Source organism: Strix uralensis, chromosome 14 (genome assembly GCF_047716275.1).
Source record: "Strix uralensis isolate ZFMK-TIS-50842 chromosome 14, bStrUra1, whole genome shotgun sequence".
NCBI lineage: Eukaryota > Metazoa > Chordata > Aves > Strigiformes > Strigidae > Strix > Strix uralensis.
Genome location: NC_133985.1, coordinates 4769929 through 5058286, shown reverse-complemented (window position 1 = coordinate 5058286; position 288358 = coordinate 4769929). Strand labels below are relative to the sequence as shown.

At 43.9% G+C, this 288358-nt stretch overlaps 3 protein-coding genes, 2 long non-coding RNA genes and 1 other non-coding gene across 13 annotated transcripts; 1 reads left to right on the top strand and 5 right to left on the bottom strand.

Moving 5' to 3' along the window:
- Window positions 1–120482: 120482 nt before the first annotated feature.
- Window positions 120483–195794, bottom strand: FBXW11 (F-box and WD repeat domain containing 11). 7 transcript variants are annotated; one of them, XM_074883273.1, is made up of 17 exons: window positions 195693–195783; window positions 186908–186987; window positions 184281–184389; window positions 181461–181559; window positions 178479–178580; window positions 156224–156286; window positions 154911–155136; window positions 145538–145724; window positions 144639–144729; window positions 133298–133435; window positions 132591–132709; window positions 131329–131578; window positions 130067–130185; window positions 129334–129444; window positions 128272–128350; window positions 126543–126731; window positions 120483–123000 (listed from the first exon to the last, which is right to left on the bottom strand). In XM_074883273.1, the coding sequence occupies exons 5-16, from the start codon at window positions 178527–178529 to the stop codon at window positions 126570–126572; spliced, it is 1596 nt and encodes a 531-aa protein (XP_074739374.1). In that variant the 5' UTR covers window positions 178530–178580; window positions 181461–181559; window positions 184281–184389; window positions 186908–186987; window positions 195693–195783; the 3' UTR covers window positions 120483–123000; window positions 126543–126569. The 7 variants fall into 7 exon arrangements, with proteins under 7 accessions (XP_074739374.1, XP_074739373.1, XP_074739376.1 ...); XM_074883272.1 differs by lacking the exon at window positions 181461–181559; XM_074883275.1 differs by lacking the exon at window positions 184281–184389.
- Window positions 195795–195996: 202 nt separating this feature from the next.
- On the top strand, window positions 195997–197391 carry LOC141949827 (uncharacterized). The gene is made up of 2 exons (XR_012630860.1): window positions 195997–196488; window positions 196763–197391. It is a non-coding gene; the product is annotated as an uncharacterized LOC141949827 (long non-coding RNA).
- Window positions 197364–204653, bottom strand: LOC141949828 (uncharacterized). Its single transcript, XR_012630861.1, has 3 exons — window positions 204181–204653; window positions 203481–203597; window positions 197364–197748 (listed from the first exon to the last, which is right to left on the bottom strand). It is a non-coding gene; the product is annotated as an uncharacterized LOC141949828 (long non-coding RNA).
- Window positions 204654–211541: 6888 nt separating this feature from the next.
- Window positions 211542–240893, bottom strand: ETF1 (eukaryotic translation termination factor 1). 2 transcript variants are annotated; one of them, XM_074883571.1, is made up of 10 exons: window positions 240874–240893; window positions 224247–224422; window positions 223303–223442; window positions 219838–219976; window positions 218703–218893; window positions 218044–218173; window positions 217143–217298; window positions 216497–216561; window positions 215120–215267; window positions 211542–213654 (listed from the first exon to the last, which is right to left on the bottom strand). In XM_074883571.1, exons 2-10 carry the CDS (start codon window positions 224407–224409, stop codon window positions 213572–213574), a joined length of 1215 nt encoding a protein of 404 aa, XP_074739672.1. In that variant the 5' UTR covers window positions 224410–224422; window positions 240874–240893; the 3' UTR covers window positions 211542–213571. The 2 variants fall into 2 exon arrangements, with proteins under 2 accessions (XP_074739672.1, XP_074739670.1); XM_074883569.1 differs by lacking the exon at window positions 240874–240893 and adding an exon at window positions 239728–239875.
- Window positions 240894–245349: 4456 nt separating this feature from the next.
- Window positions 245350–267526, bottom strand: HSPA9 (heat shock protein family A (Hsp70) member 9). Its single transcript, XM_074883269.1, has 17 exons — window positions 267138–267526; window positions 266053–266111; window positions 264571–264658; window positions 264276–264457; window positions 263651–263775; window positions 262109–262182; window positions 261920–262026; window positions 260938–261100; window positions 260181–260273; window positions 258293–258502; window positions 255633–255860; window positions 254743–254847; window positions 253569–253686; window positions 251119–251213; window positions 248764–248856; window positions 246930–247070; window positions 245350–246112 (listed from the first exon to the last, which is right to left on the bottom strand). Exons 1-17 carry the CDS (start codon window positions 267222–267224, stop codon window positions 246053–246055), a joined length of 2028 nt encoding a protein of 675 aa, XP_074739370.1. The 5' UTR covers window positions 267225–267526; the 3' UTR covers window positions 245350–246052.
- LOC141949993 (small nucleolar RNA SNORD63) lies at window positions 255313–255384 on the bottom strand. Its single transcript, XR_012630900.1, has one exon. It is a non-coding gene; the product is annotated as a small nucleolar RNA SNORD63 (small nucleolar RNA).
- Window positions 267527–288358: the final 20832 nt, after the last annotated feature.

Genomic DNA, 288358 nt, shown 5'->3' with positions numbered 1-288358 from the left:
AAGTCTATTTTGCAGAGCAGACACCTCTAACTAGGGCTGAAATACAAACCTTCTCAGAGGGAGCACTGCCCATCAGCTGAAGCGAGATACCAAGCTGGGATCAGGTAACTGTGTCACCCCACTGGATAGGCAGCTCCTGACCCAGAGGTCAAAGCCTTTCTCCCTCGGGGCTGAGATAAGCATCTCTTTCAGGAACTGGATAGGTACTAACATGGACAGTCCTATGGCAATGAGGCTGATAAACCAGCATAATTGCAGACACAAATATAGGGAGATAAGAAATTACTATTGTATATGGAAGATGACCAAAATCCTTTGCAGAAGTAGGCTGCATTTCATATAAGGGGCAGGAGGCGTTTCCTTAGAAGAAACGCATTGCACCAGATGCAGCAAGAATTCATTTAAAATATTACCCTGATGCTGAGCTGAACTCAACAGCCCACGACATAATGAGGAGCTCCTTTCTCTCCAGGAGACATACAACTTCCTTTAGTATTTATAAGATGAGCAGCTAGCTGCTCAGAGCAATATAGTACTAACCCTATGATCCAGGCTCTTTCACCATACACTAAAACATATTTCTCAAAAGGAGCTTTGCATATCAGCTGTCTCACCTGCCTTTACAAAAAAACCAAACCCTATCTGTAGACACATACATATATATAACCTTTGAAATTAATTACTAATACACTTTTTTTGAGTCATAATGAAGAAATCTTGTTTCACCACACAAACTCCCACCTAAACCTTCTTCCTACAAAGTTATATGACAGGAATTACAAAGTATTAAAAGTGTAAGTCACTTTCTTCCACTACTTACACTTTTCTGTATTATTTGCAATGCCAAAGCACCAATTCTGCGATACATGTCTACTCTGCACTGAGCAAAACCAGGTTAAACAGAAATCTCAATTTTTTTTAAAGTTTAGTTTTTAATTCTTTGGGTTTTTTAATCAACCACGCTCCTAACAAGTAAAAAGTCTCATGTACAGATAAATTCAGTTTCAGGAGGGCCTCACCTGGGCTCTGGGCAGCCAGTGACAGAGCACTCAGAGGCTGTGTCTCTTTCAGAAAGCAAATAAGCTCCTCACACCTAGGATGAGGTAAGGGGGCCTCTCAGAGGTCAGATAGCTTCAACACACAAGGTAAGAATTTCATTTTGAAATTAAAATCATGGTTTGACACAGAATCTTTCTGAGGAAATGAGATGAACTTATCTCAGTGGAAGAAAAGCTTCTGAGATAACTTCATTGCACCTACTACAAAAAGATGACTCAAAACAAGCATAAACTTCTTTACACCTTGACTATGTTGTGAGGATCTTAAGAAGAAAAAAATGCTTCCTTCTAGTTAGCCAAAACAAGGGTTTCTTTGAAAGAACATCCTCAATAGACTAGGATGTCTCCTTTGCAAGCTCCGTGGTTTCCTTCTGCTGTGCTTGCACAGCACCTCATCCAAAGGGGCACTGACTATAGCTTGTAAGGGCTAACACTGCTCGAAGAACAGATGAGGAGAGGGGAAAATGTCTCGGGAAGAGCAGTACATTCATAGCACAGTAATGAAGACTGTAACACTGTCTAGACAGGTAGTTAGCTGAGCACTTTCATGAGCAGCAAAAACACTAACTCCATCAAATCAGCTTCAAATGCAGTGGGATGAGAGGACATTTCCATGACTGAATGCCAGGATTTTCTTTTGGCTTTGCTGAAATAATTTCTCTGTTTTATTTTGGTGAGATGGTGGTAATTTAGGTAAATGATACAATAAACAATTGTTATCAGACGATGACTTTTTCACCAAGGCTGAGATGAAAAAGCAGGGCACAGAAGCAATACCTGGTTCACTGGCCAGAGAGCTTTCTTCTCCCCTTTCTTACAGAAGTAGCACGGGATGCACTATGCCACTGGTAAAAATTTGCCATCACTCTGAACCCGAGCACATACCCCAACCTAATTTTAGCCATACACACCCTTGTGCAGAAATGCAACACGTGCACCAGGCCCAGGGCACTTCAAACCTTTCCCCGACACCGGCTTCGATTGCTCAGGTTTGTGCCCTGGCCGCCCGCCAAGCGTGAGCTCACTCCGTGCAGCTGGACCCCCCGTCACACATCACAAATCCTGACCACGCTGCGGCAGTGCCGGCGCTGCAGGAGACGCGGCGCTCGGGGCATGTGCTGGCCCCTTCCAGATGCGCTCATTCCTGGTCCGGCATCTATCATCCAGCAGGAATTGAGGCCAAACCAGGAGAAGAGAGCATGAAATGAGCCAGCTGAGAACAACAAGGAATAACACGGCGTGGGAGAAAGTGCAGAGGTGGCACCAGAGGCGTATCGCCCAGGATGAGGTTACAAAGCGAGGTGGAATCCAGGCTGAGAGCAGCTGGACAGGGAAAAGGACCCCATAGGACCCCATGACTAGGGAGGGAGCTGGGATGGCAAAGCTTGGAAGGGAGGGCAGGAGGAAAGGAGCAGGATTCGATCAGGAATGAAGGTTGTAGGGAAAACAGCGAATCATATATATAGCAGTCAGTCTCTGCATGGCCCTGATAAGAGGCAGGGGAACATCGCCACTCCCGCAGCACGCATACAGATCCCAGGACAGAGCATCCTCCTCCTGACACCTTCTACCGCAGGAGGGAGATTTGGAAGAGGGCACAAAGGCCAAGGCACTGCTTCTCTCCGACAGGCAGACTTATTCATCCTTCCAAAATGTCTCCTGTGGATATCCCAGTTTTGTAGATTAGCAATGACTCAAACCTTCCTGTGACAATAGGCAGAGCTTGAACAGGGACAACCAGAGGTCAGTAAGATGCGGGAAAAAAATCTGCAGAGATGACTTAGCATTTCACGGTAAAAGCCAGCTGAAGTTTACCATCCATAGCATTGTGGATGTTAAAACTCTTGCACCAGCCATCATGAATACTGTCATCATTGTCCCCCTATCTCATCAGGTGCGGCAAAATTGTCTTGAATTAGAGATAACTAGCTAAAACATATATAAACTAGGTTAAAAATCAAGCTTAATTGCTATGTATTGTTCTGTATTTACAAAGCTGTTGTGCTAAAGGTGTTGCAATAGAAACAGCAGGTATGAAAAGAGCCTGATTTATTTTTAAGGCAAAGTTTGATGAATTTAGGAAGAGAATGCTGGTGTGTGCTTGCCTCCGGCAGCTAGGGACTACACTTGATGAATTTGGGGAAGTCATTCAGCCCTATGATTTATCTTACCCATCAGCTGAAACAGCAGAGAAAATTACACAAAAAGAGAGAAGGTACTCCAGTTAAAAAAAAAAAAAGCAGCACAAAAAACCCCAAAACAAAACCCCCACCCCCAAAAAACCCGAACCAAAAAAAAAAAACCACACCAAAAATTTGATCCTTGCCCTCAAATCTACCCTTTCCCTGGCATTTCTGTGCTCAGACCAAAGACAGACCTGTCTGTTCTAGCTGTAAAATAAAAAAAATAAAAAAAAAGAAAGCTTTCTAGAAATTTTGTTATACAGATCTGTATGAACAGCAAAAAGAGAGGCGGAGAAAAGCAGTGGTGACTTGCCTGGCAGCGGGTAAACAACAGACCCAGAAAAAAGCCTTGTCTGTAACATACCCACCCATCTCTCACTCCACGAGACCCAGAACATCATAACCCCAAAATAAAACTCTAGCTGACCTGAACTGTACTGAGCCTCTAAACTGTCTTTGCTTCTGTAACTCAAATTTATTTTGTCTTTCTACTTCATAGTCAAACCCTACCGTAAAGATGAAGACAATATGCAAACTATGGGTGGAGTAAGTATGGAGCCAAATTAGCACACATTCTTTCAATATGAGACAAAAAACATATGTGAGACCATAATGCCTGAATTGGAAGCACAGTGATTTTCATTTGTATGCCAAAATGTTAGAAAGTGAATTTTTACCATATTTTAGAATTTCCTGTTACATAACAAGAAACTTAAGCTGTGTGGGAAACTCTGGGATGCCACCCCAACCAGCAGGCACAGCAGTCCTTATCCCTTAGCTTTATGCAAAGAAAGAGGAAGACAAATACCACAGAATGATAGGTTATCCCTTCTTATTTGACTTAAAAGCAAGAAGATCCTGAATTAATGAAAATCACCAGGCCTGATCTTACAAATCAGGGTCTGATGTAGCACCCCTTGTCTCCAGCAACCAGAAAGAATGAATAGCAGGGGTGTGGCTGATTCAAAGATCTGGAAAAGAAATGCTGATGTATGAAGAGCATCAAGACAAATCCAGTCTAGTTCCAGTCTAGTTCAGACACTGCTGAAAGCCCTTGCCAGTCCAAGTCTTGTCAGTCACCAGAATACAATCAAACTTATGTTTAATGTGTTAATTTTTAAAATTAAACAGGGTGCCTGGCATTTAAAAAAAAAGAAAAAAAAAATCACAAGGTGGTCTTTTTTGAAGTTAAAAAAAAAAACCAAACAGGATAAAAGTCTCCATGAAAGGAAACCACATTCAAAATTTCTAAATCACTTTGCTTTTAGCAAAATGCTACTCTGTATTCATGTCTCACAAATATAAGCACAAAATGCTGCTAACCAGCTACCTATCAAGAATTACTCACTGAAATTATTTGTCAGTAATGAAAACGGTCAAGAATCTCTCCACTCCTCCAAGTCATAGAAAAAGGGGTAAAAATGCAATTAAAAAAATACATCTGTAATGAAAACAGTCAAGAAACTCTCCACTCCTTCAAGTCATAGAAAAAGAAGTAAAAATGCCATTTAAAAAAAAAGTATCGGCTGAATTATTCAGACTTTATTTACAAGAATACTGCACTGTACTGAGATCCGAACTGATCCTAGAGCAATACTGCACAGCCAGCGTAAATGACTCAACTGTAATCGTGTTTGTTCTCTTTTGTCATTGCACTCGCTCCAGGCTGGGTGATCACGCGCTGGACACAGCAGGAGGAGGACAAAGACATCCATAGCCGTGGCTTACACAACACTTCCTTGGTTACCCTTAGTAAATGCATAAATCAGAGACTGTTTAGAGCTGAGTAAATAAGCAAGTGTCAAGGGGGGGGGGGGGGTGGGGGGTGTCTGAAAAAATTCACTTCTGTAATCCTCAAAGCCAGGCTCCATGCCATGTTAGAGCATCACGACTGCTGTGCACAGGTGTCTCAACAAATGCTACAGAGCAGAAAACTAGAAGACAAATACATTTCATAAATATGCATCTTATGTCAACTCATTTGATTTTTTTTATTATTACTGTTAACTCCATAGTATTTGCAGTTCTCCAGTGCCTGTTTTTCAATCAAGTCTACTATAGTCAAAGGAACAGTTTCCTTATCCCTTCTGGTGACTGCATATATAGTATTTACATCGTTGCCCATCCTCACAACCTGCACACCCAAAGCTTGGGACATCTCACCTATAGCATGGTCAATTCTTTGCCTTGAGATTCTTTCCTGCTGTGTTTAACAAGGTGCCCTCTTAACTAAACAGCAGCAGCTGGGCTAAAGCTGCATCACTAAATCCTCAGGGGCCAGCCTCTCGCAAGCTACATGATGATTTACTGCAGGTGGGATTTGCTTTCTGTTTTTCTAAGTCCACCTCTTCAGCAGATGGGAAAGTCTGGTTGCACTGGCTGTAAAATATCAGGAGTTTGGGGTGCTGGTTTATGTGCAGTAACCCTTCCCTACTTCAATCTAGCAGTGGTTTAATGCAGGTTTTTTACTGTTCTTGAAGCTGTCCAACGGTTCCTTCACATAGCAACAGTAAAGTGAAATCTAGGCAAATCTCTACCCTCAGTATGGGGTTTCAAAGATAACAGCAGATTTCTGTGGGGTGGGATGTGAGAATGAAATTCCTTCTACAGCAGTTAAAAGCTTAATTCTAAAAAATACTATTATCTTGTACCCTCTGAAGCACCACCACCCCGTGAAATCATCTCTTCCCCTTTCCCTTGGCTCACTGTACCTGCTGCCGACAGCCACGTTAATGCTCTGTGCACAGACGGTGGAAGTGCTGCCCCACCACCCACACCAAACCAGCTTTAACTCAGGCACGGCGGCACCACGGAATGGCCAAAGCAAAACCTACAACAAAAGACAAGGAAACCCTGCACCCCTCCCGGCCACCACCACCCCGCTGTGTCTGCAATACAAAATGTCGCAGCTGAGCAAAGAGGAGCAAAAAGGTCAAGTCCAGACAACTCAGTGCAAATGAGTCAAGCTAGTTGGCCAAGCGAAGACAATATGCATTTCCAGGATGGATATGCCCTTGGAGTTGGGTTGTATCACATATTCACTGTCAGACGATCTCCTGAACATGGAGAAAGCTAAACACTGAAAAATCCTCCAAAGTTGCGTTTCATTTCACCTTTCTGTTTAAATGATTTTGAAAGAGTCTCTAAAGTAGAAGCTACATGACAGTAATACTCTTCATAAGTATTTGGACATTCATGGTAAGTGCTAATTCCACTAAATTCCCCAAAATTTTTATACCATATGATTTTTGACATGACAAGAAGGAGGCAGCAAAAGGCAGCTATCCCAGAGAGTCAGCTGAGCTCTAGTGAGACAAGAATGGGAACGAGATGACACATAACCAGTTTAAACAATAATTTACTCCTTTCTGTCTCTTTTTTATAGGTTCTTTCAACTTTGTTTCCTCCTCCCTTCCAACACCCTCCCTCTGCTCCAGACACTGACACCAGGTCCTCTCAATACCCTGAACTGCTCAGTGAAGTGGAAACAGAGCAACAGTTCTCAACTTACATACAGTTTTGAAGCCTTTTTATCTAGAGAAAAACTTGCATGCCTCAAGTTATTTTTTCCAACTATTATTCTGATTAAATCTATTTCCTCATTTATTTATATATTATCTTTATTCATATTTATCAACAGTTCTTGAGGTTCTTAAGAAAGAATATTCTTCCTTATTTCTGCTAACACTGGGTCACTCTTTTGTACTCCTCTATGTCAGTGACACTCTTGGTATATTCATGATCGTTTCTAGTTGAAAGTCACTTTAACAGTTTCATACACAAGCTCAGTGCTGAAATGGTTGGTTTGCAAATACTGTAGGAGACATCTATGATGTGGTTACTCACTGTCTTTCATTGGGATTTTTAAACCCAGCAACGCTTCCATCACACACTCTGCAAGGTTGATTTTACAAAGCCTAGTTTAGTGTCAAAAAGTGAACTGCAAAAATGTTCATATATAAAAGATGCAACAAACTGGACCCCAGCACTAAGGTCTGCAGTAATCTGCTTTACAGGGTTTCACACTCGGAGGTCTCTGCATTAGTGATTCCTCTGCTGCAGGTCAGCCAAGAGAGAATCCATGCCACGGAATTTGTATCTGCTTGCTATACATCCAGCTTTTTTAATAGATTTTCATATGGCAGAAAATCAACTGTTTGCTAGGAGCCAAGAATATATCTATTTAACTCCCTTTATGTGCTAAAAGAGTCATTAATTACACTGAAGACAGCTATTACATTTGTTCAGCACAAGCTAGTTGTTAATGAACAGCTCAATCCCTTCCAGTGGCTTTGCTCCCTCAGATGCATGTATCAGCTCTCTCATACATCAGAGCAACCAGCAGTGGTCCCAACACAGTCACATGTGTCAAGAAAATTGTTTACTCCCATTTTATGCTGCTAAAAGCTTTGAAAAAGGGTTTAAGGAGCAACACATGCTTTGGAGGGAAAAAGCCTTTTCCGTTTCAGTGTATCTTTTTATTTTTGTTGATGGTTAAAAGGGTTATTAAAACAGAGGGTGCATTCTCAGCTCATTTTTTGTTTCCATTATGTGCTCACCAAGTTTTTCATGTCATCAGAACTGGTGCTTGATGTGTTTGGGTGGATCAGGCCCTGTCTCCCCACAGACCCAGCACAGCAAGGTATGCCACAGAGTACCTGTTGCTTGCTGCATCCTCCTCCATCCATTGTATATTTAAATCTGACCTGCTCTGTAAGGAAATGCCTGCAAGACTTTCATGGCAAATATACCAAACAGACTCTTACAGCTTAATGCACGCATCATGTCTTTGCTTTGCCTAGGTTATGTAATCAGCTCTCAGGTCTCTATGCCAATATCCTAAAAAACTGACCCAGCAGAGTTTTTGATGTGGGAAGACTTACAATAAGCATTGAAGATTTCAAACAGCTTTCCAACACTTACTAAGTCCTCACAGTACCCGAAACATGGTTGAACTCCTGGAAAAATGTATCTTCAATGAATAAATGACAATGCCGGTTGTTTATGGAGTAAAGCAGTTTGTAGGGAAAAGCATCAAACTGCCTCAGAGGTTCAGAAGTTCTCCCAAAGCCACACATGCAAGCAGTGACAGAAAGAAGGTGGCAAGCCTGGGATCCTCATTCTAAGGGCACATCTCCAACCACAGAAGCACTCTCTACACTGGAGGCATTTGCTTATCATAACATGTTGTTTTCTTGTCTTATAGGGTAGAGCATTTTTCCAAAAATTTTCCTTTCCACCCCCTCCCCCTGCCCTAGTCACAGGGTTTCTCCATCTTTCACAAAAAGGCCAGAAAATCTGTACCTACAAAAGTGCAAAGGACTTAAAAATTAATAAGCCTGCATACTCTCACGATTAAATTCATTCATTTGCTTAGTCTTAAGGAGACACTGGAGTTCTCTTTCTTATCCCAGTCAAATTCCTGAAATACTTTGAAGAAACAGGATCTGTGAACTCAAACAGCTAGAGCTGGTATAAAGCTTTGTCATAAAATATACTAGGTGTCCCTAAGGAGAGAAGCAAACGCTTTACGTATTCCAAGATGTTCAATATCCTGGTCGGCCGCAAAGAGCGAGCAGACAGAAAGCCTGTAGTTCAGTGGCGAAGAATGTGTTTCTCAGCCGCAGGAAGCCCAGCCAGGACACATCAGTCCTTATTTAAATCATCTCTCTCAAAATTATTTCTAACCAAAGGATATAAAAAAAAAAAAGTCAATGGATCCACACACAAAAATAATGTTTAAATCAACCGTGGTCCAAACAAAGGAACCAACTGACACAGAAGTAAGACCTGGCCAAAACCACAGCTTAGAAACTGTACTGAACTTTATTGAGGGTTCACACGGATCTGAGTAATTCCTCCCACCAACGCTGTCCTGAGTCACAAGCCTTCTGCCCAACTATCTTTACAATAAACACTTAGGCAAAGTCCAGCACAGATTCTTTCAACATAACGGGTAGTATTTGCTATGCCAGATGTTGCTTGCAAATACCACGTGCCCTGGAGTTTCTTTAGAGTGAATTTTAAGAACCCAAGACGTAGTTACTGCACAGTAAAATACAAAGTGAGATTGCAAAGTATTTCACTGCATCTTTGTGGGACTGCTGCATTAACATCTAAAAAGACTGTGGCTTCATTTCTATAGAAAATGGGATTAGCCTCTGAGACTACTCCTGCTCTTAAAACCCAGGAATCTATTAAACTTGTCAGATTCTGCTCTGCTAAACTGGTGTAAATCCGAGTAACCGATGGTGAACTTATTCCAGATTTACCACCATGTTCCAAAAGGTGCAAAAAAAGCCAGGATCTGTTTTCATCACCGTTTAACTAGCTGTAATGATATTTGCCTGGGCATTACTGCTCCTATGATTTAAAGCAGGTTTGAGCTCAGAAACATTCTTCAGCTCCCTCCTAGACTAAAAGCCATAATGACAGTATTTAAATGATGCTGTTAAAACCCAAGAACACATTTCTGAGTAAAATGAAGAATGTCAGATCTCGCTACTGTCGTAACTAGAAGAAACGGGACAAAGTGCCAAATACTAGCACATACGACATAAACCATGACAGCTTTCACCATCTAAATAGACAAATGATGACCACTGTTCCCTATTTTAGCTTTCTTAAAGGGTATTTTCTCTGTCACTTATCAACATCTTTTCCATCTGGGGTACCAGCCAGGCACTTCTCTGAGCAGTTACTGTGAAGCTGAAGAAACAAGCTCGGCCAAAGCTGAAGAACAAAGTTGGTGGGTGAAGATGAGTAAGTACTGGCACCACTGTTTATCCCTTCTGTCTCATGAAAGGATGGGAGTTTTAGAAGAACTATTTTTTAGAGCACAAACCCTCTATCACTGTGAAGCTCTGCACTGTTGAGCATCTCTCACTCTTTATTTGTACAACATTTACTGTAGTTAGTCTCATCAGAAAAGATTTGTGATTCTGGAATAACTGTAAACTACATAGCAGCTAACAAAGCAGCTAACAAACCTATTATTATTTAATAATAGGAAAAAATGCAGTGAAATAATATAATGACATTCTACTTAATTTCTATCTAGATTGGTTGAAAAAGTCCTATTAAAGATATATTTTCTTCCTGTAGATTTAGCATCTTTTCCTCCTCTTGGAACCTCACTTAAGATGTCTGTTTAATTTTCTTCATCTTTGCAATGCCACAGAAACTTAGGCAAAGCACCTTTTAATCTCAGCCAGATCTGCGTTTTGCAGATCTGCGTATCTGCAGTGTATAGTCAAAGTGTGGTATCCCATGGCAACAGCTTAAAAATTATTAACTGCTATGCAAAGTTAGAGCAATTAGAATATGGATTCGCTAAGAAGAAAGAAGCTGCGAGTTGAGATGTGAAGATGGTTCATTTTATAACCTCCCATTCTTCCAGTGTTCCATAAAATTATCCTATCACTTCTGGATCTCAAACCTGTTTCTCTTTAATGTGCTTCCAGTTATACCTGACCTACAGCAGTGCCCTACAACGAAGGCTCAATTACAACACCTCCAATAACTCATCTGCTAGCACCCACCACAAGACCCGTTCAGCCAATCCAAACCGAGTTACACAGCTCAAACCTCAAAGGTCAGAAACTGGCAATACATTTCAAAATTTTATGAAGAAAATGAGAGCAAATTATTGCTTTCATGTCAAAATGAAAGTAAATTGACCCTTTCTTGGATTATTGGCAGCAGTGTTTTTATATGGAGCTGTTGTTGTTCAGCTCACAGTGCTAGACTTTGTGTGCTAGATTTTTTCATAAAAGAGACATTTCATAAAGCAAAGAGGTAGTGATTGAATCCACTATTTACTCTGCACTTATGCTAAAAATAAATAATAACCCTAATTCACTTTAAATGCTATACCTTATTTTAAAAAGCTATGCATTCCTTGAAAAAAAAAAAAAAAAAAAAACCACACCACACCTGGCAGGGGACATCTACTGAAGATGTATTTGGCATAGAGAGAAAAACATACTGTCTGCTGACACTGGGGCATTACTACATTTAAGAGTACTGTATTAGGACAGCCCACCCTCTACAGCCAGAAGCTGCAGACCCTGGTTCTGGCCCTGCTCTCTCGTTGGCATCGCCGTGACACCGAGGCACGGCAGAACTGCCCAGCCCCACGCAGGTCTAGCAGCCTTCCTCCTGCCCACGTCCACACGAAAGGGACGTCTGGACACCAAAGGAAGGTGTTCAGCCATTAGGGTCGTGCTCACTGCCTGAGCTTTGCCATTCCCATTCTCCTTCAGGGATAAGGTAAAGAGTTTGACAGGGACACCCCATAGGCTGGGATATTAGCTGCCAAAAACTCATCTGGCAAAGCACAGCAAACGTACACATTACTCAAAAGGAAGCATGCAAGTAAAGTATTAGTAAGCAGAAAAAAGCACTTCTGAAGGAAAAAAGAAAGCAATTAGGCTAGGCCCAGTTTATCATTATCTTGTTAAAAATGACATGGATGGTGCAGCTGCAAGTAGATGAGGACCAAGGTGGAAGACAGCAGCATTCATGACAAAATACGATGTCAACTGCATTACAGAATAACGTGTAAAAGCATTTGGATTTGGGTTAGGAGGAAGACTGGTATTAGATCCCTCCAAGGCACAAGGGGTGATCAGTGGTAACGTTTTTTCAAAGAGAAACAAGATACTCAATGCCTATTAAGATTTCAGTTCAATTTTGGTGCCTGTATCCGTGGGTACGGAAAAGAGCTATACAGCTCTGGTCACTAGCTGTACTGTCTCCTAACAAAAATCCATACTGCTCTAAGTACAACATAAGAGTCCAACAAATTGTGTCTTAAATGGAAGAGCTATGAGGAAAAGCAAATATTAATTACTGAATTGGAACAATTTGATCAAGGGATATATTTCTAGCATAAGACTGAAAAGCATTGACTGATGAGAAAAATCCCTATAAAATAAATGCACAAAGCTCTCTGACTTGACATAACACAGTAGACCAATAATGTCAATGACTATTGCTACAAATAAACATTCAAAACAAATTTCTTCCAGAGGGACACGACTGCCAACTCCTTACCATGCATACTGGGTTTTTTAACATTGTTTGCATTCTTCAAACTGCCAAAATCAGCAGCACATGTCAATAGCAAAAAAAGAACAAACAACACAACTTTCAGATGCATTCCATAAATCCAATCAGCAAATATTCCTTTCCTGGCATGGTGTTCTCCAACTTATTTTTATTAGAGACACTGAAGTAAGTGTTTCTAAGCATTTCAATTGGTCCAATTGAGATCACCCATACATGGATTTACTACTAATACAACTGAATACAGCAATTCTGCTGAATTATGCAGGTGTCACACCAAGTTTAGTCCAGGAGACCAGAACATGGAGGAAGAGGGACCAAGGCAACACATGGATATGACTCTGAACAAGGTTTTAATATCTCCAGTCTTAATAGCTTCAGTTATCGTAAACGTAGTCTCAGGGTTTTTAATAATGAATCCTGCTGAGTTCCAACAAATTGGAAAAATAGCTTCTTCCTGTCCAGAGCAATATTACTGCCAGTCTGACTAAAAGGCAAGCTAAATTTGAACAAATAAACACCCTTACCACTAACAAAGACAAGATTTCAGAAGAAAAGGATTAAGATATTATAACTGGTGATGACTGAGGACTGCCAAAACAATGCAGATGAAAGAGGGTAAATGTTATCCAGTGAGGCATCAGCAGAACTGTCTTCCACAGAGACAGAAATATTAACGCCATTAGAAAACAGAGGAGTAAGACCATACCTGAAATACTGTATAAGTCAAGAAAGGCTTCCTGGAGTAACTCTTTTTGATGAAAAAGGCTCAGTGACTGCTTCCACTGCTCCCATACTTGCATTATGTTTGTGGTCGAAACCCAGTGTTACTGTCTTGAGTTCATCCATGCTGCTTATTTATTTTTAGGTCGGGTTGTTTTTCTTGATAGCTTCTTCTTTGCTTTTATTAGATGAATAGCTAGATGTTAAAATAAATTAGTCCATCACCAGAGGCTGTAACTGCAGAGGACAATCTATTCTCATGCACCTGAAGACACCCATGCTGCTCTGGAGAGCCTGGAAGGGCACGTGTGTTCCCTCACACCAGCCTGTTGTTGTTCATAGTAAGTTGTTCATTCCTTCAGCAGTGTTCAAGGTAACTCAGATTTAAAGCTGGGCTACCTGCCACCTACATATTTTTCATATCATATAGATACCATACTACATGCACTATATTAACCTATATCTCAATATACATTACTACAAGGTAATGTGCATGATTATATTTTGTGTGCTGTAACTATATAGTAGTTATATAAATATTATTATATAATAATTGATATTAATCACTAGTAATAACAATAGGCATCATAGGTAATCCTTAGGTTACTCCTTGTAAGAGTTGTACCTTTTAATGGTATAGCATGAAATGGAACTAAATCTTTGGGGGGCATTTAGGTTTTTTTGTTTGAACAAAGAGTAAGTATCCCAAGAGCAGTCCCTCTGGTTCACTTCACCTCTTCATTCACCAGAGTACTCTTTAGCTTAATGGCCTTAACTACTTACTCTCCATTCTGCCCTTTAAATCCTCCATTTGTATAGCAGCTCTGTCCTTATAAATCCCTCCGACAACCCCATACTCTACTACTCCCTGTACGCTTTAGAGCTCTATTTTCACTCACAATTAACTTTAACAACTTATCACTCATCCACATTGGTTTTAAAGTTTTATGTTTAGTTTTATGTAAAGATATATTCACTCACCCCGAGCCAACTCCAGCACCTCTTTAAAGTTTAGCCAATTTTCCTTCATAGGCCATTTTCTAATAAACAGTGCCAGTCTACTTCACTTAATATGTTCCTCATTTTATCTGATTGGAAACTTTTGAAGTTTAATTCACCTGTTTTTATATCAAACCTCCTACCAGAGCTGAAACTTGAAACAGCAATCTTTCTCTCCTTGAATAGGTTACACAATGTCCTTCCAATGTAGCAAATCCAAACATTGTTCTCCGTATCTTTACCCGTTGCTTCCGAGATCACAGTCCTAGCAAATCCTGATGTACTGAATAAAGGTAATAAGCATAACATGCTAAGAAGTTATACATAAACGCAATGCAAACTGTGTAAAGATAACACCCTCATTAAGCCACCATTTTGTATTCTTATCATCCACCAGCTCCAGGCAAATCACGTCCCATAAAAAAGCATCATTGCAACATTGTCTTTAAACGCCCCAGAAATCTCCATTTTAACAATGAAATTCCCAGACACCAACACACCACCCAGAAGTTAATTCTAATTTTTTAGTTCCACCACTATCTCTTCTACAAGGTTTAGGCAAAATCTGCTGAGCACCAGTCCTCTCCTGGACCTCAGCCCCTGGAGTGCCCCTTCGTCCCTCCCCCTGTGCTGCAGGAAGAAGTCGATGGGGGACAGGAGAGCAGAGAACCCCCGGGCCAGGCCAGCAGAAGCCATGAGGATCGCAGCCGTGTGAGCACAGCACATCTCAGCAGAGGATGTCAGATGTTTGTGCAAGGGAGTTACGGGGCTGCACACAAGCAGGTGACTGCTTGTCACCTGTTTGTGCGCACTGGAAGTGCGATTCCTTCAGCAGGGAGAAGAGCCTGTCTCAGGAAAAAACATAAAGGACATTTCAAAGATGTCTTTATTTTTCCTTCCTGTGGCCAGAAGCGGGAGATAAAACCTATTCTGCAAGATGAACACAATGGGGTGGTCTCTGCATCATCTGCTACAGATGAAAAGAACCATGGTGTTATTTGTGTTCTCGCTTCAGTTGTGCTTCGCTTCTGAGAGGCGCATGAGCTCACGTACTCTACTGTCAGCAGGAGAGATCATTCTGCTTATGCAAAACACTTTTTCTTCTTGGCGTAACAATCCCCAAGGGAGACAGGCCGGCGGGGTGCAGAGAACAGCAAGGAAACGGGGTGTCAGCCTTACATGAGGCTCCAGCACTAGCCTTGCCTTGGATAAGGCACGTAAATACATGTATAGCAAGATCCTGCAGCACGGGCAAAGCTGAACCCGCATGTTTCACCCGAAATCCAGCAGATCAACAAAACATCCCAGTCTCTTCACCACTTACACACAACTGCTTCAGTGGGTTGAGATCTTGGCTCTCCGCTGTCGCCATGGCTGCAAGCTCTCTCCCCTGTGGGACCGCTTCCCATCTGCTCTGGAAGAGTGACGCTGCGCACAGAGGGACCGGGGGACGGCTCCGCGGCGGCAGTGCCCACGCTGGCAGACAGGCTGGTATTTACTCGTCCTGCTTATTGTACCTAAGGGATCCGCTCGCCGCCAAAACAGTTTCGTAACAGGACTGAATACGCAAACCAGCTCAGTATCTAAGCAGCCAGAAGAGTTTAGTAAATAAATTGTCTAGACTTACCAAGCAATTGCAGAGTTCTCCAACTCGTAAAATGAAGTAACTGGTAAGATTGGGATTTAGGAATAAAAAAACATCAAATCCGGCAGTGCATGTTTTTAACACCAGCATGTTCTGGATCTATCCATAACAAGGGGAAAAGATTTTGGACCTGCCTCTGCTCACACACGAGGACGTGGGATCCAGCTATCCTGTTCCTAGTCCACTCGTGCAGGTGTGACCAGAGTTGCCCGACTCCCTGCCCATGCCTGCAACCTGTAATACAAGACTTGAAAGGGGGGATGGCAGCTGGGAGCATGACTCACTGGAGGGGGCTGCGGGGAGACAGGTTTGCTGCACGAGCCAGCTCACATGGTCCCTGACCACACGCCATAAATTGAGTTTGCACTTCAGAAGGGCCGCAGCCTCACAAACCAGCCAGCTGAGCAGTTTAATCCAGGTGAAGATTTGCATCATCTTTTTTGCATACTTGCCCCAAAAACTTGACAGCCATCTAACACATGACTCAAAAATAGTTAGAAAATATTAAATGATCACTTCACTCACTCCAAGTGAGTGTTATTCTTAACTGCTTCAGCAAGCTAGCTCAGACTGAGAGCCAAAACACTGACCATCTATAAAATCAGAAGAGCTGAGTATCTTATGTTTCCCAGCAGCACTACCCCATGCATTCTAAGGATGGGCAATGAAGCTGTCGCATCCAGGCCTCCTTAGCTGGTGGACAGGACATGTCAGCAGAATTGTTAAAACAGCACCATTCACCAGGACACACAAGGAGGCAGTAATCACTTCCTGGAAAGATACTCTACTATGAAATTTTTTCTATTGTTTTTACTATTTTAGCTCCAACACCAGACACTATAAAACAAGCAACATAATTATGATTTCAGACTCTACATCTATTTATTCAAGTTATCTGTCCTTGTTTTCACGCAATGCATACATTTTATTTTTACAGAACTAGCAAGTCAATCTGTGCCCCATAACTGGTAATAGGTAATCCACATAGATAAGGAGATGATGCAACTATTGAATCTGTCAGGTGCAGATAACACATATAAAATGACCTGGAGCACCAAGCTCTACATTTATAAAGTTATAACTCTCTCTAAAACCCTAAATGTTAAAATGATAATGCCTTCCATGAATAAATGATAATGCCTATCACCATGTTACCAGCATACTCGACAGGAACAGTGGTACCTAGCAGTGATGTCCTTTTTCATATTACAGCTCTGTGCACACAACACTTCATCAATTACCTACACTGACATGTTTGCATGATACTGCTGCACCAACCCCAGCCATACAAGTTATCCCATAGAATTTATATTCCACTGAAAACTGAACACTGCCAATGCTTTACAGTCAGGGACCACAGAAGCTTTCATGCAAAGCTAAGGTCAAGGAAACACAATGGTCTTTCCAAGATTAATGTGTGGTGCATAAGAGCTGTTGGTAAACCCCAAGTCCAGTAAGGGCCACGAAGACAATAAAGGGACTGGTGTATCTGTCATACATGGGGAGATGGAGCGAGCTGGGACTGTCCAGCCTGGAGCAGAGAAGGCTCAGGAGATCTTATCAGTGTATATAAATACCTGATGGGGGGAGTAATGAAGAGGGAGCCAGGCTCTCCTCAGTGGTGCTCAGTTACAGGATAAAAGGCAATGGGCACAAACTGAAACCCAGGAAATCCACTTAAAGACAAGAAAAAAAACCTTGTTTTTATTGTGAGATGGTCAAACAGTGGAAAGCCTGACTGAAGCAGCTGTGGACTCTCCATCCTCAGCACCAATTCAGGATCTGACTGGACACACTTGAGAGCCACATGCTCTAAATAACCCAGCCTGGACAGGGGGGCTGGACTAGAGGTCCCCCAGAGGTCTACATCTGCCCACCTCAGCTACGCTGAGAGTCTGTGCATTGATGAAACAGGAGTTTGAGTCCTCTGACCACACCACCTTCCACTGATCTCATTTCATACTCCACCTTGTACCATGATCTTCCCTCTCACTTAAACAAAATATCTCTCATAGAAAATTCAGGTCATCACAAGTCAATGTCAATACAATCTGGCTGATGAACCCAGGCCACAGAAGAGAACAGGGATCTGAGCTAGCCCAGCTTCAATCCTGGAGAAGAGGAGCAGCAATGCTATTAGAAAGTCATATTTCTGTTAAAAAGTTTTGACATACCAATTTTTCTTTTGCCAAAGCTTAAGGAACAATCAGAACAGGTTGTCCTATACAAGGCAGAAGTTCATCACTTGCCTTTTTACAGGGAATTAAATCCTGTGACAGTGTTAAAAGGAGCTCAGTTATAAAATTATTGCTCAGATCTATAATCTGTAATGCAATAAACAAAATGGATGATTTGTAAAGAGTTATAATGATAGCTCACTTAAAAGGATCACATTCCATGTCAGCCTGAAACTCTCCAAAGATTACTCTTTTATAGCACCACAGAAAACCAGAGAGGGTGTGCACAGTTCATTAAGAGGATTCAGAAATGATCAGGTGTGTGTCAAAATCACTAATTCTTCAGTGGTCTCCCAGTGCACCTACTTTCTCAGCACTGCACATATTCATGTGTTTAGGCTGCTGAACTGCACTTCTCCAGCTCTTCTCAGAGACCTGGAGAAGGAAAATCCTACTGAACACTGGCAAACAGCATTCAGGAACAACCAGCATCATCTTGAATGCACGTCAGGTAGGGAGAAAAGGGTGGGGAACAGGCTACAAGGGAACAGATAAGAAAAGGAGAAAAGCTGAGTCATTACAAGTTGATGAAAACTTTGGAACAGAAAATACGATGGAGATTTAAACAAAAAAAATCCCAAATGTGTAATTCACAGTACCCAGCCATGATATTTTTATGAACAGCCATCTTACCAAGATTGGATTCTCCATCTAACTAGTCATCAGATCCCATTTTCTATCAGTGGAATGAAAACATTTTCAGGGAGCAATTCACCTCAGCTACAAGGAGTTTTCTATACTAAATCCAGTCACCATATCCTGACGTTGCCATTTCTCCTTTCCACCTACAAATGTAGGCTAAGGAGACTAGACAAGATGTGGACATTTGAATTCTTAGAAAATAAATCCCATTTTGAGCATCTGCTTTACAATACTGACAATATTTAAGATAAGTTAGCCCTATTGAGAGACACTTTAAGGGGAACCACTCTTACACCCTAAGTCAGCAGAGTTACCTGCATACCTACTAATGCTATTTAATGTTCCAGCTTGGAGCAGTAAATATTTGTGTATCCTTCTCTTACGAATAAGATTTAAGGGCTTCAAGAGAAGTCAGTGAAATACTGCATTTACTCCTCTAGTGACCTCTGGGACAGCAGGCACTTATATCACCAGTGCTGAGCACCAGAAGAGGAGAACATTGGGTCACTGCCTCTTCTGCCTTCAGACAAGAGTGCTCTAATTGCCACTAATACAAACTGAAAAAGGGATTTCCTGGTTTTACACTGTAGAAAACCTTCCCCTAGACAATATAAAAGCTCAAAATGGATATGGGAATGGAAAAAACAATTTTAGCCCTAAAATTATAGTTTGCTAAGGAAGCAAATAAACGCCTTATTGGAAGTTTACGCAGGATAAACCCTACACATGCTTAAAACACACAAAGAGAGAAAAGGACCTCAGCCTACTATTTGTGTGATAACCAAGGAGGACCAAGGGCGTCATTCAAGTCTGACAGGTAATGTTTCTCTAAAATAGCCTTTAAAACACGCTTGTGACACACACTTCGCATGCACAAGAGCTCTGTGGAGGCTGCGGCAGTCCGCCGGGCGAGCCCTGGCAGGGCTCACGTCTGAAGCAGACAGTCTGAGGAGCCGCCGGGCTTCTGCAACATGTTAGAGAAGCAGAGACGGACGTTACAGCGCGCGACAGGGTTACGGAGGTGTGATGTCCATTAGAAGCCACTTAGCTTTATGACACAATACGATTTGGCACTGGTGTGCGAGGATATGCTGTAAAAGCCGGCATGAATTACATTATGATGCGAAGAGGGACTCATTAAATTAGGAATAGGATCTCTCATAGAAGCCAATAAGCATCAGATGGAGCTGTGGCAAGAGTTCATTACATTAGAATATAAAAAGGTGGGCTGTGACATTTCGATTTGTTAAAAAAGCCAAAAGGCATCACATGAAAAGGGCCTATCATCATGTTACAATGTACAGTAAAAGCCAATATAAATTGTGTTATGATTTTAATAGGGTAGTCATTGAGTTACAATGTGTAATTGAAGCCAGTAGGTCTTACATAAGGCTATGAAGTGGGATTTGTTATCTTTGTAACAACACGTACAAACCGCGAGACTCTGCATGATGATATGAAATGGGGCTTCTTAAGACTAAACAAGAAGAGGATTTTTCATGATTATGTTGTGTTATACAATAGAAGCCAACTGAAAAAAAATGAATTACGATGTGTGGAAAGGGACACTTCCTAACCATATGCAATAGCTATGAAATAAAAATTCCTCCTAAATGGGACAGGATGGATGTAAAATTAGCAGTACTACAAAATTAGGCCTAATAGTACAATAAGGAGGGGGATTCACTCGGGCTGCTTGTTCGTGTGAAGACAGCATGACTTGGTTCATGTGAAGACAGCATGAGTTAGTGTTCAAGCCATAATGATGTTTATTTTGAGGAAAAGTTACTATAGGAGCTTCTGAAGATAATTTTTATGAAGCAAGTTTTCCAGAACAAATGGAAAAGAAATACTACATTACCAAGCACAGAAATTCCTCATGCAGGTATAAATGCTGGCAGCCCCACTATTTTAGCAATGACACTCCAAGTGTACCTGATTAATGCTAATTTGACTGTATTCCCTGTACATACAGCTACACCACCCTCAGGAACCTGGAGCAGGGAGCAGATACATGCTAGATGTGCTCCTTGACTTGCCATCACACATCTGCATTGCCATCTGTTACAGAAACAAACTGTATTCCCCGACTTTACTGTCTTCAGATCTCATGGCCCTTGCAAGCACGTGCACTGCTGGAGACTCAGACTACACCTCACCCTTACACCTAGTTTTACTGACACTTATGGTAAGGGGTGAGAGCAGCAGATTGAGTAGAAACTCACAACATTTTGTTGACAAATAGTAACTCTAGTGTTGCAGACAGCAGCACAGCAATGGGAAGCAGGCTGGGATGGTCATACTATGCCCATCCCATCACGATATAAGCTGGTACAGACCTAGAATGTCCAGTTTTCCCCTCCACTCTTCCCAAAGCTGGCCACTGTTGCCCGCCGTCCGCATCACCAGTGGCCATCATCTGCACTCACAGCAAAGGCTGAACTCAATTCTGAGTTTCCCACCTGCCAAAAAATCTTTCCTGTGTATATGCTTGCAGTCTTAAATGTGGACCAAGTATGAACCTGCATACTGGCATGGACCAAACCTACACTCAAAGGTAGCACACAACCTCTAGGAGAGTCCAAGGAGGATGCAAACTGTCAAGCAAATTCCTAAGCGATGTCAATTACTAACTAGCATGAGAAGTTGTCACACAGAAAAATGGATGACTAGTAACAGAGTTTGGAAAGGAGGAACAGGTCTCTCCCCAGCACGGTGCAGGGGAGCCTGGCAATGCAGCAGCTGGTTTCTCTGCTCACCCCTCTAAAGGTCCTTTACTTGTTCCCAAGCTTGCAAGACCTGATTACCCGGGCTCCACCATGCACAGGAGAACAGCTTTGGTATCTACTGCAGTGGGTGAAGCATGTAGTAACCTAGTAATTATTTAAATCAATTAACAAGCTACATTTCCATTTAGACATCTAGCAATGTCAGAAGCTTTCCAAGAGTCTGTTTCTTCTCATGGTCTTTTTCCCCCAGCATGTTTTTAATTACGGCCAATGCTAATTTTAACGAGTTGTCTGCCTTCAGTTCTGCGTGACTATAATGTTCTCCAGCTGATTTTAAAAAATCAGAAGGTTTTAACTTTTCAAGCTGCCTTTTCAACAAAAACAGCCGACTGTTAAATGGCTTGGCAGCCAGCCGTGCTCTGCAAACTGCACTGTGCTGCATTCCAGGCAGCCCTGATCCCTCTGCATCCCAGGACGGATCCACGCACCCACTACAGAAAACCCTCTCATGTGTGTTAACCCCTCCTCTGCTGGGCCCCACCAACACAAACACACATTAGCTTCACATAGCTGAATTTTTCACCTGCTTTTTCTTAGTCAGATTCATTAAGCTTTGCAATATTTTCAAGCTATAGGAAGCATTAATAGATTTTAAAGCCAAAAAGGAAAACTTATGATCATCTAGCTAACCACCCGCACAACAGAGCATACAGAATTTCACATATGATTCTTATGTCAGGCCAAATCTTTTTGGTTCAGATAAGATAGGTTTTTAGAAAAAGCTTCAGTCTTGATTTGAATCATCCAAGTTATTGAGAAATGGCTTAGCAATTTTTCAGCAAGTTATCTGTAGTTCTAATCAAACACAGATAAATTAAATGGGAAATCCCCATCTCTTCCAAGAACAGAGGATAGAGCTTACCTTGGGATTAACTTTGTTTAGAAAAGGAGATAGGTTTGTGAAGCTCATGTAAAGAGTATTCAACACGCAGTTGTGCTTGTAGGTGAGGTTAGAGGCTGGCAAGACAGATCACCTGCAACCTCCCATCATACCTGTGCCATGGAGATGTTAAATACAAAGAATTCCAGTGCTGAGTAGACCCTTGAAATATTACCCGAATACTTGGCTTCTGGCCCAAGATCTTCATCTGAAGGTCACATTACAATTCACAGCACTCAGTAATCAAATTGTGCAACCTTGACTCTCTGTTATCACCTGGCCAGACTTTTGCACTTCTAAAATATGTACAGCACATGCAGTCTTCTACCAGTTTTGTGTGGTAGCTCTCCCACTGATGCAAATTGTCACTGTTTTGTTTTTGTTTGTTTTTTTTTTTTAAATTGTATCACTTATTTATATCCTAAAGAAACTTGAGAGAACAAATTGTAAATGTTAACTTAATCAACACAAAACTCAAGGTGTACAAAGTTCATTTTTCACTACAAAAAGGTATTCTCCTGTTCTCTTTGAATCTATATGCCTGCTCTAAAATTGTATTTTGTCTTTGCTTTTTAAGACTTGTGCTAGCTACCTGAACCTTTTCATTTTTTTTCACAGCATAAAGTAAAATTTCATTTTTCAGAAGCAAATTAAATTTTCAGACTTTCCAACCCTGTAGGAATTTTATAGCTGATTTCAACAGTTCTGAAAAACTTCTCATTTTGAAAAATACCCATGCGTTTTTGCAATGAAGCCGAAATCAACCGTTACTGCACACACAAATAAATAAAAATGTACATACAAAACACTAACACAACAGATCATATGAAGTTGTGATGAAACGGAGCTGTTGGCTGAAAGGAGCACTGGTAGACTTATCTGTGCACTTACTAATTACTTAAGTCTTCTGCAAATTCTATATTAAGTATCAACTTAAAAGAAAGAAGACATCTTTCCCAAAAAGATATCTTTTCGATCATCTTCCTTAACCCTGCACTGGTAAAGAAAAACAAGAAGATTTTTACTATCATATTACAATGAATAGTGCCTCCTTCTCTGACCCACAGCATAATTTGTCTTGAACCTGTTTTATTTTGCATTTAAATATTAGTATCTTATTTCTCTCCAGACACACTACAATTTTATATCAAAGTTAGTGTTTTCATTATTTCTTGCAAACTGAAGGTAATTCACACTGTAAGGAAATCATACAGCTCAGATATATTCACAAAACATGCCATACACAATCTGTCAATGTACTAATATTCTAAGAAAGTCTGCCTGTCATAAGGAACACAATATGAAAACCAAATTTGCAAACACGTTATGGTTATTTGAGAATGGACCCAAATGATAAACAGAGCAAACCAGCTGGTGAGAGCCTTTCAGAACCACTTACTGGGCTGAGGAGCACAAGAGACATTGACCCAAAGAGGTGGCAAATCCCAAAATTATTTTGAAAGAAAATTTCCCCTTGTCTCCTACTGAGCTAGCAAGCTTCTCAGGTTTATGAAAAAGAAATATGCAGCCTAAGAGACTCAATGATTATATTCTTATTTTCTAGCACACAGATCAATTAAGTTTGTTCCAGTAATGCTCTGGATGCAGTTAGGAACCCATCCTGACTTGGCCATGGCATCTTCACAGAACAAGGCCGCCTTCTGAAAACAGGAGCCCAGGCACCACCTTAATGGTAGTTCTGCAGAGCCACACCATCCTTATAAAAGGAGAGAAAAGGAGCCTGAATCAAAGCCCACTCAAATGGAAATCCCACTGAATTTAACAGGAGTTGAAACAGACCCTATATATATGTAGTCAGCACGTGTGCCTGCATAGAAATGCAGTATAGCCACCTCACACATCCTTTCCGTGCCATCATTGTCTCAGACATCATAAGGGGAAGCATCTAACATTACAAATTAATGAGTGATTTATATACTTGTCATTATTCATGGCTATAAAACATTATAATGCTCTAAATAAGTAAAAACATTTTTGCAGCTGCTGCAAATGTTTCATTCCTAGATGTAAGCTTGGCCAAGAGCACAGGGATCTCTGCATAAGTGCCAAATTCACAGTGAAGTAATTAGCACGTTGGAAAAAAATATATACATAATGCAGTATGCTTTAGCCAATGTTTTAACATGACCAATGCTGATAACTAACCGCAAATACAAATGTTTCCCAGGCTGCTCCCTTCCAGACAGGTAACTTTATCCCTTATCCCAAAGGTGTGGAAGAGCAAGGATGAAGTGTTACAGAATTGGAATGACGTTCCGCATTACAGATGTGTAAAACAGCTGGGAAAATGATGTCATTAAAAATACTTTGCCACCTCTGCTACTTGCTCTTGTTATTAAAAGCAGACATTAACTTTCTTTACCTAATCGCACTGTGTAAACCTGTTGTGTCAAATCCTCAAGTATGTTCTGTTCCTAATTAGCAAAGACAACCTGCAGCTGCTTCCCATAAACTTCTCTGACTGGCTTTGAACTTGCCGTGCTGCAACACAGATGTGTTTTGCTTCTGAAATGCACATTTTTATCTGGATAACAAAGTCGTCTTCTGAAGAATCTGTATGTGCTCTATTCCAAACCCAAGGCCCATGGTGCATGCACGGACCAGAACAGAAAATGAAATGGAAATAAAGCTGTAACGCTTTTTCTCCATCTATTCATCACAAACACAGACAAAACTTCAAGTCTGTGGACTAGCTTCACTTCTGAAGTCAATCAAACCTCTGCTGAGCTTCTTGCTACACCAAAGGTGGTTCCAAATTCCCCTAAAAACCAAGAATATCTCAGTGGCTTTCAATGGTGCCAACATACAGCTTCAATTAATAAAGAGGATACAGAGTACGTGCTTTAGGAAATAGGGGCCATAAATATTAGTGTAGTTCTAGGTTCTGATAGTGTCACCTTTCCAGTGCAGCAAATATAAATACTCCTGTGAGCCCACCAAGCTAAGCTTTCATGTCTACTGTACTAATTGCAGGCAGCATTTTCAGATGTACTCAACATGGTTCAGCTGTGCTCTCACTGAAATCCCTAGTAATACACCTGTTGACTTTAAGAAAATGTAGTCAAGTCTGTTGAGAATCAAGTCTCATCCCACAGGCACATACATCTTTTCCTTGTTTTAATTTTGTTATGAGAGTAGCCCAATATACCTGTGTTACTGGTTTACAGGTACCCAATGCACCCTCAATAACAGCACATGTGATCATCCTAACAGGCACGTGTTCTCTGCCGTGGTCTGCATCCATATACTGAATATTTCTTTCCAACAGCAGCAAAATTCTCCTGGACTGTTGTTCAAGATAAAAAAAAATGGACTACATATTAGTAAACATGGATAAAAAATGGGCTATTTGATAATCCTATTAAATTCCAATAGGATTTAAGTAACTCCATCTGACAGCATTACAGCTGTTTTATTCAACTGTGCAGCAAGATACCAAGCCAAACAACCATTCAGTGTCTCTTTACAATGACTGGCAGTAACCTCAAAAAATGCATGCTTTTTAAAAAAATCCTACTAGTCTGTGTTGGGACTCCCAAAGAACAACCCAATACAGACTGTAAAAGGAAAAGTAAATAGGTATATCCCTTCTGCTTTAAAGTTACAGTGAGATTTTCAAAAATTCCTACTGGATTCGAGAGCTCATGGCTTCTTACAATGCCTTGTAACAGCACAGGGTCACGTCTTCTGCTGGCATACCTCCACTTAAGCTAGCAGGTAATTTAGCTCCCACGAAGATCTAAACAAGATGTACTTTCCCCCCCACCCCGGCCCCGAGCAGGGGAAGGCAGCAAGAGACACTCCATAATGAACATGGAGCTCTGACCTAGCCCATTAACAAACATGGGCTTCTGAAGGTTTTTTTACAAGGATGCAGTATTGCAGACATTGGAAAACTCCAGTTAAGCGTTTAACTCACGTGGACCTCAGGAAAGTAATTAGATGTGCAACACATCCACTAAGTGACTGCAGCATCAGAACTTTTTTTAAGCCATCACTAGTCTACCATTGCAGAGGTGTTGTAGACGACAACTCTACTGGCCTGAATTTGATGTCAGCCCAGTTTTTTGCTTGCTGGGATTCTCTAGACCTCAGGAACATTACTGTGCACTTACACTGATGTAACTGACATCAAGCATCGTGAACCGAGTGTGTATTAACTATTACAAACACTTTTCTTTTTTTGATACCCAGAATTACAGCCCACACTCAGAATTATCTTCTCCAGTTCCCCTTTACACCTATCGCCAACCAGATAATTAAGAAATGCAAGTGCATTCCTTTTTTTCCACTAACAAATCAAAACAAAAGGTAAATAAGTTATACCATTGTTCTTACACTACTATTTCTTCTGGAAAAGTTTCACATGTGCAGCTCATTCTCCTAAAAAGGTTCTGCAAACAAATGTTCTTTTTCCTATCATGTTCAAGCTGAAAACAGAAATACAACCAAAATAGTGTGAATGGTCCTTTTGTAAGAAGACCTTGCAGAGGGGGTTTTTTTATCCCTCAGTGGGTCTAGCAAAAGGTGTAAAATACTCCCTAATAGATCGTTTCTAGAGTGAAGTCAAAAGTCTTTCAGCATAAGAGCTGAACACTTTTATTATTCCTGGTAGAGTCACAATAAAAATAGAGAAAAGATGAGAAAGTCCCTTACTAGGAAAATCTTCATAGCTAGAAAACACAAAGCTCTCGGCAGAGGACACAGCTGCCTAGAGAGCAGAAAAGCAGGGATAATTCCGACTCCATCAGATCCACTTGGCTGTAAAACTACTGAACCTTACATTTTTCAAATTTACTTCTACTTTTGATAGGAACTGCCTAGGTTTTTGCATGCACTAAAGATAACCTTTTACAGTCAAGCTAAAGAAGGCAGAGATGTAGAAAGTATTCATTTTCCTTGCACTTCCTAGCAAAATCTTAACAAAAAAAGACATTTACCTAATATAGTCAATATTTTATTCAAATCAAAACTGAGTATTTCACTTTTTCAAGCTTTTAAGAATGATTTTTCAGAAAATAAGCTATGAGTAGAAGGGACAAGCGAGACACGTAAAGCTAAATTGCTGGTCTTTTTGCAAAGTAGCAGGAATTGAAAAGCAAAATGCAAAGTCATAGCTGTTGGCATACCTTCTCAGTGGCTGCAGCTGTACTCCACGTGTGCTCCCTTCTCTGTCCATCGGTCACATCCTCACACAACTCTCCGTACACCTCCTTGCTTGCTGGCCAGACAGATGGTATGCGATTTTGCAGCGATAAGGGAAGTAGTTAGGCATGTTCTGTAGCATGGAATGAACTTCAGGTGTCTCTGTTGAGAAAGCTCCACATATCTTATGACACCAGTCTTAAAGATGAAATAAGTAACTAGAAATTATTCTTTGGATTTGATCCTAACAAACAGCTGATACATAATCACAAGGTTTGCTGATTTAATTTCCTAAGTTAATTTTATCTTGAAATTAGTTTCTCTAAGGAAGGAGACTTTCTGCCATAAACCCTCAGGGTGACAAGCTGTCCTGACGTATGTTTTCTTGTCACATGTCCTAACACAAAATTCTGTTGGGTTTTACTGCAATTGAATTATACCTTTTACTGAGTAATCAGCAAGTGCTGAGGTGATACTAATTATTTGATTTACAAAATATATTACAAAGAAAACTCTCTAGAAATAAAACTCTTTTTTTACCACTTTTATGATACCTCCCAAGCACTGAAACTCTTTCAATATGACAGGTCATGTGCTACCAGGTGTATACCAGTGCTACCAGTATAAGCAAAAAACTCTGTGTCTATCAAGAATTCCTGAATCGGGTTGGTTGTTTTCTTTACATTGCAGACTCATCAGGAAAAGGGAATTCACAATAATTATTTGCTGCTTTGGTTTTACAGCCCTTTCCACTCTTCATCCCAGCTATACTTCATGTCTTGAGCTATTTAGCTCCTATCTTTACAAGGCGTGAGAAGATACAGAAATGCCACAGTTTGGTAATTTATAAGCACACCTCCTCTTCAGCCCAGGGACATGGGATCTGTCCCAAAGACAACACACAGATCCTCTGTTAGCATACAGCCATGATTCACTTTATCAGGAGCAGTCCAGGGTGGGTAGGTTTGTTTAGGTTAATACTATCATCGCTGGTTATTAAGAAAACCTTCAGTTATAAACTGACAGTAAGAAACCATTAACATTCTTATGGCCACCCTGGGTCTGTAAAACTGACACATGCAATTCGGCTAAGACTGTCTCAAAAGAATATTTAAGTCAAAATTTAAACTACTCTATAAATGCACACTTCAGCACAGTTTTCACTAATTTTCTTCTCAATAATACAAATATCAGTGGTTTGGAACAACATGCTTCCTCTTCAGATGCAATGACATCAGAACAACCAGTCTTTGCAAACGAACTTCAGTGGGAAAGCATTGCTGAGGAGCGTGGTGAAGTGTCCCACCTGAACACAGACTGCAGTAACAGAGCTCAGGATGTGCTACCTCACAGCTGAGCTGTGAAAACCAGAAAGGCATCTCCCTACATGGAAAGATGGCAAATCAGGAAGAGATGGGTACCTGGAAAGCAAAGAGAGGCCGAAGAGGCAATGGGATTGCCATGGGAGAAGCAGGATTGAATCACTCTTCCACCAGTTGGTGGCAGATGGAGTTAAGGCTGAAGAGAAAGGACAGGAACTGTTTGCCTTTAAATGAGATTTTGGAGAGGATGATAGATACAGACACTTCTAGAACAACTTCAAGAATGGCTTTTTGGGTGTTGTTTTTTCCCTCCATTAGCTCTTTTCAAGAATAAGACTTTTTAACTCGCAGTTTGAGGTTGGCTGGACAGCAGGACAGCAGGCACCTTTGGTTATGGGGAAGTTATTACAGTTGGTAGGTCAGAGCTGCTAATAAGCAACCAAATATAGGAACCTCCTCAATGACAGCGCAGCTCAGGCCTTACTCATACACGGAATAGTGAGTGAAAGTCTACTGGTCTGGTTTGGATAACCTCTGAAACATTCAGATGCCTTTCCAAATCCCCTTGGCGTGGAAACCAGGCTGGCAAACTCTCCCTAGCAGTCTGATTTTTTTTTTTTTTTCTTTGGCAAGTTTTCCAACGCTTCCTGGTTTTGGCTGGAATGGCAATACCACAAGAATGGTCTTCCTCATGTATTCCAGAAGTTTCGCTTCCAGTCCCACCTCAAGCTAGGGTGTGCCGAACCATGTGGAGAAGACAAAATATGAAACACTGCTTGATCACACAGTAGTCTGGATTTTCTCACTGTATATACTGGCTAGAGGGCTCGGTCACTACAGAGAACAGCTAGCCTGCCTCTCACAACAAACTATTCTGTAACCATCAATTCAAACAACTAAGTGATACAGCTATATACATTTTTAATGTTCCCATTATTAAGGTTTCTGAGACCCATTACAAACAACTGGGTTGTCTTTCTATTTATTTGGTTGGTTAGGTTTTTTATACCTAAATGTCCTTATTTTCCCCCTTCCCTTCAGTAAAAGTCCCACTACAACACTTGAGATATAGACACGTTCTGCATGAGTTCAATAGTATTTAGACCCAGTACCTACAGAATTTAACACAGTCATTAACAAACCTGTGACAGTACTGAATTCACCTTAATAAGCACATACATACTGCTTGATTTAGAGCCCAGCTCCAGACACCCGAGTTTCAAATCCTGTACCAAACACTACAAGCAGCGTTCCATTTACAAACAGAGCAAATGGAACAACTGTTACATACAGGCGGTCCCAGCTCGCCCTGCCCTGCCCCAGATGGGGATGAAGAGCTGTGATGTTGCAGCTGAGCGTCTGTCAGGTGGTGGATAACTGCCCTGCCAGGGCTCTGATGGCGTTAATAACTAGAGTCTTAGCAAGGTCTTAGGCACTGCAGCCATCATACAAATGGCAAGAATTGCTCTACAGTTAAACAGACGTGTCACATTTATCCCAAGAAACTATATTTTGTACTTTTCCATCATTTTGTTTATATCAGAGTAATTACACTGTCAGTTATTGCAATATATATACTCCCACAACAGCTCCACTGCAGGAATACAGGCTAAAGTTCCAACTATTTTGACTAATCACTAATATTAATAAAGAGCCTGAGTGCCTCATGTGTTCATTTCTATGAAAGCAAATCAGTGCAGAGCTCTCAGAAACATCGATGGCAGCACTTTACCATACACAGGACCACACCAAACGTGTAGCACGGCCAGTCCCTGGGTTTCCTACACGAGGCAGTGCAAAGGTACTGGTGCAACAACACATGAAGGCAGAGTGATTCACAGAGTGAAAAACTTCACTGAAAGAAGGGTGAACAAAAATTCCCAATATATTTCTCCACTCAAATGAGCCTTTGTTCCCCACAGTATTTTATTGCTTTTTCAGAATTTTGACTCAAAAGCTTCTCACCATGGAACATAAATGTGTCAGAGGACTTCTGTTTATACAGTAAAGTACTGGGTTTGTCCCTCTTTGCATGTTTTTACTTTTATTTTTCCAGGCAGTGGAGATCATCTGCTATTCACTGATGCTGGCAATCTGTAATATGTTCTCATCATATTTACTTTTATTCTTTGAGTGCTAGAGCAAAGGCATTCTTCCCACTAACAAAAAACCAGACCGTGTGTTTCCTTCTCTCACTGCCTTCAGTAGCGTACGAGAACTTGTTAAAAAAATAACTGCCATCATTAGGGATTGCTATTACAGAAGTGATAAGAAGTTCTTCAAATTCCTTCTCCATATTTTTCAAATCTGGGGAATCTGGCAAGTCCCAGAAACTGTTCTCAACACTTCACAGTCTTCTCCTAATCAATCCCACTTCTCCTAACTGATCCCAACAGTTGTCTTATCTTTCTGAATTGGACCTTAAGTTTCTGCAAAGGCATAACTCATGAAGTGATAATAAAAATGATACAAACTGATGAATTGCTAAAGCAGCACAAGCAAACAAGCAGTACTTATTTTAGAGGACAGTCCCAATGATCTCAGGATAGCTAGAAACTGCACATTTGACATCACATTTACAAACATTTTACTACCTCTTACTGTATAGATTTGAATATAAAGCTAAAAGGTTAAGCAGGAATAAAATGCACACTGTTACAGATGCACGAGACAGCAATTTAACAAGCGCTTCAACATGTGCCTTTAACTTTGAACATGTGTTTCAAACTCACTGATTTCTTTAGGACTGAAGTACATGCTTAAGAGCTTTGCAGAGCAGGGAATAGTTATAGGATTACACATCCATTTAGAGTTGATGTATGTGCTCTAGTGCTTTCCAGCACAGACAGTAGATAAGGAGTCAGATAGCTCAAACAATCAAAGTGCTTAAGTTTTGTGTTCAGAAATATTTTCCATAGCACCTGGCATTACAGAGAGGATGTAGGTCTTAATCTGTTCTCATTTTTCCTCAGCCATCTGTTGCTCCCTGGATTTACAACTTTTAAAACAGACCGGCAAATTAAGGAAAAACCCTGTCTAATTAACATTAAGGCTTTCAGCCTTATCTGAGGATTTTCACTGCTGTTAGCACAGGAAAGACATTCTCACTATCTAAATAAGCTCAGTTTTCCCAGCCATTGTTGCGTCCTCTGAACACCCATTTTAGACCTCTAAGAGCAGGGTTAAAAAAAAAAAACACAACACTTTAAAAGTCAGGCTGAGCTTTTGTAAGAATACTGGTCATGCCATGGCAGAGTAGGTATGGTTTGTTGTTTCGGATTGGTTTTTATTCCTTTTTTTACTAGAAAGCAATGCAGGATAAAAGACATAGGTGGACACTCAGTTGGCTCTAAAAGCAAGAGCAGACCTGTTCTTCTCAGATATTCAGTGAATGTCTGAGTGAATCTCAGTGAATAAAAGACAATCTGTGACCAAAGCTGAGTGCAGAGGGCAGAAGACTACATCTCCATTACCTGCTGGTGTCATCCCCTCAGGAGCAGGCATCTGTCTTTGTAGGAACAGTTCAGAGAATTTAATGTTCCCATTACCTCCCTGCCTCAGGCTGCTGTACGAAGCAAATAGCCTAGGAAAAGGAAATAAACCTCACTCCTTCACAGAAAGTCATTGCTGAGATGTCCCAGGTATAATACTTGACTTTATGCTGGAACCATGCACAGGGATGAGCCTCCCTTAACCACTGCCACTGTAAATGGAGCTAAATCATGTGAAGGGACCAAGCTGAGGAAACCGTTTGATGAGGAACCATGGGATCTGAGGGTGTTGACCATGGACTTGTGTTTCACAGATACTGAGGGATTACAAATGCAACAGTGAGAAGGCTGTACTACCTACACATCCTCTGACATACTGAGTACATCAGCTCTGCTAGTCCGCAGCACGGGGAGACAGTCTTTAATTAAAAGGGACATGTATTTGAATTGGAGAAGCCTCCAATTCAAGCATGGCCAGCACAGAACTAGAGCAATTCTAACTTGCTTCAGAAGCTGGACTAGTGCCAAGATCAAGCAATCATGAAAATAGCTCTGAGCAACATTTGTTTCACCTCCCTGGTCTTGGTTCAAACACAGCTTGGCCAGAGCAGAAAACCCGGGCCACAGGCTTCTTTCTAAGCAACGTCTGCCCGAGATCCAGGGGATGGAAGATAATTTTTTTTTGCGTTTTCTAGGAAATCCTGAATTTCTGATGAGTGCAAAAAAATTAGTTAGCATGGTAAGAAGGACACGTATGTTTCAAAGTGAAAGCACGGCCTTCAGTACCGTCACAGAGAACAGCGGCGCTGGGCAATGGTGAAAAGCGTTGGTGAGGCTGCGTTACCTGTCCGGCAAGTGTATAAAGTCATAGCGTGAGTCGTCACGGCCACACCTCCACAACAGGTTACTGTTCCCGTTAGCATACTCCAAATCCAGCAGTTCCTGGTGAGGTGGGCAATAACACAGCTGGCTCTGCTCGGCAGTTTCCTGATACTCAGTAACAGCTCACCTTGCAGTCACAGATGTTGATGGGTACTTTTCTGTTGCAAAAAAACAGCACTAGGACAAGGTACTATGACATCTCCCTTGACCTGAAAAAGCCTGTTTTACTTAAAATTATATTCTAAATGGGGGGGAAAAAAAATACTTTCTGCCCAACAGGGATACACAGATCATGCTGTTAAGATGACCCACACAGCTTCTCTTCTCACACTTGTTATCTAGCCAGTGCTACTCTTCATTCCCTTTTTCATAATGAAATAATATCTCTGATACAGAACAGGGACAGATAGAACAGTCTTCACACTTATAGCTGTCCTTTTACTGCACTCACAGACGAGCTTAGAAGAAAGCATTTCCACAGAGCCTCAGCTGACTTTCAAGTAACACTGAATAAATCTGCCTCTCAGTTTCTTCACAGTGTTTAATTGGCAGGAATATTTGAGGGGATTAAAAAATAGGAACACTGCAGGAGTTCATGAAAAGGAAATTTTGCCTTGGCAACAGTGTTTGTGTCACAAATTTGATTGAGAATTATGTTCTTATTAATAAACAAAACAAACATGTTCAATCAGTTACGCATTTTGAATAATCAAAAGAAAGCAACTCTAAAGAACTGATAGACTAAAAATTATTACACAAGTCAGTGAGAGAATTTAAAGTTAAACTTATCTGAAACAACTAAACTTTCCTGATGGATACAGCAGAGAAAAAAGCTGGTTTTCACTGAAGAACAACAAATATTGCACTGAAAAGCCTAACAGCAAAATTTTCAAAGGCACCTTCATGACCTTGGTATCAATCCTCTGTGATTTTTCAAGTAAAATTATACTTTCCCCATCTGTGTCAATTAAAAAAATAAGACTTCAATTTTTAAGTAATTTCAAAGTTATTTAATGTGCCCTAAAGCCTCTTTAAAAAGTCACAAGAAAACAACCACTCAAATGTTTTTCAAAGTACAGAAATGATGACTAAATGCAAAGCAATGTGACCTGAGCTCGCTTGTGTCTGCACTCCCAGCTGAGAAGATCAGGTAGCCCCTTAACGTGAGCAGCACTGCAAGTCGAGGTCACAGTGCCTGTGCTGCTGCTCCCCTGGCCTGGCAAGCTCCGTTGGGCTACACCAGCACAGCATCCAGCTACAGGCGAGATATCCTGGACAGAATGAGATGACCTGGTGCTGCTCATTCATAGTCCAAGATTAAGTGATTGCCCATGTTTTTAATGAAACTTGATGAAATAAGCAGGGCAAAAAATTTTACATGTCAGTTATCCTCAAAAAGAGATTTTTTTTTTTTATCAACTATATATAAAGATTAAAAAAAATGCAAGTTTCCTCTGGACATGTCTCTGCTCAGATTTCTGCCTGTTTTTTCTAGGCTTTGTGATTCCATGTTAAAACAGAAGGACTCGAAAGAAAAACAAAGTGTTGGAGAGTCTGACATATATTAAAGGTACTTCAGACAATGAATGGAGCCGTAGAATATGACACATTTGCGTAACAAAGGGAAAATGTAATTTAAAGGAGGGCAGTGAAAGCTATACTACTTGAAAGTGCCATAAACCTCAGAAGGTGGATTTAATCCAGCAGATATTGGGAGAGGATTCCTAGCAGAGACACAAATTACAAGTGTTGACAAGCAAGGTCATCAAAGGGTAAATGCTGTGCAGGAAACTACCTAAGGTTTCAAAAACAAACTACCCACTGTGGTTTGCTCTTATTAGTGCAGGGATAGTAACAATTTTTCATGAATATTGAGAAAGCTAGTTTACAAATGCGGTCCTGAATTTTGAAAGCATACTCAGGAAGTGTTATTTTTATTAGTGCTGTGCTCTGGGTGGTTTTGGTCATCCACTTAAGGAAACGGAACACAGAGCTGTCACTCAAACTGGTAACAAACAGCAGATACCAGTGCACACATATACTTGGAGTCATTCATATGCTGAAATTCCCTGACCAAAAAAAAAAAAAAAAAAAAAAAAATCAGCACAGCCTTTCTAGGTACAGGTAATTTTTAGATCGTTTTGGTAATATTGGTTACAAAGGGAATAAAGCGTTAGTTGTCCCACAAATACTATTCTTTTCAAAGAGTGACCACTTGACCAGGAATGTGATCTAGCAGTTATTATTTAAGCTGTGGTAAGCTAAATATCCCAAGTTGAGACTGCACTACATAACACTAATGACCACTAAATTTACGATACAAATACATAAGGAGCATACAGGGGAGAGAGGGGCACATGGTATTTCGAAGAAGTGGAAAGATAAGCATGGTTATCTACTTATATTCATTCCACACCCACACTAGCAATAAAAAAGTCAAGAGCAGGATATCAGTGCCCACAAGAGGGATAAAGTACAACCCTGGGTACACACTGAGCATCTGCCTTCCCCACTGTAATCCCACCTGTCAGCAGCATCTCCCAGCACCTCACACACAGCACGTTCTTGCTCTGAACACTTTTGCCAATTAGCTAAAATAAACTAGCTAGGCAATGATGTACATACACCTCTTGTCTGCGTACACTGAAACGTGGTAAAGATCACAGCCCTCAACAGTACAAGCCGGATGCTTTCCAAAGCAAAGAACCAGAAGTCACTAGATCTTTGTCAGTGGAAGGGAGGCACAAAGGGATTTCAAGTCCTGATGCCTGCCAATACCAAGCGCATCAGGCAGTAGGTTTTTTTATTATTTGTTCTACAGATACATGTGGATGAGATGGAGATGCCTCCAGGGTTGAGGAAGACTCAGCATCCCAAAGAGTGGCCTGTTGTAGGATCCAGCCGAAACGAAGCAATCAAAAGCTGGAGTTCAACACCAACGGGAGAAGTCAACTACTGCACAATTCAGTGACCGGGGCAGGAGCGTGCCACTGGATACGCAGCAGTAACACTCTCCTGTGTTGAGCTTTGTGACTACTATTAGAAAAGGCAGAACCTCTCCAATACTCATCTCCGAATACCGATTAATTTTAAATGTCTAAAATCACCCTTTCTACTGTCATTTCTCCAGCTAGAATGCGGATGCACAACTAATACACAACAAATGGCTGCTTAGCTTTTCTCTTTTTATGCTTTTCCTTGGCATATGAAGAACCACAAGCTGTTTCCCCATCAGCTGCTCTCTATTTACAAATGCTACAGGGTAAAAGCAAGATGAACTAGTGGGTGCACCTGGTGTGATGGTCTGGCACAGGGTCTCCCACCTTCATAAAACTCTTTGTTGCTATGAAGTGCCAGAGCTGCTGCTGGCCGCCTGCTTATTGCACTTCATTAGAGAACCTTATTAATCTACTACTTAGGCTCACACATGCCCCCATTTAGCCACCTGCTCACCCAATCTTGTACTCAAAATAGGAAGACTGAGGAAAGTACACTGCTACTTATACAACTTCACTTACATGGCAATTTTCCCCAAATTATTTATCCAGACTAATTTACAGCAGACAAACTAGCAAGTGCATTTAGAGATTAAAAAAAAAAAAAAAGACCAAACAAAAAACCACAAAAACACCCCAACAGCCCTGCAGGTTCACATTCTCCTGCTACCTGCTTGTAAGTAGAGGTGAGATGCAGGGTGGCCTGGCCCCATCTCACAATTCCCACATGCAGAAGTGATACCAGGTCCTGCAACACAGGCACCAAGTGCACATTTCAGTAAGACTGCCAAGCAGGTTCCTGAAGAGGAGAAAAACAGCTTAGCTTTTTTTCTGAGCTTTTGCATTAATAATTTCCAGTGAAGGGTATTTTCTGACACTACTGAATTGCAGAGTCATGAGCAGCCACCTTGCAATTATTTGCTATGGAAAAAGAACAGTTGAGCAGAATCCTCCAGCTTTTAACAGCAAATTATGTATCTGGATAGACACTGGTAAGAAAACACTCCATTTCAAGATTGTGTGTTCAAAGACTCTGGCAAGTGCTACTTCTGTACTGAAATACAACATGTATCTGCTTTCTACCCTCTTTTTTTCAAAGTTCCCAATGTCCTTCTAGTTATACAACCTTTCACTAAGTAGAGAGAAATTGTATGAAACATTAATTCCAGAAGATGTATTAGTAATAGCTGTAACTTCTTCATATCAAGCAGATGTTATTTTTAACCTTTCCCTCCCTTTTGTCTTCCATAGCTTCCATCACACACTCAATAGGCTTTGGCTAATAACAAAACAAGTTTACCATCTGCAACATACACATCAAGTATATTCTAGATTCTGAGCAATTAAGAGCAGACACAGCTCTGAGCTATTACCTCCGCATCATGTTTATGCTTTTAATTTTCGTCAGCAGTCACTGCATTTGTCAAGGTTTCTCAGCAGTAACACAGTATTTCATAAATCTCTGGCAGGCTCCTTAAAGAATCTGAGTCTTTTACATGAGATAATGTAAGCTTTCTTTCTAATTGCTTGGAGCAGGTTGCTTTGGGAAGCACCCAAACTCACTTCAAAATATTTCTTCCCTGTGCCAGAAACTGCTTTTGAAGTCCTCTGCCCAACCCACAGGCACTCGGGTGCCAGGATGCTCCGGAGCGGTACCCAGCAGCCCATAACAGGAAGCGTGTCAGCACTATCTGCTCAAAAAGAGGGTGGAGAAGAGACAAGGGAGTGGTGCAGACACTCATTGAGTGGAAAATCATCTGACATGTCCCAGGTCTAAGATCAGATCATGGATGGCTCAAATGACATCCATTCAACTCTCTAGATCAAACAAGGCTTTATTCTTTCATATTTTTGGCCCCTGCATGTGAGAGCATGTTATAATATCATGCTTTTTAAAGTGTAATACGCAGGAAATCATATCTGAAGGGTCTGGCACGTATGGTATTTTTACGAAGTTCATTTTTCCCTTTTAATTTTCATCTGTTTTCTACAGTTTTTTCAGCATGCTTTTCCTTCTGATTTATTGTTTTATTATTCTATTTTTAAAATAAGAAATACTTCAACTTAAGAGTTTTTAATGTAATGCATATGAAAATTAGCAATGGGCAAACCTCAAGCCCTTTAGAGGTCTGATCTGACTAGGAGCAGCATCCAGAAGTTCAGAGCCTTATCCAAAGCTAATCTGAAAATTTCCAAACCTCTTTGGTCTAGACAGAGGCATAGGAACCCACTGGCTCAGGACTTCCACCGCTGACTGGGCTTGCCTCTCACTCGGCTGCTCCCGCAGTGAACATCCAGGACCAGTTTTTAGTAAGTCCTTGCTGAAGAGCACACAAGATATACAAGTATACCCTTTTCACTAGGCAAAAACTGGGCTCTCGGGACACTATTCCACAAAACAACAAACAGATGTTTGAGTCCCATTGAAAACGGCGAGACTTAAAACATGCCCAAGTGCTTTGCTTAGCGGAAATGCTTTGCCAAATTTAAGCACGCGGTATGATTGAAATTCATCATCCCCCCTAATCTGCCTTCATTATGTTTTTAAGGAAACATTTAATGCCTTAACACACATTTACATATGCAGTATCTATTTCATCAAACGCAGAGGAATGAATGTCCTAGCAGCATGTGCCACACACACCAGTGGGCAGATACAGATACTTCTTGACAACTTCATGAAAACCTTAGCTTATCATAGATTCGTAGAATCATTTAGGTTGGAAAAGGCCTTTAAGATCATCAAGTCCTATAAGCCACGATGTCACCAAACACGTCATCCAATGTTTTGAGGGACCAGACCCTTGATTCTACAAAAAAACACCACATCTTGTCCTGAAATCTGATCTACCTGATGCAATCACACTGGCAAGGTTCCTTCTGCAAATTTTAGTGTTTCCTGATACTTTCTAAGGAAATACAAAGCATCAAATACCAACACCATCTTTGGCCAGCAGTGCAAATTACAATTTTATAGAAGTTGATCAAGATGAAGAAGTTGATTCAAGTTCTTTTGATTCTCAGCATGTTGAAAGGAAAGCAGAGTACAGAAAAACTCAATATACGTGACAGCAAAGCAGACAGGACAAAGGACACAGACGAATATTGCAGAACAATGGCCTTTAATGGAGAAATTGATTATTATGCAGATCAACAAAACAGAAGTGAAGGGCAATTGCAGGGAAAGGTCTAAGATTATTTCTGCAGATGACTACGATGCTCCTAATAAAAGGGACAATACCTACGAATGCAGGAAGGCACCACCTTGAACATTTTTTCAAGGGCCCTGGGATCCTGTGGCAAACTGAGGACTGGAAAGGACACCTTGACAGTAATAGATGACTGGCACAGTAGAATCATAGAATCATTTAGGTTGGAAAAGACCTTTAAGATCAAGTCCAACCGTAAACCTGCGACTACCAACCATCTCCCTAAGTGCCACACCTACACATCTTTTAAATACCTCCAGAGATGGTGACTCAACCACTTCCCTGGGCACCCTGTTCCAGTGCTTGGTAACCCTTGCAGTGAAGAAATTTTTCCTAATACCCAATCTAAACCTCCCCTGGCACAACTTGAAGCCATTTCCTCTCATCCTATCACTTCTTATATTTGGGAGGTACCACAGAGAAACCGAGAGGTAACAGAGTCTGTGCTCAGGTCAAACTGCCATGCGTCGCAGAAATTTTACAGCGAGACCTTCACCTGGTGAGGAGGCCAGCCAGGAGGATAAGGATGAGGAAAGACTTCATCTGCAACAGGTACATACTCACCAGCTGACACAGCTCATAGCTCAATTTCCAGAATGATTATAAGGTTTTACTTAAATATTCTGTACTAGGCAACACAACTACTTCAAAACCCACTGAGTTTATACCAATTGATACATTAATACACCTCAGTGAGCTCAACAGCTGATGATCTTTTAAAAGGAGGAGTCATTATGCCTCAGATAGCATACAACTAATCTACAGAATTTAATCCAGCAGGCAGTTCCATAGCTGAATTCTGTAATGGGAATGGATTTTTATGAGCATTAACATTTCTAGTCATACATTAAACCACTAAGACCTTTTGCCACCTGGATTCAGAAGATTGTCTCCAAGGCTTTGTTTAGAATTTCTAGTTAGACCAGGGAAGAGGAAGGGCTGAAATGAACATGTGTTTTTCTTAAGGCTTTCACGTTCTTCTAAATGTTCATTTATTAACAATGCCCACCAGTAAGTCACCAGTAAGTGACCAGGCTGTCAAGACCAGCAAGACTATAAGCTGTAAGTCTTACTCCAATATAATTCAGAATAATGCCATATATTTCATCATACAATAGCCACACATCTCAAATTAACTTAAACAGATGATAAAATAAATAAGACTACTGAACTCATTTACATCCACTCAAATTCAGAGCAAACAGACTGCTACAATAGATACATGAAACTTCTTCAGAAAAACACATAAATTAGAAGAGCAGAAGCACAGAAGGCTGGTATCCCAATCATTATGCTCATGCTGTCACCCATAAGGCACACTTCCTCCCGGCTCAGGGCGAAATTCTCTTTATCAAAGGGATTTACTCAAGCTTTCCTGGGAAAAGAACTCAACTGCTAAAAGGTTTTTGGTTGTATTTAGGGAGCTTTATCCTAAGAATTTGACATTCAATGCCAAAAAAGAAGATTCAGAATTTTGTCCACAGGAAGATAAACAGACCCTGGAAATGGCAAAACTGACTCCAATTTCATATTGCTGCTGTTTTGCTCTGATAATTTAAAAAAAAAAAAAAAAAAGTCCACTAGTCTTCATCTTTTCTTTTTTCTCCTTCTCTTTTATAAGCCTTTCCTTCTGGCCAAGACCTCTTACAAACCCTAGTCAATATATTAGTTTTCCAAGACAGCTTCAGTACCAATATCAAGTCGTTCTGTCAATTCTGTAACACTGCGAGTTTATTCCCTCTCCGGGGAGCTATGAACTGCCTCTAGAGGCCTAATTGTACACTGTGGTATAACGAGGTGAGGTTTAGAAACTGCAACGTTCTCCAGTCTCTCCATCTGCAGGTGGTGCCTGATGCCATGCACAGAACAATGCACGTGGCTGCAGAGTTCCCAGGATCCTGTCGTGATTCATTCATACTCAGACATTCTGGAAGAGAAGCATCCGAGACTGGCCAGAAGCTGAGTGGAATGACTATTCGCTGAGGGCTTTTTTTCTTTTTTTTTCCAAAAATATTTTAATCATTTTTCATTTTTCCAAATATCAATTCAGCTTCCCTCCTCCTTTTTCTAAAGCTTTTCCTCTGAAGTGGATAACGACACTTATGTCTGACCCTGAAATTCCAAACTAAATGAATTATACACCCAGTGATGTGAGCTTCCCAGAACAATAACTGCAAGAGCATTTGGCCTTCTTAAAAAGGGGTGATTTGGATGTCTAGGTACGTCTCGGAGAGCGTTAGGCAGCAGCCCCACCAGAACTGCCTGCCATGCAGCAAAGCACCTGCTTAATCACGTGCTATCTTTCTTTTTTCACAGTTCACTATTCAGAAATACCAGCCGTGTCAGTGAGAGGGTTTCTGCCATGAATGAAGACAACCATCAGCGCTTCCCTCCCAGGCCAACCAGCTGCAAGGCTGGTGGGTTGGAACCAACCCAGTGCCAGCACGAGCCACAGCCCCGTCCCAGCGCAGAGCCTTGCCATGCTGACCAGGGAGAGCAGAGGCTCAACTGGGGTGGCTGCCTGGAGCCAACTCTGCCAGCACATCCCCAGCCCTGCAGGGGAAGGCAGGAACCACCCAGTTCCCAAATCTTCAGGCTGGAAAGACACACAGTCCCTGTCTAGGAGAACAGAGAAAAAGCAGCTTCCCCTGTCCTCAGACAGCTCCTCTCCTAGTTTTAGTAGTGAAATCACAAGTCCAAATGCTATGAAAAAATGGGGAAAAAACATCCTCCAGTATTTCCCAGGCAAACTGCAGAGATCTCTGTTTCCACAGCATTCGACACTTACCTTTTACTGCAGACAAAATACAGCCACATCCAAAGCATGAGTAAACCCTGGGGTATACAGGAGAGCTCGCTATGGGAGGAGCTCAGTGCAAAGCATTAAAAGCTGATGTAGGAAAGGCAAGGCAAAACAAAACCATCGAACCTGTAGCACTCAAGAATAAATTAATGATAAGAAGACACTACATCATTTTGGGTTTAAAAGTGTTACAGTAAAAACATTAAAAGGAAACAGTATTTGGTCTTCTGCAAAGACAGTTTCTACCAAAGGTGCTCACAAAACACTGGCACAGCTTCCCTTCACCTGCTCCAGACCTGGATTCTCTTCAGTCAGCAGCAAAATTTCTTCTTACCTCAGTAACATAGGAGGTCAAAGTATATATCAGAATCAGATTCCCACAAGGGATGAAAACTTGGTCCTGTTATATACAGAGGAGACGCCTGTCGGGGACTGCAGGCTGTACAGTCAGGGACCATACCTGTGTAATGCACTATCACAGTACAAACACTCATAACTACAGTCAGTTCAGCAGGAATTTTGCTGTTGTTGTAGAAGACTAAGTAACATGGCACTGCAGCCTTGTGCAGAGATGCTCACAACTGCTGAGGATCCAACCGAGGAGGAGAGTTCCAGGTTGGGCCACAGATATTTCTAAGTGGCTTTGCAGTGTAATCCATGGGTTTTAGGTCAGATCTGAACTGCAAAACAGGGATCATGCTTCTCTGACAAAGGCCCCAGAAAAGCACTCAAGTCTGAAAACAGTTTGCTTCACTTTGGTCAGCTGGATTTGCAGAACACTGAATTTACAGAGGCAAGGGCAGGTATCAAAGTAAATTAGCCATGAGCACATAAAACACAAACCACAGATGTATCCTGAGAAGGTCAAAAAAAAAAAGTTGAGGGTTTTTGTTTTAAACAAGTGAAGAGAAAACATACCGAGAAACATTACTGCTATGAATTGTGCTTTACTTACACTTGCTACTCACTGTCCATTTGTACAACTGAAAGAGAATGGTATTCCAAGTGAAAGGGCAAGGCCTAGCTGTAGTCCTGAAAAGGTCAATGAAAGGAAATTCTCTGACTTCACTATAATTGACCCAGCTTTGACAGACAGTGTGTCAGTGTTTAACCGCCCCAGTTCACCCGCTACGGTCTAAGCAGAGAGTGCAGCCTCACTTTCTTTGCGCTCCTATCTCAACTTCCTTTGCCTAAGCCAGATCTCTAACCCTCTCTTCCTATACACCACTGATGAAACATTCCTCTTGTCCCCAGAGGACATCAAATTAATTTGTTTCTCTTTTGGCTTTATTTCACTTACATCCTCTTCTGAGATCACGTTATTAAAAGTAAGTGTAATTAAAATCAATTTCCACAGTGGCATTGAGATGAGAAAAAGAATATGGGAAGGCGTGGTACAAATCCCACTGAAGGCTGGCAGAGCCTCTAGAGAGGAGACTACAGACTCTGCTACCATCTCCGTTTTGTACTATCACACTATCAAGCAGAGAGAATGATCATCTACAATAGGGCAGTGTGATTTGAAACGTAATAGGTATAAAACCACGTATTCTTATTTTCATCATTACTACATAATTTATTATTTCAACATGCCTACCAGCACAGAGCAAGGTAAGACTTTTCAAGCATTAGGGAGCAGTGAATTATGTTAGGCCACGCAACCAATGACTTCAGGGCATTGCTTATTTAGGAGGGATAATGAAAACAGGCAGAAAGCATAAATCAGGCTTGTGGTAAACCAAAGGAGAATGTTCTCTATCTCCTTCTGAAGCTCATTACAATAAACAGTTACTGATTTTTGTCTGGAGCGTTCATCCTCTGACAAAGGAAGCAATACTTACGTATTTTGCCTCCAGATCAGCAAATCCAGGTGTTGCTCCCTGCGCCCATGGTGCTGCACATACAGCTGTGCTGGGTTTTGTACTGTTAGGGGGAGGGGGTTTGTGTGGTTTTGTATTTTTTGTTGCAACAGGACTTCTATCTAGCGCCACCCTGCAAGACACTTCCAGATGTCTCCTGCTCTAAGCACACCAGTGGTTCTGCCAAGGTCACTGGAATCATCTGTGCTTAAGTAAAACAACAGGACTACTCAAGTACTACTTAAACTAGGCCATGTGTTTAAGTTTCTGGCTTAAGCGGGTCTCCTTGACTTTCTCCTTGGCATCAATTCTCTATCACACTTTTTCCTCACTACTTACACCCAGAGCCTCAACTAATTTCAAGAATAATTGCAAGAAATCATGTAGCTAGGTGTACTCTCAGAAGTTGCACCACTGAAGGGAATGGTAGTGTTTTTACGAGTGACCTGAGCAGGATTTGACACTTGTATTTATTTCTCAAACTGGAGATTTACCTTAGAAACTTAATTTTAAAATTGCCAGAACAAATGGACTCTCACACACAAAAGGAATAAAAATTCCTGCTTTTCCACAATTTTGTGACCTAGTTCACTGTTATGAGAGCCCTGAGTGATGATCACTGCAGGTTCCTAAGCACGACTCAACTGCAAATCTTCCCAACATCAGCACAGAACTGATTTCTTTTAAAAACTTCTACATAATCTTGCTACTCAGTCCAGCATCTGCAGCTCTTGAATTTATTTATTTATTGGGGTTGACAACAAAAATAGTTCAATATGTTTAACGTCAATTGAGCTTTCAGTATTTCAAAGGCCATGCCAGCCCATGGATCCATCCTCTATCTTTTGCAGTAGAAATCCTCTGATGTATAACATGAGTATCCCTCACCCTTGGGTCCTTCTCTGATACAAATATTAAGGTGATACATGCAGTAGAAAAACTAATTTGGAGTGGAATAGCACTCTAACCTTAAGCTATGTACAAGGCAGTGTGTTGCTTCACCCCAGCAGCAGCTTAAGCAGCAGGATGGCCACCGGTCACATTCTCCTCACATGCTTCCACTTTGCTCCAGGCATACAGTAAGCTTCTCCGTTCCTCTGTATCTGTCAGGCTACTGACCTCGCAGTGCCTGTCACTGAACTGCAAGTGTAAAACATGGCTTTCCACTTCTAGCTCTTCCCTCAGCCCACTTGTGAAATAATTAGTTTGTGAACTACAATTCCCAGTCACAGATGAAACTAAAAATCAAGGCCCACAGCAACATTGGTACTTTCTCCAATTCCAGCTTGCAGTTCCTTAAAGACTACGACAAGCAAACTCCCACTACAGCACTGCTTACAGCTGTACCCCCCAGGAAGCCCACCCCGCAGCTACCACACAAGCTAGATTCCTACTGAAACCGTCCTAACTGGCATTAAACAGAAAGACTGCTCATTTTACACAGGACTGGTAGAAGTTTACATGAATTTGGCAGTGGGGCCAAACATTCACAAAGAATTCAGATTCACTCAAATGTGTGGCACATCTTAAAGCTCATTACTATCCAAGAAAGGGCACCCAACCCTGGGAAGACTGCAAAGAAAGAGGAAAATCCAGCTAAAATTATGGCATCTTCTCATAATATTCAGCTTCAATATTCAACTTCAGTTAAGTGTCAAGCATCTATTAACCTGTTATTTTTTCACTTAGTGTTCCATGAAAAATAAACCCACTTTCCAACAAGCTCCAATAGCCCATCATTTAACACCACGTGGACACACGGAATGTTGTTATTCCACCAGACGCCTCTGCATGTTACACAGAATTACCGATAGGAAGATGTTCTTGACAAAGATGATTAATGTGAGGCTGCTGTACAGAAACCCATCTATGGGGCTTCAGCAAACAGTTTTGTTTAATACCATAAGCAAAACCCCAAATCCATACTTCAAGCATGTACTCCCACCAGTGCCAGTGAGAGCTCTACCTGCAGCTGATATACCCCTAATCCTCCAAGAACAGATCGAGAAGGGGAGGTAAACTCAGCTACCCAGTGCCATAAGGGTCTTTTGACTCATATTAGAGAAGTCCTGTACCAGGGAGGGCTTCTTTTATTTCTCCACTGAATCCCTGGCTTTACACTGAAGTACAGCTTTTCAACCTGCAAATACCTTGGTGAGGATAAGCCTTGGCAGTTTTGTTTTAAAATGACAATTTATCTATGAGAAGAATCATTATATAGGTATTATATCGATTACTACTTTCTCTTATACCAAAGGGCACCATGCATTGTTTAAATATAATTTGATTTTAATAAAGAAAAACTTATCCCACAGTCTGTACCTTGCTGTTACACTAGGTTCAACTGCCTGAAGTGGATCCGTGTGCCAGGAGAACATGATCCAGGAGACTATTTCAAATTAAGGGTATATACATTCAAAAAGCATCATCAAGCACATCGTTGAAGCTGGCTGTTTCTGCTGTCTTCCATGGGACTAATCCAGCACAGTTCCTGGAAAACTGGACCAGACTCCTGCAATGGTGAACCTGCTGCATAGCTCAACTTCTAACATCAGCTACATCAAAAGCGTGGAAATATCGTCCATACAAACTGCCTCAAAATTAACAAATCCCAGAAAAGAGCTGAACATCAGGCTATGAGGTGTTCTGAAGAACTGACAGCCCAAATTAAGTATCGTGGACTTAAGAGTTAAGGGACAGGTATTCAAATAATTTCAAGGCTGTGTATACTGAAGCCTTTTGAGAACGCGCTGGCAAATATGCCACAGTAAGAGCTGTAGGCTCCAAGAAAGTGCTGAATCCTGACAAAATGGTTTCACCTTTTTTTGCAGATCTCTAAGGCTGTACCTCTCAGATCAGAAATGCAATTTCTGTGCACAGTTCTAGGCCTTGTGCCTTTTCCTTGCCCTATGAAGCGTTAAACACTAGTTCTTCCATATTCACTGCAAAAAATATTAGAAATGACAGAAAAGCCATTTGCCTAGAGAAAATCAGTGAGATTAGATGAATTAACAACACTAGGGATATACACAACCTTAACAGGTACAAAATACCCTCATACAATCTGTCCATTGTCTTTAAAAGCTAAACTGGTATCTGTATTGATTTATCCCAGATGGAAAAAAACCCACAGTAACCTACATCTGGTACAAGTATGTTCAACCAAATATTAATGAGGAAGAGTTTTTCCTCTGACTAGTGTGCACAAAGAAAGTGTAATTATAAGCAAGGAAATATGGTACATCCAAGAGAACATATGTTTAACTTGTGATGAATTGTCTGTGACACTAATCCCTGAATACAGCAATCAGACTATTGACTAATTATTGTAATATAATAGAAAATGAAACAAGGAGAACCTATCTGGTAAAGTGAAATCATAGGCTTTTCACATAATCTTGCAATTTGCTACCTTCTCATATTCTCCCCACTTACTTGCCAAGACAAATCAGTTAACATCAATGGAACCAGAGCAGTGCAGCAGAGATCTGGTGTGTTCTTCCTAAATGTGAAACTCATCGAATCTTTTGGGGTTTTTTTAATATATACTGACTCTTGAGAACTATGAAGTGGATTCTTTCCAAACTGGAACTCATTACTGCATGTCTGAAGTCTAATCCAGCTTCCCAGTAAGGTGCAGGCTGTATGATTGTTCTCCATAAAGAAAAGACAGAAACGTAGCACAATGTCACGTGTAGAAAATCTGCATCAAATGGACGCAAAATACGAGTTTTAGGGAATGATTTTCAAAACAGATTTTAACCCATCCTTTTCTGCTGTATCCTGCTATTTTAAATTGGAATCCTCTTTGATTTAGTATGCCTCTCAAACACTTCATAGCAGATCCTCAGCCCTCTGCCTTTTCTGCCCAAGCTGTTTGAACATATGATGTTATTCTGATCTGTATCAGTTGATTCACCATCATCACCAGCCTTACATCAAGCTACTCACTTTGCTATTTTTTACAGTCTCCTCAAATTATTTCAGGAAACTTTAAAAAATTAAAAAGTGACAATACACTTGGAGAAGTCCTTAGGGTACTCTCCCCACTAGGTGAAACACCTGTAATTATCATCAAAACTCGTTTGGATATCCATAGCATACAAGGGAAAATAAGTGTTCTGCCTGCAAAATCTACATCCCCAGTTTGATATATCTTCCTGCCCTGCTGCTACCAGCTGGACGGCTGATTTGGTAGCAGTCTGATCTCTACACTTCCACTACTGGTAGGCTTAATTAATGCTTCCTAGCAAATAATTCTGCTTGACCAGAGAGTTCAATCAAAATGGTTCTTGCAACCTGTGACTTCCACGTATTCTACTTCCTGGATGATCCCACTTAGTTTCTAAGAAAAACAGAGGCAGACTATTTCTGTAATTATGTTATTTCAGTTGACAGTTTCTAATTTCCTTAGTATGGTAACTTAACTATTCCACAGTATTTCAAACACTGCATTGAGAATAAATGATCCATGCCATGCCTCAAACATGGCAAATACAACCTCTGAACAGGTCAGGTAATGCATGAAAGAAGGTGTCCTGGGTGTGTTTCCACCCCTCATTTGCAACAGTCTTGGGCACAGTTAAACGACTCCGAGCATGGACCCCAGAAGTTCATTTGAACTCTACTTGACATCAGGAATAGTTTCTGATGTTCATCCAGTCTGAAAAATGGGCCACCCAGTGAGCTACATGTGAAATACAACTTAATGGATGCCTGCAGGAAAATTAATGCATCAAAACAAATAGAAAATACTTTCTATTGAAGCTTTCTATAAATAATGGTCTACACTTATGACAAGCCTTCCGGTAGCTTTCCATCTGAAGTAGCAAATAACAAGGCCTCTGTTAACAAGGAAGCAAAGAGAATAATCAAAGGAAAATTTTCATACGTGCGTTTGTTTTCTTTCAGGTGAAAGAAGGTCAGTTAAACCCTGAGAGATGGTCTCAACAGACCTCCGAACAAATGGAACAGTAACAAGGATAAACACATTTCCTGTGAGAACTGGGCAACTCACATCAGCCACGTGCAAAGAAATCTGGGTTTGCTTTTGTTAGCATCCTCTTCTGAAATGTGATACAGAGCGGCAGTGATGACAAAAGGTGCGAGTGACACTAAATGTCAATGCAACATCAGACTACACTGAGAGTTGTTTAATAATCACACCGGTCCTCGTTCAGAGAAACCTGATCAAGGTTATGAGATTCACAGTATGGCAAAGTATACGCTTCCAAGTGTGTTGATTGAAAAAATACTGCTTTTCTTCTGTTACCTCAGAACTACAGTGATGTTTCTCATACTGCAAAAAGCCACCCCTCATTGCTTGGTACTGTATGGTATTAGAAGAAGGAATTCAAACCTGAATGCAAGGTTAAGAACCGTTCATGGTTAGCACTTACAGCTGGAAGAATCCCAAAGGACTTCACGGGCATACTCTTAACAGTTAATTTTTCTAGATGTAGGCTCAAGTCTAAAGTCACGTCTGGTTCTGACTACTGCACACCCCATAACTCGAAGCACTTGGATCCCAGGCTTGGGCTTCAGCCAGTTCCTATCGATGGGCCACCGCTACTCTGAGCTCAGCACATGCGAGTCCACGTGCTGAGTACACATTCCCCTGGACACTCTATACCACATAACCCACCTTGCTGGGACACCACGTGTTTAAACAACTACTGCATTGCCCCTCAGAGGTAGGCACACCTCAACAACAAATTTTTGACAGGGTTTCCTCCTGCGATTGTCTTCCATAAATACCTCAAAGTGCACGAAGTATTTTCTCCAAGTCCCAGACTGCCGGGTTTAAAACAAAACCATCACCAGCCACACCAAACCCTGCAACACAGGCCTCAATGAGCCACCATGCAGAAGGCCAGCTGCCCTTGTTTCTAGAAAGCAAGGCATTTTCCTTCCTAAGAACCTCCGTTTTGGAGATATCCACTTCATCTTTCTTGTGCTATGAATGAGGACACCCTCTCAGCTCTCTTTGCTCCCATGTTGTGGGCTCTGCTCTCCACACAAGACAAAGCTCTGTCAGTACAGACCTTTTGTTGGAGGAAAAGCCCAAAAATCCACATTTTTCCAACTCCAGTATTTTCTGAACCTGCCAGCTTAGAGATGCAGTTAACTCAGGTATGTGAACTGTTAAGTGACCCATAAAACATGAACAACTGGGTATGTACACGGCCTAAGTGAGAGCAGAACTCACTGCAGCCACAAACTATGAAGTCACATGCAGGAGTTCAGTAAAGGAAGAAGCAGGTAAGAGGGTGTTTTTCATTGCAGAAAATTGTAAGAAAAATAAGTATTCTCTCCAAGATTGAGGAAAAGAATAATACTAGAAGAATGGTTTTATTTAAAATCTCTGCCATTTAGTTAGATTTACTAAAATTTGTTTTTTCATTTTAAAGTGAGCATTAGTAGCTGGCTGCATACTTCCTGGGGAGAAGCTTATCAACTCTCTCCCTCTTCATGAAGCATCAGACATATTCTGCTGTGTTTGCACAGGGAAGTTTAAACCCATGCCTATGGGCACTGAAAGCACCTTCCCAGTTGTCTAATGGCCAGAGCCACTGGGAAACAGACTTCCTGTCCCACAAAAGATTAAGGTGACAAAAGAGTTTCTACCCTGAACACTGGTACATAAAAATTAGTTTAAAAAAAAGAGAAAAGACTTTGCTAAATAGTAATCAGGATAAATTATTTTTGATCATAATAATAATTTCTCACTAATAATTTCAAATTCCTTGGAATCATATTAATTCTAAAATTTTCAAAACTATAATACTTTTCAATGCCTTCTAAAATAATTTTGAAATTGTCAAAATGCCCACCTGTGGAAGTATCCGTAGCAGCACTGAAGTATTTATAGATCCAATTTTAAATTAAATATTTTGTCAAAAGTTTCCATTTTATAACCTGGATTTTTTTTTTTTAATTAAACCAAAAATATTTTTTGAAAAGTCTCCAACTCAAACAATAAGTTATCTAAAAAGATATATAATAAGAAAACTGACACAGGCCAAAATCCCAAATCTAGCCCATTTGGAGAGCAATTTAACTAAGAGAAGAGGAAATAACTAGCCTCCATGTAACGTAGCCAGTAAAGCTCCAAGAAGCATGCCTAGTTCCTGACTCCCACAGATGAGCCTTGGCTGTGGTCCCCACCACCCATCCTGCATCTCTTCACAGTACAACCAGTAAAAATAACACAGCAAACTGACTATTTACAGGTGAGAAAAGGGGAGGCACTAGAGCCCTTCTCAGCTGGGGAAATGCTTATTTCCCTCTGCCTCTCCCTGCAAAGCCTCATCTGTTACAGAGGACAGAGGGGAGGTTTGCCCAGAGACCTCCGCACGTGAATACTTAGGAAACCAGGATGAAGTTCTACCCAAAGCAAATCCCTCTGTACCCTGGTGACTGAGAATTCTAATGCATACCTTCCAGTTCTGACATCTCTCCCTGGGTTTTAAGGCTAATATAACAAAGTTTATGTTGTTGTGGTTTTTAGGTTGCCATGGAAACCTTTATAAAAGCCACCCTGACCTCTTTACAGAAAGGACCTGATCCAGAGCCCCTAGAAATCCACGGGAAGGCTGCCACAGTCTGCCCCTGGCTTTGGACCAGACTGCTATTTTCCAAGAACGTGGTGTAGGAACTAAACCCCATTCAGAAAGGGCTGGGAAGCCCACACGGAAGCACACACTAGCTCAGCAGAAGGGAAAACAAGCCCCAGCGTTTTCCTCCATCAGGGCTATGACAGCCCTGATGCTGTAGCAAAGCAGACATTTTGCATTGAATTCTAATTTTATTTTAAAAACTACAAAGCATACCAGAGCCCTGGTGAAGCACATCCGTTTATATTTTAACTAAAGCATACTGGCTCACTCCCGTATTTTTTTGGGTGGAAAGGGAAACTCAGTGGGTCATAGCAGGGTAATCTCTTTTTAATGTAGTACTCTGTGCAAAATCCACACGAAGCCAGCCAAAGGAAGACAGATATTAATGATATTATCTTGCCCACATACAAAAATAAAACCTCTACACTGTTATTAATCTGCCTTGATGGCTTTCTCAACACTGAAATATTGCAAATTGCCAGGTCTGTTAAAAGGGACAGAAAGAGTATTGCTAGAAATAAAATGCATGTTCCAATCCTGGTGTAAGTGTGTTTATCTTAGACATTTATATGGTCTCCACTACCTTGGTATCTGGACTTTGTACATTTTTAACATGATTTTTCAATGTGGTAGGAAAATATTTATCTCCGTTTTGTAGATGGGGAACTAAAAGAGCAACTCACCCAGCAAAGGCAACCAGAAGTACTTAATTAACATCAGGTTTCAAAACAATAAAAAATTGCCTTTACAGTCACGAGTTTCAGAAAAACAATAAAGGTACTTTCTGTACTTGTCCTTTGTTTGCTGAACCCAAAGATGCTTCTTGGCCTTTGTTCTCAAGCATCCTTGAGGGATAAAAACTTATTTTAAGCAAAACAGAGGCAAACAGGCATGTGATTTCTATATACAGGGCCTTCAAAGAATGGGAGAAAACTGAAACTCATGAAAGTCAGCAACTCATGTTCTGCCTTGACCTCAACCTGTCGTCTTTACACCAGAGCCCTGGAAAACCAGGCTCATCACTGCTTCAGCAGAGAAAGAGGAGTCGCATTGGGTTTAGCAACAGCTACCACTTGATGGAGAACAACGAGGCAACAGCCACGGTTCCGTCATGCTGAGGGTGGTGGGTACAGTAAGCCTCACTCTCCCCTTTCTGCAACAAAAATCCCAGTAAAACACCAGCATCTGTCCCAGCCCTTTGTTCTCAGGGCAAAAAAACTCTGTCTGTCCACAGCTGAGCCTCAAGCCAGACCCGAGGCAAGTCATCCTGATGAGAGAAGCTACACAATGTTTATACTTACTTCAGTTTCATAAAACAACTACACAAAACCCCTGCCCGCACAGAGTATCCCTTCCTGAGCAAATAGACTGTGAAAATGAAAAATGCTTCAAAAATGGGATTATCGATGCAGCTACAGTGCTAATGCCAGGACGCTGGCCAGAAGCCATGCAATGGCTAGCTGGCATGACCCGGCCACCCAGCTGCACACTGTAGTCTGGGCATCAACAAGACACCGAGCCCGAGTTAACCATCGTACACAAGCTTTTTAGCACTGTAAGTGTGGCTCTGCTTGTTGCGTGAGACACATATGGAAAGCTCTTAGTTGGGCAGACGGTCAACATACTCTCTAGTGTACGGGATCTCAACCTGCACAAATACAGTGGCATCCTAGATAAACCTACCAGGAAGCCAGAGATGCCCAAGAATTTTGCCTCTTGGAGCAAGATAACCCAAAAGCTGCTTCCTAGAAAATCTCATGAAATTATCTGAAATAACTGAACAAACAAATCTTCAACCTTATGCTAACAAGTCCCCTGGTGTCACTAGAAACCATCTCACTGCTCAGAAAATGGTATTTTCATAATCAGAACGAAGAATCATTCAACACGGCAACATGCTGTCACAAAACAGTAAAAAGTCAATAAAAATTTTAAAAGTTGGTGTCTTCGAGTAATTTGGCAGGAATGGTTTTGAGTCCAAGTTGCTCTGACTACCAATTTGCCCAGAAATACCCGGAAAACACAAACCCCTTTGGCTTTTAGTCATCACCTAGAAAAAAAAATTTAATAATGCTCAAGGTTTTGATTTTTTTTTTCTTTGTAGGGATAAATTCTATTTTTCTCCCCCTTGCTCCCTGACTGTATGGAAATTCTCAGTGTGTATGTCAATACACAGAAGACTCCCCAACACTCTGCACTATACTACAGACACGGACAGCAAGTATCTCCAGAATTCATTCTTCCTGAACTTGAAGCGGCCACCAAGGTGGACTTGGAGAGGAGATCCTCTCTCTGGGTGGAACAGGCAAGCCCTGGAGCTGCATGTTTCCTCATGTCAGCTGGTGGGACTGCAGTAAGGATTCTTCCTTGCTTCTTGGCTGACAAAACATGTATTTACACATGTAAATAGATGTTTGCTTTTACCCATGTGGTTTATTGTTTCTTTAGACAACTTTGTTTTCCACTGTCTGAAAACATCTACAGAAACATCAGAGCTGTTACACAACAACCACTTGAGCTTCCGTGCACTTGCACACAGGTCTGGTAACCACAATAAGTTCTTCAACCCGTGCATCAGCCACACTACTGCCAGCCCCAGGCGTTCAGAGTATATTCAAGACTTTTCTTCCTTGCATTTTGCTTTCTAGACACTACTGCTACACTCATGTCACATTTTCCCCAATAAATGAAAGAATGAGATACCCTCTGTCTTAATGGAAGTTAAGATTTTGATCAAATGTCTTGCTTTACCAGCAGTGACATTAAGCAGTTGAAGATTTGCAGGTGAGAGAGCTGGCATCACTGAGGCAAGTACCTTAAGACAGTAAGTTGCAATAAGCCAGTCTAACCATATCTAAGAGAGAAAACATACCTAGGGTTCTTACTTAAGAAAAAGCATCTGAATTGGTCAGTGCTTCCCGCAGAGGCACAGGAACAAACCAGTCCCTGGGTCAACCCCTCCTCATGATCGCTCTCGCAAGCTGCTGCCACCTCACTGCCTCCTCATCCCCAGCACAAGGGACTTATCTGAGACTGGAGCCTTCGAGCCAGTGCATCCTCAGGGGCATCTGTCCCCACCACGGCGCTCTGTGACCCATTGCTGGTCACAAAAAGCAGCCTTTTGCTATACCACTGCATCTTGAGAAGATTGGGGTTTTGGAGCTGCCTGTACAAAATTACTTAGGGGATGAGTGTGGGCACAGAGAAGGGAGGGAAGAATGAAGCTAGAGGATTTTGTAGATTTTTCCACCACCCAAATCCAGCACATCAGTATTAACTCCCATAGAAACTTATTAAATCCCTGCTCTGAGCATTAGGACAGGCATCTCCCTGTCCCGGTGCTCGGCCTTACACCTTAACTCAACCACGAGTTAAAAAGAACCAGAGTCTGAGACTGCAGGTCCTACTGACACCGATTTTACATCCACAATCTGGTTCTTTCATGCCATGGATTTTGTGATATCATCTTTATGCCCTTTAAAACAGTTGAATCTTTCTAGGAGTGGCCGGCAGGAGCTATTAAATTATCTACTACAGCCTTTGCCAATACAAAGTGTACTGCCCAGCAGTTCATGCTCCCCAGCTTTGTATGATCCCAGGAACGGTGCTTTGGCTTTTGCTTTGAGATACCACAGTCCCTAATCGAGTTAAACCTAAACTATAGACCAGCTTTAGTTCTGTTTTACAAATGAAGCTATTAGATTAAATACTAAGGCTGTCATGAAGTCACCAAACTCATATGAGGCCAAGTTCACACCACCTGAACCACACAGGAATATTTTAATTGACATTAGGGTGGTTTTGATTGAACGCATGGAAAGAGAATACTTTGGATGGCTATGAGCCTCGGTTTCAAGACCTATTGAAGAGCTTGAATTTCAGACTGGACCACAGACAACAACTCAAGCTTTTCATCTATCGCTCATCATTTCTCAAAGTATGTTATAGAGATAAATCTTTCAGTAAGAAGGTCTACAGCACTTACCAAGAGGAGGAACTTCACTTTTACTGAGCGATAGCCAGCATTTTCTAAGCATATGGTATCCAAATGCCCGTTTGGAAACAGCATTCACTCTCCTGGGGCAGGCACACACATACACCTCATAAAAAACAGATTTACAAGTCAAAATCAGCTATGGTTTGGAATGCAGGTCCTTTTCCGTGGATACTGCAGAGCACGAGGTGCTCCCCAGATGTGCCTATTGTAATAAAATGCACACTCGCAGGAACAACCATCAGCTAATTCATTATGGCTTCCCACTTATGTGATCATATTATAGAGCATAAAATCATTACGGCTCATTCAAAGGGAATGCAATGGGGGCACTGTTTGCCGTTAACTCTCTGTTCTGCCTAATTGGAACTACCATGGCAATCCCGGGGCATGCACACACAGTCAAATGAAAATAGTTGTTACACAACACACAATGTCACTGAAATACAAAGCAAGCGTGAACTCGCATTGCAACCCGTTTGTAAACTCTCCATTAAATTAACTAATGGGACAGAAATGTCTTTCATTTGGGCAAACTTGGAGCTGGCAGACCTGTTCTTCGGGAAATATAGCTAGCTTTCTTTCCCCATGCATCATGTTTTAAAATTATTATCTTTTTCCTCCACAAAATTAAAGTAACTTTTTTTACAAAGACTTTTCTTCAACTGGCATTGTTCATTTTATATTGTCTCAGACTTGTTTTTTAACTTCAGCTAGAAAATGTTCACAAGTTGTGACTGCTCCAGTCACTGGTTTGACCTCTGACTAAGACCATGCTCCTTGCACTGGAAAAAAATGACTTGCAACTAACCTTTTTGTAAACACAGATACTTACATGAAGAGCAGCCATCCCTGAAATACTAGTACAAACAAAACAGACTTGCATAAATTACCTCAATCGGTAAATGAGGAAGAGACAAGAGCTGTCAAAACAGAAAGTGAGTTGTAGTAGATTTGCTAAGTTTTTCTGCTCTTTAACTAACTCTGCCCTTAGCGTAGAGGGGGATATTTTTGGAAAGTCTTATAAAATCCATTCAGCTGTTTGAGGCAGACGAATGTGGAAAAAAAACCTCACAGCTGTCAACTTTATTTTTCAGATCCTTTTTTTTGGTGCTTGGATAATTCAAAAATGGCTTTGATTTAAAACTCCAGACTTGGCAAGGGCAAATGGTAGCCTTGACTGAAAAACGAGAGCTGTGCTTTAAGTTCTGAAACAACCACCTTATGGATGTTTAAAACTGACTACTGAGCCTGACACAATACCAGCAAGAAGTGCTCTGAACCTTGGCAGGCGCAAAGGCAGGCGTTTAAAAGATTGCATTAGCATTTGTATATTTGAACTTGGAGTGATTCAAAGGAACATAAGCAATGAAATACAGTAAGGGCCCATTTGAGAAAAAAATCTAGTGAAATCTACTATCCCTGCTAAGCCCCACAACTAAATATCATGTAAAACAGCATCTCCGTGAAATGGCACACATTATTTTGTTAATCTTTTTGTCTCTGCTGAAATATAGCCTTAACAGTGTACATGCCAATAAAGTTAACTAATACACTAAACAAACCAGGAACAAATTTTCAGTGGCACGATGAAGCAGTACCTGGAAACCCATGGCTGCACTGGCTGGTCATTATGAGTTTTCACTCGATTTTTTCTATCTTAAACAGGTCTGTGTGTTGTTACTACAATGACATTGTATGTTGAACATCACCTTCAAGTTAGCATCACAGATGGTCTTCTACTTCTCTAAACAACAATTCACTCAAAAAATACAACCTTTGGTCAAGTACAGCTGCTTAACCCCAGAGTTCAGATGATGAACTCTGACATCTTGGGATCTTTTTCCTGAGGCAAACCCAGTTTAATTCATAAACTTACATTAGTGGGCAAAAAAAAAAGGTAGATTAAAGCAGAGCTTCGGTAAAACAGAGGGCTTTCAGTAACCTCCATTCAGTAGCCAAGAATTAGCAAGGAAAACACCATTTCCCATTTTTTAATTGATGCTTATGCCAAAATGCCTCAGGTATGTACAATCCCAAACAAAAGTCTTTGGGGAATTTCAGCCTCAGGAAACATACTCTCCTGGGCAAAATGTGGTTTCCTGGAGTCGGTAGTTCTATTGCAGAATACTGGATGTTAACTTTGTTAATAAGAAAACATTTTTCAAATGAAAAATGACTTGTTAAACCACTTTTATGTCACTTTTTCAGTAACACATTAAAGTAAACAAACCTAAGATGTTAAATAAAATAAAAAAAACCACTACACCTGCAGAGTTTTACCAGCTCACATTACAAAGTCCTCTCTGAAGTGGTTGGTGAGCTATTTCCATTACAAACAGCAAGTGTTCTTGAAAGTAATTCAAAGAGTCAAATTAGGCAGATTACATCAGAGTATATTTCCCTGCAGCATAAGGACTTTTGAAACACCTGCCTGACATATTTCAACCACGGCAGAGAAACACAGCACTGACTGGTTTCAGGAACTGCTAGAGCCTTGAAAGAAAGGCTATATTTAATTCTGCAAAACAATTTTTAATTAACAAAACCATTTTATTTGTTCTTTGCACTTTTGTTTTTACACACAAAACAATAGTACGCAGTGACAAGAGGCCAAAATCTGCACTAGATAAAATTACAGTGAGTTTTGTACACTTCATGTTAAACACTAAATGCCTCCTATTAGTCCCAGCATTTTGCTGAAGACTTTGTTGCCTGGAACACGCTTTAGCTAATTAGATGTATTACCCACAAAACTCAAGTGACAAGTTCGAGTAAGTAGTAATGGCAGAGTTGGACAACCCAGCATCAGGGACAAAGAAGTACAATTCCACATTAGCGCTGAGAAAGAAGAGAGAGTATAAATGGATCCACTGTTACAGCTGAACCACCCCAGATGCATGGCATCATAGGGTACTTAGCATCCGAAAATTTCAGACACTGCTGCAATTGCCTTCTCACTTAACTTCAGTTCTTGGAAAAATGCTGGAACAAATCACTACACAAACATTTTAAGCAAGAGACAGAGATGACTGATAGCCAACATGGGTTTCTCGAGAGCAAATCATGTCAAAGGAGTCTATTTCCTTCAACAGCAGACAGACAGGTTATGTAGACTGGGGAAAAGCAGATGTCGTTCATGCCCTGAATTATCAAAAGCAGTAGACAGGGTGACAAGGACAGGAGCAGGAGTATCTTGATGTAGTAGTGTTTTGACGCTGCCTTTCAGGACAGTTCTTCATCTCAATGTACATGCAAAGTCAGGTGGAAAAAAAGAAAAATCAAACTGACCAAGTTGGTATTTCTGTTTCTCACACTGAGTCAGACTCTGCTTGGTTCTGTCCTAGCTACAGTTTATTTAGTATTTTCTTGAAAAACTCAAATGATGAATAGGTAGTATGCTTCTTAAATACACAGCTAAAGCTAAGCCAGACAGAGTGGCAAAGGGAGTAGAGAGGATTACTATGCAACATGGAGAGACAAATTGTAGAAGTGGTTTGGGGAAAATAAAAAAGGGATTCAACTCAATATGGAAAAATGCGATATTTAACCTGAGTCAAGAATAATCAGTTGCATAAATCAGAAATTGGGAATACCTTGTGTCCAATACCAAGTATACAGACAAATACTGGAATTATAATCAAAGAATCTGAACATCAGGCAGCAACACCATAGTGCAGAAAAAAAATGTACATATAAACAAAAAGGTAGCACGAGAGACATGTACTGTATTCAGCATCAGGCGGATCTCGGCTCAGATACTATATGCTGTTTTGAAAACTCCTCCTCAAAAATATAAATCTGCAAGGCTATGTAAGATAACAAATGAACAGATGTTTCAGAAACAGAATGTCCAAAGAAACACCAGAAAAATTGTGTAAACCAAAAAAAAAAAAAACTAAGAGAAACTGTATTAGTCTTCAAGTACTTATGGGATGAAACAAATTATCTACGTACTTTGTTTTCACTTTGGATATTCAAGTAGCATGCAGAATGTGGAAATATAGCAGAATCACGTCAGTAAAAGCAGAAATATTTGTCTGATATATTTTAAAGTCAGTTTCATTAAGACAAATTGCTGACTCCTACAAGAGGGTTCCATTTACATTGCAGTTTTTCCTCAAAATGACAAGATAAAGCTACTGAGAGTCATAAAGAAGATGTAAACATTAGAAAAAGCTTTCTGACTGCAAAGACAGTTATGTATTGGATGGGATTGCATTGCAATGCAAGGGATTTCCATCAGGAGGAAAGCCAAACCTTTAAACAGTCGGGAAACACCCATGTGCTCTGGGAGCCTCTCCTGCTCCACTCAACCTTGGCACCCGACGTATCAGCAACGTCCACCGCACTCTACAAAACAGGAGATGGCTACAGCACGCAACCTCCTCCTCTGAGGAGGGCAAGAATTATTGAGGTTGAAAACACTCCATGATCTGAGTAAGCTGCTGCTTAGATTTATATAAAATAATGGAAAGAGCAGTTTCAACAAGGAACACCTGTAAGTAAACACGAAACCAAGGACCCTTTGCAGCACTTCATGTTAAATGTCTGCCTTAAGGACATGGCATCTGAAGAAAAGCTGAAAAGTATTTCTTACTCTTGCGAGATTGCTCTTTGCTTTTGTACCATGCTCTCCATTATCTCACATTATTTTTCTAAAATTAAAAAAAAAAATCTTTTTCTAAATCTAAACTGAAGTTCAACGTCAGTTTTGCAGTTTAAGCTTTTTTCTTTATAATGCACAAAATCTCATGTCAAAATGTAAGCCAATGTAATATATTTCTAGGATTCTTTTTAAAAATCTGCAATTAAAAAAAAAGTTAAGCCCATTCCTCATGTTAGCAGCCCCGAAGTCTGTCAAGATGATGGTGTCTTCAATCTATGAACTCCAGGTACTATTTCTGTTTTTTCAGAAGCTAAGTTTCAACTGCCACTGCAATGAGATGGTCTCTGGGGAACACAGCTGTCATTTTGCACCCATCTGACACAATGAATTAATTGGTTAAGCCTGATACATTCTATTAGCAGTGCTGCTGCATCGTGCTCGAGGAAGCAAATTTTGAAGGGAGAGGTAAGCATCTTTTATTAGCCTACCTTACATAGCATCCTTACATAGCATTACTGATTCAGGACTACACACCCAGATTTCTACTGAAATTGTTGAGCTAGAAACTAGTTTAACACTTTCCAAAGAGAGTTTTTCACCTCTTATTTCTACCAGCAGCAGGCACGCAGCATTGCAAATTGTGTACATAAGCATTTTTGATGTCCAGCCCTTAGCTGAAGATCAGAGGCTGACTTTCCGGCTCACAATTACAACCTTTCACTTGTTTTTCCCGTAAGAAGAAGGTAGGAAGTGAACAAATACCTGCTACTGTGTAAGAAAGAAATTAACCTGCCTGTTCCCCTTTCACCAGAGGAAATGCACCATTACAAAACAGAAAAAAACCAGGTAAAAATTCCAGCAATATGCCCTGAGAGCAGAGCTCCCTTAGGCTGCCAGCTGAGACACATGGCAGCATCATTCAGATCACACTCGTGCAAAGCAAGAGCACTGCTGGGTTGCAACTGAATTTTGTGGAACTCTTGTGGGAGGGGGAGGAATACGCCAGTTCCATCAGTTCTTACCTCTATCTCCTCCATTTCAAGAGCCAAATACAAGACTGCTGTCAGTAAAGCTGAAAGTTTTTCTTATTATGTAATGGATCCCAGCACTGCCCGAATGTTTGCTTTAATTATTTTACAGGTATGAGCTGGGGATCATTGCTTTCAGAAGTTGTGTTATGTGAGGCAATGCAGCTCACGTATAATGAGGATGTCAAGGTAAAAGTGTCCTTTTTTTACATTGCACAAGCTCTAAAACTAGCACCCTATAAGTCAAGCCCTGGTTTTATGGAGTTAAGAAAAATAGTTTATAAACCAAATAAAGCACTTCTTGGGAGTAAATTGGTGCATCAGAGCAAGACCTTGTAACACACTCTGACCTGGGATCCGAGAAATTGGACAGGGTATCAGAAGCAGCTTTACAGAGAGGGAGGATAATGCATATTTAAACCTAATTATACATCTTGTGCCCCTGGCACACCCAATACATTTTTCCACTGTACAAACTAGAGTATTAGCCAGTCCCAGCAACAGTAAGTTCAAGACAGAAAAAAACTAAATTAGTGCAGTCGAGTTACCGCCACAACGGTTTCTATTCTCACTTTTTCTCCCACAACAAATTAAGTATTGTGAAAGTTCAAGCAATGTATTTTACACCCAAAGCATTACTTCTCACTTGCAGATGATGTTAAGGATCAAAGGTACATTCCGACGCTTGTGGTTTCCTATGAAGAGCTGCGGCTCACTGAGCAGGTAGGTGGGCTTCTGTCCAGCTCCTGAAGGATGGCACAGTCGGCTAGGTTTTAGACAAATATTCATCACCTGCGTGACTAAAGTACATGACTTCTAAGTGCAATCCATTCCTCAGGCATCTAATAAATTGCACTTGCAATTATTTGTACCCAAGAAATTACTAGCCTAAAAATACATGACTACAAAAAGGTGAAAAATCAGGCTCCGGTGTTTGCAACAAAGCAAGTTTCAAACGCTTTCAGCTGAAAAAAAAAAGCCCTCAGGCAAAAAAAAAATTATCCTGAAAGCTACTTGTTCAGTTGTTTTGCTCTTTTCCAAGAATTTAAGAATGAAGTTATGATATTGAAAACACAGCTTTACATACAACAAAAGAAACATTAAAAAATGAAATAGTATTTCCCACTTATAGAAAAAAGATTGATTCAAGACCACAGCATATACTCAGTAGATGCTCCCACAAAACTTTAGAAATAAGTTTCTGCTGTCAGACATGTGTGTGCAATTTGCATTCACCTTGATGGGACACCTCTATTTCTTAAAGCAGACCAGAGCTAGAATGCTAGATTTCAGAACAATGTTGCCATTCCCCAAGTCAGATATTTCTCTATATATTTAATGAAAAGATTGTTTCATAGAGGCCCCTTTTGCTGTATACTAGCTTATGTTGAAGCCTAATGAACCTACTCCACTCAGCATGTTCAGAAAGATGAAGATCTCTGAAGGTTTCACACCACGCTGAGTATCCTTGAGCTGCGCAATAAGCACAAGGACTATATTTTTGGCCACAGCTACATCATGTGTGGCCAGACAGTGTATAATAGCTATAAAAAGACAGTTGTGCTGTTCTCCTAGTTGACTCAAGTCTCATACCCCTTTCCTGCTTACTGGAGTGACAACTTCTACCCCTGAGCTCAACATGACTAAAGTCACAACTGCTATCCTTATACATTGTCATAACTATCTCTGGTTTTATATAAAAAGGGTCACAAGGATCTTAAATTGCTGTACAAGCTCTGTAAGGCACAGAAATTAATTACACATAACTAACAGTGCCCAGTGCTTCTCTACACCACCCAGATGAATAGACCAGAGTCTACAGTAGGAAGCGTGTGCTGGAGGCTGAATACTTGAAGTAAGGATAGCTTCCAGAGAACATAACTTCAGCCAGGACTTCACCACACTTGGCACTGTGCAAATACATAATGATAGAAACTATGTTCTGAAGGCCTTAAGAGTCTCTAATGCATATGGAAAAGAAATGAGACACACAGAGCTGAAGCAATTTAATCAAGGTTGTAGAAAACACAAACAGTTAATTTTACAGGTCCCAAAGTCAAGTTCAATACTTTAATTAAAAAGGCACTCAATCCTTCCAAAAACAAAGTGACACACCAATTTAGGGATTAATTAACAGCTATTTAGCTTTACTGAAAGAGAAAAAAATCCCCTACCTAGAGAGAACCTCCCTACAGACATCACGGTCTTTACAGACATTTTGTACCAAACCCATCACTGGCATAATCCCACGCAAGTAATCTCAGAGAGTCTGGAGTAGCATCAGAAATAAAGACATACCCATATGCGAGCTGTGTACCACATGGTGGGCACCACAAACATGGCCAGCCAGCTGGTATACACTGCAGAACTCCTCAGGTCCTTGGTGAACACATCGTTAACATCCCAAAGCATTTAGCAGGTGTTATCGAACATGGTGAACCACTTCACAGATAATATAAATATTGTCATGTGTTTGGCCTACATCACAACATCAGCCAACACCTGGCAAACATTGTCAATCTCATGGGAATTCTGGCAATGTCTGTAAGCAGTCGGATTCATGAAGCAGAGCGTGACTGCCTCAGAAAACACAGCTTTCTCATACCAACTGCTGCAAGTTTCTGAGAACTGAGAAGAGAAACTGAAAGCATCAGGAAAGAAAGATCCTGACCTTGGAAAGTCAGCAGGACATCTACCAAAGCGGCCCAGATCTCACCACTGCAGCCTTTCAAAACCATTGTCAGTATCTTCACACCAGAAGAAACCCTGAAGTTCACAACAGCACTGGATCACAGCATCAGGGAGGAGTTTCTTCAAAACCTTTATAAACAGTGTTTTCCCATCAGACAAAACTGGGCTGTATTTTATGTTGAATAATCTATTGATTCTTTTTTTGTTTGTTTTAGATCCCAATACCTTTTTTTCTTCATATACTTTAACTCAGGTTTTTCCCCCCTTCTGGAAGCATAAACTGAATGAAGCAACAAAAATACTGAGTACTTATGTCACAGTGAAAACAGAGGAATGTTGAAATTACTTCTCCACACACTGAAGGAAAGTCTGCTGGGGAAATCAGCATACGATGCCCAACTGACTCATCTTCAAGTTCTGCAGTGCTTGCCTTCTTGCATTATTTTTGGTACGGTGTTCATGAAAGAGATCACAGCAGCACTTAAGCACAGTATAAACCTCAAAACATGACTCTAAATTTTAATAAAAGAACACTTTTTATTTGGTGTTAAATCACTGCCTTGATAGAATATTGTGAACTTCCCTATTAATAAACTCTCGGTAGCCAGTTTCCCAAAAGGATATTGTGTGATCAGCAGAGATACTCCTAGAAAGATTCAACTGCAGAAGCAGGATGTTAATTAGAAGCCCATCAAGATTCTAGATATCATTTACATTATGGCAGTATTCCAGACTTAGATAACTGTAGAAAGAAGAGTGAAAGATCGTTCTTGTGCTGAACTACAAAGTATGTAAGAAAAGCTCACTGAGCAGCTGGGAAAGGAAAGCAAGGACTACAACAGATGCAGACCACTGGTACATACAATTAATATGAAGCTGACTTTCCTGTCATACTCATTCCAAGAAACATTCTTGAAGAAACCCTATTTCTTAAGGCTCTTATTCAGACAACAAGTTTTTTAGTTAAATAGTTGAGCTTCAAGAAGTATAGAATCACTTCAGTATTTTCTTGAATTGAGAACAAAAGCTGTACGATGGGTTCCGATGGTGGTAACAGATACACGTTAGATGTGTGACCCCACGTCCACTACCAAGTACCTTTCCAGATCACCTGCCACACAGACATACTGCTCCTCCATAAACTTGGTCCTGAGCAATCCCAACAGATTCATGCAGGTTATAGGCTGGCTGGGGTTATTTCAGTCACTCCAAAAGGGCACCCATCTCTGGAGCAGAACAAAGCAGCTGTTTAATAGCACGTCAACACCCCTTCAGGAGAGGAAGTGAAGGAAAATACCACATCCATTGAAATTTAATTTGAAAGAATGCACACGTGGTTTAGGAACAGAGCGAGACGGAGACGTTTCAAGAGAAATGCTATGCAAACAACTTCCCCTTCGGTATATACCACCACTCCCATCTTTGAGGGACTGAGTTCAGAGACATAATGGGGCCAAGCTGGTTAGCTGCTGGATGGAGCCCTTCCACAGGAGAGCATTCAAGACAGGAGTCTAATCCAAGTTAGCTCAACAGCCTTTGAAGTGGGAATGCAGTTTATAGTCCTCTGGTAATTCCTTCCTTGATAGGCTGAAGTCTTTTTTTTTTTTTTTTCTTTCTTCTTTTAATGGAAAATGGCCACCATTAGAAGAGGGAGGACTGCACCAAATCTGTCCGAGGGCAGTCATTATTAGCCTCAGGAGGGAGTTAAAGTAGTTTATAGAGATGCATGTTCTTTTGATCAAACTACATTTAGAGTTAATTTTACTTAGAGCTAAGTACACAAGGAGCTGTGAAAGGAAGAAAGCCTTGCCTTGGGCCTGCAGCACAGAGACAAAAAATTATTTCATTATTGTCACAGTTCTTGCCAATAATACAGAAAAATGTATCAAGCTGGCACCTTTTTTTTTTTTTTTCCCAAAAGAATTTCCTGGGCAGTGCAACTAAAAACCCCTGGCAATAACAACATTAACACAACAAATGATATAATTTACACACCTGTTTGATTCCTCAACAACTCTCCTCTTCAAAAAAAAGAATCCATCTTAATTACTTCACACATAGTTCAACCAGAAACTTTTTTTTTCCCCATTAAAAAATTCTCTCCAGTAATTGAAGTCAAACATGCAACAAAAATAGAGGTTACCTTGAAGGTACCACTAAAACAACTGTGTCCACACATAACTAGATCATCTGACCTATCAGGGGCCCAAAGATGCAAGTTACACTGTCAGTTACTGAACAGTTTCCAAAACAACGCCCAAGAGCCCCAGTATCTCTTTGCTCAGCAGGATGAAGCCACACACACATACACCTGCATTCTCCAAACTACTTTTTGTTTTCCCCTGTTGTCAGTGAAACTAACCAACTGTGGTTTTGTTCAAATTTATTCAATAAGTTGAACAACTATCCACCCAACACTTTCCTACAAACATGCTCTGTGCACCAGCCAGGTCCCTTCAGTCCACGTCACAAGCAGGGTGGTGGGGAGGGTCCCATCCTTGCTATGACCAGTTAATGTAGCACTGAACAAGGCTTTTTGCTTCCAAGTCTCACTATCTTCACCCTTTGTGTCCCTCCCTAAACTGTAAGAACTTCAAAGACACTTCTTCCATAGTCCAGGCTAATGGAAATGGTCCCAGAAGTCTGCTGTGGTTCCTAGGAGCCATGATACAAAATACTCCTGGGATTTTTGCCATTTCCTGAATGTAAGCCAACAAAACTCTGGATTTAAAACACGTAGGAATCCAACCAAGCCTCAACTACAAGCTTTGCTTTGGTGGAAGACACAATTCCCTAAAATATTTTGGACAAGTGAACAATGACAAACAAACAATAAATAAGCATCTCTGGCAAAAGCCTGAAAATGTGAAGCTATCCTAAAGCTTCCATCACCAATAGCTGTGTATCTAAATAACCTGCGTATGGGAGAGCAGTTTTTGAGGACTCTGGCATCATGTGGCAATTTCTGAAACATGGGTCTGCTTTTGACCCAGGCAGTATTTCCCCAATAGTGACCTTCTTTCAGGATAGATATCAACATCATTTCTCTTAGATCCCGTGTACCAGCTTGGATCTCTCCCTGGAGCTGACCTGCATTTAGAGAAGGGTTGTAATTGCTTCTTTCCTTTGCTTCAGCTTCAGTTCTGCCAGTAAGGAAGATAATGCAGGAACAGAAAGCAGAGTTTTGGTTAGAGGACTATACCGCATCTCGGTTACAGTCAGGAGTAACCAACAGGGATGGAGGTGAAAGGGAAAACAAAGCTGGGCTGGAAGAAGAGCAAATACAAGCATGTAATGGGGCCTCACAGCTCTGGCAAGGTTTCCAGCTGCAGTACGGCCACAGCACCGCAGACACACGGCATGCTCACAGCTCCACAGAGGCTGCTCACTAAGTGCACAGATGAACGTGATCACAGAAAACAGGATCGAAGCACCAGTGACTTGTCCACCATCCATCTGCAGGCCTGATGTTGTAATGGAAATACAGTCCTGTGCTCCCCTGTAGTATGCTCCCTTGTCTTGTTCTCACTCATGCCAGCTCACTGATAAATACCAACATGTTTGTAGTTTCCCACATACCTTCTCCAGTGGCTTGCATCCTCTTTTGTCATTCAACAGCCATTCAGGGAGCAACATCTGATCCAGTCATGCTAAACTGGCTATGTATCCCTAGGCTAGTTCAGACCAAGGAGAGACAATTTAAAGTCATGCAAAGATAAAGTGATGTTTCCACTCACCTGAGATGGCCTCTACATGCAGCAGCAGGTGCCCACTTCTTCTACTCTACCTTTGACTGAAGGCTCACAGACTAATTCAAGGCCCGTCCAAGCAGCTCTCCTTCCCTCTCCCACCCATCAAGTCTTGTATTGTGAACTTTAGGCAGCAACTACATTGCTTTACATGTTCGTGTTAGTGCCCACTCTGGCAGGGATCCTATATATAACCAAAGCATCCAGTAAAGTCAGAGCTGGACCACGAGGCACTGGCTATACTGCTAAAAGCCCTAAATCTCACATTCTCTTGGAGGCTGATTCCCAGCAGATACACTTCCTGAGCAGGGCTAAGACTGAAACACACAGCTACAGGGGCACACAACTCAATGCAGGGTCAGCACAAAAGAAATAATTCCAGCCAGTACAATCAGCAGAAACAACAGCTAAGCTGTTTTCCAAAAGCAAAAGAGTTCACCCCTCTTTGTTTAAGGAGTTTTCAGGCAGCAGGACAAAACGGCAGTATTGCACATGCAATAATGGTGGCTGGTATCTCACTTCTCCTCTCCATTTTATATGCATCTAGAAAAAACAATCTTTTTCTGAAGCATTTTAAGTGCCTATCACAGTTTTTCGTTCCTTCCCATTTTATTAAGTCCAAGCTTTGGGATATTCCTTTAACTTCTTTCTCTGGAGGAGTGAGAGACTTAGGGAATAGCAAGTCAAATTTTGGCTACTAGAAATCATCAGAGATCCAACTAAAATGAGGTTTCTGGATGGTCTGGGTATCTGGAGACACACAGGACAGTGCAGAAGACAACCTCCCTTCAAACAGCTAAAGATAAAGCCTGCTGCTGAAATAGATTTGGGTGATATTGGGGTGTATTCAACAACTCACATCAAAATACTGTGTAAACTTTAATTCAGCCTGGCAGCAAACTGTGAAGGAGGAGAGCATTAGCCATACTTCACATCCAAGACCTGAAGTAAAAGTTAGATTAGGAGACCAATCTTAAAACTAATCCATAGTCCAGTCCCTTATGAAAGATGGACCTGTTAAAATCAGGCCTCAAGCAATTTGCCCAAGGATAAACAATAAATCAATGTAATTAGATTGTTTCCAGCCTAAATAAATTATTTACAGTTTTCATGTTGAGTTAAAAGTTCTCTAGCTATCCAAATATATCCATGTAGGCATCATTTTATAAACTTTCCTTTTCTGAAGGAAATGTAAACGTACATATACAAAAACATCAAGGCTACAGATCCAAGCACTCAACTTAGGAAATGCCAGAATTCAGTTTGCATGGGCAAAAGAAAATATTTTTCTCTTAATTTCATTCCCAGAAATGGTGAAACCATTTTTTCTTGAAGCTTTCCAAACAATTCATCTGAGGCAGACATTCAGCATGGAAAGTTTCAGCCCAAACAGTTAAAATTTGGCAAAGTTATATGCCACTGAAAACAGGGTCTTATAATGGGAAATGTGAGGCAAGCTTAATTACAGGCAGCACTACCAGCAGCATTTATAATATATTTAGGACTAAAATTTCATACTGGCTTTGCTAGGACTCTTTTTCTAGGAATACTGTACAGAACTATTTGAACCTTCTTACATATGTTTAAATTTCAGACTGTGTTTGTAAGTCTGGGGTCTTTCACAAACTTGGCCAAAACTACAACACAGCTATTCGCATTAGCCATCAGACATAGAAGTCATTACTTTAAGAAAAAAAAAATCTCATTTGTATGATATGAAGTAGAAGCAGCCACAGGTTTTCAAAGGATCCCAATACTCACAAATGTTTCAAGTTTCCACAAGTTTTAACATGGACATTTTTTAGTTTGTATATTTCAATCAGCTCAAGAGCTGGTTAAATGGCGACGCTTTTTATGTGAGAAGTTGGTTTCAAGATAAAAGTAAATTATTAATACAGAATTTTCAGCTGATCTGCTCGATAATTAGTACCTCAGATTTCAAAAGGAAAGGAACTAAGTTCAAAACAGACTGTTAGATATGCTGGTGTCTAAGGAGCTGGCTAGCATCACTGCAGTGCTCAATTCTCACTGTCTCCCTGCAGCATATATTCTACATTCATCTCCTATTCTTGATGGAATCCACAAATTGCAACATTATCTTGCAACACAGGATTAATTCTTTATCAGGTAATAAATCATTTGTATGGTTATAAATTAGCATATACCTGTATCAAAGAATTCTCAAGGTCCAAACACACAGTTGGGATTACAAAGGAACCTTAAGGACAGCACCAGACCGTAACATATTTTTTGTTTTGGGGTTGGTTTGCAGAGGGGCAGCAGCATTACTATGTACAACCAGCTTCCTGACTAATGCTGAACTGCTCACCACAGTTTATTTGTGAGTGTAAAACTACCCCCAAAGCAGAAACTCAGTAGGGGCTTCAACCTGAAGATAATGGCAGGCTTCCCACCGCCTTTCTGCTGACTACCAATTCAAAGAATGGTTTACAGGAACTCAGGAATTGAATAGGGGTGAGGGGACGGAAGGAAAATATCGCAAGAGCATGGGAGGAATTTCTGTGATCTTAGTACTAAATTCTGGTTTATTCAATTCTTAAAAGGAGTGAAAATATATCTTATGTAAACGTCAAGTTCTGTTTTGTTCTACGAGCAATCAAAACGCATTTATCAGGAGGGAGAAGGAGCTTTTGGCCAAAGCCTTGCCTGAGATGCAGGAGATGTACTTCCAGTTCTCTTGCTGACTACAAACTTTCTGTTTAACTTTGGCTAATTCATTTACCTCTTCCAGGTCTCAGCTTCCTATTTTTAAAGTGTAAATACCACCACCTTCATTGTCCTGCTCTTTTCTAGTTTGCTGGTGGGCTTTTCCAGGCGAGCACCGTTTCATCCGTTTCAGTCTATTCTACCACCTGCACAATGGCAACACATCCTGGGGGGTTTCAAAGCACTACTACAATAGAAATAAATCCCAGCTCTCTAATCTGTCAGGTGATTAAATGCATTCTTTCCAGCAAGCTTTACACCCTCATTCATTTTAATTAAAACACTCATATTTTATTTGGTGCTTCTTCAATTTGCCTCTATTGAGGCAAACCCCCCAAAACTACGTCTAATATTCTACTCAGCTAAACAACAGTGACTTCTTTACTCACTTCAGTAATACATAGTGACGTAACGGATGCCTGTGAGGCAGGGCATCTATGGTAGGAAAAATAAAGGTGACCTGAAAAGTATTTCTCCAACTTTCCTAAAGACTTCATATTTGTAACTTATAAATCAGAGGTTTGTTCCATGGTGACCTTGCCAATTATGCTACATTGCAACGAACATCCTTGAGAGCTCACAGTGACACAATGGCTTCTTGATTAAGTGTATGCGCACAAAATTTCCTACATCAATCTTGCAGCACCAATGGAGGTGATTTAAGAAAGCTATGAAACAACTCTCAACTATAAAAAAGCTAAGGTTGCCCTCAGCAGCTAAGCACCACAGTTATTTTTTTGAAGACTGATGCTGAGCTTTTAAGCTTTGTGTGCAGCATCATCCTTATGAAAATAAGTGTGAAAGAACTTTATTTACAGCAGCAAATTTCACACTGCGTCTGCCTAAACCAGAAATTGCCACTGTGATTTGAAGCATCTCCTGAAGTTTACAATTCAACCATAAAAATTTGTTTCAGACTTGTACTTCATATTGAGGGGCTCAGCTTCAGCAGCTGAAGGAAGGCACACTGATCTTCACAGTAAAGAGAATCCTTCATTTTGTATGAAAAATTGCAGAATACATGTGTATTTCTTTGGGCTATTTGCATCACCACAGGCCAACATTACAGAAATGCAATCAATTCCTCACAGAGAAGCTGGGCTTTCAGAGCTGGTCTGATACATTGGTATACTGACAAGAACTACATCCAATTTATCTCTAAGCTCAGAGTATTTCATTTCATCTCTAACACAATACATTAAGCAAGTTCTTATTACTACTCTTCCAATTCGTGTATTTGTCTATAAGATCGACACATATGGATATTTCCTTGGTTGATGAATATATTCGTTACCATCTCTCCTAAAAATCTGTGCTATTACTCCAGCTAACCTTGTTTTTACTGCAGAACCCCAGCACGTTTTTTGCTCAAGGCATTGCTCTCAGAATTCAAACAGTGATCGTTTCTCTCTACCTTTTCACTTGTTAAATCATTCTATTTTAGAGTACTTTCACCAACTGCCTTAGAAATGAACTATCAGTAGCTATAGAGTGACTTCATACGAACCCAGCCTAATGAGAATGCCTTCACCCTCAAAACTAGACTCGTGATGCAGTTTTGCCACCGTATTGCCTGTTCTCCCTGGGAACTCAGGTTCAGATTGGGGTCTCTAATATTAAAAAGAATTGGAGATTTTTTTGTCCAGGGATATAGGCTATTCTGTGGCACTGTGGGCAGTTCAGGAAAAAGTTAAGCTATTTTACCCCCACAGACCTAGTCCTCCTTTTCAGTGTTAATACCCTGGCATGCCCAGTTCTGCTCCCATCAAGAGCTGGAAGGCTCAGCAGTAATGAAGGATGGGGGAAGATGTTCGAGCAGTTTTAAACATGCAAAAATTATAGCATCAAATTTTGTCAAAATATTCAGAGGGGTCTTACAGTATCCAACTCAAATGAAGCATTTTTATAGTACTTACCCTAGATCTCAGGTATATAAAAATACAGGAGGTCTGAAGAAATCTGTGTATCAAATACATGGAGGGGGGACACCAATGTCTTTACTCATAGCAGTAAATCAGATCTCTTTCCATGCAGTGTTCTAATGAAAATTACAAGATTTTGTTACAGCCGCATTTTAAGGTAAATTCCAACATCACTGAAAAGGAAAGGGTTTGTGGAACAACAGACAACAAACTACTGTAACCCTGAATTACCAAAAATACACTAGCATAGCATCTAGCATAAACCAGACTAATGTCTAGAAGATCAAGTCATAGAAAAACTGTCAAGGCTGCATTTTTCCATAAGAAGCATCTAGGACGCCTGCCAGTGTTGTGAAGCACTAGGGGCACTGCAGCATTGGCCTTTCTAGGGAGGAGAAATCTTGCCTCCGCTGTCCGTATTCCAGCAGTGCAGCCCTCACCCTTTGGTTGCTGAACTAGAGGCATGTGCTGCAGCACGGTTTCAGGGGAACTCTGTAAATGGTGAGCAATTTGTGAAGGCTAACCTAAAACTCACATCTGCCAACAATTACACTCACTCACTGAAGCACAAAAGAATTCTGCTGATTTGTATTAAGCTGTAAATGCAACATGGCATTGGCTTCCAAATGCAGAGATAAGTCTGTCATTACCTAAACTGAACACTGAACATGATCAAAAAAGGTAGGCATGCCAGCAATTACGTTCTTATTACCAAACCTTAATCTCGTTGCATATACGTCATCATTGTTTGCTATCTCTTAAGATTTATTAGTGCAGTAAAAAAGATCCACTCTCAAAAACTAGTATGCCTTCTTGGAACCATATTCTTATCCATGTAACACCTGGGAATTCTCCCAAGCCTAACAGGCAGAGTCCCCAGGTTTAAAGCCATCAACTGCTAAAGGACAATGAGAGAGCACACTAATTATGTAAGAAAATAAATACATTCTATCAGGTACATCCAACCAGCTGCCACCAGCTTTAATAGGACATTTCACGGAAGACTCTTAATACCTTGTAACTGTGAAGAAAACTGGGGTAGCTGCCACATTCATTACATTGTAAGCTACAGAAATGTGTGTTATTAACGTGCAATAGGTATCATTACTGTGCTGTTACTCATGAAGAACACACTGATCAGCAATCTAGTATTCACCCACTATGCTTTGTGGCCTTCATGGTCAGGTCCTGTACCCCCTGAATGACTCCCCTCAATTTCTAGCTCCTGGAGTGACCTCAAGAAAGCTGTTACTCAAGACATTAGCAGTCACACCAACTGAACTGTGGTATGGATTTGGTCTCTGCTCTCCAGGGTATTGTCTAAAGCTCAGAAGTCAAAAGAGGCTTCCAGAGTCAAGGATGGGTAATACTGCTGTGTGAATGAAACCCAACCTCCACGTCAGCCAGAGCAGCAGTGCTGGCCAGAAATACCAGCTGGTATGCCACAGCGCCAGTGGTTACAGAAGGAGCTTTTAAATGGTTTTGAGAGACATGGAAAATGCCACAATTAGGGGACTGTAGATTCCTTATGCAAATATTTTTCATATGTCCTCCCACACCGGGAGGCATTTGATTTTAGGCTTGTTTTCTTAGGGAAACAAGGCTTAAGCAAACACCAAGTCTGTTTGCTCCACCCAACAACCTGTGTCATTCATTACTGCATCTCTATTGAATTTATTTAAAACTGGTAGTTCTGCAAAAGTCATGAAAACACATGGCCAGATAGAAGAGAGAGATCATTTCATGACTGAGAGGGCTGCACTCGCGCTGCAGCCTTTATTACATACCACTCACAGTTCACTATTACATACCAGAGATCCCAGCTATTGGAAACAAATCCTTGAGAACCTGAATTCACTAACTTTGCTACATGTGGAACAACTTGTGTTAAGAACAAGGGCAGGAGAGGCAGCCTCATCCTGTGCACTCCCCTTCCCCTCATCGAGAAGCAGCTTACAGCAGCAGCCATGCTGCATGGCCAGCTGTTTTGTAGCAGCCAACTGGTGCAAACAGTAGAACATAATACTGTAAGTAATGGCAGAAGTCAGCATTAAAAGAATACAACCTTCAATTTAGGATACGTTTTTGCACCCAAACAAGGTGGCACGTATGACCCCATTATTAAAGACTCCTATCTGGAAGACTATTTTCCCCAGTGAAGGTCAACAGCAAAAAACAATTTGTCATACAACCCCCTTTGGTTCACCAGGAAGCATCCCACACTGGTAACATAAATGAACTGTCTTACTACTTCCTCCTCCTTACAGCAGACGAGGAGGGATTGAACCATAAACACGATCGTAGCAACGCTTGGAGCTGGTATGTGACAATACAGTGAATTAGAAGCACATGTGCTAAGGGAGAAGTCTAACGTAATTGGCATGCTCGAGATGCGAGTAAAGCAAGACATTGACTGGGAGATTAAATTACAAAGGTGTCAAACTTGTAGAAGGGATGAAGGCAACAAAGCAGAAATAGTTGGCAAGATGGGGAAAAGAAACATTACATCAGAAAAGATTTTTAAAAATAGCAGGTTTTGTTCACATCCCAGGAGCCACTTGGACTAAATAAAGAAGGGAAAAAAATGAAGACATGGGAGCTGAAAGTGGCTGAAACACCTTAAGTCAAGACAGGGCATTGTTTTATACATAAAGCATGTCAGCAAAGGCAAGAAGCAAAATTAAAACCAAGGCAGGCCTTATATCAGCTTATTCCTTAAACAGAAGCCTGGAGAGCATTATGGGCTTCCTTCTTGAAAACAAGCCACATGCAGCCAGCAATAAAGACTTTTGTGAACATACAAACACCAGGAAACTGGGTAAACAAAGGATTGCTGTAAGGCCAATGCCACATTGACATCAGGACAAGGAAACAGCACCTGATATAAAATAAGACAGGAAAGCACTTCTGTCTGAGAGGAAACAGAAATAAAAAGGGAAAGTGTGTGCCATTTCTATAAAACAGGATCTGCATTAGGTCTATCCAGGTAGATGTTATTACCCATAAATTATGTAATGATTCTAAATTTGCTATCAATAAGTGTAAGAAAACACAGCCTTACAGCCTTCACTGCATATAGAGAATGGTAATTTCTTAATTACAACTTAAGCAGATGTAATCAGAAAGAATTTACAGTCTAAGACCTAGTTTAGATAATTGTATGCAATAAAAATTTACATCCCCAAATTTATTAAAACTACACACAGCCTACAAAATTATTGTAATTTTTTTTTTTTTTTGTAAGAGGGACAAGAGGTTTATGCGTTTACAAAGACCTCAGTTGCAAAGCAAGCTTTGTGTTCCATGAAAAAGACCCAAACCCTAAGTGTGTTCAGTCGTGTCACGTCTCTCTTCCACTCGCTCGGTCATATCTCTTCCTCAATTACTTGCCTCCAGCTATTTCTTTCATAAAAACAAGCCACCTTAAATATCTTCAAAGAAAAATCCAAGGCATCAGCAACTCTGGACTTTCAGACGTGTTTGAAAATGGAAAAGTATTTTGAAGTTTATTCATTTAGATTGTGCCTCTCCTCCAGCAGGAGCCATATTCACAGGGATAGAGTCCATAACATCACTTCCTTATTTAATGCCCTACAACAACTGTTACTGCTTCACAGCTTTCTGCTATGAACCTTTTTACTTACACCATGAATGAACTACAGGAGATCTTTGTGTTTCTTCCTGCCAGAAAACACTACTTTGACATATCCTTAGACTTGTAATACGCAACAGCATTACAAATTAATCATTTTTCTACTACTGTACGTCAAGCTCATGCTGTTTATTAATGTCATGCTACACTCGATCATAAAATTACTTCATTCTTAAATTACTTCCCCAAGCACTTTATTGGTCTTCAGCTAGAACTATCACCATTGAAGTCTGCTTCCACATGAACACTGCTTTCTCACTCTAATCAGACTGGAGAGGCAAATCATTTTACCATTATGGAGTGCCACCAGCTCCCAACCTGACAGTTCCCCACTACCCTGAACCATTGTTTCAGAAGTACAGGGAGATAAACTTGCTTTCAAAAATTCAGACCTAGACAAGAAGCCACTCTGAAGAACTATGGTAACAGTGACATCCCAAGAGCTATTTGGTGTTGGGATCAACACTGTTTAATGTTGGCGACATGGACAGTGGGATCGAGGCACCCTCAGCAAGTTCATCAATGACACTGAGCTGTGTGGTGTGGTCAACACGCTGGAGGGAAGGGATGTGCCATCCAGAGGGACCTGGACAGGCTGGAGAGGTGGAACGTGCAAACAAGGCCAAGTGCAAGGTCCTGCCCATGGGTCGGGGAAATCCCAAGCACAAATCCAGGCTAGGGGATGAGTGGATTGAGAGCAGCCCCAAGGAGAAGGACTTGGGGGTAGTAGTGGATGGAAAACTGACTGTGAGCCAGCAACGTGCGCTCACAGCCCAGAAAGCCAACCGTGTCCTGGGCTGCATCAAGAGGAGTGTGGCCAGCAGGTCGAGGGAGGGGATTCTCCCCCTCTATTCCACCCTCGTGAGACCCCCCCTGCAGTGCTGTGTCCAGCTCTGGGGGCACCAACAGCAGAAGGACACGGACCTGCTCGAGCGGGTCCAGAGGAGGCCACGAGGATGATCAGGGGCTGGAGCACCTCCCCTGTGAGGACAGGCTGAGAGTTGGGGGTGTTCAGCCTGGAGAAGAGAAGGCTCTCAGAGCAGCCTTCCAGTACTTAATGGGGGGTATAGGAAAGCTGGGGAGGGACTATTTATCAGGGGGTGTAGGGATAGGACAAGGGGTAATGGGTTTAAACTGAAAGAGGGGAGATTTAGATTAGATATAAGGAAGAAATTCTTTATTGTGAGGGTGGTGAGACACTGGAACAGGTTGCCCAGAGAAGCTGAGGAGAGAGGCTGGACTCGGGGGTGGTTACAGATAGGATTCAGGTGCAAGATAATTTTGTATTGGAATGTGCAATGTACCAAGTCTGAGGTTGGAAGAGCTATAACTTCTCAAAGTCAACACAGAACCCTAATTGAACACTTACAATATCACATCTTTCATGAACAACTCCAATCCGATAAAAGAATTGAAAGAAGTTTTCTTCTAAAACAGCCTCAAGTCCAGGTTATTCAGTCTTCTGCTCAGAGCATTCTTTAAATGGCTTTAGTCTCTGAAGATGGCACAGGAGACACTGCCATGCTCAACAATCAGCTGGTAATCTGACACTGAACTGAATCTCTTAGCAAAGTTCATGGCTGGCATCTTCTGAATAGTTTCAGGGCATACAGGGGTGGAGACAGGTCTACCTCTTCTGTCACGCTGGCACTGCGGCAGGCTGGGAACAGCAAGGATGAGAAATCTGCCCAAGACTCTGAGGACTTAGGTACTATTTACAGTCCATATGCTGAGTCTTATATTGATATTCCTTACTCTGGTCGGCTTAACATACACTCTCACACATGTCAAGCAACCCTTAAGGGTCCATTATTCTGCTGCTCCAAAAAGCACCTGAGCTTGTAACATAAGCATTTTTACAGATCTGAGAAAAAACCTTTTTAAAGTTCATTTACTTTGTACAAACCAACCTTGAAAGACTAAACCATAGATGAAGCTAAAAAAACCCCACAAAGCAACAAGCAAAAACTCTTGTCACAAAATAAGCCAGATGAAATTAAAGTTTAATTCAGAAAAACACCTAGTCTAATTAATCTACTCAGTTCAGACTAATTGCCCTTAATGCCTGGTCCCAGCCAGTGTTATCAGAAATGTCATTTTTATGCCTTCCTTATTAGAAATTATTCCATAGACTGTAAACCATGTCTTCAAATGTATATGAATTATATATAAAGATATGTATAAATTAATAGCAATTATCAGTTTATGATTACATTGTGATAACAAGATAATTTTGATTCTTTTCATAGTTCTGCATAAGCAGGGCTTATAGTTGCGGCCACTACATGCCTGCCTGTGGCACACCCAACAGGTCATAAACCTGAAACAACTAAATCCCGTTCTGCCACTCTGTTTCAACAGAAATATTGGGCATGAATGTCTTTGAGGATTTACTTAACTCCAGATAACTCCTGGCTGCAACCAACCCGACATGCAGCTGCTCCTCTCCCGTGCAAATCTGCCTTGTGAACACTATTACAGCCAAACAGCAACATCCTCAGTTACCAATTAACAGAGAGCCCCTGAAATTAGACTTGCTTACACTGATGGCCTGACATCACCAGTGAAGAAACCACAGAGTAACAACTGAGTTGGAAAAGTTTAAGAAATGTAGTGCTTCAAGCAAAGTCCCTCTCGCTCCTACTGGGGGGGGGAGGCACCTGAATTCACACAGCATCACACACAGAAAAACACCCCACGCTCGGACCCCGCGCCGGTGTCACTGAGCACCAGCCCCACAAGCAGAGGCAGCGAAGCACCTACCGCGCTGCTGCCCGCAGAGCCGCCGGGGCCCGCCGACACCGCCGCTGCCCTCACGCCGCCCTTCCCGCTGCCACCGACACCACCGCCCTCACGCCGTGCTCCCCGCCACCGCGGTCACGTGATGCCAGGGCAGGGGCGGGGCGATGCCGCGCGCGCTGCAGAACGTGCGCGGAACGTGCAGCCCTGCCCCGCCGGGAGGTACCATCGGGCCCAGCGGCGGGGGGGGGCGAGGGGGGATGGCGGGGAGCTGCCCTGCAGAAATGCCCCTTCACGCGGACATGCCAAGGCCAAGGCGTTAAGCAGAGCGGTCACATAGCCCATCGGCTTCGCCGGGACCAGTGGCTCTTCCTTTCCCTTCTGTTCCAGCCGCTCGCCCTCTCGGCGGCGCGGGGGCAGCCCGAGGCGCTTTACCCGCGGTGGGTTTCTCCCTCTGTCCTTCGGTTCAACCCCAGAGCGAACGTGGCGGTGAGTGAGCACGAGAGGGAGTGGAGGGGCCGCGCCCCCTCAGGACCGTAGAACAGGGAGGGCGTGTGTCTCGCCACAGATCCTGGGTTCGTGATGGGGAAAGTAACGCTAAAGTAACGAAAATAACACAACACCCCTTCACACGAGTGATAAAAATGGCCTGAAATGCTCCTTTCTGGGGCCGTCCCCACTGCTGCCCGGCCAGCACATGCTGGCGGCTGCAGGCCCTGGGAGGCACCGGCCTGGCGAGCGATGAGACCCTACGGCAAGGCCAGGCCGCCACAGGCCCCACAGAATCATCTCGGTTGGAAAAGACCTTGAAGATCATCCAGTCCAACCATTAACCTCACACTGACCGTTCCCAACTCCACCAGATCCCTCAGCACTATGTCCACGCACACAGCTGCGCCCACCTGTCCAACGGCTCAAGTTCAAAAAACAACAGGCATGTTAAAAATAGCTTGTATCCCACCCTTTGACATTTAAACTTCCCTCCTAGTTTCCTCCCTAGTTTGACAGTCTGTTAGCAGCGCTCCCAGACTCAGAAATTCTCACTGGAACGAAGTAAAGATTATGGTTTGGCATGAGGCGCTGGCTGATGGTACAAGACTGCTAGCTGTCCCCAAAACTCACAGTTGCATAATTATCTTCCATGTTTTGCCAATATTTTGCCTTTGTGCTTCTGTTCTCCTCAAGCCACTGTCCCTCTACAGACTGTTTTCCTTCAGACCGTCCCTCCTGGCCCTGCTGCTGAAAGAAACGCACAGCAGAAGGACCTGTTGTTCAAAGAGGGGCAAAGATATTCTATCCATAAGACTGGTTTCTTTACCTCTTGTCTCCCTCTCCTATCTCACAACTCCTTTTAGTTCCCCAGGGGAAAGACAGAGCATTGCCTGCTCTCCCCCGCACCCATCTATTTGGCTAGAAGAAGGAAGCAGGAAAGGTATATCCAACCCAAACAGGGTTTTTCCCCAGCCAGGCAAGAACAGAGTGTGACGACTGACGTGTTTCATCTTAACGCAAATCCAGCAGATTTATGATTAAACTGTAAAAACTGGCAATACTGGAAGGAATTAGCATCACATAAAGTCTTCAAGTCAAAGGAGTTTTGGACCTGTTACTCAGAGAGATAAGGACAAGGAGCCTCACCGAAAGACAAATTCATCCTGGTTGCACAATGCTTTTGTTGCTGTGAACTGAGAGTAATTTTCAGTGGGCAGTACCTGAAACATGAAGTACATCTGGTTTACCCTGGTGTAACATGACACTGAACTTTGAATTTTTATGAACACGGAGAAACAGCTGCAGAAGTTAAGACTCACAATAATCCCCCTCAGTAAAGTATTTGGCCCAAAAAGGAGTATATAAACTCACAGGCTTTGTGCATCATTTCTCATATATGCTATTGAGGTCTGTTGCTTCTCAACACACACAGTGCAATAGCACATTCAGCCATGTATGTAACATTAGATTTAACAAAAGGATAAAACCGGCAGGTACTTCAGACATTTACATCAATCCCACCTGACATAACAGGTGGCCCTTCAAAGCACCTGCAGTTGATTTGTCATCAAGATAGCCTAGGAGGTCCAAAATGACAAATCAGGGTAGCATTGTAGCATAGAATCACATCAGAAAGAAAAATAGACCTCATCCATGAAAAAGTCCATCACTGCAAGTCTTAACGTTCATGGTCACAGTGATACTTTTCGTGCTGCCAGTGAGCTCTGCAAAACAGGTTCCAGGCTGTCAGAGGCCTGGAGGAGGCAGCCCCTGCAGCAACAGCTAACAGGATAACCTTCACTGAAGCTAAGAATAAGCTGTGAGGATGATACAAACTGTCAAAAGTACCCTCCTTAGTGTTATGATCTTAACTCCTGCCAGTAAAGCAGTTGCTCCTTGGCTCAGCAAAAATGTACATTTTCTAAATGGGTGACTGGGCCTAGAAGAGCAGAAAATAAGTCTGATTTCATTTTGAAAGGAGAGAGTGCAGAGAACTTGATTTGTAGCCTGCATCATGCTTTAAGATCCTACATGATGAAAGCTGTTATTATACTTTCAGGGTCCAATACTGGCGATCCTTAATTACACTGAGCAACACTTCATTACTTGAATAAAACCATGGGGTTCAGCAGGTCTGTTTGTGTGAAGTACTATTCAGACTGAGAGTTGCAGTTTGGCTTCAGTACTAATTGCTTCTCCTATTTCTTCATATAACATGAGAGCTCCTAAATGCTTTTCCAAAGAAGCCAGAGAGAACATTGTGTGTCTGTTCCTTTTTCATCTAAGAGAAATGCATCACTGCCCTTTATGATCATTATCAAAATCTGTATTTAAGCCCTGAGTGGCACAGTCATTTTTACTGTTTAACGTATTTTTTGCTACTTTCAGTTTTGTTTAAGTTAATATCTAGCAGTAGTTGGTTTGTTCTGGCCTCTTCTTCCATGATACATACTGTGCAGTAGAGCTGGTACTGCGTCTTTTACTGAATACCTGGTTCAAGGAATTGGATTTTTAGGTGTTGGAAAAAATCAAAAGAGCAGATCCAGAGGGCAAATTTACTGGGTCAGAGCTCTGAGAAGTGTTACATAGACCTCCTGACACAAAACCAATTTTGGGCAGTTGGGAACAGGCTTAATTTGGGCAATTGAGTTTGACATGGCTGTGACTGAACATGATTGAAATCCACTTTAGAGCCCCTAGAACAAGAAGATAAGTCAAATCTACCACTTGAAAATTATTTCTTTCATATCTTTTATTGGCAATACTATGAACTTCTAGTTAATGTTGTAGCAGCTGCAAAATGTTGAGGTCACAGCTACAATTTGGGGAAACAAGCAGAAGTTTAATTTGTTACCCAAGCAACCTGAGACTCTGAGATGTTCCCTTTGTCAGCATATTCCTGTCATCAGACATTCTCTTAAAGCATGCGGTAAGGATAGTTGTTTCTGGAGCTGGTTACTAGTGCAAGGGGAGCTGTGCTGCCTGAGAGTTCAGGATGTGAAATTAGACAAATTGCTTTCAACTAGCACAGCAAGTTTCAGCAGGATTATAAAGGGACATTTTTCAAGGCACCCAAAAGGAGTTGGGTATCACACTCCTATTGAAAGACCACAGGTATTTAAGTAATGAACTTTGCACTTTGGAGGAGCAGAAAGGAACATTAAAGAAATAGTGTTTAAATGAACACCAGCCTGCTTTCAGAGTCATCGATGAGAGCTCTCAATCCTGGCCAGTCATGTGAAAATATTCACAGCCCCAGACAAAAGCCTTTAAAGTCTCATCTTTATAGTCAGAGAGAAAAAGCCCACACCGCTAGCTTCACTCCAAGGGCATTCCTGATGGACAGTTCTCCAGATGTCTTCCAGCTCTGTGTGAAATTGTCTCCTGCAAGACTCACTAAAATGTTTCTGCAGTCATGAGACCAGGCTGCAGGAAGTTAATCCTTGTCATCACCTTTGTGACTCACCTTGCAGTTTCAATTGAACAAATTATTCCTTACATCTCCTCTTCAGAAAAATAAACCACTGTGTTGAGTTGTTAGCACAGAATGGCTGCCACGTTCCAGCCTGGGCAGATGGATTACAGCACTGAGTCATCAAATTGAATGTACAGGCATGATAGCTAAGATTTACAAAGAAGCCTAAGCCTTATTTATTTCACTGGAGTTAAATATCTAAACCATTTACATTCTGCTAAAACCCCTCAGCAGTGTACCTATTACTGCCTATGATAGTGGTGGCTGTATGTTATATGCTGCAGGAACTTCAGTTTTACAGGATATCAATTGTAATGCAAAGTGCCACACGATTTGCAATCCCAACATGGTTAGGAACAGGGGAAGAATCATTGTAGATATAAAATTTTGAATTGGTCTCAAAACAAATGACGATGTTCAGACCAAATGTGAATAAATAAAAGTTTCATTCTTTTCATTTTAGTGCCCTTAAAAACTGTTTCTTCAAGGACTCTGACCCATAAAGCAACCTGGGACAGAGACGGTGTTGATGTTGTTGATGGTGGTTTTGTCTGCTGACAAACCAGAAACTTCAGGAAAAAAGTAATTACTTTGAACCATATCCACTCAAGCTGTCTTATTGTTTTCAACTAAGATATAATAAATTTGTGTGAATATTTTCTCTGAGTATGTAACCTAAGCAGTGGTAGAGCTGAGATGCAAATTGTCTTCCATGACGAAGACCAGATTATGTCCTATTGTGTTTTTAATATCTTTTGTCTTCCCTCTTCAGCACTCTTATCGATTATTTATTCAGTTATGGTCACTAAACAGCCCAGTGAGCAAGGACCCGAACACATTATGCCAAAAGATACTGATGTGATAACCAAAGAAGATTTGCAGATGAGAAAAGAGAGCAGCTGGCAAAATAAATAAAGAAATGAACTCTCTCTGTAAAATAACTGATTTTGGCATCAGAATTGAAAATCACAGCATGTCAGAGACCAAGAGAAAACTTTATAATACAGGTCCTGCTTTCAGTTAAATTACTTCCTTTGTTGAATGGCCTCAGTTAGGTGACTTCATATTGCTGAATCTGTTTAGATTTTTTTTTCTGAAAATGTGATTTATCTTATCCAGTCCCTCCTGTATCTATTTTAGAACATATTTCACCAGTGATTTCAGATCTGCAAAGCTATACCAAATATTTCCTGTGGTGTGTTGATAAATAAACAATAAACCCAAACCTACTTCACTCCAAGTCAGACATCCTGGAGGTTCTGACCATGAATTTTCTTCAGATGCCCGATACAGATGGATCTCTCTCTAACATGTCACATCAAGAGCATCACCTGCTCCTAGTGCTCCTGTGTTAAACAAGGTGACCTCTGAGAGGCACTCTGAGCTTGAGACTTTAGCCCTTGACATTAGCCATCGAGGATCCAGAAGTTACTACTCCATCAGACATCCCAAACAGCCCCTGGAAGTGGCTGTTCACTAGTCATCTCATTGCTAGAGACACCATTTGTCCATATAAAACATGAAAATTGTAAAATGGATATAAAATGAATTACCATTGCAAAATCTGAGCAGAATACACCCCTCTCTGCTGCAGCCCTGATGACTAGGTAAGGTAACAGGAGCACAAGTTAGAAATATTTTTTAATTTGTTTTTAACCCAGTGAGCAAGATCCCAAACCCACACAGACTACTTATTTAATTGGTAAGAAGGTGGTGTTATTACAGCCACATTTGAGATTCTAACACACCTTGACGTTAAAACTCAGTAAGATTTCAGTTTATCTAATTCCAAAAAACTCTCTGTGGGAGATGCCAAGTCTCTTTTTTTTTTCTTTGGCAGGGAAACTAGGAATTTAATTACATTTCACCAGAGCAAGATCTATCCTTACACTCTGAAGTTGCATGGTTTCATTACATCACAGACCTCCTGAATCCTCGTAGTCCACAAACAGCTCCATCATCTCTCTATTTAGTTACAAATTATCATCACTTACACCAAAAATATTAATTGAATGAGGACCATCTCACAGAACTGTTTTGCTATTTTTTATGTCCTCTTTTCAAGCAGCAGTGGTTTCCTCTTCATCTCTTCCAGAACCCTGACTGAAACAAGGTGTTTAAATTACTTTCTCTAGCCCTGGTTCAGTACTTTTACTATCAGAACAGCCAACTGATTTGGTGTAGAAAGAAGGGCACAATCAGATTCGTCACTAGCTTCAATGCGTAAAACCCTGGACCTTGGGGTACACCTTTGCTGAGAACGATAATGCACAATGTAAAGTAGCATTAGATCCATCACTGCATACATGCACGGAATAATAGAATGGTTTGGGTTGGAAGGGACCTTAAAGATCATCTAGTTCCACCCCCCTGCCATGGGCAGGGACACCTTCCACTACCCCAGGTTGCCTAAAGCCCCGTCCAACCTGGCCTTGAACACTGCCAGGGAGGGGGCAGCCACAGCTCCTCTGGGCAACCTGTGCCAGTGTCTCACCAACCTCACAGGGAAGAATTTCTTCCTTCTATCTAATCTAAATCTACCCTCTTTCAGTTTAAGCCCATTACCCCTTGTCCTATCCCTCACCCCCTGATAAAGAGTCCCTCCCCAGCTTTCCTGTAATAAGTACTGGAAGGCTGCTCTAAGAGCCTTCTCTTCTCCAGGCTGAACACCCCCAACTCTCTCAGCCTATCCTCACAGGGGAGGTGCTCCAGCCCCTGATCATCCTCGTGGCCTCCTCTGGACCCGCTCGAGCAGGTCCGTGTCCTTCTGATGTTGGTGCCCCCAGAGCTGGACACAGCACTGCAGGGGGGGTCTCACGAGAGCGTGGAGGGCAGGCAGATTTATTAAAAACCAAATGACAGCTCATTTGACTGAGCAGGCTCTTATTCTCCTGCAGGCCCTCACACCTGTGATCAAGAAAAGCAGTCTTCAAGATCCTTCAGGCAATATTCTACCTGAGCTGATGGACATATGGCAGATATAAAGAAAGTAAAAAAGAATTGGTCTATTTTATCAGTGTGATGCTGAAAGATGTTTCCCTTGTTTGAATAATGAATAATTAACTTTTCATTTTAGGTAAGGAAGTGCAATCGAAAGATGATAAGAGCACTGTAAGCCATCAAGCCTGAGAGCCTCCTGCTGATACTGAACTTTGGCAGAAGGATGCTAAGGAAACTACTCACTGGAGGAAAACTGAACCCTGTAATGCCCTATCAATGGCGCCATTCATTTCCTTAGCCTCCAGAAAGCAAATCTGCCCTCTGTACTGGAGAACGGCACAGAGCGCCTGCGACAGCAGCAATTGTCAGGAAGCATGGTAGCCTTATCAGCAGATTAGCTGCTGATTACATTAAAATTACCCTTCTCCCAGACAGTCTCTGTGCCCATGTCAGGAACTAACAACGTAAAATCCCGTGCTGCCTCTGTAATACTAAAGAGTTTTACTTTTCCATGTTACACTTATAGCTGCCTAAACATATGAGATTTTAAAAAAATGGAGGGGTGGGTGTGGAAAATTAACACTGAGATCAGAAGCAACTTCAGAACAACCAAAAATCCAAGGCAGATATTAAATTGGACAAGAGGCTGGGCTAAGTTTATATGACTTGTTTCGTTTTCCAGTTGACGACATCTCTCTAAGGCTGGCTTTCCAGATTTGCATCTGGAAGGGGCATCTTGAAGACGGTACAAAAAAAAGCAGAAAGAACATGGAAAAATGACTGATATCAAAATTTGGATTAAATTTTCACACAGTGGATTGAGATAGAAAGGAAAACAAAGGATTAGGTCTGTTGTAAGAGAACACTAAGAAAAAGGTGGGACACGGGGGCATGAAGGAGGTGTATGAGGAAGCAGGAAGGATTGGCTGTAGTTGAGTGGGACTTGAAAGAAGCAGGCATAACGGGCTAGATCCTCAGCCTGTTTAAATTGGCATTGCTTCTTTGACTCAACAGAGCAGTACAATTTACACCAGCTGACGATCTGGCCTGATAGCTGCAAGTTTGAGGATAGACCGTATTCATCACAAGGCTGTAAACCTTCCCCACCCTAGGAAAATAAGAAGCGTAATCTGGTTCCTGAGCTTGCTGTAGCCAAGTGGAAAAGGTGCCAAACACCTGAATATCCCATATGTGAGACTCTTTATTTTGGGGAGAGGAAAAAAAAAAAAAGACAATAAAAACAATTTTACTGCCAAATAAAAGCGTCCCTGATGCTTTCGTATAGAGAAACAATGACATCCAGTGGTGAGTTACATTAATCACAGGGGCTTTACGTTAACCCTGTATCAAAAAAATCACAGCTCATACCTGTTCCAGGGCAGGGATCAGCTGCTGGAGCCATTACCCATGTGCAGTGCTATTCAACCCTTGGAAACTTTAAAACTGTCCTGGTTGTTTTCTTTTCTGTCAGCTGCAGTTCTGAAGCCCTACTCTAGGTCCTCAAAGTCTAACAGGGGCTTTATAGTTTCTAAGAGAAACATCTCCAGGTGACAGCAATATTGTCTTCATGAGCAACTGAAGGCTTTTCCGCAGGGTAGGCAAAATAGAGTTTGCAGCACCAGCAGAGCAGGTGACTGCCTGGCACTGTTCTCCCCACGCCCACGGTGACTACCTGCGCCCTGCCTCACCCAGGTCACAGACTGACAAGCAGCTCCAGGCTGGAAGATAGAGGGAAAAGGTGATTAAGAATACAATCTCTCATACTTCTTACCCTTAAGATAATCTGATACTTGCACAAAATTCTCCTCCCCTTCTCTCCCACCCCCACCCCTGAAGAGGTCAATGCAGATCTGGACCATGATTAATAGTCCCAGGCCGTAGGCATCACAGAACTGCCTGTTTACACCGCTTTGTTTTGTCCACCACCCCAGTGGAGACACATGACCTTTGGTTTGTTGGTTTTGTTCTGATTCAGTTTGTCTCCCACTGCTACTTCAGGGACCCCAGTCTATTCAGTTCAATTTGTATGGTCAGCTCCTTTTTGGATTTGTACTATATACTGTCATCTATGATTTACATTTTAAAAATTACATTTAATTGCTCATACATTCCCTTCCTGTGATTTAAGTGCCATCATGAGCTTTCTGAAGACAACAGAAGGGGGACTTAGATGAATTGACAGGTGATGCACTCAGCAGCAAGGTACTTTATCCAGAAATGTTCTTGGAGTAAACTGTCACACCACCACTAGTTTGTAGGGTCTGGATGAAGAGCCACTCTCCAGAACTGGGAGGATTTCTTTCCTAGGTTTGTCCAGAATACAATCTTTCTAAGCTTTATTTGTTTTCTACTATCTAGGCATCTTACAGATTGACATATGTACCACCACAAGGTACCCTTAAAAGGAGGCAGTGCTGGTATACCTGTTGTATTACTGGGAGGCACAGTGGGAGATGAGCAAACTTTTGGTGTGTAAGCTCTTAGAATGAAAACACTTACTTGGCAGACTTTTCAAAAGCAGCTGGATACTGGAGTCCTAACAGGATTTTGTCATGTAGGTACTTTCAAAAATTCCATCAGACACCCAATGTCATTGTTAAGTGCCTAAACAGTCCAAAGACTGCCCCGACTGTTTCTATCAAAGCTACACAAAGAGCTGTGCTAGATCAGATACTGAGGAAGAGCCTACAGTGCACCACCAGGATTGAAGCCCTGTTGAGAGAACTGCTTTAAAAGCCACAAATTAGGACTGATTCTCTGCTCTAATTTATTTATAATCTTCACAGGCAAGACATACAGAGGAGGCAGGGAGGCATATAGAGAAGAGAAAACTTTGCTTAGGGGCACACAGCAAAGTCTCAAAATCAATGCCATTTCTGCTAAACTGTGCTGTTTGTAGCAATTGCTTGTCTACAGCCTTTGGAGACCAGGACTTCTAAACACTCTAGTTAAATGGTCCATGCTAAAATATTTTCCCTGTTTCACTTTTGCTAACTGACCCCTTGCTCTCATATTAGGGAGCAATGTTAATTTGAGGAGTGGATTAGTTTTCATGGTATCTTTCTTAAACACCTCACTCACATACTCTCCAACTCTTTCTTCTTCCAAGCTAAACAATTCTCACTTTTGCACTCTATCCTCAGATGTAAACCCCACCCAGCCTTCTAACCATCTCATGACATGCTTTTGGTGGACTTCCAAACCAAAGAGGTTTCCAAACTGAACCTCCAAAATGTTTGAGGTTTCCCCATCTCCGTATAGTACTTTCCAAGAGCACACTCCCATTGATTCTGGAGGCAGCCTTGAATCAAAACTAACCATAATGCAGTCAGGAACAAGTCTGGCTACTTTTTAATGAGGAAATATGCTCTTGGGAAGTATCATGCAGTGATGGGCAAACCTCAAACACATTGGAGGTTCTGCTTATAAACCTCTTTGATGTAGAAGTCTCACCCAATGGCAAAAAATTGATGATCATGCATGCACAGAAGCATGCCAGCCGTGACATGAGAGAGCTATTAGCACGGTGGGCAGGCAGCGCAGTCCTCACTACACACCCATGCTCCTGACTGGGGCGGTCCTAAGTTTTACCAAGAAAAGAACATTTCATTACCAATAATAAAAGAAAAAATAACCCAGAAGTATGCAATTCAAGTTAACAATCACCCCTCCCCACCCCATAAACTCCCACTGCAGTCGTATCTAGTAGAGCCAGTTCTAGCATTGCTCTCAAAGCTGCAGCTGCAGAGAGCCCGGGCCAAGCCAGGTTCAGATGATAATGTAGCTTTAACTGCTCATTGTTCCACAGTGACAGAGAAATCAAGCTCTGCTGGGATGCACCACCCTTTTTTTTATTAATCTATACTAAAAGACTTGAACTCTGGAAGAACAAATTCTGCTTTTGGTGCATGTCACAGTTCTCCCACTGGGACAAGTCCATCTATAACACAAAGTCATTACAGCCTCAGCTTCAAGGCTGGCTATTTATTTCAAGCTGCAGAGCCTCATACCTTCTACATCAAATACCTGTCATGGGAGGTAGGTGGTAACCAGTGCTGGAGAAACAAAGAACTCCAAAACCAAGCTACAGCAAGAAAACAAAACAAGGCACCGGGTGCTCCATGGGTGTGTGCTGGCCCACCTGTCTGCCTCTTCTCAAAGTCCTCCATGTGAGGACAGAAGTGATTTTCATTAACGCAAAGAGCTTTTTCATTGTGCTGATGAGAATTATGGAACAGAGAACCTTTTTGTGCTACAAACAATATTAAACTTCAGGACTTACTCTTCTCTAGGTTGTCTGTTTGTTGCACTAGACAACTCCACAGGACACCAGGCTCTGCTGATTGGTTTCCCCCAGGGTCCTCATCCCCTTTCTTTTCATCCCTGTCTCCAAACAGATAAAAGTGATAGACCCAACTACCTGAGAGGTTCAGTGCATCATCAAAGCACTATTAAAAGGCTTTTAAGCAAAAACAAAACTACCTCTTGTTACTTACAAGGTCCAAGAAAACAAGGCATTGCTGTTTCATAGTTACAGACTCTGCGCTGTGCAATACTACAGCAACTGCATTAGAAGAGAGTCATGACAGGTCAAAACAGAGTTATGTACATGCAGCCTTTGGAAAGGAGGGGAGAGAGTTAGTCCTAAACCTGTTAGAATGATTCCAAGCAAGTGAGAGAAACTGCTATTATTGTGAAGTCCAACTGAGTAATATCTTATTTCTAATTTTAACATTCAAGAGGAACTTTTTGTTTGGCCTGGCTTGGCCAGAGAGCCATTGGCAGTTGCCTATGGCTCAAATGCTAATATGTCAGGAATTCAGGTTGGCATCCTGCGTCTCGGCGCACCGATGAGGATGTGTTGTTTCTCAGTGAACTCTCACTTCCCGTCTGCTTCGCTGTCGGCCTGTACGAAAGCCACCGAACAGGAGACTTGCAGGTCATGTGGCTCAGTTCCCGTGCACCGTAGGCTCTTGAAAACTTTCGACTGTATATCTCTGTGGCTCCTACTCAGGTGAAACAGAGGTCACACCCAAACAGAAAAATTCTCAAATACTAGCATTTTTATTTTTTATCTGATAGCCTGTGTAATACGGAAAGCTGTGCAAATAGGCTGGAGAAAATAAGACATGAACCAAAGTGAACCTTTTACTGTAAGGTCTGAAAAGATTCCATTAAGTTTTTATTATCAATAATATGTAACTTTAGATTTTCTTTTCATCTCTGATACCTAGCCAGAGTATGTGCAGTGCCAAAACAGAAGAAACACTGTGCTCACATTTGTAACTGTACATTACAGTTTTACCTTGGTTAACTAATTATGATAACCTTAACTCAGTATCAGCAGTAGCCCTGAGGGTATAGATGGAAGACCAGAAGGACTGATGAGGAAAGGAGATTGTACCCTCTGTTACAAAATTTGGGTAAATAGGCAGCTTTCCAAAGGCAATCACCCCTTATCTGCCCCAATTAAAAGATCTACAGTACTTCTATGAGAGAACTCAGCCTCACTAAACGTGACCCAACCTTTTGATCCACTGAAGTTCAGACAAGATAACCCCAAAGTACATTAGTGAGATGAGACTGAATCAGCCCTGAAATTGGAGATTCAAAAGACTGGCCTAATTTTTCCTTTCTTAGCCCTTCTTCCCATTCCTGCCCTGTGCAGAGACAGGGAAGTGATCTTACCCCTGTACTCGGCACTGGTGAGGCCGCACCTCGATTACTGTGTTCAGTTTTGGGCCCCTCACTACAAAAAGGACATTGAATTACTCGAGCGTGTCCAGAGAAGGGCAACGAGGCTGGTGAAGGGTCTGGAGCACATGTCCTACGAGGAGCGGCTGAGGGAACTGGGGTTGTTTAGTCTGGAGAAGAGGAGGCTGAGGGGAGACCTCATCGCCCTCTACAACTACCTGAAAGGAGGTTGCAGAGAGCTGGGGATGAGTCTCTTTAACCAAGTAACAAGTGATAGGACAAGAGGGCATGGCCTCAAATTGCGCCAGGGAAGGTTTAGACTAGATGTCAGGAAGTATTTCTTTACAGAACGGGTTATTAGGCAGTGGAATGGATTGCCCAGGGAGGTGGTGGAATCCCCATCCCTGGAGGTGTTTAAGAGTAGGGTCGATATAGCGCTGGGTGATATGGTGTAGATGGGAACTGGCAGTGCTAGGTTAATGGTTGGACTAGATGATCTTCAAGGTCCTTTCCAACCTAGTTGATTCTGTGATTCTGTGATTCTGTGATTCTGTGAAAATTACTCAAGTTGTTTAGTCTTGTATTTCCAGTACTTTCATGTATTTATTTTAAACAAAATGAAAGGATGGGGTAGCTGTTATGAGTTTTAAGAGGTTCCACAGTCCTCTCTAACTAGTCAACCTAAAATTTTCTTTCCTCTCCCCCTTCAGATCCCATCTAATGTGTCTCATTGTGTAGTTTCTCTTCCCACTTAGGGCTTTCGTATATTTGAACTCCTTCACCCTTCCTTGTGCCATCACTTAGTCAAACTCTCAATACTTGCTTCCTTTTTAATTATTTCCCCCACATTTTTTTTGTATCCCTCACCTGATCATTTTCATGGCTGCTTAATCCCAACCAACTCACTCATATCTTCCATCCAATTGGAACATACACAACTGGACACAATATCCCAAATCCCATGATGCCAGTGCCATCTCGGCAAGATGCATAATTATCTATTTAATATTTGATTTGCTGTCTCCCTATAACTCACAGGTCATGTCCAATAATACTGTTTCCCCAAATCTCTCTCTCTGATTAAGTACTTGCAGTTTCCTTTAGATATATTAGCTACATTTTTCTAAACTGAATCATGTTTGTTTTCTTCTTATTATAGTGCTAATCTCTTGAGGCTTCTTTTGTACAAGTGGATGGAAAGAGTTTTTTTCCCTTATTATTGCACAAGAGGGTTTTATGTCTTTGGATGTGTCATAATAAAATGGTTTTGGTAGCAGCAAACCTAATTCCTGTTATTATTAAACCATAACACACTTCAGGACAACTTAGTCATTGTGGAATAACACTGTCTTGTGAGCACCACATATACCTTCCAGGGAAGTGTTGAGGTAAGCGGAAGTGGGCTAGAGATCGACAAAGAGGAAGGATTTACAGGCTGAGTAAGAAATTAAATTCAGCTATTCTTAATGAATTAGTTAAAAAACAAAACAAACCACTAATCACTAACAGATAAATTTTTCTATTACTCAAAAACTTTTGCAGTGATCCTCCTTCATATAGTTGAAGGACAGCAAAAAGCATGGTAGGAAAAACTTGATTTTTAACTGTACATATATTTTTGATGAAAGAAGTAGAACCCAAATTTTGCCTTAGCAGGGGAGCAGTATATGTCCTACAGCAACTGTTGGGGGGTACTTGGTCTATGCAGAAGCTGCTCTCCACTTGACTTGTAGTCAGTATATTTCATACGTAAAAATGGGCTTTGAAGGATTTATAGCTGGTCATGGACCATTTTGGAAAGTTATTTTCCTCACATTCAAAGCTGGCCTCAGTCCTCCTGCCATTTCAGATAACTGCTTGCCAAATCAGAGCGCATTGTAGTGGGAATGGTGCACTTCTCTTTGGAAGAGTAGGGCAGCTGTCATGCACACAGCCAGCCATGGGTTGTTCCATGCTCCATAATTGTCTGGGAATTAAAATTTTGTCTACTATCTGAAAACAAATATATATGTATATATATATACACTGCTAGGTTTCTCTGTAGTGGTTGGTCTACTATACATCCCCATCTAGACTTTTCAAGCAACCTCCTTTGAGCTAAACAGTCTGAATTTCAACTTTGGTTCGAGTGTAAACTGGTCAGCAAGAAGACCAAATTGACAGCTTGACAGTACGGAAGGGAGAGCTCCCCATGACGTATTTAGAGGATTGGAAGGTTATGCTGCTCAAGTTTGCTACAAATCCAGTGTCATCTGACAAACTGAAAGATAAGATATGGCAGAATGAAAATTAATGTGTGAAAAAGCATTTTGGTGGTGTGTTAGCCCACATGCATTACATCTTTTTCATTCAAGACCCCTGGTCAGATCACACAACTCAGTTGCAGAAGCTGGCAATGTACCACTTTATACCACTTGATACCTATGAATTTACATGATCTTGTGGCAGCTGCATGTATTTATGCACCAGCTGGATGTATTTATGCACAGAACCTAGTTTAAAGAGGCTTATTTTGGGAGGTACCTTTCAGAAAAATACTTTTGAAGGTTACATCACTTTAAAAGAATAATAATAACCTGTGTCACAGGAGATGGTATGCACCTCAACTTTGCCATTTCAGTTGAGAGAACATCAGGCTTCAGAGTCATCCTGTTTCCTTGCATTGCACTTTGGGAATGCTCCACCATTCACTCTGCTCTGGGCAAAGAGTTGGAGAGGAGCAAGTTGGAGAGGAGGGGAGCTGGCACTCTGAGTGAGGGGGAGCTCAGTGGTACACTGACACCAACCCTGCCTGCTGCCACTCTCAGCCTGGCAAAATCTAGTCTAGTCCCCACAACCTGGACAGCTGAGAGGTGTGGGAGTGACAGTGAAGGAGGACAAGAGGAGAGTAGAAGTAAGAGTGGGAGGAACTAACTGGTCTAAGAAGTGAAGTGGATCAGGAGCAAACACTTAAATCAGCAAACAGAGGGAGGAAACAAAGAACAGAGACACAAAAATCCTCACTTAACAGTTTATAGCAACAAGTCCTAGGAGAACTCTCTGAGTTTGCATCCCTTGGAAACGAAGCCATCAATAATGCAATCCTGGAAAAGCATCCCCACTCCAAGTCTTGAAGAGTATGGATCCAGGAAATATTAAATCCATCTGCTGTGGAGAAAATGTTTTATCAACAACAAAAAACCCATTTGATTTATTCTCTAGACACTGGGCCCAGACTCAGTCACTGAGCTGTGCTATCTAATGTGGTTAGACAACTTCTAGGGAACTAACCTCTTGTTGCCATTACTCACAGTATTTGCTTTTCCCCTATTGCCTTACTCATCTGATTCCTCCCTTCTTATTATGACTCTGGTTGAGTTGATAGGTCATAATTTATACTGCAGGCTGAGGCTTTCATGCCTTTGTCGGTAACTTGAGCCAGGGAAGTGAGTTATTCTTGCCTTTGCCTTGTTTCTCCATCTCATTCCTTCTCCGTCTGGGAGTTTACCTAGACCTAGAACATACAAACGCTATAGTACTACCCATCAGGGGAGAGGCCGGTTAGCTTTCCCTCCAGTTTTAGTTATCGTGTGTGTTTGTGAGTGTCTTTGGATGAGTTTCTTGCTGGATACCAGCACCATTAGTCTAAAAGTGCTTTACAAATCATGGATTTATCCTAACTGACATCAAAACAGAGGCATCACCGGAGACGAGCAGGCACAGAGTAGACACTTTCCCTGCAAAGCTGATGTGTAGTGAGCTTTTTCTCAGGCATTTTGTCCAGCCCAGCTCCAGCCACTTCAAAAAACATGTCCCCTGCCTTTGATGCTAGTTCCAGGTCAGATAACTAGCTCCTCCTGTGTGGACAAAAGCCAGAGCACGGTTCACACTCATTTTACACCATAGTCCACCCATGTTACACAGGGGACACAGACTAAAATGACTCAAGTCCTGACAAGGAACCTAACTGCTTTCCCTCAGTGATCACATGTACCCGGTAGGACAGAATGGTTCCTCTCCGTCTTTCTGGGCAAGGACTCACAGAGCAGCTACTTTTACTGTGAGCAAAAGGCCCATGAGACCCCCTCACGTTGTGCAGCACAATGCATCCAGACACAGGGATGGGGCTCCACTCCAGGCTGCATCTGCACTGAGGTTCCTCAGAGTGTAAAATGCACCTCTGTAAAATGCCAATAACTTCAGTTAATTTTACTGTGATACAAAAATCAGGAATGGGTGGAGACAGGCTCCTGCGCTGACAAAAAGGGCCGCCCTCCTAGTACGTGCTCTCACATCCATACCAAAATGCTGGTTACCAAACTGCATGAAGATGTTCAGATCACATACCGGTAGACAAAAGGCAAAGGATTTCATATGGGGCGAAAACACCCCTCCTGTCCATTCTCATCTCAAAAAAACCTTGCATTCCTCATCTTCAAAAAAGAGCTTCCCTAGATAGAGAAGGAAGGCCCTACCTCCACTGAGCATTTTCTCAGTAGAATTTAGGACATTCTCTGCATCTTCCACCATCAAGAGTTCACAATGTTCATTGCCTGTGACAGTGTAAGTCAGATCTGGCTGGTTCTTGCCTAGGTGACGTCAAAAGAAAAACGTAAGGATTCGGTTAGGTAACAGTAAGGGATGATCAGGTGACCACTTAAGATACGTTAAATTTCTTCCCAGGGAAAGGTTAAAAAGTTGATCTCACCTGCCAGTTTATCAATAACCAAAGTCTTAAAACAAACAAAACAAAGCCAAAATGCCCTCCCCCTCCAGTAGAGAGAAACATATGAGAACTTGAATTAGCCCCAGCAATACGGACAAATGCAGAGCTGGCCCATTAAAATACACTTTACCTGCTTCAAAAATGCCCATGATCTTTTGAATTGGAGCAGCGATTCCTAATGTGCTGTTTGACAGCTGCCATGGCCTTGCCAAGGGTGGTTCCTGCTAGGTGCTGAGTGAAGTGATTATTGTATCTGCAGTCAGCTAGACACTGCAGCGTGGAAACCTGGGAGATGAAAGGCACCATATAAATATACAATATTATTACTGCTATTACTATTATTTCACTGGCCTTTTGCCTCACTTTCTGGTTGAGCAAGAGAATATGAGTATTCCTGAATGTCCCCAACCCTGCATTTAGTCAAGCCTTGTCTTTAGCACTGTAGACCTTCAGATATAATTTTTTCCCATCATCTCAGTTCACAGAGCCACAGACCATGTTTCTTTACTTGGTATTAACTTCAAAGTATTTTTCCTTTTAAAATACAAGTCAATGTTATTTGTTAAATGACTGTTTTGAACTTGGATCCAATATTTTTAGTAAAAAAAAAAAAAAAAGAAAAAGTTTTGTTTTGTTTTTTAACTGGAAGGAATCCAAACTATCCACGGCTTTTATAACCCAACTTCCTTATGAGTCAGGACATTTATTGCCAGAAAAATATTATTTTAACTTTATTAGTGCAATATAGTAGTGACATCTAGTGGCTTTCATCAGCGTCATGATGAGCAAGGGAGAGGCACGACTGGCAGGGCTTCTGGGCACAGATCCAACATGGGGTTTTATTATGCCATTGTTAAGAGTCAGTGGAAGTTGGATGAGCTCTTCTGTAGAGTTTACCAAAATTAGAAAATTCTGATAATAAAACAAAAATGAACTCTAAGATAGGAAATTCTGATAGTGTAACACCCATGGGTGATTTCTTCAGCTCACGTTTATAACAAGTAAGGTAAAATTTGTGACTTCCTTTATCCCAGCTGAAATATCTCATTGTTTGCACTAGGGAGCTCCTTTGCCATGAACTAAAGAAAGAATATGCTCAAATTTCTAAATCAAATTCTAAGCCTAAGACAATTTACAGACCACGTGGCCTAAATGCCACGGGCACAGCCCAGTTTCTTTTGAAAGAAGCAGGAGTTGTGCCACAGTTTTCCATAAAACAAGATCATGTCTTCAACATGATTTTATTTTCAAAGCTGAAGCTCCTTCTCAGGCTTTCAGCAGGACACATTTGCATGCAGCCTTAATTTTACACTCAGGAATACCGAAAAAGGTCAAGATAGGCATTTTAGTAACAGGATTGAGGCAGTGCAATCACCAAACTGGCAGAGGCAGGGAATGCTCCCAGGGCTCCTGAAGTAAAACTGACACCAGAGTTTGGTAAATTTAACACTTCTAGTGCTGGCATGAAAGTTTATGATCTGCTTTGAGCTGAAAATATTTTTTGTTGACTGTGGACTAGCATTAATATCACAGCCAACTTGTGGGTTCCCTTTCTTCCGCTCTGAGCTTCCCTGCAAAATTTAGTTGGGCACAAAAATTGCCAGATGTTCATTGAAGACAAAGTCAATTCTGCTTGTCTGACAGAGCTCAACCGGCTTTGGAGCTTAAGGCTATTAAACATTACTGTGATTTCAAATTCTTTGGCACTTCAGGCTATTAAAAAATGCTGTGATTTCAAATTCTACCTTAGATCTTATACTTCTTTCTGTCCCTTTGGCTCAAAAAGTTCTTTATTACTTGGTCAAATTTTCCACATAGAAGGTCCGTTTAACAAAAAAAGGCTATAACAGAGAAAAAGCTATTAATAATTGTTCCATTTAGTTGTGGACGCTGTAGCTACATACAGAAAAGGAGATGAAATATTGGAAAACTTATTTTGCATAAGCATATTAGCCAGTGTTGGCTGGCTGCAGCTTAGATAAACCACAGGATCGCTCTATAAGGGACAGAGATCTTACATGAGCTTTGCTGAGAAAGCCTGTGTTATGCAACTGTTGGGTTATGGCTGTGCAGGTGTGTGCCTGGGCGTGTGTGTGTGTATATGTGCATGCATGTGTTTTATTATGAAAGGATTTACTTTTCCATGTGCAGCAGTGACAGCACCCCAGAGGAAGTCATAGCTGGGAAGTATCTAATATAATATTTGCACTGCGTCTGCAGTTTGTGTCAGTGTGCCAACGTTGTTGCTCTGCTCTCCATCCTCGGGATTATTAGGGGGTTTGTAACATTAAATATAATGAGCGTCTTTGAAGTTTAGACTTAAGAACTGAGACGGTTTTTCCATGCTGGCAGTTAAGCTGCAGCCTTCTTCCATGGATGGCAGGCCAAGGAAACAAGCGGTCAGCTCCACATCTGCCTGAAGCACCTCCACAGAGTCACCCTACTGCTTCCACCCTGGGTGAAGCTTCCACCCCAGCCTTCCCTTGGCCCCACCTCCGCCGTGCTGCCACAGCCAGGATGAGGTCAGACCTGGGGGTGCCCTCCGGGGCTCCTCAGGCGAAGCCCCCCCCGGGGCAATGCAGCCCAGCCCCAGGGCCACGGCCACTGCTGTCTGCAGGGTCTGGGCTGCTGCTGCCCACAAGGCAGCATTCCCCGCATGCTGGAAAGTGGTGAGTCAGAGCAGCGGCTTGAGGGAGACTTCAAATACTCCAACAGGTCTGGCAGAAATATTTATACACCTGCATTTTCAAGTATGCTCTACTTTCTCACTTTATAAATACATGGGATCCAGTTGAACACTTGGCCTAGCAGAGCCAAGCATGCCCCTTTTTATTTGATGAACCAGCTGTTTTTCTGGCCTGTTCATATAAACATATTTGTGTGTGTTGATTTTGCAGCTCATTGGGAAAAAGAAACAGATGACAGGTCGTATGTGCATTTTTGTTATGTATATAACTACCACATAGAAAAATCCCTTCAGTCCATTTACTTGTTTACTTTGCATGAAGGGAAGCAGCACATAAAACACCCAGAGAAGGCATGGGAGCTGGGCTGCTAATGCTTTTTTAACCAAACAGATGCAAAATCAGTTCATACAGGTGAGATGTTGCAGTGGGTCTGTTTACAGATCACCATGGGCTGCAGTATCACGTGAAATGAGTCCACACATGGGACAACTGATGTAGCCTGGACAGCGAGCATATTCATTCCTTTGGTTTTGGCTTCCACACCCGTGTTTCCATGTGTGAACTGGCACTGGCATTCAAGATTCAGACCGGGCTTTTCAAAGGATCCGGGATAGCCCTTTGTGGCACTAAAATGCCACCCCAGTTGGGCAGGTTGTAGGTTGCTTCAATTATCTCCTTCCACCCAGGTAGGTGAGTCAGAAACCCACTCACTTATCTCAGGCATTGCACATAGGTGAACAACCGACGCAGGCTTGTGCTCCTCCCTGCGTGAAGGCTTGTCAGGAGCTAATGCAATACGACAATCTCAACCAGCTCATAAAATTATAACGGGATGTCAAGGAATTTATTGCCAAGTCTGAAAAAGAAAAACATTTCAATATCCTATTATGGCCTCTCTCCAGCCCTATAACCTGCTGAGAACTAGGCTTTAAAATGCTGTACTAGCCAATCCCTCTGAACTTTGACTTCTATTTGGAGGCATTGTTTTTTATTCAGCTATAAATAAGCTGAATTATGGGCCTTTTCAAGGGGGACGTGCATCTGGAACATTACATGGAAAACCTCAGGTTAATGCTCTGACAGTTTGTCTAGGCAGTAAAAGGTAATTGCATGTAACACCACAAAAGTTGTGCAATCCCCAACATAAGGAACTTTGCTTCACACAAATCACTGGAATTAGACAAGGGATAGGATATACTCCTTGGAGGTGCCAGATTTCATCTTGCCAGTTTTATTCTTTATACTTACCTTAAGAATACATCTATAATTTATTATTTTGCTCTATTTCTGGTTGTCTTTAGGGCCAAACTGGAGAAACTAAAGCACTATAAAATTGTTCATCCTGGTAAACATCCACGATTCACCAGCTGCTTAAAATAGTCACAGTATATTTTCACAGCTATCTGCCCCTCCCATTTCACCAGCAATACCACCGAATTTTGAGCAACAAATGACATTTTAAAAGATCTTAATTTTATGTGTATGATTTAATATAAGATTTCACAGCCAAGCCAAAACGGAGAAGGCAAGTTAACAAAGAAAGCCCATTTTCCCAAAAGAAAGGCTTTGCATTCTTGATCATATCAGGTGTAACAACAGTCATGGATGTGCGTAAACCAACATGATAAAGCACTGGAGCGCTACTAGCCAAAAAGATATCAGTAAGCTATGAAGTTTTATTTCATTTTGAAGAAAAATCTAACACTTTCTGCTTCCTTCAGCATTTTACACAACTTTTCATTTCCTTGTAAAAGTTTGAAAGCAGCTTTATTTGACAGCTCCCAAGGAGGTGCACTGCAGGGAGAGGACACTTGTGTAACATACCTGCACTCCCGTGTGGTTTACCAGTGAGTGAGCGGCTTCACTGGGGAGAGGGGAGGTTTTACTGGGGTTTAGGGAGATGCCTACACACTAGCCATTCTTCCAAGTGCAAGAAGCAAACACAGACCCCCTCAATCCCTCTGTCAGCTGGACAACCCCAATTGTACTGGCACCAAAAATAAGTGAGGAGAACAACCTACTCAATCGACAGCTGAGCCAGGTGGCTGAATATATGGGAGAGAAATCATTTCCAAGTTGCGTGCCAAGCTCATGTTCTCTACAGTGGGGCCCTGTTTTGTGCTGGGGAAGAGTTAGGACTCTGAATCGCAGTGTCATGGGATGCTTTGGGCAGAGAATCGACTGCTGTTGGCTGGAGGTGCTGAGAGACAGTGCTGATCTTGCTGTAGCTCTGAAAATAGATCTGCACCTGCTATTAGCGTCAGCTTTGCCATCAAAATCCTGTCCAAGGGTGTAAATAACTTACAAATAGGAGAGATTTTGAAAATAGACTCCACTCTTCCTCCCTATCAAGGAAACAACCCAGACAAGTAGTCCAAATCTTTCTGACCTCTCTAAAGTCAAGACAGAGCATTACAAATGTTAGAAGGAAGGAAGCATAAAGCAAACCCACAGACAATTAACAACTGTGCAATAAAAGCGTGCAACAAACTATCCTGGACTAAAAATGTGGTCAACGATCCAGGTATAAATTGACTTGATGTACCTGAAAAACTACCAGGGCAGTTAAATGAACTTGCATGTGCCGGCTTCTCTGCTCTTTTCCTTACTCTCTCTTTGCCTTGCACGTAGGTTCCAGCCTCGCCAAAGCACTGACTTTCTGTCTTCTGTTTTATACCTGCTGCCCCTGCTGCCCAGGATCACAGTTGCAGTTGAATGTGGGTTTTATTCTGTGAATGAAAGTACAAGGTAATAGAAGATATCATAAGTAAAAATTTCAAAAACAACTAATCATTTTAAATATTTTTATTCTGGGATATGACTTGAGCTGCTTGAAATTCAATACCTGCGTTGCAAAGTACTTCAACAATGCCTCTAAATTAATCTTCAACCACTGTGATTTCCAAAATCATATGATATTTTTCAAAACCTTTGTCTATGAGTTTAAAATGAGGACAAAAAATCCCTGTCTGCTCCAGGAGGCAGGGAATCTTTATCCCCAGGCAAAATTGGAGGGTATACATTCAGAAGAGGTTCTTTTTGAAGGTGCTCACAAACTGTTTACAAGCAGTATGTTCTGGGATGCTGCTAAGAAGAAGCTAGGTAATGAATAGGTATACACATAAGTAATAAAAAATTATTGTAGAGGGAACATAAATCCAAAGAGAGCAGTAGCAACTTCAGCTGTATGTGTCTGCTACTTTTACTCAACTGTGGGCTTGAGGTCACTGCACCACGTGCTTTAAATCTGTAGTTTTCATATTGTATGCACAAGTTGATCTTTCAGTTCAAACTAGTCCCCACCCGGTGCCCACATTTTCCTGTTTGACAAGCCACTTTGCTTACTCCAAACTCAGGCAGAGGAGAGCAGGCACCAGCCTGTACACGACAGGGACAAGCGGAGGGTCTCAGCTGAGAAGGGTTCTCCTGCTGTCAGCCCATACACCACCACATACAGCATGATCCTGCTCCCACTGGGGATTTTGTTACTGGGAACCAGGCTAGATTTGTGTTGAACTCTCCTCAGAGATGGAGAATTAAAGCCACTGGTTTGGCACAGGTGACCTTGAACTATCTCAGAACAAGCTAAAATAAAACTTGCCTTAGGGTTGTGTCCCCATTGACCTTGAACTCTGTTGTTCACATGAATGCTGGTGCTCTTCTCACACCGCACCACAGCACTGGCTGAGAAAAAAGGACACATATCCAGTCCATGAAGTTCCTGCACAAAAAAATATTGATTTTCCTTAAAGAGGAATATCATCTGGATGCCTGTTCTATCACTGCAGTAACTGAGAAAGAGCATGGTCCAGCGTATTTGGATTGTGTCACATGGGACAAGTTAAAAGCTCAGCAATGGGCTCAGGAATTGCCAAAATGTCATAGAGGTAGTGGAAGAAGTAAGTCTCGCCAGCTCTCACATGAATGTGTGTTGGCTCTAGCATTCACGCTGGAAGTCTTTATGTGGCAACTTGAATTTCCTCATTTCACTCCTCTTGTTTCAGTTATCCGGTCATGGAGTGAAAAGGCAAAACAAAAGCACCCAACGTACATGATTAATCACTCACTCTGCATAACTCACAGTAAATAGCCAAAGGCTAGTCACGGCAAATAATTCACTGCAAGCTAAAATACATTTGTGTGGAGTGTTCAGCCAGTTCTGACTAGCAGACTCTTAGAAATGGGTATTTGCAGGAAACTCATCAACAGAAAAAAAAAAATGGTATTTGTTACTGGCATCTTTGCCAGTCCTATTATTTGCCTAATATGGCAAAACATAGTAAGGATGAAGCAGAAGGTGCAAAGAAACCACGATACGCTCACCAGAAAACCAGCTGGGTACGAGGGTCCCGTACCACCGGGAAGGACACTAGACTTTACTGCCATGCAAGATTCAGCAACCATGAGTAAGGCACAATTTTCAAAAGCTTTGCTTAAATGCAGCCCCGTACACAGCTCAGATTTTCAAAAGCATATGATACCAGATGTACAGAGCCCTTTTGAAAATCCAGCTATCCAACTTGGTCCCTAAATGAGAGCTGAACTCTGTTGGAACTAACCATTCAAAGCTAATAACCTGGCTTCAGGCTTGCTATTGTCTCACAGTGGTCATCAGATGCAGAAGAAAAATGAAACCTTGAGGGCGAGAGATCTTGGATAAGATCATCAGTAGAAATGTGTTGCTCTGCAAACTTGTTCTCTAAATGGGCTTCTCTCCCACTATACCCCAAGTGGCACATGGCCTGAAACACAGATGGATCAGCACCAGCACATATACAGCTGTAAATAGATCATATATAATGGTGTTTCATTTTGTATTCCCAGCTTGCCAACAGATATTAGGCCATGTGTCTGGTCGTGAGAGAGAGAACTTAAGCCCTGGAATAATAGCTACAAAATTTTCCTTTCTATATGGTTGTGGAATAAGGGCCCCTAAGCAGGATCAAGGTCCTGTTGCGGCAGAGTGAAGCGATTCATGTCAAGTCACGAACAAGCAGATGAGTATCTGAGCTGGACTGGAGCCCACACCCCGAATGAGGGGAGGCTGCCCACCGGCCCACACTCACGCTTGCTGCTCAGAAACTCGACCTCATGGCTGGGATATTCACCCCACCACTTTCCTGCCATCTGAAACAGTGTCGTGGCAGAGTTTATACCAAGGAAATAATTTGACAAAGCCAGACTTAGTAAAAGGCTTTCACCTGTAGAGAGCTACCAAAGCACATGGAGAGAGCCCAAACCCACTATTACTGACACAGGTACATTTCAGATTAACAGCAACTGGAAAATAAGCAAAATACAACCCAGAAAAGAGAAAAGTGCAAGGAAGTTCTGCTCTAAGTCTCCTCTGAGACATTGTTGCCAAGAAATTAGGGTGCTCTGAGGTTAATTAGCCAAATACAGTATTTATGTTCGCTTTCCCTCTTGCATCCATGCAAAACAACTATGCCCTCCAAAAGAACCACAGGGGAAAAAAACCAACCAAATAAACGATCTGCACAGGCAAGTGTTCGTTGTACTTGTTTGATGGTATTGCTTGTCATTGCAACAAAATATCACCGAGCAATTTAGGGCATTTTGTCCAGACCTTTACATCCTGCGATTGTGTTAAACAGGGCTCCATCGTATCTGAAACGCATCATTCCTAGTGCAGGCTTGATATCTTCCCCAAGGATTATGCAAAGTAAAAAGACCTCAGATATGTAAATAATCAGAGAGGGCAGTACAGAACCGACAAATACAGCACAGGCAAGAAACCAGCTTGTATATGCAGACTCAAAACTGCAAATATCCGTGTTAGGGGACTGCATGCGTCCCAGTGAATACAGCGAGAGGAACACTCAGGAGGGCATCTTGTCTATTTTCTTGCCCAGTACACGGACCAAGAATCTTTCTTTTACAGAAATAAACCAGGATGCACATCTCCTCTGCTCCCTCTGTTCTGGAAGGCCCACGTTCTGCTCACTGAGATCTCCCAGAGTAGCTTCAAAGTGCAAGGTGCTATGAGGAGGGCACGTGAGCGAGCACATACTTGCACGTGATAGCATTATCATGCTCGTCACGCCGTGTGAATTAGCTCAAGCCTCTGCTAACCCCACGCCTGCTGCAGTCTGTCTTTGCAGCGAACCAGGCCCTGTAAGCGTGGCTTTGAAGGAAAAGTGAATTCACTTTTCAGCATCACTATTTGCCTTGCTGGTCATGCAGGGCTAATTTTGGTATTGCTTTCATTGCTGCTTTTGCCCTGAATATATGATTTTTCTCCATCCGTTCCAATTTTCTTTCCAACCCCTGTCAAGGCAACCAGTGCAGGCATTTATGGCCTTTCCGTTTGCTGAAATGTGATCTTTAGCAAAGCAAAGTTTGACCTCTCTTGCCTTTCAGGCCAGCACAGCTTTCTCTTAAGGCATCACTGGCAGTGGGTACACAGTAGCTTTTTCACAGAGCAGTAAGGATGCTGCTAGTGAAAAGTCAATATTTTTTCCAAGATGAGCAGTGCACACTCACACACACCCTAAACCTGTGCGTCACATTTCCAGAGGGACTGCTAGGTGCAACCCAAAATCAGAGCTGGGAAGGAGTGAGGACCAGTGCATCTCCAGCAAGAGATTCAAACTGCGGCACAAGATCTCTTTTTTTTTTTAACAAATAAATTCACAGATACCTCAGTACCGGGATCCAGCCTGGCGCTCTGCTTAACCACATGCTTGCCTAAAAAAAACAAATCTCCCATGGGAACACAACCACTTCCACACCAATCTTTTTCCAAGTCCTGCTTATAATTAAACTCCCTGGCCATCACCATCTTCTAAGGTCCTCTCCCAGCCTCTCAGGCCAGCAGCTGCCCCCATAAATTTGGCAAATGTATGCAATGGCAAAGCTAACCCAGCTACTTGGCGGCTGCCTGCCGCTGTGCCCTGCTCTTCGCGCTGGTCCTTATTTCCCCTGAGCCTCCCTGATGCTGGAGAAGATGCACCATGGCTGTTGCTGTGGCAGACCTCTAAGGAGCACACTGCCCCGTCCTCTCTGTTTATCTCATCTCTCCCAGAGCCAGGCAGTTTGTCCTTCCTCAGCATTACTAGAAAATCTAAAAGATCGTGTTGTGTATGGGATCAGAAAGCACATCTTTGTGGCAGCGTCTTCTCCCTCACTGTGAGAGACGAGATGTGACACTCACCATGCCTGCCCAGCCTCTCCCCTCTAGTGTTTGCTTGCGTTTGGGCCTTTCATTTGTAAATTTGCAAATTTTTGCCAGTTTTTGACACCATCAGCATGAAGAGACAAAACCAGATGGAAACAACGTGGGAGTACATGTAGGATGCATCAGCTTTGCTTTAAATGTACAGCTGAAACACCCAGTAACTCCAGCTGAAGATGATCCCATCAAAGGAGAGCCCTGCTGTCAGCAAGGCTGGCACAGAGGTTAGTGCAATGCACTGATCTGGCCACAGACTTTATCCAAGATGTAAACTGTTCTTTTCCTCTGTGCCACAGCTTCTTAGCAATGAGCAGGAGCAGCACATCCTTTCTCCCATCCTCTTTTGGCCTTACCTGTTCAGAAAAATCTGGTCGTTCAGGTCCACACGCTTATTTTTTTTTTTTTTTAACTATGTTTCTACAGCACATACAGACTCAGCATTTGCTCCATTTTCAAGATACCATATAATAATTTTTTCTAAGGTAGAAGAACTGGAGTCCACAGCTTTGCTGAGATAGATCAGAAAAATCAAGCTAAACCCAGGTTGGAATGAACTCACCAGCTGAAGCTATGTAAACCAACATGTCAAGACAGCAAGAAGTCTTGGGAGGGTGGTAAAATTAAATTTTTACCAAGCAAAACATTTTTATTAATTTGATAACCACCAGTATTTTATTTTGACATTAACTAAGATTCCAGTCTAGATAGTGGGAAATGGCAGCTTTCTGCTAAAAGCTGAGGGATTTATTCTCTTTTTTTACAACAACATTCAAATAGCTTAGAAGCATTTGCTCCTTTTCTGATGGAGAGTTTCACCTATAAGCAGCATACACTGGTATGTGTTTTAAAAAATATTTCCATATGCTAAAGGAATGCAAATGGTTGCCAAAGAAAGTGGCTGTTACAGCAGCAGGCTAGGGCTGTTTTTAAAGGAAAAACTGCTGCAGAAACGAGGTATCCACAGAGGTGCACTAAAGCAACACTAACTGCAGTGACCTTGAGATGACCTAGACCTCCTCATATTACAAAAATGAAAAGGGAGTTAGAAAATCTGAGGCCAATTAGGCGCTTTTTTTTCCTGGAGACATGATGAAATTTCCTGAAACAAAAACTTTAGCAAATTCTATAAAATACTTCTAGCTTTGGTGGAAAAATAAATTATTGCCTTTTTATCTCCTCATTCCTGAGGCACAGAACTGGCCCACTTCTGTTTGTGCAGATGGATTGGAGGGAAAACACCCAAAGAAGGGCCAAGTGGTGAGATTCTTGGCACAAGCAATTAAGTGTGAAGTTATTCTCAGGGCTGCCTATTTGTTATTGCAGCAGGAATCATTAAGATTATATGGAAAGATATTGTCTGGGAAAAAGTGTGAAGTAAGGATTATATGTCCTGAAATGCGATTAGCAAGCAAAGCATCGCCTGTCCTTGACAAGGTCTCTCTGGACCGGCAATACGGAGGTGGCTGTGCTCAGGTGGCTCCCAGGACACCTGGATTTTGGTCTCCACTTCACTTCTGAAGCACATCCATCGACCAGGCACAGACAGGAGCTGTAACTGAAGAGAAGGTTGTCTCTTCACTGCCCTCCAGTGCTTCATGTTCGCTTGCATCCATCCCACTGGGTGTTCATGGCAGCGTGCAGTTTCTAGTGGGCTCAAGGTGCTGTGGAGCATCACTCGTGTCATTTGCAGTCAGAAGCTGATCCCGGAGGAGGGTTTGGTGTTCAGCAGCTTTCCATCATCACAGGCAGGCAGAGGTGGGTGTGATGGCTCAGCCTCCTGTTGAACACGTCCCACATTGGCACTCTTGGGTAGAGGCAGGACTTTGCCCAGCCTGCATGGGCTGCCCATGGTGGTGGGACACCCCAGGCACCAGCCACGTGGCGGGAGGAGACCCACCTCCTGGCAGAGCTGTGCCCTTGGCTCGCAGCTGAAGGCAGCTTGTCCGTGCAGGCGTTACCTCCTCCCTGAGGACACAGCCAAGGCTCTCACAGGGCGTACACCAGAGAGCGTGGCCCCTCTTTGCCCTGTGCCGGGGTGGGCCCCCCAGCCAACAGGTACCAGCTCCTAGAGCCAACATGGTAGGGGAGAAGAGGTCTGCAGAGTCCCTGCCCTCTCTGCTGCTGTCCCTCCACCCGCTTCTGCTGACTTCCATTTCCCAAGTAAGATGTGAGCAGATGGGGATAGCCAGGAGTGCTGCTCCAGCTCCACATATCCCAGAGCACAAGCTCTAATGCAGAGCCCAGGAACAGCATTTTTAACTCTTCACTGTCACCTCTGTCACCAGGGCCATCATTCCAGGAGGAAGTAGCTTTCTCCACCCTTCCCTTGCTAAACACAACAGCTCACTTCCTTCTGAAGAGAAAATAGACCCCAACAGCATGGTGTAAGCGGGTCTCTTACCTCACTGTCAGCGTAGCTACGACTGAGGCCCAGCGTTTGAAATGAGGTGATGGACAGGCTCCATGAGGGCTGTGAGCCCCAGGCTCACAAAGCCGGTCTCTGCAGCGTGGATGGGCACAGCCACTACAGCCTGGGCCAGTCAGTGATGGGATCTGAACCTCAGGGCCCCGCTGCTGTACATCCACCCCTGCCTCAAGTGCCCTGGGACACTGGATGGGTGCCCCACAGATTAGTTTTAGCTCACAAGGCAGAGGGCTGCCGCCCTGCCAGTCACTGTGACTGTCCATTGCCTTCTTCATCCAGGAGGTGCTGAGCAAGATTCGCATTGGTTTCTCTAAGAAATAGGTACAACCAGGACAGATGAGGCATCTCTGTGAAGCAAACTTTCCCTGCCACCACCGTGTGTGGCAGACCACAGGGCTGCTCCTCACCCTGCTGCCGTGCTGTTCTTCCAGTCCCCACGCCCCATCTACACCCCTCTTCTGTCTGCGGGCCAGGATCAAACAGCGAGGGGCTGCAAAGAGGGATGGGGCACCATGCCAAGGGGCAGCAGGATGGGGATTACGGAGTTTGAAGGGTCCTGGGCAGATGGGCCGGACCATGCACCAAGACCTACCTGCCCATCCGTGCCTGCATCTCTCCCTAAAACTGAGGGTCTCCAAGCAAAATCAGTAAGCCATTCTCCCTCACCCAGGGGGAAGCAGAGGGTTGGGGCAACAGCACCCTGGCCACTTCCCCGCGCCTCTCTTCCTCACTCAGCGCAATCCCGTTCAAGAGGGAAATGTTTGTGTTTCAGTCCAGATGCTGGTGGTTTGGATTCTTCCTTTCACAGCTTGAGTCTAGTGGCATCTGCTGTAAAGTGTGACAAGGGTTTGCGAGCTAGCCAGGAGCATGTGCTGAGATAAACGGGTGCCTACAAGAGCTGGGGAGTAGCCGGCAGGATGTCTTTGCCTATCGTTGCCAAACCAGCCGGGGGGATTGGAGTCAACGACGCGTGTGTCGAGGACTCCAAGCGCCTTTTCTCAATCAAGTCCCCCCACGCCACCTCCGAGGAGCCACCGCAACGCCGACAAGCACGCTGCAGGGTGAAGAGTGCAGACACATGCAAAACTCATCAGAGACGTCGTGTTTAGACAGGAAAGACCTGCAAGATCATCGCGTTCATCTGCTGGCGAGAAGCTTCATTGTGCTGATACCAGAAATCCCACAGACAAGAAGAACCTGCATTCCTCTGACATGGCTGGATTACCGACCACAAGGGCTGCTCCGGGTTTACAGCCGCCATCAGACAGTAGGAAAGATGATACAGGGAGAGAGGGTGGTCGAACTCCAAACCTTTCCAGATGCAGCTGTAACTAAATACTGTTCCCACAGCACTGATGGTGCTCATGCAAGGCAGCAGAGCAGCGTTAAGTCATTATCAAAGACAGAAGGTGGTCATTTCTAATGCCTAATTGGATACATCCAATTATGTTGTGCAGAGCTGCTTAAACCATGTTGAAAATTCTGTGGAATCTCTCTGGTTCAGTTGTAATTCTGACTTGTTAAATTACTACTTAGAATATTAAAAAAAAAAAAAAATTAAATGCTAAAATGAAAGGAAAAGCTTCTAAGGATAAAAATTGATTATTTCAGCCAGTGCTAACAGATTTTAGTGGGCACATACCACATGATAGTGGAAACACCCAGGGAAACTAAGCGAGCTCAAACAGCTAAATCAAGAGAGGTCTAGATTCAAATAAGTCCTTCATCCTGCTACAGTACCTAGACTCAGCCTCAGCTAAGTCTTCAAAGATGATGTTAGCTATAGATATGGGTAATTACTGCTGATTTTTGTCATTTTATGTCCTGAATTCCAACTTCTTGTCAATAAAAAACTTTACTGGAAAATAAAAAGTGTTTCTGTAGAAGGCATACAGCACCACCGTGAAGACCCTGCCTCTCATCACAGTATTCTTTCCTGGTATGTAAGTGATTAACAACTGACTTGCATCCTGTTTCAGTACCACAGAACATAGCACAAATGCTTTTAAAGTATCCAGGGAAAAGCTGGAGCTTGGAAAAGTCAATGAATGCTCCAGCCCACTAGACTCCAGAGAGGTGGCATGGCGAGGCTGCAGGAACACGGGGTCCGACACTGCGCAGGGTGGCCATAAAACCTGCCACTGACACAGAGCATGGCAGTTTGCTCAGCAGGCTGGGCCTGGATCACAAGAAAAACCCATCAAGCCGCAACAGAGCAACCACAATGCAATTTTAGCATCCCCAAGGGTGGGTTTTAAACTGCAGTGATGATCACAGCTTGTTTCAAATGCGGCCTGTGTCTGGCACATGGTGCTTTTTCTCTCCACCTCTTCCAGCAGAGCAGCATGTTCAAGGGAGGGCTGCGTTTCTGTAGACTGGGTCTGGCCTGGGATTTTTAGGAAAAGCACTGTTGGGGTGGAATGGAGAAGAAGATCTTTCCTGAATTAATTTTTTACATTTTACCTATGCTCTTTCTTTAGGAGAAGTTGGTCCTGAGGCTCCCCATGACACTTGGGAAGGCTGGAGCAGTGCCCACAACGCCCCTCTGCTCCTGAGCATCCCCAGGCTCTCGGTGCAGCGCAGAGGAACAGAGGAAGGTCCATGTCCTGCACAGACGGGCTCTACCCAGCCACCCTGCCAGCGATGCCGTGTTGTTGAATTCAGGCTGGAAGCTTTTGGCTGACAGAAATCCACGGCCCAGACCGTTAGCTTGAAAATAAGGACTAAGGCCTTGATCTTGATCCAATGGGATATTGTGGTTGGTGCTGTAAAAATACAGATGCTGAGGGCATGAAATCTGGACTCGCTCTCTTGGAAAAGCACTGAGAACTCAGTCCTGTAACTTGCTTTACACATTAAGCAGGTGGCTCCCGTGGGAAACTCAGCCTCTCTCAGGACTAGACTGAAAGGTGCAGCATAAGGAGTTGCACGAAGGCAGAGGCTCCACCAGTCCCAGGATTTCCTTCCAGCTGAAAGATTCAAATTCTGAAATCTCTCTATAGCTTTTGTTTGGTTTTTGTTTGCTTGGTTGGTTTTTTTTTTTTTTTACAAAATACAGAAGGATTTCACCAACCACATTAGAGAAACCTATTTCCCACAAGTTAATTTCCTTAACAACAGATTAATTTCAGTAAACCTATTAAAAAACAATGAATAAAAAACCCCAGAAGATATAATTTTGAATCCTTTTGTGGCCTTCTGTCCCTATTATCTGCAGGAAACAAGAGAGCACTGCGGGGAGCACAGGGAGGCTCAGGCAACAACTGGAGGAGCATCATCCCATGGCTGCAGGGAAGATGGAGCCCAGGCCAAGAGATCAGCTTCTCCAGCTGAGCGCCAGGTGAGCGGCGTGGCGTGCGTCACCTGTACCCAGAGAGGGCAACAAACAGCCCAGAGGCAAATCCCTTTAAAGCTCTAGTCCAAGCCCCAGAAGCTGCTTGCCAGGGAGTAACTGCTGCAGGGATTTGCTCTGCTGAGAGCTAGAGAGGAGAACAAGCCTGGCCACTGCTCACCGCAGCCCTCCCTGAAGAAATTGCATCACAAAACTAACTGCCACGTAGGACTTCTTAAACAGACTGTTCAGTTGTTAAAAAACAAATCATGAGTGTTCACAGCAGCTTCTTTCCCACCTCTTGTGAATACCAGTTCACTCATTTGAAAAATAAACAAGTACACGTGCTCATGAAACCTGAAGAGACTGAGTTACTCCAGCCTTTTTTCTTTTTTTTTTTTAAATCATGAACACACCCATTCTTCCAAAACATTCCCATTTGCAAGATTTAATGAACTGGCACAATGGACTGCTCACCAATCCCCAAATTAGAGCAGGCAGGCCTTGCCACCAAGAGCAGAGGGAAGCTGGCAGCCAGCTCTGTTTGAGACCTGCAAAGCTCCTGCTGCTGTTTAAAAGAGCTGCTGCTCAGATCATCCCAAAGCCTTGAGTCCGAGGAGGCTCTGTCAGACCTAAGACCAACCACCACCCAGGAAAAACCCAGGGCACTTGGCTGAGCGCTGGGCATCCCACGGCTCAATACCTGCTTTCCAGAGATGCTCTGGAGAAGCTAGTTTCAAAGCTTCTAGAGAAGTTTCAAACAAGAAACCCAAGGATTCACAGTGAAAGAGTGGAAGGAAGGAGAAGGGGGTGGGGGGAGAGAAGGTGCACCAGAGCAAAGACTCCTCTGCAGCCCATGGTGAGGCAGCTGTGTCCTGCACCCAGGGAGGTCACCAGTGGAGCAGATGCCACCTGCAGCCCGGGGAGGAGCCCACGCTGGAGCAGGGGGATGCCCGAAGGAGGCTGTGACCCTGGGGGAAGCCCGTGCTGGAGCAGGCTCCTGGCAGGGCCTGTGGCCCCGTGGAGAGAGGAGCCCACGCTGGAGCAGGGGGCTGTGCCTGGAGAAGGCCAGGACTCAGGGCAGCCCGAGTCCCTCAATACGAGAGAGATCTCGAGGTGCTGGAGCGTGTGCAGAGGAGGGCAACGAAGCTGGTGAAGGGCCTGGAGAATAAATCCTGTGAGGAGAGATTGAAGGAGCTGGGACTGTTCAGTGTGAGGAGGAGAAGGCTGAGGGGAGACCTCATCACTCTCTACAGCTCCCTGAAAGGACGTTGTAGAGAGGTTGGTGCTGGTCTCTTCTCACAGGGAATTAGAGACAGAACAAGGGGGAACGGCTTTAAACTGCAACAGGGGAGGTTCAGACTGGACATGAGGAAAAAATTTTTCACAGAAAGAGTGGTCAGAGAGTGGAATAGGCTGCCCAGGGAGGGGGTGGAGTCACCATCCCTGGATGTGTTTAAGGGTCGTTTGGATGAGATGTTGGGGGATGTGGTGTAGGGGAGAACTTTGTAGAGTAGGGCTGAGGGTTGGACGCGATGATCCCAAGGGTCTTTTCCAACCTGAGTGATTCCGTGATTCTGTGCTGGGGCAGACTGTTGCTGGGAGGGCTGCACCCACGTCAGGGACCCACGCTGGAGCAGTTCGGGAAGAGCTGCAGCCTGTGGGAAGGACCCACATTGGAGAAAGTGTGGAGGACTGTCTCCTGTGAGAGGGACCCGGTGCTGGAGCAGGAGAGGAGTGTGAAGAGTCCTCCCCCTGAGGAGGAAGGAACAGCAGAAACAACAGTTGGTGGACTGACCACAACCCCCATCCCCTGCCCTCCTGTGCCACCAGTGGGAGCAAAGCTGAGCCTGGGAAGAAGGGAGGGGTGGAGGGAAGGTGTTTTTAAGATGTGGTTGTATTTCTCACTGTCCTACTCGGATTAATTAATAAATTAAGTGTTCATGGTGGTGGTGTTCAAATTAAATTGATGTTATTTTTTTTTTCCCCAAGTCATCTTTTGCCCGTGACCTTAATGGTTGAGTCAGCCATCCCTCCCTGTCCTTGTCTCCATCCCCAAGCCTTTGTTTTATTTTCTCCTCCCTACCCCTGAGGGGGAAGGATTGAGTGGCTGCCTGGTGCTCATTTTCCCTCTGAGCTTAAACTAGGACACTGGCTGTGCAGCCAGAGCCAGGAGCTGCCTGCAGTGGAGACAAATGGAGCCCTGCCCTGCTCCGCACGCCCCAGAGCACTGCTGCTTTGGGGTGCAGAAGCCTGGTGCCTTGGTTTACCTTTGGTCTCTTCTCTTCAAGGCAGAGGTTTGGCTGTGGAAGAGGCACATTTCTTCTTGGTAGGGGCTCTGCTGGAGGGACGTGCCAGCTCAGGAGCAGCCGTTACTACCGAGATGGCTCCACAGGCACCCCACAATACTCCAGCTGAAGGGGCAGGCATCAACTCTTTGCCCATTGCTTACCTGGCCACGAGGCTCATCCAGCAAAGCCAAAGCCCCTGGTCCCTGGCTTACCCACTCCTCCGACATGCAAGTGCCAGCCCATCTTGGTGGAAGACTTACAGAAAAGAAAGCAAGCTTTTCTTCTGAGCATGTTGTGTTCGGAAATTAAAAATAAAACCTTCAAAGGGCTCCTTCAAAGGCAAAAGAGGAGGAAAAGAAAATACAAAATTTTCAACTGTGGAAAAAAAGTAGTCAAGAGATACAAATGCATCTCACTTTATTTGCACTGGCCTGTGCCAAGGAAAAGATGAAATTGCAATTCTTTAAATCATTCAGACAAGGAAAGCTGTTTCTACTTTAGCCCAAGACCTGTCTCCAGATAAAAAAAGGGGCCACCCAGCCAGAGGCTGCTTCACGGCCCTGGCTAGCAGAGGCTGGGGCAGTTTCTGGCTCGTGGCAGCCCAGCTGCCCCGCCTGTGCTGCCGGATGTGAGGGGAGCTGTTCCTGCACTGACACATCTCCCATGTGCGTACCGGAGCAGAGAACGGCCACCTGCGTGGCGGATCCATAAACACGCAGCGGGAACATTTCACAGTTTGCTCTCCACCTCCGGAGGGGAAACATCCCCCCGGAGCGGGCGCTCACCCCCATCCATCTTCTCCTCCTGTTGGCACGTGCGGCTGCTGCTGCTCATGGAGCCTTTCCAGCAAGTACCAAGAATAAACCTCCAAAAATATACACCCCCTGCACGTCTCCAGAAGGGCAAGTTGCTGTTTCCAATCCTCCCGGAGGTTTTGCACTCATGTGAGCAGTGGCTCTGTGTTGCAGCTGAGCAGCTCTTGGGAGGGGAGAGCAGTGGCTGCGTCCTGCTGGCAGGGGCATGGGCAGGGCTGGCAGCACACCCGCCCCTCGGGCCCAGGGACCCAGCAGCTCTGAGCTGTGGCCGCTAGAGATGCACAGCCATGCCACCATGCCCAGCGGACTGTGGCAGAGCTTGGTCCCGTAATTTTGCTGTTGAAGGTGCAAGAGGGCGCTGGGGAGGAGGCAGTGCTGTGCCCGGGATGAAGGCACGGCGGAGGCACAGGCAGGGTGGATTTCAGGGGTGAAGTTGCTCAGAAAGACAGAGGGAAACCCTGACCCATGGCGACAAAAGGGACATCCCTGGGAAAAGAGGCAAGAAAGCTCCCACTCGTTGGGCAGATGGGAAAACAGGCCAGGACAAGATGGTACCTGGCACAACTAACAGCCCCGTGCAGCCAACAGGAAAGCAGCTCAAACCATAGGGACACCGACGCCTTTGCTGGCCCAGAGCACTACAAACCAGCTGGTCACAGGTCCTGAGTCCCCTGTAGCCTCCTGAGCCCTCAGAGCACGTCACGAGTGTGCGAGCACTCAGCACCAGCCTTCCTGTTGCCACCCCTTGGCCTGTTTAGGTCCTAGTTAGTAGCCAACAGCCACACACCACCTCAGTCATGAAGGGGCTGAAGATAAGACAAAGTTTTGTCCCCAGCAGTTTGTGAGCCTGGGTAGGAGGGGGACACATGCTGTCACCTCCTTCCCCCTCACCAGCACGCTGCTGGCCCTGAGCTACCCTTGCTCGGAGCCCCTCCGTGTGTTTCCACCTGATCCCCAGAGCAATTTCTAGAGCTTTCCTCATATGACTTGTGCAAGTGACAGACCTGAGATTCCTTCTAGGAGCTGTGCCATGATGAGCCCTGGCTTTTGGCAGACACCCACCAGGATCCCTCACTCCGCCGCTTGCTGTGGGCTTCAGCACCGCATCCCCCCACTGGCCCCCCGGCAGAGGGGCCAACCGCTCTGCTCAGCACCCACCCTCTGCCTCGTACCTGGTTCGCTGTTATCTTTTCATCGCTCACCTGTCATTTTCTTCTCTCTACGATCAAGAGCAGAGCATCCCGTGGCACACGGCCCCTGCAGGGCATGGCTGGGGTGGGTTTGGAGGTGCAGAGCCACAGCAGAGCAAGCGCATCGCTACGTGGTGCCCCGCAGCCCAACCCCTGTCCCCACAGCCCCTAGCTGCCTCCAGGGAGGCACAGGCTCGGGTGCGGGGCACCGGTGCTCAGTGCTCTTCCCCGACACCAGCAGCAAAGCTCAGGGCCAGCGTGGCAGTGGGGAAGGGACAGGTCTCCAACACCATCCCCTGCTGGGCCTGAGCGCGAGCACCCGCTGCCTGCAGCACAGCCCTGGCCACAGCGTGCAGCCAGCTCACAGCACTGAGCCTCCGCTGCTGCAAACAGGGCTGTGAAACCTGGAAAACCCTGGGACTGGCCTCCAACTCAGCAGTTGCCTGGCTCGGCTCAGCAGCAGGGAGGACCAGGAGCACATCACCCCCACACTCAGTGCCTGCTCTGCCTGCCTGGGAATCCAGGGACTGAGCATCTGAGCATCTCTGTCCACCCAGCTTCTCCCAAGCTCTGCCCAAGGGGCTGCCTTGACCCACACCAGCCCCTGGGCTCTGAAATCGGCAGCCCTTCAACCCAGAGAGTGGACTTAAACCAGCAAAACCATGAATGCATGAGCTCAAAAATAGGAAAAAGTGAGAAAACAACCACCAAAGCCCTGCCTGGAGTTTGCAGTTACAGACACATTTGAAGCACATCGCACCCGCACAGAGGAGGGCTCGAGGGAGGTTCACCACTGTGCACTGAAGGAAGTTTTCTCTACCCTGACCCAAACCATTTTGCTCTCACCAGGGCAGTTCCAGCCCCAGAGGCTCATTTTGTCATGCTCCCTGCACACGTGTCTGTACACTTCGCTGTAAAGCCTCAGGAAGCAAGGCCAACAAGTCATTTCATGTGCTTCCGTAATTCAGCCCAAGAGATGACAGACCCTTCAAAATGGTTATTCGTAGTTGGGCAAATGCTTCCAGAGTCACCTCGCTGCCAACAATCACTTGCTGCTGTTAGAAGTGACACTCGTACAGCTATCACTCAGTGCCGTGCATGCTACCCTGCTGCAGCATAAAAGCCACAGCAACGGCACTGAGGCAACATGGAGCAAAACATCTCAAGAAGGGAGAAAGGAGGCACCACACGGCTGCTGGGCTGAGCTCACCGTGGGTCCAGTCACCCAGCGTGGCTGAGAGAGCACCAGAGCTCCAGGCAGTGAACAGAACAGGGGGTGCAGGGCTTGGCAAACAGTTAACCTTGGAGGAAATCATTAGCTGTAACAATATTTGTAAGTATTTAGTCAGCAAAACTTTGTTATGAATTTCCTAACGCTATTCAAGACAAGGTTGTACCTCGTACCTTACCTGTTATAAGTGGGCAGCTTAAGGAGCCATTCATAGCCAGAAAGATCCATTCCAGAAACATGTGTTACTCATCCTCCAGCTTACACGAGGAATTGGAAAGGCTTTGGGACAGGCCTGTTACCTTCACACCAGATTAAAAGCCTGATTAAAAGCTCCCAGTTCCAGCCTAATGGTTTGATGTTTGCCCAGTGTGAGCTGCAGGACTGTGCTGGGCAGCCTCCGGAGCTGAGCCGGGCAAGAGCAAACACCTGAATCCCCCGTGCCCTGCAGCTGCTGCCCTCCCTGGCAGGCACTGCCCCACGGCAGGAGACGTGGCACCATCAGCCTCCACAGAAATACAAGCGGCTCATGCAGGACAGGAAAGCGAGGTGCTCCTCCGTATCCAAGAGCTCCCTGCACACGCTGGTCCCTGCCATTTATCCTGCCTTCCCATTGCCCTCTGCCCCCCTTCCCACAGCCCCAGCAGTCCTCTCACTCCCCACTGGGGTCTTCTCCATCACTCAGCTGCTCAGAAGAAAAAAAAAAAAAGCTTTTGGAAACAGCAAGAAGCAGAGGTAAATGAAGAGCATACATCTGGGAAGAAAAAAAACATGCTGCAGCAGAGGAGAGGTTCAGCAAAGTCAAGTGAAAACTTGGGCCCAAAGCACTCAGCTCTGCACCAAGGAGAAGGCTCAGGGCTGGACACTTTGTAGGATCAGGCCCAAGCACCTCCTGGTCTCCCTCTCACTGCCTCCTTCAATCACACTTTCTATTGATTAATTTGACTGAAGAGCATTTGTACCAATTAAGCTCATGAACACAGCTCCGACCTCGACAGCCAGCCCAGGCTGAGCTGAGCCCCATCTCAGAGGGGCCCTTCTCCCGGCAGCAGGTCTGCTGGGAAGCGGTTACCTCACAGTGCTGGCACGGTGGAAAAGCCAGGAGTGACTTCCCTCATGGACACACGACAGCAACCAGCCCTAGTGACAGACGGGCAGCCACCTCCTCAGAGTGACAGATGAGGCGGGAGAACCAGAGCCAGGGGAGCCACCAACACCAAACCTCGCCAAGAGTCACAGCTCGAGTACAACAGCCCAGTCTGCTTCAGCCTATCTTTGATCAGAGTTTTAAAAGAATCTCAAAAATAATTTGGAGTTCTCTGTTGAGCCCTTGTCCCCTCCAATCCTCTCGACAAGCGATACCCACAGCGGTGCTGAGGGAAGCAAACCCACTGCTGCCCACGAGATAAACTAACACACAGCACGAAATCGGGAGAGTGACACAGCTCCTGGCAAAACCACCGCTCCCACCTCACCACCCCCGGGCACCAAGGGACCTCACACGCCCCATCACCCCGTTGTGAAGCCCAGGCCCTTTCCCAGCACCCCGTTACCCAAAGTGATCAGCAGTTTGGAGCGAGAGCAGCGGGGGGTCCCCCTGCCCCCAGAGCAGCAGCACCCAGCGAAGCCCCGTGCTGCTGTACCTGGAAAGGCAACAAGCAGGGTAAAGGCTGGTGGCCAGCGCTGCCTCACACCCTGCAACCTCAGAAGGCTCCACAGCCCCCAGATCCACCCCCCCTCGCCCCCACGCTCTCAGGGTGTCACACAGCACCCAGGACTGTGTATCACTCCCAACCTTCGGTGGGAGGGAAGAGGCAAAAGGGGCCCCAGACCACACCAGGATGGGTGGGAGCACCCGGCAGAGGTGCCTCCACAACAGCACTATGAAGTTCTCTGGTGGGAATTAACAGATGACTGTTAAATAGGCTACAACTGCAAAGAAAAACCCAACAAAACAACCAAAACCAAAGGCCACCCAGGTAAGATGGAATTTTAAAGTTTGACCTCAAAGTTTATACTCCAGATTTGAGCAGATATATCGCAGAGCTTTCACGGTTTATTTGGATAACGATATTCAGCAGGACATTCACAACCCCTTTAAATAGCTCAGCGAGGCTTCACGTTTTACAGTGCACTTCTAGCAGAAAATACATGAGATTTTACTTGCTTTCCTCTCACTGAAGTGCAGCTACAACCTGAGCAGCAGCAGCATTGCTTTGAAAATTATCATCCAGGGTCAGCGTGGGCCAAGAAGAATAAAAAGTTATCCACATTAGAGAGACATTTTGAGGACTGAATTTGCCAATACTTAGCCAGAACTTTGCTCATATTCTTAGCACAGGGTCTATAGCAGCTTTGAAAACATTTCAGGTTAGTGCTTCCAACATACAGCTCACCAAAAATAACACTTTCAAGAGAAGATCGCTGGTGAGCCCCACCGCCAGCATACAAAGCCGGCTCAACCCCCGCAGAGATGGCTGAAGTGCAACGATTTAACAAGACCTTTTCACCCCCGCTGCCCTCACCCCTGGACCTTGACAAGCCAGCAAGATCCTGGCCCGTGCCCCCGTGCTAACGGCACGAGGCAGCAGCAGCGGATCTGCACGATCCATCACTGCTGGTCTGATCGCTGAGAAAGGAGCTGGAGCCACTCATCAACCACGGAGCAGCAGCAACTTCCCAAATTGTTTAAAAGCAAACTTAACTCACAAATAAAACTACTGCCAGAAGAGCAGGGAATAGAGGGCAAAGACAATCAATCAATAGTCACTGCACATTAGCTAAAGAAAACCCAAGAAAAGGTTTTTCTAGAGACAGAGGCAGCATGGAAGACCCTTTCTCTGCACAGGGCCCACGGCATGAACACAGATTGCTTTAGCAACCAAGCAAACGGGTAATATTTTTAAAATTTTATCTGCATTCTTGATAAAGTAAGAAAAAATTCTTCTTGTGACGTTTCTGCTGATGCGTGACACGGAAGCTCTGCAGCACAGGGGAGGGGTTCAGTGCCTCCGAGGCAGCTGAACCAGCCCAGCTGCGCTTTCGGCCGCGTCCTGCCCGAGCACGCAACGCGTGTGACAAACCACCTCGGCACCGCGCGCGGCCGGGCCGCCGCAGGCGCCTTTCGGACTCGGAGCGCTTCGGCCCAGCAGCCGCCGGCCTCACGCTGGGCTCTGCCGAGCGACGGGGCGAAGGCACCCAGCGGCTCAGCCCCTGCGCCCGGCACGGCCACCGCTCCCCAACACGCGCAGCCACACGCTGAGCCTGCATTCACTAATGCAGAATACCCACGCTGGGTTAGATGACGTTACTCATCCATTTATTTGACAAATTAAGTTCAAACTTTTTTTTTTATTAAGCACATTCCACAGTACAAAGCTTTAGATCATGAACGATATCTGTACAATTTAACAGTTTCAAGAAGCTGTTCATACACCAACTTTCCAAACAGATAATTGGCAAACATAATTACAAGTTAGAATTAGACTATCCCAGTGCTTTGAAACATTAATATAGCAGTAATGTACAGTTGCTCAATTATGGTTAGCAAACAAAGTCCAGAGCGCAGCCAGGATCACTACCATTAATCCCAGGAGTCAAGTTCCTTGGGTGCCAATCACAAAAGTCCACTGCTATGTTACACAAAGCACAAAGAAGTTTAGACTGCATGTTCAAATACCATTATCTCCCAAGGAAAAACATGAATTTAAATCTTACACATGCATTTAAAAAAAAAAAAAAAAAAAAAAAAAGGACTCCGTTCTTCGGAAACAAATACCTTTTTCTTCAGGGCTGCGACAGGTATTTCTTTTTAAACAGTTTAATATTAAAGCTATTAGATGAGAGGGTAAAGTAAGACACTTTCACAAACTACTGTCAAGCTTACCAAAAAGTGATCTTATGGACGCTTAGGAGCGTGGTTTTCTTCTTCTGTATTTCATCACATTCGGTCATCCCGATGAAATAAATATTGTTGTAGTAACACGTAAATGGGAGTTTAACTTAAACACTGATCCCAACACCTCTCTCAATGTGAAGGGTGAAGAGGAGAACACCTGAAGTCACACTTCTGCGACGGTTGGGTAACGCCTCGACGTACGCTGTCTCTGAATTCACTGACACAGAAACGATGGGTCTAACCACGGCCGTCCCGCCGGCAACGCGGGCGCCGTCCCTCGGCCATCCCCTAGCCTTTCTGATTGTAAAAGGAGAAAATGCAAACCCAAGAAAGTGCTGCCAGAGGACAAAAAATACATGACGTACAAACGATCAAAGGAATGACAATACACTTCTGTGCCAGCACACATCTTCCCCAGGAAAACAGGCAGATTTCACGCTCAGCTCGACTGAAGCATTAAAGAAAAGCCACCGACAGGCGTAGTCACACACGGCTAATGCAGATAAAATATTCACGTTTGCATTTATCCATGTCTTATTCTGACATAAGAAAGATGCAGTAGCGTTTGTTATGACGACATAAATTAGACAGGAGACTATGACAACATAAGAAACGACTGAGACTTCCTAATGAAAGCATGCTAATGAAGAGGGACCGTGACCAGGACATTGCAGCATGGTCACAGCTGACAGCTACGGAAAAGAAAACTAGCACGGTAATCAGCATGGTAACCAGAGCATTGACTTGAAGGGACCTCCACTCCACGGTGAGGAAGTGTTACAAATCAAACATAAATAAATTTAACTTTGGCCCATGGCATCTTCTCCATTGAGCAGCCAAACTAATGCTAAAGAAGGACATCAGCAGGCATTTGTGAGGACCTACTGGTGTTAAAAGAAAGACATCTGTAAATACTGCGGCACAAAAATATAAGATACAGAACATAAATTAAACATTTTTTAATTTTTAAAAAGTTTAGAAATTACATTTTAAAATATGTAGTTCCCATTAAAAAAATCCTAATGAATACTGAAAACCTCCTTTTGCAGAGAAAATGTCTAGGTAACTCATATTAACCCCTACAGTGCCAGTAGTTACAACATCCTGCTGCCAAGTGCTACCACATTTTGTATTAGTGTGTAGTGTCAGGAAATCCTGACTCCTAGCACCCGGAGGTTACACTGTTATGTACATTATATCTACATGCTTATACAGTATTTGAAATGAGGCAAGCACACATGGAAAGGTTTTACTATACCAAACATTAGGAAGCGTAGGACGGCTGTAGTACAGAGCACAGTTAAAAGGAAAAGACAGTGCTATACACTAGTTTAGATAACCTAGCCTGAATTACAGGTAATCTTTAATTTAAAAGAAATTATTGGTGCAGAAACAAGTAAACTGTAATCCAAAAATATTACTGAGCAATTCAGAAATATTTCTAAGAGTCCAACGTACACTCCTATCAAACAAAACGGGCTCTGAATCTGTCATGAGAGTAAAGTCTAAAGGACAATGGTGACTTTGAAAGCAAAGCTCTGTACATTCTGGGTATGTGTTTGGCACCCAAATTTCATTGGAGAATGTTTTTTCTTTAAAGTCAGACAAAAGTGCAAAGCAATATAAATTAGGCCAAGTCCTTTCTTGACTTCTGATTTATTTCTGAAAAACAAGCCATCAGAGTTCAGTTTCTACGGACAATTTACATGTGAAGCTTTGGATTTCTCATTGCAGGGAAGGATAGGCTTCTGAAATTCATCTACTCGAAGTCAGTGAATTTGTAGTAAATTCAAAGACGACCACTGAGAGCAGGAAAGATTAAGAAATTTAGATATAGAATTGTGCTGCTTTGCATCTACACAGCATCTAGAACCAATTCTGACTTTAGTTGTCAATCAACATCTTCAGGCATGTAGTAGCCAAAAATCCAGTAGTTCAAGACTGTGAAACCCTGAAAAAGACAAAAGACAAGCTGATCTGACAGAAGATACAAATAAAAAAAAGCAACATCTGGAGGAGGTTAGGCCCACACCATCTTTTGCACTCCAGGCTGAAACTAGGAGGACAAAATACCCGTGAGGAGTGCACGCTTCTGTGACACACTAACGGGGTGCTCGCCGTTAAATACTTCCCTTTGTGCTAGAATTCCTTCCTTCAAGGAGAGCTGCACCTCCACAGGACATTGCCTTCATTGTATAACATGCTCTGAATTCAGTTGAAGAGCAAGATTCTCAATGGCACTGCTCCTCGGGGGCTCACCTATAGCTTGGCAGTTTTCTTAGGTGTAGTAAGAACCAAAAACCCTCTTGGGGACTAACAGGTGAACCACAAGCTAGACTCACTAAATGCTGAACACTATTTACTGAAACACTGACCTACATACAACAGCAAGAAAACTTTCCTTTCTTCTCCACACCGCAGAGGAGCAAGTTTTGCACAGGATGCAAGTTCAGTTTCTTTAATACATGAATTTTTAAGAAAACAGACAAAAACACTCACGTAGTTTTATATTTCAGTTACCTTTTCCAGCCACATGACTCCATTATTACCTTGGAGGCAGCACAAGTTCTTAAGTGTAGTTAAATCTGAACTTTCATTTTACCTGCCACTTCCCAAAACCATTTTTATGGACTACAGAGAACTACCCTCTCCTGATACGGAATTTCCATGGAAGGTTAAAACATCTTTAGGCACTTCCCCCTGACTTCCCTTCCCCCAGCCCAAGGCCTAGTGCTTAATATAAAAATATTAGACTATCATATGGTAACAATTTTTATCATGTTACAATAAACAACAGGAATTCAACAGAAAGCAATAAAACTCTCGCAGCCAACTGCCAGGACTGTCAAAAATGATCCGCTTTGAAGAGGCATAACATTGCAAGCCTTGTAAAAAAGTGTACAGGGCTGCTTCAAAATTCAGAAAACTATAGTGTTTGAAAGCATATAAAACTGTTTCATTAAATGTCATACTGAAATATTAGCTGTTTGACCATAATTTTATGTAGATTTATGTTTTTTGGATTCTGAAATCAAACAAACCTGTCAAAAAGTGACATCACAGCATCTCTCCTATATAGGAAATAATTATTAAGGGACTGTCATTACCAACACCAACAACTCCCAGGATATGGAGGTCTGCGTGGTTTCAGTTGTGCGTCATGGGACAAGTCAGACATAAGCCGTGCAAAACTGTCAAGTGTGCAGAATTTGAACGGAAGAACACGCTGCCAAAGGCATTTCATATTTCACTGACAAATCTCAATGACAGTGGGTCTTGTGGGCCACATGTGGCAAGAGAGGGAAGTGAGACACCAGCATATTGCTGGTCAAGCAAATTGATATAAATTTTATTCAAGTCCTAATTTCTTTTGTGCTTAAGACATGCTATGTGTAGCTTTTCCATGAATCAAAATGAGTAAAAGAAGCTTGCCAAATTTTTTTTAAAAAAAACAAACCAAAACAAAAAGAATTTGGCAGTCTCAAATTATCTTGTAAGTTAACAGAAGAAAGGACTGGTGTATTAACTGGAAGATAGATGGAGATTGTTGCTAAAACTATTGTCATCTTCTCACGCAGCCTATTCTATTTGCCTGGAAGGGCAAGGAAAATAAATAGAATTACTCAGAAAGGAGAGAAAAAAGTTTTCCATAGAGAGGGAAAACCATTCAACCTCAACAAGCCTTGGAGTTTCCACAGCAGAAGGTCACTCAGGGATGGACCCAGGTGGCACAGAAGCCAACAGCAGTATCTGTCTTAAAAGGAGCAGGACAAAGTCCCTAGGGACACTACCACCAGCGACAGCATCAAGCTTTCCACAGCAAGGAAGTAAGTGTATCATCCTGGAACAAACAAAATAATTTTGAAGTGGAAGTCACTGGTAAGCAGTGCTAGAGGACCTGGCTCTCTGGGTAGTTTCAGGATCTATCTTGCAGAAAGTTGTATCTTTGAGTCACTTCCCTACCCTGTACAAACATTAAGTTTAGCGGTTTAGCCTTTTCAGATTTCTGTTGTCCTACTGCAGGCAGGATAAGGAAGCCCATGAGTTCTACAAAACTACCCCTGCAGCAGTGTTCTTAAAATGTGGTTTTAAGAGGAAGTTTCATTAACTGCTGATTCTCCACACTAGCTCATCATCATAGCATAAGACTTCTTCCTTAATCATGGGCCTAATTATATTAACTAATTACAGGTTCAGAAAGACAGGCAACTCAGTCTAGCAATGGCCAGCTCAGTGAAACGTAACAAGCCAACAGATCCAAGTGTCATATCCAGAGAGGATATTATCTTGGCTTTTTTGAAAATGAGGAGGAGTTCAGTTAGTAGGAAAGGCAGCCAATGCCTTCCTGAGGAATGCTTACAGGTGAAAGAAAACTAATTTTTAAGAACCAGCATCTCAAAGAAGCAAAGTGTGTCTTGTCTTCACAAGGGATGGTAATTCCTAGCCAGAAGCAGAGATCCTACAGAAAGAGTGGAAAAACCTGAGGAACTCATTGCCACAGCAGGGATAAGCATCTACAGATCGATAATGAAAATCCACGCTTACACGAAGACAGGGAAAGCTTTTCCCACAGTGTTTAAGCAAACTATCAATTATCTACTTCAAATAAAATAAATCCTTCCTGTTGGGGCAATGTTACTCCTAACTCCTCTTGCTGCGGTGTCTCCACTTCCTTGGAAGCATCCAGTCTCAGCACTGGCAGACAGGGGACTGGAGAAAGGGGCGACTGCTCTGCTTTAGTAAGGCAATCTCTGTGTTTCCGAGTCCCAGCATTCACAGCTATTTATAGTTTGAAGTGCAATTGTTGGCAGCAATATAGATGACATAAGGAAAAGAATCCACTGTCCTAACAAACAGATCTACAGCAGAGCTTTTACCCACCGTGCTTCGAGAACTAAATGAAGCTGACTTGCAGAAAAATGGAAACAAAATAGGCAAAGTTCATGTGGCCCGTTTCTGACAGCTCTGAGTTGTCACATTGCCTAACACGACGTAATTTTTAGTTCTGAAAGCTTTCCCTACTATTTGTGGTTATCACAGAACTGCTCGTTTCTGATGAGCATTTGTCCAAGGATCACACACATGTTCAGTTTATTAGAGATGCATTACAATGCTCATTGCAAAGCTTCATACAGTGAGCAGATGCATCAAGAACTCTAAAAGGCTCTGATTTCACAGGGGATCTGGAACACCTGCGCAATACACCAAGTCTCCTCAATTTCCAAGAATGTTGTGAATACATAGTAACTTTCCATAAAAAGCCTGCAGTACCCAATTATAAACAGGAGGGATTATAGAAGGGGGTAAGATAACATGACAAGTTTTATAAGCTGAAGCATGACCATACAAAGACTAGATAGTGAAAGAAGTGGCATAAATAGGTTTTATTTTCTTAAGGAAAACATCAGCTTGTTGTTTTAACTAAGCCAACCTGCAGGCAGAGGGATAATTTCAGGTATTTATAATAGATCTGATAAAAAGAGGGAGACTTACCTTCTGAGGGTAATAAAGTGCAGACTGTTATCTGGAGATGTAAGTGTATGTTCTAGATGGAGAGCGGGTCTCATTCTGGGCACTGGGTGGCACATTTAAGAAATCCCAAATCAGTATTGTATCGTCATGGGAACTACTAATGATCTGAAATTCGTCAAACTGGAGTCTAAAGACACGTCCTGAATGTTCCTGTGACCAACATGAAATCAGTTAGCAAGGCAAGAAGAGAGTAACATTTCATTACATTTATACTCACACGTGTATCTACACACAGAATGGTGTATTCAAACTCTGGTGTGCTGATTAAGAAACCCTTAGTTATAGTTACACTCAAGTCTAAGACAAGCTGATTTTTATGTAAGCTTTTTTCAGCAAAATACACGGCTTCCAAATCCAGTGCGTGTAAACCCTGAGCCCCCCCTGAAGGGGCCAGCCATAGAGGCTGAGATTATTAAAGACAAAAGCAGCCTATCAATCAAGAAGCAGCAATTTAGAAGATTGGCCAGCACTGACAATACGCCCGGGCTCCTTCTCTTACATAACATTTGCAGTCAACACTGCTGCTAACTCCATTTTTGTACAGCCCTAACACACCACATCACAGCCTCACGCAGGATGCGCTGCTGAAAGGATCATTGCGGCTCACTTACTAGGCGAGACGACTGCTCAAACGCTGCCATGAGAAAGGGAGGTGGGGGAATACGTGCTCTGTCAGCTCTTTCAAGAAATCTCAAAACAGCTCTGAGGCCCAGAAAAGGTTCTCCTCTTTGTCCTGCTTATCCATTTTTAATAAATTTAAATTGAGTTTGCTACTTTTATTAGAGAACTAACCGAAGGTGTCAGACTGATCTCCAAACTATAACCTGAGCTACAGTATACCCAACAGAAGGGAAAGAATTAACTTTTTCAGTAAAACTAAACACCACGTTCACATGGAATAAAGAATAGTTAAATCCCATCTCTATGCAAAGACTACTGAATAGAAAGAAAAATTACAAGTCTTTCTAGCCATGTAAGAGCTTATTTAGGTGTTGGACAGGCCAAGCACATGCTGAATAAGCCAGTTACCATCACATACAGGCAATAACTCTGGGGTGCTGCTATCTTCTCAAACTGACTCCTGAAGTAAAATTTCATGCACGTTTCAGTGAAAAGAACAATGAACTAATTTCCCCAATCTATTTTTAATTGTTTATTGCCATAAACCAAAACCCTCATTACAAAGAAAAATATAACTTAAGTAACAGCCTTAAATCCGATAGTCCCCTGAAGTGATTAGAGTTCCTGTGGTAATCCATTTGACTCAACTTCCCTCCCCTCTTCACATCTCCTCCTTCCAAACTGAAGGGTTAGGAGAAAGATTTGGGAAAGGCTCGCAAGATTCCTCCCCCCCTTTTTAATAAGAGGAAATTTAAAGCCAGCCCGACAATGACATTAGGGAAACACACCAATAACTAAAATGATTTGATACAGTGTCATGCTGATTTTTTTTTTTTTTTTAGAGTATCCAAGAATCTCAACCTAGAAAAACTTGATCTTTCTATTAAGCTCAGATCCAAATCATTCAGGATATAACAATATATAAATTTTTCTTTATTCTTAGAATAAGAAGCAGTCTAGGCTTTATAAAACATCCCGAGTTTCTCACCTATCCCACTATAACGTAATAAAATGCCTCTGACTTACACGTAAGATTTCAAATAACCCCAAATGAATTAATTTTACATACCACTAACGTACGCAAGCATAATGTACTTGCTGGGGCACGAGGGTCAAGAGCAGCTTGCAAGTCCCAAACTTTAATTTTGCTATAAAGTAAAATGAGAAGGTCATTATGAAAGCATTGTTTCAAGTATAAGCAGAGAAGAAACATCTAAAGCAATGGAAAGCACACCAGATTTTCTCTACAGATAGTTCATCAGGATCAAGAAAAATGTTAAATTCTATCTTCACTAAAATACTAATGCTAAATCTCGTAAAACACAGATAGTTTTGTATTTGTTTTTAGCAGCAAATACAGTGATGTCTTTGTGATGGTCCAAGTGGGATGGTTATATGAAAGACAAATTGATTATGTATGCACAAGCCATTTTGGAACTGCAGAAGATCTCAAAAGCTCACAGCACTACTGATGAGGTGCAAAGTTCCAGTGGGAGTTAAGCTGGGTCTGCCAACCCCAGTGAAACACTAAACCCAAATAAAACGCTAGAGACAGACACAGTTCAAGAATTGTTTTCAGTAACTTTACTGTTCACTGGAAGTATAAATCAGGCAGAGAAAGAAATAGGCAATTTGGCCATGGATGTTAGCTGTTGTGAATCCACTACATACCACAAATACTGAGCAAGTCAGAAGCACTAAGCCCTCAACCCAACAGAAATGGTCACTAAAGACTTCTGAGAGCCCCACAAGATATGTTTACACTTGCAATAAACTTTTTCAGTGCTGCTATCCCATAAAAATAGAAAGCCTAAACTACTCTAAGCACCCAGGACCTGGTGCGGACCAATTCCCAAGAGAAGAAAAAAGGAATGTCACTTCAGCCAAACAAAAGTTTACTTTCTATAGAAAGTCAAGCTTGAGTGATAACACAATTTAGGAGTGTGCTAAAGAGCACCAGAAAAGCAGTTTCTTGGCTACTTAGAACTGCAGCCTGCTGCACTGACATGCTCAAGCAGAAGCCATTCAGTTAAATATTGATCCACTAATCAAATCAGAAAAGAAACCTTACACAAGGGAATACGAGGCTCAATGGCTTTCAGAAGATGCTTTGCTAAGGCGTAAAACATACCCATCGTAGGCTCCACTAACAATCCTCTTATTGTCGAACCTGATGCATCGAACCAGTTCTTCATGGCCTTCTAATACTCTTAAACAGGCACCACATTCAATGTCCCATAGCCTTAAGAGAACAGAGGAGAAAGTCTTTGAGCGCTTCAGGTTGAGCACTGTCCCTTAGCCTCACACGCAGCGATTTAAGCATGCGACTGAATGGTTCTCATGGGAGACATCACATAATTTGCTTTAAAAGGCATGAAAACCACGAGATGTTCCTTGCATGCAATTCAGAGATAAGCTTGTGTTGCAGCTGCAGTATATCAAAATTAATTCAGTCATTCAAAATTACCTACAAGTAAAGGTTGGATACATGTTAAGTCATCTTGGGAAACTTTAATACACTTTATTCTATTCTACATAAAGCAATGATTAGAGGTTCAGAAATTAAGAAAACCAGTTACCAATGTCTTCCTCAACTCTCCAAGTAGAAGACAAGGTGATAAATTATAGCAATAGTTAAGAAGCTCTGTTTACCTTTGACATAAACCTCTGTGTCCCACTTCACATCAGTGATATGTTTACTCTCACACTGAGTTAAGTTTCATTCATACATCATCTGCTCCAATCGCAAGACATACCAAGAATGTTTTGCTCATGCAGCAGTGCAGGACAGCATCAAAGGTCAGGGGAAATCCTATTTTCACACGTACACTATTACATAGTGAGAGCAGCTCGTGGGCACCCACCTAATGGTATTGTCTGAAGATCCACTGACAACCAGTCGATCCCTGTACTGGAGGCATGCGATGCCACGCTTGTGCCCATTTAGAGTACGAACAAACTCGCAGGTACTTGTACTCCAGACCTGTGAAACAAGACAAATACTCCTCTGAGAATTACGCCCAAACAAGGTTTTTGAATTTCAATAGAAGCCATTACGAATTCATAAACAGAAGAGGTCTGAGGCTGACCGTTGCTGGACAGTGGAATGAAAACTTGCATAGTATTTTATGGGCAAAGAGTGGGTACCCGGCGTTAAGGCAGACTGGTGCTATGGGGACCTACCAGTGATAAGAGCCACAGGCACTGCTACTGCACACTGAGTCAAGGAGAAAAGTTGGGGGGGTTGTATATAAAACATTTTCAGGTGGTAGAGACTGCCCAAACGATTTCAAAAACTTGATTACACTTGAATCTTGCTAAGTTAGTAATCATTTTTAAAAGTAGAAGTTATCACATACACAAAAAACCCGCATTTTTTTAATCAAAGAAATTGCTAGCAATCTACTAGTAAGAGAAGGCCAAACCCGTGGCTTATAAAAGTTTGGTAGCTGCTTCTTTCTTAATGTTAAATGATTCAATCGACTTTGCCCGTTTTTAATGAACCATAATTAAAGTTGTAACGCAGAGTATCCAGTGGCTCATTTTCCAACACAGAGTGCAGCAGGATCTCCGGCAGATATTTTGGACATTAAACTGCCAAGAGCTTTTTGGCACAGTCTAAGGTAGAGGGAAGGGTGGAAACGCCTTTGTTATATTAATACACTCTGGGTAACTCAAATCTTCTGGTATGTAATAGTCTTCAAATACAGCCTCTTAATTCTTCAAACATGGCAAAGTCTGGTTGAGCTGCTGGGAAGACGTGGTGAGGAAAGGCAACTGCTGATAAGTTTCACATCTGGAGCAAGACTGCCAATTGAAATAAAAAATACTGCTTGGAAAAAGGCACAAAATGTGCCACATTTAACAAACAAGCCGATCTCGAGACTAGAGTTCAAACAGCGAATGGGCTTTATTTTTTTGCAGTTGTACGACAGAAGCCACAAAAATGTTACGAGCCTAGTTATGCGCGTAAAGACATTAACAGCTAGCAAGAGGAAGCAGCTAGCTGAATGGTAAAGGCACAGAACTGCCTACGAACACCTTGGCTACTCAGGGTTGAACAACGCTCAGAAGCTTTTCTGGCTCGGTAGGCATGCAGGCCTGGACCAGAGCTCTGCCAACTTACTTTAATGGTCCTGTCACCTGACGCTGACACAATATACTTGTCATCGAAGTCTACCACGTTAACAGCAGCACGATGGCCAACTAAGACACGGCGCAGGGTGATGTCAGTAGGTGATGCCATATCCCAAACAGCAATTGATCTGTCCTTCGAACATGTCACCATTAAGCCGTTACTGAACCTCAAATGAAGCACTGCCTCATTGTGATGAATCAACGTGTTCAGAACTTCACCTGTATTTACATCCCAAACTCTGCAAAAGAAAACAATTTACTCCAAATGAAGGATGATGGCTATGCATGGTATAAAGCGTAAACATGCACAAGTCTGCTACTGTCTAATGGAGAGCTATCTAGTTGTTTAACACCAATTAGGGCTTGGGGAAGGCAGGAAGATGGGTGCTGGGGAAGTATCCTAGTTCATGTCTCAGACTCACAAGCAACAATTAACAGCCAGGAAATGCCTAAGCTGGGACCACTGTTAACAGAAAGAGCTGCTTAACAATTCTACAACTCTCCAGGATGACTAAAGCTTATACAATGTATAAATTGATGGAGCAGACCAAAGCAATTACTATCCAATATGGGGGTTTTTTTCAGTTTTACACCATTCATTCAGATTTTGCACATGCCAGTAGCAACTGGGATGTAGCATCCTCCAGGGCTACCTAGTAGCTTACATGAAGGGAAAAAATCACAATTTATAGTACCTGAAGGGTGTTAAGATCAGCTCTTAACTTTTTAAAAGTTTTATAGAGATTGACATTGGTATACCAATGCAAGACACCAGTGGAGACAAGGCCCTTCCACTGTACTATACCTGAGCATCTTTATATTGGATATCTACTGACCACTGAAATCATACAAGAATTTAAACTCAGTATCATCAAAATTGCAGTCAGACAAGTGCTCCATATATACCAAATACCCTTTCATTAATAGTCATAATTAAGAGATGTCAGAAGGCAGTACAAGAAACCCTAAATGAAGAAATTATTGCATAGTTGGCCATCAGCCATTCTACAACTTCAGGATTTGCCTTGAATCACACAGGTCATATTTCTTCAGAATTCGTGACACTAAAAAGAGACAGATTTGGAAAAAAAAAATGTACTGAACATGATGCTTTGCCAAGTATAAGTATCCTGGTTTTGGAATAAGAGTATCACATTCATATTAGGGATGTTTTCTGATATTTAGAGATTATTGTAAATATTCCCAGCCCTGATACTGAAATGATTTTTGTGCAAAAAACTTAACACTCACCTCACTGTAGAATCTGAAGATCCGGTTACAATGACTCTTTCATCATACTGCAGACAAAGAACTGAGCCAGTATGTCCCGTTAATACTTTCAAACATTCCAAGCTTGTTTTGTCCCAAATCTATTAAAAACAAGAATTAAGATCAAGAATATGGATCCAAGACTTGAACATTGCCACAACTGTGAAGGAAGAAAACTAGAGATAGCAGGAAGAATCCACGGGGAGTTAGCCTGTCCAATCAGTGGGCCTGCCCTCCCTTTTAGCTTAAGGAAGTCTTGATGCAAGTTTTTGACAGAATAGTGAAATAACCAGTGATCATGAAAAGATAAAAGCCTGTTGTGCAAAAGGAAATGCCATGGACGATTAGCACAAAAGCAACCTACTAGCATGAAAGTAAACTACTAACAATGGCACAGCTAAGGACAGTGGCACATGCAGTCTACATTCACATTATGTGAACTCTGATTTCACAAGCGTTTCTTTGTGGTCAATAGTATTGATCTCTGGCTGGCAGCCCCCAAAGTTTCCAGAGCAAAGTGCAGGTGAGAACCTCGTCAGGCTACAGAAGACATCCCACCCTCATAAACCCTGCACAGACAAATACTGTCCCACAAAGAGACAAGAGAAGTCAAGGAAACACAAGCAGCTAGCTTGCCAAGGCAGAATTACCCACTTAGCTCTAGCGAAAAGACTGAACAAAGTGTTTACCTTAATGGAGTTATCTCGTAGGCCACTGATAATCTTTTCGTCATCATACTGTAAACAGTAGACACCTTTGCTGTTTTCAGAGCGGCACTGAATCCTTTGCAAATTATGTCGCCCACATCGCCAGTTAGATTCTATAGTCTGACAAGAGGAGAAACAATCAGGAGTTAAGCACAAGGCTGCATGCTTGAGCATGACCCCTCCAACACATACACAGCAATCTTCCACTTCTATGTGCTTCATCCCTAAATCTGAAACATATGAAACTTAAATGATCTTTTCTCCCCCCCTAATAAAAATACACAAAATACAATGAATTAGAATTAGGATTTTTATAATTTGTCATGACAAAAGCTGTGTTCAGTGGTGAAAATTATGGCCAGCTAACCTTAATGAAAATTTCCAAAGGAGCTATTAGAGAGATACATTTCATAACAATTCAGTTCCACGCCATATTCACATGGCCATCTGACATAAGCAGCAAAGATTAAACCAGAAGCTCACATGGTGCCCTGTTTGGCCTCACCTCAGTAGCTAACATTACAGAACTGCTGTGTCCAACAGGGAGGTGATGGGAGTGCTGGGACCCTTCCCTCCCCTACCCAGTCATTTTACCTATTAACTGTTATTACACATCTTAGAAAGGGATTTTGCAATACGAAAGCCTCCTCTAAGCACCGCAAAGCCTGATAAAAATAAAACTGAAGAGGGACTATAAGATTTCAAATAATCCAAACTTATTTTTTTCCCTCCCCTTCAAATCTGTGGAAGTGTAATTCTCAACATTTTCATTCTGAGAGATAATTTTAAGGAAAGAGACCTGACACACCTTAAAAAGCTGCCAAGTATTCATAGCAGAAGCAGGATGATTTCCATGCTTTAATCAGCTTTATTACTTGTAAGACAAAGAACATTGGTTTCAAAGAGATGTAGGATTTTGGATAGGAAGTTCATAACAACAATCATAAGTGAATCGGTGTGCAGAACTCCAGGCCAACACCTGCAGTACCTAGACAGGTGGGGATGCCTTCTGTCTTCTAGTATAGGCATCAGAATAGGCCATTTATTTAGCTATTTCCCTGGGATCCCCCCCAAATACTATATGGAAGCCTGGGGAGAAGCTGATCAACTGCCAGTTTGTTTGGAAAAGCATACTTATAACCAAATCCTAACTTTCTAAGCAATAGCAGGCACCTCTGCAGCTCCTCCGAGACTGGAAAAAACTGAAACGCTAATTAAAGACAAAAGTGCAGTGTGACTATGACGTCCCAATTCTAGGAAACCACGTCTGCTCCAAGGGAAAACTAACCTACCACTTTGTTTTCCATGCATTTGCTCATTCAATTGTCTCCCGTTATGCAATTTGGAGAGAATTATATGTAGTCATAACACAAACCTGATGTGCCACAGGAATTTGTCTAAATCGTAAGTACTAAGAGATGCTTCTAGAGGAGCATGCTGACAAGTTATTCATCCCCTCTCATTCTTTTCCAATTTGGTGGGGAAGCTAATGAAATTAAGATAGCAAGTCATCTGTCAGTTTGGGATCAGCTTTTCTGGCCAGCTAGTGCACTGCTGATTGTCAGAGCAGGAACTGGGCTTAAAATGTTCAAATCTGACACTGTGCTGGTTCAGCCTTGGACTCCTGCCTTGAAGGTAGTAGACTGCTCATTATGCTGCTTGCTAAGCATGGGATGGAGGTTTTGAGGAGGAAGGACAGACAACTCTCAAGCTTTATCTGAAGATTTATCATCCACGCTAGGAGGGCAGAACTGCACCTCATTAACTCCTTTGCTGCTACAGAGGTGACCCTCAGAAAGAGAGAATTTTAGACGTTAATAGTGTGAACCAATATAATTACAGATCTGAAGGCAAGATAGTTAAAAATGCAATACTAACACTGAAGACACAGGAGATGAAGCATCGCAGATTTTGACTTAGCCATTTTAACTAGTTTTAGAAACCATATACATTGAGACATTCAATTCCAAGAGGTCTTAAGGGAGAGTTTCCCTAAAGCAATGTTCTTGGACAGATCTGAAATAAGCAGTTGTACATAACACGTGCCGGATTACTCTAGCTGCTGCGAGCTCAAACGCCACTTGAGGCACTTTCACACCTCAGCTTCCTGCAACAGTGATTACCCATAGCTACAGAACACATTAAGAACACCCCAAATCAGAAATTTTGCTTGTAACAGTTTCCTAAACAAAACAGCAGTCAGTAAAAGTATGGTCACCAGACATTCGGGATGCTAGCTGGCTTAATTCTTAGAAGTTCATGATAGGAAGCTACTTAATAAGCTCCCCATAAGAAAATATTGGCTTCAAATAAAAGAAACTAAAGTATTATTAATATCTATGTGAAGGCACGATAAAGCAGTAAGTCATACGCAGGTGCACATTTTAATTCTGTGAATAGATGTCATTTCATTTAGACGTTATACGGTGTGGCTACTGTGGGAAAATACTTCATGTTTTTTGAGAACTTGTAAAATCCCCTTACACTGCGTAAATTTTCAATATGCTGGGAAAGTAGCCACAATACACAGAGAATATACAGCAGCATTTCAATTGGCAATAGAGTGAAAACAGATGTGGACGTATAGAGAAATAACATTATTTTAGATGACTAAATACGGCTGAGTGGGTGGGCAACCTGGAGGACCCTCCGAAAAGAAACATGTTTAATACAATACTGGCAACCACATTAAAGCTTCTTGCTATAGGAAATTTCTGGTTGTTACTGAATAGTGCAGTTAGTAAAAGTCTTCATCTGCAACCTCCTTTCAGGAGATATCTTAATAAACTATGTATACACCGAGTAGGTAGGCAGGCATGGACAAGGGGGAGGAAGAAATTGCTCTGGTTTATGGACTGTTACAAGCATCAGGGAGTCAATGATGAAGGGACCCATGGTTTATTTGCATATTTATGGTACCAAACCTAATATCAATATATGCAACACTCACTACTGTATTTTCTACAGATCCCCTCAAAGTCTCCAAAATGACTGTCTCTAAACTTGGGTTTCACAATTAAGACCAAGATGTTGTGGAACACTATCTCCTTAGTTCACGCACACAGAAAAAAGGTTTCTCACACTTTCTTAAAAGCTCACTAGAGCACTAGCAGCAAGTAGCTGACAAATGCTGTATAACCAACAAAATCTGGACATACAAGGGATAAAGACCAAGCACAAAGCCAAAGCATCTGCCACAGCAGGAGAGCCATTTGGCAGCTGAAGAAATGCATAAATGGATAAAAAAAGGCATTTAGAAAGAAAAGTACACATAGAAAATAGTCCAAGATGTAGGTGTATAGCCAAGCCTTGACCATGCCAGAATATGTTCACTGGTACAAAGATGCACAGTAAAAAAAGATGCAATTCATCTGGATTAACAGCTGGAACATTAAGTATACATTGGAAGTGTTAAGGATAATCTACCAGGAACAGGACTTTTTCCCATTTGATAATGTACACTGTGTTCAGCTCCTTGGCTAAGAATTGCATTTTTATCCTTGTGACTGTTATTGCAGAGTAAGTGGGTTTATCTTAATCCCATAAACCAAGGAGTTTCTGTTCCCTCTGAATACACAGTTCTCCTGCGGGACAAATGGCACAGAAAAAAGGAAAAGGAACATACACATTTGTTACATATGTAGGGATTTTTCCTGAAACATTAGGCATTCACACCAGGGGCAGTTAAAATCCAAACCCTTGTTGCTCATATGCTTTCTTCAAATAGAAAAAAGAAAACCCCTCCTGACTGTGGCAGAGGAAAGGCGGAAGCAAATGAACTTATGTCATCAGGGTAGGGAGGGCTTAATATTTTGTTCATTATAAAGTTAAGAGGGTTTGATAAGCAAAGACAAAATGACAGCTCGGCCACAGCACCAGGCTCCCTGCATCTTTCAGGCCTTTCCTCTCTTGGACTCTCTAAAGATGCTACAACCATTAGGAGAAAAAAACAGCATCAAGTTCTTGAAGAAGGATTCCCTGGATCCTGGTTAGAGTCTAGAAATCACTGTTGGGTCTCCAAGCGGCTGTTAGACAGTGAGGGCCAAAAAGCTTTTGTAGAGTCTGTATCAGCCCGAAGGAGAAAGGCTACGTGATGTTTATTACCTAGAAGGCTTGAACTGGTCCTCAAGAGGAAACTGCGGAGAGCTAGCTGTCCTGTCAGTACCACCACAGCATAAACCACAAGCTTTCTGACCACACGGGGATGACTGCCTCACAGCAACAGATGACAAACTGTGTCAGCAGCAAAGCCTCCTTCCAAAGCAGCCCGCAGAGGTAGGAAAACCCTGCACGTAAAGCGGATCACCATCTTTCTTGTGAGTGTCATCAATTCTATAAACCACTGTTAAGGAGTAAAGTGCCCGTGGCAGGCTTGTAGCAGCAAAGACTGAAAACTCACAGACCACAGGAAGTGGATCAGCACTGGGGCAGGTATTGTATGTGGACAGCAATAAAATCCCTGCACCAAAGCAGTATGGCAGAAAAAGTACTTGCACTGTATCCAACATCTCCTTTGTAAAACACAACTGCTCCTTAGAGCAGCTGCAAAATGGAAATGATAAACAAGAAATTACGTGGTCAGTAAGGTCCACAGAGCTTACATCTCAACAGAGTAGCTGAAGAGGTTTGGCTGCAGGCATGGTACACCTGATTATGCATTCACTAGACTTGAGCATAGTGTCACCTGAGCCAGCGAACATGTCTTTGGAAGCAAGCAGCAGGGTATACAGATGTCCATACCAACATCTTGAACATAAACTGGCACTACTATTAGAAGAGAGAACACCGAGTGCTGCAAACCATACACCATCGCATCTTGCCATTTATTATCCTACTTTTACAATTAAGCATATTGCCTTTCCCTACTAATTCTCTTGCCCTATTTCACGGAAAAGCTGAACCAACGTGATTCATCATACACTACAGGACTCAGAAGAGTGACTAGATTTTGAATTTACTCTCAAAATGCTTTGAAAGGTAGATGGCAGCAGCTATACAACTGAGAGCTGCATGACACTGTGTCCCTCATATGACAGCTGTTTAGTGTTGAAGTCTGTACACTACCGATCTGAAAATGCAGGCACGACTGCTCATCAAAAGAATTTGCATATTCCACTGCCAAGAATTCTTCATATTTTAGATTATTCACAATTAAAACTGAGAGTCCAGAAGAAAACAAAAAGTTACATGGAAGAAATTATTGCCATGTTACAGGGCAAGAGGCAGTAAAAAGTAACATAGTAAACAAATGCAAGGAAGTAAACCTAAGCAAAGATTAATTCAAACCAGCAAACAACTGATTTTTGGTATTTACCTCATTTCATGCAAACAGAAGTCAAGTAAGAATAAAAACCACCTTCACGAAGAATAACTGAAGCAAGTCTAACAAATAGAGAAATAGGGATTCACTATACCCCACTGACATGTAACGTATGCTAATTTTTATACATATGTATGTATACATTTAAAGTTCAGCATGCATTTGTTTAATACAAGCAGAAAGGCCCACTTTCACAAAAGAAAAAAAATGGAAAAAACTTCCAATAACTGAAAAGTGGGCTTCTGGCTTGATTTATAAAAATCACACTATACTCAGGCTATGTTTTGAAGAACACTCTGAAATCAAAGTGAGGCCAAAAAGCTAGGAGTGTACTACTGAGAGCGAGCCACTCTACGTCTGAACACTACACGGGGATTTCAGATCAGTTTGGGGTAAAATATCACGTTCAGTATGAACTCCAAGACCAGAAGAACAGCCATAAACACTGAAGCACAAAAATCTAAACAACTCTACAGAAAAAGGAACAGGAAGCTTTTCCTAGCAAGTGTTACAATTAAATCATGATTTCTTGGCAGAATTCAAGACCTAATAATTAAGTTCCTAACGTTTACAGCTGGTTAGATAAGATCCAAATGTGGACAATACAAATTGATGAAGTGTTGTCTCTTTCTACATGCGATTGATCCAATATGTATGAGGCTGCTCAAATGTCCACCAAGTAAAACTATTCCTGAGTCTCGCTGCAGCTTTGTGAACCCTTTTGAAAGCCACGTTTAAAAAGAACACACTTGTGATGCTGAGCACAACAAATCTGGACAGTAGAATATGCTAATGTCTTACAGAAGAAAGGGAGAAGACTTGCAGAAACTGCATTAAAGGCCCCTGACATACAAGGAATATAGGAAATCACTGTGGGAGAAAGCTGACAGTGTAATACTGACCATTTCATCAAGCATGATGAAAAGACAGCATGTTCTCTGAGTGTCAAAATGGTGTTACACACCAGAGAAAGCTTAGGCAAATCAGTTAAAAAGGCAACATAAACTGAAGTTTCAGACCTAAAGAACAGTAATTCAGTATTAGGACTATCTCACTGCCCAGGCTGGTGGTAGTGTCTGACTTGTTGAGGGAGACAGAACTGACCGCAGACATGGGACATGAGAGACTCTGATTACTCCCACGTAGATGAAGTGTGGCTCCATCATGTCCCCATGCCCTGCCCCATGCATCCGTTACTGGATGCTGTCAAGAGACAGGATGCTGTGCTAGCCAATCCTTGATCTAACCGCTACAGTTGCTATGTTTCTCCAGGGAGGGAGTAACGAATCCTCTCAGGAGAACCTGTAACAGGATGATGCAGATGAACAAAGCAGTGCTCTTTCCTGAAAGGTCTGTCTTCTCTATCAAGCACCTCTGCAAACGCAACCACAAAGCACGAGATCCCAAAAGAGAGTCAAGGGCAGTGTCTGATGAAGAAAACCTATTTCATCTCCGCAGCTGCATTGATCACAGTGACACTCACTGATGGGTCTCCCTGGTTTTCTCTTAAAGGATCCCCATTTCCACCAACTTCCATCAACTAGGTCTAACACACTTAAGAGTAAAATTTCAAGCTTTCAGGTTATAGATGCAACATCAAAATATACTAACTTTAAATGGACTCCTGCTTACACCAAAACGATAGAGGAGAAGTACTGCTGTCAACTTCCAGATCTAGAGAGGAAATGTTAAAAATACAAGCCAACAGCAATGAAAACAGAACAGTCCTCTGAGGCACTTCAAGGACACACGCATCTGGACTATACACAACACCTGACAAAGAACAATGCTGCTGAAAAACAAAGTTATTGCACCTTTTAGGTTCCATTGGAGACAATAAGTAAGTTTATGCACAACACCATAAAAATACAAAGTTCTGTTTAAACAGGTAGTTATCAGCCCCTATCAGAGCATAGGGACATTCAAAGTACTCAAATGGGAACAATAAATTCCTCTTTCAAATCTGCAGAAGAAAAACAGCAGTCTTAGTTTGCCCATTTGTGGAAAAAAGTAGATGTGACATGGGCAAAGCGAACAAAAAAAGCCAAGCCGGGGATCCTTTCCCTGCTAGGGGCATCCGAAAGGAGTCTTCTGCCCCATTCAGATGCAAGAGCTGAAATCTGTGCCACGCACAAGAACTTGGTCCCTGCTGCTCAAAAGTCTCTCCTTTCCTTGGCTAGTTTCATTTTCAAGAAATGTCTTTTGGAAAGTGCCTGTGGAGTAGAGACTTCACAGGCTGGCTGAAAAGATTTCTAGGCATATAATGCCGATCAGATTCTCCACACACACGCACATAAAATTTCTTGAGCATCATAATTAGAACAGTACTAATCAAACCCATTTCCCTCAGAAATTATACACTGCAACTTTCATAAACAAAGATCTCCCAATGCTGGCAGCGACAGGGTGAGAACTGACTTTTCCCCCCTTTTCAAATTTTCGCAATGCTTTAAAATTTTAGTTCCAGTCCCTAAGATCTGAACTTTTTAAAAATTCAGAAGAGTCGTGGTGTTTATCTGATGGCCTGGCGCCACATTTTCCTAAAATCTTCGGTAAAATCGTATTTTAATTCTCATCTTAATTAGGTGGACCTAAGTCTCCATGGAAACAAGATGAGGGCACTTGCCATGTGCCTAAAGATAAGGGGAACATTTATGAAATAAGTCTTCTCAACCCATCACAAGAAATAGATACTTGTGCTAATCCTGAGGGGAAAACAGAATAGTTGGCCAAGCTTCACAAATAATATGGAAAAAATCCAGGGACTTGGGGTTCTGGAATCAGCAGTATTAAACTTCCCATGCTGGCAACGTGCCGATTAACACAGTCCCATTGAAACAGCTGACCTCCCCCACAAGGCTTTGGGCCTGCACCCAGGCACAGGACACCCCGCATCAACCAGATCACCTCCATAAACAAGGTCTTGCAAACCCAGGTTCGGCTTTCTAGGATAAGCCCCAAATCAGGTTCTCCCTTTAAAAAAAGCTCCTAAAGAAGCTTGGCAATTCAACATCTGACTTGGAGACATTTAAAATTGCTGGACCACCGCTTGTGAAATGAAACCTAATTAAATATTTGGCTTCACAGCGGAGGTGGAGAGTAACCACCTCTTTCCAAGAATTTGGTTTCAGATCTCTAAATGTCCTCTTATTTTCAAACCCAATGATTTCAGAAGTGACATTATGTTCCTAAAATGTGTTTGGCATGAAATAAACATTGGCACTAATAAATTTTCAGAGAGGCAAGGGAACCTCATTTTGCCAAATCATTGCCTGTATTACCTTGCAGCTAACAATGCTTTGTGGTTGCATGGACTTTTGACCCCAAATGCAAATAGAGCCCAAGGGAAAGAATTCAAATTTGCTATTTATCATTCCTCATTTTTCCTTCCAATTGTTAATTCAGGTTTTGTATTACTTTACAAATTCTGTCAGTCAATCCAAAGGAAGGAGCACATTCTCCCCTGAGCTTATCTCTACCCACAACCCAATTTAGTAGCAGATGCAGTAAATTAATAACTCATCATTAGAAACAGTCTAGCAGAATTTCATTAATCTTTGTGGTCCACAGGTAAAATACTGAATGACGAGATTTTTGTGTTACATCAAATATATTTTACTGTATTAAAAAATCAAGTCCTTTGGGCACAAGATAAATGTCATAAAAATACTTATATAATTATATAAATGGTAATATGGTAGCCTTTGGCTCTTCACTAGCTCCCTAAACTCTGACCCTCTGACAGAAACAGGAAGATCATATTAAAGGTCCAGGCAAATATTTGCAGAAAAAACATTTTATTATTCAGAGATACAAAATTCTTCATCACAGCTAAGATGAAAGACTTATTTAAGAGCTTCTGCACATTGCTTTGAAAACTGAAGGAATGGGAAAAGTATGAAACTGAAGGAGAACATGACTTTAGGCTTAAAAACAGAATAAGGGGAGGAAAAAGTTAAGAAGTGCTCCTAATCTTATAGCTAAGTTTTGTTGTTATCATTACTCACCATCTACATTTTTAAGCAGTGTTAAAAGCTTCTTTTGACAATCCTTTAGGGAAGCAATTTGTGAAAAGTGCTTTAAAGGGTGATTTACTAGAAAAATTGTAATAGACTTTTGGAAGTGGAAGAATTATTGGACCCTCGACTATTAGCAGAAACACTAACCCCACTCCAGGCTGGAAACCTGGAAAACAGCAATATTTCAGAAGGCTTAAAGGAAATATGTAAACAGGGAGAAATTTGACATGGCACAATACCCCCATCCTCCTGCCTTCCCCCTCCAGTTCAGCAGCTTCGAAGAACCAGGAGTGGGAAACGCGCTGCCTGTATAAACTGAGCAGTGATGATTCTGGAAGTAGCCATTAGCGTTCAGAGAGAGAGACTTCACCACTCCTGAAGACCGGACAAAGACGCATTTGTTTCCTGAATTTGGGCAAACAGAGGCTTATACTTACTTTTGCTAAAGTGAAATTCAGAGGCGAGAGCCCACAGCTGACAGGTCCTGGCCCCTTTCAGCTTTACTGCTCTACCAAAGTATCCATGAGCCATGGACAGCGTGGAGGTTAGTTGCCAATACCTTAAATTCTACCCCAAGTGATTGACAACCACTAACGACCGAAGGTTTTTCACAGGTTTAGAGACACAAGCATGGAATGGCAAGTACAGAACTAGAGGAGATTTTCCCTGAACAGCCCTAATTCTGCTTCTCTGTTCTTGCCTCCCTCCATCTGAGTCTGGGACACACTGGAGTTCCCTGCACGCTCCAGTAATATTTAACATCGTTAAGGATATAAGCATTAGATAGAAACTATGGAAATCATATGTAAAAGTAGCTGGATTGCCAGGCAGTTTGGAATGGGCAGAAACTATGGCAACAGCTTACAGTTTACTCTTTGTACACCACAGAAAAGACAACTCTTTTCCCACGCTCATTACTCACATTACTATTTTTAAGTACTAGTGGCATGGCATGTTTTACATACAGCACACTATATCGTGCCAGCTCCATCTCAAAGCTTGTCATGAGATAACCCCTTACTCTGCATATTCTACATATATCACATCATCCACCCGAGCATTATATAATGAAAAATAAAAATTTATGACTTGAAACTATGAAAGAAAGTTAGGGTTCAAAAGAGCATTACAAATCTGTGTTACTTTACTTCCAAACACCAATTTTGAATGCATGAGCCCTTACTTTTCAGGCTGTGAGGTGCACATTTTTCTCCTAATTTGAAGGTTTAATATATTTATTGTTAATGTAATGAAATTTAGTTTAAGAAACATGTTCATTACTACAATATGTTTATAGTGGTACACCCTTTCCCCACTCCAGATATTTAGAGACTGAAAATTTTTTACATTTAATATTGATATTGGTGATGAGAGAAGCATGAGGGTTTGGGGTTTTTCCTACTTATTTCATTCTAGCAAGAATTATTCAGTTCAGGAGCTTCATTTCTGTGCATTATACCAGCAAATCTACAGCAACTAAAGAATCAAAGTACTGATTATTGTTCTCATCAAACCACTGGAGGGGAAAAAAAATCCCATATGGTAAAGAAAGCTGTATTTGCAACAGTCACCACTTTAGAATTAGTAAGTTACTAAATGAGCAATGTTTTAAATGATTGGTGTTTAAGGCATTAACCCTCAGATCACCTAAGGGAGTGTAACATTAGAACATTCAGCAATACATGGAATTGTCTTAAGAGTAGTGTGTGTCCTAAAACGGCTATTTTATTAAAATCCATAGTCCCAGAAGAGTTCCAAAAATCCTTAAATGCAAAAAGGATGGTGTTAACACTTAATGCACATACTGTGGCAGTAAGTTGCTGAGGGTGTTTTTTTACATTGTCTGAAGAGCCAGAACTCACAAAGTAGTAGTGATACAAATACACGATAGCTTCACTGCTCCAACAGGCACCACCTTTGAAACACTAACGTTACAATATGCAACATTATTTCTCCTGAAGATGATATATATCAGAAAACGTACCTCTATATCCTGTATTATCTTTGGGTATAAGGACCTGTAAAATGAATTTGGGGGGCCATCTGTTGGTCTGTTTTTAAACAGGTACTGATCCCTAGAAAGAACCAGAAACATATTTTTCAATGTATCACAAAGAATCCAAACTTTAAAGGAATTCAAAATCTGCAGAGAACAAAACCTTATGACATACTCTCACAGAATACTTTTAAGAATTTTTAGTACTGCCATTACAAGCCTTGTGACTTTACAATTTGACAGCTGTATTTAAAATGTCCAAGACTAAAAAGAGAACAAGTATATTCCTTATGGTTTTCCAAATTAGGGTTCACTGCTTCATAAGGCTTTAGCCAGCAGGGTGTCAGCCTCTTGCTCTTTACAGTATGCATTTCCTTAGGCACACCACTAGAGAGCACAGAAAAACAGGTTTCTAAATTAGAACATGGTATCTCTTCAGGTACTCGGTAAAGAATAGAAATACTTCATTGCCACAAACATAAATGATTTCTCTTTGAGATAGGCTTCTGCAATCCAATCAGTTATTTTAAATTTTTAGAAAAAAAAGGTTTAACTGGAAATACTTTGCTCAAGAAAACATGTTGTCGCTAGATTTTTTGTGTGCTAGTTGTTAGTTCTCCCTGCAAAACAGAAATTACAAATTTGCAGACAGACTTACCGCAAGAAAGTGTTGAAAACACTGGTGCACAAAAGAACAAGGAACAAAGCCACAGTAGAAATGGGAGCTGACAAACTTTCGCCGTAGCTACCTCCACTAGTCAGTAGCAGAGATAAGGATCTCAGTGATACCAATTTACTATAAGCTTACTTTTTGGCAGAGCTTGTGATTAGGGAAATTTCTAAAGAACGCTTTAAAAAGTGAATTTAGTTATTGTCAAGGTACTTACCAACCCCTTCTTTCTGACAGTCCCTTCCATAGCGGATCTGTGCGTACCATTCTTTCAATCAATTTTTTCCATAGCATTCCCTCAGAGATGACTCTCTGCCATTCCTTACATACCAGCTCTGCTGCACAGAGCGATCTGGCATCAAGATAGGAAAGGATGTTTTCTGCTATGTGATCTAAGCCTTGCTCTACAAAGAAATAAAGGCAATCAAAATGTCAATCGCTTCACAGTAAACTACTGAACAAGTTTTGCAATACATTCAGAGAAAGCCAACACAGCTTTAAGGCACTGGAGCAATGTGATAAATTATCAAAGGTAGAAGCACCAGTTACAAACTAATCCAAACAGGTACACCAAAACACCTCGAGCACTTCACTCCTTTCCTAGTACAGTCTGCCTACTGGACTGTCCCATTTTCACAGAGGGAGAACAAATGCAAACCAAAATTCAGCATAGTATGCAAGCAGCAGAAAGCATTTTGCTTCTCCTGGGCATAGAATCCTGGACTTTTTGGGCACATAATGCACTGCGCTACATGAGCTAAAAAGATAATCATCTTCAAGCAGGTGCTTTACTAAGCAGCAGTAATAAAAAATTAAAATACTGATTCTTTTACTATTCCCTTACATAAAACAATAGATAATTCAACCCAGCAGAAGACAGGACTCCACAGAAACAAATACAGACGTGTCCAGTAGAACCACAGGCAAAGATTCTGCAAAAACTTTCTTGCATCAAATGCAAGAACATCTTTTCTAAGTTCTTTCTGTAATCTGCAGGTGCCAAATCCACTCCTGCATTTTGTTCAGGACTCTGGTGGTAGAGCATATGCCAGAGACACCACACCCTGCAGTCTAATGTAGGAAGGGGAAATAAATGAGAATGAGTTTGAGAGTAATTCATTAATTGCAAATGGTGCTTTAACATCCAAAGCAGTTATCCCGATTCATGGTTTACCATCACTAGACTCCATACTTGTAGAAATTACTACTGAATAACTTATACCAGAAGCTGGGGGTTTTGAGGCTTCTCTTCAGCTAGAGAAAAATTCAAGGGGGACAAGTTTTTTGAAACAACTTCAGGTTGAATAAATCAGAATGTAACATTAAATACAGCATTGATTTTGGGTCCAATGAATGCAATTGCCTCCAGTGTGAGAATCAGCTGAGAAACCTCAGGATCAGCAGGAGTCAACTCTCAAATAATGAGAGGTGACAGCTCAGCTTCTGCACCATAAATTCCAGTGCAAAGTAAATTTAGTTTAGCTGCACAAGTTTCCCAATGTATTTACAATAGTCATATGAACAGATATTATCTTAGCATCTTTTCTGCATCTACTGCGCTCCCACCCGCGGGGCACACTACCTTCTACAGCAACAGAGAGATGTGTGGGTCTGCGTACTGCTGATTTGATGATGGTAGCTTTACTGGGTCAGAGAATGAGCTCAGCAATATACCACAAGAGAACTCCCAAGTAAAACAACATTACTGCAAATGAAAGCCCTTTGGCAGCACTTAGACATCCCAGAAATAAGATCTACCTGAGTGACTCTCATGCTCTAATTTCACCTGCAGCACAAGGTATGTTGGTCAACAGGCAATAGTTATTAGTGGACTGGAGAAACACTGACTTTCACCATGAAGATCCTAGCTACCAGGAGCAGCTTACTAACCCCCCTGGTCCTTTTATAACACGGTAGGGTTAGATTTAAATAGTAAATGCACTCAACATGCCAGCAGTTCAAATATACCAGAATTGGGGTCCTGCCCATTGATGCAGGTCTATGTAAGGAAATGTGCTGCAATATATTATTTCATAAATATCAGTTAGCACTTATCCAAAAACACTAGGTACTTAAGCTGAAGGTGATAGAAAAAATAAGCACATCAATAAATATGATGAATACAGTCAGCTGCCACCACAGATCTATCAAGGCATAAAACAGGTGGAACGCTCCATGCATTTGATTATGGTCTTTGCCTAGATCTTGTCTCCTGCTGAGGGTGTTAGATTTAAAAACATGTAGTTGAGTAAGGGTACGTACATAAAAACCACTTAGATAACATACTTGCACTAAATATAAAATGGCAATCAAACTTTTCTTGTTCATATTCCAACTACAGTGTCATTGGTCCCACAAAAAAATCACTGGTAAGTCTGTTACTTATTTCAAAGGACCTACAATTTTACTTTCCCAAAAACTCCACTAAATCAGAGATCTAGAATAACTCCCATTTTCGTGAATAACGTATGCCAGTTGGCCAAGCATGAAAAAAAAAAATCTTTCAAACTAGGAGACGGCAACCTTTTTAATTTTCCACTTTATCTCATGACAGCCTACTTTAGGCTTCAAATAGTCCTGAAAAATCAAAGAAGCTACTGTTAATTTTTTTAAAAATTAAGAAAGTGTGTTCATAGTCCACTGCACACTAAATTTGGCATGGCCTTCGTAAAAATGAACAGCAATAGAACGGAGAAACCAATCCATGTAGTTTAAAAGCATTTGTTCATTTCTTCTACATCATTTAAACAACTTTAAAAAGACTTTGAAGAATGGTGAAAGCTCCTACGATAGAAAGTAAATTGGGTTTATACAATTTTTTCAATACCAGTCATAGTAACAGTTTCAAATAACTGAAATGCAACAAGGTCCAAATAACTGGTGGGTCTCAAATCTAACCACTTCCAACCCAGCAGATTCTCTCCTAACAATACCATGTCTCAGAGCAGCTTTAAGCTGCACCATCTCCTACATCAGCGGTTTGAAGAAAACGCCAGGGCATTTAAATACATTGTAAAAGGGGTCTTCCAGTCTGCTGCATCCTGATGTTTCTAGTACGTGATTTGAAGCAGTTCTCAAAGGTTTTCCATAAAATATAGTCATTGCAAGGTCATTTTCAAGAGTTAGTTTAAAATCATGAATGCTTGGGTATCAAGATGACAAACTAATTAATTGTGCACAGCTAGACAAAAAATAAACAGGTCTGCTGAGTAAGCATTACTCTGATTTTGCCTGAACAGGGCACACACCATGTTTTCATGGGAACAGATCTAAGTTATTTTAGACCTAGTACAAAATAGTTGTGTTCAACAACTTAAGATCAGCCTATACAAAGGAAGTCACTGTCTTAACATATCTATAATGCTGTAATCACCCAATGCAGTGCTCTACATATTTTCCCAGCACAGAGCACATTACATTTTAAAGAAGAAGCGTCTACATAAAGCACTGCAGTTCCCAAAGCAAACAGTGCAGAGGATATGGCAATTAACTATCATAATTGCAAGCTCTGCATCAGTAGAGCAGTACACTGAGGTTCCTATACAAAAGGTGTTTAAGGCTCCCATTGCCCTGCACTGTTTTTCTTTGAATACCCACTATACAACATCTGAGCCTAGATCACCCTCCCCTCCCTCTCCAGAGTACTAAGTTAGTGCATTGACTATCCTCCCAGCATGTGTACCACAGTCCAAGGCTAAACGTGTATTCACATTTACCCCACACAGGGATATTTAGTCAAATCATTAGTTAATAAATGAGACTATAGTGCTAAGAAATGACAGAATTGATAATGACTGCAAAGTTTGGAAGAAGTTAGAAGAAACTAGTAAACACCAAAGTAAGTACAGTTAAACCAGCAGACCCAAAAATTATTAAAAAGAGTGTTTCTACAAAATGTGGTAGAATGACAAGTGCACCGACTTTCAGCTTCCAGCTCTCTGAGATACAAGGATGCTGTCCTGTCCCTTCTGTGTGAAAGGCATTTTTAATCAGCAGTGGCGCGGCAGAAGAGCAGAAGCACACATCAAATTAACCTTTGCAGATGACCTTAAGCCCCTTTTGTTAGAAGAAAAGCACACTCCAGCTATGCCTGCGTCCCAAAAAAGCCAGGAGCACAAGATACACTGATGACAGGCAAATCTTTCAATGTCTGCACTTTTAAGGTGTAAAATTCTTTACTCATGCACCTTAAAGATTGCAAATGAATGAGCAAATTAATGATGCAAAGTTCATCAAATAAACTGTCTGTACAGCCAACGAAACAGCCATCCTTAGGCCCATTTTGGTCAAGACACTGCTATTTAGTGCTAGTAAAGATGGGACGACAGGATCCGTGCTGAACATCTACTGGATGCTTTTCTCATTCCAAAGTTGAGAAGTGTAATTTCGCAAAACTGGCATAATTTAGTAAAACAATTATCATATGTATACTAACCTTCTTAGATGAGGGAAACTTAAATGCTTTTAGTCAAAGAGCACTAAGCAAACTGTAACTCTGCACTTATTTCAACCACGTACTTAAAGAAAGGTTATGGGGCAAAGTAGCCACACTGACACTTGAATATATTGTTAACACTTTGCTTACAGTTTTGAGCAATATTTGAAATGTAAAGATCATGAACATGTCAGATGTGAAATGAACAACTGCCAAGGGAGAAAGTGACAGACAAATAAAAGAAGTTCAAATTATATTTGTGCACAAAATAATATTTTAGAAGTTTATCTGTTACTGCCATCTCCTGGCAACAAACTAAATAATTATCCTCTGCCAAAAGAGAGATGAGAACTCTGAGGAGCTGTAAAGTTACTGATAACCAACCTCATAAAAAGGCTACGCTGCCAAACAGCCTCTGAACTCAACAAGTGGATGGTTCTGTGGTTTTTTTGTTGTTGTTGGTTTTGGGTTTTTCCCCCTATTCTAACATACCTGCATCATCTTTCAGAAGACACTGAACAAGTCAGCTTGAGAGTGGAACTTGAAATGCCTTTCAGAGTCAGGACTACTGCACCACTTGTCTATCGATAGCAGGCAAGTGGTTTTGAATCAAGCACAAACACTTTAGGAGTTCCATATGCAGCACACAGCATAGTCCGTTATTAGAAATCCACGTTGTATTTTAAATCCTTTGCACAAGTAAGAACATACATGTCATTTAAGTAGTTTCAGAAGAATTTGATTTAGTCTACCAATTTTGAGATCATAAAAAAAGTATTTGGATCACAGTCACGATGGTAGACAACACACACCACTTTCTATCCTAACACCTTTCAACATGAGGCAAACATAGAATTGTTGAAGTCCATGGTTTTATGATTTCCTACCTAGAAATGAACGTGACGTCCGAGTAATACAACGTGTGCATTCATCAACTTACATTCAACTGCTTTTAGTTTTCTTTTCCTTGTGAAATACAATTTTTGCAAAAAGATAGTTCTCCAGATTAAATGATTAAGAACAATGGTACATGACAAAGCAGGAATATTGTGCACTTGTTCAGTCTTTCACACAACTGCGTTTGAAAGAGTAATAACTAATCCTCTGGAAAACAGCCGCAAAAATCTGGATCCAAAGCCACCTCTCATGCTTCAAGTCTGGAAATGCGACCTGTGTGACCAAGGTATCACCAACAATTCATCCAAAAGCTAAGCCTTTCTTGGAGAGATCAGCGTTGCCATTTCTGGCTGTCAATAAGTTGATTTGAAGCAGAGGTGAAGAGCTGGCAAACCACTGCTGAGGCACCAGGAGTCATTAATGCCATTTCCTCAGACAAAGAGAGGTAAAAACCCCACCGTGCCACCGGAGAGCTGCATCCCAAACCAAAGCCTCTCCTCCACTTCGGGAAACAGTGTGACAGCGACTCTACTCCAGAGTGCAAATGGCACTGGATATTACAATGTGTTTGGTGGCTTTTTGTGGCATGAGCAGAACTGAGAAATATCAGGCTAAGACTCAGGTCCTTCTCAAAATTCAATTTAAAACAAATAATTTCACTGTAACAGACATACCAAGCAGTTAGAGACAGGGCTGAAACACTGTTCCTAAGGAGAGTAACTCTCCAAATAAACTCAAAGTACAAGATAAATCCTCCTTAGAAGACTTTTGTTTTCTACAGGTTAGGAATATTCTCAAGAATATTTAGACTTGACTGCTATCTGAAGAAGGATGTTTTATGGAACTATCAGACTGAGTGTTTGGAGAGACAAAAACCAAGTGACAAGTGCTCAGGCTTGGTTTTATTCACCTCACTAACCCAAGGCTTTTTCAGACTCTGCTTGTGTCCTAGTACCTAATCCTAGTACCAAATGCTCGTTAATGCTTAACTGAACTAAACCAAGGTTTTCAATAAAAGCTAACTGCCATCAACTACCACATCTCCACACCAGCGCTAACACACGCACACGTGTATGCATATCAGTCTGGGACTGTACACTTTTAACACATACAGCCTGCTCATTATGGAGTCAGTAATTCATTGGGGTTTAAGTATCAACTGTGAATTACTAGGCAGAAGCCCTTTATTAAGATGCGTAATTTTCACAATTGTGCATAACACCGGTCACAGTTAAAAACAGATTTTTAAAAATTCAGAAACTCAAGTGTTTTCTGATGTTAAAATACGGCAATCTTCTATGAATACAGCGAGCCTTGAAAGCTGCATGCTGAGCACAAATACACAAATGCTTTCCTTTGCCACCAAGTCTATTCTAAAGATTTTTACTGCTTGCAAAAGCACACAGATTTAAATGGTTCACATTAAAAAAGACATCAAGTAAAATATTTACCCTAATTAACATAGTAGGAACAGGTCCAAAGCACAGATACTTAGACAGGCATACTATAATTATTTCAGACAACATGCAGGACTTTAAGTCACATTAAGGCCTGAAACAGCTGCATATACCTATTTTACATTAAAAGACAGTGAGCATTTAGTTTTATAAACAGTTTCTGAAATAGGTACTAAAACCTATGAATTTTCTTTAGTAAAATGCATCTAGCATTTACTGGTACACTCTTCAAAGAAAAACATTACTCCCAACTCTTATGCCTCTACAAGAGCTTTTGCAGTGTTATAGAAAATGGTGAAAAATCACAGCTGCTGTTGACTATAGGTACCAGATTACGGTTTGGTTGAATTTCAGTAATAAATTAAAACAATTAAAATCCACAAGGATTTCAAAGTTCAATGTGTAAATATCACTTTGTACGAAAATAAAACCCAAATGTGGGATGTCAACTCCATAAAACTGACTAACATTAGATACGAAACAGTCACTTAGATCACGCAATTGCACAGGCTTTTATTATTTTAGAAACAAATTTCAAAAGAAGCCTGGCAGGGTTTCACTTGCCTAACACAGCATATGGTTCTCTTAGTTTTAACACACAAAACAGATATGAAAGGGACTTTCTTTCCTAATCAAGGGTGACAAGGCAGTGCTCAAGGGTCAAAGCTGTAATTCAATTAAGGAAGGGGTACAATTCGGATGAGACCATGCAAGGAATATTAAGATTAACATCTTAAAGATAATTAAGAGAATCACAAGCACAGAGGTGATGTAAATTATTCTTGCAATTATGCTGTCCGTTATTCACCACTGTCTTTTGAGAGTTGTTTTTGACATGCTAGAGGAAGCACCATTGGCAGATGTGGAAAAACAATGAGTACAGGCTTCTGAGCCACCCTGATCACTGGGATTTGCAACAGTTGATACAGGATTAGCCATACTCCACGACAGTGATTAGCAGTAAAGGAAAGAGCCCAACCACAGCCCAACTTGTAAGAACAGACCCTGCAGACTAAACATTCTGCCACCACTTACAGAAAAGCAGACAAGAATTATCACTTTTTTCCACTCAAGTGAAGGGAAGCCAGATACCACAAACTTTTTCCATTTTTCCTGCATTCTCACAGGTGTAAAATCAGTAGGAACTGTAGCAAGCAAAAACTACTTCCGTTTAAAACAAAGGAATTTTACTTAAGACAAGTGGAACTAGCTTTTAAAAGGTAGTACTTCACTGTTATCTTTTAATGTGATGTTAGGCCAACATTGGATTGATTTCAATTAGCTCATATTAAGTTCTTGGGTAAATTTATACAGACATTCTTCACACACCACATTACATTCAAGAAAGGCTGATTATGGGAACAGTTCCCAGTATTCACATCTTTAAAAAACAATGAAAGTTGTAAACATAAATATATATTTATATATACACAAATGTGGTGTAAATAAGTGTCAGCTTATGCAGCTCCCAAAAATTTCTTAGGAATAAATATATAATATGAAAGAACTGTATAACTCTGTATCAGCCCTGAGGTATAAAAGCAAACAAAATAAAATTGTAATTGAAGCTCATACTTGCACATGATCACCATGACTGTCTACTTCACTTTATCTTTTAGTTAATCCCAGATGCTCCCTAGAGAAATCAATATTCAATATTTTGAAAACAAGCTGATACCAGGAAAGTCCATACACGCAAGACCACCTAACCACACCGATGGCTACAAAAGCTTCAGAGCTTGTAATACGATCACCCTTTAAAGAAACTTTACTTCAGTGGTGCCTGTGCTCAAGAAATTACCACTTTCCAATTCCTTTTACAATTTGTATCACCTCCTCATCCGCCCCCACTGTTCACTGTTGTATCTTGGTATTCTTGGGATAACATCCACAGTCTACTCACTCAGGGGCAGGTGTGAATCTGTGCTATTATACTGCCAATGGCAAACAGAACATTTTGACCATTTATTTCATATTTATTTCCCACTCTGGCAACAATGTCCATACATTTACCTTTCAAAGAATCAAATGAATCATACTCCCCAGCAGCAAGAATCCAGGAATACAATTCCTTTCAGAAATTAATGGGAAAGTATATACAACTTACCAGAAGATTGAAAGATAGAGATTCTATATACCTAGTTATTACTGCTCTGTATTTTTTTTGAAGAAATGTATATAGCAAGGGTAACAACAGGTTTCATATTCGAACTATCGATACAGGTTTACACTGATCAGTGCCAGAAGAGTTCTGAGCAACTGAAGGAAGGAATCATGGCTGGACTATACGATAAAAAAAATCGACAAGAACTTCTGTTCTTGAGTCAGTAACAAGACCAGACAAACTAGATTCATTCATCTAAGCAGGCAGCTTTATATTTAAGATTCAGGAAACTTAGAACAAAACTAAAGTGTAATAAAGACTTCAGAAATGAAAGCACCTCTGTAGTATTTTCTACACCCATGGGGTTCATATGAAAAAGGAATTTAGACCAGAGCTTGCAGAGATACAACTTTTGTGATAACTGAGTTCCAATTTAAGCACAAACTATTCTTCAGGATACGCTACTCAAACTACTTTTACATGGAACAACACTGGCATCCAGTGGCCAATTCAATTAATCACAGAAGTGAATGACTTCAGCTACCCTCCTGCCCTTCTTTTGACTGGGAAGCAACACTTCCTTTATACGAGACAATCTAAATCTGGAGGATGTTTCAAAAAGTTTGTATACACCCGAAGTATTAAACAAAAAGAAGTGTTTATAAAGGCACCTCTTGTAAAATAAATATTAGTTTACCTGGTAACGCAGTGATGAAGTCCCGTTGTAACATGGGCTTCAAGTAAGAGTTAATATGTCCATGCTGATAGTGACACATTCGTGAAATAAGGTGTTCCACAAATTCAACTTGATCTGATTCAGACCACTGGTCAAAATATTTAATACACAAGTCTTTTTCCTTTTCGTAGTTTCCTTCTGATGGTCTTTTTCTTGAGACAATCACAGATGAAGTTCCATTACTTATCTGTTTTTAGAAAAGGAATGTCAGTATTTAAATATAAACAATAGGAACAGCTTTATAAGAAGTTTCTCAAGGAAGAAAATGTGAGAAGATGCAAAGAAATAATCAACAAAACTAAATTTTAAAAAAAAATTCTCAAAGCTGTGAGTTATGACATATAAATTTCATCTTTCATAGACAAAGATCAATGAAAGTACTTTAAGCATAAGTTACTTTTTACACCAAAAAACTTTAATTCTCTTACAGCTCTTACCATTTAAACAGCAAGGAACTTAATTCCTTTCAGAACAAACTTTTCCAGATTAAACCAGTGGTTTCTGCTGCATATTTCAGTTTGTCTCTGCGGCATACTGCAGTCTGCCTCCACAAATGATTTACACAGGTTCCAGCAGTTAAAATAATACACGTTTAGAGACATACCAAAGTTGGGTATTACACTCTTAATTAACACAAAAATTCAAGACCCTCATGTCAGTATTGAGCTGCTTATCCATAAATGAAAACATAATGTCAAGGGCTTGTTTTGTTTTTGAAAAACAGCTCGTGTCAATGTTTGGGATATCCACATAATAACATCATTAAAATCCTGGGAGCTTTAGCTACAAATAAGGATGCTACAAAAACACCACCCCAGGACTTACTGATAATTAGTAAATACAACCAGAGATTGATGGCAGGCTCTTCTGAGCCCTTCAGGAGACCAAGAGGGCTGCTGGGGAACAACTGCCAGCTCTCTGAAATATTTCCAGACTTCTTCAAAGCAAATTGGTTGCAACTCCTTGCCATGTGAAGGTGTTGAATTTTTCCTTTTAAATGACAGTCACATGCTCAGAAACATTGAATTGCATTCCCAAATATCCTTTGACGCAGAATTGTCCTTTCAAGGTCAGCACAAACCACAAAATCCGAGAAGATCTAGTAATTTCTCAAGTATTATTCATCGGCGTCATCCTTCACTTGAAGGCTGAGCTAATTTTAGGATCACACAGTCAACTACATACAAGGATGATTATGCAGACGCAAGATTTGGTATCTCAAAAGCTGGAACATATAAAGTCATGCCAACTCTCTACGCAAATGTTAGCCCTACCTGCCATAGGGTATTTTTCTTTGGAGACTCATCTTCATTCTGATCCTCCATTACTGACGTGTTCTAGGAAAAAAAAAAGAATTATGACTTCAATTTTTTATTCTATGGCAATTCCTTGCTCTACAAGCCTTATGAAAAAGAAAATCAATTGAACAGATAAAATTCATTTTCCCAGTGAATGGAATTATCAAAGATTTCTGGCCACAAAACGTGGGTATTATAAATAAATTCCCCTTTTAACTGACATGTTTATCAATTCCATTTACTGTAAAGATAACTCCCCAACCCCTCTTCAATTTCTTTTGACAGGTTTTCATGCAGCCTTTCAACGCTTTTCTCACTGGGAAATAAATTCACTTTCATCCTACTCAAGCCAAAGTAATTAAACCTGTCAAAGTAATCAACTAGCACTTTCTGCCAAAGTTAAATTGCATACATCTAGTTGAAAAAAAAAAAATATCACTATATACTACTTACATGGAACACAATACAATTTTTTTTCCAGCTCTAGCTTACCACAAGGAGGAGGGACCGTTCTCTGCAGAACGCCTCTGTAATTCACTGCCACAGTCTGTGTCCTATAACCTTTGGCAGTCACCATCTTTCTTCACCCTGACTTAATTACAGTGCTCTCCCCACATCATAACTGCTCCTCCCTACTGTTTTCCTCCCTTTTGTTCGAGAATGAGATGTAAGAACTTCTATAAACATTCAACTGCAAATGTTTCTTTTAGGGCTCACCTCAGTTTCTCAAAATCTTTCACTCTTTTCTTCCCTTTTTGTTTTTAATTATCTGCTCCATTTGCTGTCCATACCACATTTACCATCTATTTCTACCTACTCATCAGTACCCCACACCTAGGCAATTACTGCTCATTTAGCTTCCCGCCAACCCTGTCCTCTCCATCATTCATGCCCAGGAGACACCAGTTAACTGGCAGAGGGTTATCTTGAAAAACTGAATGTCTTAAAACATTATCTGTATTTATTTCAGCCTTCTTCCCCTCTATCAGCTGTCTCAGCAGAAACAGGAAGAACAGTCAAGTAAAACACATGATAGAATAAGTCACAAAATTGCTTTACTCTTGCCATCACGGATTATGGATTAACCTCTTCACAACTACATCCACCCCCATTCAAAACACAACTCCACCTCAAAAGCATTCACTGCTTCATCTCCTCCTCTTTCTTGCATAAGGAATGTACCACACCAAAAGTGGAAAACTCTAAAAATTAACAGTATTACCCCATAGGCAAGCCTTCCTCCCCCGCCTGACTACACTGCTTTGTCTGAAGTTTATCTTGAACCTTTTCTGCCTTGCAGTTAGGTATGACAAAACATGCAGCACACGGACAAAAGATTACATTATGAAAACTATGTCCACCGTGTGATGGAAAAGCTCAAGTCTATCTAGTTATGACCCTCATGGCAATGATAAATACAAGCCCAGGAGATGGCTAGTGTGGAATCCAAAAACAGAGGCAGTACGTGGTTTGTGTTACTGCACAGATATATATATTTTTAGTGTTTCTGGACATACACAGAACAGTAACACTGGATAAATAAACAACGCTTTCCACATTTTCAAACTTATAGTCTCTTGAGGGCCATTCCTGTTGTTTGCAACTACACTCTCTGTTCATAACCAGCACTATCGCTGATGTGCAAATAATGTGCAAACAATGCTCTCCCACCACACGGTGCCACAAGAGGGAGCACCGTCCACTTACTGGTACCCAACTGGCCCACACCAGTTAAACTATTCTGCAAAGCAAACATGACTCCAGGGAATTACACAGGGGTGTTGGTTTTTTTTTCATTTTATTTTAAATTTGAATGTGTACAAATACTCATTACAATGACTATATGTTGTTAAGAGTGTTTTCAGTTAGTATGACCTTAAATGTGTAAGGAACATCTCATCCCCTTTTGCAGTTGAAGGCTAAATATATGCATCGATCCTGTGAGCTAAGAACAATGAACAGGGATTCTCGTTGAGAATATCAAACATGGATGGCTTGGGTCAGCATATTCAGCATAAATCCCACATTATATCAATTTAGGCCGAACCTAGCTTTCCTTCGGTAGGTCACAGCGACACTCTGCCATTGCTTTCTTCTGCTCCTTTATTGGGAAACACCTCAGAGATCATTGCTAACTTTCCTAGGATGCAGGCTAAGGACTGTCTCCTAAATGTTATGTCTTTTCACGCTAGGAACATACAATAAAGCTATAGCAGAGCAGCACTGTAACTCATAGCGTGCAAGAACACAAACTTCACCAAAATGATCAGACTTCCACCACATTAGGCTATTGACTGCAGAGCAAGTTTTTGTCTTTGGTGTGCACCCACTCAATTCTACTGTGCCTCTGTTGCTGCCTATGTAAAGAAAACTAGGTAGCAGGCTTTAGGGAGATACTTCATCTTTGGCATGTCCACTGATACAAGGGAGAAGTAGGAGGACTGTATTTCTCCTGCCCCTCTCCACTTGTCCCTCTTCTCTCAGAGCATCAGGGCAGTGTCCTGGCTAAGAGGACAGCGTCTGAGATCCACAAATGGGTGACCTGGCACAGGCAGTACCACTGTCGAGAGATACTTCCACGTCCTCTCAACATCTGGGCCATGAATGTGAGGGCAGACCACATGGATAGGTTTTTAGGCTGGAAATGTTAACATTGTATTTATGTATTTAACCAGTAAGTAGTCAGATGCATTAATTTAGTGGCATCTACTGCTACAGTGTTTATTGCTTTTTCTCTCTTCTCCCATCCTAAGCTCACTCCACATTTTTCTACTATATTTTAGAGCTCGAGGGTTTTAATGCTTCATTCTTTCCCTTTCTGCTCCCAATTATATAGCTTGTTTTCCCTATTATATCTTCTCTTCCTAATAAATTCACTCTACTTCAGTCTTAAACACTTAATTTTTGGGGTCATTCCCCAGATCACATACATCCTAACTCAGACTCTAATGTGTCTCTAAAGCACTTACGCCTACTAACTGAAGACTAAAAGATGACCTGGTGGGTCCTGTCCTGTGGTCTGGAAGAAGCAATTAGACAACTCTAATCTGTCTTGTGCATCCACAGCAATCGGCAAAAGAAGAATTTCAAAATTCCTAACAGCTGGTGTCACTAGTCCTTGGGAAGACTTCCAGCTCTTGGGCAAGAAAAATGATAGGCATCTACAAGTTCAACTCTTCCCTTCATCATGCTCTTCTCTCAACCTGTACCCCACCCACCCTCTACATAAAGCTATCGTGCCGGCCGCCTCTGCAGGTTTCCCAAGTAGCTTTACAAGGCACTAACATGGACTCCACTTCATTTCCCTGCAGCTCTGTTGCTGAACAGCATCAAGACCTGGTGCAAAAACTCTCATTCCAGTTACTCTGGCAAGGCCATAAGACCCTGCAATACCACTGACCTGTGCTTGCAGACTCCAAAAGAACAGGCTTGATTTTTTCACTCCCACAACCACAAGAGCCTAGCAGCTTCTCACAGTGGAAGCATAGCTTCTAAATATCGTCAATTAATCCTGTTTATAAGTTCATTTCTTCCAGAAATTCTTGTTAAATTGCTCACAGCTCTTGCAAAAGTAGAATTATTATTTCCAACCAGCTGTCACTCCTTAATTAGTCAGCCTGGAATAAATGCTCCCCATCCCCTACTGGGAATGGCAGCAGCAGCAAAGTGGTAACAATGGATCTCAGCATAGATGTTTTCCATCGCCTTATAGTTGTTATAACCCAACTGAATAAAGTTAGAATAAGAAAAGCCTCTGTCTGTATTTTCACTAACAGTAAAACCAGCAATGGCAGTAAAATTTACAAATTGCTCTACAAGCTGTAGAATTTTAAAAGCTTGTTTCCTGAAGATTAGCATCTCCTATTCCTCGCCTAGTTCTGCAGTAATTTCAAGCTTTCTTTAGGCTTTCTGCTCCACAATAGCACAAGTCTTTGGGATTTCTATGAGATGCAGATGAACATGGCAAACAGGTCCAAAAGTTACTTGGGGAGAAAGAGATACTGACGAGCATAATTACATAAAGCTCATTTCCTTTGGAGATTATGAAAAGCTTCCGAAATAAAAACCACCATGAATGATCCCCAAATGCAAAAATTTTGTAGGTATCGAAGTTTCATAAATCGCAGTTTCAATTAAGATCATTAGATACCTGGTAGCAACTAAAACTGGTGTCTCAAGCATAATAGTTCCACATACGTATAGTTGTATGACATTAGGTGCAAAGGCACCTAAGTCTTTCTGTAGATGAAAGGCACTCAGCCTACAAGACTCATCTCATTTGTGAGATATATGAAAAAAAGGTGCATCTTTTCTAGCAGAAATCTAACAAGCCTGTACGGGCTACCCAGATTTCTACCAGATTTCTGTTAGCTATAGGCAGGTAACGCTTGGGTTTGCACCATGCTTCAGGACTTGGAGGGCCTTTAGTCACTTAATTGACTCTGAAGAGAAACAGCATGGTGCAGCTTTGTTCTTTAACCAAGTTTTACTTCTAGTATTGAGAGAACAATTATAGAAGTTATAGCAGTAATCCTGAGAACTGGGACAAGACACACAAGTTGCAGGAATAGTACCTAGACAACATTGCTAAGTTTCCTTGACGAGAACCCTTTCCCTACCAAAGAATGGATTCATAGGATACAAAGGACGGACAAAACTAGACAATAGCTGTGTTACCTTGAAATAAAAGAATAGCAGTCTTCAATTAATATATAAAAGGGAAAGTGATAGAAAACAAGAACGTCTATTTCTCACTACCCTTGAGACTACACCAGTAACTCTGATCTGAGTTAAAGACCTAGCTAAGTCTTTAAAAGTCTAATTTTTGGCAAAATTCCCACTTACTGAAAAAAGTAACAGGAAATTTCAGTTAAAATTACAAAATAAGCAAAACTAATCAAAACAGTTCAGCTAAAAAGGCTCTGATCATCTTTAATAAATCACATCTTGGATATCTTTAAGTCAAACACAGCAGATTAAGATCAAGCTCTGTATATTCAAATCACCTTCTGAAACCAGCTCTGCCAGCACAAGGACTGCTGAAGGTATTAATTACACATTCACCCAGAGGAGAAGAGGAATCCACTGTCCTGTGTGACAACTGGACCACACTGGTAAGGAAGAAAGCTGGGTAACCATCTTTACCATCTAAAAGCGATGAGCATGTGTCCCTCATGGCTTCCTGCTTTTAATATAGCCAGAAAGCCCTGAATGGTTTAAAGCATTTCAAAATTAAAGCAAGCCTCTCCTTAGGATGTAGTGGTCACCATTTTCTAATCTAACTTGTTAAACAGTGTCTATTAACAACATCTTGATACTTAATCAGGGATAGGAGGGGGTTTTCTTCTTTTAACTACTGAGAGACTCAATAAAAAAATATACTGTAGCACAAGCACTAAACAAAGTTGGAGAACCACTAACTTCAACTGTGCAAGACGTGAATCAACACTCTCACAGCAAGGACCAAATCCCTTACTTATCGCATCCCTCAAAATCTGTACATACCAGCCTGCAAAGAAATGCAAAAACATCACAGCTTCCAAATGACAGGTCAGAAATAGGCGGTCACTGACAAAGTGTACTTATCCTAACCCCTGCAACTTTCTTCAGAAGCATAGCCACAGACTAGAAATGGAGGAATGACATAAAAGATTCCCGTATCAAAGGAGTAAGCATAAAAAAGGTATGGACAGTTACTAAAATCTAGTCAATAAAGATGTTTGGCTTCACAGAGAAGACAGCACCAGCAACAACATACCTCCAAGCTAAGGGTTTAACCTCACTCAGGTTGCCTATAGAAAATGGTTCCTTGCAATATTTCTCCATTAATTATATAACAATAGACACATTTTTTTTTAATTTAGTGACATAAACAAGTCATACCTTTATGCAAAAAAAAAAAAAATCCATTGAGAACAATAGAAAATAGAGCCCATGGCTAAAAGACTTTCCAAATAAAAGAGTTTTTTAAAATATTTAATGGTACATAAACACTAAAAAGCACTTTGAAAACAAAGCTCTAAAGTTCATCAAGTTAAACTTGATTTAATTTTAGGTAGTCCTGCAAGGAGCAGGGCGTTGGACATGACAATCCTTATGGATCTCTTCCAACTTGAGATATTCTATGATTCTAACTTGAAAGTTAACTCTGCTGACCATGGATGTCTATATTTGACATCTGTATTAGTAACTGCTTGTTTCAGCTTAAATTAAATTATTTATGTAAGCACTAGGGATCTGCACAAATTAAGCTCAATACGCTTCATTTCTTACCTAGCTAGCTATTCTCCCAGTTGCCAGGTTTTATTTTAGTGCAGTTATTGCTGGAAGTTCAAACAAAAATATACTTGAAATACTAAAAGAGTCTACCGAGATCCAACAGCTGAAGGCAAAATTAGAAAAAACCCTCATACTGAAAAAAGGTGTCATTTTTATTTGGCCTCTGACTAATCACAAAAAAGTTTACAGGCAGATAGGGTAAATATCATACCAGCAGACAGTCACCCCATTTGTGTTTCTAATCATGAAAAACAAACACCATAGTTTGACCACAAGTTGTACATGTGATGTTTTTAAAAGATATCTAATGCTTTTACACACCTGGTTTGACACCTCTCAAGGACCTATTTTTTAGGAAGTTTTGTCCAGAGCAGTAAATCCCTCAAAAGCAACAGTCGACTGCTCCTGTCTCTGCTCAGAGAAAGAAAATCTCAAGTCATTCTTCATCTAAATGTTCCCAGTTATTTCTGGGATATAGAAGAATACAAGCAGGTACTAAACACATTATCTTGTTTAATCACTAATGCTTTGACAACTGGCAATTAGTACCACTACTTTGTTTCTAAAGTATCAGTCTTCACCTTAATCTCATTACAAAATTAATTTGCTGATCTTATGTAAATACCTAACTGCATATCTCTTAATATTCAGTATGTCTGACTTAACACAAAGTTAATCTCAGAAGTCAGATCAGTGTGGGCTGCGTCTAAACTATGTAACTTGTTTTTAAAATGAAATTATACACAACAGTGATCAACAGTTGAGAATTACTATTCTGATCTAACTCCATGAAACACTAAGCAAAAGCTGCAGCTCCACCACAGAGCTTTTGGTGATGGCACAGCCTTTTAGTAGGCAGTTGTAGGCACAAACTGCAGTCTGAAACCACCCGGCAGAGCAGATAATTTGTTAATTCATAGCCCAACCACCGATGAAGTAAGTACCGTAACAGCAAAATCTCCCTGCTGGTTTTTAGAACTTCAGGAATAGTGTCATACAGATTCTCATGAAGATTAGTATTAAAAAAAATATTATTCACTGATTAAACTAGAAGACAATTTAAGATGTAATAAGAAACAACAACCAAAAAAAGTGCTACTTTTGTCCAAATTACAAGCTATTTTCCAGCATGCCTGAATTTCCATTCAGCAAACAGATGTCACTAGAAAAAAAATACATTTATTGCAATCCCAAGAGATATCCAGTGATTTCAGCAGCAGGTATAGTTCTAAAATTAGATGAGGAAGACGCTTTTGATCCATCAGCCAATTCAAGCTCTCCGTGCTTTTTTTTTTTCTTTTGTAAACATGTAATAGTTTATTACTTCTTAGGGGCAGGCTTACCTCAACAGGTACTGCAGGATCATGTCTAACATATTCCTTGCATAACTGTTTCAAAGACACCCTAACTCTCATTTAATTTTTTGTCTAGAGTAAAGAGTCAGTAATCAAAAACTGGCTGTATCCATCCTATATTAATATGTTGTATTTACAAGGACAATGAGTACTGAATTGTGTAATTGTAGCAATTTGATGACTCATCCCTGCACCATTCCGAGTACCGAACCATGAAGGCTTGCAAAACTTGCACATCATGCAAACTATTTTGCTGAATATAAATGAGTCCCAAATATATATACATATATATATTTTTAATCACTTTCTCTACATCTGCCCCTCAAAACAGAAAGTACCAGTTTTATGCAGAATCAGCTTACTAAAAAAATGGCAAATGCAGTTTTAAATTCGGCTAGCCAAGGTTTGGGGGCTACATTAAGCCTTGCTGTAACACTTTCTACAGTGCCTACTTGCTCAGCTCAAGCTGGTAGTTGAAAAAATTTGAATCGATAAAAATAAAAAAATCTTAGGTTGTGAAAGAGCATCCAGCAGTAAGTGGCAGGCAGCAAGTCTTACTGCAATGCTCCACCTGAGGCTTACTGATGTTTTACTTCAGATAAAAAATGGCTTTATTTTCTAACCAGCTGGACTCCGAGCCCTTTCCCAGGCTAATAGGAGGTTTAATTATGCCTTCATCTTACAAGCATTGTTTTTCAGCTGTCTCAGTTCACGCCTTTAACTATACGGTCACTCTGCCTTTCTTGGCAGATACTGTATGTGTGCAGTACATTAGCAATCCACATTCTTGCCCAGAGCAGAAAAATCTCAATACTTAAACAGTATATTAAAGCAGTGATCAGGCTTATCACTGATGTTACTGCAAATGGCTGCAATCACTTTCCTAAACCACTTCTGAATTAACTTTCACAACTCCACAGTACAAATGCCCCAAAAGATAAATACTTTCCACCTGCAAATAATAAGTTTAACAGTAAAATGTTCACAACAAAAATATGGCTACAACAAGCTGGTTGTAGAAAGGTACACAGACACTATGAACAAGTTAACTGGGTTTTGGGTTTTTTTTTTAATTAATAGAAATTACCTCAAGTTCTCGGCTACAATTACTATCATTGCTTTTGCACTAATATTGCTAATGGTGCATCTAAATAATTTTCTAAATAAACCTATTTATTTGCACTACTAATCTTAATCCATCATGAAGTAAAGCAGTTTTTTCTCTGTACATTTACAACTCAAGGAAAACTTCGAATGGTGTTACCTATACAGCGAACTCATTGAAACTACTGAAATAAATGCAACGTTTTCACTGCATCAGGGACACTTGTCCTGTGCTACGTATTTGTTCAGACCATATGCATCTACAACTATACCAAAAGCTACCCTAAACAACTGCATTTTGTTAGGCAGTTGGAAGGACTGGATTGGGTATGTCAAGCTTTTTTTTTTGTATAATGGAAACATTAAGTAGTATTTACTACCTTAGAAACTGTCTCAGTACATCGTAAAGAGCCCCTTTAGCTTTTATTTCCAGTATTAAAAAAAAAAAAAACAAAACAACACATCACAAATGAAAACTTGAGGGGAAAATACTGGCTCAAGATTACAGTATCTTTTCTTCCCTTCAGAGCAGATGCAAAGAAGCCTCTTCAGATTCACCCATCTATTCATTTATAGGACTTGCAAAAGGAAAACAAACTATTTAGAAAGTTGCATTTCACTGCTGACTGCTCAAATTAGTACGGCCATCAGAACCACTTTAACCAAGGACGTTAAGCACACAAACAGCAGCTGACTTCAAGGGCTCCATAAGCAGCCAAGACATTTTAGAGCTAACTGATGCACCCCTACAACACACTATTTCTACATTAGCACTCACGTTTCAAAGCCCTGAACCAGCTTGCGTGCACCTCCTACCAGCCAAGTAGTTCAAACGGAGTATAGTTTCCAAAAGGGCATTGTGTGGACACCCTGAGTCAGATGCAAGGCAAAAATCAAATTACACTTCATGCTGTACAACACTGTGTACAAATGATGTAAATTGTACATTTTTCTCTGCATTATGTTCATGGTAAACAAGGCAGAAAACGCACCACTTCCCTACACAATTAACAGTATTTCAGATTAAAGGTAGGATAAGTAACATCTCAGAAGCAGATTTCAGGCTAAGCCAGTTGTTAGATGACTTCAGATTCATCAAAAATAAATTAGCCTATGTTAATCTTAACTACATTTGCAACTTGGCTGCCTGGTGCAAAGTTAAAATATTTCAAGAATTAATCCTAGATTCCCAGAGGGAATTTAGGTTCAGATCTGCTGCTGGTTCCATGTGAAACCAGCTCTGTCCAAATTTAGCTACCTCAACGTGTCGACCAGAAGACAGGCACAACCCTCAACACAAAGGTGTCTGAAAAGCCTTATGAAGAACAGGACATAAATGGGCATCAGAAATACAGACAATGCAGCCAGTTAGAGATCCAGATCATTAAGTCATTTTTTCAAAACCTGATCAATTTTCTTCTCATATCCACTACTGCTTAACACATACACTGCTGCTTGTTATCTTTTTCTTCCCCTAAGATCTAGAAAAGATCTGCAGCCCTTTAACCCTTGAGCAAAACAATAAAATGGAACAGAAGGAAGAGAAGCAGCAGATATATACTTCCAGCTTGAGAAAAGTGGCTGAACAATGAACACAAATACCACATATTGAAGCACACATAACTAAAGAATAACTTAAAAATAAGAAACTCCAAACAGCTACAAGCCCACAGCCACAAATTCACTGGCATTAAATAATAATACACTAGGACTGGAGAACCAAAAGAAGCTATAAGCTTCAATTAAACATTCAGTACTTTCCTCCAAGCATGCCTACGTATTTTCTCTAATTTTTCTAAGGCCAGATTCTGGCATTTCTTACTCTATATCCCTTCTTGCTTTCCCTGGCCACTAGAACTACATCAGAATTATTCTCATTCTCTGGTTTTTGCTCCTCCCCAGGATCAGCAAAACTTTAACCAGATTTTGAAGAGGTTTCTATACAACGTTTTCTGTAAAAGTTATAAAAAGATTACTCAGAAACACCAAGGACTTGTCCTGGTTTCAGCTGGGATGGAGTTAATTTTCTTCCTAGTAGCTGGTATAGTGCTGTGTTTTGGATTTAGGATGAGAATAATGTTGGTAACACACTGATGTTTTAGTAGTTGCTAAGCAGCGTTTACACAGAGTCAAAGACTTTTCTGCCTCTCACCCCAACCCACCAGCCAGCAGGCTGTGGGGGGGCACAAGAAGTTGGGAAGAGACACAGCCGGGACAGCTGACCCCAACTGACCGGAGGGATGGATAATCCGTAACATAAGACATCGCGCTCAGTATATAAACTAGAGGGAAAGCTGGCCAGGGGCTGCTGCTCGGGAACTGGCTGGGCATCGGTTGGCAGGTGGTGAGCAATTGCATTGTGCATCCCTTGTTTTGTATATTCTAATTCTATTATTATTATTATTGCTTTCCCTTCCTTTTATGTCCTATTAAACTGTCTTTATCTCAACTCACCAATCTGTTTTTTCCCCCCCAATTCTCTCCCCCATCCCACTGCAGGGCAGGGGGGAGTAAGCAAGCGGTTGTGTGGTGTTTAGCTGCCTGCTGGGTTAAACCACCACAGGAGTCTGAAATAATAAAATTGCAGTAACCCTCAAGTATTTGTCTTTTGCAAAATAGAAGAAAATGCACACAAAAGAAATATAGAAAGAGTAGCCACCACAATGAAACACTCAATAAAACTAAAGCCTGAAACCCATCAGCTACTCCAAGAAAGAATCCCGTGCTATTGTAAGCACAGTTTTTTTTCTCCAAAGATGCATGACAATGAATTCCAGATTTGGTAACTCATGAAACTGTATCAATCGATCGTAACTATTCAGGAAATCCTAATCACTCATTAATTGTCTGAAACACAGTCTTTTGCTTATACACAATTTCAGTGTGTTTTTGTAATTGCTGATATCCAAGCAACCAAAAACCTGGAGCAAACCTTACCTCAGAAAAGGCTGCAGACTAACTTCAGCTAAAGAAACTTTTAGTAACACAAGATGTAAAAAAATACCCAAACCATTTTTTCAAATATCCACTCAGCCTTGCCTGGGGTTAGCCAGACACTCTGCATTCGACTGCTGATCTTATCTAGGTATTAAAAGGAATGTGCAATTGCATAATTTAGATTTCACATGATTTATATAATGGATGTCTAAATGCTCCTGACCTGTAAGGCCAGCACCACTTCTCCCCCTACAACTTCAAGATACAGTTGATTAATACAAAAAGTACATCATTATAAGTCTCTACAGAAAAGGATTTGAGAATGGGAGGAACAGTTGCCCAATGTCTCAGGTTCCTCTTTTGGAAGATTATTTTTAATCTTTATCACGTCAGTGACTTACTTTACATTACAGCACACCATCTCGTAGTGGTATAAATGAAAGGTGGCAAACTGTTGCATGGGGCAGCAGATGGAAAAGGCAGGGGACAGCTGAAACCAACATACTGTGCATCGAAGCCTTGAAATCAAAGCTGTGACCACCACAGCATGCCAGCAACCATCTCCTGACTTCCTGGAGACAGCTGGGTTTGATGTTACTTCAATAGGAAAACTGCTGTATGTTTCTTTTTCTTCTGAACAAAAGGATAGCATTATACAAAGTGCCAGCTATGGTTTCTGTGGCCTGATCCGGAATCTGAAAGGGCTTTTTCTTCCGACAAACTGCACTGACGGATAACTTTGAAGTTAGCAGGGCTCAAAAAGAGTTTAATAGATACTGCAGGACAATATAGAAGTCTCGGCAGCACAGTGATGACAATCACTTAGCAGCAAGCATCCTTCATTTTTACTAGTCAGGTACTGAATTCAAAGGTGTTTAGCCTAACTCTTATCATTTTTCCCGAAACACGTACTTACATGTAAGCTTGAGACTTTCAGATTACATTTGCTCCATCAACCTGAGTTTAAGTGTACAGAACTGTACATGGATTCCTGTAACATTACGGTAAATATTTTTTTGGTATTATATGTCGTGAATAAATTCTCTAGTTCAAGTATCTTCAAAAGCAGACAAAAGTGCTACGATTTTCAAAGTTCAGGTGTGCATCCAAATTCTACAATCATATATAAAACTTTAAAGGTATCCTCACTTGATCCTTGTTTAAGCAATTTTTCAAATAGGGTATTTAATTATTAGCTACTGAATAACTCAGAGAGCTTTAAAGTTCACTTCCATTCATGAGTAATTATTTTTTAAAGTTTCATTTAGAATTTTTTGTATTTTCTATCAAATTGAAACTCTAACAGCCATAATCCATTTAGTACAATGACGTTCAACATTTATCAGTTACAACACGCAAGGAAAAACAGCTGAAATGTCCATAGGCATGCCGAAAGAGTTTGCATTCATATACTTTATATAGTAAATATTTAGCAGTTTATTTATTAAAAAATAATAAGAAAAGTAAAACATGCAAAAAAACAGGTTAGAAGTGTAGTTTGAATCATCCTAAAGCCTGACTTAATAATTGCATCAAAAATTGTGCATGAACTTGATGAATGCAAAAAACATGTAAGAATTAAAAAGCAAAGAGCTCAGCTTCAACAGCCAAGAGTTTCTAAAAACACCAATACAATGCCACTGAACAGAATTCAATGCTTACAAGTGAGTGAAAAGGTTGGGATAAAGGTGACATGTTATTTCTCTAGGGCAATAAAGTCAACTCAAACTTCTGACATATCTGTAAAATCCACTTGTCTGAAGCACTGGGGACCATCCTGTACCACAGAGTAATACCTTTCCATAGTGGGGCTTTGTAGACATGACTACTTTTCCATAGAAATATTATGCAAAGCAGTAAAAGGTTTTGGTTATAGTTCCTTCTTTCTCTGCTGTACCACTTCTTCCATACCTGACTGATGGGTATTGGTAAAATTTGTTCAATCCTGCTGTTGGGTTTGTAGACAACTGTCCTGTCCTTGACCCTGACACCTCCTTTGATTTATTTCGATTCTACCACCACTTCAAAGAATCACAAAAACCAAACCACGTATGTGAAGACTCTCATGTGCCACAGCCCTGAAGACCTAGAGAACAACTCCTTGGATGCAAATAAAGGAGGCCCAGGGAAGCCTAGGAATGGCCTGCCTGCTAGAGCACCCCAGGAACTTTTTGCACTGAAAGAATAAATGTCCTTATGATGATGAATCTTAGAGCGGAACAATTCATATTGGCAAAATCATTACTAACACTGGTATCAAGACTGCTGCTTAATTCCCCACAAGCAAGGGATCCAATCCTCCTGTGGTGACGTTTCTGGTAAGAAGTCTGACAGCGCTGAGTAAAGACACTGCACAAATGTAATTTCAACCTTAGTGGGAAATATTTGATCACACTTTTCTGCTTCCTTGAAAATTCTTCCATGGGAAATAGACCAAACACCTGCAAGGAAGAGGACGATATCAAATATACCTGGAATAGACTGCCTTGCATTTCCTTCTCCTCTCCTAAAAACCATTTTGCTCTCTCCCAGCATAAGCACGGCACTACTAGAAGGCAGGCAAAGAGCAAGGCACATTACCTAGCAAATTTCTTTGCACTGTAACAGGATCAGACAGCAAAAAAAAAATCCTCTTTTCCAAAGGAAGTTGAGAAAGCATAAACGCGAAGGTGTGTCTAACGACATCTCTCCACTCAACAATGTAGTCTTCTGCAGATGCATCGCAAGAGGTATCAGGAATAACAGCTCCTGCCTGCTACTTGTGAAATATATTAAAAGCATAGTGTGATTGTGTTCGTTTTTCTGAGGAACATAAATTTATGTTTGAAATTAGGTTCATCTGTTGCAGCTATAAGCAACAATTCTGGATTTACTGAGGCATGGTCTAGTATCTTGTGTCAATACATGAATCCATCATGAAGAAATGCACTTGCCTCCTTAGGGACATATCCCTCCCAGTCAGAGACAATAGATTGTGATCGCTAAACGGTGCAAGAGAGAAACACTAAAAAAGGCAGACTAGCAAGTCACTCAAAGGAATAAGGACTGGATTTCTAAGCTCACATTACTTTTTCTATGTTCAAAAGTCCCTTCTGCAGCAGACAGCAGCTTTATGAAATATCTCAAGAGGAAGTCATATCACCATTTCTTCCTAATCTCTATCATAAAGATTATTATATAAATTACTAACTTTTGAATACCAGCAACTTCTGAAGAAAAGACAAAGGTGAGAGAACCGCCCACCAACTAACAGTCACGTGTCAAGTAACTTGAAGAGCTGTTCAGAAGGAGAACCAGGCCCCTAGAAGGAGTCACTCTTCTGGTCAAGCAAGTTTGCAGCTTGGGGATGAAGCATATAATCCTTAGTACTCTCTCAAAACTGCTGAAAACAAAGTCCAAAAAAAGCACTCATATATAGTGTTTATACCGGCCAACCCCTTTACTGACAAGCAGAAAGGTCAGTGGTTGGCAGCACTCAGACAGCTCCACCCCAGCGAGGCCGCTGCAGATGACCCAACCTGCAGAGCCGTGTCCCGGCCGCAGCCGCCATTCGCTGCACGCTCACCACAGCCCAGAAGGAATACAGCCGGACCCCTCCGGCAGAAGCCACAGTCAGCTACAAGCGACTGATGGACGTCGTGCCCGGGGAAAATTAGGAACCAAAACTTACAGATATTTACTCCATTTGTTAGTCTTCTGACAGCAGGGAGCTGCTCCTCAGCTAAGGAAACTAAAGAGGAAGAGCTCTGGTTCATAGCCCAATACTAGCTCACTGGCTGAAGTTTAAAGAAATCTAGTAACTACTCTCCTCTAAAAATAAACAATATGAACTGACCCAATAAAGAGGTATCTCGCCCCTAAGAATGAACAGAGTTAATAATTAAAGTCATAAAACTGAAATCACTCAGATACACAAAGGATGACTGAAAAAAGTGCTTATCATAACACTTTCCTTCAGATAATAAATCATGCTTAGGAAGAAACCACCCCTGCATTTTACATTTACTTACGCTATTGGTGCTTAGACCTAGCAACAAGAAGCACCACACGAAGCTGCTGTCACTGTAAGAGACTGCAGCCAGAGCTACACCAGGCCCTGGTGAGACCACATCCAGAGTACTGGCCCCAGTTCTGGGCATTCCACTACAAGAAATACACTGGGATACTGGAGTATGGTCTGGCAGAGACCAGCAGGATGGCTGAGCACTGGAGCACCAGAAAAAAAAAGAAAAAAAAAAGGAGGGTAAAATGCAGTGTTACCCTTTGCAAAATACTTGCAATACATGCAACTAAGACCAAACGGAGCTGTCACATCAGTCCTCAGAGTCTGCAACACACACATACTAACAAAAAAAAAAAAATTGAGAAACTGCTGAAAACAAAATCCATACTGCTATTAATTTCAAGAGGAGACTCCAGCTTCAGCCAGAAGAAATAACAATACTGGGAAGCACTGCTGCTGATTAACAGGGGAAAACTGGACATTTGTACATCAGATCTACAGACTGGGTAATTCAGGCCATCTCACTGCACAGAATGGCAACAGGCCTAGTGCATGGATATCTTTAATTGCTTCGACAATACTTTGCTTAGTTTTAAAGCTTTCTGTATCAGAAGTCTGTTTAAAATAGAGGGACAAGCACAAATATTTCAGATATTGGAGAGAACATTCTGTTCCTTTAAAGAAAAGGAATCAAATATGCATTTCTTTTTAATGGACCTGTTGGACTGTTTCCAAAAAGAAATGGTAACAGTCCCACTGTTTTGAGAAAAAATACCAGAAAACATGTCAAAGTAGTATTTGTAAGTTACTTTAAACCTAACAGAAGCAGCAAAGCAGTTGTCTAGCTATGACAACTCATTTTAACAGCTGCATAGAATTTTTAACATTTTCAGAAGGATGCAGACTACAGTGACAGGCTATTCATCATTTTCTGATTTGTGATTTCATGCACCATAGGAAAGGGTTTTAGCAGAATGCATCTACTGCACTCATTGTCATTTTAAGACTACTGCATCACATCTGTGTCTGAATTTGTACTGTGAAAAAAGGATGATGAAGTTTTCATGTCAATAAATCAGAATTCTTAAGTTTTCACATACAATTTTTTCCAACTATAGTTTCTGTTATTGTACTTTCCTTCTGGTATCTAAATAGAAATATCAACCAACAGAAGCCCAAAATTAGTAAAGAATAACAAACAGAAGCTTAAGCAAGTTAATGCTAAATTGTATCTTATCAATAAATAGAAAGATAAACTTCCTTCTCTGTGCCTCAGCTCAGCTGTGATAGCACTGAGATTCCTTGCTGCTAACAAATAACTTCCTTTGCAGGGAACACTATTATAAGGAATAAATTAAAACCCTAATGCTCCACAACTCCACTTGTCACTGGCAAATAGTAAGTTCTTCTGAACAGTAATAAATTATAAATTGGCCGATTCAAAAGGTTTTTAAGACGACGTTTTTGTTAAGACAGCTCCCAGTTATGGAGAGTAAATCAATACACTCCTGTCTTAATCTATAAGCAGGAATGACACTGGCAAGAACTAAGCCAATGTCACCTTCCTACTGCTTGTCCATCACCAGGACACGTGGTGTAAGAATGAAAATGCAGATCAAGTGAAACCTCCAGAGCTGGACATCCTATTGTGCAGAAGTCAAGGATAAAGGACAGGCAAAGTGCCACGCACTATTGCAAGCCTGCGGAGCACCAGGCAAACAGGCTGTGAGGAGTCAGGGTACCTTCAAGTCTGAGAAAGCCACTACATGAACTGTAAGATCTGGCATGCGGATGAACAAGTTGACTTCTCACACTGGAAGCGAGAAGTTTATTGTTCCTGTAGTGAATCAGTGCACTGTTAAAGCTTCCAAGCTACATATCCTGCATATGAACAGAAAAGGAAGAGCAGGATACTACATACAAGTAAGCTGAAAATTTTCAGGACAATAAATGGAAACGTGTAGAAAAAAGCCAATGTGTTGGGGGGGTCTAAATAAGCAAGAAAAAAAACTAAGCAGAGTTTTAGAAGAGAGATATGATGATCTCTCTGAAAAAAAAAAAAAGTCAAGGAAAAGCGTGACAATACAAAGAAGAAATAGTTGCCTGAGCAGTATTTGGTTACTAGGTTAATTTCATTACATCTATCTAATAGTTTATTCCCCAAGCATTATTTCATCACACCCTACATTACACAATAATTCAAAGCAACGTTTGAGTACTTATCTTCTCTTGCTTAATGATTAGTCTTCAATTCACACTGGAGATGTTTACTTACAGAACCATGAACACTGGACGCCTCTCTTTGCATGACAGCACTGTTGGAGCTATTTCCCAAATCAGCATGACAAAGTATGTTCAAAACCACTGCAATGCTTCACGAGGATGAAGCTATGGAAGGTGATGTATCCATATGGTTGCATTACACAACCGGTAATAGAACCAGTTTCTCTAAATACCAAAATAAGAGACCAGTACACTTTTAATCTTGCAGTCAAATCCATATCAAAGAGGATGAAAACAGTAGCTATTTGAATCCTTGGTCCAAAAACATTATTAAATATAATTAAGTAGTTAAAAATAAGTCTTCAGAATCTATAGTAGTTTCAAGTATTATGAACTGGCATTTAATATATGCTTTTCAATACAACAAGTGATAATAAGTGTCAAGGACTTTATTCCCAAATAATATTAATTACACTGAAAACCAGAATAGATGAGAGCAAACTTCAAGTACCGCAAATGGGAATAAATATTTTTTAATAAGTTATCTCTCTTCTCCACTCACTAACAGCTCACAGAATGCAGAAATTAAATACTTCTCCAGTAAGCTACAGGAACTATGAAAGTATTTTACTGCATGAGAAAAAGCACAGAATACAAAACCAGACTAATCGTGGAGAACTGGAACACTAGGTCCGATCCACTGGCATCAGAGGATATTTGCTTAAATGTTACAGCTTGATTTTAGAAGAGCCTAGTTAGGTTTTATGATTGCTAATAACATTATGGAAAGGCAAAAGTTAACCTTACCTCTGTTTTCTTCTACTGATGGTAGATTACTCTTGAAGACTAAATGCTTGAAAAAGCACTAAAACTGAGTAAAAGCTTCCTGATGAAATTCTAAAAGGCTCCAGATTTAAGACTGGGGTTTTTTTCCCCTCTTTCTGGTCCACTCAATAATTCCTCCACACATACTACACACACAGATGACTTCTGTGAATCACCAAAGGACTTCTATATTTCCTTTCTTAAACTTTCTATTAATCATCATTACACTAGTTGAATGTGTGCTACAGAACAAAGATCTCCTGATATATATGCCCTACCTGTTTTTACATGTGGGCTTACAGCTCAGGCAACAATGAAGGGCAAGTCATGGTACCAAAAATAAAAAATGGGCAAAGTAGCTGGTGCCACTTTCACTTCCAAGTTTCCCTTCGGGCGTCACCGAGTCACATGCCTGAAAGGAGAACTTTTTTTTTTTTTTTTTAAAGTATCTCCCACAGATGCTACTAAAAGATTCAAAACCTCTTACTCCTGGTTGCAGTTTGACAAAAATCAGACTTAAAAAAAGAGCCTTTATTTTGGAACAAAATTTAAATCAACAAATCTCTATCTACACCTTACCAAGCACCATGCCCCACAGGTATCGACTTGGGACAGTTATTCCTCTTATTCTCTAAATAACCCATCAGGAGGGTGCAGCCAGAAGAAAAGCACAAGCCCTGCAACACACAGAAGGGCCAAACACCCTGGTGAAATCCCTCCTCGGAAAGTCCTGAAGTGTAACAGGCTGGATACACAAAATTGTTTCTTTTCTTTCCACACACTGAGCTCCCGACAGCTTCAAAGCAATTCTACCAGTTTGAACAACGTGGTTGTCCTTGCAGTGATGTACTTTATTAATAAAATTTGTTAACCCTGTTAGCTGTTACTATTATATAGTTAAAAATGTTCCGGAGTTGTGAAATTCCTACAGGCACATAGAACAAAAAGCCTACACAAATTAACTTCAAATGGGGTTTTCATGAAAGCTGACAGATTTGTAACAACTCCTGAAAACAATATAGGTTTGAGAAATTTGTCAAAGTGACACGACCTGACATAACAGCTGCATTAGCTATGGTTCTTAATTATATATGACACCACATCTGTGTGATAGCAGGTTTCCAAAACTCTTGTGTTTAAAGCAGTAGGTTCATGAAGAAACAGTTCTGTATTTTATCCTGTAATCAATATTATCAACAGAACTTTGTAATACAATATATTCTGCATCAATTCATCTACTGCCCACCTTGGTCTGAGCTTTCACCTGTTCAATTTAGAGTTAACTACTATGTACCTACTGATAGATCCTGTAACAGAAAGAAAAAAGTGTTCCTAATGAATAGGTTTACTATTATTTCAACTGAATATATAGATTTTTCTGTTTGTAATATTGTTTTAATAAAAAGCTCAGTTGGGGAAAAAGCAGTTCATTTGCCATGATGTGCTAACTGATGAGAAATTTCCAAAGAGCTGATTTATAAGAAACTTGGGGCAGTCAAATTTCTCAGATTCATCATGAAGGAGTCCTTGCAATTCCCAAGCCAGGTATTTCTAGAAATGCATTTGCCTGCAGCAGGAAACCAGAGCTTATTAAAGAGCCCCCTAACCTGAGGAGTCTTTCTGAAATTCACTGTGTGGGGGTGCAGCAGCTAGCCCTCCCCAAGGCTCGTAGTCCTTGAAACCAAGATCTACACAAGCATGTAAAACAATTATTAACAGCAAAACTGCTCCTATCCTGAAATAGTTCTCAAACTGTTAAATACAATTAAGCCTAAGTCACAAATTCAAAAGTCAGGTAAAGAGGAGGTAAAAAAATTAAGCAAGAAACTGCAGGATCGCGGCCCTAGGCCTGCACCAAAGAACAGTTTCTGGACAGCAATGCAGCCGTTGTCTCGAGCCCACTGCTCTCATCCCTCACGAGGGTTCGTTAACAAGCCTTGAAACGACTCCTGGCCCATCCCACCAGACTCCAACCTACTCCCAACATCACTACCCATCTTAAAACCAACTACGACTGCTTGATGAAAAATTCTGAGGTGCCTTTTGGCCACTGACAAGTTGGGTCACAGGAGAAAAAAAAAAAAAAAAAATCAGAATTTCCACTGAAAAAAGTTTTATTTTACTTTTCCAGCTGAGGATCAGAGAAAGACAACAGGAAGATCTTATATTAAAACTAACTTGTAAATATTCCTAAGACAGACACCAAGTCTCTGTGTCTTTGCCCTGCCATAACTATAAGCATCAACTATAACCATTATTTATTTGGTCATGAGGTAGTGTCAGTTTCTATAAAATTCTATTATCCATCTACACATTTATCTTGATCATGTCTGTGTCCCCCCCCCCCTTCTTGAATAGTATGTCAAAATTGGAAACAAAGCATTCAAACAGAAAAACATGTTTGTATTTTAACAGAAATTTTGAAGAAATTTTTAATTCTGAAACTCAAATTCACTTGAACTCAAGTGGCCCCATTTTGCAGGCAAGAGAGGTTTTGAAATAAATGGTTACTCTCTAAGGCAAGTCATTCGTGTTATCCAGTGTTCTAACTTAAACAGACTGACTGCAAACAAAGCTAAATTTGTTTAAGTTTTCATTCACAGAAGTGATTTCTTGTGAGTATTCTTTTTGTACACATGAAAGACTGAACCACTGAATAATGCTATTATGTTATAAAATATATTAAATAATAGTTATGTTCTGCTAAAAATGTTACATTCAGAAACACTTTAGGAAGTGCTACACAGTTACTACACGTTCTGCATTTTCCTTCCAAGGTAAATACCCTGGGAGTCCAAAATTGTTAACTGGTATCAAAATCTCCCTTTTTATTGTTTTCAATCCCTCCCAAACCAGTGAAGAAGCAGCAGTAATTCCCCCATCTATAAATTATGCAAGCTCAGATTCAACAGCTTACTAGAAGAAAAACAACAGAGAACTTGAGATTTAAGTGGTCTTCTATGCAGAGTAAACCCCCCATCCCTTGTTCTTCACTTTTAAAAAGTTAAGAGTAACCCAAAGAGCTCCAGGACTCCAGGCTAACTATTCTGCATTGAAACATGCACAACAACTGTAATGTAAGGCTATAACCAGGATCACGCTTAGCAGAAAATGAAAAGCTTATCCTTTCTAAATTAAATCACACAATATTACAGGCTAGTCAGTTCATTGCAATTTAAGAGAAATGGCAAAGCTCATTGTGTTATTTTTTTAATTAAATGACAAAGCAAAATGTAGCAGGCAACATGCACAACTATGCTACTTATATCACAACTTCAGTAAACAGGCAATAAAACACAACAGCTCACCACCCCCCGCAAGAGCCTACTGTACAGAAAGCCCTCTTAAGATTCACTCCTACAATGCAGTTAAGTAGAAGATTTCAGAAAAGGATGCACAAAAAACATTTAGCAGACTTAACAATTTGATTAAACAGAGTCCTGAGAGTTTAACAAATGTTCAACAGCATACGCATAACATTTACAACAAGAAAGAAGAAAGGCACCTGGAGACATCTGACACTGGGCATGCTCTGCAGGCATCTCAGTGCGCACATGCTCTCTACCAGGTTGGAGCAGCCTAGCCACAAAGACCTTGGCACAGAACACTGCAGGGTGACAAAAAGGAAGGAAGAGAAGAAGCAGTTAGATGCCACAACAAATCACTCAAGGCAGGCAACTCATTAGTATGTTAACGTGGGTACTTATCTATGTTATTTCTACATTAATCACAAGGTTAGCGGCCAAGGGTAAAATAACAACTGAAGATCCTTTTCAGAAAATAAGCCATCCCTCTGTCCTATCAAGGATAACGAGCTGATTTGCCTCATTTGCAACCGCTTAGCTTTCGTACCCAGCTGAGCATTTTAACTTACTACCAGTAGTGTCAGAGTTGTTACAGTTTGGGTCCACCAGCTCAGCAATGCACCCACACATTGCTACCGACCACAGGAGTTCTGCTGCAAGGGGGCAAGGTGCCTCCCTCAGCAAACCCGCCCGGCTGGAATTGCTTGCGGGGTTTTACCTTGGCAGTCACCCTTGGGAAACAGAAGTGATGGAGCTTTTCATTAGGGTGGCAAGTTTTTAGAGTACAACCTGGAGGAGCTTCGGTAATTACGGTTTGGCACCCCACACTGCCTCAACTTTCTCAAACGATTTGTGCTTATTTATTCCAACAGCAAAGCCGACATTAACTTCTGAGGTTACACTCTATGTATGTACTGGGACACTGACAACCAAAAAATACAAGTATTTTTTAGAGAGGAACAACACCTAGCTAAATTCAAATTGCAAGACCAAGTTCTGCTTAGTCAAGACACATGGTATCCTGGTTAAATGGATTATTGGGGAAAAAGTTTGTATTATCAGTTGAGGGTATCCTAAAGCCAAATTACACCCTAACTACATTTATTACTCATACCACCACCCAAACCAGAAAGAACCAAGCTTAACTACCAGACTGCACAGTGCCAACACTAGAAGTTAGGAAAAGTTTGGAAGTCCTTTATGTTTCTTTTCTGAAACTGGAGAAATTTGATGCAGACAGACTCCCCAAACCTTTTATAGCTCCATGATATTATTTCACAGTTCCTTTTAAGGATGGAATAGTACATACACTACATAACCATCAGATAAAGTTAGGGAAAAGGATTCAACTCCTCACTATCAAGCAGTGCACAAACCCAGCTCTAAAATTTGGCACAGACGTAGCTTTCAATATTTTTCACACAGGCTTCCAATTTAGTTATAACAAACACCAAAGCTTTAAAAGAAGAATCCCACACAGATCAAAGTTGAAAGTGGAATAACCAGAGGTGAAGACTCAGGGAAAGCAATTTGTGCCAGTAATGAGGGGAAGGAGGGAGCCCAGAGCAACTGAAGAGGTTAAAAAAAATTTTTTGTTGTTTCGTATCTTATGAATAAAACAAAAGGAAGCCTAATATTTTCATCTCCGTGCTAAGAAGAGAAATTAAAGCAAAAACAGAACAACCACCCTAGCAGCACCAAACCATACTGGAATTCTCTCTCCTCTTATCCAGCAGGAAGGTTGCCATTCCATATGGATGTTCTGTACTATGCACTTGTCGTGATGAGTGGGTGTACGTACCTTATGTACAGAGGTAAAAATAAACATATTTATGCTATAGTGTATTATTCTTCCTTCAATATCAAAATAAATCACAGGTTTATATTATTCAATGTTTCTTATTTAACGTTCAGAGAAATGTGATTTTTCACTTAGCTATCAAGCAATTAATGCTGTATATCTATAATTACTTTGCAATAATTTACTTTGACATGTCCTCACACAAACATTTGAATTTTAGTTCCAAGAATTGTTCTAAGATAGTCAACCACTGACACTGGGGAAACTACCTTAATTTCAATGAGACACCAAAAAAAAGATTTTCATATTTTTAAAAGAAGTATAGGATGTACTGTTCAAACCCACTGATCATGATACTGAAGATGCAGGATCTTATATAGGCCGTTTACAGCTCTGCTTCAAAACAAGTGAATATAATTCAAGAAACTTCCTTTCTAATCTGTTTCATTATTTAATCTTATTTGGCACAATACCTGGATAGTGTTTCTGCAACACTGAACCACCGAAACTCAGTGCATCGCTGCAGGTATTTATTAAAGCCCAAATAAATTTTTGCATTTTTAAACATACAGGCCCAGTAAAAATTTTAATCCTGCTCACATCACTTAGTAAAAGTAATTGACTGAGAAACACAACAAACTTCTCTCCTAAGATTTTCAGTTAAGATGTACAAAAATGTGCATATAATCTGTATAATGAACCTACACGAGTCCACAAATTATAAGCTAAAAATCACTGGTTTAGGTTATTAGACTGTTTTCTTTCAGGAGCTACTCTAGCTAAATAATTTAGGCTGAATTTTAAGAACTTAAGAGAAATATGGGTAACTTGAGAACAATTTTTAAATTTAGTTCAAAATACATTAGATACAGAAGCCAAGTTTAAATCACACAAAAACCTTTCCACATTATTACAAAATCCTGAATAAAAGGATTTATAAAAATCACTGGACACTGAGCTGTAGCAATGATATTGCACAACACTACAAGTTAAATACTGCGTTCTACTTCACACTAAAACAGGAACGTGCAAATATTTTTGTGCTTCACTGACATGTTATTTCTTGACCCTGCTTGCATAGGAACTGTCATAAATAAAAGCATAATAGTGTACTAAAGATTTAGTTTTTGCATAACAAGAACCTGAACTTAGGTCTTCATTTTCCACTTGCCTTTTGTTAGGATCCCAGGGAGATACAGCCCTACTTAATGAAGTCTGGGAAAGGGAGAAGGACACTGGCCAATGGGCATAATATTAAATGCACATATAAACCAGAGTCAATCCCACTGGCGGACAGTAGAACCATAGAGCCTGAGATAAGGCCAAAACTCAAATTTTAAGGGACAAACTAATTTGCAATGCAGAGTTTTAATCGACTCACATTAAGATAGCTGTGTGTTCATCTGAACGCACGACTTGCAGGGAGGAGCAAGCAGATGAAAGAGGGGTTTTACAGCTTCATGGTAAGGAGTGAATGATGCTGAAATAATAAAGACAAATAGAGAAACCCTCATTCTGATCTTTTAGATGCCTTATATTTGGAAAGATTAATACATTCATTTTATTGTTATATGACTGATTTTATTTCTATACACAAAGAACTGCTTTGGTGGTCCAGCCTCAGGAATTACCTGTCAAGATTTAGGTTTCAATCTTAAATCGCAAATTTAAGAAACCTATGCAAATGCTTGCATTTATATTCAACACTATAAATTCTCAGCAGTATCAGTAAAAAAGGAATATGCTTCAACATCTTTAAAGGTCAGATGCTAAGAATTTCTTATATTAATAGTAAAGCATGCAGCAGTGTTCTTCCAATAAATCAACTTTGTAGGTGGTAACTTTTAGCACAGAGGCACAAAAAAAACCCCAAAAACCTATCAGCTCCTGAACAATACAAAGTTTTCATTCACTATGGACTTCTCATAGGTGTCCAGCACAGCTATTTTGTAAAATACATAAAAGCAAATTCTGTAAAAGTACTGTAAAATGTGCAGAAACCCTTCATTTCAGTGCATCTGAAATTAAAGAGTTGTCACACAGAAATCCTCGCAGTTTCTTAACCCTTAAAAAAAAAAAATCACCCATTTATCCTATAAAGCCCACTACATTGCTCAAAAACCAAATACAGACTATAGCCTGTGTTCCTAATGGAACTGATACACCTTTGATATCCAGGGGTCAAAATACTGCAATGTCATAATTAAGAATGACAGCATTTACATAACCAAGCCTGATTGCTGGAAGTTTTATAAAGTATTAAAATTATGACCTCACAATTTTTCACTGCATTCATTTATACAAGATAATTTAAGGAATCAAAATTTATTGGTATGTTTACAGTTTGGGAAATTCTGTTCTTATGGCAAAAATACCCTTGCTTTTGAAAATCAGTTTCTAGACAGAGTCCAAAAAAGATTGGCAAGGGGAGGTATTTTGGAATTTCAAAGAAAAATACAGTAAAACAAATGAAGGAGCTAATTTACTCCATTTTTTTCAAGGAGCATAACTAATTATTTTCATTCAATCCTCCTGCAACAACTTTTTTCTCGTGCAGTTTGTTACAAACCAAAATTGAACATAAGAACCTAACAAATCATTCAGGTTTACAAATCCTGAAGTCTGAAATGCTTTTCCCAACTTTCTTGTGACGACAAACCAGCTCCTTAGTAAGGTTAGTTCATGTTCTGGATGTCCACAGGGCTACAAATAGAGATTTGGACTGGGAAAAAAGGTACAAAAAACTTCAACCTTCATTCTGAATTCTCTTCAGGATTTTAGCTATAGGAAACTCACATGCTATTCAACATTGGTAATTTACTGTTTAGTTTACTTTGATTTAGGCCTGGACCAACAGAACTGATACTTCTTATCTCCACTAACACTTAATACTGATAAATTCATGGGGTAACTGCTGTTACTTAAAATCCTCTTTATGGCTGGGAATGACAGACACATTCCCAGTAGCTCAGATTAAATGTTGCAAAAAGGGGTATTCTGAAAAGCAAACCTAGACTTAAGGACAGCATGACCATTTATGAAAGCTATATGCTCCCAAGTCAAATTTAGTATCAAGCTTAGATAATCAAAAATCAGCATTAATCACAATAAGACATAAAAAATATAAAGCAGTAACACTGTTGAAAGGCCTTCAGTATTATTTTACACTCAGCAGGGAATAGCTGCCAACTACTCACACTCCATCCCCTTTTGCTAGCCAGGATATCATCCAGATCTTACCTTAAGTGATTCATTCAAAATAGTGACAAGCAGAACAGTGTTTAACCAACTAGATATCAGAACAAGTAGTCTGAATATTTGCAAGAGGTGGAAAAGTAAAAATGTCAAAGTATACTCTTAAGTGTGAATACATAATCAGAAATAAACTGTGGGGGCATGCATGTAACACCAATACGCGTGTTCCACAAGTGACAGCCTGGCTTGGCATGATAACACGTTCACTGTGCTGCACATTTTGGTACAACATTTAATATCTTTGCTGAGGTACTCAAAACCAAACAATTTACGTCAGATCAATAGCAGTACTTTGTACTCTCCCTATTCTCATTTCAAAACCAAGTTGTCCCTTGAGAGATGCAGTGTATCCACATGCTCCATACAAGTTTGTTAGAATCTGTGCCATCACATCACTACCTTTTCCATGTCCAAAATGCAATCTCACATCCAGTCTTGAGCGTCTGATTTGGAAGGCTGCTTGATTACCATTCGTGCAACGTATTTCCAAAATCCATGGAGTTTTACATATGCATTCCAGTGTCCTGCTTCGATTTAAGAACAGCTACATTCTCAGGTCAAGAAAGTTGTCTTAGACGTAATTTACTCTTGCATTTCAGTCCTTTGATGAACTACAAATGCCAAAGTGAATTTCTCAAAAATACGTATCTGCAGAGTAGCAAAGTCATTTTAACTTGTGAAATGTTTTTGATTATTCCTTTATTGTTATCAGATCATTCTAAAAAAATAGGTAACCAACAGCTGAGTCACACCTCCATCAGAAAAATCTATTTAGCTAAATGATTGCCATTCAAAATAAAAATCACTCAGTGTTACAACCTTCCAATAGCCATTCAAGATCTGCACATAAGCTTCTTGCATTTGGGGAAAAATACTAAGTGAGGAATCAGGAAATTTAAAGCAAGACAAAGGGAAAATAATTTATCAGATAAATTCTCCTCATTACCACACCGCTCCTCTAGATAGGACAATGAATTCACAGAAGGGTGATCGATAACGCAGTCCCACTCTGCTCCTGAAGATCAAAGTATGCGTTTGCTACAACAAAATGAATGCTACAAAAGGAATATGAGTTCAGTGAAGAAAAGATTAAATGCTTTATTTGAATATAACAACAATCTTACACCATTATCATTTATTCATTAGGATAAGACTCAGGAGATGCAGTATTGTTTTCAGGAAGATACAAAGGACTAGGAAGAAAATCTAACATATTTACCTAAGTCACTCAATGTTAACTAAAATAACCTAAATTTTCCAAAATACACAGTATTTAGATTAACCCTTGCTTCCTTCATGTACATACATCCCGATTCCAGCAGTTTCAAAGCTCCAGAAGTGTGACAGCCCTTTCTGCATTAACATACCCTATGTTACATAAAAAAGGCCATTTCAGAAGAATGGCTTTCCTATGCTCTTAGGCAGCAGGAACAGAGGTGTTATAGACATCTACAGACAGCAGCACACCTGCTCACAGTAAATCATAGCTGGGGAAAAAAAAGGAGAAACACTGAAAAGAGACCTAGCACTGCCAATTGAAACAGTAGAAACTTTGAGTGAATACGTTAAACACTTAGAAAAATGTGGCTGAAACTTGCCTAAGATGTTAAAAGTTGTCTTAAACTCTTTTCTGTGTTAAGTTTTTAAGGATGAGGCCCGACACAATCTAAAAGAATGTTAACCCCATCTAAAAATTTTGTATAGACAAAACAGCATGCACTTTAACTTGATGAGTTTAAATGCCTGTGAAGTCTGGGCTCAAGCACATAATAAAACATTAGCTTCACATTCAGTGTTTGTACATCAAATGCTGCAGAGGAGTATTTACATAGCCTTTGACAGCTGACTTACATTTTACTTTTTGAAATGTTAAGATTCAAAACCTGGGCAAGAACTAAGCCTCCAATCTGCATATACTTGCACTCAAGTTCAACTTTGCTTTACTATTACCTTTGATAAAACTGTTTCATGTTTCAAAAAGTTTAGCAATATTCAATATCATAGCATCAGGGATCTTAATCAGCAGTACACATTTACGCTTCCTCTTTTTTCTACCCTCAGCGTATTTTAAATTATTTCCTCTTTTCAGTTTTCATCATTAAAGATGCAAAGTTCACATCTGCCTCCCCATTCTCTCATTTTAGAAAAAGGCACACCCTGAACAGCAAATATTCCACAGGAAGATGTTATTTTGCACTGTGAACACCAAGCTGAGTCCGATTGGTGTGTGGGACAAATTCAATTTGATATCAGACAAGGCTGCAAGAAATGTATCAGACTAAGGTTAATGAGTATTTCCCTGAGATTTTCCCCTCGGATTTTTTTTTAAATTATACTAAAAAAGCATGCCCAAGACTTCTCCACCCTAACCAAATAAAATTCAAGTACTCAAAAAAATCCAACCAGGAAACAACAATACCCTGTACACAAATAATTCATTACATATGTAATCATTAATTAAATTCAAGTATGATTTTTGCACAAAATACTACGCCAGCAAAACAAACGCAGAGCTAAAAACAATACAAGATCAACAGCACCTACACAAGTTTCTTCTACAGTAGATTAAATATTGAGGCCTTAACATTTGCTTTAATAGCTGTCTACAAAAGAGAACACTCAAGCGGCTTAGTGTTATTGCTATTAATATCAAAAGGAATTGAGGCATACTGCTTCATACTAACTTTAGAAATAAATTGCTAAGTTCATTAAAGCACTAACTTAAAGCTGGTCATTAGGAGAGGTGCAGTCTCCGATTCACACATCAGATATTTAACTTGCTTAACTTTATTTTCCTATCAGCCAGGGACCCGGCTTTCCTTCCTAACGCACACAAACTTTTCCCTTCTAACGCACTACCCTCCAAACTTGGCTTTAAGTTAACGTGTTGTAGCCTTTTACAGTCATCTCAAAATCTCAGATGAATGCAACTCAAAATACAACCATACTCCCTGACTCTGAAATAAATCTGCTTCAACTTTAAAGCTTCTCTTGAAAACCATGCCTTACAACTGGCTCAGCTATGCTTTGAAAACAACTAGGAACAGAACTTTACATTGAAATCTCACAAGGATTTAAAAGGATGACTCCAAGTGCTGCCCACAACGGAATTTCAAATGGCATTTCAGCAGGATAAAGCTACTGGAATTTGTACTATGAACAACTAGACAAGTTCTCTAAATTTCTGATGAACTCAGAGGACACGGCTAGAAATGAGAACAGGCTCAACTGAAGTTCAACACAGTCATTGATAAGGCTGCTTTCTCCTTTCAGAAGCAGGATTTGTAAGCCTACAGGGGCTTAGTGCCCCCGTACCTGTAGATACTGCTTTCCAGCTCCGCAGAAGGCAAGTTTACCTTATGTTCCTAGGTCTGCTTTTCACAGTAGATTTGCAATTTCCTAATAAAGCGCACGTGTATTTCCTGAATATGCCCTTTCTCACTCTAAGCTCAGCAGCTAACTTGGTGAGTTCTAACACTTCAGGGACATTAAGCAGTTAAAGCAAGATACTGAATTTGCGGACAAACTCATCTAAGCAGAAGCAGCAAGATATAGTACAGGGTGACTTCTTACCTGAAACTTTGTTTCTGGGCTTCAGATCCACCAATCCAGAATGAAAGGGGATTCGAATGGGTTTTCCTTCTCAGACTTGTCTGTTAAAAGAGAGCAGCCAATCATCTTCAGCCTGGTGTATCTACTTCTTTCTTGAACGAAATCCCAATTACGTACTCCTAATGCTGTTAGAGAGACAAGGCAGCCTAGGCACCTTACCAGTCCAGTAATGACTACGTTAGTGGGGTCATCGGATTGGTGGATCTAAGACAGAGAAACGAACTTACGGACAAGGAGTTGCTCTTCCCCCTGCCCTGAATCACCCAATGCACAACAAGTGTTTGGGGGCTATAGCTCACCTTGCAAAGATTAAGGAAGATGAGAAGAAACTACAATGCAAATAATGAAGCAAATGCTAAAGCTTCAACCGCCAGCTTACACCTCACAAGCCTGCTCTGGGAACTGCCAAAAACACTAATATGCAGGTTTTCAAAACAGTCCAATACAGTTCTCTTAGTTTGCCATATACATGCTCTAAAGTATTTTATTGCAATGATTATTTCCCTGTTTCCAGACTCAAAATTATCTGACTTGCCTTACGTATCTGCAGCACAAAGATGGAGTCTTCAAGACACTTATGGTCTGAATGACAGCTCTGAATTCAGTACATTTTCAGTATCGCTGTGTCTCTGGAAAACAACCCAGAACTAGAACAGAGTAAGCCAAGGCATCCTACTCCTGACACAAGAAAAAGCCACCTCTTACTGAGCAAGATGATAAAAGGCCTTCATCCAGTACTTTCAGCAGCACACTTACACTCTAAGTGACTAATTTAAAGCAGCTTTAACAATAACACCCAAGGGAAGATGGGAGTCTCCAGAAAGCCCATACTATGTAACAGAAAGTATATCCTAGAGAAACCAGGCTGTGCACCCTCCAGTCAGATCTTCAAGAAGTTTGAAATACGGCCTATAAAATCTCCCCTAACAGCAGTCAGAAGAAACAGCAACATTTTCTAAAACATCATGCTGCAACGTCCGCAGAAGAATACGCTACCACTGCCTCTCACCCCTTCCTCCACTCTCCAGCCCCTCTGGAGAGCTGAACCAAGCGTTCTTCAGCCTCCACAACTGTGCCCCACATCTCAAAGCACCAGCAGTTGGGAGAGGGTGGGAGAAGCTGTGCCAAGACACTGTTTCCATGAGGACAGTCATGTTCCTGACTGCCCAGAGCTACCTGAAGAAAGGAGCATCTTCCTCATGGGGCGATTTTCCACTTTTCTACCACTGATAAAGCAATAGTCGATTATATGGCAACATTTCAAGGACAAAGCAGCACTGTAAAGCCTGATACCATGTCCAATCTATGATTTTTAAGGCTGCCAAGTAAAGTGATAAAATGTCAAGGCATATGACTCAGAATTTTAAGAGTACAATATAGCTCGGTAAGAAGCCAGCTATCAAAATTATATAAATGTACTGATTTGCTAAATCACAACAGAGCCAGCAGGGTGTTGGAAGGAGAGGCACTTCACCGTGAAGGCATTCCTTAACAGTATTTGCAAGTGTTACACCACAGGTCTGATTGTTGCCTCGAGAAGTACTGGTGTGATGGAGACAGCCTGAACATCAAGTTTTCCTGGCTAGTCCTCCGCTGCCCAAACTGAAATGCCTAAAAGATTCTCTGTCAAATACAAGCTGCAATTGTAACTTAAAATTTGCAAACAGATTCTGCATACAGGTTTTCAAAAAGCTCTATGTATTTTTGTCTGAAATCTTTAAATTGGCATAATGGAAAAAGGATAGAAGATTTGAGCATTGTGCGAGGCATCCTGACATACAAACACAGGCCTCACAAAAAGGCAAAGAACACAAGCTGACACAACTTTTTGTAACAAAACCCCATATTCAAGAACTCCTCAACAGTATGAAACTCAGAATGCATTCCCACAACTCGTAACACCAAATATAAAGTTGAGTTTCTCCTCTAAGTCAATGAACAAATCAAAATTCTGTAGTGTTGCCACAGCTAAAAGTTTACTTGAAAAGTTGTTTTTACCAGTTTACCCAGAAAGCACATCAGTCCTTCTTCCCAGCAAGTAGGTACCTACCTACATCTTACAAATTTCTGCCTGTATTCTTACAAAAATGGGCCTGGGAAGCTGAACTACTCTTTGATCCCAAATAAAAATGTTCATTTCCTGGGATAGAAGTACAGGGATGCAAGTCCTGAGGGGACCTGGATTAACAAAGCAATGAAGAAACAGCATGCCTTCAAAAGCTCCCATTGTTAAGTTAGCCTGCACAAGAAGCAAATTAAGTTTCCAAAAAGAGTCAGCGCTTTTTTTGTTGTTAAAATACAAATGGCATTGCATTATTTTTTGTATTATCTGGTCTGAGTCGTGCACTACTCATACTAGGAAATGTGTGGAAGTAGTACAGAAAAACGGAGTAGGCTGTCAGATGTCACACCACTGAGCTCAAACACACCAATAAACTGGGGAAGGGATTTTCCAGAAAAAGTGGATTTTCTGTGAATAATGAAGTACTAGCAGTACCATGAAAATCAAACCGAGAAATCAGATTACATAACAACATAAACAGTGGCATTAGTATAAAGACAACATTGCCAGAGAAAAAAGCTGGAACGTAAGTATTGTTATTAATCAGCATTAGTTTAAACAACTCAGTAAATATTCTCATTTCCCTTCAATTTAATTTCTCCATTGTAACAAAAAAAAATTGCTTCTCACAGAGCAGCCCTCTTATAACCACGGTCTCTTATTCTCTCCCACACATCATTCTTCTCGCACTGGCACGTTTGCTGCAACATCCATTTCATTTCAAACCCATCAGCAATCTCACTTTGCACGCTGCTGCACAAGCACTCAAAGCAGCACAGGAAGATCAAACTGAAAACGCCAAAGCAAGTGACCTCTAAACTCCACAGCAATAAAACGTAACGCATCAAAAGACATACATCAAGGTGATTTAACAAGTAGCGAAGGTGTTTTAGAAAACACACGTGAAATGAAAAGGTACATCCATCCTTCAAAGAATGTTCCCAAGTCTCTCTAAGGGTACAGCTTGTAACAAGGCAGTTTGTTTTGCTGAGATGCTGCTTGCAACGCTCATCGGTGACCCAAATTTTTAGCAATGTTCAACAACTCTGCCTAAGGGATACAGTCAGCACAGTCTGAAATGCAGAAATGGCATACATGTGCTTTACAACTTTTTAAAGGAGCAACCCAATAGCACTTCAGAGAGGGCAGCTGGTGTGCATACCAGCATGCCTGCAGAGATGTGATCTCATTCCGCAGTGACACCTGGACACTGGATTTACGAGCACAATTCCTGACCTCCCGATCTCAAGCCAGAGCTCACAGGCAACACATCGCCCTGAAAACTACCCAGCGGTGCTCACACACACAGGAAGCTATACACGTGTTTCAGGCAGCAAGGGAACTTTCTCTGCTGCATCTCACTTGCTCAGCATTGTTGCAGAGGTTGCAAAATTTAGTAAAGTTAGAAAATTTAACCGCATTGAGGCAAAAGAAGCGTCTGAATCTCGAATGGGATTTTAAAAGTCTTTGGTGAAACACCAGCGTTTGGTCTGTCCAAGAAACTGTAGCTTCTTTCTATTAAGAACTACAAGCAATTTAGTTTCAGAATTTCACCACAAATGGAGCATCTGCAATTTTCCTTCACCTGTATAAACTGATGCCATAATGATCACAAACTTCAGATAACTTTTTTCTTCATAACCTCTCTTCTGCATCTTTGTATTCTCCTTCCCTTTGCCACCCCGTTTCCCTCATCGGTCTATTGTTTCGTCTAACCCTTCCCAAAAGATACAGCTTTCCACGCTTCTTTGTCCACTTCCCTCATTTCATCATCACTCTGTTGGCTCTAAACGCAGCTGCCTTGCTCTAAATCATTTTCTTAAGCTCTTCCTTCCCATTTTCTGCACCGCTGCCAAAGTCACAGCAATCTAGTCTCTTTATATTTGCATCCTTCCTCTTACAGGCACTCTCTGAAATGTGACTGTCACTCTGATAGCCTGTGCAGCAGCACAGATCTTACATCCCCTACCCCAAAGGCTCATCTGTGCCTTCCTAACAGCCATCTAACCACCACCTCTCTAGATATCTGCTCTAGCCATTTCCTTTTTTTCCCAGGTATGAAACCATCCAGCATGCCATCGACTGCATGCTTCAGTGTCTGACCTGTAGCTCTCAACTCTGCTAGTTTAGCTATTGAAGATTAAGATAACTGCAAAGTAAATAGATTGTTATCCCACTGAAGAAAGCACGACCTAGTTTATGCACTGGTTTACAAACGTCTTACTAACTCTCCATCTACTCCCAGCCTTTGATTAAGAACCAGTCACATTTTAGCTAGAACAGTACCTCCTTTGTTTCCAATGCAAAGATGATCACTGCCTAGTCCATCTGTATCTCTACTGCTACAGAAGTAAACTGTTTGAAGGGCTCCTCTAAGAACATGTGGGAACAAATTCACAAAAACGTAACTGCTTGCTTGGCTTGCAATGATTGAGACAGGGAAGAAACAAGCCAGAACGTTACAGCCCTACTGAGATATATACAGCTGCTGTATTTTAGTTTCCAAACAGAATGCTAAGATTTATTTTGCACTGTAAAGCTTTAAATAGTTTAGGGGCACAGCCATCTCCAGTTGCAGTAACCCAAGAAACTTCAGGTACCGCTGGCATGATTTATGGAAGAAGTTGCTTCTGGCAAGGCATGCCTATGTGAAATACTTTATTCTGAAATTGTTACCTTTTGAATCTGAAGACCTTCAGCTCACATCAAAGTCCTGCCAGGAGAAACCGAAAGACTTTTGGCAAGATATTCAATTATAGTTCTTCATTTATTATTTACAGAGGCACTTAAACACTGGACACTTTTATGAGAGACAGAGACACACATTCTAGACAGTAGAGGTAGTATATTAGGAAGCATATTTTCCGTATATATAACTTTAAGATACAAATGATAATACAGCATAAACAAGCGTGTGTCAGTTTTATTCCTAGGCATGGTCTTTCCATAAACCTTTCACACTACTACCACAGAGCAGTGTTATACTGAATTCAAACTGCCAACTCTGCAGCAGGGGGATGTGTGTTTGGAGAACAGCATGCGCATCAAGGACTCAGTGGAAAGACAGATGAGAATAAGCTCGGTAAGTGTGAGAATTTGCACATAGTTGGCTTCCTGCTTCAGTAGCCACGTCCCATAGGTGTCTTGCGGGTACAAGAGCCTGGGAGCAACGCATTTTTATTTTTTTTTTATACTGTCCTCATGCTGCACGCAGTTTGCCCCATAAAACACTTAACTTTTTAAACCTGTATAAAAATGTATTTGCCATAATTATGTATTCTTTTACAACCACTTTAATACAAACTAAGATGCTAATTACCCCCTACTTTGAAGGTCTGCTGGTAAAACAAAAGTATGGTTCAGTGAAGCTTCCTGAGAAAACGAAAAACACAAGGCTTTTAGCAGGTATTGAAGGCAAATGCATGTAACAGGTTTGATGCGAGTGAACAATACAGATTTTATACACAACTCAGAATCTGTAGGCAAAAAAACCTATTTCACAAAGCATTGCTGTTGGTACTTCACCTTAAGAAAGAAAAGTTTGGTTCTTTAAAAGAGCAAAAAGGTTACAGTTATCTAATCTCACACAGAAAATCAAAACCAGGGGAAGAAAGAGCCCTTTCAATCATTTTGGCTAGCCTTCCATCTGTTCTGGATTACTTCCTTACTACTCATTTTCTAATAGTTTGCCCACTCACGCAAAGCATTTAACTGAGACAGCATAAGTACAAAGGTATCTAAACTAAAAACAACCCGGTCAGATGCGCTGTTAGCCTAAATCTGGACCTCCTGCAGTCAACACAAGTTAAACTTTGAGGCCTCGTGCCTCTTGAAATCACCTCTACAGGCAACGGGTATCTTGCCTGTAGGGGAAGATACCATCTGCAAATCAAAGCCATGAAATGGCTAAATCAACTAAATCAATTGCTCATCACTGTTAAAATGGCTAGATGACATGATTTACAAAACTGGAGCAAGACCTGTAAAGCCTTAAGCTGTCCTAAAAGATACAGTGACTTCAGAACACTCGCTAAAACTTCATACGACAAATGAAAGTTGTCACTCTAAAACCTTAAAATATTTCTCTGAGATTCCAGCTTTAAAAATAGAACAGTATTATTTCCATGACTGATTTTTCTTTAAATAAATGCAAATGATCTACCCAGTGAAGGCACAGTTGAGGGCTAGAACATCGCGTTCTGAAACTTCCGTGCAACTAACATGTTGACACATTATCTATTGTTTCTCAGCCACTCAGAATTATTATGTATTTGCTCCTCAGAACTTTTGCATCACACATTTGCTCCTGTATTTACTACAGATTCATCCTCGGCATTGGAGGGAAGTGATCAAGTACCCAAACGCACCAAAAACAATCTCCTGTATCAAAGGGAGGTATTAAACATCCTGCTTTTAGTAAACAATAAATAACACTCTTAAAAAGAAAAGCACCCCGCTAAGTCTGACACGCTAAGACGATCCCTGGTTTAGGGATGTTTGCCACCAGCATTAACAACCGATACAAGAGTTTGCATATAATACTGAAATCACTGACTGAAAACTCAGCCAATACAGTTTCTACTCTGCTTTGTGTATTTAAACGAATCTTATCTTCTACAACACACAAGAAGGCAAAACCTCCAAGCCATGTCTTCATTTAGGAATGACTTTCAATGATTTTAGTGAAACATTGACACTCAAAACACAAGTGTTTCTATGCAAGCCTTCACTAAGGTTGATATTAAATTCACCTACCAACTACATTTTCCAGAGTACCATTTTCTACTGGCAACTACAGAATTAATTGTTCATCTTATTAATTTTTTATATTTATTAATTTCTTGTGAAAGAGAGAAAAATTTGTATCTTAAATCTCCTACTACGTAACAAAAATCTGAATAACCCCATCAATATTTGCAGCGATTAGCACATTTCCCAGGTCCAACTGTAAGCAGAGGGTACAATCATTATCACCAAAAGTTACATTTGCTTCTGCCCGCTAACAATTTGGCCTTGAATAGAAGAGACTTCTAAAAAGGGAGAGCTTTTACAAAGAGACAAGCGAGAAAGTTGAGCGAGGCAAACGTACCTTCCAGCCTCAAATGCTATTTTAGCACCTCACATAACCCCAGGCTGAGGAGTATTAGTAACCCTCTGTTCCAGGTAGGAAAAAAAAAGCCACTAGAACTCACTTTACACCTCAGCAATTTAGCAGACATCTTTTCTGTAGGTGACTCGTCCTGTAACAGATACCCGCACAGCTGCCCCCAGCCTTTATCCTCGATGCTGCAGTCCACTAACGCGGAAACAGTTCTGATGTCACCCACGGTGAAGTGCAAGATCACCGAATCGATAGGGATCAGGAAAGGAGGCTCGATACGAACAGCTTTTAAGCTGCTGGCCTCAGTGATCAGAAACAGATACAGAAAGAATCCCAAAGGATTTTTGGGCTTCCCCTTTTTTAATTTCTGATTCTTGAGAGCAGACAACACTCAAAGTTTGTATTTTCCAGATCAGGTAGTTTAGCAAGAACACTAATGGCTAAAAAAACCCATTTCAGGTTTCCACTGAAGCCAGCTCACCTTCAGAGTACCTTAAAAACAAATTTTTGTATTTTATCACCCAATTCTGCAGTATTGCAAGAAATTTTGTATGTGAAAGCAAATTATGCTTATTACAAATAACTTAGAAGATATTGCTGATTATTATTCTCTCTCAGCTCCTAACTTATTTTTATTCATCCCTAAAGGCAATAAAACTAGGGCCCCCTAATATTTGGCTACAGAGACCTAAGATTTGCTTGTATGAAAAGAACAAACCTTCTCTTTCTATTGCTTCCATCTGGCCGCCTCTCCACTAACCCGAATTTAGCGGCGTAAGCGTTAATTAGGGGGTATAACAAATACACCAATTACGTCTAGTTAGATAATACCGTGTTTGCTGGACCGGAGCTCCAGCACCGGTGCTGCTCCGGGGAGACGGGAGCTGCCCCCAGCCCCGACCCAAGCGACACCGCTGCTAGAGAAGCCCCAAACCCTCACGCTGGAAGTTTAAATCCACCCCCCCCCGGGCCCGCCAGCCTCTCACAAGTGTCACCAGGGTGGGCCCGGGGGGCTCCGGGATGGCTGCGGCGGGGCCGGCGGGGGGGCGCGGGGAGGCCCCGGCCGGAAACAAGACGCTGCAGCTCGGGGGGCGGCGGGAGCCCGAGCCCCGCACCACCGGTGTGCTCCGGGACACTTCGGTTTCGGTTTTTACAGCGTGCCCGCATCACCCGCGCACGATTTCCCGCGCCTCCCGGACCGGCTCTGCCGTCTAGTGAGGTTTTGTTATTTTTATTTATTTCTCTTTAATGAAATTAAAGCGCTCGTCGCGCCCCGGCCTGCGCCGTGAGGACTGCCGGCCGGCCGCGGTGGAGGAGGGGAGCGGAGCGGATCCCCCCCGCGGGGCGGCGGGAGGAGCGGGGCGGGCCGGGGGCGCCGCCGGCCGGGCGGGGCCGGGCCGGGGCCGAGGGCGGCCTCACCAGAGTCACCTTCGCGGCGGGGCGGCGGCGCCGGACCCTGCAGGCCCAGGCGCGGCGGCGGGGCCTGCCGGCGGGCGGAGGGAAGCGGGGGGGGGGCGGGGGGAGGGGGGGCCGCCGGCGGCGCGGCGCGGGGAGGGGCTGCGCGGGAGGCGGGGGTCACTCACCATCAGCTCGATGGTCTTGTCCTCGATCACCGAGTCGGGCTCCATAGCGGCGGGCAGCTCCGCCGCGGCGCCCCGCCCGCGCCCGCCAGGCCCCACCGCCGCTCTCCCTCCCGCCCCCCCCACCGCGCGCACGCACGCTTCGACGCACGCACGCACGCTGCGTCCTCCGTAACGTCACCGCGCCCGGAAGAGCAGAGGCGCCCCCCGCCCCGGCGCCGCCCGGAACTGACCACAACTCCCGGCAGCCCTTGCGGCCCCGCGCTGCTATTGACCGCGGGCGGCTCCCGGCGTGCTCTGCGGCCCGCGCGGGGGCTGCTGGGAGCCGCGGGGCCTTCACCGGCCTGGCCGGGACCGACAGGCCTGGCGCAGCGCCGCCGCCTCTCCCGGAGCTCTGCGGCGGTGTCGGTCCGCAGGGGAGCCCGGGGATGGCTCAGAGGCCGCACAGAGCCTAGGGCGCGCCGCCCGACGGTAGGCGGCACCGGCCTAAATAGGAAGAGTCGGGGGGCCCAGCTGCGCCCGGTGTCCCTTGGGGCCCGTCATCCCCGGGGAACGGCACCGGAACTAGAGCCGCCCCGTCTCCTTCAGAGCAAAACGGCGCCTCGGCCGGTGACGGGGGGAGCGGGGGCTTAACGGGGAGAGAGCAGGACAACGGAAGGGACCGAGAAGGACGGCGCATCCTCTGGCCGCGCTCCCGAGGAGGAGGCCCCTCTCCACGGGCTGCGGAATCGAACAGAAAGAGCGTAACAGCCATGCTGCTCCGTTTCTTAGGGTGTCTGTTTGTGGAAGAGGAAAAAGAGTGAGGTTTGGTGCAGGGTGCTGGGCGTCAGCAGCGCTGGGAAATGCTTTTGAGACCCTCCTACCCACTTGTCTCCTGCTCCCCTGCCGTGCCGCCTTTTCTTGCCCCACTGACCTCCCGCCTTTTGCTGTCCTGACTTCCTTTCCAAATTAACAAATTTAAATAGATGACTTTATCCTGATCGCAATAAATTCATTTTATCTCAGTCAGTCTTAATATCCTCGTGTTGAACCAGGAATTGACTTGATTTTGTTTTCCTGCTTTTTGTACCTAGACCAACAGAGGGAGAGTGAAACCTTCCGGTGGCCAGTCCCGGTGAGAATTCCTGCATCAGCTATGAAGCATGCACAAGGAAATGTCTCTAAAACCCTTTTAACTCACCCAGAGAGGAATTTGGCTGGTCTATGTGCCACACCGGAGGACTATGTTCTCTTGGTCAAAAATTAGAAACACTTGGGGAGAAAGGAGAAGGGGCTCAAAGGAAGTGAGAAAGTCAGGCACTACACTGGCGGACTTGTCAGTGTCACAGTAACATTTATATTAGGGCTTATGAAGAGTAACAGTTTCACAAAGAATGATACTTTGGTTTTGTAGCTAATTGCTGCAAGCTGTTACAGTGCCTCTGACCGAGTTTCTCCTTGGCAGCAGAGCTGCGTATTACCCGCTTAGCCCAAACTGACAGTTAAAAACCCAAGAGAAGTTGCAGCACCTGACGGTACCTTGGGAAATAAGAAACCTGGCTGGCTGCGTTCCTGCAGGCCCGCGGCGTGACAGGGAGGAGGCATCACCGCCTGGGACTTGGCACCGGCACCATGCACTGGATCGGTCTGTAGGGACCTGAGGTTGGAGAATGGGACTTAATTTGTTTGACAAAATAAAGCACCAACAGTATTTTATTTTTACTTTTTTCCTCATAAAACAGTGAATATACAGACACTTGTTAGCAAGACTTTTTTTAGATTTACCAAACTATTAAGTGGTGGCGTTTTTTTCCTTAAGTAGCATTAAGAAATGAAAATAGAACACATGAAAAATACCAGCTTCTGCAAACTGTACTTAATTAGGAAGTTTTACTCTTTACTTAATTAACAGTTTTATTTAATAAGTCCCATTCTGTCCAGTCATGCACCTCAGGACTTATCTTGCCGGCATCGCTCGGTCAGGCAACGGTGTCCATGCTTTTAGGCAGAGTACCTATTTCTGCTGCATTGCTCCTCCAGCTGCTCAGCAGGCCAGCCCGGTGCAAGACGAAGATCCACCCTGTTGTGGATATACAGAAATGGGATTATTTACTGAATGCTGGCTGACAGCAGGCACGGCGTTTGGGAAATAAACACGTGGTCCTTGCCAGAGGAAACTTTCAGTCTAGGGTAGATGAAGACAGAAAGGGCCGAATACAAAAGCTTGAAAAGGAGAAGTGCCATACTTGCAAGGAGACACAGAAACACAGAATCACAGAATCATCTCGGTTGGAAAGGACCTTGAAGATCATCCAGTCCAACCGTTAACCTAGCGCTGACAGTTTCCAACTACACCAGATCCCTCAGCGCTATGTCGACCTGACTCTTAAACACCTCCAGGGATGGGGACTCCACCACCTCCCTGGGCAGCCCATTCCAACGCCCAACAACCCGTTCTGTAAAGAAATACTTCCTAATATCCAGTCTAAACCTTCCCTGGCGCAGCTTGAGGCCATTCCCTCTTGTCTTATCGCTCATTACTTGGTTAAAGAGACTCATCCCCAGCTCTCTGCACCCTCCTTTCAGGGAGTTGTAGAGGGTGATGGGTTCTCCCCTCAGCCTCCTCTTCTCCAGACTAAACAACCCCAGTTCCCTCAGCCGCTCCTCGTACGACATGTGCTCCAGACAAACACGTGGGTAAGGTGGTGGAACTTCCATCTAGCTAGTCACAGCCCTTCGCAATGAGCAGCTTTTTCAACCTTCAGGGTCTGTACTCTGCTGGCAGACCACGGCTTGCCGCCGTCCTCCACTACCGCCCTGGCGGGGAGGCACCGAGCACCCGCAGGCTTCGGCTGCCAGGAGCCGGCTGAAGTGAACGTCAGGTGGGATTACGGGATTGGCAACAAGCTCAGGTGCTTCGGGTGACCAAGGGCACCCAGGCTGTGACCTGATGACACAGCAGGGACCAACTGCATTTGTAGGCATCGGAAATTGGAATCAAAAATGTCATAAGCAGCAATCTGGTATAACAGCACAGCACTAGTGGCGCTGTGCTTGCAATGAAAATGGACTCAGTAGCTTCATGCTAAGCATTTTTTTTCCGTTAGGTGTTTAAATCTCTGCCAAATGGTTAAGAAATGGAGTATGAACAAATGGAAATGGTGCAAAGTCCTTATTGACAACACCTGCTTTACAGGACATTTATGTCAGCAGAAATGTATTTTATTCATTCAAAAATGCTTAAGAGAATACTTATCATGAGGTCTAAACTCTTTTCATAGCATTTGAAAACATAAACCAAACCAAGAGCAGCAGGTCTCCCTCCCTATCAAACTGCTGCTGCTCACAGTCTGGGGGTGAAACTTTGATGTGCCCTAAAAGCTGCCCCATTTACATTCTTCTGGTCAAAGTGGAAACCAAACATGCCGTTGCCTCAAAGTCCCTCTAACTGGGGCTACAAAGCACAAACTCACACACCGGTGCTAATGTCAGCTTGGGCTGTGCAAGCGCCCGCTGACCCATACCCAGACACGCTCTATTTCCACGTGAAAAAACGTCCGAGGGCTTTTCCTGTCAAACCTGGGCACCCAGGCTGACAGCTGGGCTGAATTCTCTCCACCTTCACATCACAACGGATAACAAAGGACTCACAGGTCAAATTATACCCTGTCCTTCACGTTGTGCAACGCTGTTGACCTCAGAGAGTTCACAAGTGTCACCGAGAATAAGGTGGGACAAAATCCAGCTTGCTTTTGCTGTCCCTGTAATCAGATGTTCACTCAGGAGATCAACCAAGGCAGCAGATATTTCTGACATCAAAGTAAAAAAATCAGCATGTCTCAGTCTAAATATATGCAGGGAAGAGATTTGCTGACCAGCACCATACTATTTTATGTGGCACTTTCCAAAGTACAGCTGTACAGTCAAGCTAGTTTTTTGACTATGGAAAAGATTGCCCACAACACAGGAAAAGAGAAAAAAAACGTAAAAGAGAAAAAAAGGCAAAAATTCCTCCATTTATCTGAAGAAAGAGTAAATCTGTGGTCTCATTCTGGCAGTCTGAATGGGTAATGCATTGCAATGATGGGTGTTACAGAAGCAGGCGTGGGTCTCTGAAACCATGGCATGAGCTGTCAGAGGGAATTTGAGTTCCTGTAATCTGCTTTTTAATCGTGTGGAAAAAACTATTTCTATGATATTAAAGAAAGAGAAGACTGTTGAAAATAATTAAGGAAAGCATTATTTTAAAAAATCAAATTTTTTTGCTGTAGTGCAGAAAACTGAGAAAAGTAAGAACGGGGATATCAATCCTTGTATCTGTAAATTAAAGTAAAATTGTTTCTGAGCAACTTGTGACTTAAGAGCTCGTGAGGACTGAACGATGTGTCCAAGGCAAGGTCTAATAAGATGGATGAAAAAACAGGTTTTTGATAAATTTATTCTGAGATACAAAACCATTGGATTCTGATGAAGCCAAGCACTGCTTTCTACATGAACCACAGGACTGCAATAAGTTGAGGAGCACATCTGCGGGCCTGCTCTGAACTCGAGTTAACACAACGTCCTATCAGTAACTCCCCTGTGTGTGTATCGCCATTTGCTGAGGGATCTGTGTCATGCATCTGCACATCAGCAAAGCAGGGACAAAGCTGGTAATTAAGCGCTAATGATGACCTTATTCAGGTGGAAGCACACCAGGGTGGTGGGGCAGTTTCAGCCTAAGAGGACTTGTTCTGCCAGTTTTCCCACGAGGATGAAGGGGAAGTGGAAGAGGGAAAGCCCCAGCGCCAAGGAACTGGAGATACCTCCACGTTGTGCAACAGGGCGAGAATTCACGGCAGTTGATGTCACCTCCTCACCGTATCAATGCAAAAGCAATCATCTGTTTAAAAAAACCCTGGAAAGCTTGTATCACTGGTCCCAAAACTGGCACTGTCCCGAAGGCTGTGGGCATCCGAGTCACTGTGTCTGCTCTGTGAGGGGCGAGAGGCTGCCCCAGTGAGCTGGGGGTGTGCCAGGGTGCAGCCCCAACCCAACCCACCACCCCTGGGCTGGGACCTCTACCAAAACTCAGTGAGGATTTGAAGTCCACATTTTCTGTATGTCCACTGCCTGATGTACTGATTCCTTCTTCCAGCAGGTACTTTCCAGCAGCCCCTGTGCTTACCTGAGATCCTCTGCACTGAGACGTGCAGAGAGGGTGAACTGCCAGTGGGTCCAGGCGGGTGGCACGGGGGGAGCCTGGCAGGTAGCTGCCCCCTTCTGCTGCCCCCATGGAAGGATTCACTCACTAATCCCCTCCAACCTCTCCTCCCCCACGGGCAGGTCTGTCTGGGGCTCACACTGCCATGGACTGGCACCCCAAAGCACCTGGGTGAGAATATTAGGACTGGCACAGTAAGAGAAATATTTCCCAGTTAGAACATGATTTTTTTTTTTTTTTTTCCTCCTCACATCTTTTCTATATAATAAAGTGGATTATTTTTAAACCTGTGTCCATTTTCTGCAATTTTTAAGGCCTGGAATAGCCCAGTCAGATGGCAGTCATCCTGTCAGCTTGTCCCTTGACATTAAACACCCACAGGAGGAGGATAAAAGCGACTGGCTGTGGGTGCCTCCCAGACAGGCTCCTCCATACCCACAGGCAAGGACACTGCCCCCAGTCCTGTCATGACTCCAGCAAGGCAGCAGACAGATAAAAACAAAAAACAAAAAAAAAAAAAAAAAAAAGAAGAGACAGGTAGTGACAAAATGACACAATCTCTGGGATTTGCTACAGAGCCAGCAGGAGCTAGTTGCTCAAATCCTCCACCAGCTCCCTGGGTATCCATTTCCCAAACTTCAGATGCCTTCCCAAAATCCCCAGCCTAACATAGTCTACTCACTAAAACCCTCATCTCAGGATTTTACAATAGTTTATTTGGCTGTTTGGATAGGGATCAGAGGTTACTCAATGGCCAGTAAGGAGTTACAGCGTGAGAAGAGCAAGGGCACATACATTTCAAATGCTCCTGCTGGAACAACGATTATTGAACTTACAGCTGGTAGGAGTAAGATATAAATAAACATTCTTGTTAGGGCAGGGATGACTGCACTCGAAGTATGAAAATGTTTATTCTTCCTTCAAAGAAATATTTTGTAGCCAAAATGGGGTGACACTAGGTTTGATGATTTTTTTAAAGATCTGGAAAAAACGAGCAGATTCAGAAGGATTCTTATCCCTGCCCAGTAACAGATGCATTAACTCTGCTGCCACCCAGAGAGAAGCAGCCAGTCCTCATCCAGCTCTGCTACAGCACCTAAAATAACGAGGTTAGGAGCAAGGGGAGCTCAAAAGACCACTATTTCTAAATAAGAAAAAAAAAAAAATCAATGCAAAGCCCCCAGATCCTCGGGTGGAGGAGGTGGAGCCATCTGCCGTAGGTCACGCGGGGTGTGAAGCAGCAAAGCCCACGTGGCTTTCCCGGGGGTCCCAGGGCTGCTTCTCACAGGGCCACGGCTCACGAGGACGTGGGCACGGGGCTCCTGGCACAGGGGCTGTGCTGCTTTGGGGCGGGGGGGCACCCAGCACCCGCAGAGAGCACAGAGCTCCCGCGGGACCCACGCTCCCACCTATGGAATCCAGCACCCCAGTTTTTCTTTCCTGTGGCTTTATTGGTTCAGCAAAGGTTTGGGGGTAAGGCAGGGAGAAAGGAGGAGGCAGAGCAGGTGTGGGCAGCGAGAGGGCTGCCAGCTGCAGCGTTTGGTGACTCAGGGCTGCAGCTCACCGTCTCCAGCCGCACGCGCGCTGCTTTCGCGCAGCACTCGGGGTGTGCTGCTTCAGTTGACACGTCCTACTGATAAAAGCAGGATGTGATTTTGTGGTCTAAAGATTAGAGAGCCAGAAGAACTCATTCCAAAGCGCAGTTTAACATCTGACCCTCTGCACCCCACAGGATCACCGCTTTCCTTCACTTTCCTCCACAGACCCTCTTGTCTTCTGCTCACAGACCTCTGCTTATCCAGGTCAGGCTCGTTGCACCGCTCCTCAGGCCTCCCAAAAACCAGAAACCATTTCTTAGGTGTAAGAAAACAGCATATAGTTGCCCTTTTCATACACAGGCAGGTGAAGCTGGTAACAAACCCTCCTTGTATGGCTGGAGTTGGTCTTGAACATGGAATAAAATTTCCTGTCACGTGAAAACTACAAAAAGTCAGCTCATACAATTCAATAGGATATTTGCAAGCTGGGAATAGTTTAGAGAGTGTCAGCTTTGGATTTTTAGGAAAACAACCTCAAATTTTTAATAAACCATGTTTGAAACTGGCTGGCTCACCAGAGCTGCCCACCCCCATGACTACTGCATACCACAGCACCCCTTTAATTGAGCTTTTGGACACCGTTTCACCTTGTTCAAAAAAATTGTTTGCACTTTTGGGGTGGGAATTGCGCTGTCCTGGCTGACACCTCCAGGGCCAGTGTCACTCACAGCCCCTTGAGTGAGCCCGGCACGGGGAAACAAGTGGCTCAGCATCCCCCAGCCCCCCCGCACGCATCCTCCCCTGCCAGAACCCCGCTGGCCCCAGGGAGGGGGGCACACCCCCTGGCAGAGAGACACCCCTGGGTGATCCTCATCCCCACGCCGGCTTCTCCCCCCACTTACCTGCAGCATTCACAGACACCCTGGGGTGATCTAAATGCTGTTTTGAAGCTCTGGTGCCCCAGTATAAAAAAAAAAAAAAAAGACCAAACCAAAACCCAAACCCTATGCACCCTTCTAATTATTGATTTCATGTCTTGGATGTCTGCAATACATTTGTTTCCATACTCACTGGCAAATACTCTTTGTAGACACGCTGTGAGGTTATTCCAGCAATGTCTTTATTTTCTCTTGATGTCTTCAACATGTTCTGGACACTCAATAAATTAAAATGTATTTTCACCTTGTGCTGGATGGAGAGAACAAAATAGAGCATCAAAATCCCTGCTTTAACCTCAGAGCTAGCCTTGCTCTGCAGTCTTCCCAGGGCTCTCACCTGTCTTTTCAGGTTAACAAAAAAGGTTTCTCCATCCCTTGCCTGGCACATCACTCTCCGTTTTGCTCTCACTGCACGATTCAGAAACAGAACCAAACCTTTTTTACTGAAGCTCAGCGTGGGGGTGTCAGTCCTGAGGTGGGCTGTAGCACGGTAACTATGGCGGTACCATCACTATCAGCCGACCACAAACCCTAAGGACTCATCTTGGCCTCAGCTGGTTTTGCCTCGGCTTGACCCTGGCCACATTCCCCACCGGAGCAATGAATTCTCCGCGCTGGAGCGGCCGAGCTGCCCCACCACCAGGTGAGCAGCAGTTCGCTGTGCTCCCAGCTTTGCTTTGGGTACCTGCAATTACAGGGCTGTTGCCCTCAAGAATTGGATTGTATATGGTGAATATGCTGCAAAGCTCATTCCTCAGGATTTAATTAAATTTATAGACCCAGTGGCAAGACAGAAGAGTTGACAACAGGCGGCTTGGAAGCAGACAGCTTACCCAGAACGAGATTCTGACTGTAAGAGCAGGACGGTAGCTCCTACATGAGGAAGTGGGCAGTGCTGGCTCTTCATCCTGCATGGGAGGAGGTGACATTTGGGCAGCTGGTGTCCTGCCAACAGTAAGACAACTTCATGAACCCAATAATTGATTGGAAGATGCCAATAAAGCTACGAACAGACTTGCTTTGCAATGCAGAACCCTTCAGGTGCATCCACCTACCTAAGCAGAACAGCAAGGGACTATGAGTAGCTCAGTTACCCTGTTAGTAAGAATGTGAGAACAAAAGCTGGTCTTTATTCCCAGCACCAGGCATCAAGGGATTAAAAACCACCCACTGGTTTTGCAAGTGAAAGGGAAAGCCCCAGCCCTTTTGTTGATCTTAATCGGAATTTATTTCCAGGTTATTTTTTACCACGTATTACAACTGTGCAGACCCTGGGAAGGATTAGTGCCCAGGGGTTCCCCCCAGACCCTGCCGTCCCGGCTGGCCCCCAGCAGACCAGGTCTCTGCCCCAGACAGTGCAGCTCAGGCACCCCGAGCCCTCCGAGCTACAGCAGTGAAGAGTCCTGAAGACCTCCACACCCCTCTCAGGCCAGAAACCAAAGGAAATGCAGCTTTTCACAGAGAGAGGCTTAGGAATAGCAGCTCTTTCTGAGTTTCAGGTGTACTTTTACATATTTACAGCAGCTCTTTGATATCCCTTGTAGCCTGTACCGCGGGAGACGAGACGGTGAGTGACGTGGCACAGGGGCACCTCTCAAACCACAGCACATCAGAGCAGCACACGCCAGGGTCTGTGTCCATGGGGTGAGAGGATCTCCACCTCAGCAAGGAAAAGGCCAGGAGAATAATTTTCATTTAATTTAAATTATCCTCAGGTCTGGTCACAGCAGAGGAGCTTGTCCCGGTACCTTCTCCACTCACCTCCCACGTGTATCAGTCTCTCTTTCAAACCCAGCCCCTGCGTTCCCCATGAACAAGCCCTGATATACCCAAGATATTACACAAAAACTAACGAGCCATCAGAGCCAGCCCCGTGGCCTCCCCTGATGCGCTGGAGCGGCTCTGAGCCACACTGGGGACAGCTCCCAGGGCTCCTCACACCAAAGCCACCGCAGCACGTTTTCCCTCGGCACCGTCCTACACCCCGGGATGTTCCTCCTGGAGCTGCTCGAGCAAACGAGCATGACCCAGGCACTAAACCAAACCAGGCTGAAGCGCAGCAAGGCTCGTCTCAAGGTGGAAATGCAATGGTATGTCTCCAGAACGAGAGTCCCCTGTTCTCCCCAGCTCTGCAAAGTATCTTTGCCATCCCTAAATGCGCTCGGGAAAACTGCGCAGACCTCGGTCACAGCTGGGATGCACAGAGGACACAGGAGGGAGGTGTTCAAGATTCATTCAGCCACAGATGCAACCCAAATCCATCCCAGCATAATAAAATAAGCAGGTTAAGTGAAGTCTATAAGTCAGTGTGGCGAAAAGCGAAGCAGTGAGGAAGGGAGGATGAAACAGGGGGAACAGCAGAAACCCCAGCGCAGAGGTACACGAGGTGTCCCGGCAGCGCGTGGTCCTGACAGCCCCCTGCCACCCATGACGTGGGTTTAAAGCACCCTCCCTTCCCTCCCCACCCTCCAGAAATATGTTCTTGGCTCCCAAGCGGCGCTTGAGCAAAGGCAGACGACTTCAGCTTACGGCAACCGCTTGCTACACCTCTGGCGCTCGTGTTTCACACGGAAAGTCCCCGTGCTTTATCTCGTATGCAAAGCATGACCATCGGCCTTTCAGCTGGTTACCTGCCGCGTTCCTCAGGCAATGAGTCAGCGGGAGCTTCCCTGCAGGCAGTGTAGAAATGGAGTTTTTTCTTAATAGGAGCTGGGTCTGGGAGCGTGAGTGCTCCCTCTGCCCGTCCTCATTGCCTGCCCCCACGGTGGGCTCCTGCAGAAAACTCCAAAATACCTCTGTGCAAGCTAAGCACTAAGCAAACCTTGCAAACCACTATTTAAATAGATATGAAAACCCTTTCTTTAAACTGAGTTGATCTCTAAGTAAACTTTTCCCTTCTTGCTTCCTGACCCAAGTGGCTTCAATCCATCAGTGTCCCCCAAAGACGCAGAGCACCAGGCCAGCGAGGGGGTGATGATGGCAGTGGAGAGAGCTGCAGAGCGTGGTCCCCCACAGAGCAGCCAGTTTGCAGGGGCTCCTAATTTAGGGAGCAGCATTTAAAAGCTCACAGTAGGTGCTGATATCCAGAAGCGTGTCTGGCTCAGGGGGATGGCTGGATACTGCTGGGGTACATGGGTTTGGGTCTGTCCTGGTCAAATGGTCCTGGGAAAGGCACCAAAGCACCAGGGAGCGTCGCTCCCCCCCTCCCCAGAGGCAGCATTTAGTTTGTGACCTGTAGGATGACATTTGTTTAGCAAAATGCTTTTTTTTTTCAACATAACCATGGATGTTTCCAGGCCTCTGAACAGCTCCGGTTTCTCTGAGCACCGCCCAGGTCTCGGCCCGGAGGAGCAACAGGAGCCGTGTGCTGTGCTGGAAGGCACAAAATATCCAGTGACCAGGACTGCGGTGTCCCCTCCCTGCCCCGGAGGGAGGCACCACATCAGCAGGAAAAAAGCAAGAGGATGCAGGAGGGAAGCCCCTCCATCTCAGCCAGGCACCAGCAGCGAGAGTGTGACTGGGGACCCCATGACCAGTGTCCCCCACCAGTGGGGATGCCTGCAACCAGTCAAAGCTGCCTGGTGATCCTGAGGGATGGCATCCAGCCACAGCAGCGCTCAGAGGAGACCAACCATCCCTCCTCCTCTTCTGCCACTTATTTCCTCTATATTTTCCATTTTCCTCACTAGGAAAATATTTTTTTCGCACACTTTTAGCTTTCAGGCAAGTTGCCTGCCTCCAGCCCCTCTTGTCCTCAAATAGTACAAACTTTTCTGCTATTTTGGGTAAACTTAGACGTGACTATGCAGAACTGCCCCGCTGGGGGTAACCCTGAGGTCTGTACTCTGCACGTCCTTCCCACACACCAGTCCACTGAGCCAACGCCCTCCTGTGCAACCCCAAAACCACCCGTGGCTGAGAAGCAGGCGAGATGCAGGCTGTGCCCTGCACAGTCTTGGCCAGATCCCGCGCCCAGGCCCTCGCAGCGAGAAACGCTCAAGCAGGCGTGTGGCCAGGGGAGAGACTCGCGGCGCAACCTGATCCCTGGGGAAGGACCAAAGGAGCTGGTTTGTTTAGTCTAGAGAAGCAACGATGGACGTGAGGGAGCTTTCACATGGCTGCACGCGGGGAGAAGTGCTCGAGCCGAGAGGCGTGGGCACGAGGCTACACGTGGCAAGTGCAATTCCTTTTACCAAGTCAGATGGTTAAACACCCTTTGGTGTGTTTAACTGGAGAGCGGTTCAGCACGGCTCTCCGAGGTGTCCTGAGCATTCCCGGGGGGTTTTGAGGAGCAGCATGAGTGGCAAGACATGAGCATTCAGGAGCTTTTCTACTAAATTACAGAAACCTGGGCTGAAAGCAACTCCCAAGAATCAGCTAGAGAGAAGCAGAGGGGTTTTGTGAGCCGGGATAAAGCCTCTTTGCCTGCAGCCTGCTTCCCAGGGGCTGCACAGCACCATGCCCAGGGACAGGACAAGTCTCCTGTGGTGCTGCAGGGACCCAGCTCCTGCCCAGCATGGCACAGGGCCCCATGCTTGGATGCTCAGAGCAGCCTCCCTGACTCCAAACCCAGGCATATCCCAAAAAGGGGTAGATAACCCCAGGTGAGCAGCCAGGAGAGGGGTCAGCACCCGTGTGAACAGTGGAGATGATAGAAACCACCATCCAGATGGAAACTATCATCCCTGTTCAAGGCTTGAGGCTTCACAGGCTGGGACACTGTCCCTCGGGGTGGATTTGGGAACGGGGACAGAGCGAGGGCACAGGGTCAGTGCTTTGGGGCGGGCTGAGGGTTGCAGGGAGCCCCAGCACTGACAGCAGCAGGTATGGTAGAGTGAACCACAGTGTCCTGAGTATAACAAATCACTGCAGCAAGCCATCGCCACCCCCAATTTCTCCTGAGACCGTGGGCGTCCTCCCCTGGGGACACCTAAGGGGGTCCTGGAGCCAGCTGTGACCTCCTGGCAGCTGCACAGCCCCTGCATGCCCAGGGTCACTGCACGCATCCTCCCAGGAGCATCGCCTGGTACCATCTTACCTTCCTGGGTCTGCTGGAGCCTGGGCAATGGGCAGAGCCGCTCTCGGGTAACTGGAGACTACTGGGAGTCATGACCAATCTTAGTCGAAGGTCTCCCCATTCAAACCAAGTCCTGAAGTCAGAGCACAGGCAACAAAAGCAACAAAGCAGCTGCCTGGGACTCTCCAAGCACGTGGCAGGGAACACCAAGGCAAGGAAACTCAGCTGTGAGGGTCCCGTTGCCAGGGAAAGGTTTTTTGTACCAGTATGGAAACTTGGTGGCCAAATAGATGAAGTAGCTTCTCAGAAAACTCCTGCCCTGGCATTAAAAAGAAGAAACTGTGGGTTAGAAGCTGGTTTTGCCTTACAGCTGCAGAGGTGGTTGGGGTTGAAGGGAATAGTCTGACCCATGACAGCTACCCAGACTTACACACAGCATCCTTCAGGAGCTCCTGCTGCCAGGTCCCAGCTTTTGAAGAGCTGCCACGTCCAGAGCAGCCACCGCTGTGGCTCTGCGGAGAGCAGACCTGCACGCACGGCACTGCCACCCAGCTAGGGCAGAGCGAAGGGGGAGACATGGGGAGGCAGGGGGAAATGGAGGGGACTGACCCTGAAAGGAGCACAGGGAGAAGAGTAAGGAGCCCGGAGCCATCGCAGTGTAGCGATGGCCACAGACCACCTGCAGAAAGCAGGCCAGGCCAGTGGCTGTGGCTGTGCAGCGATGTCCTACCACCCTCGCAGCACCTTCCCCTTCCGAGCAAGGCAGCGACCAGACGGGCAGAGCTGGGGCTCGTCCCCCCTTTACCTCTTCACCAGTTCAGCCTCTGAAGTGGCTTAAGGTCACCTCCTCGTCCTGCTCGTTAGCGAGAAGTCAGGATTTGCCCTTTGGTTTATTTAAGCACTAACAAAGACTCAAAAGTGTTGGAAGTGCAATTTTTCACCACTGACTAAAAATAGCCGAGTGAAATTCCAGAGCTGCCTTTCAGCGCCGCCGGCTGTGCTCAGCTTCCCAGGACAATGGCATTTGTAGCCTGCTAGCAACAACAGCGCAGGCCGGGCTCCAGCTCCCGAAATAACAAGTTATAAAGGGCAAATTCTGTCTTTAATTACAGCTATACAGAAAGTAGCGTTTCAAAAGAGCATTATCAGAATATCTGAGCATGCAGCGACAACTTAAAACCGAACTGGGGAATGCAGTAAGAGCAGTACGGATTTACTATACATAAAATAAAAATTCAGCGGGTATTACCAAAGGCGTAAGGCACACGCAGTTGAAGCATTTAAAAGAGTTGAAGCCCTTTGGCACAAGAAAAAAAAAAAAAAAACGCATTCAGACAGCAAGCAGGAGTTGATCATTCACTACAAGCGCTCAGGCACAGCGCTCCCGAGCTGAGCGTGGAGGGCGCAGGCGGGGCAGCGCAGGGATGGCACCTCGGAGTGCACTTTACACCTCTCTGAGATGCACAGAAGCGGCTCCATGCGACATACTGGAAATGACACTTTATTTATTAATTCCAGCTAATCAAGATCAGATCCCTTCTGGGGAAATAATGATTTAGCAGCCCACAGTAGGGCAGGCGTGCAGAAAGCCTTCCTGCCCAGCTTTTGAATACAAACCTGCACCCCCTGATCACTGGTGTCTGAAAGCGCCCAAACTTGGCCCCGCTGAACTCCTCCCAAACGTCACGTCGCAGCAATCCCGTGTGCCAGAGGCAGTCAGGTCTCCTGGTTGAGAGCACAGCAAGGTGATGCTCATGTTTATACGCCAGGAAGAGCCCACCCGATGCTCTGCAGTATTTGATGCGGAAAAAGACCGTAAATCAGAACTTCCAACCACCAAGCAATCCGAGCGCTAACACTGACCCCTGCAACCAGGACAAAAGCAAGCCTGCCACAGAAACTGCTTTCTGAAGGGTTAAAGGGACCCAGGGACCTTATTTTAGCAGCTATAAGGAAGAAAATAGTTTCACCACGTTTCTCTCCCGTGGCCTCATCTTTCTGTAACTGTGAAGTGCCTCTGGGAGCAGTTGCGTGGAGCGTTTGTGCCACTGACAGGCAACTCCGTGGCATCCCTCCACAGCAGCCAGGCGTCACGGCTCCTCCTCTTCCCTTGGAATGCACAAGTGAAAAGCAGAAAACAGGTTTGCTGTTGCTGCCAGTAAAGGGTTAACTGAGAAATATTTCTGTTGTTTTTTTTTTAAAAACAGCATACATCCAACATGCCTGGTTACACCAACTAGTGAGACTGCATGAGTAGTTTTCTGCAGTAGCTTCCCCTGTGACATGTGCTGACTGATGGGATTATTTTTTTATATATATATTTTGTGCTGATCTCAGCTTGATGCTTTTATCTGCCCATGAGCTGAATGGTGATCAGTTTTCTGTACCAGCATGAGATGCATGCCGCAAAGTGGTTTTGTGCATCACTTCCATTTCTGCTCCAGCAGAAACATCACAGCTCCGTAACTTGTGCTACCCGGACACCCGGGGAGCGTGGGCCACACTCTGTCACCTGCTACAACTGCAGAGCGAAGACAGGGTGAGCCCGCACACGACGGCAACAGGCGAACAGCCAGGGCACAGGTCCTGCAGCATGAGAAGGTGGATGCTCGGCTTCAGCCAGAGAATCACTGCTGGGCAAGAGCAGCTGGCAGGTGATTTAAAGCAGCCATTAAAATTCCTGCTATTAATGATGTCTTTTACATATCACCTTCCCTTCTCTGGAAAGGTCATCCGTACATCTAGCTGTGACAGAGAAGCCAGGGGCAGCAGACCCACGCGGGAAGTACACTCCTGATCTGCACCGGTCCTGCACTAAAAGGTAGGGGGTAGCAAAGGCTTCTTAAAAAAAACCCCAGGTGTCCTGTGACTGGAATATTAAAGGCAGGTTTCTGATCTGCAGGGTATTTGTCAGCTGCCACAGTTGTTCAGAAGACCACCTTAAGGTAACACTCACTGCACAACTTTCTTTGAACGTGGACTGTTGGGTTTTCTACCCCTTCTGAAGTTAAAGATTTTTGCTACAGCTTAAAAGAGCTGTATGATGAAGGAACACGATGTTCAAGCCCAGCTAGGAAACAGTTACCTCAAAACTCAAGTACTGACCTGAAGCTGGCACCAAGCTGAGAATAAGGCAGGTGTTTCCTGGACTAAATAAAATAAATCAGGAGTCCGTACTATATTCTTAAATATGGTTTAATACTCTTCTCCATTTCTGTACATCACAACACCAAGATATCACTGCTTGGGATCTCTCTGCAGAGGCTATATAGTATGCGAAGGCTAGGATTTTTCACCCCCGTTTAACGTGTTTGTATGTGTAAGTGTAATACATATCAGTATATATTGATATACACATCAATATATAATGCAATATATATCACTGAAGAGAACACATTGATTAAAGAAATACAAAAATTTGGCATCATTTCCAAACTTAAATAGTAAAAATAAAAACTACAAAAAGGAGCTGCATACCCTAAAATGTATCATGTGAAACAACAAGCAGTATATTCAAAAATGTAAATTTACATCCAATTTTTCTGGTCTTGTCATGTCACATTAGACCCATTTACAATGGCAAAATCCAGAACACACCACTGTGAAGACCGCAAATGTGCTCAAACCTGGGTTTGTGCAAATCTACGGCAGACCCAGTCACACCTTCGTGAGAGATTCCAGCTTTGATGTGAAAACGACAGCAAAGCCATCTGCCAGGTTATAAACCAGGGTTACAGATTATATTGCTCACAATGACAGTAATTTTGGACCTCAAAGAACAGCGTGGCAGAAATTTTAAGACAAGCTCCCCCTCCATTCAAGTGAAACAGGATTATCGGAAAAATAGGCAGGTATGCAGCTTGGAACAGAAGCTGCTTTTGACCGATGCACCAGGAGTGACAGAGCCAGTGAACTACCAGGCACCGCGATGTCCGGGCGCCCAGAGAACCCAGTAACCCCCCAAAAGAAGCAAGACTTGTGCATTATCTTGTGCCAATGTTCACTTCACCCTCTGCCTGCAAGACCATCTGAAAAACCCTTAGCCATTTCTAGGAGGTTGAAATGCATTCTATATAGGAGGCATGACAAAAAGCTTTCTTGAGTCTTGATGCAACCAGAAGTTTTAACCCATTAAGGGCGCATTAAAGTTCAGCATCAGATTTACAGGACACTGGTGAGCCAATACAACGGACTGCCTTAGTGCTGGGAGATGGATGTCCCCAGAGGGTTGTGCCAACATTCAATGTATCAGTATCAAATGCTCCAAATTCACCAGTACTAAGGTTTCAGTCAAGGACTCCAATTCCTAAATATTCCTGTAAAATACCCGCTTCCATTAAAGAACTGTGGGTTCAAATTCACATAATCAAGGAAACCTTACGCAGTCCTAAAGCAAAAAAGAAAAACTTACTGAGGAACAAAACAAAGCAAAGTGTACCTTACTTCACTTAAATCATATGTTTATTTTTGTCAAGACTGAAAAAAAAAAAAATTCCTGAAGGCTGCACTGCTCAAATCCAAATTAAGCCCAAGACTTCAGCAGCATTTTCATTGCAATCAATGAAGTGCATTTCCTAGTTTGTAAGAGCAGTGCTTCTGCAAATAGATTAAAGCACGTTTGGCTGGTAAGCCTCCCCAAACCATCTGAATTTGCAAGCCACACATTACAAGCTAGCACTCTAGGTAAGTGCCTTCTCATTCTTCTGAAGAGAATGAACGGCTCCAATTTCATTACATTTCTTCTTCTGCAGTTTAAGCTGAGAATGCCATGTAAATGGGTCACGTTGCTGCAAAATGCAGCAATTGATTTCTCCAATCAAAGTAAAAAGAAACAAACCAGTAGGATCTTACTTCTATTAATTTTTGAAGGAAGAGGTTTACAGCAGTTAATGTATCATGAAGGTTAAAAAAATCATTTTCATAAAATACAAGAGCAACCAATTTCACCATTGAGTAAAAGTAAAAACTGGGATTCTTTTTAAATTAGTCCAAAGTGGCATATAGGAACTTAGTAGTTTGCTGCTGTACTGACACTATGACAAATCAAAGTGTAGGGTTTTGCTTTTTTAAATCCAATGCTTGTGGATCAAGTTCTGGAAATGTTCCAATTCTAAGGCAGGGATCTGTTGTGTTTTCCACCATGAGTTTGCTCCTTGGGTTGGATGCTGGAGGGGCGAGGCACGTTTTGCCGGACCCAGGTCGACTACCTAGTAGTCATCAAGGTCAAAAAATTCATCGTCTCCTCCTTGGTATTCCATTCCCTGGAAGTCCACTCGGTACCGCAAGATACCTGGTAAAAACAACATGCTTTAGCTTCTTCAAAATTCAAAGAGCTAGAAAGGCATTTTAAACAGTTTACTGAGCCCTGTCTGCATGTCCAGAGTGCCTCAATTAAATTTTCAGAAGCTGACTTAGCACTTGTACTACAAGTTAGGCTTAAACTGATGGCTGACAGCAGACACACAGCTAAACTGAAACACCACATCCATGTTACAGCCTGATGTAATTTATTGCCAAAAGGAAGTACCACCTACCTGCCAGCATAGGCCAGCTTTCTTCTGGAAAAGCTGGGCCTATTCTAGGAGGACCATATCTCCAAAAAAAAAAATACCAGTAACAGATCATTTGTCCTAGTATAACTGCTCAGACAAAGGGCCTATCAGTTAAATTCAGAAGGCAGCTGGCACTGAAGCAGCTTTTACAATGGAGTAAAAGCAGTATTTAGTGGCTGTCTTCTTGGATTCTTCCCACCCCAAACACCAAACTGGGTTTCTGGGAAGCCTTTATCTCTGGAAATGTTTACTTTGGTGAAGGGTATTCAAGGAGTGTTTCTTTTTAAGTCTACAGGGACTGGAGCATGGTAGCAAAGAGCAATGCAAAGGGGCTGGATCTGGCAGGACAGGAAGGACTCCTGGAATTACAAACCCTGAAAGCTTAGAAACCTGGTGCTCCTTGTGTAGCCAAACAATTTGAGCTTGTTTCACAGAATCACAGAATTTCCTTCTGACTGGTGTTTTCTGGCCCCTAGAAATTCCTCTTTACAACACACTTACTTCCATTTTACATTCATCAACCTCAATACAGCAAGTGGTAACAGTTGGCTTATCAGCCACAGCTTCGCCCTGGCATCCCTAGTCTGGAGAGCACGAGGTGCATGGCAGGTGTATTAGCTCTACCCTGCTAATGACTTTTGTCAAACTGAAGCACATGAGCAATCTGCACTTCTGCCAGACATAGCTGAAACTGGTCAGTCAGCTCAAGAGGACTGAAGGATTTCAGAAGCCTCATTTCTCCATGAACCTGGGCTAAAATTACTTTTATTTTGAAAAGAAGCAGAAGACTGGGGAGCAAAGTACAGGGAAGTTCTGAGAGATGAGTAACAGATATCCAGCTGCTTCAGAAACTAGGCTGGTGTTTGTCATACACCACTTCTACACAGCAGGGCACAGTCTGCCACAAAACAACAACTGTGCAGAGACAGAATGAAGCAGTTCACAGCCCTTCAGCAGCTGGAAATAAGGACAGTCCACCCTCTGCGCACATTGAAGGACAAAGGGATCTGAGGAACACAGTTGGAAAGCAACAGGTGCCTAACATGCAGCATCATCTTGCTGAATATGGAATGAATTCACCTGGAGATCCCTGATGAACTGGTATCATGACTAATAGCAGTAAGATTAATCCCACTTGTGTTGACATCAGATTATCAAAGCAACCATTGAAGAAGACAAACACATTTCTCTCTTGCAGTTTACCTCCAATTCCTCCAAATCCTTTCACAAATTGGGATCCTTCCTGTGATTTGTCTGTAACAATTTCCAATGTTGCTCCGAATTTCTTGTAGTTGTTTGCAAACCACTCCAGAAGGGGCATACTTTCTATCAGTTCATGTTCCTGGCCAGTCTATGTAGACATTTGAGGGAGGGAAAAAAAAAGAAAGTTACAGCCACTGCATGTTAAGTACTGAGAAAGTTCATACCAAAAGGGGTCTTTGGCTTAAACATCACCACTGTCTTTTCAGTCTTAAGACAGAGCCACCAGCCTTCATGCTCCGCAGGCTGGAGCAGCCTGACACATGTGCAGGGTCTGGGTGGTAGCATTCCTGACACATCTGTATCAGACAAGTGCTGGCACAATCAGAAGGCTCCTGGTGCTAAGAAATTTAATACTGACAGGCCTTGTTTTGGGCCTCCACCTATGGAAGTTAGTGCAGAAGTGGGAAAGAAAATGCCTTGTTTATTCTTCTGCTCAACTGTCACCTCATGTTACATTGTTAGTTTTCACTTTTTCTTTAGGTTTGCTTTATACCCCACAAACAGTCCATTGCCACTCATCTAACCAGGCACTGTTTACTCTAGGAAACACTGATCTATGCAAATACAGAAGCAAAAAGCATAGTTTTATAAGTAGAAGGTCAAGTGATTATTGGCATAGAAACACTACATCATTGCAGATAACATTGTAAACTTCCCATGCACAGAAGGAATTAGCAGTTACCCCACCAGGAGGGGAAGCAGCTGGAAATAGCTGCCCTGGCAGTCCTAATATGAGACAAAGATGAGCATCCTTTTTGCAAGGGACAGACATTTTTGCCCAGCTTACTCTGCAAAGTAATACAGACTCCCCACCCCGTCGGGGTTTTTTGACCCACACAGGCAAGAAATTCACAGGCAGTGAAAGACAGACCCACATTTTCAATATATCTAGAAGCAAACACTCCCTTGCACTTAAATCCATGTAATAGTTTCTAGCCTCACAGTTGTTTTGTACTGACCAAATCAGTGCACAATAAGCAGGGAGTAAAGGTTTGGGACCTTAGTTTGCATGTTGCATGGTGGCTACCAAACTCTTCTAGTGATGGCTTGATGGTGGTCAAAGACCCCATATTGTCTGTCACTTCAACTCACACAACCTTGGAATTGGCAGCAGGAAAGATTGGAGAAAAGCAAGTACAGAATCCGGAGATTATATTGAAGGTGAACAGGAAGAGCCACAGGCTACCATCCTGAAGTCTCATCTGAGTGCCAGAAAGGTTCATCATGCTCATGTGCTTGCAACAAAGTAAGCTCAGATGTTCAGAATGCTGCACCAATACGCTGAGAATAAATCTACAAGCCCCAAAGCTGAAATACCTCTTTATCTGTGAAATGGGATTTATCCTTCTCTTGCTCTGGTGTCAAATACAGGATCTTCTCCTCTGAGAAGGGAGAAAAAAAAAATTAGGTTAGATAAGACTACCAGATGCAGCTTAAAGAGCAAGAGACTGACAAGAGCCAGCAATTACAACACAGAGGGTTTGATCACTGACACTGCCTGTCTTTCTAATTGAAGCTCTATGAAACCAAACAGGGCACACCAGTAGAGAACAACTGTAGTGCCAACACCAGAGAAGGCAGCAGTCCCGCTGTAGGCACACAGTTTGTCTATAGTCAGTAAGAATTGTGTTTCTGGCCATAAGGGTCAAGTCAGTCTCCCCTCTATAATGCACTGGTATCGCATTTATACTTACACAACTGAAAGGCAGGTTTCATGCTAGCTCTGTGACAAACTGCCACCCCAGCACTGCAATTCCTTCTCCGCAGTGGAAGCTTGCTAGTTTCAGACTTTTCCCCCAGAGTAGCTGGGAAGCTGCAAGTTAGTGACCTGCCTACACAACATCCCCTTGAGCAAGTCCTTCAAGATCTACTTAGGGAAGTCCTCCAGGGTAATCTATCCAAGTGAGACGGCTTAGGTGTTAAACCCTCACGGACCTTTCGGTCTCACAGAAGAGCTACCTACCCTCCGTGCCTTGGCAGTGCAGAACGTATCTCATTATATCCAGATTTTCATAGACTATCAGTATCTCTACTGCTCCCATTTCCAAAGCTTTTAGTGTATCTTCAACGCCAAAACAGTACTTCCCCGTGTCCTGACTGATTTCATCGAAGTATCGTCCTGCAGCCAGAATACAAAGAAAGAGATTGTCAAGAACACTGATCATGCCATGCAGATTTTTAACAAGCCTGATTTGAATGCAAGAAACTGGAAAAGGAGACTGAAATGCTGCTGAAGCCAGCAAGGGATATAACATGTCAAAGCATGTAATTTAGAACATTCACTGGCAGACGGTCAACTCCAAACACTGCCCCACCATGAATCTACTCCACTGAAAGGCTTACCTCTGCTGTGAAACTATCAATTGGACTAATCCACCAGCAGGCACTATTTAACTTCACTCTTTTCAGTGTAGGTAGCTACTGTTACTATTGCCCTCTTGTGCTTTCAAATTAGCAACTTGTGTCTGCTGACAGTTTCTACTGTCACCTTAAAACAAAATAAATCTTAACTCTCACCTTACTGAAGATGCAATCTGAGATGTTCTTTCCCCTCCCACCCAAATGTCACCAGAAGGCCTGAAACTAAGGCAATCTCTGATGAAAAGACAGAGAAGATCTGAGAAGTTGGGTAGAGAAAAAAAAAAACAAAAACAAAACACCCTACTGCTTAAAGTCTCATTAAGTCCTGCAGCGTTTGAGAAGGTGTCCAGAAAGAATCAGTACTAGTCATGCTCTGCTCAACTTGAAAAGCATTGTGCACTGCCTCAGCCCTGCAAAGGCACTACCAGGAGGTCTCAAGCAAGATCAGCACATTCAGTCAGGCATATCTGGCTCAGGAGAAGGCTGAGCATGTAGCCACATACCTATTAGTTTCTTCTCTTGAATGAATTTCACATTGGAGAGGACCTCAGTTGACAACTCAATTGCTTGATTGAATCCATTTTCTCCTCCATATGAAATGTCAACTAGTTTAAGCACTTTGGATTGCAACCGCTAAACAAGAAAAAGAGGAGACATGAAAAAGAGTCTATTACACAGCAGTGCCATAAGACTACTTCATAATACCACAAGAGTAAGTACCTGGCAAGAGTCACAGCATTAATCTATTTTGCTTCACTTCAAGCAGAGGTTCTGAGTCAGAGGGACCTCAGAATGCTTAATATTGAAGTACAATTTTCAGGCAACAAGGCCACAGAGATTAGGTTTAGTGGAGTTTAATTCCAATAAAGCTTCTACCTTAGATTTGGGAACACAAAGAACATGAACACTGGTTCCAAACCAGGGAGGACAGATTTCTTATTAGCACTGTTACTGAGAAAAGGAGATCTTACCTCCCTGAAGGAGGTATTAGGAAAGGGAGAACTCTCTAGGACACATCAGATTTTTAGTTTTGATCAAATCACTTAAGACACCAAAGCTACATTCCTCCCGAGATGCATCTTATACCAGAGCTACTGCTAATACCACCACGTTACTACTGACAGCTTAAACATTTCTGCTTTGTTCAGAAAAGGCCGCTCACCTGATCAAACATGTCAGATTGACTTAATTCAGTTTTGAAGTCAGCTGATCCAGCTAAAACGAGACCAGCCACGTTCACCTTGTCACCAGAAATGAACAGTTGCACAGCCGTCTCTGCTACCTTCCTTACATAGTTGTGTCGTTTTTCCATTCTCAAACGAGCAAAACGCAAGGCAGACTGACCTCCTCTACCTTTACGAGAGAACAGATGTGAGGTAGCAATTTGGAAGTAATTTCATTTCAGGAAGATTATTAGTACACGGTCCCAACTGGGCCCTGAATAACTGAAGCCAAGGGCAGATGCAGCCTTTGGAATTAGTTTCCCACAAGCAGAGCCGGGGGCACTCATTGAAACAGTAAGTGAATAAAGAGGGTTCATTCACAGCAAGGGATTTTTTTCCATGTATCCCACAGAGCAAAATATGTTGAGGATTTTTTTCTTTTTATATAGACTTGCAACTCTCTGTAGAAACCTTAAACATCTGTGCCATTTTCTATGTCCTGTACCTTCATTAAAAACTATTTCCTTTGTTACACTGCCTCACATACTTCCCTTGCTGATGCAATGCATCCCAGCAGTCTCTGCTGCAGAAGCTTACTGGGGGAGACATTTCTATTTCATTTTGTCCCATCTTAATCTACAGAGAAGGATGGTAAACCAGGAGTAGCTAACAGACAATTTGCTGAATTCATCAGTGGCTCACTGCAATACAGCATCATATAATGGACCGAGAATTGTGCTTGCTCCCTTAGACTTCTGTGCTTCTTGCAAGGAACAGCTTCTTGCTTTTCACTGTGGTTTGCACGCAACACCGTCAGATGCAAACTTTAATAGATGCTACACCAAGTAGTATTACTACTTGTGCTAGTAATATTTAGTTAAGACTGTCCCAAAACCAAGCAAAGAGTCACATGCATCAAAAAAATAAGAGCCACTTTAAGAAGATCAACTGCACATTACTGTGATTCATTCATTTTGACAGAAGGCTCAGACCAGAGGCTTTGCTGTCAGATTTCAGGGGAGCAAAGAACTGAGCAGAGCTGAACACCTACAGGCCAAGTTCCTTGCTTCTACCCTCACATCCCACCCCACAATATTCTGCTGCAAACAGTCTAGAGACAGACTAGTGCACTACCATGCTTCTTTGGAAGATCCACAGTGAATTTGTGCAGGACTTCTCTTGTGTTTCCTTGAAGAGTTCCAAAGAGTGCACCGCTACCATCTATTACAATAAAGCCAAACTTGCTGTCGTCGGAAAGCAGCGCCGTAAGAGCCTGGAACAGAAGATGATGTTGTCAGCAGTAAGCACTGGTTTATTAAGGACCCTGGTTCAGAAAGGCTGCAGACACAACACACCTCAATAAATCTTAGTTCCATAGCTGGTCACTGCTATTTTTACAAACACACTAGGGGAAAAACAGCAGATTCAGTTGAGACTACCCCTGATTACCATCTCACACAATGCTGCCAAGAGCAGAAAGAAAACTAATGTTTAAGCTTGGTAACTATTTTCACAGCACTACCAGTTCATCATCCGACATCACAGGCAGGTCTAACAGCAAAGCCCTGAAGATCGGCTCCGGAAAGTGTTACGTGAAACAGATTACACCTCTACGAGGCTGCATCACCTCTCTGGTTGGCAAAACTGGAAGACTAATTTTCCTAGCATTCCAGCCGGGAAAGCAGAACTTGCTTAGTTCACTGATTGGGCTATTTTTCAGTTCAGTTTTATGCTACAAAGCACTGATACAGACTTCCAACCTGCCAACTACCACAAATACTGGTTAGCTGCACCTGCTAACCAGTATATTCCCAAAGTATATATATATTTATACTAACCAGTACATTCCCAAGGTAAAACGATGAAATCTATAGTGGCTATGACAAATTCAGCCTTACCAAGCAGAATTAAGTAACAGCAGCAACAATTGCAATAATGGTCCTGTGCATAACTGGCTATAGAGAAGACAGCCATTGCATTTGCTGGAAAATGGAAGTTATCCTTCAATTTTCCTCCCTTTAAAGCAGACAGCTAAATTCATCCTGTGAGGTCATTTAAGTTGACTAACAACTGAAGCACTGCTTAGTATCAGGGCTTTTGAGTTACTTTTGTCCAATTTCCTGCGCAGCCCTGGTTCTGGTGGTGTGGGACATCCACAAGTACCCAAACTCTACACTCCTTTGTCGAGGGAATCTGTCAGCCTGAGCAGGTAGGCACGTTCAGCACACACATACTTCTGTTCACTTATACATGCCCAATAAACATAATAGCAAGGATCTGGCTGGCAAAACCACATCAGCAGGATGGAGAGTTTGTTAAATTCCAGATCGTTGTAAGTCACCAGTTTAATACTGGAAGAGTGATGGTGTTGGTTTACTGCACGGGACATTTAACTGCCCGCATGCCTGCCAGCTTGATTATTGAGCTGAATGGAAAGAATAAAAACCATCAGTCATCTTTATCCAAAATCCACACAACCAAGTCCACAGCTTTCAAGCTTAAAAGAAACAGACACTAAGGTTTAATGGAATCTACTGGCCAAAATAAATATTCTGTATTAATTCCTCAGCAGTGGTATGAATGAGAGGAGGAAGTGGCATACTACACTGCAATCTATTTAACTGGGACAGAGCCAAGCAAATCGTGTGACTGGAATGAATGCTCCAGCCAAGGTATCAAAATAAGTCATTGCAAATCCTACCCTTCAGACACACATCAGGGTTCACAACCCTCTTGGGAAGTTACTTCAGTTTCACACAGGCAATAAAATATCTAGAGGAAATCTTATCAGATACTCTTGGCAGACAGCAGATGACTACAGCTCTGATGTTCTTGATTCCCTCTTATTTTAATAAAGTATCCAATCATCAGTGAATTCCTTCAGTTTCCCCTTCATTAGTTCTGGTTCAGCAATTCCACCGCCTGACCTATCAAGCACAAAAAAGGGACTATTGCTTTTATTTTGTTCCTTCAGCCTGGGTTGAGTTTCCTCTTTGAAGCTTCAGCCTGAAGGTGAAGATCACATCCTTTTTCTGCTCCTTGACATGCCCTCACTTTCATAGCAAACCTGTTGACGTACCGAGCCAGCTGCCCTAGCTGTTGAGTTCTAGTTGCATGATGTGGGGAACCACTGGGTTAAAAGCACAGGTCTACAACCAAATGAGGCAGATAGACAAGACTTCAGTGCTAGCATCATCTGGTTGCTCAAGTTGGTATACAGTAGGCTTTTGCAGCTAGATTTGATTCTGCAGTGCAGACAATACCAAGTAAAATAATCACATACTCAAAAGACACAGGAGAGCAAACAGCCCATGGAGGAAGGTGCTGTTAGTAATCACATCGTTGGTAGCAGCAATTACCACAAATTCCTCTCAAGTCACTGCCACTCTCTTGCTGAGCAATGCTACACACCAGCAAGGGTGTATTTCCAGCTGTCTCCTGGGAACAGCCCACTGGGCAGCACCTACTTCTTTTTGTACTGAATCAGTGCCCTGAGGCAGTGGCTGCAGCCAAGACCAAATGAATCACTTTCCTGACAGGGCAGAAGGCAACCCACCACTGTCCACCCTCTGCCAACAACTGCAGGGACAAACATCTCCCCTGGCTTTGCACCTCTGGCTCTCTCCTGAAATCTCTCATTTACCTCTTGCTTTCAGTTGCCTATGGACGTGTGGGCTCAGCAGAACTCAAGAGCTGTTACCTGTGCACAGCTTTGTTACTCCTGGTAGCTCAAAGATGTATTGGGATTTCATCCTTGGTGGGGAGACAGAATAATAGGGATGCACCTCACCTGGGCAACAAGAATACCTTTCCCTTCTGTACTCCTCCCACCCTTTGAAACCCAGTCATGAAACCTAAGCAAACAAGCAGCACTACACCACTGAAGGGCCTCTCGAGCCCATGTCATACAGGTTTGAGGTCAGGCAATTAAGCCTCAGTCCACACATTTATCGTGGTGAACACCATGGACGTGAAAGGCAGTCAGTCATCTACTACAAATGGAGACCTCTGCAACTGCCAACAGGGCCAGAACAGACTTAGATGCAATAAACTTCGTGCAGTCAAGACTAAAGTAATTCACATTAAATATGCCTCAAACCATTCATTTAACTAAGATAAGCAGATGTTGGATAAAAATAATCCCACTTTACCACACAGAGATTAGGCACATGCCAGTTCTTCATCAAGGGTCTCAATTAACACATCTGCTATCAAGACTGGCAACACCAACATTATCTTGACATGGCTTGAAGTAAGATCTATGGGCCTCTAAGGTTAAGAAAAAAAAAAGCCTGCCTCCAGTTACAGAGAAAAGTTTATGCCTGTGGGTTACACAAACTCAGCAGCTACTAGCTGGGCCATAAAGTCAGCTGTAGTAGAAGCTGGAGAGTATCTCAGCTCCTTTCAGCAAATATCACACATTTCTGAATAGCAGCCAGTCACAAGCCATCCAGTGGCTTCACCAGCAGGATGGCTTAATTAAAGCCTGCTGTTCTACAGACTGTGGACTCAAGCTCACCAAGGACTGTTCCAGTGAGTCTGGCAAAGCAGTCTGATGTTGACTACTGCAAGACCAGCAGGCAATAGGAGACTTCTTACCTCTGTGTGGAATTTGTTGTCACACAAATACAACGATGTATTGATTGGTTTGAAAGGTTCAAAGTCAATGTTGACTTTCTTCTCTTTTCCTTCTTCTGTCACAATTGTTCCACAGTAAACAACCAGACCATTTGGAGGTACTATAAAGGACACAATGCATTTTTAGATCACTAAGAAATATTGCAAGCTGTACCCACCAAGAACTAACTACTAGGCCTTTAGACTTAAGACAGAGTTGAAATTGAAGTTCCCAAGTTCTTTACTTTCCATTTCCCCCACCTCATTCCCTCCCAGAGCTCTACAATGGAAAACAAACTATCTTCGTGCACGTATACTGAACAGCTTGGAGCAGGAAGCTAAAGGTAACACTGATGGAAAGACCTGCATCAAAGCTGCAAGAACATGTACCTGTCTGTTAAACCCATGAGCTTGCAAGCTCAGAGAATCCAGAAAAAGGCTGAACACCCCTGTGAAGTGTTTCTAGTTCTTATACAGCAATTTATAGACTGATCATCTCAATAAAGGCCACTTGTCAGTGTAAAGAGAGTGCCAATGAACTCTTTTCCAGTACTCATTTTAGATGTCCTGGGTCCATTCCCTCCCAAAATGATGACAGCTGCATAGTGGCATGCATAAGGCATACATAAGTTTCTGCTTGATGGAAAACCACTAGTGGAATAGCTCTTAAGGCTGGCCAAGGTAAGGAGAGTCAGCACTGCTAAGAACAGAATCATGAGCCCACCTATTAAAGACAAGGACCATTTTACTATGCTAGTCCCCAGCTTTACCCCTGAAGTAGCCATCGACAGGCAACGTACCTGGAATATCAGCGCAAAACAGCACAGGCCAACAGATTTGATTAGCAGAAAACTGCATAATGCAGGAACTTAAGGCTGCTTCCAAGTAAGGGAAGTTTGCCAGCATCCATACAAGCTAGAAGTTACCTTTGTTATAGAGTTTCAGTCTTTGCTGTACAGATGTAATGGCTCCCAGTACTGAAAGGCGATTCACTCGAGACTTAATGTTGGAGGCGGTGCCAAATTCATCCGCTAACATTTTTGCCACTCGCGAAATCTGGTCTTTGGGGGGAATGATCAACGATATCATGCTGGTACCATTGCTGAGAAAGGAAAAAAAGAGGGGTTGTGAGCAGCCACCAGCCAAAGCAACAAGTGTATTCATACCATATTCCATGCACACAGCTGTCTCTCCTCCCTCCCCCCCAAGGATACTTCATTTCACTGTTACCAGTGTAATTCCCCTTCTGCTGGACAATAATGGGAGAGAAAACAAAACAAAACCAGCTCTTCAGAGGATTTGACTCCATAACCAGGTGCTCAGCTTAGCCATTACCAACCAAGTCCTCCAAAAGCTGCTCATTTAACCTGGGATACTACTCTGGAAAAAAAAAAAACACATGAGTACTGGCTAAGGGCTGCAAGCTAAAGGCACATAACCAGTCCCCAGCAGATATTATTTAAAACAATGCAGCCACATACTTTAAGGACATTTTTAAGCCCATTCCATTTGTTCGCAGACAGCTGGAGCACTAATAAGCCCAAGTACTATTTTAACACTTTGTTCTCCCCCGATTAATACAGAAAACTGAACTGGAAGGATCCTTTTGTAGCAGTTAGCCTTTTCTGATTTCCCACTAGCACTCTGCTTTATAGAGAAGCTCAGCAACTCTGACAGCTGCTTTAAATAAAGTGTGCTTAAGCACACGACTGCTAGTTCAGAAGCACCAACCCCAGGCACAGAGTCAGGAGATAAGACCCCACAAATCACAGAACTAGCTGAAATGAAATGAAAAAAGTAAGTTTGATACTCGGGGTTTTTTTTTTTTCCTATGGCTTTGGGGTGGATCCTGCAGAGGTCTTAATCCTCAGAGAAGCCTCATGGTTCAAATCCATCGAAAGCCAAAATGAAAATCAGGGAAGTTCCTGTCTGCCTTCCAGCAGGTACCTCCCATTTGCCACTGAAGTATCCCAGATGTCTGAAGTGGTGCTTCTGCATTGTCTCAAATTTAACCCAAACGTCATATTTCACATTAGAGTAATGGCATAAAAATCAAATACCTCATCATGTCCTCTAGCCCTCTCAAGGGCAAACTAGCTAAGCTCTGTGAAAAAACCTCTACTGAGGATTCTGAGTCAGAGAACCAACAAAGTGCTTTTCAGCCATAAAAAAAATGGGTTTTGCTCTTTTACATTTCTTACGGTAGGAAAAGACTAACACAGTACCTGCCTGCTGCTGTTTCAGATTGTCATGCACTAGCATCCTGACTGAAGTGTTTGGGCTACAGAGACAGCAGGGAAGTGCTTTAAAAAGCATCACTTCATTAGCCTCTTTACAAAAGTTGTACAGCCCTCTTCCAAAGATCTTCAATTCAGGCCAAGTTGAAACAGATGCTGGTAGGTCAAATAAGTCTCTGACCTTAAAGACAACTAATTGGTTTTAATATCCAAGATCCCCATACACACTAATCAAGAAAGTTGGAAAGAGACACTTGCACGCATTTATTCCCAGAAGAAGCTTTGAGCCATGCTGACAGCTATCAGACTTCCAGGTCACACCAGCCAAGAATACTCCATATACCACTCAATTAAAGCTGTTAGCTACCCCAGTGAATGCTACAAGCCTTAGGGGAGATATAATGGCCTATCATTCCCAGCAGGCTCCTTTGAGTAAGAGGCTGATCAGAATGAAAGCAACTCTTCCCGACTTTTCTGAAAGTAGCACTCTTAAGGCAAGCTCACACAGTTCATTTCTTCCTCTGAAAGAAGAGATTCGCAGACAGCCCAGAGATTAGAAAGCTCTGCACATCACACCTAACTTGCTGCACAAACTAAGGGCATCGCGATATGGCAGGTGGGAGATGGGACTGTTATGTCCCATGGGCACTCCATGGCTCTCCTGCTAGGAAGATATTTCACACCATTTTCCTGTATGGAGGACAGAGGGGAAAGAGGAGAGAGCGAGCTAGGGGAGCAGGTGGGAATAGCAAGGAGGAAGTCTGGGTGTGCCTTCCCAAGACCAATTCTTCAGTAAAAAAGCACCTGTAAAGATACCTTCAGTTTTCAAATGCAAGCCACCCCTCAAATCCCAGCCCCTGGCCTCGCATTATGTTCCACTGTCACAGAAACACTGGCATTAGCAGAGCCACTGGCCAGAACACAGCTCTGCGTACTGTGAGCCGGCCAGATTGTACCAAACCCACACCTTGAAGGGGCCACCGTAACTGGTGATTATTTATATTACACACAGCATCTTATCTGTAAGGTAGTCACCTGTGTCAGTTGAGTCACTGTTCCTTAGGGACACCCTGCCCAAAGCACCCTACCCAAGGTAATACAGTGGACTTTTCACAAGCCCTCATGATTTATTACTTCAAACAAATAAATAAAAAGGATGTCTTAGATGATGCATTCTCCCAGCTTAAGTCTCAAACTAGTTTAACACAGCACAGTACTGTGCTTGGTCCAAGCCTTCAGCAAATCCAGCCTGGATTTAGATCCAAAAACACCTTCCATTACCAACACCAAGTGCATTTCTTGGATTCGACGTGCTTTCGCCACTATTTACTCAGCCAAAGCTATTTCAGGCACTAACCGATCCCTGCAGAATCCAGCAAATTAGCAGGCGTGCAGCTTGCCACGGGAGCAGCGGCAGCCAGAGCACCTCACAGAGCACCTCACGGCATCCCAGGCGCCTGGAGTGTGAGGACTCAGCCAGCTTGTCACCCCATGTCTCCGCTTGTCACCCCGTGTCCCCAGGCCCCCAGCACCCCAGGGGGGCACAGCCCCTGCCAGCATGCTGCTGCTGCCACCGCCTGCTGGGTACAGCTAAGCCACCCAACCAAGCAGTTAATTAGGCAGCCAGCTAATTAAAGGTAACAGTCAGCACCCCCTGCTCATCTCCCTTTTCCTTAAACAAGCACACAGTCAGGATCTGATCACTAAATTAGATCATGTCCCAGAGAGGGCGAGGCCAACAAGACAGCAGCTGAAGCAGATCTGCACACGAGTGACCAGGATGGCTGCAGAACTCCTTCACACACCACTAAGACCTTGTTATCCTACTGCAGAAGAGTGGTTTTCCCCTCTCAAAGCAAGTTTGTACCTGTATGAGACCTTACTGCAAGATGGCAAGGTCTAAAAAAAAAACCAAAAACCTGTGGTTGCATCTGCTAAATTCACCACAATGAGAGAAAATGTAGCAAAGAGTTTCTGAAAAACTTGCTGTTCAACAACACCTAGAAAAAAGTAGGTTATTCTGCATAGTAATACATTTTCTAGGTTTCCTATCTGTCTTCTCAGCCACTGTGCCTGAAGAAGACGACAGGTATTTCTGCAAAATCCATGCCTCCTCCTCCGCAGCTGCGAGATGAGCTGCACACCAGGTTCTAGAGTGCATTTACTCTGGGAAGGAGATACAGGAAATCATGCTGACAACCACCTCCCGAAAGGGGCCTTTCCAAACAGCAGAGCTCTAAAACCAACAGGCTCTGCTGTGCATGAAGCACACGGGACATTTGCTGCCTGGCAGGCCATTGCCAGCCACGAATCCCCTAGTGAGCACACTGCCAGACAGAACTTCATTACAGAATTATTACAGCGAACAATTAAGTAATCAATCTACATTAAGGGCAGTGCTCACACTGGCAGCTCGAGATCGAAGGTGCAATGAGCTGGTTCTTCCCTGTATCATCCCCAACACTCCTGCAGGAAGGATGGACCCGAAGCACTCCAGATTATATTCTGCTCAGCAGGATCTCGACTTCAAAATACAGTATTGCTAAGAGGCTTCCCCCCCTGGTTTTACTGCACCCAAGACAAATTACACTAGATCAGCTGGAAGCTAATGCTTTCAGACTGAGCTGAGCCAGGAAGTTTCAAGCAGCTCGAGACAGTTGCTGTCCCTATTCTGGGCGAAGGAGCGCCAGCACAGCAGCCAAAGAGCTGCCATTGTAATGCAAGTACGTGCATCAAGACCCAAAGCTCCAAGATGTTTGCTTTGTAAGAAGCCTTGTAAGAAACCAGAATCCTGGACCACAGGACAGCACAACATGTGCCACTGCATAAGAGACTGCAGAGGAGAAAACAATTAAGAGCATCAAGGGCACCTGTCCACACACTATAAAGAAACAAGGGGGCAATTAAGTGCCAACTTATGGAAAGGTAGAAACACTTCACTGTCTGGGTACTATGGTTACTACTCACACTGTGCCAGCCCTGCCAGTAATTGGCAATTAGCTCAGATTTAGCACAGCCTGGAAGGTACCAGCATTAGGTAACTCCAGGACAGATGATGATGATCAGGGCTTCAACTTTGCTCCTAAACCACTGCAGGTGGGCTCCAACCCTACTCCTACAGCCAGCCAGAGCACTGTTGGGGAGAAAGGGGGAAGCAAAACCAAACACATTTTGCTCTCTCAAGACAGCAAGTTCTTTAGAAAATTGAGGTTTGTGGATAGGACAGACTGTTCTATTATTAAAACTTCAATGTTACTACAATTTTAATTTCAGACAACTGTACCACAAAATAAACAGCTTTCCCAGTCAGAGAGGCTCGAGAGCAAATGTTAACAAGTTATCACAGCAAGTGGCTGCGTGTGCAGTGCTGAATCATCACTAACCTAGCCCTGAAAAGCTGAAGGGGAAAGTTTTGCCAATATTCTTGCAAGTAGGTACTACGGCAGCCCAAGCAGCTCATTTTCCCTGCAAGATCTTCCTGCACTGCCTAAGATGTATCACCCGACAGGATCTCACCACGCCTTACAACAGCTGTGGTACTGCAGACCAGGAAGAGAACCGCTGGGTTCTTCCCAGATGCAAGAGCAGGGATTTCACAGGAGACGCTTCCACCCGCTGGATTGCTGTGCAGAGTCCCAAGCCGTGTTTGACACCAGGAGTGGTGTCCACTGCCTACGCGGTTTATGGTTCAGCATGAGGAAGTCACCACAACAGAAGGCAAGTGCACAAAGCGAGCAGTGTATCACATTTGAAATAAGCTGCCAAGTACACCCCATGGATGGTTTTCATTACAGCGGGCAGTTGAGCCTCCTGTTCCGGGTGGCCATCTTCAACTACAGGGATTTGGTTTCTATTCTTTTGCCCGTCAGAAGGAACAGCTGAGCAGATCCTTACACTTTCAGCTGAAACTAGAAACTGGTCTCGTGGTTTTCTGAAAGACTCCTACCATCTTACACAGCATTATGTCAGTAAAATGGCTACCTGCATGGCCACATACCACGCAAAAACCAAACCAGCAAGCACCAACTATAGCTACCCTCGACTTGGCAGACAAGAGCAATCCCAACCAGAAGTCTGAGGAGGAACAGTCACTCAACCTGTCCCCTGGAATTCGGGATATGCGCTGGCAAGGGAGAGCATTAATTTAACAGACATGCTATATAAATAGCAGTTACTGGCCTATCCTGTGGTATCAGAGGAGACTTGACAAACAGCAGCTGAGCTGTAGTTGTTCCACGCTGAAACATTTCACACTAATGGCACACTGTAATGTGGAGATACAGAGGCAAGGAAGGTCAGCCACTCTCTATGACTCAAAATGAGCTTATTTTTACAGGGCACTAGCTTCCGGAGTGTCCTGCTTTCCCCAAGAACCAAGAGCAGCACGAGGCCTGTGTGCGACTGCCAGGAGCATGGAACAAACAGCTTTCAGATAATCTGATCTTAACCACATACCACACAGCTAGGAAGCTTTCTATGAAATAACTGTTGCCACATACTGCTTCAAGCGATGTTACCTTCCCAGCATAACATCTGTTGGTCTCCATCCAAGCGCACTGCTGATCGCTAGGCAGGCATCACACGTACCAAGGAGCCCAAGCTGCCTGGACAGCCAAGACTACTGCAGTTATGATATCTAGACCAGTTCCATCATGGACACATCCACGGTCAGGTGCAAGATGGACGCCAGCAGTATCTATGTAATCCAAAGCAGAACTTCACCAGCTACAAACCACAGGTCCAAGAGAAGAGAGCTACTTCTGAACAAATACCCATAAAGCGCTGCAAGCATATGATACTTCAGCAAAGGACTAAGTTGAGAGCAGAGTCCACACAAGCAGTGATGTAAGTAAAGAATATTTGATGGTTTTTTGATCCTGTATCTGAGCAGAGATGTTGAATGAAGTGCTATAAAAAGTAAGTGTCCTTTGGTATCGGCAAGTACAAAATTGCTGGTTTGGGTTCTCTTACAACACACAGGCCATTAGATACTCCCTATTCATAAAAGCCCTGTATGCAACAGTGCTGACCTTGCCGTAGGGAAGTTCTAAGCATATGCTCTTACAACGTACGAATTACGGCTGTGAAGTACATAACAGGTCATAGCTGTGCCCTTCAAAGGCTCAATGTCTTTTAAGAAGACAAATCCTTAATCAAATATGAAGTGAATGCCAAATCTAGAGACACGACAGCAGATGCAAAAGCTACATAACTTTTCCTGGAAATCCTGCCAGCCTGATAGGAAAGAGCAGAGACAATCTTTAAGAGTCTCAGATCCCTTCAGTGCTTCAGAAGCAATGTCATCTGGAAGCTTACCCAAAGACTGCATTGCCTGTGAATGCTTTGCAACAAACACAGCCAACATGCCTCAATCTATTTGCTGCTTGGGAAGCAACAGTTTTTTGTGACGTCTCCATCAGAAATAGATGGAATCCCTCTCCCCATTCAGATGATGGGCTCAAAGCACAGCTCAAGCAGGAGACAAGTGCTGCACAGACACCTTGACAGAACACAACACTGGTTAGCTGACAATGGGATCTACCATTGAAGTTTAACGTAAAATTGGGTTGAAATGATGCTGCTGGCAGTACTTTTTACAGCATCATTTCAGCAAGAACCTCACAACCACCACCTCAGAGGCATTCTGCATTTCACCACAGCATACATCTGGATCATCTACTAAAAGGCAACATCGATACAAGTTGTTCCTCAAAGGTTTCCAGGTCATCCAAAGAAGGGTACGAAGATAAAGAGACCAGTTCCCAAACAAATGTAAGGCAGGGATGATCTCTCTGGATCCAGTGCCACCTCAGAAGCACAGAAAAAGCACAAGATGGGGGCAACAGAGCAGATAAGAGGGGAGGATCACAGAGCCAGGAGACCAAGTAATTCTTTCCTCAAGAGTACTTTTCAGCATAAGTATTAATTGGAGAAAACAAGCCCCTTCCCCTGAGTCACAGAAACACTCCAGATAGCTAATTCCCCTGTCAGTCTTTGAATGCCACCTGTACCCTGGACAAAGAAAATCACTTAGCTGCACAGCATGAGGCCATGCAGCTATTGCCACCACGGCTCACACAATGTCAAGCTCTCAGGCTGGAGTTCTGTCCCAGAGCCCTAGACAGGAATCTTGTATATCATCTTCCTGTAATGCTGGCAAATGAGATACAAAAGGCACCTTGTGTAACCAGAAACAGCTTGACCGCAGACATTAAGACTGTCCTGAAAAGGCATTTTGCCCTCTTACCCTAACCCACTGACCTTCTCAAAGAGGAAAAGCCCCCAGATGCCAAGCAAGCTTACCAAGTGCAAGCTAGGGAGCTAAGCACCAAGCCAGAACCCACCCTGAAGAGAAGTGAGACTGCTTTACCCAGTGCACCCCCTGCTTCAGCAGCAAGGAAGAGTTTCCCACAGGGAGGCAGCAAATGGCTGCTTCAGCAAAGGAGCAGAGGCAAGACTGGCTAGTGTCTCACCAAGGGTCAGGCAAGGTAGTGCTTTCCCCCCCTCAGCAGTCACTGGCCCACTGCCAGGATCTGCCTCCTGAGCTCAGCATGCATCACTCCCCAGGGACAGAGAGGAGGTGAGAGAAGAATCAGGTCACAGACCTCTATTGCTCCACATAGCAGAGGATTTGGCCAGGTATCACGTGTCCGAAGGCTGCACAGGTAGCAGGTAACAGTGAGCCCTTGCCCATCGGTCCAGCACGTGCTACCTGCACAGAGCTCCACGCTTCCTCCCATCCCCAACTGGAGCCAGCTCCGACACTGCGGATGCTGCTCGGGCAACTGCCAGCACCCAGATCTCCAATCAGTTCTACAGCTCCAGGAGCAGATCCTGACTTCATCCCATATTGCCAAAGAGCACTGAATCAGCACGAGTGGATGCTGCACACCCCACGGGGAAGGTGAATCAATGCCAGTCTGAAATCCTTGGATCAAAGGCAACACATCACAAAACATAATTGCATAGGCATGTTTTGAATAGGCCTTATTGGCTGCATCTGACCTCATGCAGAAAGCCCGGATGCCCAATTACTGGTAAGTGGAACAGACATTTCTGCACTTCAGACATTTGTGACTCACTGGGAGGCTCGGTTTTGCCACAGCTCCCCAGCTCTCCCTCCTCCCTCTCCAATTATTAATGCTCCAAGTTTAAAAGACTTGTTGCATTATGCTAATGGGCCAGTTGGGTACAAGATGTACACTGAGGGACTGAAGCAACAAATCCAGATTTGCTTGTTAAGATGTTAATGCCTCAGAGCTACGTGGGAATAGGGAGCTAACGGCGGGGGGGGTGGGGGGGGGTGGAATCCAGTTGCCACAAAGCCAAAAAAGTCTGTCCTCTTTTGAGGTGCTCATTCCCATCTTCTACCACGTCATTCGTCTTCAGCAGTCAGGGGCTCATTCATTAGCTCTATGTGAATGATGATCTGTGTATGAATCACACTGTTCGCTAATGATTCACGCAGTTGTAAAAGAGGGTATCAGGCTGCCGAGCTACCAAGGGCTATAAAACACTTACTAGAGTTCTTGTCTGACACGTAACTGTTGTCCCTGATCAGGTTATTTTCTGCCACTTGCTAGCATGTACTCTCAAAACAGTACTTCCTGATTGTTGCTATAATTCAAAAGGAACAGGTAGAGCAGGCAGATGAAAAAGCCCAGGAAATGTTTTACAACAATTAGACAGGGGCAACCAGCAGATTGCCAACAACCCTTTGGACACTCTCCCCAGCTCCAGCTGCCTTCTCGCCTGGCACAGGGAGAGGGCAGCTCTCTCAGACCACCCACCCTCGACACCGCCAAAACACAAGCTCTTAAGAGACCCTGCCTTAGTCGAGAGGTCTGATCAGCCCCGCTCACATGAAATCCGTATTCAGCTTCTAAGCCCAGCACTATGGAGACTGGCAGCCAGAAGAGACTCAAAGAGTCAAAGCAGGGAAACAGCATGGAGGCAGCTGCAGTACATCCTACGTGATTACCGGCCACAGAGCCCTCAGGTATCACTTCTGCCCTGGACTATTTCTATTCTGGCCTCTCTGCAAATGCCTTCTCCTTCTTCTCACACTACCAGAAGCAAAAGGTAGTATTAATATTATAGCCCTTACCTCTGTAACAGAAATATGACCTCCTTTAGAAACTACCCTTAAGACAAGCAGGCTGAGAAAGCACTACTGCGAGGAAGCAACTCGGCTTAGGTAAGAACTCAAATCATAACCTCTTCCCTAAACACTCCACACTTTAAGGACGATCATAAAGCCAAAGCAGAAAACTCACTGTCAGTAAAGATCAATTCTATGTGCCATCCCACAGAGGCTACTCTTCCAGTCCTTGCCCCACTTATCTGCTTCACATTCCCCCAGAGCGAAAGACAGCTGTTCACCCCAAGGCTGGCCCAGCCCAGATTCTAGCAAAAGACTTTTAGCAAAGGCAGGTCCACTGGAGACATCAGCTTGCTGTGGAGAGATCCTCAAGGCTATCCCATGACTGGCACTAGCATGACATATCAGCACTGCTACCTAATTAACACAGCACAAGTGGGAAAGCCAAGTAGTACCTTGCCACAGCACTGCCCTTCACAGATCGACCAGCTCACCCAGGGCCGGTTCAAGGTCTCCATCATATTCCACGTCCTAAGGTGAAAGCTTCAGCTCTGCAGAAACAGATCCTGTATCAACGGTTAAACTGCTCCCCTGAGCCCAGACCCGAGCCACAGCCACAACAACAAACAGATCCCAATACAGAAGGTAGAGGAAGAGATGTGCTGGCATCCTGGGAGCAGGGGAGGGAGCCTCTGAACTGACACATCTCTGGCAGCGTGGCCAAAAACCAGTCACAGCAATGAAAAACCACACCAAATTCTCCTCCTGACGCATGACATCACTTAAAGACAAGATAGTTATACTGGTACTTGCCTAGACATGGTGGTATTGTTACAATCACATACGATACGGTACACCAGTGTATGTGGTGTACTGTATCTTATATGCATATATGGTGCAGTAGAGGAACTCACATCAGAGTTAAGAATCAACTGTTCTAGCACATTCAACTGTTCAACAGTTTTTCTAGCATGGTTGCAACTTTAGTCCAACAAAGCGTACAGCATGGGCTATCAGCAGAACAAACCATCTACAGTCAAGTGCTGCAGGTGCTCCCAGGAGTGACTGAGTATTCACACTGCCTAATTCAGGAGAGAAGTACAGCTCACTGATGCAGCACAATATAAACCCGGCACCACCAGTTCAAAAGAAATCAGGAACAAGGGAAACCTGTACAGGACATTTACTTGCAACTGATCCCAGTTATTCCCTAAACGCATCCCAGCAGCTAGTGCTGCTGCAGCACTCACAGCTGCAAGTGTTAACTCACAAGAAAGTGGGCTTTCGGGTCACTTTTGGGAAAGGCCCACCATGCTAACAGTAGAACAGGCCAACACCACCTTGTTCTCCAGAACCACCATGTTGTCTCAGCCTTGCCAACTTGTCTGGTCACAAAAGCAGCACCATCCCGGGACACCCCAGAACAAGGTGCAGAGATGCACAGAAGATGCACCACCCACCTTCTCCCAAGCAGCCTCCCGTCCCTGTCGCACCAGGCTGGGAAACAACAGCAGCTTGAGGCTAATTCCCAAGTTGGGCCTTTCCATCAGGACCAGCAAGGCTCCAGATGGATAGCAGGAGAACCCAGCTGCAAACGATACTTTCTGCAACACAAGCTGGGCAAATCATTTATGTCTAAGCAATAGGTCAGTTTTTCCACCCTCAAGCAGAACTAGTATGTGTTTCACTTTGCAGGAATTCCCACACATTTTCAGGCCTCTGTCCTTCCTGGTGACTTTTTACTTGTCTCACATTTGGTTTCTCCCATATAGCAGATGGAAGTCTCAACTTGGCAAAATCCAAACCCTAGCAGGAAACTGCATCGCTTTGCTTTCCCATGGCTCTGGAGACAGCAAGACTTCCCCTTCTCTTGCCATTTCTCCATTCTCCTGCCTTGATACATTTCTTCCAGTTATAACCAGAATAAGTTACTTGTCCAGACTTAGTTTCTGCATTTCCTCAGAAGCCTGCATATGCCCTGTTCCCACCTTCCAAAATACTTAATTTGCAAAAATGTTCTCTGACAGCCTGTTTGTCAACCTTAGTGGTGCTTGCAGACAGAGCCTTCAAAAACAGTTCTCTTTGCTGCCTTTACCCCTGTACCAGTAAAATAACTCATAAGGGCTACTGCTCTGAACAGAAGTCTAGCTCTGCCTTTAAGTTCAAGGCAGGAGAGATGTCTCAAGGAAGCAGATTCCTAAAGGTCTTACCGTTATAATCCATCTCCACACCCTGCATCAGCACCTGCTTCGCTCTCACTCAGGGCCAGAAAGTCCATCTGCCCAGCAGAGGTGTTAGTAAACTGTTTCTGAGCAAAGCCATTTGCAGGAAGAAAGCCCTCATTTCTAAGACGTTGAGAAGTTTTCCAAACCTGATTCAGATGTGACATCTCAAGCCTAAACCTGCAAGGAGACTGCTAGCTGTTGCTGATAATTTATTTTGCCAAGCATTTTACAGCTTAGATTAGCAGAAAAAACTGACCATAGCTCTGCTAACTATTCAGAACTGCAAAGACCAAAAGAACAAAGAGTGATTGTCAATTTAACACTGACACTGGAAAACTGCACGAAGCAACAGCAGAAAAGCCCCGAGAGAGAGCACAAGGGAAAAACATAGCTGCTAATCCCGCTTCTACTCGAGCTGCTGCAACATCCACACGCAAAGACATGGCTGCAACTTCTGGGGCGCACTGTCTTTCACCAAGGTTCTGCTTTACAGAAACTAACTGTGGACTGAAAGCAGAATCCCTTTGTAGGGAAGAAGCAGAGATGCTTGATGAAAGTCTGAGCACTCCAAGCTACCAGAGATGAATGACAAGGATAGACTCCTCACAAGGGCTGAACTTGCTTATCACCAGCCTCTTACCCTCATCTTCTTCTGGCTAGAAAGGTTAATTGCCTGTAGCGCAGAACTCAGGCCCCATTTGCTCTCACTCATACATACTCTGCAGATACCAGCTACTCCTCCTTCCCTTCTCACCAAATCAGAAAGATCAACTCATTAACTTTGTACACTATCAGACAGTTTGCAACTCAACTTTGGAAGAGCTAAGAGGAGATAACAGACACTTCTGTTTTAGGAAGTAAGATACAGACAAAAGCTCCTACTCCCTGCCAGCAAAGATAGGGTTTGGGGGTTTTAAAAATTATTTTTCATTGTTTTGATTTGCCAGATTCTTGCTATCTGGAGATCAGTTAGAAAGCCAGCTTTCCTAAGCAGGGCTGGAAAAAATAACACAGGACATTCTTGCTAGGATGTTACCTTAAAGTTTGAGGAGCAGCCTTAGCCTCACTGGCCTCTAGCAGATCAGCTTCTGGTAAAGCTGAAGCTCTAATCTTCTCCCTTGGTTTTCTGACCAAATACTGCCACTTACCCCATCTATGCCAGACACGATAAACGCATTTCCTTGCTGTCACGCTCACTTAACATTCTGATAACATTCTGCAGATTTCATTGAGATTTTACCAAAATAGCTGGCTAGCAGCAGAGGTGCCCCAACTGCCACACGCGAACTGAATGTCTAACTCCAGCTTCCTCCGCTTCCCGTCCCTTTGATCCACTGCAGGAACAACCAGCACACGAAACTGGGACACTGCTGCTGGGTCACTATTAGGAGTACATGAGTAAGGGAAGGTGGAGACGCCAAGGAGTCCCTGGCCCTCCACATCACCCTATTAGGCTTTGCCCCCTAATCCACCCCAGAACAGGTCTTCCTACTTTGCAGGAAGAGGAAGCGACTCTCCCAAAGGCCGGAAAAGCCTGTTTCACTGCCTCACACCTCTTGTGCCGGGGAGCCTAACACTTCTGGTGGCAAAAGTTGCAGCATCTCTTCCTCTTACTGGACCCAAACAGACTAGGATAATTTTAGCTAGGACTCCCTGGAAGCACGATGCACATTTACACATAACCAGCATAACCTTGCTTACAGCAAGGATTGCTAGCGTCAGCAGCCTTCGTCAGGTGGCGGTTTAGCAGCTAGCACACATATTAAATTAAGGAACAGCAGTATCACGACATCTAGGAGATATGCTGGATCCAGAGGGCTCAGCTAAACCTCCTACACGCATTTTATTGCGCTTGCAGCATCTTTACCATGAAGTAGAGATGTACCAGGGATCACTGAGAGGAAGACACCTGGGCTGTGGCCCCAAGAAGCCCTTACCCCCAACAGCCACCCACCCCAAGCTAGCCCTTCAGCTTCACCTCTCCAATACCAGTTTTAATCTTGTTCTCTGCAACATTCATCTATTCCAAACAACATAATAGCTGCTGCTAAAGGTAGAAATGCTTATGCTACCACGTTTTGAATCAGGGAGAACCAAAATGCTAACTGTACATTTCCAAAACACACCCCAGCCCCCCTCAGCACTGGCACAGGGACTGATAGCTGTTTTCACAAGCTGCAACAGGCGCCCATAGCTCCCCAAGCCCTTTCAAATTCATGGCAGAAGAACTCCCGTGCTTGCTGGGACCTCCCCGCGAGTACAACGCATGCTGTCAACACCGTGCGAAGGCACAGCTGAATGACCAGCTTCAGCAGTCAAAGTCCACTCTGCTGCAGGGAAGGAAAACCCTGGTTCCCCACTCCTCTTTCCCACACCCCATCCCTTCACAGCCACGTTGTAAGTCAGATGAAAAAAAATTTAGGGAGACCTGTGGCTTGGGTTCTCCTCCCCTTTCTCCTCCTGCCTGGGCTAGTTTTCAGCTGAATGATTGCTCTGGCCTACTCTACATATAAGAACGAATGTCAGCACTAAGGAAAGAACAAGGTAGTGGCTTATGCGAGCTGTCCAAAGGCAACCTTCCTTTTGGGTGGCCGCAGAACGATGCCATTGCTGCCCCAGCCAGATTAACACCGGTTCAGATGAGCCTATGGAAACTGGAGCCACAAGGGTGGCTAAGGAGTCACCCTTCATTTTTATTTTATTGCGCTGTATACTGAGACACACACTTTCTCTGCTATTTTAGAGCTCCAGAACCTATAGTTCTTACAATTACTCAAGCCCGAGCAGCTTTCCGACCCATGCAACAAGCCACTGCTGAGTTACCCACAGAAAAAGTCACCACGTCACCTTTGGCATGGGCCAGGCTGTAAGAACATCCAGCAATTTTACTTCTGGTGGGGAAAAAAAGAAATCAAATTGCACGGATCATACAGGTGGGATTAGAGCCTTTAAATTTAACTCTGGAAGAGCTTGCTTTTATGGAAATGGAGCTAAGCACTTTCACTGGAAGGTGAAGGAGTAAGATCAAATAAGTGTCAGTAAGGGAAATAATCAAGTAAACTGCTGCCTCAGCCCCTGCCTCCCTGCCCTTACCCTCCTGCCTTCCCCGAGCCAGCTGGTCCCTTGGGAGGAGCCCAAGCCTGCACGGGGGGCAGAGGAGCCGATATAATCCAGCCGTTCCCCGGTGCCAGCTGGCACGGGGCAGCCGGGGGCATGGCGAGGCCGGAGGCGACGCGGAGCTCCGCAGCCAGCACGGGCCCCGTGTCCCCTCTCCTCCGCCCGGCGCTGCGGGGCCGGGGCAGGGACACACACCTGTGACAGCCCCGCAGGGGCGGCCGGAGGGAGCTCATCCGTTTAGGGGGTGGGGGGGAAACAGCTGACAAGCCGCGGCCGGGCCGAGGCCGGCGAGGAGCTTAGCGGCAGGCGCTGCCCTTTTCCCGTGCGGGAAACGCGGTTACGCTTCCGTGCCGCGACTAAGCCTTCCCCGGTCTCCCCGGGGGTACACTGCCCTCCCGGCCCCGATCACCGGACCCCAAACCCGCTTTCTCTCCAAGCCCAAGGCCCTGAGCGGCTCCGGGGACCCGGGCGCTTCACCACGCGGCGAGACAAAAGGGCACCGGGGCCCGGGAAGGGGCCGCCGGGCCGGGGCTGCGCCGCGCCCTCCCCTCGCCCCCGCGGCGGCAGGCCCGGGGCCCGGCGGCAGCCCCCCTCGCTCCGGTTCCCGCTCCGGCCAGGACCCCCGCCCCCCGTTCCCGGGGCGGCGGACCCCGCCGCCCGCCGGCCCGCCCCACGGCCGCCCTCCCGCCGCGGCTGCTCCCGAAGCGGCGCAGGCCCCGCCGCTCACCCGCGGGCCGCCTCCAAGCTCTTGATGAGCTTCTTGATCTTCCAGATCTCCACGTTGCGGTCGGCAGCGCTGGGATCGTCCGCCATCTTCTCCCTCCTCCTCCTCCTCCTCCTCCTCCTCCTCCTCCTCCTCCTGCTGCGGCGGCGGCGGCTGCGGCGGCCTGCGGCGGGCCGGCGGCACAGACACAGCGGTTAGACCCCGGCCCCGGCCCGGCCCCGCCGCCGCCCGCCTCGCCGCTCGCTCACCTCAGGCCCGGTCCCCCCCGGCGGCGCGCGGCTGGCGGCGGCGCTGACGTCGGACACCGGCTGCTCGCGCTCCCCCTCTCCGCGCTGCATGTGTTGCAATCGGCTCACATGGGGCCCGTGACATCACTTCCGGGGGACCGGGGCGGGGGGCGGGCACCCGCCCCGCCCGCGCGGGAGCGGGGCGCCACGCCATAGGCCGCTCGCTCGCCTGCCCCCGCCCCCTTCCCGCGCCGCTATTGGTCGCCGCTCCGCGCGGGGCACTATGGGGCTCGTAGTCCGCGGCCCGCCCCGGCCCGGCCGCGACGCTGGGCGGGGCGCGGCACAGCGGCGGATCTCGCGAGAGCTGCGCGGCCGGTCCCGCGCGCGCTTAAAGGGCCCGCGCCGGGCGGCGGCGTGGCCTAACGCGGGGGTCGTGCTGTGGCAGCCCCGGGCTCCCCTGTGTGTTGCTGGGCCGAGCCGCCCCGCCTGCGCCACCCCGGGGCCGCGCCACCTCCCGGCTGCCCTGGCCGGGCCCTGCGGCTGCTCCGGGGTCACCCTCCCTGCCATGTGCCACCTGTTTTACACCCCCGGCCACCCTCTGTGCCCCTTCCCCGCCCCTGACAGCCCCCCCGGACGGGGCCGCACAGCGGGTCCCCCCTCCCTGGGCTAGACGCCCCCCAGCAGGGCGCAGGATGGCTGCTGTTGGGGGGCTGCAGCGCCCCCTCACAGACGGGGGGTTCGCTCCCTCCCGCCGTGCCCTGACCCCCCCCACACCACCAAAGCCCGCAGCCCACGTTTGGGAAATGCCTGGTCCCTCCTGGCCCGGGGTCATGGCTGGGAAGAAGCCAGGCAGGGCAGGGGGCACGGGGAAAGGAGGTGGGGGGACATGGAGGTGTTTTAGGGAGCCGCACGGTTATCTCACGTTTCTCCTTCCCCTGCAGATGTCACCTTTCTGCTGCCCTTATTGCTGCAGGGGGGGGCCGAGGGCAGGAGCGGCATGTGATGCCCACAGAGGTCTTGGCCCAGCTCAGCCATGCGCTGAACGAAGGCAGCAGTGAGCTGGGGAATGTCTGGAGAAGGGCAGCAGGACTGGCCAGAGGTTTAGGAGAGGCTGGGGAAATGGCACCCACAGAGCCCGGGATGGAGGTGTCGGTGTCCTGCTGGGGGAATTGTGCCCCCGCAGCCCTGTCCTGCACGGGGAAGATAAGCACTGCGCTGTCTGGCGTCCCTGGGCGAGGGCCTCCCTGCCCACACTACGGCCACAGCCTGGCCCTGCAGGCTGCTTGGCCATGGGCACCCTCCTGCAGAACCCCCCTCTGGGTCCCAGGTGAGTGGGGGCCTCATACCAGCCCCTCCCCGGGACAGCAGCAGCTTGCCTTGGGGAGCAGGGTTCCCTGTGTGCCACTGCAGTGCCCGTGGGCCGGGGCTTCATCTATTAATCTGTATTTGAGGTGACTTGCCCCAGCAGTCACAGGCTCTCAGAGCACATCTCGGTGATGAGCTAGCAAACCCACCCTTGTGCCGCTGCTCGTGAGGACAGCGGGGCTGTGGGGAGCCAACCCCTCTCTGCGTGTCTGAGAACATGGCTAAGAACCCCATCTAAACAGAGCTGCAGCCCCGGGCCTGGGTTTGCAAACCTACAGCCTTCCTTTTTTTTCCCTGAAGATGCCTGGCAGTGGGTTTGGGAGTGCCATGGCCCAGGAAGCGCCTGCTGGCTCTGCCTCTAGACAGCCCAAAATGGGACCGGCTAGAAAAGCAGTGATGAATGATGCTGAAGCCATTTACCTGTTTCTTTTATTAAGTGGTAGCAGGGGGGCTGCTTCCCTGCTGCCCCCCTGAAGGTGATGCTGAGCAGCTGAATGCTGGGGGGTCAGTGGCCATGGTGTCTCTCCAGCCCCAATCTGCCTCCCTGGGACATCCCAGCTCTGGCATTTGCCATCAGCCTGGTCACCAGCCCTGCCCTGCCCGGGGGCAGCCTGACCTCTGTGCTATGTCATGCTGTGAGGGGATTGTGCTCCCACTACAGCAAGTGCTGCCACAGCCTGAGCCCGCTGCAGCCTCCTCTCCCTCCTGTGCTGTCACTTGGCTCCCTGGCCCAGCGCAGCCCCCTGGTAAAGCAGCACTGAAGCCCTGGGCACAGGGCACAGCTGGGCAGCACAGTCACCTGAGTAACTCAGCCTGAAGTCGAGTTTTTCTATCAACAGGGTCATGCTGGGGAGATGCTGAGAATTTCTGAACTACCTGGTTGGATTTAAAGTCCTGTTTCTCTTCTGGGACTGAGCAAGCATCAGTTTCAACCCTTACGGGTATTTTTTCCATGTGCATCTGGTCCCACACAGCCCTTTATAATCCTCCTCAGAACAGTAAGATGGTGGATTATGCCTGGCTTTAGGAGACGATCTGCTGAGATGGAAATTTCTGTGCTTGATACGACAGGGACAGTGTACACAGATGGGCAGGTGGACGACAATTTAGCCTGTGCTTGCCTTGGCAAACCTGCCCTTCCCATTCAATCCAGGACTCTACTCCAAAAAGCACCTGCTGATCGTCCCAGTTACCACCTCCCAGCCTGATGCGCCCACTTTGCCGTGGCACTTTCTCCTCCAGGCTTCCCAACGCGCCAGACGCTGCCGTCAGTCCCCCCGCAGCTCTCCCGCCGGCTGGCCGACACAGATGCCGAGCAGCGCCTGTCTCCGGCAGCCGGCACAGCTCCGCAGCAACGAGGAGGGAGCCGAGAGCAGCAATGAGGGCAGAGACACTGAGTTGAGAGAACTTTTTCACTATACTGCTACACTCTTTGGAGAGGCAGTTTAAAAAGGAGCTGTGCCTTCACAGCGTGCTGGCAGTCACTGTCTTGCGGAGAAAGGGGAGAGACTCTGTCTCACTTTCCTCCTGCGCAGTACTGCAATCCCCAAGGAAGCCGAGCATCTCCTGCCCATACAGGCACCACAGCAGGTCCCCCTCCTCACCAGGCATGCTCCCCAAACATGGCACACTGTGGCTGTCCTGAGCGGGGGGAAAACGCTTTTGGGAAAGGAAAAGAAGCCACTGCAGGGAAGTGGAGATACCCTGCACCTGACTGAAATCTCAGCCTTCTCTCCCCTATTAAAGACAGGCAGGAGCTGTGCTGCTGGAATCTACTATCCCAGTTCTGTTGGTGTTGCTGACTGTTATTATTTTAAGACAGTCTGACTGCAGAGCCCAAGGAGGCTGTGCTTTGCATGGACCTGCTCCCACCTGCAGCCAGCACTGCGAGAGGATGCATGCAGGGGGAAGCACGCAGCACAAACATCGCTCAGTCACCTTTTTCCCCCACAGAATATGTGCAAAACTTTTCTTAATTACTATCATATATAGACCAGTAATTCATTCCAGAGCTGCAGCACTGCTGGGGCTACAGGGTTCCTAAGATGAGTATCTGCCCACTGTCATTTTCTACAGAGGCCATGAACCCCAAACGCCCTTTCTCTCGGTGCTGACAAATACCCTCCCAGCAGCAGGACAGCAGCAAACTCTTCAGGACAGGATTTGCTCCTTTTCACAAGAAATAACAGCCCAGTTGCTGCATCTCCTGCCTTTCTGGTCAGTTTTTCACAGCAAGAAACTGTTCTCAGCACGACACACATCACCCAGTTTCACTTTTCCCTCCTCAATTCAATAATTTAGCTCATAAAGGAACAGCACATTAAAAAATAAAGAACATCTATGAAAGATGTATTTAAACCGTGACAGGGAAAATAATTCATTGAAGAAGTAAAGGCCAACCCTGATCAATGATTCAGGACCCTGGAGGCCATGAGCCGATGCACCTGACAGCACTACAAGCCCAGAGCAGAGGTAAGAGCGGGCAGACGCAGCCCCCGCGGGCAGCAGCCCAGCCCCGGGCTGCCCCGGCTCTGCTGCGGGAATGCCTGGCTGCAGTTTCAGGGAGGCAGCAGGAAAAGCTTCCACGGAGGATGCTTTTTGAACTCTTTTCACCTCAGGACACTTCCTTTCAGTACCTGCAATACCCAACTCACTTTGCCAGAGAACTCTCTCTTTTTTGAGACTATTTTATACAGTGGATCGCTTGTGTTAGGAGCAGTTGCAGAGGGAATTTCAGGACAGAAGTCACCTGTAATCAGGTTTTGTAAAGGAGAACATTCTCAGGAGATGCACAGCAAGTGCTCCCTGCCATTACCAAACCCCACGTACAGCACTGAGCAGGGTTACGCTGTGATGGAACAAAGCACACAGTTTAACACCTGGATGGCACAAACAGCCCTTGGGAGCAGGAGTTGCTGCAGACATGCATGTCCTTAGCCCTGTGTGTTCCTCAAAACTTCCAGGGAAGCACAGTGGTCACACGAGCAAAGTATGTGTCAGCTTGCCATGATCTGCCTGGGACAAATAAAAACTCTGCCACTTAAAAAAATGCCAACGCAACAGGACCTGAACCCACAGACAGTGGATTTGTAACCACCTGGCCACTTGCTGAAGCCCCACATCCACACAACCAGGCAGATGAAAGCCCCAGAGGCTGGCACGCCACACTGCACTCTGCTAGCCACCTCAGCCACAGCAGTTAGGAGCCCGAGACCCCACTAACTCCCCTGCTGAAGAAAGGCACTGAATTTTGGGTTGGAAATCCCCAGCCCACCTGAACTAAGGCAGCTTAACACTCCAAATTGCTGTTAAGACCCCCCTGCACGCTTGCCTCCCCCACCGTGGCACACCCAGCATGCTGCTGGCTGGGCACCTATGGCTGCACCAGGGCCCTTCCTCACACCTTCTATGCCCAGGCCAAAACGTTTCAAGCTCCCTCTCACTTGACAGATCACTCGCTACTCTCTGTAAAGCTTTTTTCCCCCTCCTCTGTCCCCTTCAAGGGGCTAATCTGATTTACTCTGGAGTGGAAGCTGCTTCCAGGCCTCCTTGCTGAGACTGCTGCAGAGCTCAGTGTCTGAAGCAGTGTTGCTGTCCCTTCCAGTCCGTAACTTAAAAATTCACAGCGTCAGGACCTGTAGCCTTCCCTAATAGCTTCTCTTATTTAGGAAACTAAATAGACAGAATAAAAGGAAATGTATTGTAGCAAGGAGATTGCACCACCTTGGAAGACATGGTTGCTCGAAGCAGCAGCCTGCTTGTGAAGGTTGGGCCCCAGCAGAGTGCCTGAAGGTGAAGTCCCACCGCTGCTGCAGATCACAGCAGGACTTCCCGGCACCTTGTGTGAGCGCAGCAGTGACTCTCCAAAGGGACAGATGCCTTCTGGATACCGACACCTTCTTTTTGCGTGTGAATGAAGCACAAATTCCAGAAAGCTGCTGCCACCACAGCTGGCTGACTGTTCCCCTGCCAGGAGCTCTCACAGGCAGTTAACATGCTCATGTTCTCCATCAAAGGCCAGGAGACCAAGAACTCCATGTTGGACACTTTTCAGCTTTTATTTTAAAAAAATCCAGAATGGATCCAATAACAGTTTTATTACTAAGGAAATTGTTTTACCATAAGCAGAGAACAGACACAGGATGGAGCAGAAGGCTCAGGCGAGCAAAGTATTTAACTTCCACATAGCCTCTTTTGTGAGAAATAATGTTACACCTAAATTTGAAGTAACCCCTCTCCTTCAGAACAAGGGTACTAACGCAGCTGCAGATCAGGATGCTCTCCAGCAATGTGACCAGCCTCACTGCCTGCTCACGAGCACTCAGATCCGCAAGGAGGGCCCATACAGATGTTATTCTCCTCCCAGTTCCAGCAGGACTTCCATCTCCACTCTGCGATTCAGCGACGTGGTTTCCAAACTTTGATATCAGATTTAGTACACCATTGTGTCAAGTATCAGAAATAAATGATCAGCGAGTCCCCAGGTGCCTCAGTCGAATAACACGGGGCCAAACACTTAGGACTTCATCTGGCATGAATTAACTTTCATCAAGTGACAATTTATCTAGCAGACACATCACTAAGTTTATACATTAAAGAATTTTATATATAGAATACTGCAAAAACACAGTAAGTCTGAATTCTGCCCACTGCTGCTCAGGAAGGTCCTTTCTCTCCCAAGCGTCAAGAAAATCGACCTCTTCTTCATACTCTAGTCAAGGCAAGACAGAGACTTCTTATTGCTTCTCTTCCTTCTGATCCCCTGGACTTCCAGAACCCTCTCGCTCAGAGGCCATCTGTGAAAGAGTTGGCTTATTAGTTGTAGTCTAGAAGCATTTTGTTGTTACATTTTTTTCCTAGCTAGCTGCTTAGGTGAGTTGTAGACTGAAGAAACCCCTCCCTCAGTGAACAGGGTAATTGTCCACTGGAGAATGGAAACAATCTTCATCTCTGCATGACTGCTACTAAGAGGGAGGAATCTTCCCAATATTTACACTTTCCCAGTGGATGTAACAAGCTTACATTGCAGCACTGAACGTTTTCAGCCTGACAACGGAAAAGCAGCTTTCCACAGCAAGGAGAGCTTAGCACCACCAAGGTCACCTGGGCAGAGAGTGCCACTTCCATCCTGGGAGGCTTCCCTGGAGGGCTCAAATGGGTGGGCCTTTCACTGAGAAGGAGACTGAGAAGAAAGTCCCAACGGCCCTACTACTGTAATTTTAGGCAGACTGAACAGGAAGTCTGTTTTAAAATCATCCTTAAAGTAAGTCCAGACATTACTTCACTTCTTTAGGCACTCTACACACCTAGGGGAAAGCTCTGTTCGTGCTCTTGATGCTCTTTAGTAAGAGCTTCCAGCACTTTCCCACGCGGTGCCGTACAGTAACGTAACACACGGCCTAGGAGGCAGGCTACCCACGGCAGGATGGCCAAGATTCCAGGTCTTCAACTGTACCCGACTTTCTACAGCTGCTCCTTCAGCAAGTGTCACTCAGAGGGAGCTGCACTGAGACTCAGTGCTACCTCCGAGCACAGCTCTTACCTACCCATCTGGTGTCCTGACTCAGCCCTTCCCATCTGAGGGCTGTCAAATGGAAATGACTGTGAACCTACCTTCTTGTATGCCATTTCAAAGAGTTTCAGGGAAGCTTGCTGCAGGCTGGTTGCTGCCTGTCTGATGTTTTCTCCTGTTTCAGTATCTTTACGAGCCAGAAGTTCCCTCATTTTAGCAATTTCTTCCTTCAATTTGTTGCACTGCAAATAAGTCACAAACAAACATGATGAAATCCTGCAATTTGTTCACTAAATCTCATTGCTGTCATTTAACCCACATATTGGCCGCAGCAAAACTACTGCTTTTTTGCCAGAAGCCATGAAGTTAAGTCTCAAACTGAGCCACACAGTCTGCAGGGACCAGGACTATGCTCCGTTCCCAATGGGCACCTGTCCACTTCACTAAACGTGCCACAATTGGCATTAATCGGTCCCCTTGTTTGCAGTCTCAGCAGAGGCGCCAAGGACAGAAAGCCCTGCAGAGACTGAACAGCCCGCCAAGGACGAGAGCTGCTCTCCCTGGCACACCTCACCGCTGACTCTGTCACCCCAGGAGCCAGGGTAAAGGGAAAAGAAAGCTGGTTTTCATCTATATTTAAAGCACTGTCAGAAAGCCAACAAGTAAGGCTGTTCACCACCCTGTTTAATCCTTTTGTTGCACGTGGGAGAAGGAGCAGAGAGGCAAACCAAAGCAATGCGGTCTCATCGCAGCCCCTGTAGCCATCTGTCAAACCCTCCACACAGTCTGGCATTTCTCTGTCAGACTGGCAGCCTGTGGAGAGGCAGGCCTGGCAAAGCGAGGTCGCTGGGGGACAGCTGCGCCGGCAGCGCGGGCTCAGCAGCGTTCGCGGGCAGAGTTCTCATTCAGACCCGCAGGAAGGGAAGGTGACCGACAACGCCCGTGTCGGGCCACATCTCCACCCAAAGAGCTTCTTCCAAGCACTACTACCCACTTTCCTTTGGTATTACCCCCCACCCCGAAAAAGCTACAGGGAACAGTCCCTGCAGGCAACAGGGATTTAGGCGCTCTGCTCCTGTGAGAGAAAACTCCAGTGGTCATAATCCCAAACACAGAGTCAGGCAATATTCATCCTAGAGAGAGGAGCTGGGCTGAAAACCAGCATTTAAACTGATCAGAGGCTACTTACCAATCAACTATAATCTTGTTCCCTCAAACATCTCACAGAGCCCCTAGGAGCTCTTTTATTCTGCTTCCGAGAGTTGTTAAACGGAAGACTGTTGAATCCATTTTAAACTTGGCTTTTGAAAGCCATAATGCAGAAATTAAGCCATCACTTAGAGTGGTATGAAAAGCACTCTTTTGATACTAAATATCCACTTCACTCCAAATACGGAAGAAAAACGGGAGTTCAGTGGATATAGTAATTTTCATTACTTCCAAGTTCTTGGGTGCCGTGTATGTACTGCGGGACTGCACAGCAGCTTTGTCTTTGTCTCTCTGCTAATACACTGGTAGGCACTGTTCATAATCTCTCACTTCTGAGCAAAACTCTGCTCTCACACAGGCCGCAGTACAGTTCTTATCAAATCACTGCAAGGCCAAGTCAAGGGCATAATTCATGCAGAAGCCTTTCATTAAGAGCTTCCCAGTCTCTCAGATCTTCAGTGACACTGAACTCACACTTTGAAATAGGATATTTGCTATTATCCAAGCCATGTTCTTCTAAGTATATCCTTACATCCTCCCATCATCCCACTCATCAAGTGCAAAAACCAGAAGAGTCGATGACTGTGCCATCTTTCCACAGCATGGAAACACACACAGAGTTGGTGCCGCTGGCCAGAGCCAGCTACAAGTTAAGTGAGAAACTGAGCAAAGATTTAGTAAGAAATCTTACCCTCCTTTACTGTTAGGGGATCAGAAACTACCTACCTCATCTGCTGGCAGCTGATCCTTGAACTCCTCCATCTTAGACTCTGTATCATGGATGATGCCTTCGGCCATGTTTACAGCCTCCACGCGTTCCTGGGTAAGAGAGCTCGTAAGGGCTTACAGCACACATCCCTGGTGACACCAGCTGCGCACCTATGAACTAGCAGCTGACACCTCTTCCCCCAAACTGCCAAACTCCATTCTAGTTCCCACCCAGGGTCCTTCCTTAATGGCAAGGGCCAAGAAGAAATGCAAGCAAAGCATTTCCAGATGTGTTCTGACACCAGAAAGCCCACTAGGCAGTCTATGCAAGTCACTCCTCACACTTTCACGCTCAAACTCACTTCCCTGCAAGTAGAAGCAACTAATGCTGGCCCACTGAAAAAGCCAGCAACTGCAGAGACAGCACAGCTCTCTGCTCTGCGCCTTGGGAAAGCAACAGAGCTTTTGGAAAGTATTCTTAAGCCTCTTCAGCAACAAGGGCACTAGAGACAACTAAAATGCTGGCTTCTTTTACTCATGTCCCCTTATTACAAATGCTTGTAACATCTCAGCAGTGGAAAAACCCTTCTGTGCTAGGTAAGAAATGCCCCTTCCTAAGATTACTGTTGTAAAGACAACCAAGAGGGGACAGGGTAGGCTGCAAGTACAGAGGAGCAGTACTCTTGCTGAGACGTAATTCAGTCCCAGTGTCACCATGAACCATTTCATCAGCAACAGTCTCTGGGACATCCAGCCCTCTTCATTTGAAAGAACAATCTACCTGAACAAGGGTGTGATAATATTCTCAGGAGACTAACCGCTTACAGTGGAAAGCTGATGAAAAATAATTTTGTTTCTACACTATGCCTTCACTCGTTGTGGGCTGTCCAAGTTCACAGCAGGATGCTGAGTCCAGCAGAGTGATAACTGTTTACACACGCATGATACTTCCATGGTAGTAAAACCATGATCAGAAAGGTGTAATGAGGGAATTTTGACAATTACAGTTATGTAGGTCAAGTAAAGAGGAGCGTTACTTAAGAAAGTAACCTAATCTGATAGGTCACTGGACAGAGATGAATCCCACTTCAGGATTACAACAGGGAGGAACTTATTCAGCAATTTAAGATACAAAGTCAAAGTAAGGCAACAGGAAAAAGTTTTCAGTGCAGCCTCTTCAAACACTAGGCCACCACCTACGCTTCATGGCAATGACATGGTTATTTAAACAGTGGGACTCAGACCAAGGTCTTTAAAGGTTCTCCACCTAACCTACAAATGCTAATAAGCCAACACTTTGTGGCTTTAGAAGTTCTGAGCCAAGGCAATGCTGCTTCACATGAATTTATTCCATGCATTCCCCCCCTTCAGCCCTCTTCTGATCCCTTCACTACTGAGGGTGAGGTTTACAGCACTGCCTGAACACCCAAGACAGGTTTCTACAGACTAGAGAACACCAAGTGGATCAATTCAGTGTGCCAGTCTCAGCGAATCACTAAACATATGCTGGTCCCGTATCTCAGAGCAGGCCTGTGCTGTGTCTGCTTGAAAATCAACACTCTATATTTAGTAGCATAATTCATTAGTACTACCCTCATTAAACCAATTAGTTTCAACCATTGATCCTATTTATATCACAGGTTCAGTCACTCAACCATGGCAAATGTCAGTCTTTTCCTGGCAAAGTCAGTGAGGTTTCCAAACGCCTCCTGATGGCTTCACCTGCGCTGAGGGCAAATACTGTGCTCAGATACATGTAGCATTCTAGATGCCACAGTGAGACTTTAAGCACTATGGAAAGCAACTTCCCACTTACGAAGGAAGAAGCTGAGATGCAGCTTTGCTTGGCAGGTTCTATAAATTAAGCTTTAGAATAAACTCAGAGAAAGTAGGTTAAATACCCCCATACTGCCTCCGTTTAAATGGAACATCACTGTGAGAACCCAGCTGCAGCAGGCTAGCTTCAAATAAACAGCCTGGATAACAGGCAGGTGAACAGTAAAGAGCACTGATGACAAAAAGCATAACCAGAGTTGCAAAGTTGTTTATCATGAGTAATAGGTAGGTGAGTTTGCTCACTGTTGCCTCCGTGTCCCAGGAATTCTTCAGGGAGGAATTAAAATGCTAGTCACACAGGGCAAGTTACCCAACCCAAACCCAAAATCCAAATGCCTCTGCACACACCTTCTTGCAACTCTGGAGTGTAAACTGAATATAAGGAAGCAAGCAGATGTTCCGGGTAACAGCACAAACAGCTCAAGACCACGCAGACCAGAACCGACAGCTCCTTCAAAGGTGGGCACAGTTAAGAGCACAGAACAGCAATAACCAGCAGGTATGCGACTAGCTAGGACACCATCATGATCACATTACCTTTCTTCGCCTGTCTTCCTCTGCATATTTCTCTGCATTCTTCACCATGTTCTCAATTTCATCTTTGCTAAGGCCACCAGAAGACTGGATAACAACTGCATTAGAGAAGAAGCATTAATAACGAACATGCTCTCATCCTTGAGGAAAGGAGAGTATTATTTCCCAAACCCTCTCAACAGCAGCAGCCTTGGTCAGGGACTCTGCACCTGTGAAGACCCCGTGGGCAGTACAAAGACAGCCAGTCTTTGAAGAGGCAGTGATGCTGCTGGCAAGATAAAAGCCTGACATCTTAGATCTATGAGCTCCCCAGCCCTGCAGACACTTCCTGTCCACTGGTCTACAAGTCACTTTGACTGTTCTTCAGTTACTCCTCCTGGAAACAGGAGGACACAAAGGCCCCAAACCAAAGAGGCATTCCAGCAGGTTAAAAACACAAAATGAAAAAACCAGCAAAAACCCAACCAAAAAAAAAAAAAATCCAAACAGAAGGATTCATTTTACCAAGGCAGAGATTCCTTTCACTGTTGGAAAGCAGCCCAGGCTGCAGGATAAGACAATATGACATGATTCTACAGGTGGGGTCCTGAAGGTCCTCTGTTTTTCTCCAATTGTGCATAAAAGCCAAAAAATATAGCCCAGACATAAGCTAGTTCTGCAGTAAAGCATAATTTCATTGGGAAAGAGAGGACCAATATCCTGGATTTTGCGAAGTTCAAAAAAAAAAAAGTACATTAGGATCCTCATTAGAAGTAAATTTTGTACGTAGTATTTGTCCATAGCACAATACAGAACTCTAAACAGAGACACACACGTGTCCTTTGGATGCAGACGTGGTATGAGGAGCTCAGCTTTCCAGTTAGGAACATGCTTGCATACAGATAGGCAGCTAAAAAATTCTGGTTGCCTATTATCAGGAGACATTTACTCAGAGCTAGAAGGCTGCCACACAGGGAAAATCTACAAGAAAATCAAAGGAACAAGCAGTGTGTTTTTGGAAACAAATCTACGCTAAAAGGCAAGCAGTACGGTGAAGAGCAGCATATACCTTCAAGTTGCTAGTAGAGTTAACAGTATTTTTCTTAACTGGAGCACGCATTTGATTGCTCAAGTCTCCAAGAAACAACCGAAGGGCAGTATAGAGGCTTCCCAGTTAGCAGCACAAAAGAGATCTATTTTGTATCAGGGGAATCTATAAATGCTTCAAATTAATTTTCTGAGCCCACAACAGAGCTTCAGAAAATGTCAACTGTGTTGTTAATTACCCCAGAACACCGGGCCTAACATTTCATTGCATTACAGAGCAAAATACACTGACAGCTTGAAGTCCCCAAGCCTCCTGCTATTTAGAGATGTTTCCAGCCTAAATGGATGAAAATGAACAAGGCAGTTTCACAAAAATACCTGCTGCTTCAGAATACTTGAATTTCAAGACCTTTGTTACAGAGTAATTAGAAACGAAACAGGGTCTTGGCACAGGGCTGATCTGTTCAGCTGTACGTGACATGCCTGGGATTCCACAGAGATCTTCCTAATTTGATTTCTCCCTTAGAAGTTGGCACCTTCACGCAGGCAGCCTCAAACAGACGCTAATCTCTTCGTGTGTTAGCAGAGGGCACTCCCAAAGGAGTAGCACGCCCAGGAGCACAGCTCAAGAACAACTCGTACAAGATGCTGGATTCCCAAACCCCGATTTCTGTCCCTTCAGGGTAACATAGGGCACAACGTCACTGCTCTGAGCTCCTCAGTGACACAGGACACTCCTATAAAGTAGCAGGAGCACTGCTCCACAAACCTGGTGAGCCCTCTGTTAGCCAACCTATACGTCCAACAGCTCTCTGGGGACTGAGGCATGGCTGGCTGATACATACAGGGAACCCCAGGAAACAGCTGCACTCTGCTAACATGCTGCTGTGGCCATCACAGCAGACTGCAAGACCAGGAAAGGACTGTCATACAGTGCAAAATTACTTGGAACATGGTAAAACCCTGCCAGTGAGGGCTTCCTTGACCTGGGCATAGGCAGATGCTTTATCTCTGCCTGATGGGCAAGGAGGGAGCATCCGTTGTTGGCAATGTCTGTCATCAGGCTAACAGAGAGGGTGGAGTGCTATGTGTTTACACAAACTTTACGTCCTTAAAATGACGCTACAGGTCAGTTGTCACTTCTCCTTCTCCCTCTCCCTACTTCATTTGGCAGTAACTGTTTGCCCTCCTTTCCAGAGGAGGCACTTAGGCTGATGACTTCAACTGCATCTATGCTGCACTGGCAACAGATTGCTTGTGTCATCCTCACTCTTAATCAAGGAAGATGCTGCACAGTCCCCACGCCTGGGCTGTGGGGAGGCTCATCAAGGCAGCACTGGAGTCCCCTCAGTGCCCCACGTGCTATGGCACCACCACTGCTCCACACCTTTCCCCCTCGTCCCAGGGCAGCATCCCAGAGCACTTACTTTGCTGTTCACGCCCGGTGCCTTTATCCTTGGCTGACACGTGAACGATGCCGTTCGCATCAATGTCAAAAGTGACCTCAATCTGGGGCACTCCTCGCGGCGCTGGAGGAATCCCAACCTGAGAACGAGAAGTGCTTAGCCATCAGCTCGGGGTACAGTGTTGGGCATGTTATCTTGGTGATCTGTCAGTTGAATCAACCCTTAACTAACCCCCAACCCTTACCTAAGCCTCACAGCCAAGTCCTTGAAATACCTGTTGGTATCATGAGGTGAATTAGTAGTATCTTGACAGATTTAACAGGATACAGATTTTTATCCAGGACAAGCGCACAGAAACTACAAGAGGTCGCGCCCAAGTTTGGTTTCTGCTTTATTGCTAAACAAGCCACCATGGACGTGGACATGGCAGGATGCTCGATTTCCTCAGTTCTGGATGTAACTAGACTGCACTGACTACCTCAGAGGCTACCATTTTAAGAGTGTGGCAGGCAGTACAACTTCCTTCAAAAGTACAAAAGAAAGGCAAAGCCCTTCCTTTCAGTGGGACTCTTCCTAGGAACAGCAAGTTTGGACAAAGAATTGTAACAGTGTCAGACTTTGACAGCACGGACCAAGTCAATTATGTGCAGGGAGCTGGTTAGGCAGCCACATGCTGCGCACATGAACCCCTGGAGCTCATCTGTGCTCCAGTAAGCAGGGCAGTTCCATGGGCGCTCACAGAAAAGGCTGGAAATGGGTCGCCCTAGGGACTACAGGCATCATGGAGCCTGCTTCAAGGCTTGTCTTTGCAACACCAGAGGAAAGGCCAGCATTCAGGTTATCTGCTGCACAGACCTGGTACTACTGAGCTCTTTTAGCTCTCTGTGCCCAGAAGCAAAGACAGCTCTTTTAGGTGACCAGGCCCTAAAGCTGCAGCAGCCCCTGTGCCACAGAAGGCTGCTTAGAAACTTCGAGCTCCTTCTTAAATGCTGGTTGCTCCCCTGCCACTGAAAGGCTGTCCCAGAATCAGGCTGTGCCTTTAGAAACTGCTCTTTTACTACAAATAGGGTCAAATGTCTTCTGTAAGATGAATCCCCCTCAACACTACCTTCAGGGGTCAACTGAAATGGAGAAGGTTTTAAACTTCTCAAAGAAGGTCAAGTCTAAGGTCGTGAATACTGAGTAGCCAACATACCAATGTGAACTGGCCGAGAAGTTTGTTGTCACTAGCCATCTCTCTCTCTCCCTGACATACTTTAATCTCCACCTGAGTTTGCCCATCAGCAGCTGTAGAAAACACCTGTGGAAAAGGAACAGAAGGTTACTGGATAGCCAGTAAACTGCATCACGTGAACTGATGCAGTTACAAGCTGACTAAACAAGAATAAAGAGAAGCTACTTGGAAGAGATAAAGAATCATTAAATGCTGGTTGTTCCCCTTTTCCTCTAACAAAACACTAAGGCACCAAGACTAGCAACAGCCAAGCTCACCAGCATCTTGTCCTAAATGCACACTAGAACTGGTAATGCCATGCCAGCAGCAGGCTGCCAGCCACATGACCAAAACATCTCCTGAAGCAGCACAGCTCCTGCCCCAACCCCATGCCCCAGACAGAACAAGCGTTATCAGTAAGAGCACACAGTAGCAAACCCAGACAAGGCAAAGTGAAAGAAAGGAGCACACCCAAGTCTAAGGCCTTACACAGGAAAAAAAATAATCCCTTTCAAGGCATGCAAACCGAGAAAGGTGGTCTCAAACGGGTGTGGTGCTCAGTTACAGAAAGTCTCCACACAATTCTTCTTCAGAATGATGTGTTGACAGTTAACATCACAGCACACGCACTGCAGTCCTGATCAGGCCACAAACATCCTGGGGTATCTTGGCACGCATTAACTCAACTTACCTCCCCTCTTGGGCACACTAATAATCAACGGAGATGCTCAGTGGCTGATATTAAACCTGATTTCTATGCTGCTTTTCCTTGCCAGATGAGGAGGAGACAAGACTATTTACTGGGATGCTTTGGGTAGCCTTCACTGGGTGAGAACACACAAAAGACCCACCCATCTAGAGTCAATTCGTACCTGGCTCTTCTTAGTCGGTATGGTAGTATTCCTGTTGATGAGCTTTGTGAAGACACCTCCCAGTGTCTCAATCCCCAAGGAGAGGGGAGTTACATCCAGCAGCAGCACATCAGTAACATCACCAGCTAACACGCCACCTTGAATAGCTGCACCAATAGCAACGGCTTCGTCAGGATTAACTGCTTTGCTAGGAGCACGGCCAAACAAATCCTGTACAGTCTGCTGCACCTGAATGGAGAGAAAGCACAGCTCATATGCAGAGTGAACCGTTACCACCCAGTGCTGCGGCCACAAGAACACACCAGCCGTGGCTACAGGTTTGTATCTTCATGCTCCTGCTGCCGTGTAACCCTGTGGCATGACAGAAATACTAAGTTTCAGGCTTGTAACTGCTCTCTAATTCCCCATCTTCCACGCACCCTCTCCAGTGCCCTTGCTTCAGTCTAAACAACCCCTTCTCTAAAGGCTTTCTTTCAATTAAGTTTGCCAGCTCCAAGTCAACCTACATCAGTCCTTTCATGTAGCCCAGCCATATTCAGAAGGGAAAGCTCCATGCTTATCAAGCAGGAGTCAAGGACTGCTCCCTGGGAAGCTCTACAAGCCAACACTGGGCACAACACAGCTGTCAAGGACGGTACAACTGTGGATGCAGAGCACAAGGAAGGTAAAAAAAAAATCCAGAGCAGAAGGACAGTTCATTTTATTTGTGTGTAATAAGGAAAAAAACCAAAATTGTCTGAATTGTTTGAAGTATTTTCAAACTCTTTGTTTAACAGGCAGTTTTACCCCAGAAGTAGATTTGCTATGTCAGCTGACAGTCTGAGCTGCCTTACTAGCTTTTCACTGCTCTGCCCTTTCAGAAGGATGTGCTCATGATGGCAACGGATTTACTGCTGAAGTATCCAGACTAGAATGCAATAAGGTGTCTGCACCAGAGCACAGCCCAGAGTCCGCCCCTCTGCCTTGCAAGAGAAGGGTGTGGGACTTGGTTCCTCCTCTCCGAGTACACTAGCTCGGCACACATCAGCCCAGGTGGGTGTGATGCGCCTGGAAAACTGCTGTAAGCAATGTCCAACTGCTCTGCACTTAAGCCAAGAGATGTCTGCTGGGAGTGTTCATTACAGAGGAAGACACTTTATGTGTGAGCATATAATTAAGTGCAAGTCTTTACCTCTGGAGGCATATTTTACAGTACAAAAGGAACATTACTTCTAACCACCCACTGTACGTTTCCTGGAACACTGGCCACGTGAGCGCTCCAAAGGCTGCACGTTCCCTCCTAGCAGGGTGAAGCGAACACAGCGACGTACACGAGAGAAGGCTCTGTGCTGCGTGCAACGTACCAGCACCGACCTTGGAGCCAGAGCTGTAAATACAGGCACGCAGGAAAGCATTGTGTAAGCTCAAAGCCCCAGATGCTGGGCGTTATAAATAGGGGTAAAAAAGTAAATAAAAAAATAAAAAAAAAAATCAGTATAAGTACCATCTTCCACCCCTAAAGGACACGTAATGTTTCAGGAAGGGCTTCCCCACTTCTAAAAGCGTTTTTCATCACTTCATAGGTAGCTAACCACACCGTTTACCCAGCTGGAACAGCAGGGCCTTCGGGAAGGTACAGCACAGTTACTCCACTTGAGCTTTGGCCAGAGCAGCAGCTTCTGTTTATCTTGTTGCTCTGGTTCCCCTGCCTGGGTGACCTTCTGCACACACCACTATCACCTCCAACCACCAGGCTCATCTAACACAGGGAGGAAAAAAACCCCCACCAAACCCCTAATCAATCCCAAACAAGACCATGTACTATTTTAGAAAGGACCTGCAAATCACAAATCTTAACAGCAAATGAACAGTCCAAGCCTGACTGATTCCTATGGAATGAGATTCTGATGATCTCTGTAGAAAAGGACAAGCTGTACCCTTGAAGGGAGCAGAGTACATACATGTTCAGCTCTGACTTCAGGGGAGCTAAGCAGGAGTCTGCCCTGCTACAAGCAAGAATAGTAAGTCACCAGCAGACAGCGCCTTATCTGCAAGACTGTGCATGTCAGCAGAGCAAGCTTCTAAGTTACCTGCTGGTGCTTATCACCACAGAACACAAGGGCCAGGTATTAGGTAACAAGTGTTTGGAACAGCCCGTTAAATATCCTTGACAACACCCAGCCTCAAACATGCCGAATACACACAACCAGCAGGTAACAGAGCCATTCTGCTTGTGCAGTTTCTTCACAGCTTGCTGTAAGCGTGCTACAGAGGGGAGGAAATCCACTGGAAGGCAAAGATTACTGATAGGTTATTGAAGTGTGCCTTTATCACACACTGAAGTCCACAACAAGAGAAACCACCCTGTGTATCTCAACAACGCTGCTTATGTTCAGTCCACATTGGAAAGTCAAGTTGAGTTTTCAACTCCTGATACCTCCCACTTGTCTTTGTGAAGTGCAACCCAGCTACAGGCCCCAGATCCAAGCTGAGCTAACTGAACAGGGTAAGAGTCCCTGGCCACTGCTTTCATGTGACTACTGAGCACATCTGCTCCACTCCCAGGGCCTTCAGCTGCTGGAGCTCTGACCAGACTCCCAACTTTTCTGTTACAGATCACCCTAACAGAAAGCCCTGGGTAGCTGGGCCAGCTTTGCCTGTAACAGGGACTTATCTCATACCTTTGGCATTCTGGTCATGCCACCGACAAGGATGACTTCACCGATGTCGCTCTTGCTGACTTCAGCATCCTGCATGGCCTTCTGGCACGGCGCTACCGTCCTTTTGATCAGATCAGCCACAATCCCCTCAAACTGCGAGCGACTCAGCTTCATGTTCAAGTGCTTTGGTCCAGAGGCATCCATAGTAAGGTATGGCAAGTTAATATCAGTCTGCAGCACAGAAACAGACACAGAGTGAAAAATGGGAATGGAAAATAAGGCAGCTACATACAGGTTTCAGATCAAGTTACAGGTTCTGTTCTGCCTGTACTGAAGCATCTACGTGCCCGTTCACTCTGCAGCCCAGTCTTTAAGTGGCAGCAGGCATACTGCTACGTTTGACATTTCAGACGAGAGAGAGGAAAATTATTTTGTTACACACCTCATGGTGGTAACTGTTAAGTTCCAATTTTAATATTGTGTCATTTTGAGGTCTTTTCTTGTTAAGAAAAACAATTTAATTTCTATCATAGCCAGGAGATAAGAGCTGAAACATTAGAAGTGACAACCTTAATCCTCTTGCTTTAGCACAACAGAGAAGAAAGCCCAGAGTTCTGAAAGATTCTGTCATATGATTAACATTTCATACAAAGTAAGCTACTTGAAGGAAATAACTCATGACTGTTTTCTAAATGCAAACGATTCATATTAAACAGCCAGTCCACTACCATTTAACACAAAGTTCATCTGTGCCAGGAATCATAATCCCCACTTTTCATGGCTATTTGTGAATGATCTTACAAATTTGCATGCTGGATTTTTAAAGCAAATCTTATACTGAAACCATCTTGTTCAAGTGCTGAGTCATGCTGACATCAAAAAGATACTACAAATCAAAGCAATAAAAACCATGAATGCTTTAAGCTCTAGAGATTTAAGTTTACACAAGAACTAAACCCATGTGGCTAGAGGTGTGCATTCACTTTATAAATAGCATAGTCAAAAATATGGGAAAATAGGGCCAAAATCAAGCTGTCTTCCTTTCACTGCTAAAGAGTTAAGGAATTCAGTTTCTTCTGGTATGAACAGACTGTATTTGCCAACTCTTGAGCTAGTAAAACAGAGCCTGCTATGTCTCTGGCAGAACTATGCATCCATTGTGACTGGCCTAAACTCCTTGCTATGAGCTCCCCACTGGCCAACAAAAAGACCACCATCAAAAAAAATATGTTTATTCAGAACCTAGAAACTGGCAGAGTCCCCATTTCAATTACTATATAATTGACCTTAATTTCACTTAGGCAAGACTATTACACCCCCAACTTGCTGCTTCTCCAGCTCCTTATTCAGTAGGGAATAAAGAACATGCTTGAATGCATTAATATACAAAGCAGATGGAAAAAAGGGGTATACGTTGCCCATTGTCTAGACAACTCTTCTATAGGCGAATAAATAAAGATCCTTTAGAAAAATGATTTATTAGACAAATTAGCCGTTTCAGTGGAATGAACAGCACCAAGATTTTGTAACTGCTTGCACAAAGCTGCAAGTACTTGTAGTAACGCAGCAGTACTAGCTGCAGCTAAATTCCCTGATGTCCATCATACTTCTGAAATACATGGTAAGTTGGGAACAAGGTCACATTCTCTGCAAGATGAGAAAACATGGTGCCAGAAGGCAGGCAAAACCCAGCACCCGCTAACATTCCTGGCTTCTGACAACTAACTGTGCTCCTAAACAGTCTACCCTGCTAAAGGACTTTCTGTTGAAGTGATGCCATTTGGTTTTACAGAAGCTTGTTCTACCACAAGAAAAAAGTAGCAATTTCATAGAGCTTTGTTAACAAAAGTAATGCAAACCTCAGCGTATTACAATGTTTTACTGGACTGCTTTGAACCCAGCCACCTACCTGCACAGATGATGAAAGCTCACACTTCGCTTTCTCTGATGCTTCTCTCACCCTTTGAAGGGCCATGTTGTCTTTAGTCAGGTCAACGCCCATCTAAGCGACAAACAATATGGGTTAACAGACTCAGCTTTTGCACAGGAGTCATGGAGAGCTCTTCTGCACCGCAGTTCACCTTCCTATCACTCCTGACTGCAAAATGCTTGTAGAGATACAGGCTGATATGTACACTTCTGCTCCTCTCTCTCACTTCTGGCAAATGTATTTAGCATTTCAAAAACATTTGCTAGCCCTCTCTGCTCTGGCAGTGATTATACAGTAAGTTACAGATCAAAGCTTGGAAAAGCTGCTGCATCACAGAATATAAAGGCAAGACTGAATTAGCCAAGGAGATGGAATTACAGTGCAGTTTCCTACAGCCAACCCTGTACTGTATGCATCTGTGCTGACACATTCAGTCAGACCACAGATTTTTAGTACTAAAAGTAAGCAGACTAGGTGTAGGGTAGTCCTGTTACGCTAGAGGGAAAAAGAAGTCCTGCCAGTCTATGTCTTCCAGGAGAGGTACAGTCCACCTCAAGAAAACAAGTGTAAGAACTGGAAGACAGGCTAACACGTGTTTAATACTCTTAAATTTCGGCTGTGCCATAGATTACAAACCAAGTCCTAACAATTTAAGAAAACTCCCATTCTTCTATATAAGTTAAGAGAGGTTGAAATACAGTGTCACACAAGATTGAATTCTGATGAGATACCTTACCTCTCTCTTGAACTCTTTAACAATATACTGTAGCAAAGCCTGGTCGAAATCTTCTCCACCTAAGAAAGTGTCACCATTGGTGGACTTCACCTCAAAGACTCCCTTCTGGATTTCCAAAATGGAAATATCGAAAGTGCCACCACCCAAATCGTAGACTGCAATACTACAAGGACAGATACAGAAAAACATTACTTCCTAGATAAAGTTGTGTGGCTCAAAAATCATTCTCCTCAGGAGATGAAGTGTGAAGAAGTTCATGTCGCTGTTCACAAAAGTTAAAAGCTTCTCTCTAAAGACAGTAAACAAATTGCACAGTGTGCACATTCCTTGAGCACTCTGAGTCCACGTGGAAGTCTTCTCTGAAAAACGTGCTACACGATGCTTAACCTTGCCCATTATTTCAGAGGGCAGTTTTTCTTTCTTCAAAAAAAACCCCCACTCACATCCAATGACAAGGGCAGGGACACCAGAACCATTATGAGACATGTTTTTCAAAACATGTGACTTTCATAGCACTATAATCCACATCAGAAATACAAAACCTGTAACAAACCCCCTGCATTTATATAACCACCCTTGACGTTGACAGAAGGCTGAATGCAGTCAGGGAAGAAGACGCAGGCTGTGGATACGAGGCACCAAACCTCAGCGTATCTCTTGGGCTACAGTTCAGCACCAGCTGCCACAGCCTCTCACCCAGCTGTCCTTCGCCACACCCATCACTGCTACCAGGAAGGTAATTACATTGACACTCAGCTTTGATAATGAAGTTGTAGCTGCAAGTTATGAACTCACTTTCTTTAACAAGTATGGTTGGCACAGAACAGAGGTGACATTACACAGCACTGACTCACAGCTGTAAATCTATTTTGGCAGAATTCCAACCAATGATTTTAAAAAACAGAAAGCAGAAGAGGCATTTACAAAGCAAATTACAGTATGCTTCTTTAAGAGAGGGTAGGTGTTATGAACAGGCACTTACACTTTGTCTTCAGACTTGTCCAGACCATAGGCAAGTGCAGCTGCGGTTGGCTCATTAATCACCCTCAAAACATTCAAGCCAGCAATCTGCCCAGCATCTTTTGTAGCCTGAGGAAAAAAGAGGAAGAGTGCTGACTACTGAAACTAAATGCAATTTATAAGCCAAAAAAAAATCTTACAGCTTGAATACCTGTCTCTGAGAATCATTGAAGTAAGCAGGGACTGTGATCACAGCATTCTTTGCTGAATGTCCCAGGTAATTTTCTAGAAGAGAAGACAAAACAGAAAATTATGCTTATAAGATAAGAATAGCACGAAGTTATTATTATGTAGTTTGAAATAATTTTCCTGAACTAAGAACAGAAGAGTCTCGCTGCCTAAGAACTTGCTGCTTTCTGGGAAGATGCAGAGGGGGCTGTGCAGAAATCAAGCCCTTCACGGAATAGTTTGTGGACTTCTGACAGAACAGCAAAGCACCTCCACGATTCAACCACTGACTGGATGCCACTAGTGAGTGAGAATTAATCCGAGAGCTTAATTTGTCATTTTAGTGTGTGAGACTGAAGTTGTTTTCCATTTCTTTGGAGTGTGCAACATGTGATGCACTTAAAACTTACTCATTTTCATCCTGTTTATAGAGCCTGCTGATGGTAACATTTATACAGTACGAATAGTGTATATAACTTTATAAGCATTTGAGACAGCAAGTCAAGAAAAATATGTATTGCACCCTAAACTGCTCTGAAAAAGAGAGAAGGATGTTATCAAATGCAGATTCAGAACTGCTAAAAATAAGAATGCGCATGATGCAGCGAGAATGCACAGACAGGACTTATGCCTATGCCTTAGCAGTGCACAGACCTTACACACTGTGTTATTCTGTGCTGCCTGCAAAGCCAGACCATTCCATAGTTGAATTCATGTAGCATCCAGGCCAAAAGCCAGCAGACCTACAGGAAGCAGACCCCTGCTCAAGGCACAGGAACACCATCCTCACGAGGAAGTCAGATTCATCACACCTAGATGCTCACGTACCACATACTCATATTTTACTCTTGGGTGGAGCTTTAGTAAGTGTCAAAAAAAAATAGCTTTGGATGAAGCTTCAGTAACAACCTTTAGTCCTGGCCTCCAAACACTTATCACTGGATGCACAACCTTTACCAAACAAGGCTGTGGGAGGCAACTACTGACTATTAGCTCTATGTATTATACTCAAAAACCACATTAGAAATTGAAAAGAAACAAGTATTTCTCCAGGCCAATGGATATTATCCCCTAGTGGAGATTTAAAGTCACCACCGGCTAAGAAGCTATTAATTCAGCCCAAAAACCAGGTCCCTTCAACACTCCCTTTCTTGCTATGTATCTAGCAGGTAAGAACAAAGCCCCTCAAAAGCCTGGCTGCCACAGCCCCTGCTCAGCTGCAGCCAGGGAGGCACAGGGACTGCAGCTTACAAGGAAAGGGGCTCCCCCTTCTGAGTAAGTGTGCATTCAATTCAATTCAAACTGAGTATCAACTCAATCGGTATTCAATTTTGGTAAGAGTATGTTTGAAATAAAGCACTAATATCTTACCAAAGCTCCAAGATTGAGGGAAGCACTGATCTTCCTAACAGCCCACCACTGTACCCTTCCACAGCCTGCTATACAAGGATTCCCCTCCTTCCCCTCGTCATGGCCCAGCACCAAGGTCACACTTGTGGGCACAGACTGCACAAACCATACCAACCTGCGGTTTCCTTCATCTTCATTAGTACGAAGGCACCAATCTGGCTTGGAGAATAGAGTTTCCCATGAGCCTCTACCCAGGCGTCACCATTGGAGGCACGGACAATTTTAAATGGAACGTTCTTACTAAAAAACAGAAGTATTCCACACTCAATTTCTGTATCAGCATACATCACAAAACCCTACAGTTAGCATCAGCAGATGAACACACGCAAGTTCTAGACAAAAAATACTGAACTTGCCAACATCAGCCTCAGAACCAGGGAGTCCCAGAATTTCAAATACACTACTGCTTTTAATCAGCTATATCATTTAATTGTAATCATACAGCTTTGATTGTGAACACCCTCAAGAATGAGAAAAGCCTTCACTGGTAGATGCTGACCATTCTGCACAGCACCAGCAAGGCTTTTTAATTCTTCACCAAAAACCTTAGGATGACCAGCAACTAACGTAGCAAAATACAGCCTGGCCCTCAGAACATAAGCAATGACACTCTGAGACATCAGGGCGTAGCTACTTCACCCAGAAGAGGGTTATATTTTAAAACACCACCCGTCATGCTATACAGCATTGTATTTTCTGCATTCCTGCTGGTAGTAGAATTGCTTTCCACCCTCACTTACATATCCTTCTTCACTTCAGAGTCGTCAAAGCGCCGCCCGATGAGGCGCTTGGTGGCGTAGAAGGTGTTGTGTGGGTTGGTGACCGCCTGCCGCTTTGCTGGCATTCCCACCAAGCGCTCCCCATCCGCCGTAAACGCAACAACTGAAGGTGTTGTCCTGGCGCCTTCAGAGTTTTCCAGCACCTGTGTAAAAAATGTAACAGGGTGCCATCAAAAAGCATTGCCTTCAAGAATGCTAGTTTGGACGTTCCACTTCTAATAACGTTACTGCAAGCTGGTATTCATTTTTTACTTACTTTCGCTTGTTTTCCTTCCATGACTGCCACGCAGGAGTTTGTTGTACCCAAATCAATTCCAATAACGGCACCTTTAATTGCTTCTGAGCTGTAAAGCATATTACGAGAAAAATAAAATTACCACTAAAGGAAAATAACTAAATAGCAAAATAACTTTCTACCCTGATGACAGGACAAAGTGGTTTTTCACTAGATGCTGAAGCAAATACACATTGTATTCTGACCTCAGGTGTTCTCCGACTCTTACACAGGAACTTAACCTTATGCCTCTGTGTTCAATCACATCACTTATAGGTAAATCCTCACTTGTTTAAGTAACCATATAAAGTATTATTCTTCCCCAGAATAATCTGTACTACATATATTCTCAACATCCCTTAAGATTTTGACATAAAACAATGTCATAACTAATTCTGTCCCTACACAGACAGGCCTTGTTTTGGGTTACCTTTGACCTTCACACTTGTTTGAAAACATCCACCCAGAGTCAAAATGCTAATAATAAATTGTATTGGTTTATTTATCATTGCTTAGCACAAAGAATACACAAAGATAAAAAATTATTCAACCCATGCAGGGTTCTCTGAGCCAGAGATAACTTTTTGATCCTGAGGAGCAACAAATTAATTCTGGAAAATGGAAGTGGTTCTTACAAAAGACAAATTTGAACCTCCTCCTTTCTAGGAAGGGTGTATTACCCCTTTCAAGGCTAGAGCGAACTCCTGTATCACACCTTTGCCTTATAAACAAAGCCATGTTCTGGGATGGAGAAAGCATCCTGAAGGCAGAGCAGGACCATGTTTATTGCCAGGCTCTCAGCCTCTCGCTCCCCAAGGTGCTAAGTTGCTCTACCTCCACTTCAAATACCATAAAGTGGTGATCTTGGAAATGTGCAACTGCTCAGTTTCTCTGTGCTAACCAGAACTGGGCAGTTTTCCTAACACAAACACATTTCCCATTCTGTGTCCTGAATCAGCATCAGCCACAAAACATCTGACTAAGTTACACAACTAACTGCTACTCTTTACCCATTATCTTCCAACAAGAAAAACAAGTGATTAAAATGCATGAGCTGTTTGAAATAAACTTTATCCATAGTGAAATGGAGCCCTGCATCACTCTTGTTTCATGCCAGTGTAAAACAATTTGTTCCATCAATGTTTGGGGTATTTTTTTGTTTGTTTTGTATTTTGGTTTGGGTTTCTTTTGTTTGTTTTAAATCAAACAAATCTCAATGATCCACATTTTGTTGACGCTACTGTTGGTGGGAGAACAGGGGAAGAACAGTTCTTAAAGTTCCCCTGAAAAAAACACAAGAGAGAAAGAAACAGTCTTAGAAAAGTTACATGCATAGGTTCTGGTTTTATCTTGCTGGTTTTACTCTGTCAGCCCACCTCTGACTCCACAATCGGTTCTGGTATCAGGAGGAGAGTAGACGTAAATCTCAAACGGCCAAACATGAAAAAACAAGGAAATACTTACGCGTATTTTCTGCTGGATGCTGCTCTGAGAACATTTTGACTGAGGCCATTCCAGAATGTCTACAAAATGAAGACGTTCTAATGAAAATTCAGTTTTAAACATTAAGGGATCTTCAAGCCAAGACTTTCAAAGGTAAACAACTTCGGAAGCAACATAGCCCTTCTACAAGTTTTCAAAAATTTAATTGCAAACTAAGGAAGAATTTGAGAAAGACTCAGATTACCATAAAAAACTAATTACTACACTTCCTCATCTGGCATAACCTTGATCTCTATTACCAGAAATAAGCTGTTTCCCTCAAACAAAACAGTCTACAAATACACCACCAGGCAAAAAACATTTCAGTAATTGACTCTGAACCTTCAGCTTTGAATGAACAGCAGCAGATAAACATTAACCCCATTTCTCCAAGCTTTATGCGTGGTCAGCAGCAAATGATCTACTACATCCCTTGAAGAATCTGCAGTCGAGATTTTGCAGCTACTCTTTTAAGCTTTTTGCAGTGGCCGTAACTTTGCACGTGCAAGTCAGTATCTTGGAGAAGCCCAAAAGCATTACCCCTTTTTCTGTTTTGAGAGTGAGATTTTAACAAAACACCTTAAGACAAGCAGGACCACAGCAAGACACGAATATTTTGCTAATTCTTTGAGACACCTGGCCTAGCCGCGCCCCGTGCGCGGGGAAGGGCCGGGAGGGAGCGGGCCAGCCCCGCGGCCGGAGCAGAGGCCTGCTCGGGGCTGCCGGGCCTGGCGCCCGTGCCCGTTCACAAACCGCCTCCACGTCCCGTCCCGCCCCATCTCCGCTATCATTTTCAGACGGTGGGTGAGGAATTGTGCAATCTTACTATAAACTTCCTTGAACACAGACCCCGGCACGCGGAGCACGCTCCCGGGGCGCCTTCCCCACCTCACCCACCGGCTGCTGCTACGCCCTGCGCCCCGATTAACGGTTTTCTCAATAAAATCTCCTCAGGACCGAGACATCCCAAGGGCCAGCGGCCCGGGCCCGGCACTCGGAGGCTGAGAGCGGCCCCCCCCCCCGCCATCCCCCCCCTCCCTCAGCGGCCCCGGTCGCCCCCCGCGCACCTGCGCCAGCCCGGGAGGCGCGGGGGCGGGGGCGGCGCGCGGCAGGAGCAGAGGGAGGCGCGCGGCGGCGCGGCTGGCACTGAGCATGGCGAGGCGGCGGCGGACCGGGCCGGCGGGGAACGAGGGTGCGCGCGGTGCCGCGGCTCTTCTGGAAACCTCCACCCACGTGGGCCGCGGGGGGGGTGAGATGGCGCCGCAGGACCCCCGGCGCGGGCTGTCGCGGCGATCGCCTGATCCTTCCCCTCGCTTTCGGCGCTCCGCTCGGACACCAACACCGGGGAGCGGCTGCGCGCTGACTTTCTGAGACCGTGAGAGAGCACGCCACCTCGGCCGACGGGGACTAGGGCGAGAAACGGGCGCCAAAGTGGCCCGGTGCACACCGGCACAGCCTAGGACAGCCCGGGTCCTGCGGGCGGCCGCGCACTCAAGGTCGGACAGGATAAAGCGCAGGGCGATTGCAGCGGCCTTGCGTCAGGGTAGGCGGCGCGTGCGCGGCGTGCGCTGGGGCTGCGCCGCATGCGCGGGGAGGGGGCGAGAAGGGCCGGCCTAGTGCGGCTGCGCGGGCCGCGCCGGGGCGTGAGCGCATGCGCGGTAGTGCGCGCGCGGGGGCGGGGGGCGGGTTGGGGCGTGTGCGTCAGGGGCAGGGCGGGGCAGGCCGCGGTCAGCCCCGGGCTGACGGGTCTGTAGGCGGGCTGGGCTCTGTTCTGGGGTTGAGCCGAGCCTGGGGGCTCGGGAACGTGGGACACGATCCACCCGGAGGCCTCCCCCTGCTGGCGGGGTGGGCCCCGGGCCTGCCAGTGCAGGGCCCGAGCCTCCGCACGGCTCCCGGGAATGGCGGGGGCTCGGCCAAAGGCAAGGCTGTACCCGTCTGGCACGTAATAGGCCTCTGTTTTGCGGTGCATCCTCCTTTCTTCCCCCAATTATGCCAGTTTTATGCTGATACAGAGAAATGATTACTTGTTTTGAGACTTATTTACTTATAGCAAACTGCTTACAACTTATTTACTTACTTATAGCAACTTATAGTATTTTTGAATATTGCTAAGAATCCTGCTTGCCCAGACTGTTCTGTGGAATTTTACCAAGGCCTACCGTGTCCATCAAAACAAAGCAGTTTACTGTGAAAATCTACCAAGAACTGTAGTGTTCAGCAAAATATCATGTTTTTATCCTTGGGAAATGGATGTGCTCTAACTAGTTGGGTCTTGGTAATGAATAAGATAGCCATATACGGATGGTAGAAATGGATACACTGGTACTTTTAGATAAGATAGAATGAGTAAACCGGCTGAAACACTCTTGTTATTCAAGAAATTGGCCAAGAGAATCTGCGCATGCTCCGAGGAAAAGTACAAGGTGAGGAGGACTGTGAGCCTTCCTCCAACAGACCCCCGAAGACGCCCCCCAGGAGGCAACGTGCAGGTGCAAAGAGAACATAAACTGCTGACACCAGCCTCTAGAGCTAACCCAGCCTCACTCATGCATGTGGATGTTTGTGTTATGTAATCAATGAATATGTGTATCCACACTCTATAAGTTTTTGGTAAAATGTGCTGGGGGGGTGCAAGCTTTGTGGAGAAATCCCCTTGTACCCCGGCGCCGGAGTAAACGTACCTGCTTTATAACTCTATTCGAGTTGTAGAGTCTGTTTCCTGCAAGTCAATGCCCTTTCCCCAAAGGCACGTTCAGCTAAACCCCTCTAGAAACCAGAAGTGTGGAGCCCAGCACCGGTGCTCCACCAACGTGGGCTCAAACGCGCTCTCCACTTCACGGAAGCCGCCTTCAGCCCGCCGGGGATGCCTGGATTGCCCGGGGAAGCTCATCGTTTCCCCAGCAGCGGCTCTCCAGAGGAGGCAGCACGGGCCGTGGCTGCTCTTCCCCGCCAGCACTGCGGGTTCGGCGGAGGGGAAGGCAGGGCAGGGCTCGGCTGCCTGAGTGGGTTCATTCCGTGGGGTCCGGAACCATGGCTGGGGCCCAGGAAATACCAGCCCATATAACTGAGCCAGGATTAGTGTGCACCCAGGATAACCGCTCAGTCAGAGTGTTTCTGCGTGGCTCAGAAAAGCCTGACTTCATCGCTAGGGCATCTTTGCTTATGTAAATACGGAGTCCTGGGATGGAGGTGTTCAAGAGGCGGGTTGACATAGCACTTAGGGATATGGTGTAGTTGGGATCTGTCAGTGCTAGGTTAACGGTTGGACTAGATGGTCTTCAAGGTCACTTCCAACCGAGATGATTCTGTGATTCTGTAATCCAGCAAGGTAGGAGGGTACGTACGAGTGTCACCCTCTCCCATCGCCAGAAAGGGGCAGCAGCCAGCCGTGCTAGCGCTGCTCCCAGGCTGCTCCTGTGAATCATAAGCTTTGGAGAATGACAGCTTAATTCCCATCACTAACAACTCCCAAGTTTTGGCAAGGCTGCAATTAAAACACTAACGCACTTAGAAGCGGCTCTCCGGGAGCTCTGTCTGTGCCACTCCTCCTGCTCTCCTCTCATCTCCAAGGCGAGAAAGCCAGGCTGTGCCATCCCGCAGCAAACAAGCCCTTCACCCTGGGCCCTGACAGGAGCCGCTCAGACAGCTGCTGACAAAGCAACAGGCGAATCTGTTTCAGCAGTCTCTGCAGAGGTGGTGAAAAGAGGAAATTCTGCTGCTCGCAAAATCCCCCCTCCGGCTGCTTGTAAGGAGACAGATGTGATGTGCAGCAGCTGTGGGCACGGCACCTCAGGGTCTGGCTGACTTTAGGTATCAGTGCCTGCGTGTCCGCCTTCCAGGCACAGCAAACGCCGGGCCGCGAGGGCCCTCAGAACCCCCAGAACTCCCCGGTGAAAGGCCAGCAGGCAAGTTCAGTCTCCCCTCCTGAGATGAGAGATGCTCACTAAGAGTCACAGCTTTGGGCTTCAAATTGCCCTTAGGTGTTGCCCTCAGCTGCACCACTTGCAGTGTCCTTTGTACCTTCTGCTCTCCCCCTCCTCCCACACACATTGATCCCTCAGAAACAATCTGCCTCACGTTCCCCTCTGCTACCTAAACCATGCTACGCAGCCGGTAGTGCTGACAAAAGCCATACCCCTTGGTGCTTAGGCAGTGGGTTGACATACTGAGCACCCCCTGCAAGAGATCCACAGCTTCCAGCCTGCTGGCTTCAAGTGACCAGAGGATGCTCTGCATCAAGCAGGATTGGCCCCTGAGCCTGCCCTTCCTTGCCCCTGAGCGTCCCTAAGGAAAGGCAAAAAACTGCGAGGGACTGGCAGGGAGGGCGATACGATTCCTCTCGGACAATCTGCAGCAAGGACCAGGCACCAGCTGCCCACAACACAGTGACACAGAAACAGTGTGAAGGAGCTGCCCTGTGGGGACCCAATTAATTTTCTCCCTGTTAACTGTTGCCAGACACAAGGCTGCTTTGAAGCACCGCAGAGACTGGTCTCGCAGCGGGGCAGCCCTTTGGCAGCTGCAAACGTAGGGCTCCACGTGGATGTCCCGTCCCCACTCCCACAGAGATCAGCAGCAGAGCATTTGCTTGATGCCTGCAGGAGCAGAGTGGGACCGTAACTCCTTTCCTACAAAGCCTCAAGCCACTTGGCTGCATTTGTCATCTCCATAGGCATCTGTCTCTGAAGGGTGTCACTGTAAATGGCAAAAATGCAAGGAGGTTACACACAGTTTTCAGTGGAAGAAGCACATCGAAGGCATCTGCTCGTGCTGAGGCAGGCCGGGGCTGCTGGCAGCATGACAAGGCCTGCGGGGATCTCTGCATTAGCTTCTCCACCTTCATTATTTCCCACCGGCACAGATTTAAGGGCAGCTCCTGATCTTTGGCTCCTAGGTGCATTGGAGTTACCCTGAGCAATGACAGCATGACTTTAGGTGACCCGGTGTGAAAAGGCTTGCTGAGGCAGCTGCCAAAACAGCTGCACTTCAGTCGCTTTGCTGCTCACCGAAACAGAGTCTAATAGAAAAAGCAGTGATGGATCAAACACAGCGTGGCATCAGGCTGCACCCCGAGTCAGGGTGAATCACAAACCAAGTCTACCCCACGCTCAGTGCGCAGGAGGAGAAACTTGTATTTGAATGCAGGGTTATCCCCACATGCTTAGTGAAGGGCTGGCTGGGGGAAAGGCGGGCTGGAGCGATGAGAAGAGGGCAAAAATAAGCCCTCCCATTTGCAGGGGAGGAAGAGATGCAGGCATTTCTCTTTGGCTCGGGTGTTTAATAGCTCATATGCACCAGTGTTATAATGAATCACTAGTCTGATGCTTGGCTAGGTAATCATCTCGGGGGGATCGCAGCAGGGACACGAGGGTTTGGGGTGGGCATTCAACACAGAGCTGGTCAACCCCACAGCAGCCTTCCAGGCTTCCCTGGTTTCACCCCCATGATTCCAGTGGGGCTGGCAACAAGCATCAGCCTGTAGAGCATCACAAAATAAATCAGAAAGCAACATAGAAGCAACAAACCAGCAACAAGACAGTTGTGACGGCTGCCCGTGAGTCTGCCAGCAGCCCACCAGACCTTCTTCCTACAGTGCATGTGGCAGAGACCTGTCACTCAGCCGAGGAAGCAGGCGACCGGAGGGAGCAGCAAACCACATCTCACCCCTATACAATTGCAGCTGCCGTAATAAGGATCTGAGGTGCCTCCAGGAACCATAATAATGAGGGCAATTAGTGTGTTATAAATGAAAACTTCCAAATGCTCTACTCTGTAGATTTTTTGACCCTGATCTGAAGCGACTGAGGTACAAAGAGAGAGTGGTTTCGGGAAGGATGCTGTGGCTCTGAAGGCTGGTCTCAGCCCTGCTGAGAGGACAGGCTGGCTTGAAGGTCACCCGTAGCCAAGCTGTGCCAGGGTGGGAAGGCTGACGGGGCTCAGCCAGCCGACCTCGAGGCAGGGGAAGCCACTGGGGACCCTCCGTTATGGGTTCATGTATGTGCATTGACACGAATCTCCCCTCTGCCCTTTGCTGAGCAGGGCTGGATTCACCCTCTCCCCCTGGCTCACGGTGGGGCTTTCCAGCACACGTCGGTCCTCTGCTCTGCCTGGTGTCTCGAAATAGGCTCATCTGCTCTCCCACATACCCTCCAGCATGCCAACATGAGACCCAAGCCTGTTTCTCCATTTCTACTTCCCTAATATCTCCCTCATTAAATGGCTTTGGCAGGATCACTGCCCTGCGACACACAAGTCTCTGCTGGCATGAGTCTCTCCCTCACTGCTAGCCTCCTGTCCTCCCCAGCCTCTCTGCTCTTTTTGCCCTCTCTGGTATTTGCAGAGTCACCAAATTTACAGCCGGAGGAACTTAGAGTGCTCTGTACTCCCTCCTCCAGGCCATCACGAGTCTGTGTTACCGCATTGTTCCCTCTGAGCTAGTTCCTCGCAGTGCCCATTGCCTGCTGTCCTTTTACCTGTTCTAGTTTAACCTGCTCTCTGGATTTGTACCCACCCAGCCGAGAACCATCGCTTCCCATTCCCGATGCAGCTTGGAGGATGCAAAATTCCCCAGCCAGCACATAAGTCCCAAGGCAGCATCTTTGTCTTTTGAGAAAGAATACAGCTTTTTGTGCTGAAAACAATACAAATCACTCCATTGATACATACTTGCTATTTCCTTTGTTATTTTCTAGATACATGTCCTTTCCTTTGTAAGTTACAATGCTGTGAACCTCGTGCAGCTCCTCTGTGCAAACACACTTTGCTTTGTGCTGACTGTCTGAATGCAGAGCCAGGAGAGAAAGACTCTTCCTTGCCTGGCAGGGCCTGTGCCAGGAAGCTTCTGTTGGATCAGCTGCTGCCAACACACCCGGCCCAGGTAGAGGCTGCAATTTATTTAATACGTACAGTTCCAACAATTTCATTCTGAAATCAGCCTCATGAGACAGGCATGAAACAAAAGGGTAACATTTGGAGGAGAAAAATTCCCGATTTGTGCTTAGACAGAAGAAATGCTGTTCTCTGCTACCTTGGCAGTAAGACAATGAGGGAGGAAAACATAAAATCATTCACATTCCTGACTCCCTCCTTTCCAGTAGCACCAAAATATATATTTTGAAGAGCTTCAATGCAGGTTTTTACTGCAGAAAATAAACAGTGAATTGTGTCCCTCCCAAGCAGCAGCAGGAGAGCACATCCTGACTGCCTCCAGTCTCGGCTCCTCACCTCCTGCTGAGCCTTCCCGCTCAGCCAAGCCTCACCATCATGCCAGGGTACAGACATTTTTGGCACAAGCCAACCCCTTCATCGCTGAAGGAGGACACATCCAAAATCTCTTCATCTTGATCTCTGGGAGCTCCCACAGCCCCCACTTACCTGGGGGTGCTCAGCTGGTGGGCTGCGGGGGCCCAGGTTGCCGGAGGGCTCTCTGCCCCTTCGCCTGGCTGGCTTTCCCCAGCTCACTTCCCCAAGCCAATTCCCCACACAGACAACTGCAGCACAAGTTGAGCACAAGCAGCCAGGCCAGACATGGAGGCGGCTTAAATTGATTTAAGTAGCACTGCAGCTAATTACAAACCCAAAGTCTTCGCACATGTTTTTCTCCTGCAAGAGAAGCCAAAACCCTTGGGTGTAATTAGCAACACGCTGCACGGCTGAGGGGCCAGCTCAGACGACTGAGCTCTAAACTGCTGCTCGCAGGTCACATCCTTTCCGTCAAAAGGAGACAGCTCTGGCGAGGACGCAGGGGAGGTGCTGCCTGCCTGGATCAGATGTACCTGCCCACGGCTGCTCTGCTGCATACCAGGAGCCTCAGAGGGAGCCTGATGCCCCCGTTGGACCCCTGTGTCCTGCCTGTGACCCTCCGGCCAGATCCAGGGGCAGCCTGGGGTTGGTAGGACAAGCAGGCATCGCGCCTCGGCCCCCAGCAGTGACGTCCCTGCGCTGCTGTCCCCGTGGGGGTCCCGGCTCTGCTGCAGGCAATGGCTCCACGGACACACGCATCCGGGAGCCTGGGGACAGCCCAGATGCCCCTGTCCAGTCTGTGGGAGCCCTGCCCGAGCCAGGGCGGCGAAGGAGAGGATGTCTCTGTCCTCTGAAGCCCTGGGCACGCAGGGGAAGCCCTGGGCTGGGATTTCTCCTGCTCTCAGCAGTAACCAGAGAGCTCCAGCCCCCCCCGACAGCCCCCAACAGCACTACCTATCCAACTGTACCAGCATCTGCTCTCCAGGCATTGTTTTTTCTTAAGCAAATGAGGAAACGAGACATATGAACCATGATTCACTCAAACTCACATGGTAGATCAGGGGTAAATTGTGCCCTGGCATGTTTTCTCTTGGGTCATATCACTCATTTTTCAGTCCATCAACCCTGTCTGTTTTCAGGCCCCTCAAATGCTCCCCCGACCCAAAATGAGGGAAACCAGCTGTACCCTGGGCTCACGTGCTTTCTGCTTCACTCCTTTCTGGGGGACGTGAGCTCCACACCTAACCACAGGCCATGTTTTGGTCTTTTCAAGACCAAAACTCTTCACTCATTGAAGCCAAGAACCTGCGTCAGAAAAGGACGGGGTGGGGAAAAATATGAGTGATGAGCTCAACACCAAGCGTGTTATTTCCATGGAATCATCTCAGATGCTTTCTATCCCTCTGTTTTTTGGCGGGAGGGCATCATTTAGCACATTGATTCAAATGACCTCCACCATTAATCTTTGCAAGGCTTTTTTTTTTCTTTTCTCCGGGAGAGCAGGCAATTTCAGCCACAGCATCATTCTGGGGGGAGGGAGAGGGATGTGGACAGCTTTGAAGATACCCGACTCAAAGACCTAGTTATTCTCCCTGTTTTTCCTTCACCAGCTTCAGCAGCAAGAACACATAAATTGTGTGTCATAGCTGCCTTTTCATCTGTCCCGAGAGTTATAGACTGCACACATAAGACAATTCATGTTCCTCTGCATAATGAGGTGAGTTTTATAAATCATAAATCTTCACTTAATATGCAGGTGGTGTTTGCTGCCAGGTTTAGGAAAACTGATGCAGTTGCCAAGTTCATGAATGTCATAAATCATTCATGCTAAGGTAGTCTGCAATTGCTCAGTCCTTTGAGACAGACCAATTTCAAGGTGGTTGTTTAACACACAAACGCGATCTTCATTGATTGTTTATACAAATATATATTTTCATTAAGTTTTTCCCTCTCCATTTTTTTTCTTCTTTAGGTGCCAAGAGCGATGCCCTGAAGAGTCCCCGCTAGTGGCTTCTTTCCAGTTTCAAAATTCCATCAGCAATCCATTACCAAATGCATAAAAATCCATGGATTTGTAATAGAAAGAGTCTCCTAAAGCTCAGAAAACACAGCCTGCATGTCTCAATAAATCCCAGTGCATCTGATTAAAAAAAAACAGAGCAAGAGAGCATGCCTCAATGCTTCATAGGGTCATTGGACATACAGCATTTTCTGCAAAATTGCCATTAATTAAAGGTGCGCTGATCCCAGCAGGGTTTTCATCTCTTCTCAAATGGTAGCTGCTGTGTGCACAAGAGCAGGTAATGCACCCCCATGGGGAATACCCTGTGTGCTTCTGGATTTAGCTTAGCCTACACATACCGGAGCTTGCTGGGTGCTCTGCAGCCCTCTGGGATGTGCAAGATTCAGTGGGAAGTCTCATGGGAAAGAGGCTTTCCCGGGAGTTCAGCAGTTTTTAGTGGGATGGAAAATTAGAACTGTGTAAATCCTGCAATTACCCGGGAAGAGACGCCCCCAGTGCCAGTCCCGAGGGGCTGGGCATGGACAAACCTGCTCAGGGCTGTGGGGAGGTTCGGATCACCAAGTTCAACCCTGATGGGAAATGTTCCCCCTGGCTTCACGTCTCCCAACCCCAAATGTCCCCAGGAGCTCTCAGCTCATGGTCTTTGTGCTTCATCTTCCTCTCCTACCACCTCCTGAGCTTTGCATTTTGCTTTTGGTTTCATATGACTGCATTATTTCTAGGCTGGTCTTACAAGGTGAAAGCTCTGTCCCATCTTGAAGTGTTTAGGGTCATCTAGGGAGGACTGTCACCTCCCTTGCAGAAGCAGGACCTTGGATTATCAAAGCCTTTTGCTTCCCACCTGATTTACATCTTGGAGAGATCAAAAAAAAATAAGGCACAGTACTACTGAACAGAATAGTAAATCAAAAAATGTTTAGGCTCAGAGTCACACGGCACTTGAGAGGGTCTGTATTGAACACCACATTAATTTTGAGTAGATCTAAGAAAACTGCATAGGTGGAAAGGCAGAAAATTTTGACTGCTGTTCCCATCTTCCATCATCCTTTGCTGGTGTAATTAACTCATCACAAATAATTCAGGCACCAAGTTCTCTCTCTTCTTTTTCCCTGTGATCAGCCAAGTGCTGAAGTTTCTCAAGTTTATTTGCTGTTCCAAACTACTCAACAAATAATTTTTGCTAATAACTCCCCAGCTGCAGGTTGTTCCTCAGCATATCATTGTAAGCGTGTTCCAGCCAGAATTTGAGAACTGAAACTGGATGGGTTAGTTTTGGTCAGATGTGGAGGTCTCCTCCCTTGATTTAATGAGCATGAAACCTAGAAAAGGCTTTTAGGGAAAAGGTGACTTAAAATTTGACTTGCCACAAATCCGGCATTCAATTTGGCTCCCATCCTGCCCTGAGATTTCTGTGATTTCACTGTTATTCTTCACAATCCTCCACCAGTCTTGTGGTTCTCAATACAGGATCAAATTGGTAAAATGTCATGTTTTTATTAACGCTCCTGCCTGCAAACCAGTTCTCTAGGATGTTAATGAAAACTCAGTCCCAGGCATAGTCGCTGCCAAAGGGAGCACCCCCTCCATTTCAGCAGCTCCAAGGTTTCCACCTCCTCATTGCGAGGTGCCCTTCAGAGAAGCATCTTTCTAACGAGAACGGCAGCTGATGCTTCCCACTAACTCAGAGCCGAGATAAAACATAGGTGAATCTCAAGAGCTACAGGACCTTCACGGCCGTAACTCCCTCCTCTGGGAGTATTTATGTTCTCAAGACTGATTAAGCTGGGGTTGAGCCATACCTTGTACTCCTTGAGGTGCTTTCCACCAGCGAGCCCATGCTGGCTTTGTGCTCTGCGAGCGAGCGAGTGCAGGGACGGGGTAGTGCCAGTGTGCTCGTAACCAGAGAAATTCAACCCTGCTGACTGTATCGTAAAAAAAGAAAATAAAATGTTGATCTTCCTGGGAGCTCTGAGTTTGTGACTAAGAGCCATTGCAACCCTGTCCTGCGGAGGGCAACATCTTCTGGGAGCAGTAATCAGGGATCCGGGATGTCAAAGCACGAATGCTGAGAGCCCTCCAGGAATTATTAGCAGTCAAACCTTGTAAGCAAAAATTTGAGCTCACCAAAATCCTGCAATGGCAAAATACTGAATTGTCTGAGTTATTCCCACCCTGTTTGCAAAGGGAAGGAGATTTTCAGGTGGTTTCTCTAAGGATGTAGAAGGGGGATTCAAACCTTCCTTTAATTGTTCCTCCAGATCATAAACTGCAGAGACGTGGAAAATATTTCTGTGCAAAATGCTGCTGCTGGATGCCTCTCCTCACTTGGGGGCAACAGAAAAACGCAGCTAGAATTATAAAAGAGGGAAGAGTGGAAAGAGGAGAAGAAGGAAAGAAGAACTGCAGGGCTGTAGCAGTGGTCCTGCTCCCTCGGGTCCCTGCTGCACAGGCGGCATCCAGGCAGGCACGGCAAACTGGCTGGGGCTGCCGCGCCAATACTGCACGATATGATTAATAGGAAACTGTATTTTTCCTTAACATTTTGAGTTAAATAGGGGATACTTTTCCATAGCCTGGGGAGTCTCACACACTCAGCGGAGCAAACGGGGCTTCTGTATGTGCTGGCTGAGCTGGGCGGCTCTGGGGAGCACTGCTGCACCCCAGGAGCTGGGTGCTGGCCGGAGGGATGGAGGTGCTGGGTCCCAGGGACGGGAGGCAGGCTGTGATGGGGAGCCAGCAGCCAACATGCAGCGGTGCTTTCTCCCTTCCCTCTCATTCTTTTTGTATGCATCCTACTTCTTCAAAGCTCCTGACCACCCCAGCTAGCGTTTTTTTCCTCTCCTTTCTCCAAAAAGTGTGACATTATCACCATCCGTAAAACTGCCAAACAAGCGACTCACCTTTGCATTTCCCCACAGGGCTGCTCTTCAATTAAAAGCTTTTCCTGATGTTTTAACTTTCACCTCTCTTAATTGAGGTTCCTTTTTCCAGCCTCCTCCCCCATTTTAATGAGAGGCGAAGATCTCGGTTAACAGAGCTTTGCAACAGGCAGCGCTGGCGGCCACATGGTGTGAAACCCAGGAGCACATTTGGAGGGCAAGGCCTGCCAAAGCCGGGCTACTCATGGCCCGGCCAAGTGTCATGGAGCCTGGGAGCAAAAGCCAGAGGAAAAATATAGGATCCAGGCCACGTATAAAATGATCCTGCCCTCGGTACATGCTCCCAGGCTCCATCAGTCAGCACTTCAGCAGCTAATGACACAGCAACGCTTCTCCTTTTGCTATTATAAATGCAGGGCAGGGACGCAAGCGATGCAATGAAGGCGTGTTGGGCACAGCCGGGTTTGCTGCTTGCCTGGTCCCAGCCTCACACCTGGCAGCCAAATCTCCCTCCTGGAGCACCATTGCAGCACTACCACCCCCAGATATTTTAAAAGCATGAGCTGGGTTAAACATAGCGAGAAAAAAAATAAGACTGTACATGCTCTTTAATTTGCCTGCTAATTTATGAACAGGTAAGCTTCTCCCTTGCCAAGCTTTTCTTCACAAAAAAGAGAGGGTTAGAAACACTTCATAAAAAATATTGAGCACTTCACAAATTTTGCAAGTCCTTCTTGTGCAGGAACAGGGATAATTTTCTGTGAATTATTCATTTTTTAAAATATAGTATGTGTGCAAGCAAAGCAACCACACACCTTTATTTATTTTATGTCCAACCTTGGCTAAGTTCAGAAGGCTCTGATTATGTACACTCAGACGTTTTTAAAACCTGCTCATTTGTGAAAACCAATCTTCTTATAAAATAATGAATTGGAAGCTTTCGTGGGAATTAACCGCATGTTGCTGGGAACCACTACACAGAGGATAACAGAGATATCACAGAGGTTTGCAGATCGGCTCCCTCCCCACGCCTCTCCTGGCCCAGCTGGGCTGGTTCTGGCGGGTGGCCCCGGTTGCTGGAGATGCAGCCACTGCACACTCCAGGCTGGGATGAACAGGAGCGTTTGGGGCTCATTGCAAATGGTTTCCCAGCACCGGGGCTGATCCCTGCTGCAGATGTGTCCTCTCGGTGCATCGTCTTGCTACAGAAGGTCCCGCAGCTCCTCTGCAGAGCTGCTGCACTCACTGAGCTGATCAAGCCCAGGTGGTGCCAGATGTCCTTGAAACGCTGCTAAAAGAAGGGACAAATGTCTGCAAAATGGCTCATCTCTTTTTGTCCTGACCATTTTATTTCTTCCTTCATACAGTGAGCCTTGCAGCTTGTAAACCCTTAAACCATCCTTGCCAACTCTCAAGCAGTTTCAAACCTGAAATGCTGCACTGAAATAATTCCATGAGTTCAGGTGTAGATTTTATTTCTGGCCTTGGAACAATTTAAGAATTTCTGACGTTACATGTTTAGTTGTCTTTAAAAACTGTTCATTTGCAGCATACACTCATCTTATGAAGTCATGGTGTGGGATTTGGGAGGGGAGGGCAGGAGCTGGAGCAGAAGGGCCTCTTGGAGCCCACAAAACCCTTCTCAAAGCCTCACAGATGGGCCAGCAGATGCTTTCATGAGGGGAGAGTGGCACGAGCTCCTGGATGCAGGTGAATGAAGCAGGGACAGCAGGACTGGGAGGAGAGTGCAGGAGCAAAAGCCAGGAGCCGGGTTTCCCAGCCCAGAGGGTTGGAGGCTGCCTGCAAGGAGTCGGCACGCGGTGCTCGGCATGTGGGACCACTTACATGCCAGTAAAGCCACGGGCAAGCTGGATGGAGGAGACTCGCAGGCGGCACCTGGCTCATCCGCAGGTGTGGGGCTATAAATACACAGCTAAAGCTTTGGGATAAATTCTTGAGGAGCTGTATGTATATTTTTGTAGACAATAATTTTGATTAACAGACAGAAAAATCAGTTTTATAGGGGCTTTTAGGAGGATGTTAAGAGTGTGTGAATAAACAAAGAGCGGCCTTGCCTGGCTCTGAGGACAGGCTGGGAATGGGGCTGCAGGGCAGAGCAAGCCTCAACGGGCTCAGTCTGTGCCTGGGACTATATGCCCCCCACCCCCTGCTCCGTGGTGGCTCAAAGCTTGGCCAGCACCAGAACCACTGAAAAAAAAGATGTTTTACCCTTTACAGATCATTTAATGCTCTAATGAGATTCCTTAAAAATACAAACGAGCCACCTGATGCAGTGGGATGAAAGCCTATTTCCATGGCAGTGATTTTCCTGAAGACGCTTTTCATCTTTGGCTGCTGGAAGCTTCGACGTAAAAATTTATCGCACGCCCTCCCTTAATAAAAAGTGATGGTTTTACTGTATTTTTTATATAAATGTACATTTAGTTTTGAATTATACCAAGAGGCAGGCGCTAGCTTTGGTTGAGTCTGTGACACGCAGCATAAATCACGGCTCCCTAGCAACTTCCCAGGACCACAGTCTTCTGCCTAAGGGTACAAGTAACTTCTATTGACTTCAATGAAAGTTTCTGGTATCCTGCAGTGAGAGAATAGGCCCCCAGAGTCTCATTTGCTGTTGATTAAAAGCAAGAGACTAATAGCAGTGGGCACTGTGGTGCAGCTGAGTGCTGTGCCGCTTCCCGCCCGCACCGCTGCCGGTGCATTGACTCAAAGCCTGGCCCTGCTGTTCCTGGGAGCCCCAAAAAGCTCCAAAATGCATCTTGTTTCTGACCCCAAAACTGCTTGTTTCAGCTGCTTCACCTCTAAACAGTACCCAATGTCACTCCAGTGCTCCCAGATGCCCCATGCTGGGCTGGTCCCCATACGTCCACCACAGGCTGCTCATCCTCACCCAGCCCCTGCCTCTCTGCAGACATCCCACTCCCCAGATGACTTCTGAAAAGGTCCTGGGGTTCCCCTACAGACGCAGCCTTGGTCCTCTCGGCAGCCATACAAGGCACGGAGAGATGGGGGTGAGGGTTTGTGGGGTCACCAGCTCCCCTTGCTGAGAGCAAGGGACGCCAGGCTGGCTTTTCATTTCTTGGCCAGTGGGTCCTGTCCAAGGCTGGGGGTGGGGGACCAGCAGAGCCCCCCAAGCCTATGGGTGGTGCATCAGCCGATGGAGCAGCCGATGGAGCAGCCGCCTTTGATCTGATTGAGCATAACGAGCAGTGCAGGACCTCGGGAGATGCACCATCAGCACAATTAGCCACATTCTCTGGGGAAAGGGCTAAGCCAGGGAGATGGGAAGATGACTGGTGATGGAGGAGTAGCAGATGGACTCTCTCAAGGAGAATACTGGGACAGTAATTACAAGAGACAAGGGGAGAGCTGCTGGCTCGCTCACAAGAATTTGTCCAAGCAATCATGGGAAGCACGAGCCTCTCCGGAGAGCAGGAGAGGGAACGTGATGGGGAATAAAGATTTTTGCTTGCAGACTCCCCGTGCCATGGCCAGAGCCCACCCACCTCTCCAAGGGGGCACAGACTCTCCCTTTGCTTTGCACCATGCCTGTGACTCCCTCTTCACCAGGATAACCATGGTTTTATATGCTTTAAGTTTGGCTTTGCTTTCTCCTGCTCTATGTTGTCCAAAGGGCATCCCAACCACCATGCTGCTAGTCCCAGCCACTTCCCAACAGGTCTCAGATAAAGATGTGACTTTGGCTCTTGCTTCTTGTATGGGACAAGCTGTGCCAGGAAGGATGGGCTGGCTGTGACCTGGGAGCATCACTTCCCAGGGCTGCTCAGAGAAGAAAAAAATAGAGAGCAAAGCTCACAGCTTGCAAGTGTTTTCCATCCTCTTTTGCCCAGCTGTGATTTCATGCCTTATTGCCCCTCTACCCCATGCCCTCATTTTTCTACTCTACGATGACTCTTTATTCTCCTTGGAGTAGCTCCCTGCCAGCCAAAGCATGGTGAAGGTCGGGGAAGAGTTTAATTAGCACTCCTCTGCCTCTCTGCCTGCTCCCCTGCACCCGCTGGTGTCCCTGCAGTTGGGCAGGACGAGCAGGGCACGTGGAAATGGGGAGGTGAGGAGGGTTGTGCCATCCCATGGTGCTTTTGCTGTGAGGGATCCCCCACCCACGTGTACCCCTTGATGTTTTAGCTCTGCAATGCAGCCTGAGCAGTAGCTGAGACCTGCAGGTGACAAGAAAATCAGGACTAATTAGACCCAGTAATTAGATCTCTGCTGAAACACGGCCTCTGTTCTGTGCTCGTGGGCTCTGCTCTGAGACGGGTCCCTCCTGCTCCGAGGGGTCCCTCTGCCCATCCCACCCCATTGGCAGCACACGTGCTGCACACACACAAGCCAAAACAAATAAATAAATAATCAAAAATCACTTTTGACAAGACCAAAGTATTTCACGTCGTGCTCCTGCTGACTTGGGCAGAGCTGCAGCCCCGGCTCCACCGAGGGCACTGAGCCAGGAACATCCAAGGGAGATCTATTGCGCTTCCCATTTATTCAGCTCAGCCTTCGGGGTGAAGCTGCGCGTGTGGTTGGGATGGCTCCGCACACGCTACAGCGAGCCCCGTGATCCACTTCTCCAGCAGCAGCCAAAGCGGGGCCAGAGGTGACTGGGGGGACCCTCCTGCCAGGGCACCCTCGCTCTGGGGTTTTTCAGGTAACAGAGCTGGGATTTAACTCCTGCAAGCTTTGCCAAAGGGCTCTGCAGCATGTCTGCCCAGCTCCAGCACTGAAACTCTTCCCAGAGAATCCCGTCCTCCTCCGTGGCAGAGGAACAGCAGTGCACAGCACAGAGGGACCTCCCAGGGGACCCCGGGGACAGCCAGCTCCTGGCCCTGGGCAGCTGGCAGCCCCAGCTCAAGCATTTGTGCTCAGGCTTTCCCATCCCCTTCCCAGCAGCAGCAAACCTTAGGTCAACTAAGCTGCTCCTGAGAGGGCACTCAGCGCACGTATCCATCACCTCCAGGGACGGAGAGGACTACCTCCCTCTCCTCAGAGTGGGGGTTTAAAATGAAAAGCCCTCCAGGACTGCAAAGCACAGACCCTTGGCCAGAAGCATCGGTACTTTTGCGTTCACCTGGTGTTTGTTGGAAGGGGGGCTGTGCCATGTATCCGCCGAGGACACCTGGAGCGGAGCCACACAGACATTTCGGTTTCGTTGCCGTGACCATCAGTGTTTGTCTTGCAGGATGCAGCACTGACCAAGGCAAACGTACCCCTGGGTCAATACCGTTTGCTATTTATATCAGCAGACCTTATTAGGAGTGCCAGATTAGGCTATAAGGCCCTGATTTACTGGAGCACTTAAGTCTGTGCCTAACTTTAAGTACACAAGTAGATCCATTGACTTCAGTGGTTTAAGGTTCAACATTTGTAAGTAACTTGCTGAACAAGGACCTACATTATTCATCCGAAAAGCCGGGTAATGCATTCTTAGGAAATAACTGTAGCAAACTCTGCAAATCCCTGCTGAAAGGACATCCTAAAGCCCCAGCTAGATAGAGAGATTAGCTGGGATTGCTTTGTAAACAGTGCACATACATATATATATATGTTTATTTTATTTTATTTTAAATCAGGCAGTGTAAGATTCAGACTTGCAGAGGTCCCAGCTCTGCTTCCCTGCGGGATCTGAAGAGAGGGAACATGGCAGTGCAGCAAAGCATGGTAGCACAGCCCAGCTCTCCCCATAATGCAGCCATATAGGGGATGATGCAATTAAGCAAACTAATTTAAGTGCAAATGTAGGTGCTTATACCACAGACACTCAGGCAACATCAGCCATAACTGCAGCCACTAGTTCAGCTCCTGTTATTGCAATATCAGGATGATATAAAGCCATGTAGAGTTAAGACATAGGCATAAAATGCTACAGGCAGAGGAAGCAGTCATCTCCCTGCTTCAGGGACCCCCCACGGGGGGCAGATCCGTGGTGCCTGAGGGAGGTGAGCAGAGGCAGCCTGCTGCTGGCACCGACCACAGCCCAGGGATGGCCAGGCCACAGTGACGGATCAGAACGGAGGATGAGCCTGGGAACCATGCCCACAAAGCAGGGCTGGTGAGGCACAAGGCAAAGCCACCCCGTGGCTCAAGTGACGAGCAAAGGCCTCAGCTTGAATGTGTCTCCCAAGCAAAGGGGGAAGGTGCCCAGTGAGGCTGCTCCCGCCTCCTCAGCACCCGCTGCCCCAGCAGCAGGAGCCCTGGGCACAGCTGTGCCACAGCAGAACCCTGATGCTCAGAGCCTCTCAGGCACTTTTATCTCCTACAATAATCCCCAGCCTTTCCCCAGCAGGAATTGTTTCCTCCAGGATGGGTTTTGGGTGGCTGGGAGGGAAAGCAGTGATGGTGGGGGCAGGAGGAGTCCCGCTGGCCACACTACTCCATTTGCAGGGGAGCAGAGCAGGGAATCTCCGTTTGCAAGGGACCTGGAGAGGCAGCGACCAGGTCGGTACTTGCCCACGCAATGTTTTCTGTTCCTGCAGCTGCAATTATCCCCTGCAAGTGGTCAGGAGCAACCTGTGTGGCATTAGCAGGGAAAGCACCGCGCATGCTTTGCTACTGGCGTCCAGAAGACGGCTGGCAAAATGAGCTAAAACGACATGGGTTTGAGCCATTTCATAAAATGTAATAGAGAATTATATCCCCGTTGTGCAGTTCCACCAGATAGTTGAAAAAAACCCAGAAATCTGTTGAAAGGATCTCATTCTGCATTCAGCCTGATGAGCAACAGGAGAAATCTTTGCCGCATCCGAGTGCGTTTGTTGGCGCCCCGTGAGATGCGCTGTTACACTATATAGCTTTTCCATACATCATGCCATGTCTGCGCACACGGGTGAGCACCTATAGGTCCGTGTGTGTGTCCCTGTGCTGCTCCCTGTGCCAAAATGTGGGAGTGAGAGGAAGAGGGTCCACAACAAGCACAGCTTCATCTTCCTTGCTGTGCTGCTGCCAGAGATTCAAGCAGCGGGAAGCGGGGAGAGCCAAATGTTATGGATCCCTCAACCACTGTTATTTGTCCCTGTGTGCATTGCTGGTATTTTGCATTAAAATATATGTTGTTAAATTTATGCCTTAATATATATATATGTGTAATATGGCTGAGTTACGGTTGCTGTGGGAACTATAACTTTCTTTTTTCTAAGAGGCTGTTATATGTCTTGTTATGTTGTATCATCTGGAAGTTGGCTGGAAACAAGATTGCTGCTGTTAATCCTTCAGCATGGAGGGCTGATTAAACCCAGCTGTCCCCTCCGCCAGTCCGTAGCTGCACGTAGGGTCTGTGTCTGCACGTGGGCAGTCCCTGTATCGCAGGCTCTAGCCAGACCACTCGGCTGGGGCTGAGGATCCGGGCTCTGGGAAACATCACGGCGTAAAGCATCGGTGTGAGCTGCCTTTTACTTGCTTACCTGCTGGTCTGTGGGGCGCGGGCTGCTGACTGGGGACAAATCCAGCCACAGTTGGGTTGGGGACCAGCCACGCTGCTGCTCCCACCTCTCCTGTTCCCACTGGAGAAGATAAATGGGGTCAAGCTCCTGCTTCCCCTGTAGTGGCTGGGGCTTGGGCAGGATTTGGGCTGGGTCCCATCCCTGCCTGCCTGAACTTCCCCATCGGGGAGCCAAAAAGCCAGGAGAAGGGCAGATCCAAAACACTGTGGGATGCGGCCCCATGAAACTGCCCACTCCTGCCCGACCTCCATCCCTACAAGTTGGCACCAGCAGGACGTGCTCAAGCCCTGTGCTGCAGGGTTTGCTCCTGGGGTGGAAGCCTGTCCACAGCCCCTTCCATACCTGGTCCCAGTGCAGCTCCGCAGAGGACTTGCCCTCCAATCTTGCCGGGCGAGAGCTCAGGGGAGCTTCTTCATCCCCACACGCAGAGGCGAGGTGGCACCCGAGAGTCCCGAGACACTGCTGGGACCCCCATCACACCAAACCCCATTGAATGCAGGATTCGCTCCCAAAAAGCCCAGTGCTGGGTCCTCTTAATGCCTTGGCAGGGTTTGTTTGTGTTTCAGCTGCTGCAAGTCACCGAGGTGGCTGATTAAAGGCTTTAATGGGACATGAAGCGGGTTGATTTGCTGGGAGGCTGCTGTAAAAAGATAGGAAGGCTGCTTAGCGCCTCGGTCACTGGAGGTATAAACAAAGGATGGATTTTGCTAGCACATGTCCACTTTCCTCGTAATGAAACGCAAATTGCTCACTGAGAAACTGCTCCAGGATATAGATGTTTGTGAGAGGCTAAATGGCCTTCTTACCGTTTAAATATTTATTCCTTTTCTTGCGCTTATTTTTTTTAATTTGCAGAAGTCACTGGTGTATAAAAGCTTCAATGCACAACATTTAAAAGGAAGGGAAGTAATTTCTAGCTGTTAAATGCTGCCCCACCGGACCCCTCCCTGGCTGGTGTAACAGCTACATCTCCTATGGTGCCCTAAAGAGCAACACATTTGGGTGCTGAGGGACTCGTGGGGATGAAACTCCCAGCACTGAGAGGCAGCACTGACTCCAAACCCCATCAGAGACCCCAGCAGCAGCCCCCAAACAGCATGTGGTGGGGGGGACCTGGCAGTGCCAATGGTGGAGAGATCCTTCAGCATGTTCATGCGCCCACGAGCCTGGGCAGGGCTGAGAGCTACCAGTCACCAAACCCACCTTTAACCCAGGTTTCGGGCTCTGGGAGGCCTGACAGCATGAAGGGGTTTCCCTGTGGAGCACTGAACCTCAGCAGGCTCAGTCATGGTGCCCAAGACCCCTGACCTAAGGGCTGGCCCAGGGGGTTTCCAGTCCCAAGCCACCCCATCACATGTCCCCATGGAAGGCAACGTCCCCCACGCTGAGGTGTTCTCCAGAGCATGGTGGCCTCCCCTCACTCTCCTGCTGGGGACAATTCATGCCAGATATAAATAATCCTCCAGCTGAGGTTACAGGAGGGAGTTACTTACAGAGGAGGGATGAATCCCACTGCAGGGTGACGTTCCCCATGTAACTAATGGCTTTGGTAGCCCTGTTTTAAGTCTGTCCCCAGTGAAAGGAGGTCAAGAGGCAGGGGATGGGATGGGGACAGGGTGGTTTTGGGGTGTCCTTGAACCTGAGCCCCCAGGAATGAGCTGGTGAGAGAGTAGGAGGAAAACAGGGAAGAGAAGCTTCCTTCGGGCTTTGTATTGGGTCAGATCCCTCCCAAGTGACTTCTTAGCTTTCACACTGCCACTCAGCCTTCAAAAACAAAGATTTCCTGATGAAATTAAAAGGCAAACTGGTATATTTTCTGCTTTGAGCCAGGGCCTCATTAAAGTCCAAATTCCCTCTCACTGGTGGGGTGAGAGTTTCTCCCCATCTTATTACAGGGTGATAGAGCAAAAGTAACCCAACATAGACGCAAGTACAAAAGGCTGGATGAAGCTGTTGGGAGATGAAGCCATGTCCTTCCTGGCTGCCCCAGTTTCACACAAACAGCCTGGCCCTACCTGTGCAAGTCCTGCCTCACTCCTGCCCTCACATCCCTCCCTGCCCGGCCACAAAACGTGGGACAGGCAGCACGTGGTGTTGATGGAAAAGTACTGCAGTAAAATGACAGAGATTTCCCTTCCACAATACTGATATTTTAAAGTTATTTATGTACTAAATGTACCAGGGTTGCTATTGTCTCTGCAGCTCCATTTATTGTAAGGCATGCAGCATGAATTTAACATCGAGGGCTTTGTGCTGGGGAGGGCTGCCTGAACACATGGGCACTGCGGGAAGGAGTGGTTGGAGCCGGTTCTGGCATCCTTGCTGCCCTTCCCACCTTCCCAGCGCTGCCTGACCTCGGGCCAGGCACTCACTGGTGCTTTGTATTGGGGCAAATGCAGAAATCAAGGTTTGCTCTATAATTTGCTTTTCGGTTGTAGTAAGAGACAAGTGCAGGTTTCGAGGAGAGTTGAGAGAGCTGGGTGGCAGGGATGGGACATGACATCAGGGCTGCGTCTGGGTGATGCTCCCACTCCCATCCTGGCCCCAGAATGACAGCAGGGTTGGGAGAACATCAAGGAGGCACCTGAAAGTCATGCTGCCTGCCCTCCCTGTGCCTCAGTTTCTTCATCTGCAGAACAGAGCAGCTGAGCTCCCTCGGGTGGCTGCAG

Bases quoted from the DNA above. Each gene is read 5' to 3' on its own strand.
- FBXW11 (XM_074883271.1), bottom strand. From the start codon at position 195,737: ATGGAGCCCGACTCGGTGATCGAGGACAAGACCATCGAGCTGATG. The intron at 133,436-144,638 runs GTACGTTTTCTG...TCCTCTTGTCAG, and splicing joins AGATAATACAGGATATAGAG to ACTATAGAATCTAACTGGCG. The intron at 130,186-131,328 runs GTAAGTTGGCAG...CTTGTTTCACAG, and splicing joins CAGGTGACAGGACCATTAAA to GTCTGGAGTACAAGTACCTG.
- ETF1 (XM_074883569.1), bottom strand. From the start codon at position 239,813: ATGGCGGACGATCCCAGCGCTGCCGACCGCAACGTGGAGATCTGGAAG. The intron at 215,268-216,496 runs GTATTTCAGCTT...ATGTCTACATAG, and splicing joins CCCATTTCACAGATAAAGAG to ACTGGCCAGGAACATGAACT. The intron at 213,655-215,119 runs GTAAACTGCAAG...TGTTTTTACCAG, and splicing joins AGGATTTGGAGGAATTGGAG to GTATCTTGCGGTACCGAGTG.
- HSPA9 (XM_074883269.1), bottom strand. From the start codon at position 267,224: ATGCTCAGTGCCAGCCGCGCCGCCGCGCGCCTCCCTCTGCTCCTGCCG. The intron at 264,659-266,052 runs GTAAGTATTTCC...TATGCTTTACAG, and splicing joins GCATCCAGCAGAAAATACGC to CTCAGAAGCAATTAAAGGTG. The intron at 247,071-248,763 runs GTAGGTAGTTTC...ACTTATTTGCAG, and splicing joins ATCAGCTGCCAGCAGATGAG to TGCAACAAATTGAAGGAAGA.